The following is a 283,073-nucleotide window of genomic DNA, read 5'->3' on the forward strand; positions in this document are numbered from 1 at the left end:
TATATCGACATAACCTGAAAGGTCGCTCAGCAAGGAAGAAGCCACTGCTCCAAAACCACCATAAAAAAAAACAGACTACTGTTTGCAATTTTATTTTTTACCTTTATTTAACCAGGCAAGTCAGTTAAGAACAAATTCTTATTTTCAATGACAGCCTAGGAACAGTGGGTTTTGATTTGTTCACGGGCAGAACGACAGATTTGTACCTTGTCAGCTCAGGGGTTTGAACTTGCAACCTTCCGGTTGCTAGTCCACCGCTCTAACCACTAGGCTACCCTGCCGCCCCAGGGACAAAGATCGTACTTTTTGGAGAAATGTCCAATGGTCTGATGAAACAAAAATAGAACTGTTTGGCCATAATGACCATCGCTATGTTTGGAGGAAAAAGGGGAAGGCTTGCAAGCCAAAGAACACCATCCCAACTGTGAAGCACAGGGGTGGCAGCAACATGTTGTGGGGGTGCTTTGCTGCAGGAGGGACTGGTGCACTTCACAAAATAATGGCATCACGAGGAATAAAATGATGTGGCTAAATTGAAGCAAAATCTCAATGCTACCAAATACTAATTGAGTGTATGTAAACTTCTGACCCACTGGGAATGTGATGAAAGAAATAAAAGCTGAAATAAATCAAATCAAATTCATTTATATAGCCCTTCTTAGATCAGCTGATATCTCAAATAATTTACATAAACCCAGCCTAAACCCCAAACAGCAATCAATGCATGTGTAGAACCACTCTACTATTATTCTGACATTTCACATTCTTAAAATAAAGTTGTGATCCTAACTGACCTAAGACACGATTAAATGTCAGGAATTGTGAAAAACTGAGTTTAAATGTATTTGGCTGAGGTGTATGTAAACATTCTACTTCAACTGCACCTGTAAGAAAGAAACATTAGCCCTTGAACAGAAGATGTAAACAAAGAGTCTCCAAACTAGACAGTTCAGTCCATTTAATCTGGAGGTTGGCTAAAACACCTAAAGGAGGTTAAGTAGTCCTCCAGGTTAGCAGGTTGAGTTCGTGCCGGCATAGGCCGTTCTTCAGTCGCAACCGTTTGTGGCTCTGGCCCTTGGGGAGCCCAAAGTGGCTCGGGCTCAGGTGGTGATAGGAGTGGAGGAGGTCCATCAGGTGGTGTATCTGGCCTCTATGTCCGTTTTGTGGGCATTTGTATTATTTGAGGGGCAGGGACTTTTCTGAGGTGGCTGGTGTGCCAGCGTGATCCATTTCTCAGCATGAAGGTGGCGAGCCCCAGTTGTCGAGTGACCTGCAAGGGGTCCGATCAGAATGAGGCCATTCTGTTGCACCGCTGAGGCCGTCTGGCTCAGACCCAGTCTGACACTTGGATGATTGGCTTCTTCACCCTGTGTGTCTTGCCGAAACCCTGTTTCATTGCTCTTTGGTGCCTGGTCACTGCCTGCTTTTCTTGGGTGCGCCTAGAGACCCTGAGAGATGACTGCTCTGAGAGATGATGTTGCATCTGGACCCCTTTCGGAATGTTTGGCACTGAACTAAAAAAACGAAAGTATTTATCTAGTGAATATGTTGCAGGTACGCTCAGAGGATCGAGGTCTCTAGTGCCCAAAAGCCTGTATAACATGGGCAACACCATTGAAGACTGATACATTGGGATCTCTGTACATCTCCATGGCTCAGGGGTGCCAGCAATTAAAAGTTAGAGTTAATTCTCCTTTTTGAATTTCACTTTTTTGTTAACTAATTTTTTTTAAACAGCCGCCCCCAAAAGTGGTCTCTACTGGTTTTGCTCTTGCTGCTGAAAGTCTCTTCAAGCAGCATGGTTTAATCTGAGTCATCCTTGATCTCAGGCAAGGGAATCATACAGGCTACCGGTCTGAGGTAAATTCTGATGTTTTCCCAGAAGTGTTCAGCCAGGACTTGGCTACTGTCAGTATAGATAGCTTGAGGCAGCGAGCTGTCGTGCCACCTCATGAGGAGCAAGTTTGGAGTGACTGGTTTTGATCAGGCAGGAGGATGATGAATGGGAGTAGTACTGTCACCTCATAGAGCACCAAGTGGTGGTTCTGGAGTAGGGTGACTTGCCTGAATGGCAATTGGAGGAAGGAGGTATGGTTTGCCATCTGTCGGAAACACTGAAGATCTGACCCCCGTCACTGGAGGATAAGGTGGAATTGGCCTTCACATCACAGAAAGGGGCCTTGGAGGGTCCTCTTCAACAGGAGCCAGGTTGAACTCAGGTGAGAGAGTGAGATGACTGTTTGGAGACAGATGTGGCCTTGGGAGTCCTGGGTACAGAGAGAAGCTACAGTCCCATAGACTTGCTCTGATGAGTCACAGAAAGTGTGCAGTTCACATTCTACCATCTGGTTGTCTGCCCGTAGGGGCACATAGCATCAGGGCATGGTTATGTTGGAGAGGTCTGAGAACTCATTTTCCCATGTCTGCCTTCTGTCCATTAGGAAGTCAGGCTGTATGGGGTCTTCCCAGCCCATCATGCTGCGCCAGAGGTCCTGTAAAATAACCTTTGCCTGGGTTGTGAAAGGGATTATGTAGCCTAAGGGATCATATTAGCTGGCCAGTCTTGTGTAAATGACCCTCAGAGTTGGTTTATCTTCTCTTTGGACAGCTCGTTGTTTGTAGCCGAGGGTGTCTGGCTGACAGCTCTTGCGCAGTCCCAGAGTTGGTTCTTGTGGATCGATGGTGGTCTAAGAGAGCCATAGCTCACTGCTCTCAGACCTCGCTTCTGGAGAAAGGTGTTCCACAAAAGAGGATTTGTTACTGGCCCATTGCCTGAACTCGAAACCCCCCCGACTAAGAGGCAGCAGTACAGCCTGTCCGCCAATGACTTTCCCTCTGTCTCCGTGGGTAGACTTGAGACAGTTGTCCACATAGAAGGGTTGCACGACTCCTAAACATAAGTGTTGCCATCATGGAGCATGATTCTGGAGGGCATAGATGGCAAAGCAAGGACAACACGTCGTTCCGGAGGGTTGGACCTGCCATTCATAGGTGCTGGGCTCTGCTTTTCAGTCCAAATCCCTCCAAATGAACCTGAGGAGTGGCTTGTCAGAGGGAAGAAGGCACACCTGGTGCAACATGGCTTTGACATGGCTGCTTATAGCCACTCTGTGTTGCCCAAACCTGAGGAGCATTCAGAGCAGGGAAGGGCCAAGTGTTGGTCCTGGTAGGAGGCATTTGTTCAGGATCTGACTGATGTGCTGATAGGAGCAGTTGAACACTAGTCTGCATTTGCCGGTGTGTTGTGGTGGTGTAGCAGGTACCAGAATGCCAGGGATCCTTCCTCAGCATCAGGAGTGAGTTTGGTGACATAGCCTGAGGTTACCAGCTTTTAGATCTCCTGATGGTGGACTTCGGCCAGCCTCAGATTCCTTAGCAACCGACGCTCAGTGCCACGAATGGAAGGCATCACTGCTCATTTTGTAGCATGAAGCTGTGGGCTCTTGGGGGCCCTGAGTAGAGGCTTTGCATATCTCTGGACCCCACCCACCAAGATTATTGTGGTCTTTTCTTCCAGTAGATTCAAGGCAAACTGATCTTGTTTGGAACGTATGACTTCCTTTTCGTCTCGATGGAGGAATGTGCCCACTTGCCATAGCTTTTCTACATTCTTCAGGAGTTCAGTGGCTGGGGAAACAATGGTAGAGAATAGGCATTGCTGGACTTCTGTGTGTGGCATCAGGCTTGCCGGGTACTGCACAACCCAACCAAGCTGGACAGTGACAGGGCCTCCCAGAGGGCCAATATGGACTGGATTGATGGGAACCAGCAGAGGTGGATGGGTAAGACCCTATGAGCAATAGAGGCTGTGCCCTGTGGATCTGTGGAAGCGGCAAGGCCTTCAGATGTGGGTTCCTCCTCTGAAGCATGTCAGGGGGAGGTGTGCTCGGCTAGGCTGAGACTGCCTGTTGTGAAAGCATTTTGGACTTGATGCAACAGTCTCCTTCAGGGTATAGGGTGAATGACGCAGAAGTTCTGCTTACTTGGCGTACATCTTGATGTATAGTTCAAAGGCTCAGTACCTCTGGTTCACCCTCTACTGTAACCCAAGGCAGTAGGCAGCAGCAGGGAGAATGGATCGTTCAGAGCTGTCATCAAGAATGTCTCCATCGCCTCCTCACCATGATGTAGGATGAGTGACCACTTTTAATGTCACTCGTGGTGAGCGGTTTGGGCGGTCAAGGTATAGGACCCCCGTCTCGGCTGTGTCGGTGCTGACCATAAGGACGTTTCTGTGCTCTTGCGGTATGACCTCATGTAGCACTGTGAGGTGTAACTCCTTGAAGGTGTTGCATGGGGGGCACACCTCCAGCAAAGGCCTTTAACTGAGACCAATCGCTGACCTTCTCCCTCGAGAGCTGCTTAAACTCAGGAAAGGGGCATAATAGGAAGTGTTCTTCTCCTTCACAGTAAGGACTATAATTTAATTCTTAGGCTTGTTCTAGTTCGATTGTTGCTGCTTACCACACGAAGAGCTGTACCTGGCTTGTTTGTCAAGTTCACTGGTCAGGAACATGTTGGTGGTACCCAGGCAACGTGGTTATTTCCGGTTAACTTCCCTCATCCTGGTAGTGTCAACATTGTGAACAGAGTGGCATTGAGGTTATGGAATGGGCAGGCATAAGCTATCCTGAGGCCCATTGTCGTGCCATTCATCTAAACGACCCTACGTTTTTTCCAAGGTATCCTTGACCAACTAATGCATATCTGTATTCCCAGTCATGTGAAATCTATAGACTAGGACCTAATGAATTTATTTAAATTGACTGATTTACTTATATGAACTGTAACTCAGTAAAATCTTTGAAATTGTTTCATGTTGCGTTTATATTTTTGTTTGTACAATTCTCTTATCCAAACAGATTACTCATTTCTGTAGCACTTATCAATAGCTGTTGTCAAGTTGTAAATTATAGTGCATGGAGAGAAGAGTGTTATTTCCATCCACTTGGAACCAGTAGGTTTGCTAGACATTATTCATGGTTTCCTCGCATGTAAAGGTGGTGGAATTATTAGGGAATTAAGTCAAGGTCAGAATATGGCATATCTGTAGACACACCTTCATTTATTCAATGTCTACCCAAACTGAATAGGAGGTGAATAGCATGCTATTCTCCTGCTTAAGTTCAAGGTCAGAATACGCATAGAGAAAAGTGCAGAAAATTGAATTTACGTTCCATTTATGTGCTTAACTCGGGTCGGAATCTGTCCCTTAAAATCACCCAGAAAGACTCACAGCTGTAATCGCTGCAAAAGGTGATTCTAACATGTATTGACTCAGGAGGTTGAATACTTATCTAAATCAAGATATTCCACATTGACATAGATTTGTGTAGATCGTTGACAATAAATTACAATTAAATCCATTTATATCCCACTTTGTAACAACAACATATGGAGAAAGTCAAGAGGTGTGAATACTTTCTGAAGGCACTGTACCTCTCACATGTACCATTCATTTGTAATATCTTGAAAAAAAAACTAACATCAATGCAATACTTATTTTTTTAAAGGCACACTGGCTTGAGATCATGAAACAGTAAATTAACATTCATAAGTACAAGAATTCCAAAGTAGAATTAGGCTCTCCCCCTTGTAAAAGGTGCAAACAGAGGCAACCTATAAAAACAAGTGAAAATGCTAGGTTCATGTCAAAGGGAATGGTCTACTGTAACATGTTTTTTTTTTACATACAATAATTGAAGAAAAAAAAACACTGCATGAGAAATGCACCAGCAATCTGTTCTAGCATTTTCCAAACCACTTTTCCACAGTGGTTGAGAAGCACATTCTGAGACATCACTATGTTGATGTTGAGTTTTCAAAGACATTCTCCACAGTTGATATTAGGCTCAGTCATTCAGGACCTCCTAGAGTCTGAAACAAGAACTGGGCTCATCAAAGGTCTGTCTTCATATGAGTCAACATACTGCTACATGCAGTAGTCATCATTGACGTGGCATGGGGGGAGGCTTCAATGCAATCTTGTGGCTTGCTCCTCCTGAGGTCTGCTGAACACACAGGGATCAGTTAGACGGCCATCTTGAAACATGCCCTGCAATTCTGGTTTCATAAGGAATTACCAACAAAGTAGTTTTTTTATTTTACTTTCATGCTATGTCATGATTTCAGGAGACAAAAGACATGACGTGTTAAATGAACACTTACTTGTGGGTATTTAATGGGTGCCATTGGTGCTGTGGCCTTGACTGGTGGCACTGGGACAACATGCTTGATTTTCTAACAGAACAATATACACCAATTGATAATGAGTTCATGATAAGACCGTGTAGAGACCATGTAGTTAATTGTTATACAGTTGTTATTAAAATGTCAACATGTTATTAACTGTAATGGCTGAAATGACTTACCGGTGTGCTACTCAGAGTCGGCCAAGGCTTTGATGGAGGTAGGGGTTTAGTCTGATAAAAAAATAGAATAAAGAAAATGTTTGTACAAGTTTGGTACGTCAGTATACAGTACGTTTCTAAGATTCCTGAGTTTAGTAACATGATATGTTTCAGTATTTCAATTGACATAGCTCACCGGTTCAATGCAAGACTGTGGCAGCACTGCAGGCAAGCTCTTTGGTGGCTGGAAGACAAAATATTGTTCTCCGCAAGGTCAGCATTTATTTTCCTTTCCAAATATCCTTAGTCTACTCAAAACATAGCCTGCCTAAAGTAAAGTGGGTATCTCTAGGAGTTCAGCAGCTGTTTAAATTCTTGTTGATATTATTATATTTTACATAGGAACAACATACAGTTGAAGTTTACATAGACCTTAGCCAAATACATTTAAACTCAGTTTTTCACAATTCCTGACATATAATCCTAGTAAAAATTCCCTGTTTTAGGTAAGTTAGGATCACCACTTTATTATAAGAATGTGAAATGTCAGAATAATAGTAGATAGGATTTATTTGAGCTTTTATTTCTTTCATCACATTCCCAGTGGGTCAGAAGTTTACATACACTCAATTGGTATTTGATAGCATTGCCTTTAAATTGTTTAACTTGGGTCAGAAATTTTGGGTAGCCTTCCACAAGCTTCCCACAATAATTTGGGTGAATTTCGGCCCATTCCTCCTGACAGACATGGTGTAACTGAGTCAGTTTTGTAGGCCTCCTTCCTCACACACGCTGTTTCAGTTCTACCCACCAATTTTCTATGGGATTAAGGTCAGGGCTTTGTGATGGCCACTCCAATACCTCGATTTTGTTGTCCTTAAGCCATTTTGCCACAACTTTGGAAGTATGCTTGGGGTCATTGTCCATTTGGAAGACCCATTTGCGACCAAGCCTTAACTTCCTGATTTCTTGAGATGTTGCTTCAATATATCCAAATAATTTTCCTCCCTCATGATGCCATCTATTTTGTGAAGTGCACCAGTCCCTCCTTCAGCAAAGCACCCCCACAACCTGATGCTGCCACCCCCGTGCTTCACGGTTGGGATGGTGTTCTTCAGCGTGCAAGCCTCCCCCTTTTTCCTCTAAAGATAATGATGGTCATTATGGCCAAACAGTTATATTTTTGTTTCATCAGATCAGAGGGCATTTCTCCAAAAAGTACGATCTTTGTTCCCATGTGCAGTTACAAACCGTAGTCTGGCTTTTTTATGGCGGTTTTGGAGCAGTGGCTTCATCCTTGCTGAGCGGCCTTTCAGGTTATGTCGATATAGGACTCGTTTTACTGTGGATATAGATACTTTTGTACCTGTTTCCTCCAGCATCTTCACAAGGTCCTTTGCTGTTGTTCTGGGATTGATTTGCACTTTTCGCACCAAAGTAAGTTCATCTCTAGGAGACAGAACGCGTCTCCTTCCTGAGCGATATGACGGCTGCGTGGTCCCATGGTGTTTATACTTGCGTACTATTGTTTGTACAGATGAACGTGGTACATTCAGGCATTTGGAAATTGCTCCCAAGGATGAACCCGACTTGTGGAACTTGGCTGATTTCTTTTGATTTTCCAATGATGTCAAGCAAAGAGGCATTGAGTTTGAAGGTAGGCCTTGAAATACATCCACAGGTACACCTCCAATTGACTCAAATGATGTCAATTAGCCTATCAGAAGCTTCTAAAGCCATTACAAAATTTTCTGGAATTTTCCAAGCTGTTTAAAGGCACAGTCAATTTAGTGTAAGTAAATTCAACTGGAATTGTGATACAGTGAATTATAAGTGAAATAATCTGTCTGTAAACAATTGTTGGAACAATTACTTTGTGTCATGCAAAATAGATGTCCTAACCGACTTGCCAAAACTATAGTTCGTTAACAAGAAATTTGTGGAGTGGTTGAAAAATGAGTTTTAATGACTCCAACCTAAGTGTATGTAAACTTCCGACTTCAACTGCATATGTATGTTATGTGTAACATGATACTACAAATGACTCCACATAAGGCCTTTATCAATCTGCCTGGACTAGTGGTAATGTTGAGATAATGTTGTGGTAATGTAGCTCACCTGTGGAGGGGGCCTGGAAGGGACCACAGTGACAAACAGAGGGATGCAGGCTTGTGTTGCAGATGACTCCGTGAAGGTGGGTTGGCTGATTTGGGGGGGCTTGCTAAGGGGATTACCCTTCCCACTCTGCTCCTGGAACATTGGGTTCAACTGGCCCGGAGTAGAGTGGACTTTCCTTCAAATACAGATCAATACATAACACATCAATATGTTGATTGTGTACCAAATCATTTGAAATGACAACTGAAGAGGCATTCACAAAAAAATAAACAATTATACGTTGGCGGAAAAAACTCACCTTTTGGAAATGTAGTTCTCTCTTTTGTCCTTCTTGCAGCACATCAGTCCTGCAACCAGGAAAGTGAGCAGCAACAAGACAGCTATTGCTGCAGAGACACCAGCTACCACCCCAAATTGGTCTGCAAAACCAAAACATTATTAATCATTAAAAGATGTCCATTTTTATCAACTGTTCAGGTTTACCTTCACAAAATGTAACACATGATACATAAACCACAATGCATGTCACAACAGAGTGAATGAGGCATACCTTGAGGCAAGTCTGAATACTTGACGTCACAGTAGGGTGGAGCCCAACCTGGGTTACAGTGGCACTGTCCCTTGTTGTTGCACACCTAACAAAAGAGAGCCATGATTGTGATGACAATGTTCAAACAATTCTAGCGGAAGTTTACTAACAACTCAAAATCAACAATCAATGCACTCACCCCATTGTGGTGGCATTTTGATGAACAGTCCTCCGTTTTACCATAGACTTTGACATCTTGGCATTTGTGATCATAGCAAACCTATGGAAACAAAGATGAATTGTTCACTTCTTTTGCACACTCATATGAATTCCAATAAGGCCCTCTCAAGGGAGGATTTGGAATTCAGAAACAGTCTTACCTCATTCATTCCACATTTGGTTCCTGTTGGGACCATGTCGAGGGCTCTTATCTTATCCTGGTCCACTGCTATGTTGCATGTTCCCCTCATTGTATAGGAGGCCTTCTGCCCAGTGATGGGATACTCATCCCCTCCCGAGCAAAATAGCGTTCCACATTTTATATTCCTAGGAGAAGAAAATAATATGACAATGTCTTTCTTAACAACACAAACTTACGGAAGTCTTGTAATAGCTGTTTTCTATTCTAATTGCCTTGGGAGGAACATTGTGTGATCATATTGTGAAGTGAAATGTCAGGAAATGGAAATGTCAAAACACAGGAAGTCAATGTGACAGATGGGAGTGGACATACTGTGGTGTGCAACGCACAAAGCCGTATTTGGTCCTTCCGCAGTGGGCACCTTCAATGCCACCCAGGTTTAGATTAAAGCAGGAATCCGTGCCTACTTGTGCCGCTAGAAGATAAGAGAGATGAGAGTTATGATTCTTGGTTCCACAGGATATGACAGGAATCCTTACTGCAGATTATCATCATTGCACAAATCACAATATGACGTTTAACTTGCACTAACTGAATGAGATTATATCTAGGCCTATTTTGTTTCTGGAAGGGTTCTACTTTGTGTTAATGAAATAACATCATACGGTTATGGATGGTTGCGCTATGTCGTAACTAGTGTAATGTAAATGAATAGATAATTGATAAGAAACATCATTGGCTATGTACTTAAAACAGTAAAGACAAGTACCTGGTCCCCATAGTCTCTTGCAGTGTTGCTGAAGTGTTGGGCATTGCCCATTGTAGCAGTACCCCTGACTATAGTTGCAAGGTTTCCCGTTCATTTTAAAGGTATCTTCTGGGCAATGCTCTGAAGTTCCAGTGCAATACTCTGCCAGGTCACAGTCACTGGAAGCTGCTCTACACAAACTGGTTGCCTGTTTAAGCTGAAGAACAAATAGTTCAGTGGTTGAGTAAGTAACTTCCTAACAGATGAATAACTAATACAGCTAACATAAATGTCTGCTAAAAATCGGACACTACTACTACAGCAAAGTGTATGATTCTTGGTTAGATGCCAAGTCTGGTGGTTCATACAGTACAGATTTTATTTGATGACTGACTAGGCCTGCTTCTTTACAGTCCCCTGACTGTCATATTGGAAGGAGGAAGGATATGGACAGTACAGTACAGGGAAACACATTATTGCTAGTATCCCAACCCTGGTTTCTCAATCCACCCATCTCTTCTTTATGGAGCCAAACCCTACTTCTCTTATGGCTATGTTCTTTTTTTGTTGCTGGTGGTTATTAGTTGTAGTTGGTTGGGTGTGTCTGTCTGAGTCGTGGTGAGCAGAGAGATATCAGAGATGGACATTACCAGCTGGTCTGAGTCATTTAATCATACGTTTAATAAAGCACCCAGATTTGAATATGGTTTTACATAAAGATAAAAATGCACTTACTTGGCAGTTTTCGCAGCATGTTCCATGATCACAGTTGGATCCCTCAGTGAGGCGACAGGTTGTGGGGTCACAGCAGGGATTCTTACACTCCTGGGAGGGACAAAAGACACACCAGTCCGAGACAAAAGACAAAATAACTATTTCATCTTACCACTGTCAAATGAATTATTTATAAAAGTCAGTCACCCAAAAAATGTCATTTACGGTGCAAAGCATTCATGCATGTGTATATTTTGTCTCCCTTTCATATGCGTTTGAAAATGTTTGTCATCCTTATAACAAAGCCAAACCTTTGATTGAGTCAGAGGAATAGTGTAAGACAATATAATCAATGGCAGTGTACATACAGTACCAGTCAAACGTTTGGACACACCTACTCATTCAAGGGTTTTATATTTTTCAAAGTAGCCACACTTTGCCTTGACGACAGCTTTGCACAGTCTTGGCATTCTCTCAACCAGCTTCATGAGGAATGCTTTTCCAACCGTCTTGAAGGAGTTCCCACATATGCTGAGCACTTGTTGGCTGCTTTTCCTTCACTCTTGAGATCCAACTTATCCCAAACCATCTCAATTGGGTTGAGGTCGGGTGACTGCAGAGGCCAGGTCCTCTGATGCAGCACTCCATCACTCTCTTAGTCAAATAGCCCTTACACAGCCTGGAGGTGTGTTGGGTCATTGTCCTGTTGAAAAACAAATTATAGTCCCACTAAGCACAAACCAGATGGGATGGCGTATGCTGCTGAGTGTTGTGGTAGCCATGCTGGTTAAGTGTGCCTGGAATTCTAAATAAATCACAGACAGAGTCACTAGCAAAGCACCCCCACACCTCCTCCTCCATGCTTCACGGTGGGAACCACACAAGCGGAGATCATTCGTTCACCTACTCTGCATCTCACAAAGACACAGAGGTTGGAACCAAAAATCTCAAATTTGGACCCATCAGACCAAAGGACAGATTTCAACCGGTCTAATGTCCATTGCTCGCGTTTCTTGGCCCAAGAAAATCTCTTCTTCTCATTGGTGTCCTCTAGTAGTGGTTTCTTTGAAGCAATTGGACCATGAAGGACTGATTCACGCAGTCTCCTCTGAACAGTTTATGTTGAGATGTGTATGTTACTTGAACTCTGTGAAGCATTTATTTGGGCTGCAATCTGAGGTGGAGTTAACTCTAATGTACTTATCCTCTGCAGCAGAAGTAACTCTGGGTCTTCCTTTCCTGTGGCGGTCCTCATGAGAGCCAGTTTCATTATAGCGCTTGATGGTTTTTGCAACTGCACTTGAAGAGTTCTTGACATTTTCTGGATTGATTGACCATCATGTCTTAAAGTAATGATGGACTGTCGTTTATCTTTGCTTATTTGACTTGGTCTTTTACTAAATAGGGCTATCTTTTGTATACCACCCCTACCTTGTCACAAAACAACTGATTGTCTCAAACGCATTACGAAGGAAAGAAATTCTACAAATGAACTTTTAACAAGACACACTTGTTAATTGAAATGCATTCATGAAGCTGGTTGAGAGAATGCCAAGAGTGTGCAAAGCTGTGTTCAAGGCGAAGGGTGGCTACTTTGAAGAATCTCAAATATAAAATATATTTTTATTTGTTTAACACTTTTTTGGTTACTACATGATTCCATGTGTTATTTCATAGTTTTGATGTCTTGACTATTATTCTACAATGTAGAAAATAGTACAAATAAAGAAAAACCCTGCAATGAGTAGGTGTGTCTAAGGTGTGCCTCACTAACCTCCACAGTTCCACAGTCACACTCCTCTCCAGGGTCCAGGAAGGCATTGCCACAGGCAGGCCCCACATACAGCTTGTCAGAGCCGGGTGTGTCCTGCAGACAGCTGGGATTGGCTCTCTCCAGGAAGTCACTCAGCTGCTCCTGACTGCAGCCACTGAACAGCTCTGGGTACACTGACCTGAAGGTGTGGGAATGATAGCTCACTTTAGAATGACTAACATAATAACATAGGAAATGATGGCTCACTTTAGAATGACTAACATAATAACATAGGAAATGACTCAGTGTGTCAATGTGTCGCGGACCAGGATGTCTTGCTCCCAGTCAGACTAAATAACTTTTTTGCTCGCATTGAGGACAATACAGTGCCACTGACACGGCCCGCTACCAAAACCTGCGGGCTCTCCTCAAGCCGACTTGAGTAAAACATTTAAATGTGTTAACCCTCGCAAGGCTGCAGGACCAGACGGCATCCCCAGCCGCGTCCTCAGAGCATGCGCAGACCAGCTGGCTGGTGTGTTTACGGACATATTCAATCAATCCTTATCCCAGTCTGCTGTTCCCACATGCTTCAAGAGGGCCACCATTGTTCCTGTTCCCAAGAAAGCTAAGGTAACTGAGCTAAACGACTACCGCCCCGTAGCACTCACTTCCGTCATCATGAAGTGCTTTGAGAGACTAGTCAAGGACCATATCACCTCCACCCTACCTGACACCCTTGACCCACTCCAATTTGCTTACCGCCCCAATAGGTCCACAGACGACGCAATCGCAACCACACTGCACACTGCCCTAACCCATCTGGACAAGAGGAATACCTATGTGAGAATGCTGTTCATCGACTACAGCTCAGCATTTAACACCATAGTACCCTCCAAGCTCGTCATCAAGCTCGAGATCATGGGTCTCGACCCCGCCCTGTGCAACTGGGTACTGGACTTCCTTATGGCCACCCCCAGGTGGTGAGGGTAGGTAACAACATCTCCACCCCGCTGATCCTCAACACTGGGGCCCCACAAGGGTGCGTTCTGAGCCCTCTCCTGTACTCCCTGTTCACCCACGACAGCGTAGCCATGCACGCCTCCAACTCAATCATCAAGTTTGCGGACGACACTACAGTGGTAGGCTTGATTACCAACAATGACGAGACGGCCTACAGGGAGGAGGTGAGGGCCCTCGGAGTGTGGTGTCAGGAAAATAACCTCACACTCAACGTCAACAAAACAAAGGAGATGATTGTGGACTTCAGGAAACAGCAGAGGGAGCACCCCCCTATCCACATCGACGGGACAGTAGTGGAGAGGGTAGTAAGTTTTAAGTTCCTCGGCGTACACATCACGGACAAACTGAATTGGTCCACCCACACAGACAGCGTTGTGAAGAAGGCGCAGCAGTTCCTCTTCAACCTCAGGAGGCTGAAGAAATTCGGCTTGTCACCAAAAGCACTCACAAACTTCTACAGATGCACAATCGAGAGCATCCTGTCGGGCTGTATCACCGCCTGGTACGGCAAATGCTCCGCCCACAACCTTAAGGCTCTCCAGAGGGTAGTGAGGTCTGCACAACGCATCACAGGGGGAAAACTACCTGCCCTCCAGGACACCTACACCACCCGATGTCACAGGAAGGCCATAAAGATCATCAAGGATAACAACCACCCGAGCCACTGCCTGTTCACCCCGCTATCATCCAGAAGGCGAGGTCAGTACAGGTGCATCAAAGCAGGGACCGAGAGACTGAAAAACAGCTTCTATCTCAAGGCCATCAGACTGTTAAACAGCCACCTTTAACATTGAGTGGCTGTTGCCAACATACAGACTCAACTCCAGCCTCTTTAATAATGGAAATTGATGTAAAAATGTATCACTAGCCACTTTAAACAATGCCACTTAATATAATGTTTACATACCCTACATTACTCATCTCATATGTATATGTATATACTGTACTCTATATCATCTACTGCATCTTGCCATCTTTATGTAATACATGTATCACCAGCCACTTTAAACAATGCCACTTAATATAATGTTTATATACCCTACATTACTCATCTCATATGTATATACTGTACTCTATATCATCTACTGCATCTTCCCTACGCCCTTCTGTACCATCACACATTCATATATCTTTATGTACATATTCTTTATCCCTTTACACTTGAGTGTATAAGGTAGTAGTTGTGGAATTGTTAGGTTAGATTACTCGTTGGTTATTACTGCATTGTCGGAACTAGAAGCACAAGCATTTCGCTACACTCGCATTAACATCTGCTAACCATGTGTATGTGACAAATCAAATTTGTTTAGATTTTGTGAGTAATTGTGTAATGTATGAGTGTTTTTGTCTTTACCTGAGCCGATCTGCCATGACACAGTTGTCGTTGTACAGCGATGTCCCACAGGTGCAGCCTGAAGTATCATGGGACATGCCCAGGTTGTGGCCCATCTCATGAGCGATGGTCGAAGCAATGCCAATTGGGTTTCTATTGTGGTCCTGGTTGACTGCACCTGAACTTCCAGTGCACATGGCAAGTTTATTTGCCAGTCCGACAGTATCGCCCAAGAAATCTTTACCACTGTTAAAAACAACAAAATGTTGGGGAAAAGCTTTAGAATTTGTCCATCATTCTAGAAAATGAGACATTTGTCCATCGTTCTAATTTTATGCATTAAAAACAACATTTTATACTTACATTTTTTACAGTACATAATATCAATCAATAATGTCATGGGAAAATTGTGATTAATTGCAATCCAGTTCCTTTCATCAACACAAAAAATAAAGATAAGGCTAATTACTCACGTGACAAACTGGGCATTGTCATGCTTTACCCTCTTTAGAAGGTCGTCTTGACGCCACTGGAGAAACCTATCCAGGGTGTTCTCAGGACTGGCTGTGACGTCAATGTGATCTCTGATAGTCCACATCTCCAACCCCACCAGCATGACCCGGATGTTCAATGGCCGATACAACTAGGAAGCAGAGACGGCGATCTTTTCAATAACTCCTTCATGAATATAAGATACACGTACTAGAGCTAGGTGGGAAAACTCCTGGCCCTAAACTCGGATTATAAACAGTAAGCAATTCAATAAAGTGCCTATAACTAGAGCCTGGAGCTGGTCAGGTAAATCTCCTGGCCCTAACTATGCTTATGCAGCCACATACAAACATACAAAACGACACACAAGTAGATGACTTCCTTGAAAAGGTACCTTATCAACATGATTGGCAATTTCCAGCATCCGAGTTTTGGTTTCGCTTCCAAATATTTTGTACTGAAAAATATTTAAAAAATATATAAATGCAACATGCAACCATTTTACTGAGTTATAGTTACATATAAGGAAATCAGACAATTGAAATAAATTCAGTAGTCTATGGTTTTCACATGACTGGGCAGCGGCGCAGACATGGGTGGGGGCCTGGGAGGGCACAGGCCCACCCACTTGGGAGCCAAGCCCACCCACAAAAGGGCTTTATTACGGACAGAAATACTCCTCAGTTTCATCAGTTGTCCTGGTGACTGGTTTCAGACGATCCTGCAGGTGAAGAAGCTGGATGTGAAGGTCATGGGCTGGCATGGTTACACATGGTCTGCTGTTCTGAGGCCGGTCGGATGTACTGCCAAATTCTCGAAAACAACGTTGGAGCGGTTTATGGTAGAGAAATGAACCTTAAATTCTCTGGCATCAGTTTGGGTGGACATTCCTGCAGTCAGCGTGCCAACTGCACACTCCCTCAAAACTTGAGACATCTGTGGTATTGTGTTGTGTGACAAAACTACCCATTTTAGAGTGGCCTTGTATTATCCCCAGCACAAAGCGCACCTGTGTAATGATCGTGCTGTTTAAATCAGCTTCTTGATATGCCATGTGGATGGATTATCTTGGCAAAGGAGAAATGCTCACTAACAGGGATGTAAATCACTTTGTGCACAAAATTTGAGGGCAAATGGAACATTTCAAACTATAAGATCTATTGTTGATACATAATATACCTCTGTGTAGTCAGCCACCAGATACATCTCCACAAATCTTTGGGGTCCAGTGATGGGTTTACTTTTCTAAAATAAAAAAAATAAAAAAGGGAGATAATAAAACACTGGACTCACCTTACAAGATGAATACAACTAATAGAAAACATGAACCCTGAACACTATCTTTGGATGTGTATTGTTGCAACTAAGTAACAAAAGGAAGAAGTAGTAAGTAACTGCATACCCAGCCTTTGGACTTGAAGAGGCCCGAGAGTCTGGGAGCCGGGCCCTGGTCGTGGTCATAGACCGTGCTGTCGTTGGAGTGACCACAGCTGGCCTTGTTGGTTCTGAGGTGCTCCTGCCTGTACAGAGCATGCTCCCCATCGGCAGAGTCTCCTAAAGGCTCAATCAAGTAGACCTTCTGCTCAGCCCTCACAAAGCCACTGGAAAGACACATCAGTGAGCGGTTTACTGAGTGTGGAATTGCAAGGCACGGACAATCGGTTTCTCCCCAATTAAAATAGCGTTGTTACTCCAATTATATGATATAGTATGAATAATCAACATCAAAGGCAGTAAGCTATTCAGTATAGCAACTCTAATCACTGTCTTGTAGGTGAAATGCCAGCAGAGGCTACATCATAAAAGACAGGTACATTTCTAAATGTCTAAGACCGCTTTCAAAAATAATTTCAACCACAAATGTCTCGGTGATTTGAATTACACATATGTGGAAATATAGCAATGTTGAATTTCTCAAACGAGAAGTTGGATTTCCTGAGAAATCTATTCATTGCCAACTAGTTCAGAAAGTTCAGAAACTGCCAATAGAAAACAGGAAATATGCAGAAATACTCACTTACCTAATGCCAGAACAGATTCCAACACTAACAGATGAATCTTCAATGCCTTGAATATGACCATGATAATAGCAGTGGTCCTAAAGGAAGTTTAAATTAGTAAAAGTATTGGTTTAGAGCTTCTCTTGAATGAAACAAAACAAAGTGACACAAATCTGGGCTATTATATTTAATGGCTCCGATACCTCATAATTTGGAAATGTTGTCACCGCTTTCCATCTTCGGAATAGTTCGTTTCAGTGTAATGCCTCCCAATAAGTTGCCTATGAAAAGAACAATTAAAATAACTGCTACTAAACTTGCTACACATCTAGTAATTAGTGGATGGTTAAAATAATGTACCTATTTTTGTCAAGATGAATTGTGTGGTTCTCTCCAGAAATGGTTAATACATATTGTAGCCCATCAGGATAAACCTATAGGTAAGATGTTGTTAGTTGTCGACAATGAAATGCTGTTCTCCTCTTTATTGGGGATTTGAAATACTGTATTTCCCTCATTTACAGGAACCACTGTTACATAGTTATAGAGAAAAGATAACGGGATGTAAGCACCTGGTTTGAGAAAATGTTTCTTTTGACCCGACCAGTCAGTCTCTGAGGTCGGACGACATCGTAGCGCTCCACGTGATCTAATGTCCGTGCGCCCTTGACCAGTACAACTAAAAGAACAGACATCCAGACCTATTATAACGTTTATCTATTTCTTATAGTAATTGCTATTCATTTAAAGTCTAGACATTGATCATACGATGAGCATCAAACGAGTTCTAAACATTGCAATGTTATATATGTCAAATTGCATTATTATCCTAACAGATGTGCTAATTAGGTCCTTATAAATACAGTACTGTACAGCAAAATACACCTTTTTGTATTTCATTCAATTGTTCATAATTAGCCCATTATTTTATATTAAAAAAACTTCAGATATATAATTATGGTTTAATATGTACTATGTAAAACTTACCACAATAGATGATGCATAACAGGAATATATATAGAGTGTATCGCATGGCTGGAGCATATCCCTGAGTTTCTCAAGTGTGCTGTATTGCACGGATACTGAACACAGACATTAAGCAGCTCTCTAAGGTACCAGTCCCGCCTCTCCGTTATGTAGCCTACGTTATCAGCAAAGGGCAGCCGTTGCGTGTAGCAATCATGACATCACATTTTACCGGAAAGCCGGTCCAGATTATTAATACTGTTTACTGTTACCTAGGAATGTTTGAATTCTGTAAACAAAGATCACAAAGAGAATGCTTGGGGACATTTCATATTTTTTTATTGAACAATAAAACACGAAAACAATTTTCACAAGGTAAAAAACAAGTTACCCATATAGAGGTCCAGGTTTTCTTTAACTTCTTCTGTGAGAAATTCATACAGTTCATGATTATTTATTCCTATGCCCATAAAGGGGAAAACACCATATAGCCGCATAGTCAATTCGATGGTGATAGTTTCTTGAATAAAACACTAAACAGCTTTATGTTTGACAGCTTCATGTTTGATGTGGAGAGGAATGTCGTCTTTGAAGTTGGTTTTTGATATGGGCATGAGTAGGATAAATAAATACTTATAGAGTGGGTGACCATCATGAACAGTGCTATGCAGCAGCCTTCTGACTTCTCTCTATAGCCATCCTCTCAAGGCGCTCGGTGTAGAACCCGTTGAAATCCAACCTATGGAATCAAGTTCAAATCAGTTTTTACTAGGATTGTAACTATAGCTAAGCCTATCCATTTAAGCAACTAACTAGGATCTATAGGCCAGGTTCCCAACTCTGGTCCTGGGCCCTTTTTCCCCAAAGCATCTTAAAGGGAAATAAAAATAAAGAAAATCACTTCATATTCGTCATCTCCAGCACCATCCCAATATCAACATATGTGAAAATGTGTTTTTCCAATGGCATCATCCAATTATTAGACAATTAGTAGGCAATGCCTACAAATAATTGGTTAGAATCACACGATGCACACCGATGAGGTCAAGCGTCTTATATCGGCTGAAAGCTTAAATTATTGTTAATATAACTGCACTGTCCAATTTACAGTAGCTATTACTGCGGAAAAATGCCATGCTATTGTTTGAGGAGAGCTCCAAACAACAAAACACTTTTTTCACCGCAATAGGTTTGATAAATTCACCTCTGAAGGTGAAATGTATACATACATTCTGAAAACTTGCTCTGATTTATCATCCAAAAGGGTCCCAGAGATGACATGAAGTGACGTTTTGTTAGATAAAATCCTTTTTCATATCCTAAAAAGGTCCATTGAGCATTCACGATCGATTTTGTATTTCCACTCGTTCAATTTGAAAAAAAAATGAAAAAAAGAAGAAGAAAGGAATCTGTGAAAATCTAATCCTAAACGTTGTTTCAACCAGTCAAATCACGTTTGTATGTATTCCTCAGAGATCCTAGAACGTAACTAGACTTCACTATATCATTAGGGGTGTAGTATATCCTATAGGACACCAAATTTGGTCAGAGAGCGACGCCTTCATGGCCGACCGATGACGCGGGTGGTCTCCACTTGATCGACTCTAACTTTGTCAAATAAGCACCAATCGGGGTCAAACAAAGCTAGCTAGATAGCCAATGAGAAACCCTGTATGTGTCGCAAAATGTAGCTGCTAACCTTGTGCGAAGTAATGCCTTTTCCTTTTGGACATATTCAGAATTATGAAAGTTATGAAAACTGGTTGTTTTGCAAATGTTGAATTTATAATATGGCTACTAATACTGGAAAAGCTAAATCAAAGTCCAAGTATACAGTTTATGATATTTTTGCAGAAAAATGTCATATGAATGCAAATGTCTCCTTCACGATTTGCCCAAATGTACCTGGGTGACTTCACACTAAATGTCATGTAGTTCGCTCATACTTCAAGAAACTTTGCACATACACTGCTGCTATCTTGTGGACACCATCGGAATTACAACCAGAGTGATGGCTGGAAGTGGGACCTTTCTGTTGCATTTCAAAGATGGTGGTAAAATAAAAATGTTTGGTTTCTTCTTTGTATTTTCTTCTACCAGATCTATTGTGTTATATTCTCCTACAAGCCATTCTTGTGATTATTGTGACTTTGCCATTGTAATTGTTTGTAAGCTTGTGTAGTCTAAAATGAATCTATGATTGTATGCTATCCATTTGTTGTTGATTTTGATGACTTTGTATGCCATTTTAATATTTGATAATTAACCAATGATATTAGGCCACACTTGGCCATGATTACAGACACCTGTGTCTTTTGACACTATATAAACAAGTCATCCCGCAGTGTTTGATTATACCCTGATGAAGACAGCTTGGCTGTCGAAACGTTGGACATTCCATTTTTGCATCTGAGCTCCTAGAGTGTGCAGCTCTCTTTTATTTTCAAGTGTAACATGATGTACCAAATCTAGTCAGTGCATTATTATAGGGTAGGCTAAGCATTAGAATAAGCCACCTCAATATTTGCAGCCAGATGGGTGATAATATATCTCTAGGAGCTGATCTGTCGTCAGTAGTGTGGAATAATTATAAATGTTAAGGTAAGACGTGAATGGAGAAAGCTGATCCGAGCGCAGCGACGCCTTTCTTTCGATCCCATCAGTATCGACACATGCTCCAATGACGCACTTAGTGAACGTTCTCTCTGCGGGGTGTTTTTGCGAAACTCATGTTACATCTTCGGCCAAAATACGTGTAAGTCTAGATTCCATCGCTATCAGAAACCGGGCGCTGTGCAGTAGACCCACCTGTAGATGATGTTTATCATGCTGTGCTCACAGTCGTTGGTGCTGTAGACGCTGAGCTTGTCCAGCAGGTCCAGGAGCAGTGTACTGAAGTTGCTGTCAAACTTGCTGACGGTGGCTTCGAAGCATGAGTCTGACTGCAGGGCGTCAACGTGCTCCGCTAGAAACTGACAACGTGGGAAACCACATAGGTAAGACACTTGCTGATTGGGGAATAGCATAGCATATCACATCATCAATCATGCTATATTTGATAGATAGCATTTATTTTCTGTCTCAAATACTAATTGCCATCATTACAATACTACTGTATTTGGTTGTTGTTCTATATAACATATGCATGTAAAACACCGATTTTCATACATGTTTAACCTTTGAAAACACTGCTACAAGTTGGTTAGTGAGTATCTGCTGTAAATGAGTGAGTATGTGTGTAGTTACCTTGGAGGTGAGTCTCTTCTTCTCTTGCTCCTCTGTGCGTTTGCTCTGGGTGGGAGGACCCTCCATGGTGCCATGCTCCAGAGACAGCCGGTTCAACTCCTGATCCAGCTTCATGCTCCGGGTGAAGCGCTACACCAGGAAATACAAAGTATTCGAACCCCTTGACTTTTTTAACACATTTTGTTACGTTACAGCCTTATTCTAAAATGTATAAAATCATTTTTTCCCCCCTCATCAATCCACACACAATACCTGATTATGACAAAGCAAAAACTGGTTTTTAGAATTTTTTGCAAATGTATTAACAAAAAAAACAACTGAAATATCACATTTACATAAGTATTCATACCCTTCTTCACTCAGAACTTTGTTGAAGCACCTTTGGCAGTGATTACAGCCCTGAGTCTTCTTGGGTATGACGCTACAAGCTTGGCAGGCTGGTGTTTGGGGAGTTTATCCCATTGTTCTCTGCAGATCCTCTCAAGCTCTGTCAGGTTGGATGGGGAGAGTCACTGCACAGCTATTTTCAGGTCTCTCCAGAGACGTTTGATCGGGTTCAAGTCCGGGCTCTGGCTGGGCCACTCAAGGACATTCAGAGACTTGTCCCAACAGGTGAAGGTTCACCTATTGGAAGGTGAACCTTCACCCCAGTCTGAGGTCCTGAGTGCTCTGGAGCAGGTTTTGCAAGTACTTTGCTTCATTAATCTTTCCATCAATCTTAAATAGTCTACCAGTTCCTGCCGCTGAAAAACATCCCCACAGCATGATGTTGCCACTACCATGCTTCACCGTAGGGATGGTGCCAGGTTTCTTCCAGACGTGACGCTTGACATTCAGGCCAAAGAGTTCAATCTTGGTTACATCAGACAAGAGAATCCGGTTCATCATGGTCCGAGAGTCCTTTAGGTGCCTCTTGGCAACTCCAAGCAGGCTGTCATGTGCCTTTTACTGAGAAGTGGCTTCTGCCTGGCCACTCTAAAATAAAGGCCTCATTGGTGGAGTGCTGCAGAGATGGTTGTCCTTCTGGAAGGTTCTCCCAACTCCACAGAAGAACTTTGGACCTTTGTCATAGTGACCATCGGGTTCTTGATCACCTCCCAGACCAAGGCCCTTCTCCACCGATTGCTCAGTTTGGCCAGGCGGCCATCTCTAGGAAGAGTCTTGGTGATTCAAAACTTCTTCCATTTAAGAATGATGGAGGCCACTGTGTTCTTGGGGACCTTCAATGCTGCAGACATTTTTTGGTACTCTTCCCCAGATCTGTGCCTCGACACAATCCTGTGTCAGAGCCCTATGGACAATTCCTTCAACCTCTTGGCTTGGTTTTTGCTCTGACATGCACTGTCAACTGTGGGACCTTATATAGACAGGTGTGTGCCTTTCCAAATCATGCCCAATCAATTGAATTTACCACAGGTGGTCTCCAACTTGTAGATACATCTCAAGGATGATCGACGGAAACAGGATGCACCTGACCTCAATTTCGAATCTCATAGCAAAGGGTCTGAATACATATGTAAATAAGGTACTTCTGTTTTTTTTTTTTTTTAAACAAACATTTCCAATAACCTGTTTTCGCTTTGTCATTGTGGGTATTGTGTGTAGATTGATGAGGAAAACAATTAATTTAATCAAAATTAGAATAAGTATGTAACTTAACAAAATGTGGAAAAAGTCAAGGGGTCTGAATACTTTCTGAATACACTGTAGACACACATTTAATAAGGATCACCAGTGAGAGACACTGTAAAGTCATTCACTGAACACTGCAGTCAGATTATCTAATGTGCATGAGATGCACGTCAATTCAAACATTCAAAAACACTACATGTAAGCTAAAACAAGCTGCCTTGACGTTCACGGTTTTGTAGTTGCGTTCCACATCCACGCACCTGCATGCAGTTGGTGAACATGACACAAACAGACATGAGCTTGGAAAAGATCTTAAGCAGTTCTGGGTTGGTCAGCATGCAGTCCTTCAGGCAGTTGTCCAGGAAGCTAGTGTGATGACACAGCACGTCGTCTATGTTGGAGGCCTGGGGAAGACAAGATGGCCTATATTAAGATATTCCTGATCAATGCAGGGCTTGGGACTGTTACGACAGTGTGCACTAATCCACAGCATGCAGTTATTAGGAGCAATGAAAATAAATGTAATTGGGACTGGAAAACACAACAATCTTGGGTCAAAGCAAAGTAAAGCCTCACGGCTGACATTTGTAATGGATGCCACTACTACAACATGCACAGAACAATTACGATAGACACAACTATAGGCTAACACATAATAGCACTGAATGCTATCAAGGTGAAAAGCAGCCTTGGTACAATCCACTCACAGATTTCAAGTTCTTCTCCATGATATGCCAGGTGGGCTCCATGACTTCAAACATCATGTAGTACTGGATGTTCTGTACAAAGTTCAGCATGCGCTGTCTCAAGGCAAACGCTGTTGCAAACCTACAGGGAGGAGGAAACCAGATAGCTCATATCAGAACTTGATATTAGGAAGCTGGCACTAGAGAAACAAACAAGGAAGTTAACTAAAGGAGTTTTGTCAACTCACCACTTGGCCCTGTGCAAGGCGTGCTGTTTGGCTGTTTTGTTGCTGATCCACACGTTGCACAACAGCCTCTCGACATGTTTGCAGTAAAAAATGTGCTGGAACAGCATTTGGTATCTCGTCAGCGCTTTCCTGAAAAATACTAAAATATATACACTGCTCAAAAAAATAAAGGGACCACTAAAATAACACATCCTAGATCTGAATGAATGAAATATTCTTATTAAATACTTTTTTCTTTACATAGTTGAATGTGCTGACAACAAAATCACAGGCCAGGGTAGCCTAGTGGTTAGAGCGTTGGACTAGTAACCGGAAGGTTGCAAGTTCAAACCCCCGAGCTGACAAGGTACAAATCTGCCGTTCTTCCCCTGACCAGGCAGTTAACCCACTGTTCCTAGGCCGTAATTGAAAATAAGAATTTGTTCTTAACTGACTTGCCTAGTTAAATAAAGGTAAAAAATAAATAAATAAAACACAAAAATTATCAATGGAAATCAAATTTATCAACCCATGGAGGTCTGGATTTGGAGTCACACTCAAAATTAAAGTGGAAAACCACACTATAGGCTGATCCAACTTTGATGTAATGTCCTTAAAACAAGTCAAAATGAGGCTCAGTAGTGTGTGTGGCCTCCACGTGCCTGTATGACCTCCCTACAACGCCTGGGCATGCTCCTGATGAGGTGGCGGATGGTCTCCTGAGGGATCTCCTCCCAGACCTGGACTAAAGCATCCGCCAACTCCTGGACAGTCTGTGGTGCAACACAGACGGATGGTGGATGGAGCGAGACATGATGTCCCAGATGTGCTCAATTGGATTCAGGTCTGGGGAACGGGCGGGCCAGTCCATAGCATCAATGCCTTCCTCTTCCAGGAACTGCAGCCACATGAGGTCTTGCATTAGGAGGAACCCAGGGCCAACCGCACCAGCATATGGTCTCACAAGGGGTCTGAGGATCTCATCTCGGTACCTAATGGCAGTCAGGCGAGCACATGGAGGGCTGTGCGGCCCCCCAAAGAAATGCCACCCCACAACATGACTGACCCACCGCCAAACCGGTCATGCTGGAGGATGTTGCAGGCAGCAGAACGTTCTCCACGGCGTCTCCAGACTCTGTCACGTCTGTCACATGTGCTCAGTATGAACCTGCTTTCATCTGTGAAGAGCACAGGGCGCCAGTGGCGAATTTGCCAATCTTGGTGTTCTCTGGCAAATGCCAAACGTCCTGCACGGTGTTGGGCTGTAAGCACAACCCCCACCTGTGGACGTCGGGGCCTCATACCACCCTCATGGAGTCTGTTTCTGACTGTTTGAGCAGACACATGCACATTTGTGGCCTGCTGGAGGTCATTTTGCAGGGCTCTGGCAGTGCTCCTCCTGCTCCTCCTTGCACAAAGGCGGAGGTAGCGGTCCTGCTGCTGGGTTGTTGCCCTCCTATGGCCTCCTCCACGTCTCCTGATGTACTGCCCTGTCTCCTGGTAGCGCCTCCATGCTCTGGACACTACGCTGATAGACACAGCAAGCCTTCTTGCCACAGCTCGCATTGATGTGCCATCCTGGATGAGCTGCACTACCTGAGCCACTTGTGTGGGTTGTAGACTCCATCTCATGCTACCACTAGAGTGAAAGCACCGCCAGCATTCAAAAGTGACCAAAACATCAGCCAGGAAGCATAGGAACTGAGAAGTGGTCTGTGGTCACCACCTGCAGAACCACTCCTTTAATTGGGGGTGTCTTGTTAATTGCCTAAATTTCCACCTGTTGTCTATTCCATTTGCACAACAGCATGTGAAATTTATTGTCAATCAGTGTTGCTTCCTAAGTGGACAGTTTGATTTCACAGAAGTGTGATTGACTTGGAGTTACATTGTGTTGTTTAAGTGTTCCCTTTATTTTTTTGAGCAGTGTATATACAAATTCAGAACACATGATTATAGTATTGGCATTTGGCACGCCCTGGTTTTGGTTCCCCGAGGGGGGTTTCTCTATAGATTGAGAAGCTATACATTAGGGTATTTTATCCCATTTTCAAGGTCGCCTTTTTCACCTTCTTTTAACCAGGTCATACTGAGGTCCGAAGACCTCTTACCCAAGGGAGACCTGGCCTTGCATATAGCCCCAGTGTACCTACCTGTTGATAATGAGCGACAGCGGCCACTTGACGATGTAGTCGAAGGAGAAGGCCTCCAGGCCGCTGAGGGCCACCTCTTGGGGTCGGCATTGATGATGGCCTTCTCCTGCTTGGTCTCAATGGCCAGCACCCGCAGCAGCTGGGTGATCACGTCATGAGGCATTAGGTCAATCTGGGAAACAGGAACAGAGGGTGGATGGATGAGTTCAGTGTGAAGCCCCTCCCAAAACAGTCATATAGTCTTTTATATGTATAGCCTATAGACATTTGCGATTCTGCCCTTCAGCAATTTTCTATTACTGTGCTAAAGTGCATCTATAAGAAATGGTCTAATGCGGTAAACTGTGAGCTGTGAGGGGAACGGCACCTCAGTACCTCCAGGCTCTGATCAGGCCCTACACCCAAACAAGGGCACTGCGTTCATCCACCTCTGGCCTGCTCGCCTCCCTACCACTGAGGAAGTACAGTTCCCGCGCAGCCCAGTCAAAACTGTTCGCTGCTCTGGCCCCCCAATGGTGGAACAAACTCCCTCACGACGCCAGGACAGCGGAGTCAATCACCACCTTCCGGAGACACCTGAAACCCCACCTCTTTCAGGAATACCTAGGATAGGATAAAGTAATCCTTCTCACCCCCCCCTTAAAAGATTTAGATGCACTATTGTAAAGTGGCTGTTCCACTGGATGTCTTAAGGTGAACGCACCAATTTGTAAGTCGCTCTGGATAAGAGCGTCTGCTAAATGACTTAAATGTAAATGTAAATGTAAACAGCAATGACGCCATTTGAATAACAAGATCATAAATGACTTTAGGTTCTCCTTAAAGTAGTCAACAGTGTGCCCAGCTGCTGTAATTATTTCATATTTTTTATTGGTATCCCCAATTACCCAACACAAATAAAATACATAATATAATAACATAATATACATAACACTGCGCCAACTGCTTGAACAGACAGTTTGGTACCTTCAACACATCAACACCTCACACAAAGATCAATAGTGATGCAGTCAAACTCTCAACTTTTGAGCCAGGAGAGATTGACATGCACGTTACTGACATTCACGCTCCCTGGACATTAAGTGCAATACGTGCTGCTCTGTTCTGGACCAACTGCAATTTATCCATGTCGCTCTTTGTCGCACGACCACACAACTGGGCAGTAGTCCAGGTGCAACAAAACTATGGCCTGTAGGACCTGTCTGGTCGACTGAGACGTCAAGAAAGCAGAGCAACGCCTTATCACAGACAGACCTCTTCCCATTTTAGCAACCATTGAGTCTGTATGTTTTCACCATGACCGCTTGCTATCTAGGGTTTCACCCAGCAGTTTAGTCTCCTCAACTTGGCTCAATCCCCACATTATTCAATAATAGATCTAGATGTTGGTTTAGGGTTGAACGAGTGATGTGTCCCAAAAACGATGTCTTTCATTTTTTATATTTAGCACCAGCCTAGTTACCCATTCTAAAACTGACTGGAGCTCAATGTAAATGGGTACATTTATTTATTTTAGTGTAATAGCCAACATATATACTGTTGAGTCGTCAGCGTACATAGACTTTACACAGGCTTTATTCAAGGTCAGTGGAAGGTCATTAGTAAAAACGAAAAACAATAATGGCCAACGCTGGCTGCCCGGCTGTACACCAATCCAACTCTCAATCCATAAGTGAAAGGATACAAATCCATAACACCTATGTTTATTCAGCAACAGGTTATGATCAATGATCTCAAAAGCTGAACTGAAGTCTAACAGCTCCCACAATCTTCTATCAATTACTTTCAACAAATAATTTGTGTCAGTCCCGAGCATGTTGAGTGCCCTTCCTTATAAGCATGCTGAAAGTCTGTCATTGGTTTGTTTTCTGTAAAATAATTTTGTATCTGTTCAAACACAATTATTTCCAAAAGTTTGCCAAGTGCCGGTAACAGGCTGTTTGAACCGGTGCTCTGATATTCTTGAGCAGCGGAATGACCTTTGAATCCCTCCAGGCCTGAGGGCACACACAATCTTCTAAGCTTTACACTGACGATGTGGCAAACAGGAGTCGCAATGTATTCCGCTACCAACCTCAGCAATTTACCATCCAGGTTGTTGGTACCAGTTGGCTTGTCCTTATTTATAGATAAGACGTTGACAAACCGAGCTCTTTAAAGTTATTATATTTTTACCTAAATAACAACGTTGAAACGATATTCTAACATCGGCTGATAAATTGTCAAGTACTTACCTTCCCAAAGAGCCATGGACCTCCGACCGAGAGGCAAGAAGGACGACCAAAACGTTGTTGATTCCCAAGATAACGATAACGCTACAGCTAGCAAGATTAGCATTAGCCCTCATAACTCAGACGACAGTTCCAGACTGTTGCTCTCAGCAGCCTCTTGCGAGCCTGCCGACATGCTGGCTACTCTCCTCCGGGAAATTCAGGATGGTAACAGAGGTCTTTCTATGAAAATTGATAAGAAATCGGCTGAACTCCATTCTTCCATTGACGACCTGAAATCCTCCATGAATGATCTCCTTTTGAGAACGACTGAGGCAGAGTTGTGCATTAGCACAATTGAAGATACCATCGCTAGACATGACCAGGTCTTGATACAACTGCAAAAGGACAATGCCAACCTCAAAAACAAGGTAGATTAGACGAAGAACCAGAGTAGACGTAGTAATATCCGTGTGGTGGGATTGAAAGAGGACAGCGAGGGCCGTGACCCGGTCCGTTTCTTCACTCAATGGATCCCGGAGGTCCTAGGCATAATCCACTTCACCAAGCCGCTGGAAATCGAACGCGCCCACAGAACATCAGCGCCGAAACCCCGGCCAGATGAGCCCCCACGAGCCGTCCTGATCAGGTTCCTCCGTTTCCAAGACAGAGAGAAGATACTGCAACTCGCAAGAGCCAAAGGGGACATCACCATCGATGGAAAGAGGGTCAGCCTTTTCCCAGATATGAGCGCGGATCTCGCCAGACGTCGCAAGCAGTTCAGACCTGCCTCCAAAGCACTGAAGGAGAAGAACATCACCGGCTATCTCATCCACCCTGCGCGGATGAAAGTTCAGTACAAAGGCCGAAGCCATCTCTTCAACACCGGGAGAAGTGCACACTTTTCTCAAAGAACTGAGCAACGTCTGAGCCAGGACGGTCTCTCTGGGGGATAAAATGCAGTTCGCTTGTTTTCTCTTACTGAACTGCTGGTATCTCCCGGTCACTATAATTGATTTGTACATTTTCAACTAACTGTATCTTTCCGGGGTGAGTTCTATTACATTTACAGGAGAGTATATTTTGGTTTAGTCCATATCCACTGGGCGAAGCAATAAGTGGGCTTAGGCCCACTGCATTCCCCCTCATTTATGTTCATCTTTCGAAAAGAGACTCAAGCAGCCCTTACCGTGGGCAGTAAATATTCAGCCATAAATATCTATTCACAACGTTTGTTTTCAACTTAGAGAGCTCGCAGGTTTTAGTTTACGCTAAGGTTTAGCTAGTAAGAGCAAGATGGAAAGCGAGCAGCAACGTATCTCTACAAGTGTATGCATGTTTGATTGTTGGGATTGTTGTTTTAGTCTGACAATCGGGGTGGGTGGGATTTTTTCTATGTTTATTGTTTCCTTCCTAAAGAGACAGGTCACTTTTGTGCTCAAACCAAAGTTGAAACATTTCCTAATTATCTGCATATGATAGATTTCTATTCAATTACATATTTGAAACCCAACCTATGCTTAATCCACTAAAATATGTCACATTCAACGTAAAAGGTCTTAACAGCCCGATTAAAAGGAAAAGAGTCTATACATACCGTAAGAAATTAAAGGCTGACATTGTGTTTTTACAAGAAACACATCTTACAGCCAGTGAACACAAGAAATTGAAAAGGGAATGGGTAGGACAAGTTTTTGCATCCTCTTTTAACTCCAAAGCAAGAGGAACTGCAATTTTGATAAGTAGACACATCCCCTTCTGCGTCAACAACACCACCTCTGATCCCTCTGGCAGGTTTGTTTTGGTGCAGGGGCACATGTTTTCAGAGTCTTGGACCCTATTGAATATTTATGCTCCTAACTTCGATGACCATATGTTTATTCAGAATGTCTTCCTTCAGGTCGCTCAAGCACCACCAGGATGGCTACTGGTTGGAGGAGATTTTAATTTTTGCTTAGATACAGTTCTTGATAGGTCTTCTGATAAACCCTCACTTTTTACCAAAGCCGGCAAGCTCACCATGTCTAGTAAATTGAGATCTTTCATGAATGACATCTGGAGACAGTTGCACCCACAGGATAGGGACTACTCTTTTTATTCACACCCACACAAGACACACACACGCATAGATAACTTTTTACTTTCGACATAACTGTTTCATAGTGTTAGATGTTGAGTATCTCCCCAGATTGCTTAGTGACCATTCTCCTCTGGTATTATCAATCTCCATTCCTACCAAGGTAAATGGAGCATATAGATGGAGACTAAATTCTACACTCCTAAAGCAACCTGAATTTTGTGCATTCATCAAAGAGCAGATCAATATTTTTACTTTGACAAACAAACCCTCTGCTCCTGACAGGCCTTCAATGTGTCCCAAAGAATGAAGCTATCTGAGGGGACAGATTATTTCCTATACTAAAGGGCTGAAGTGAAAACACGGTGCGGAACTGAGTGCCCTTGAATCTGAAATCAAGCTGAGAGGGCCATCACTAAATCAAAACAGCGTTATTACGAGCTTGGAGAGAAAGCTCACAAGGTATTGGCATGGCAACTGAAAACAGAGGAAAGTAAGAGGACAATTAATGCCATAGAAACTCTTACTAATGAGATATCTTTCGACCCTTCTGAAATTAATAATACTTTTAAGATATACTATGAAGACCTCTACACTTCCCAATCAAGCGACGATCTATCAGAGATCGACTCCTTTCTCTCCTCTCTCAACCTCCCATGCCTGTCAGGGGAAGACAGCGAGCGCCTGAGTGAACACTTCTCAGTTCCTGAATTGTTGGAGGCCATTAAATCCTTACCTTCTAATAAATCTCCTGGGGAGGATGGCTTCCCTCCAGAGTTCTATAAAGAATTTAGGGAGCTGTTGGTCCCCTACCTTATGGAGGTACTTAAAAAAGCCAGAGAAGACAACTGCTTTCCAGAGTCCTTCTCTCAAGCAGTGATTACTGTAATCCACAAGAAAGGGAAAAACCCACTAAAGTGCGCCTCCTATAGACCAATCTCTCTCAACACAGATTGTAAACTGGTCACCAAGATGCTATCTAAGAGACTGGAGTCATGTCTTCCCCTGTTGGTCAACCCAGATCAGACTGGCTTCATAATTAATAGATTGTCCTCCAATAATCTCAGAAGGTTCTTTGATATAATTCACCTTGCTAACAAAAACAAACTACCTAGTGTTGCAGTCTCCCTCGACGCTGAAATGGCCATACCTCTTTTGCGTCTTGGAAAAGTTCGGTTTAGGTACCGTGTTTATAAATGTGATAAAATCACTCTACAAATCTCCTAAAGCTAGGATTGCTACCAATGGGATTACTTCCTCCTCTTTCCCTCTTTATAGGGGGAACAGACAAGGTTGCCCAATTAGCCCCCACCTCTTTGCCCTCGCTATCGAACCGTTGGCTGAGGCTATTATTAGAACGTGCCCTGACATACATGGCTTTGAGGTGGGCCCCCATACCCATAAATTATCACTCTTTGCGGACGACCTTATCTTATTTCTAACAAACCCAGAACACTCCCTCTCTCACTTGCAGATCCTACTACAGTTTTATAGTTCTTTCTCTGGATATAAGGTCAATTTTGATAAAAGCGAAATCTTACCGTTGTCTGTCTTTGACCATCATACCATCAAGCACAAGTTTCCTTTTTGATGGTCGCCTATGGGCTTCACATATTTGGGCATAATGGTGGATGGTAATCTGAACAACCTCTATAAACTCAATCTGGCCAGTTTGTTGCAAAAGGTGGAGGTTGACCTTTGTAAATGGATGGACTTACCTCTCACTCTACTGGGTAGAATCAATGTAATTAAAATGAATGTCCTGCCCAGATTTCTATATCTGTTTCAATCTCTCCCTATCCCTGTTCCCGCAGCATTTTTTCCCTCTATCGACAAACTGACCAGACGGTTTATCTGGCACGGCAAAAACCCTAGGGTTGGCCTGGATTAACTGACCCTTGATTACAGTCAAGGGGGTTTAAACCTCCCCAATTTTAGAATGTACTACTGGGCTGCACAGTTTAGGTTTCTGGCTCAGAGGTTTGACAATGGTCCCTCTCCCTCATGGTTTAACATTGAAAAGCTTGAGGTAAATGATGACACTGGGGCAGAATTGTTTTACAAATGGGACAGAAAATCTATAAAAACCATCACAGACAACCCTTTAATCATACATTCTGTCCTGGCATGGTGCAAACTGCATGAGCTGTTCGGACGAGAGGGATTCCTTTCCCCTAAACCCCTTTATGGAACAATAGATTGATCCCTATGTTTTTCCAGAATAGTAACTTTAGACCATGGTCTGATAAGGGGATCACTCTTCTGGAACATTGTTACGAGGAGGGAGTTCTTATGTCTTTTGATCAGCTGAAACAGAAATACCACTTGCCTAACAGGGACTTCTTTAGCTACCTACAACTACGAAACTTTATTAGGGTGACTCTCAAGGGACAATGGAACCTACCTAAGATGTCACCTATTGAACAACTCTGCCATGCAGACCAACCACTGTTCAAGACCATTTCCCGTGTATACGATGCTCTTATGTCAGGACTAACACTGCCTGGGCTAGATAAACCCCGACTTAGATGGGAAAAGGATCTGGGTATTGATCTTGATGAGGATCTATGGAGTGACCTATGCAGGGATGGTGTTACATCCACATTGAACTCCAGATACAGACTGATCCAGTTTAATTTCCTCCATCAGCTCTATATCACCCCATCTAGAATGCACAAGTTCAACCCAGATATCTCCTCCCTATGTTTTAGATGTGGCTCAGATGAAGGAACATTCCTCCATTCCACTTGGCAGTGTTCAAAACTACACCGTTTCTGGCAGGGGGTATGCGATACCATATCCTCAATTCACGGGGTTGCATTCCCTTTAGACCCGGAGGTCTGTCTACTGGGTAACTTTACTAACACCAATCTTAGGCAAAGCCATACTATAAAGCTAACAGAAATATTGCTAGCGATTGCCAATAAATGTATTGCCTTGAAATGGAAATTGGATTCCTCCCTGCCAGTTGCAATGTGGCTATTGGAAGTTAATAGTTGTATCCCTTTGGAGAAAATCACTTACTGCTTGAGGTTAAGTTAAAGACATTTTACCGAATTTGGCAACATTTTATTGACTATATGGAGAATCTCCCTCATCTCATTGATTGAATCTATATATAATCCTCACAATGTTTCACACATTATATGTATAATATGTAGCCTACGGCAGGTGATCCAATGTCTCGTTATTTTTTTTTTCTTATTGTATGTTTGTATATATAATAATAATATATATTTTTTTTTTTACGCTCGTCTGTTACTGTCACTTCGTCCTATCGTTGTCTAATATCTTTTCATGTTTGTTTTGAATGTTCTTAATTGGAAAATGCAAAAAAAAAGAAAAAAAAAGAAATGTAGTTCTAACCTTAAATATGACTGGGAGAAGTGTCAAGAATAAGAAAGAAATATATTCCATAGTACATTAGAACACAGCAAACATGAACAACAACAGTCTAAACGTAGCTGAGGGCAATTGAGCAAAATGTCCACTAGATGACAGCAAATGGACCTATCACAACCCTACAGGAAGGGTGAGAAATCCATATCTTCATTTAAACCAGGGTACTTAGTGGCCTGTAATTTGTTAATCCATATCTTCATTTAAACCAGGGTACATAGTGGCCTGTAGTTTGTAAATCCATATCTTCATTTAAACCAGGGTACATAGTGGCCTGTAGTTTGTAAATCCATATCTTCATTTAAACCAGGGTACATAGTGGCCTGTAGTTTGTAAATCCATATCTTCATTTAAACCAGGGTACTGAGTGGCCTGTAGTTTGTAAATCCATATCTTCATTTAAACCAGGGTATTTAGTGGCCTGTAGTTTGTAAATCCATATCTTCATTTAAACCAGGGTATTTAGTGGCCTGTAGTTTGTAAATCCATATCTTCATTTAAACCAGGGTACATAGTGGCCTGTAGTTTGTAAATCCATATCTTCATTTAAACCAGGGTACGTAGTGGCCTGTAGTTTGTAAATCCATATCTTCATTTAAACCAGGGTACATAGTGGCCTGTAGTTTGTAAATCCATATCTTCATTTAAACCAGGGTACATAGTGGCCTGTAGTTTGTAAATCCATATCTTCATTTAAACCAGGGTATTTAGTGGCCTGTAGTTTGTAAATCCATATCTTCATTTAAACCAGGGTACATAGTGGCCTGTAGTTTGTAAATCCATATCTTCATTTAAACCAGGGTACTTAGTGGCCTGTAGTTTGTAAATCCATATCTACATTTAAACCAGGGTACTTAGTGGCCTGTAATTTGTAAATCCATATCTTCATTTAAACCAGGGTACATAGTGGCCTGTAGTTTGTAAATCCATATCTTCATTTAAACCAGGGTACTGAGTGGCCTGTAGTTTGTAAATCCCAAAATGTTCCCTTTGTTTTAACTCTTTAAGACAGTCCCCTTTTCTAATAGACGCCGGAATATGATCAATACCCATAGCTTGTTGGGAGGCAGGGTTGCCATGGTGTAAGGACCTGCTTCAGAGTGCTCAAGACCTCAGACTGGGGTGAAGGTTTACCTTCCAACAGGACAACGACCCTAACCACACAGCCAAGACAACGCAGGAGTGGCTTCAGGACAAGTCTCTGAATGTCCTTGAGTGGCCCAGCCAGAGCCCGGACATGAACCCGATCTAATATCTCAGGAGAGATCTGAAAATAGCTGTGCAGCGATGCTCCCCATCCAACCTGACAGAGCTAGAGAGGATCTGCAGAGAATAATGGGAGAAACTCCCCAAATACAGGTGTGCCAAGCTTGTAGCGTCGTGCCAAGAAGACTCAAAGCTGTAATCACTGCCAAAGATGCTTCAACAAAGTACTGAGTAAAGGGTATGAATGCTTATGCAAATGTAATACGTTTTTTTTGTTTTAATACATTTGCAAAAATGTCTAAAACCTGTTTTGGCTTTGTCATTATTGGGTATTGTGTGTAGATTGAGGGGAAAACTATTTAATCTATTTTAGAATAAGTCTGTAACGTAACAAAATGTGGGAAAAGTCAAGAGGTCTGAATACTTTCCGAATGCACTGTATTAATGGGGATTTGGCAGTTCTAACAGTTTCTTGATGGGCACATGCCTATTAGAAACCGGAAGAAGCCGTTTCATAAATGCTTCATATGTGGCATCAGGTTGTTCCTCATCACATACATCAGACCAACAAATATTTTTCACATCTTCGACATAGGAATCATCGTTACACAATTTTAGGTCCAGTCTTTGGAACTTTGGTTTTTATAGATATGGCTATTATATTATGATCACTACATCTGATGGGTACTGCTCTAGAGCAGATTTCTGCAGCATTAGTAAAGATCTGATCAATACACGTATATGATTCAGTTCCTATTCTGTTTGTAAATACCCTGGTAGGTTGACTGATAACATGAACCGGATTGCTGGCATCGGTTACAGATTGAAGCTTCTTTTTGAGTTGACAGCTTGATGACAACCAGTCAATATTTAGGTCACCCAAAAAATAGACCTGTTGATATCACATACATTATTGAGCATTTCAAACATCTAGTCCAAATACAGACTTTTAGCACTCGGTGGTCTATAGCAACTTCCTACCAGAATAGGAGGCAGATGAACCTGTAGCCATATTACTTCTCCATCATCTGACAGAGGCTGAGAGAGGAGCACAACAGGAGTATGACTCGACATACATAGCAACACCTCCCCCATTTGCATTTCTCTCTTTTCTATATATACTAGAATCATGTATAGCTACTACTGCATTAAAGGAATTATCCAAGTGTGTTTTAGAGATGGCCAGAATATAAATGTTTTCTGATGTTAGTAAGTTGTCAATTTCATGAACCTTGTTCCTCAGAATACATGTTAAAATGGGCTATTTTTAGTACTTTTCAAATCAACTTTGATTTGTCACATGGGCCAAATACAACAGGTACAACCTTACCATGAAATGCTTACTTACAAGCCCTTAAAAAAAACAACTCTGCATTATTGGTTAAGTAAGAAAATATTTGCTAAAAACATTAAAACAATAATACTTTTTTTTCTTTTAACTATATACAGGGGGTACTGGTACCGAATCAATGTGTGGGGGTAGAGGTTAGTTGAGGTAATTGAGGTAATATGTACATGTAGGTAGGTTGCTTGCTTGTTTTTAGTGCTACTCTGAGAGGCAGATGCGAGGTAGAGATGTCAGTGACATTCACATTTGAGCCAATTATACTGAGTGGGCTGCCCATAGTGGGCTTCTTCCTAAGGTAGACGGTTTCAGTGCAAAAATAGAAATCAATTCTATGGGCATGTGATTATTGCTGACAATACAATCTGAGTTAACAGTTAAAGGAACATACATTAGGTTACTTACATTGACTGCACTTATATTTCTCTGGGATATACTGTGATACGATTTCCATGTCCTGCTTATTATGACAGGGAGGACTGGAGCGCTACCAAACCCAGACCGTCACTCTCAAACTTTCTTCAAGTACTGTAAGCTATATGCTCAGACAATGAGAACTTTCTTCAAGTACTTATTTTGGGAAGGTTACATGAGCCTATTCATTCATCTTAATGCATGCATGAAATAATATTTCAAAACATAATGTGTACAGTATGTATTTTAGGTCATGAACCGGAATGAATAAGGAATTAGGCTCCTCTCCTTAATAACCACTAGATAGTGCTGTTGTAATCAAAATAGCATAAATTACAGACTGGTATTCTAGCATATTTACCTTCAGGTCATCTTTGAATGGGTCTGTGTTAGCAGTACTCATCCTCAGAGCCAGCTCTAGCAAGGCCTCCAGTCTGGGAGGGACAATGTCATCAACTGGCTTTTTGAGCTCCTCTTCCGTCAGGTCCATGAAATGGACAAAGAAATCTCCCTTGTCCATCAAAAAGTAGTGCTTGATTGACCTAGGAAGAATACATCTCTTAGCATATAACAGAACATACCAAATTCGAAAAAACCCATCAGACTTGATTGACCTATTTATAGTTTTGTTGTTGTTTACCTAAGGCGTGCGACCAACTCCTTCTCCTCCATCAGGAAGTCTAGGAGGACCTTACTGGCGTAGTAGTAGGATTTTTCTATTTGCTCCACGTAGGCTCTCTCCTTGAGAGTGTAAAGGACCTCTTTAGCATCCGGACAAGTCACGTCCCGGCCACACTCTCTCACCACATTGAGATATTTACCTATAGAAGAGGACGAGAAGAAAAACCAACTCAAACAACTCAGAAAATGATGAAGAACTTGATACTATTAGTTTTTCACAGGAACACAGTGAATTGCACTGGGCATTGTCAGGATGCACTAAAAGGTGATCGGAACAAATCTGATCCAAATAGTATGATGCGTCTTACCTGTACTCAAAATTTTGTCTGCCATTTTCTGAAGAAAGGATGGAATTCTGTGCTGTACGATTGTGTACCGCTGATCCCAATACTTGTCGTTGTAGTCCTCCTGGATCTTCTCTTTCTGTAGCTCGTGCTCTTCAACCATGAATTCACTACGAAGACAAAATAAATCACCAAAGATGTGCTGAACTAACTCATTGTCTGAAATCTAAATTGTGTCTTAAGTCATGTCCAAGCCTGTGACCCAGTAGAAAAGTGCTGATGTGATTCAATGTAAGAATTGTGGTAAATGAGTTGAGCGACAAAAGACTGTACCTGTAAGGGTCCTTGATGATGCCTCTATAGATCCATTTCTCCAGTATCTCAAAGTAAGGGACACTAGCTGCTTTCGTGAGGTAGAGGCATAGTTCCTGGGCCTGACTGTCTCCAGTGTAGTTGAAGGTACGATCGTGAAGGAGGCTCAACGTTGACCCACCCATGTCTCCTTTGTCCACCGAGGAGGCTTTGAAAACAGAACATGCAACCCACTGATTAAATAGACATCAATAACCTTTGGAGACATTTTTTTTAATACTATGAGTACTTTTTACTTTGGGCAGTCTGCAACAACATACCTTAATGACCATACCACACACACAACCATCACCAAATCATCATAGACCATAAAACAAGACCGGCATAACACCACTGACAGGTCAATCTAAGCATAATACAATTGAATCTCCAAAAGTGCGCCCAAAAAGCAACGCAAATATATCTACCAACCACATTATATTGTATGATCGAATATATGATGCATATGGAACATACAGTGGGGCAAAAAAGTATTTAGTCAGCCACCAATTGTGCAAGTTCTCCCACTTAAAAATATGAGAGAGGCCTGTAATTTTCATCATATGTACACTTCAACTATGACAGACAAAATGAGAAAAAAAATCCAGAAAATCACATTGTAGGATTTTTTATGAATTTATTTGCAAATTATGGTGGAAAATAAGTATTTGGTCACCTACAAACAAGCAAGATTTCTGGCTCTCACAGACCTGTAACTTATTCTTTAAGAGGCTCCTCTGTTCTCTACTCGTTACCTGTATTAATGGCACCTGGTGGAACTTGTTATCAGTATAAAAGACACCTGTTCACAACCTCAAACAGTCACACTCCAAACTCCACTATGGCCAAGACCAAAGAGCTGTCAAAGGACACCAGAAACAAAATTGTAGACCTGCACCAGGCTGGGAAGACTGAATCTGCAATAGGTAAGCAGCTTGGTTTGAAGAAATCAACTGTGGGAGCAATTATTAGGAAATGGAAGACATACAAGACCACTGATAATCTTCCTCGATCTGGGGCTCCACGCAAGATCTCACCCCGTGGGATCAAAATGATCACAAGAACGGTGAGCAAAAATCCCAGAACCACACGGGGGGACCTAGTGAATGACCTGCAGAGAGCTGGGACCAAAGTAACAAAGCCTACCATCAGTAGCACACTACGCCGCCAGGGACTCAAATACTGCAGTGCCAGACGTGTCCCCCTGCTTAAGCCAGTACATGTCCAGGCCTGTCTGAAGGTTGCTAGAGAGCATTTGGATGATCCAGAAGAAGATTGGGAGAATGTCATATGGTCAGATGAAACCAAAATAAAACTTTTTGGTAAAAACTCAACTCGTCGTGTTTGGAGGACAAAGAATGCTGAGTTGCATCCAAAGAACACCATACCTACTGTGAAGCATGGGGGTGGAAACATCATGCTTTGGGGCTGTTTTTCTGCAAAGGGACCAGGACGACTGATCCGTGTAAAGGAAAGAATGAATCTTTGGAGGGAGTTGAAAGTCTGTGTTGCCCAGCAACAGCCCCAAAACATCACTGCTCTAGAGGAGATCTGCATGGAGGAATGGGCCAAAATACCAGCAACAGTGTGGGAAAACCTTGTGAAGACTTACAGAAAACGTTTGACCTCTGTCATTGCCAACAAAAGGTATATAAACAAAGTATTGAGATAAACGTTTGTTATTGACCAAATACTTATTTTCCACCATAATTTGCAAATAATTTCATTAAAAATCCTACAATGTGATTTTCTGGATTTTTTTTTACAGGCCTCTCATCTTTTTAAGTGGGAGAACTTGCACAATTGGTGGCTGACGAAATACTTTTTTGCCCCACTGTATATAGATGTTTTATTGTTTGATCATGAAGGCTTTACCAATGGAGGCTAGGATCTCCATGGTCCTCATGGTGGGCTGGATGTAGAACCAGAGCTTCTGCAGGGAGAGCATGCCCTGCCTGTGGAGGTGCTCCAGCTGGGTCACCAGGATCAGATACTCCTTCATCAGGGTCCTCATGGCTGCCGTCAGGGCGTGGTTCACCTGGCCGTACTCAAAAGACGACTTCTCCTCAGTGAAGCTGCCAGACATAACACAGCCAAAATGTTATGCCACAAAATCCAACATCCAAAATGACAACACAATGCACATTTTCCTTTGATTACATCTCCAGATGGTGTAAGGATCTACATTTGAGTCTAGCAAATGAGACAAAACAAGGTTAAGCAGCTATATTCCCCTTTTAAAGTTCACTCACCGTGTTATAGTAGAGTAGTATGAGCTCCTTGATGGACATGTCAAGGGTTGGGTCAACGATGAAGGAGCGATTCTGCCTCCCGAGGACAGGCTGGGCCGTGATGTCTCTGCCGTCCACACCGACCAGCACAAAGAGCAAATCATCAACCAACGCCTGCTCCTGGGCTGGCAGGGGCATTGTACCTGATCATAAAATACCAAAGAGATTATTTGTGGCGTGCTCATCCTCATAACCGCTAAACATACCAGGTACATTTTCACAGATTTTGTTATTACATGAAAATGAGCAGCCACTCAGTCAGTGAAACTATGCAGGAATTTCATGAAGTCAATCAAAATGTGTCAAAGTGAGATATGAGGAGCATTCATACCAATGGCCACTGCTGGGTCTCCTGCTGCTGTGGCACCGGTGATGAAGTCCCCAATCAGAGCAGGCCGGTCATACACCCAATTGGGAAACACCGGGTTGGGCTGAGTGGGGTTCTTTTTGTTGTGTCTGTCCCTCAGCATCTTTCGTGTGATTTCAGCAGACTGCAAACATGGGGGGGGGGATACATGACCTGACCTAGTAATAGTAAAAATATGTAATAGACTATAATAGCGCATCAGGCCTTTCCTGGTCAGGAAGACAATATCCTGACCCTAATCAAAATGAACCTTAAAATGACACGAGTACACACCTGGGGCACATTGGAGCTGGCAGTGACATTCCCCAGCTTCTTGCGCAGCTCTTCAAGTTCCTGCATTGACATCTTTTTTTTTTTAGTGCTGGTTGGAGGGATAGCAAAGGTTGTACTTGTTGTCGCATTAGCAGACGCTTCAGACCTTTCTTTGGCATTCTGTTGCAGACATTGGAGGATCTGGAGAAGATCAACGCACAACACAATGTTATTGGGACATAACATAATACTGTACTGTACTTGACATTTGAACAGTGCAGTTGTCAGCATCTGAACAATAGATGTAAAATGTAAGTGATTACCTCTTTATCCTCACTAAGCTTTGATAGGAGGTAGACCAGTGGGTCCAGGTTGCGGACATTTTTTGACTTGAGCTCATCATATTTCCTTAGGAAGTCCTCTGACGTCTTTGAATACTCTGCTATTTTGACCTGTGAATGAAAGTTGAATCAACGTTGAAAGTTTAATGAAAGTTTAATCATCTGTAGGAAAAGCATAGGAAGATCATCAACCTATGAAACATTTGCCAATAACTTCCCCATCAATCACCTTTGCACTGTGTGCAGACACTGTTGTGGTGATGTAAGGTGTCCTGTTCTTCTGCAGTAGATCAATAAACACTTCCGCCCCATCACCTCCTCGCACATGAAGCAGACTGAGCAGCTCATTGACATCATGGTGTATCCGAAACTCACTCATGGCTCAAGCAGCTGAAATTAGAAAGGTGGTGAGAGTCAATAATCAAACCACTGTCAACTCTCTAACAACCAATCGGTTGAATAATGTCATACTGGCAGTTCATAGTTGAAGCATGCAAATGTGTAAATGAATGTGGTAAATTGCAATCTACCACCACAGTCCTGATGTTGCAACTTCTCTGGCTGCATAGGGACAAGACTTGTGTTGTTTGAGATTCTAGCGGGTGCCCTAGTACAGTGCGGTTCCCAACCAGTGGTACTAGGAACCCTGGGGGTACTTGCCCTATCCACAGGGGGCACTTGAGAAGACTCTGGGCCAATTGTGCGCTGCCCTATGGGACTCCCGATCACGGCCAGTTGTGATACAGCCCGGGATCGAACCAGTGTCTGTAGTGACGCCTCTAACACTGGATTGCATTATCCTTATACCGCTACGCCACTCGGGAGCTTGCTAGTTACGTTAAATTTAAAGTAGGGTCTGAAAATAGAGCTTTTAACTATCTAGCTCCATGGTTAGCTAATGAACGGAATCTTAGCAATGGCAGCATGATTAACAGCATGCAACATGGATCGCTATAGCTAGCTGTGTAGCACATTACCTGAAGCCACGCCAATTACCGCCACGCCAACTACCTGCAAGTGGCAACCAATGGTAGCAACACAACGTGTACTCGGTATAAGATTTTTCATAATAAAGGTTTAGATATAAAATGCTTTAATTAAAAGTACTTCGTATAAGGAGATTTACAACATCACCAACAGAGAACACATTTATAATTTTAAATCTCTATTGTATGACCGACAGCAAGCAGAATAACATTTATATTTATTCATTAACTCTTATTTTGGAGGGGGAAAACGACATAGCGGAAGTATACAGTAATGACGTTTACAACCCGGAAGGATTGCCCTCTTCTGTTAACGTTTGAATAAACAAGAATGACCCATTTGTTTTAGGAAAAGATTGCAAGCGACGTGTCAAACATATATAGTATATTTCAACTAAGTAATATCGATGTCTTGTTTAGAGTATTTATGTGTGGAAATTATCGAATGTGTGTAGCAACGCCCTAATGCCAGCCACCTTGTTGGGGAAAAAGAGCCCCGTTGTGTTTACAAATCGATAAGCATTATTGTTACCCTGAAGTGTAATAATAGTGGTGTTTTTTGACGAAGAAAATATGGCCGAATTGCATGTTGTGGAGCAGAGTGTTACTGCCACAATAGAACAAACCGAGCACCGAGATGTCCGGGGCTCTGTTCGGCTGGCTGCTTCGCCCACTCTCAAGGTTTCACCGCGGAGTAGCTTGCCCACCAGTCCTGGGGTGTCGAGTACTAGTAGAGCGGTGTTTGGGTTCCCAATGAAGAGCAACCTCAGTTCCCCATCGGAGCAAGCCGAGAAGCCAGAATCCCGCTGGGTTTGCCTAAATGTCGGTGGAACCTATTTTGTCACAACCAAACAGACATTGTGCAGGGACCCCAAATCGTTCCTGTACCGATTGTGTCAAGAAGATCCAGATTTGGACTCTGACAAGGTAACATATTCTATTATAATAATTTTTGGCATAACGTTCTATCATCAATCAAGGTGCATCATTGTAGCAATGCACTGCCGCTCATCATGCACGAGATGACACCCAAACACTTTAAAATGCCTAGTTAAAATGTTAGACAATTGTAACACTCATTTAAGTGTAATGCTCAGCCATTTTACAATAATGCATTATTTTATGTGCATGTGAAGAAGCACCAGAGAAACCTTTATCTGACACTCAAATAGCAGACATGTGATTTCCATTTCACACTTTTATAAATATCCTAGGATGAGACGGGTGCTTACCTAATCGACAGGGACCCCACATACTTTGGCCCCATTCTGAATTACCTGCGGCATGGGAAACTGATCATGGACAAGAACCTGGCAGAGGAAGGTAAGACTGTATAAATGGTCCCCAAAGTGTAAAATACAACCCCTGTCACACACCATGCTTTATTTAGAAGAAATGGGATTCTGCAGATGTGTGATACAGGCCGTTGCCCAATGGTTAGTATTATTTAAACAAAAAAATCACCTTTTATTTAACCAGGTAAGCTAGTTGAGAACACAAATTCTCATTTACAACTGCGACCTGCCCAAGATAAAGCAAAGCAGTGCGACACAAACAACAACACAGTTACACATGGAATAAACAAGCGTACAGTCAATAACACAATAGAATAAAAAAAAGTCTATATACAGTGTGTGCAAATGGCGTAATGGTGATGTGCAAGTAGAAATACTGGTGTGCAAAAGAGTAGAAAAGTCAATAAAAACAATATGGGGATGAGGTAGGTAGAATGGGTGGGCTATTTACAGATGGTCTATGTACAGCTGCAGCGATCAGATAGCTGATGTTTAAAGTTAGTGAGGGAAATATAAGTCTCCAGCTTCAGCGATTTTTGCTATTCGTTCCAGTCATTGGCAGCAGAGGACTGGAAGGAAAGGCGGCCAAAGGAGGTGTTGGCTTTGGGAATGACCAGTGAGATATACCTGCTGGAGTGCAAGCTACGGGTGGGTGTTGTTATCGTGACCAGTGAGCTGAGATAAGGTGGTGCTTTACCTAGCATAGACATATAGATGACCTGGAGCCAGTGGGTCTGGCAACGAATATGTAGTGAGGGCCAACCGACTAGAGCATACAGGTCGCAGTGGTGGGTGGTATAAGGGGCTTTGGTGACAAAACGGATGGCACTGTGATAGACTGCATCCAGTTCGCTGTGTAGTGTGTTGGAAGCTATTTTGTAAATGACATTGTCGAGGATCGGTAGGATAGTCAGTTTTACGAGGGTGTGTTTGGCGGCATAAGTGAAGGAGGCTTTGTTGCGAAATAGGAAGCCTATTCTAGATTTAATTTTGGATTGGAGATGTTTAATATGAGTCTGGAAGGAGAGTTTACAGTCTAGCCAGACACCTAGGTATTTGTAGTTGTCCACATATTCTAGGTCAGAACCGTCCATGGTGGTGATGCTATTCGGGCGGGCGGGTGCGGGCAGCGAATGGTTGAAGAGCTTGTATTTGGTTTTTACTAGCGTTTAAGAGCAGTTGGAGGCCACAGAAGGAGGGTTGTATGGCATTGAAGCTCGTTTGGAGGTTAGTTAACACAGTGTCCAATGAAGGGCCAGATGTATACAGAATGGTGTTGTCTGCGTAGAGGTGGATCAGGGAATCACCCGCAGCAAGAGCGACATTGTTGATATATACAGAGAAAAGAGTCAGCCCGAGAATTGAACCCTGTGGTACCCCCATAGAGACTGCCAGAGGTCCGGACAACAGTCCCTCCGATTTGACACACTGAACTCTGTCTGAGAAGTAGTTGGTGAACCAGGCAAGGCAGTAATTTGAGAAACCAAGGCTGTTGAGTCTGCCGATAAGAATACGGTGATTGACAGAGTCGAAGGCCTTGGCCAGGTCGATGAAGACTGCTGCACAGTACTGTCTTTTTTCGATGGCGGTTATGATATCGTTTAGTACCCTGAGCGTGGCTGAGGTGCACCCGTGACCAGCTTGAAAACCGGATTGCACAGCGGAGAAGGTACGGTGGGATTCGAAATGGTCAGTGATCTGTTTATTAACTTGGCTTTCGAAGACTTTAGAAAGGCAGGGCAGGATGGATATAGGTCTATAACAGTTTGCGTCTAGAGTGTCACCCCCTTTGAAGAGGGGGGTGGCAGCTTTCCAATCTTTAGGGATCTCGGACGATATGAAAGAGGTTCAACAGACTGGTAATAGGGGTTGCAACAATGACGGCGGATAATTTTAGAAAGAGAGGGTCCAGATTGTCTAGCCCATCTGATTTGTATGCTTCCAGGTTTTGCAGCTCTTTCAGAACATCTGCTATCTGGATTTGGGTGAAGGAGAAGCTGGGGAGGCTTCGACAAGTAGCTATGGGGGGTGCGGAGTTGTTGGCCGGGGTTGGGGTAGCCAGGAGGAAAGCATGGCCAGCCGTAGAGAAATGCTTATTGAGATTCTTGATTATCGTGGATTTATCGGTGGTGACAGTGTTTCCTAGCCTCAGTGCAGTGGGCAGCTGGGAGGAGGTGCTCTTATTCTCCATGGACTTTAGTGTCCCAAAACTTTTTGGAGTTAGAGCTACAGGATGCAAATTTCTGTTTGAAAAAGCTAGCCTTTGCTTTCCTGACTGACTACGTGTATTGATTCCTTGAAAAGTTGCATATTGCGGGGACTATTCCATACTAGTGCAGTCCGCCACAGGATGTTTTTGTGCTGGTTGAGGGCAGTGAACCAAGGGCTATATCTGTTCTTAGTTCTACATCATGTGACTAAACTACTGGTTGTATCTCTCAGGTGTCCTTGAGGAGGCGGAGTTCTACAATATTGCATCACTAGTAAGGCTGGTCAAGGAGAGGATACGGGACAACGAGAACAGGACATCTCAGGTATGTCAGGGAAATGCAGACATGATGAATGGAAAGGCCTTGGACCGGGATGGATGACGCCATTGCTGTTGTGAAATAACACATGCTAAAGCAAACACTAAAATGTCAGAGGATGAGTGTGTTTACAAGTCTGTTAGTGTGTATACTGACACACTCGCACACATGGCACTGTTCAAAAGCTAAACATTTACTGGCAAGTTAACCCTATTGTGTACAGGTGGCTTTTATTGTAGTGTCTGTTTTTCTCTCAGGGCCCAGTGAAGCATGTGTACCGGGTGCTGCAGTGCCAAGAGGAGGAACTCACCCAGATGGTGTCCACAATGTCAGATGGCTGGAAGTTTGAGCAGGTGGGCCTAATAGTCCTCATGTCACACTTGTCTTTAAATCCATAGGTCATTGGTGGTAAGTCTGGTTATTTTTGAAATTACAAACTTTGCCTAAAATTTCATGTGAAAATGACTTTTAAGCTAATTTACAATCCCACTTACCCTTTCCCCTCACAGCTCATAAGCATCGGCTCGTCCTATAACTATGGCAACGAGGACCAGGCTGAATTCCTGTGTGTGGTTTCCCGGGAGCTCAACAACTCCACTAACGGCATTGTTATCGAGCCCACTGAGAAGGCCAAGGTGAGATCAGCATTTGAGAGTGTCTGGAACTCATGTGTTGGGCATGAAGTCAGAAGATTCTCGCTTGTAGGTGCAACATCAAAGTTTGTCAGGCGTTTCCGACTTCAAAAGTGGTCTAATGTGTAGATTGAGCTGCATTGTTTCCTTCAAATAAGATCATGAAATTAGCCGATGCCTAATCTCGGAAACCCAGAACTAAAGTCTTGCATAATTATGTCAGATGCTTGGTTAGGTTCTGGGGGCAGATGTGTTAGGAAAAGATATAAGAACGAGGAATGGAAGCAGACCTGTAGCTCCACTCCCCTCTGCAAGTCTATGGGCAAAAAGTCCCCCCTCCTTCCTAAATTCGAAAGATGCGAACACCTGCGAAACTGTGATTTGTCCAAATGATCAGTGACGAAAACACCTGAGCCTCGTCGCATCCCACAGTCGGTTGACAAATGCTATGATACCGTTTATATTACGTGCGTCTGTCCGTGAGAGATTAGCCAGTGCCTATCTCTTCCATTCATTTTGGATTGAGGTGTATATACTGTTGCTGGATCTAGACTGACACGTTTTCTCTCCCTTACAGATCCTCCAGGAGCGAGGTTCACGGATGTAAAGAGACTCCCAGGCCTGAGCTCACCCTTCTCAGCTCATGTGACATTTCCTGACGTCTCCTGCACCACCTCAGCCATGGTTCATATCTTTACCCCTTCCACCACCAGCCCCACTCCCCCTTTCACCTCCCCCTCCTCTGGGTGTGCCTTTCCACAGTGGGGGGTCCCATCCTCCTCGCCTACAGTGCTACAACATAACCCCATTGCCATTTCTTATTCTCAGTTATATTCGTGTGAACATTTTGAGGGATTCTGAAGAGATGACAATAGAGTATTTATTATTAAATGTAATACCTTTTGTCATAAGTTTGATTTTGAAGATTCCGGTTTTGCCCCTGATCATAGCCCCCCATCTTGTCCATAGTACATCCACACAGAGCTAAATCATTGTCACTGTCCTCATTCAGGTGATCACACAGCTAATGGGGAGCCATTTCCTTTTCTGTCTGGCTTTGTTGACTCGGTGGAAATCTCCTCAGGACTTTCAAAGGACAAAAAAAGAAAGCCGAAAAATCTACTGACTGTGACCTGCCCCCTTCTACAACCCTGAAGATTCACCTATGGGGTGAGAGGATGCTGTAAGCAACATAGCTCACCCTCTGACCTCCACTCCTAGTCCTTACATCTCCACAGCTGGAGCGCTAAGGCAGTTCATAGTTGCTTGGGAGGCTGAAAGCAGAGAGGTGGGGCTAAGGACAGAGAAGTAAGTCACAGGAATATTCTACAGCCCTCAAATTCAAATGTGGACCTCAAAGCCAGTTCTACTGCTTTTTTTTTTTTTTTTTCTCTAATCGTGGACTGATTTTTAACCTGGGACACCAGGTGGGTGCAATTAATAATCAGGTAGAACAGAAAGCCAGCATCTCTCTTTTGGTCTTCTTGTGCAGTCAGTCCTGCTCTCACAGCAACTCTTGCCCAATAAGACCAGACGATAGTGGGGAGATACAGACCCTTGTCTAACAGAGGCTCCACCCCACCATAGTTCGTCAGTGACTTCCACTGCTGAGCATCCATCACACACATTTTCTTTTTGGCTCGGGTCAAAGTCCTTTCTCACCAGGAGGGCACATATTTTCTTACAGCCATACTAAGGATGTTTCAGTGCAAAAGAAAACACACAACTTAAAAGACTAAACCACACACACATGTACACAATTGTCAGGCATGTGAGGAATATAAATCTATATATAATGAAATTATATGGAGAAAAAAAATGAATGCAAATGATGTAGTTATTCATTTCTGTTTCATAGTTGTTATATTTGTGTAGTATGGTGAGTTCTATTCCGTTGAGTGAGGAAATATCACTCCTAAACCAATTTTCCTGAGGTGTTTCCCCCAATGACAAAGGTGTACGTTTGTGTATGTAGTGCCTCTGCTATTCATCAATGATTGAAATTATGATCAGCGACCCAGTTTTTCAGCGACACAACTTCTAAGTAGATTTTTTTTGTTACTTATAACCCTTTCAAATTATCCTTCTCGCAGATATACTATTATGTTCTCTTGCATATCTTAGAATTGTAATCGGAGATTAAAGAGACGGGTTATTGCATAAGCTTTTATTTGACATCGAAAGATGGTATGTGTCCTATACAGTGGTCTTGTGACCCTGTTGGACTTGGACTCAAAGCCTAGGGCCCCTTTTCTCTCTGGCGTTGTTTCATTTTCATGCCAAATGTCACTCACTCTGCATTTGCCTGTTGCACACCTTGGTGTACATTCAGTTAACAGCTTTGTTTAACATTTTGCAATATTTACTGTGTTAATTCTAGAGTATGCTGAAAGGAATGTTTTAAATGCATACGTTTGGATCTTTTTATAGAGTAGACGTAACCACAGGAACATTGGGTACTGAAAATTCTGCATGGATTTGACTTCAGCTTTTTATTTGTTACATTGGGGGAAAATAAGGAAATTATACCTTGTTTCTCACAGTGTCACATCCCTCTGTGCCAACCAACAGTGATGGGTACCTAGCTTGTCTGGAGTATACCTTTTATTATTGACATATCATTGTCCCAGGAGTAAATCCTGGCATTACCCCATTTGTAATACTTCTGAAAAGTTCAATTTATTCGGTCAATCTGACTGTGTACTTAAAAGAAGTACCCCACAGGTAACCAATATCACATCATTTTTGTTTTACTGGCGTCACAAAATCCATACACCTTTTCCCGTGTATAATGAATATTTGGTGCAATTATGTTATATCAGCATGATTTAAGAATGCGTTCGGCTTAAAACACACAAATAATTACCTGTGCTGTTGTCATGCTCCATGACTGTTTTATCAGACTCTAGAGCTCTGACAATGTTGCTGTGACTTTTATTTCTCCTCTTGGAGTGGATGTTGTGCAATTCTACTACGAAACTGGGACAAAAGTGCAGTAGTGCACAGACTGTGCTGCTAGAAGAATGCCTGACTGTCTGATAGAGAGACACCTTCTCCTCTTTGGGCCTTTTTCAAAGCTCCCAGAGGTTGTTCTATTTCCGTTTGTCGTGTCCAGTGTTGTGCCTTTGACCTGTGTTGTGCACAGTTGTCCCCCCCCCCCGTGGTTTATGAGGCTCGTATCGGAAATGAAAAGCTACAAGACCCAGAGGGACTCGCGTTGTGTGGTCCTCGGTTGGTTCAATCTCCCATTATTAGTCAGTGAGAGGAAAAAGCCCCCTGGAATAGACCTTTACGAGTCTATTCTGTCGTCAAGACTAAGGCCTGTTTGTTCATGTATAATGCAGATTATCAAACTTAACTCCTTATCTTTTAATGCCAATACTTTTGAACCAAGCCTCCCGTATTGACCCCTGTAGCTCCTGAACCTTTGCCTGTGTTTGTCGCTGCATTCTTCCGGTTTTCTTTCCTGAAATGTGTGTAGACTGTAGGTGTGGTTGGCTTTGTAAGTTTATCCCACAACCGAGGCAGAGAAAAGGAGACCGTAGTTGTAATCAAAGCAGTGCCCCAGTATATCTTAGTAAAAACCAGCAGTGCTCTTTTCTTTTGGAAAAACGGCGACTGCATAAGCCACGTTTATTTGGCTTTCTCTCTTGAATTGCATGTTTAAGGCAATTTATGCTGATTATTTTGATGCCATGATAACTATACTGACAGTTGTTTTACTGTATTGTTTGCATTCACTTTTGAAGCACTTATTTTTACATTCAGTGAACCCAAATGTCTCCTTTTGACATTTATTTGTTTTGTTTATACTTGCAGATTGATTCATCCGATTTTGAAAGGGAACTTTTTATTCGGATAAAAACGATCATTGCAAAAAAATAAAGTGTTCCCCCATCACTGTACTATTCAGATATTTGTGCAATTTTAACAAATCTGCAAAAAAAATACTCTCATTCTGGCACGTAAAAACATGAGAGCATGCATTGTACTAGAGATGGTTTTGTACTGGAATTTGTCTGACCTCTGTGTTAGTGCAAGTGTATTTGGTGCATGGTTGGAGAGCAGAGGGAAGGCATGGCTCTGTGTTAGGTGTAGATTTTTTTGTGTGGAACAGTGGGTCTGCAACTAGAAGTATTCTCTAATCATGCTTTGTTTTTATGTTGTTTTTGTATCCTGTCATGTCAATTTAACAGTAGGCCTAGGTTAAAAAAAAAGAAAAGAAAAGAACTAGCTTAAAGTTAACCTCAAATTAACATACACTCTTTGTCAAATGAAAACTGAACAAAACTGCATACCCCAACCTTGGATTTAGTATCAACTCAAACTAAAACTCCACATGCAAAATGAAAAGGATCATTTGAATCCTGGCTCATTCTGCCATAGTTAATCTGTAACACCTGCATGCATTTATAAACATACACACATACACATTTAGACGTACTGAAAATGTCAACTATTAACAGTTATTTTAAGTGTATTAATTTATCAACAGTATTAATGTCAAATGTGATTATTGTCAATGGAGACTGTGGAGAACGAAACAACTTTTTGTCTGATGTCCTTTTTGCTTTTATTTATTTTATATTTTGGAATTTTGTCTACCAATGCAGTTTCTTTAAATGTAACATTTTTAACTAAATCCAGTCTGGTTTTTAATCATAAAATGTGTCTGTGTTTTAAAATGTGTGTGTAACTTGTGTTTTGTACAGCTGTCTACTAGCCCCAATGGTTCCGCCAAACCCAACGGTTCGCCAAGGTTTACATCGTCTGGCCTTGTGCAATACACTCCTAAACCCCGCGTCCGGTTCGTACATAAAACATCCTCCATTCAGGCTGCAAAGACATTGGTTTCCTCCTTAACTTGATTTAATGGGGGGGCCGGACTTAAAAAGCTGGGAAAATATGTGTACTGTCTTAACATCGCTCATTCAATAGCCAACCATGCTCGAAAGTAAAATAGACCTGTAAATATAACAAATATTTTACAGTATGGGTAGGCTACAGTATTGCTGTGCAATAGGAGCCTGATATCATACCTATTTAATTTCAGAGCAGGCCTGGACATGCAGGACAATCCACATTATTACAAAAGAATGGACAGATTCCACAAGACACTGTGGTGTTACCTTCGCTGGCAATGGCTGTCTAGTGCTGCCTTCTGTGGTAGTCCGTCTCACTCTTCTGTGGTAGGCCCTGTCTTAATCGGGGAGGACAGCAGAGAGATAAGAGGGGAAGAGTTCACAGGATGTAACAGCAGAAACTCTCTGTGTGTGCGTTTGGCTCCATTTTAACTAGTTAGGAAAGGGGAGAAATGAGAGGGACAGAGGATTCAGTATATAACAGCTGAAACTGTGTGTTGTGTTACCTTCGCCTGCTTGGCTGTCCAGTGCTGCTGCCTGCGTTTGTCAGTCTCACTGTTCATAGGCTCGTTCCTAACTGGGGAAAGAAATGAGGGGCAGAGTTCACAGGATGTAACAGCAGAAACGCTTTGTGTGTGTGCATGAGGAACTGTGACAAAGGAAATAGTAAGTATGACCTAACGGTTACTTGTTATCATGAATCCAACTCAATGAAAGGGGTCATACTTGGAACAGAAACAAACTTGATTGTTGTTAAACATCGTTATTAAGCCCATATATGCGGTATTACTACTAGGCTGTCAACTCAGTCACATGAGTAAGGATTAGCCTACGTATTGATGCACGATTAAACACTGAAGAGAACTTCCTTTTTATTAAATATTGATCATATTTTCTCTCTATCCTAAAATTTTAAAAACGCATCTCATTGGTCCGAACTATGCAAATGGCCTCATTGAAGTGACAACACTACAAAACTCAGGTGTTATGGAGCGTTCCACACAAGACTCCGTTCCAGATGAAAAAGTAAAAAAGCTGACCCCCCTGAATAAAAGGGGTAATTTGGGGTTAAGGGAAACAATGGCCATATAAGCATTTTTTGTCTGAAAACACAGAAGAAATGTGTATATTAACACTGAAAACACACCTATACATGACAAGAAAGTATGTAAACCTATACTTGATGTGAAGTTTATGCTCATCGTTCATCTTCTCCCTCAGTGCTGCTCGGATGAATTTGGGGGGTATATCTGGAAACTTGTTTTGCACAGTTCCTAGAAATCCAAATCGGGTCAAAAGTAAAACATTTTATGAGTTAATATATGGGTTTTGCCACTGGAAATCACTTTCTAGTGCTGCATTAGGATCTAAATGTTTCCCATACCAATTATCAGTTTGACTTTTCCCTCATCAAGGGCTGGCTTTGCTGAAGTCCCTTTATTGGCATTTCCAATTTTTGCAGATAATCTATAGGTAGCAATCACCTGTCTCCCAAACAGCCATAGCCAGCTCTTTAACCATGGTTGTGCATGGAGGTGCCACCTCTACCGCAGGCCCGCAGCATGGCATTACTTATGCCCAAAGGGGTAATCCCCTCTGCCGATGGTCCTGGCTGTATAAATGTTAACATAATCATACACTAATATCTTAGCACTGTTCAACGTTGAAAGATGACAAGTACAATTTCTAAATGGCTAATTAAGCACTTACCTTTGTAAGTGGTGGGCAGTGACCTGAGAGGGTAGAGGCTGGGGCACAGCTTCAAGTTTTAGAAGCAAGGCTACTCATGAGATTGAAAAACAGATAAAAATAAACCTCTTTTCAATTCAATCATATGAAAGGAGTGAGAGACAGACAGAAGAGAGAGACATTCAGATGATTCCTTAATAACAACACAAACATGCCTATAGCATATACCTCTCTGCAGAGACAATGTTCAGGGTTTTCAGTTCCTGGTTTTGGACCTTCAACTGTTTCACCTCTTTTTTTAAGAGCCTTGATATCCTCTTCCTCCTCTTCCTTAGCCTTATTTTCCCTTTCTGTGATCTTCTCCATAGAGAGAAGATCCCTTGTCCCGTCAGCAACCTAATCAGTCAAAAGTTTAACGTGAGAAAGTAGAAGCTCCTAGATATTGAGAGAGCAATTGCATTATTACATTTAAGTATCTGCATAAGAATAAAAACTCTTGGGCCTACCTTTCTCGTCTTCTTTGCTGGATTGGTTTCAGTGCTGAGGAGAGTGTATGAGTGCCCGGTCGTTGTCGGCCTTTTGCGTTTGGCTTCCTTGTCCTTCCTTTGACTCTTAGGTGCCTCTAGTTTGAGTAATTTCCTCATCAATTTGTCTTTGTGCTCTATAAAAGTGGGAGTTGATAGACAGCAACAATTAGGCAAACATTACTTAAGCATTGCGATAATATAAGAGACACCAGTTTAACATATCCATGCAAACATTAGCGACAGACATAGGACAACCAGCCAGACAGACATGTGAGAGAGAACCGATGTCACATAAGTTACAGACAGAGTGAAACCTACCACTTGTTTCAATCACTTTGGCAGGAGAACTCTCGTCCTCCCACACAACATCCACTATTTCCCCCAGGTGGAACTCCGCTTTGAGCATTTTGTTGTGAGGTACAATATCAAATTTTTATGGCTCCTCCTGCCACTCTATTAGCATGGAGTAATCATTACAAAGGGGGGCAGTAGGTAGCCTGGCGGGTAGGAGCATTGGGCCAGTAACCCAAAGATTGCTGGATCAAATCCCTGAGCTGACCATGTAAAGATCTGTCATTCTGCCCCTGATCAAGGCAGTTAACCCATTGTTCCCCGGGTTCCGATGACATGGATGTCAATTAAGGCAGCCCTCTGCACCTCTCTGCTTCAGCTTAACTTAACTGTATACAAGTTTTTTTTTACATTGTATTTATTTATTTATTCAGAGTGTATATCAATGAGGGTGTTTCTTAAACTGGCAGCATGATATATAAATGCATTATTACATTGACTGAAACCATTATCAATTGTGTTGGAATCTATCCAATTAAAAAAGCATATACTATATTTATTGCATTTGAACATTGCAATTTATTACATTTCCCATCTGCTGAGTTTAAATGTCTGATGTTGCATTATATTTCAAAAGTCTATTTTCTCTGTTGTTACAACATACTGTATCTCAAATCCTGTAGGAATATCAAAATCCTGCAGTTTTTGGTTCTGCAAGATTGCTGCAGGAATATACTTGGCCCTGCAGGTATTGCCATATCCTGTATGAATATCAAAATCCTGCAGAGTTCGGTCCTGCATGATACCTGCAGGAATGTTCATGTTTGTGCAGGAATGTTTGCATGACAAGTCATACTCCCGCAGGACTCCTGCGGAAGCACTCCTGCGGATTCCTGTAGGACTTTTTTTGTAAGGGGCCAGTGTTTTTGGCACTCGTTATATTTTTATGCAAATAAAAAAAATGCGGCATGCATTTTCAGAAAGAGTCACTGCCCACGCCTCAATAGAAATGTGGTCAAATTTGCCATTGCACATTCTTTTCGAAACTGACATGGCCCAGTTCCAACATTCCAAATCATACAGGAAAAGAGGGTGTTTTTGTTACCAAAAAAAGTGAACTGTTGATAAAAGTTAGATAACTCCCAATAATATACTGCACACAAATCCTATAATCTCCCATTACATCTGAATTTAGTGTGAAATGTACACATGGTTGATAAATGAAGCCCCTGGACTCTATGTTATCACCTGAACTCTGATGAAGTTGTGGTCCAAATTGTTGAGAACTAGGGTTCACCTCTATGGAGGACCAAACCTGCCATAATTAGAAATAAATTATTATGTTAATAAATCCACATATACAGTACATTTGGAAAGTATTCAGACCCCTTGACTTATTCAACATTTTGTTAAGTTACAGCCTTATTCTAAAATTGATTACATGTTTTTTTTTCCCTCATCAATCTACACACAATACCCCATAATGACAAAGCAAAAACAGGTTTAGATTTTTTTGTGCAAATGTATTACAAATACAAAAACAGATATCAAATTCACATAAGTATTCAGACCCTTTACTCAGTACTTTGTTGAAGCACCTTTGGCAGCGATTACAGCCTCGAGTCTTCTTGGGTATGATGCTACAAGCTTGGCAAACCTGTATTCGGTGAGTTTCTCCCATTCTTCTCTGCAAATCCTCTCAAGCTCTTTCATGTTGGATGGGGAGTGTCACTGCAAAGCTATTTTCAAGTCTCTCCAGAGTTGTTTGATTGGGTTCAAGTCCTGGCTCTGGCTGTGACACTCAAGGACATTCAAATCAAATCAAATTTATTTTCAAATCAAATGTATTTATATAGCCCTTCGTACATCAGCTGATATCTCAAAGTGCTGTACAGAAACCCAGCCTAAAACCCCAAACAGCAAGCAATGCAGGCGTAGAAGCACGGTGGCTAGGAAAAACTCCCTAGAAAGGCGAAAACCTAGGAAGAAACCTAGAGAGGAACCAGGCTATATGTGGGGTGGCCAGTCCTCTTCTGGCTGTGCCGGGTGGAGATTATAACAGAACATGGCCAAGATGTTCAAATGTTCATAAATGACCAGCATGGTCGTATAATAATAAGGCAGAACAGTTGAAACTGGAGCAGCAGCACGGTCAGGTGGACTGGGGACAGCAAGGAGTCATCATGTCAGGTAGTCCTGGGGCATGGTCCTAGGGCTCAGGTCCTCCGAGTGAGAGAAAGAAAGAAAGAGAGAATTAGAGAGAGCATAAGTGGGGTGGCCAGTCCTCTTCTGGCTGTGCTGGGTGAAGATTTTAACAGAACATGGCCAAGATGTTAAAATGTTCATAAATGACCAGCATGGTCGAATAATAATAAGGCAGAACAGTTGAAACTGGAGCAGCAGCACGGCCAGGTGGACTGGGGACAGCAAGGAGTCATCATGTCAGGTAGTCCTGGGGCATGGTCCTAGGACTCAGGTCAGTTGAAACTGGAGCAGCAGCACGGCCAGGTGGACTGGGGACAGCAAGGAGTCATCATGTCAGGTAGTCCTGGGGCATGGTCCTAGGGCTCAGGTCCTCCGAGAGAGAGAAAAAAAGAGAGGAGAGAATTAGAGAACGCACACTTAGATTCACACAGGACACCGAATAGGACAGGAGAAGTACTCCAGATATAACAAACTGACCCTAGCCCCCCGACACATAAACTACTGCAGCATAAATACTGGAGGCTGAGACAGGAGGGGTCAGGAGACACTGTGGCCCCATCCGAGGACACCCCCGGACAGGGCCAAACAGGAAGGATATAACCCCACCCACTTTGCCAAAGCACAGCCCCCACACCACATTCAGAGACTTCTCCCGAAGCCACTCCTGCATTGTCTTGTTGTGTGCTTAGGGTCATTGTCATGTTGGAAGGTGAAACTTCGCTCCCAGTCTGAGGTCCTGAGAGCTCTGGAGCAGGTTTTCATCAAGGATCTCTCTGTACTTTGCTCCGTTCATCTTTCCCTCGATCCTGTCTAGACCCGCCTTCCCTGCCGCTGAAAGACATCCCCACAGCTTGATGCTGCCACCACCATGCTTCACTGTACGGATGGTGCCAGGTTTCCTCCAGTCATGACACTTGGCATTCAGGCCAAAGAGTTCCATCTTGGTTTCATCAGACAAGAGAATCTTATTTCTCATGGTCTGAGAGTCTTTTAGGTGCCTTTTGGCAAATTCCAAGTGGGCTGTAATGTGCCTTTTACTGAGGAGTGGCTTCCGTCTGGCTACTCTACCATAAAGGCCTAATTGGTGGAGTGCTGCAGAGATGGGTGTCCTTCTGGAAGGTTCTCCCAAATCCACAGAGGAACTCTGGAGCTCTGTCAGAGTGACCATCGGATTCTTGGTCACCTCCCTGACCAAGGCCCTTCTCCCCGGATTGCTCAGTTTGGCCAGGCGGCCAGCCCTAGGAAGAGTCTTGGTGGTTCAAAACTTCTTCCATTTAAGAATGATGGAGGTCACTGTGTTCTTGGGGACCTTCAATGCTGCAGACATTTGTTGGTACCCTTCCCCAAATCTGTGCCTCAATTACAATCCTGTCTCAGAGCTCTACGAACAATTCCTTTGCCCTCATGGCTTGGTTTTTGCTCTGACATATACTGTCAACTGTGGGACCTTATAGAGACAGGTGTGTGCCTTTCCAAATCATCGTAGGATATCATTGTACATACGAATTTGTTCTTAACTGACTTGATTGTTTTAAATAAAGGTTAAAAAAAGCAAATAAAAATGAATTCCAATCAATTGAATTTACCACAGGTTGACTCCAATCAAGTTGTAGAAACAGCTCAAGTATGATCAATGGAAACATGATGCACCTGAGCTCAGTTTCGAGTGTCATAGCAAAGGGTCTGAATACTTATGTAAATAAGGTTTTTCAGTTTTAACTCTGTCAATGTGTGTAGATTGATGAGGAAAACAATTGATTTAATCCATTTTAGAATAAGGCTGTAACGTTTTAAAAAATGTTGAAAAAGTAAAGGGGTCTGACTACTTTCCAAATGCACTCTAAATAGAAACATTTATAAATCAATAAATGCACACATATATAAATGAAATACAAAAATATTGACCAAAGTTCATTCCTTTTTCTCCACATATATGTATTCAATGATTGATCTTTGTATCGTCTAAATATTCAATCAAACGTCTGTGGGTGGACACCATTGGTTGATCAATGTCACTGTGCAACGTCTTGCTTTTGCCTGGCTCAGATGGTCCAAAAAGAGAGATGTACAACCCGTAGATAGCTACATTAGCCCAGTTTTTCTGGCATGTATGGCTGCAATCAGGGGAGCGGTAGCCAGAGACTTCACAGTGCTGTCTAACACAAACAACGCCTCTACAGATTACCTGTTTTTCGGTGTGGAGGCATGCATCAAAAACTTGTGTCAGCTAGCTGCTACAAGGGACACAGAGGTGAACCCATACATGTTTTACAATTGGGAGGAAATTGGGAGGAAATTGCCTAACGACTTCACCAGAGTTCAGGTGATAACAGACAGCACTGTGAAGTCTCTGGTGCAGCACAACATAGACAATTGGCCTCTGGGTCACCATAATCACAGTTTTTCAACTGGTCATTCAGTACAGCACTGTTTCAAAACTGAACGCACCCCAGGCAAATGCGCCGTGGCATTGATCAACCAATGGTGTGTTAGATACCACCCACATACGTTTGTTTGACACCCCTTCATTAACATATTGGAGGAAGAAATACAGAAATAATATAAATGAATAAAATGAAAGTGGGATTAATTATTTAAATAAGTATGTATCTATGTATGTTTGCATCATTTATCCATGTATCAATTAATATTTTTTATGCGTGCATTTATTTATGTATTTGTATTTAATCATATATTTGTTTATTTATGTGTGCATTTATTCAATTATTTCTAATTATGGCAGGTTTGATCCCTCATAGAAGCGGCTTGTACAGTAATGCCAAATCGGATAAACTGTGCTGGCCATTCCTGAGCATGTAATGTAACCTTATCCTGGTAAATATGACTGCTAGTTCAGCTCAGAGAAAATAAACCGTCCATCATACAAGGAAGTACGCCTCACATTGCAATTTCTTTGACCACTCTATTTAAAAAAAATGTCATAATCAAGCAGATTTTTCTACCCCTCATGTCCACGACAGATTGGTCTGGATTGACAGTACCAACGGACCAAAATATGACTATTCGTAATGCAATCTGTGATGAACATAACCGCATCAAGGCTCTTACATCCTGTCTCCTCCCACCCCACCGAGAACGCGATATTGTTACTCCAAGGCAGAGGCTAGGAGTTCCAGCTGGTTTGTGTATGATGTGGTAGAAAGGCTAAAAATGGTCGAAGCGAAGTAATGGCCGTCAGTAATAATACTTAACCTCAAAAGGTAAGAAACTTGCGTTATGGGTGGCTTGCCAACGTGTTTATGTGTAAGGTAAACAAGCCTTTAGCCGACCTTAATTTGCTGAGCAATGTGACAGTCAACTGAAAAACAATAGGCTAATTGTGTTGCTTTCCTATTATGTCAGTGTTTTTATTATGAGACTGGACGTAAAATTAAACTAAATGTAACCTATGTATTTTTTTGACGGGAAGTAGGCTATTTGAGCCAAGAAGATCATCTTCAACAATAATAACAGACAGTAGACTATAGGGCAGGCAAACTGTTTTCTCACAGCGGTAGATCCTAGTCGACGAGTTGTGTTCTCGAGTGCTGTTGCTGTACATTGATTCAAAATAGCCGCTCTGTAATCTGGTGTTCGCATGGTCAATGGTTTGGATGGATCGAAGACTAGGTCTTACTTGACCCTTGCTTTTGATCTCCTACAGTTAAGATTCCTAATATCAAATAGATTGATATTGGCATGCCACGTGGATATGCTACTAGAGTGCCAAAGGGACCAGAAAACCAATTGCTACTGGAAATTGAATTGGATGATGATATCGCACATGCCCAAATTGGACCATGGCACCACAGTCTTTGAAGATTAGCCAACAACTCACACATTTAAGTTTTAGAATGGGATAAATGACAGCTGAGTTACATGCTTCTCATCCTGTTATGAATGTGCGCCTAAATGCAAATTATAGGCAATGTTTGGAAATATTTAAGGCTAATTGTGCACAGTCGCAATGTAAATTTGTGCCACTAAACAAAGATTACATCCATAAATCTTCACTGGAAAAGGTCTTGCACAGTAGGCCATTCATTCAAATTTGTAGACTTTCTCAAGCACATGCAAAAATGTGCCATATATCCTACTCCCTTCCCCCTTCATGAACAGTCAACAACAGGGGAATTCTTTGGGATTATAATCAAATCAAAATGGATTTGTTGCATACACATGGTTAGCAGATGTTAATGCGAGTGTAGCGAAATGCTTGTGCTTCTAGTTCCGACAGTGCAGTAACATCTAACAAGTAATCTAACAGTTCCCCAACAACTACCTAATACACACAAATCTAAAGGGGTGAATGAGAATATGTACATATATGGATGAGCGGCATAGGCATGTGCAGTAGATTGTATAAAATACAGTATATACATAATGTAAGATATGTAAACATTATTAAAGTGACTAGTGATACATTTATTAAAGTGGCCAGTGATTGGGTCTCAATCTATGCAGCAGCCTGTCTGAGTTAGTGATTGCTGTTTAGCAGTCTGATGGCCTCTAGCTTTGATGCACCTGTACTGACATCACCTTTTGGATGATAGCTGTGTGAACAGGCATTGGCTCGGGTGGTTGTTGTCCTTGATGGCCTTCCTGTGACATCGGGTGCTGTAGGTGTGGAGGGCAGGCAGTTTTCCCCTGTAATGTGTTGTGCAGACCGCACCACCCTCTGGAGAGCCTTGCGGTTGAGAGCGGTGCAGTTGCCGTGATACAGCCTGACAGGATGCTCTCGATTGTGTATCTTTATTTTTTTACCGTTATTTAACTAGGCAAGTCAGTTCAGAACAAATTCTTATTTTCCATGACGGCCTAGGAACAGTGGGTTAACTGCCTTGTTCAGGGGCAGAACAACAGATTTGTACCTTGTCAGCTTGGGGATTTGATCTTGCGACCTTTCTGTTACTAGTCCAACGCTCTAACCACTAGGCTACATGCCGCCCCATCTGTAAAAGTTGGTAAGGGTTTTGGGTCACAAGCCAAATTTCTTCAGCCTCCCGAGGTTGAAGAAGCGCTGCTGCGCCTTCTTCACCACACTGTCTGTGTGGGTGGACCATTTCAGTTTGTCTGTGATGTGTACGCAGAGGAACTTAATTCTTTCCACCTTCTCCACTGCTGTCCCTTTGATGTGGATAGGGGGGTGCTCCCCCTGCTGTTTCCTGAAGTCCACAAACATCTCCTTTGTTTTGTTGACGTTGAGTGAGGTTGTTTTCCTGACACCACACTCCGAGTGCCCTCACCTCTTCCCTGTAGCCTGTCTCGTTGTTGTTGGTAATCAAGCCTACTACTGTTGTGTCGTCTGCAAACTTGAGGATTTAGTTGAAGGCGTGCATGGCCGTGGGACACAGTCGTGGGTGAACAGGGAATACGGGAGGGGGCTGAGCATGCACCCTTTTTGGTGCCCCAGTGTTGTTTCCTACATTCACCACCTAGGGGTGGCCCATCAGAAAGTCCAGGACCCAATTGCAGAGGTTGGGGTTGAGACCCAGGGCCTCCAGCTTGATTATGAACTTGGAGGGTATTATGGTGTTGAATGCTGAGCTATAGTCAATGAACAGCATTCTTACATAGGGCAGTGTGATGGTGATTGCATTGTCTGTGGACCTGTTGGGGCGGTATGCAAACTGAAGTGGGTCTAGAGTGGCCAGTAAAGTGGAGGTGATATGTTCCTTGACTAGTCTCTCAAAGCACTTCATGATGACAGAAGTGAGTGCTACGGGGCGGTAGTCATTTAGTTCAGTTATCTTTGCCTTCTTGGGTACAGGAACAATGGTGGACATCTTAAAGCATGTGGGGACAGCGGACTGGGATAGGGAGCGATTGAATATGTCCATAAACACACCAGCCAGCTGGTCTGCACATGCTCCGAGGACGCGGCTAGGGATGCTGTCTGGGACAGCAGCCTTGCGAGGGTTAACACGTTCAAATGTTTTACTCACGTCGGCCACGGAGAAGGGGGTGGGCAGTCCTTGTTAGCGAGCCACGACGGGGGCACTGTTATTATCCTCAAAGCGGGCAAAGAAGGTGTTTAGTTTGTCTGGAAGTGTGACATTGGTGTCCGTGACGGTTTTCTTTTTGTAATCCGTGATTTCCTGCCACATATGCCTCGTGTCTGAGCCGTGTAATTTCGACTACACTTTGTCCTTGTACCGGCATTTCGCTTGTTTGAATGCCTTGCGGAGGGAATCGCTACACTGTTTATATTCAGCCATATTCCCAGACCTCTTTCCATGGTTAAAAGCGGTGGTTTGCGCTTTTCAGTTTTGTGTGAATGCTGCCATCCATCCACGGTTTTAATAGTTACAGTGGGTACAACTTCTCCAATGCACTTCCTTATAAACTCACTCACCGTGTCAGCGTATAGATCGATGTTGTTCTGAGGCTGACCAAAACATATCCCAGTTCGCGTGATCAAAGCAATCTTGAAGTGTGGTCAGACCAGCGTTGAATGGTACATCCTGTTGGAGTTTCTGTTTATAAGATTTCCCGAAGGGAGGGTGGGGGAGGCCTTTGTATGTATCACGGAAGTTAGAGTAGCAGTGATTTTCCCCCCCCACGTGTAGTGCAATCAATATGATGATAGCAAATTTGAGAACAAGGCTACCTAAATTCTTTGTTAAAATCCACAGCTATGATAAATGCAGCCTCAGGATATATGGTTTCCAGTTTACATAGTCCAGTGAAGTTCCTTGAGGGCCACCTTGGTATCTGCTTGAGGGGGAATGTACACCTGTGACGATAACTGACGAGATTTCTCTTGGGAGGAAATATGGCCGGCATTTGATTGTAAGGAATTCTAGGTCGGGTGAGCAGAAGGACTTGAGTTCCTGTATGTTGTTAATGATTAACGACTCATGGTGTAATCATAAGCATACACCCCCGCCCATCCTCTTCCCAGAGAGGTGTTTATTTCTGTCGGCGCGATGCATGGAGAAGCCTGCTGGCTGAACCGATCCCGAAAACATATCCCGAGAGAGCCATGTTAGCCATGTTTCTGTGAAACAGAGAATGTTACAATCTCTGATGTGTCTCTGGAAGGCAACCGTTGCTCGAATTTCGTCTACCTTGTTATCAAGAGACTGGACATTGGTGAGTAGTATAGTCGGAAGAGGTGGGCGATGTGCACGTCTATGGAGCCTGACAAGGCCGCTCCGTCTGCTCCTTCTGCGGTGCTGTTGTTTTTGGTCGGCTTCTAGGATTAGATCCATTGGGTGGTGGTCCAAACAGAGGATTTGCTTTGGGAAAGTCGTATTCCTGGTCGTAATGATGGTAAGTTGATGTCGCTCTTATATCCAATTGGTCTTCCCGGCTGTATGTCATAAGACTTAAGATTTCCTGGTGTAACAATGTAAGAAATAATACATAAAAAATAAAAAATACTGCATAGTTTCCTAAGGACTCGAAGCGAGGCGACCATCTCTGTCGGTGCCATGTTGCTCGCCATCCTGTAATGATGACAGCATTAAGTGAGTTTGTATTTTAGATTTGTGGTTGCAATTACGATTTGCAAATGTGTAATCTTAATTTCGCACGCTTGACGTGTGAATAAATGTAACAACTATCGCAAACTTGTGACTTGAACACATTTTATAAAATTGGCAAGGATAATTTATTTTCAGAATCATAAAAGTTCCATTTATGACCATGAATATTCTGCTGTGAACACACTTGAAGATATTGAATCTACGCGTTCTCAGATTTCTGTCGATACTGTCACACACCCAGAGATTCGTCCATTTATAGACAGTGTTTCGCAAGGAAAAAATTGGGGGCAGGACCTTCAACACCTGACCAATCAGTTCCCTCTGTCAAAAACAATATCATTGGCTGTCTTGTTCCATCAACCAAACCTCATGCAACAACAAGAGCTGACCAGGACGACCTGATGGAGGAAGATGGCAGGCGCTCGACCGTAGGTGAGTTCTGGAAAGTTTGCTTTCACAGTTTGTATGAAGTGATGTTATCACCTTCGTATACGATCATGTGTGTAACCTTAGCACTATATAATGTTCATCCCTATAGTTAGATACATCCCCCAAGTTCATCCATTGGCTCGTCAGCTCCCGTTAGCTAACTAGCTAGTTATTTGTCATTAACAAGTTAGATTATCTTTAGCCAGATCCTACCCCACCACAGTGGTAATTTACGTCAGCTAAATTGTGGCTTTAGCTAGTTAGCTATATGTTTTCAAAATGTCACGTATGAATAAAAGATGGCTAATTGGTGAGTCTGATTTGTCATCCCTAGATGATACCAGATGTAGCTGATCTTCATGTTTGTATGCAGTAACTTTTACAGGAGAATTATGCAAACATAGAAGACTGTGGGCAACACTATCTATCTCTCATTCTAGAGCATAGAACCCTGAGTTAAATGTCATTGTTCATCATTTTTATTACATTACATGTGTTCATGTTGTCTCTTACCTATGATCACAGCGTTGTTTGAAACAGCATATCTAATAGTAAAAGTTCTGGTCTAATTAACTAACCACCAACAATTCCTATTAGCTGAGAAATTTTACAAACTAACAGCAATTACATTTTTTCAAAACCAACCCCTTCCTCTTTCAGGACTACTCTCCAATATGTGGAAAATAATTCTCAAGACATTTCATACAACATCATGAATGTTTCTGTGGTGAAAGGTACAGCTCTTAATGACACTGACATATTGATAATCTGATCGGTTTCTATTTCAATTAGGCTTTTTATTACGTATACAGCATAACACAAAATTCTGTGTTTTTCACGCAGAAAAAAAAGAACTCATAAGAAATATCTTGCTGCGTTTTGTAAATGCAGATGTAAAATGTTTCTTAATGTTATTTATGCTTGGCATCAGACACATTTTTGTGCTTCACTCGGAGGAGAATTCACAAACGGGAATGAAAGTACTATGTCCCTGGTCACTTTATTGAAGCCAAAAAACCTATTGACTTTCAATATAAAACGTAGTTGAAATGGTTGAAAATGCAGATTTCTGAACTCTTTAACACGACCCCAGTGTCAATGATAGTATTGCTTATTCTATTGTCGTTACCATGGATAATATTTTACTACTAAAGAGTTCAAACCGATAAAGTCTGTTTAGTGGTTACATCCTGTCCAAGGTAGTTACAGAGAGCAATAGAGGAAATTATATATTTGTATGTAGGCTGACGTTAAATGTACCGTGCATTCGGAAAGTATTCAGACACCTTCCCTTTTTCCACATTTTGTTACGTTACAGCCTTATTCTAAAATGGCTGAAAATGTTTTTTCCCCTCAATCTACATAAAATACCCCCCAAATTTATTTTGGACATTTTTGCAAATGTATTAAAAGTGGATATCTTAATTACATAAGTATTCAGACCCTTTGCTCTGAGACTTGAAATTGAGCTCAGGTGCATCCTGTTTCCATTGATAATCCTTGAGCTGTTTCTACAACTTGATTGGAGTCCACCTGTGGTAAATTCAAAAGATTGTACATGATTTGGAAAGGCACACAGTTGTCAGAGCAAAAAGTATGCCATGAGGTCAAAGGAATTGTCTGTAGAACTCCGAGACGGGATTGTGTCGGCACAGATCTGGGGAAGGGTACCAAAAAATTCTGCAGCGTTTGAAGGTCTCCAAAAACACAGTGGCCTCCATCATTCTTCAATGGAAGAAGTTTGGAACCACCAAGACTCTTCCTAGAGCTGGCGGCATGGCAAAACAGAGCAATTTTGGGAGAAGGGCATTGGTCAGAGATGACCAAGAACCCAATGGTCACTCTGACTGAGCTCCAGAGTTCCTCTGTGGAGATGGTTGTCCTTCTGGAAGATTCTCCCATCTCTGCAGCACTCCACCAATGAGGCCTTTATGGTAGAGTGGCCAGACGGAAGCCACTCCTCAGAATAAGGCACATGACAGCCCACTTGGAGTTTGTCAAAAGGCACCTAAAGACTCTCACATCATGAGAAACCAGATTCTCTTGACTGATGAAACCAAGATTTTGGCCTGAACGTCAAGTGTCACATCTGGAGGAAACCTGGCACCATCCTTACAGTGAAGCATGGTGGTGGCAGCATCATGCTGTGGGTATGTTTTTTTTAGCGGCAGGGACTGGGAGACTAGTCAGGATCGAGGGAAAGATGAACGGAGCGAAGTACAGTGAGATCCTTGATGAAAACCTGCTCCAGAGCACTCAGGACCTCAGACCTGGATGAAGTTTCACCTTCCAACAACACAATGATGTCCTTGAGTGGCCGGATTTGAACCCGATCGAACATCCTATAGAAAGACCTAAAAATAGCTGTGCAGAGACACTCCCCTTCCAACCTGACTGAGCTTGAGAGGATCTGCAGAGAAGAATGTCAGAAACTCCCCAAATACAGGTGTGCCAAGCTTGTAGGCTGTAATCGCTGCCAAATGTGCTTCAACAAAGTACTGAGTAAAGGGTCTGAATATTTATGTAAATGTGATATTTCAGTTTTTTTGTTTGAATAAATGTGCAACTAAAAAAATATTATGGGGTATTGTGTGGAGATTTGTATTTATTTAATCCATTTGAGAATAAGGCTGTAACGTAACAATGTGGAAAAAGTCAAGGGGTCTGAATACTTTTCGAATGCACTGGTTACCTGTACATGGGTCTTGCATTAGCCAAGGATGATGTATTATCCTTTACTGATGATCATTGATTATCCTGATCTCAAAGAGCTGTAATATTGCATTTATTTTACTTAACCTTGGCACTTTAGTCTCAGATTCACATTATTTCCCTATGGTTTGTCTTTTTTTTTTTTTTTCAGAATGGAAGACAGACAGGTCATCCTTCGAGGGCAGCTGTGCGCTTCAGGAGGATGTTACTCCAGGAGCAAGAAAAAGCTCTAAGTTTCACCATGGACGTTCGTGGCAGTGTTTAGGACAGACGAAAGTTGATAATCTGCTTTTACAAGTCCCATAAAGTCGATTGCGCTAGCACCCTTTGCTGCGTATTAGAAGGTAGACTGCAACGTGTCATTTGCATGTATTTTTTTGGACTCGTCAGTTCTGCAATGTCTGACGAACTGTTTGAACCTATTTCAAAACCTACTTAGGGGATGCTGCCTTCGGAGACGGGGTCAGTCAAGACTTCATAAGTTTCGCTGTGCATACGTCGCAAACAGGCTTCCACATGAACTGTGGTATGTTGATCAATTATATTATTTTAGGCTATAGTTCTCTTGAAAGGACAAATCCGCACACTGCTAGTTTTATTTTACAACATTTTTACGTGTCTGCCTCTGGTGAAGGCCAATAGGCTGACACGTAAGCTTTAATAAAGTGATACTAGCTAGATCAGTGTGTGGGTTTCTCATTTCTTTCCAGATCTCATTGTTATCGGCAACAGGATTGCTCAGGTGTGTGGGCCTTTTTGAATTTTGAGCCTATAGTTTTCTCACATGGTGACACTGAGCTTCAAACCGATCATTCATGTAACAATAAACACTGCATTGATCATTTGAAAAGAATGTGTTCCTGAGTGCAGGTAGATCAGCATTTCTGGAGATACGTGACACGTTTGATTATCTTGACGGAAAACGATTGAGCTTGTATGCATTACAATAAAGATGTAGTGATATCAGCAGGATGGATGTATTAGCTATACAAATTGAAGTGAAAAATAAGTCACTTTTGACATGTGCTGCTGAGCTGTCTGACAAAGGCTGTAATCGGGAGAATGTTTGACAACTTATTTTAATGCAGCCAGTCTAATGCAGTTACCCTGTTTGTATTAATAATTTCTCAATTTAGGATAAGTCCAGGGACAAGCATGTTTATCCATTCATAATTTTTAAAATGTATTTTTACTAGATCAGCTTTGACCATGTTATCTGGCCTGGGGAGACAAATTATGAAGAGGACAATGAAGCGTACCCTGTCTAAACGAGGTGTCACATTGCGGGATATATTTGATATTTCAGTTTCTTCAAAGTATTCACACTTTGCCTTGATGACAGCTTTGTACACTCTTGGCATTCTCTCAACCAGCTTCATGAGGTAGTCACCTGGAATGCCCCTAGGCTCCAAAAGGCTAGTTCGATAGTTATTGACATACAATTTCTTATTTTACTTTGCTTTCTACTACAAACTCCATGAGTAAACATAGTGGGGAAAAGTAACAAGCTGTTTTGAACTTGAACTTGAAAATGACTACAGATGTGACCATCTCACAACATACATCTCTACTCCTTGTCGGTCTCCAGCTTGTTGATGTAAAAACTTAATAGAGAGCTGGTCTGAACCGAACCACTGTTTTGCATCGCACTTGAGGCATGCATAGCCAACTGTTCTCCCTGCCCTGTTTCGGTAAAAAGATGAGGGATGGGTCGAGTAATATAACCTTTTTGAAATACGTAGACCGAGCTATGTATATGCAAGGACTGACCATCCATATCAAAATTATAGTTTTAACCATGTTTTGAGGCAATATAGTGTTTGTTTACATTACTTTGTAGTGTTTGTTTACAAGAATTGGAATAAAACAAGTTTATATTTTGATTTCTGACAGTAAGAGTTGAATTAATGAGGCATTTATAGTTAGTCTTCAAGAATCTATGGGTACCAAAAATCATTAATTTGTAAGCCCAATGTATGTAGCAACTGCAGATTGATCTTTTTAAGTCTGTAAAATGGCATAATGTTTACTTATCACTTGTTTATGGCATTCTGTCACACTGACCTACTGAACTTTATGCTCCTTTGAATTACTATTTTTGTTTAAATGGATAAATCATTTAACAGTGCACCAGGGGTACTTGTGACTGATTCCTGATATTAAGAGCCTGTTGGAGGATTTCATTCATGAATATGATTGCTGCAGGTGTTAAACATTATTAGTATTTTTTTTAAACTAGGCAAGTCAGTTAAGAACAAATTCTTAAAGCATTTTATGTAATGATTTTTTTTTAAAGCACAAGGTTTCAGAATGGTCATGTTAACTGACGGATATCTCATAGAACAAAATGTGTTAGATCTCCTAAGTCTGTATTAACCTGTGACCTTATTTTCGGTATTTATTTCACAAACCCTAATCTTTCCCCAGTCATGTTGTACAATGGCTAAACAAACCAGGTAACTCAAAATGACAATCATTTACAAAAAGCAAATCAATCACATCAAGATTGTCTTCCTCAAATTGGGTTTTGACTTTATCCCATAGCCAAAGCTGCTCTGGACTGCGATTTGTCTCTGTCCGTAGATGATGATTTTTCCAGCCTGCAACAAAAGTTTTGAGGACTGCTTGGAGGTGTGGGAGAAACAAAGTGTAGACCAGAAGAGGTGCAGTGTGTTTTCAGATGTCAAGCAGTCCATTGTATTCAAATGTGTGAAGCAAATAGTAGATACAGGTGACTGCAACCCAGACATCACGCCATAGATGTTCAACTCTGACAAAGTACAGGATTGTTAACATTAATAAATTGGATATGCTATCTGTAGCACATGTTTACCTTTTATGTGGCACATCAAAACTCTGATGACTTCAGAAGCAGGTGTGATAGTAACAAAATGAGGGAAGGGAACATGAAGTAAACATTTCACTTGGAAACAAATGCACCCAAGGACTTTTCCTCATTGTGCACACACAGGTGGAAGACGGCTAAATCAACAAATGATGTTGCAAGATGGCTATTAAAAACATTCTATGCATGTTAGCCTAGTGGTTAGAGCGTTGGACTGGTAACCTGAAGGTTGCAAGTTCAAACCCCCGAGCTGACAAGGTACAAATCTGTCGTTCTGCCCCTGAACAGGCAGTTAACCCACTGTTCCTAGGCCGTCATTGAAATAAAGAATTTGTTCTTAACTGACTTGCCTAGTAAAATAAAAAATATTTATGTAGAAGTGGTAAGTAGAGTTTTAAATTGATGTGATACCTATTTTTTGGGGGGTTTTGTTATTACTGTCACAGCTGTATTAATGGTGATGTATGCTTCATTTGTCTGATAAAAAGACATGCCTTGATTGCACATCGTGGACTGAAAAAGTTTAAAGCCGTTGATGCCCTGTTGTTGGTAGCTGCATCCAAGTACAGAATCTGTATATACCGGTAGACAGAAAACACTCATGGTGTTGATAAATGTAAAATCATGACATTGCATTGATAATCATGAAAAAAATAACTAACTATGCTGAGGCTACTACTCTAAACACATCAAATATACATTATTCAAAGAGTTTTGTAAGGGCTTGCAAATTATAGTATTTGAAATCATATTTCATTGTTCACAAACAGCGTGTCTGACTAGACTAGAAGTTGCCCTGGACTGTAACTACATCAGATGCATGAATGGACATGTGAATTGGCCTACTACCAGTCTGGAGTCTCTGTTTCTATCGGTTACTCTAAGAGTGCTAGAAGTCTCACCCCAGACCAGAGCAGCTAAACAATTGTCCTCTACCCCTCCTTTCCTGTTCTCTCCCTTAGCTCATTAGCGTCGCTATATTTTTCCTGTTCCTTAATTGTTTGTAACTTGTACGTTTACTTCATTATGTGGCATGCATGTCTTCGCTTTCTTGAAAGTAGCCTAAAGCCAAAATCCCATCATAGAAACATGGAGGCAATTGTTTCACAATGATTTACTCATGCGTTCTCCTGTTCTATTGGTTTTCTTTAAACTTTACTCCATTGTCTAGCAGCTAAAGGCATTAAAGGGAATAGGCTTTGTGTGTTTGGACCATGATTGTTTGTTGGTGACGTGGACACCAAGGAACTTGAAGCTCTCAACCAGCTCCACTACAGCCCCATCGATGAGAATGGGGGCATGCTCGGTCCACTTTTCCTGTAGTCCACAATCCTCTCCTTTGTCTTGATCATGTTGAGGGAGAGGTTGTTATCCTGGCACCACACGACCAGGATAACAACCTCCCTATAAGTTGTCCCTATAAGTTGTCTCATCGTTGTCGGTGATCAGGCCTACCACTGTTGTGTCGTCGGCAAACTTAATGGTGTTGGAGTCGTGCCTGGCCATGCAGTTATGGGTGAACAGAGAGTACAGGAGGGGACTGAGCATACATCCCTGAGGGGCCCCCGTGTTGAGGATAAACGTGGCAGATGTGTTGTTACCTACCCGTCAGGATGTCTGGGATCCAGTTGCAGAGAGAGGTGTTTAGTTCCAGGGTCCTTCGCTTAGTAATGAGCTCTGAGGGCACTATGGTGTTGAACGCTGAGCTGTAGTCAATGAATAGCATTCTTACGTAGGTGTTCCTTTTGTCCAGGTGGGAAAGGGAAATGTGGAGTGCAATAGAGATTGCATCATCTGTTGGGGCGGTATGCAAATTGGAGTGGGTCTAGGGTTTCTGGGATGATGGTGTCATGACCAGCCTTTCAAAGCATTTCATGGCTACAGACGTGAGTGCTACGGGGCGGTAGTCCTTTAGCCAGGTTACCTTAGTCCCTGTGCCCAAGAACACTATGGTGGCCTGCTTGTAACATGTTGGTATTAAAAAAGAAGTGAGTATACGCAATGCCCTCTGAAAAATAAGTGGGTATAGACTAGGGATGCACCAATTTACATATTTGACCGATATCCGATATTATCCTTGCCAAAAAAACGATACCGATATTTAAAAACTTTGCGTCCGTTTAAGCATTCTAGTACAGTTAAATAGTTCACACACACACAGAACTAGCGGTCTAAGGCAATGTATCTCAGTGCAACAGGCGTCACTACAGTCCCTGGTTCGAATCCAGGCTGTATCACATCTGGCTGTGATTGGGAGTCCTATAGGGCGGTGCACAATTGGCCCAGTGTCGTCCGGGTTTGGCCATCATTGTAAATAAGAATTTGTTCTTAACTGACTTGCCTAGTTAAACAAAGGTTACAAAGGTAAATTTTTGCATTTACGTATGTCCCCATTACCAGTAAAACATAATCAAAACCTATTTCTTTCACTTACTTGCTGTTTCGTTGTTCATTTGTTCTGTCTCAACCAGGATTTCATCATACATGTCAAGCTGTGAAGTTTCAGCTATATCTGACTGTGGCCTTTCTTTCACGGTGCGCACGGTCACTGTGTCCGTTGAGGGAAAAAAGTATTTGATCCCCTGCTGATTTTGTACGTTTGCCCACTGACAAAGAAATGATCAGTCTATAATTTTAATGATAGGTTTATTTGAACAGTGAGAGACAGAATAGCGCATGTCAAAAATGTTATAAATTGATTTGCATTTTAATGAGGGAAATAAGTATTTGACCCCCTCTCAATCAGAAAGATTTCTGGCTCCCAGGTGTCTTTTATACAGGTAATGAGCTGAGATTAGGAGCACACTCTTAAAGGGAGTGCTCCTAATCTCAGTTTGTTAACTGTATAAAAGACACCTGTCCACAGAAGCAATCAATCAGATTCCAAACTCTCCACCATGGCAAAGACCAAAGAGCTCTCCAAGGAGACTGATCATTTCTTTGTCCGTGGGCAAACGTACAAAATCAGCAGGGGATCAAATACTTTTTTCCCTCACTGTATAACATTTCACGTTAATCCTGTTTCTTATCTGCATCAAAGTAGCAGTCCTTGTACCTAGCATTAAGCATGGTGGCGACACAGTAAAGAGGCTCAGAGAGAATGCCACGGAATCGCTTGTTCACAGCCTCGAGTACTTTTGTAAGTTTTAACCCCATGGTCTGTGTTGGCAGTTTTGTTGAGCAGGCGTTTCAATGCCATGACAGAGGGTATCACGTCTGCTGCAGACACAGTTGATGAGCTTATTTCCCGAGTCAGTTGTTCGAATGGCGCTAGGAATGTGTTCATGTTTTCAAATGCCATTGAAATGGCAGCAGCGGTATGAGAACCAGCACATTCTTGAGCATGCAATGCAGCTTTCCTCAGTATGAAATCCTCGTCCACCCACTGTGCTGTCAGACTCTGCATGCTCATGGGGCTGACTTCGCTGGTCCCAATGTCAGTGATGCCCATAGCACGTAGCTCATAGATGTGCTTTTCAACAATACTGTGTGACTCTGGTAGGGCAACATCTGAAAAATAGCACCTATTTGGTAGTGTGTACCGGGGCTCAAGGTGCTCGACCAGTCGGTGAAAGCCAACATCATCCACATCCGAGAACAGTTGATTGTCAAGGGCAATGAATTCCATTATCTTGGCGTTAATGGATTTCGCCTTTGCGTTGTCTCACTGAAGTGTTCTTACTCTTTCAAATGACTGCTTGACTTTAACTTGTTTTGTTATTGGAAGTGTGCGCTTAGTATTTTTCTGCTTTTGTTCTGTGTAGCGCTTTATTTTTCATGGCATCATTACGTCATCCACCTACGTTATATAGGTATGCACGCCAGCTTTGACATCGGTTTTGCACATCGGCGTTAAACTAGACATCGGGCCGACGTTGGCATTTTTAGCTAATATTGGCCGATTCCGATATGCGTCACCGATATATCGCACATCCCTAGTATAGACGTGACTCAACAAAATCCATAATCAGAGTAATACAGTTTGGCTACCTTTTTCTTAAAAATCCATCAACTCCCCCAAACATGATGATGTTGTACCTTTCAATAAAATAAAACAAGGAGAACTCGCAAAATAATTATTCAATAAAACAGTTTAATATGCTCAATATCTTATCAAAAAAGCATGTACCAGAAAAAGAAAAAAAATCAAGGAAAGGGGGCTTTGCACTGAATAACTTTGTCGCACCACACATCCAAGCCTGGCAAGGTGAGACAGGATCTCAGCTGCATCCACATGATGTATTGACACTCAATCTCCACCACTGAACATGGAAGCCCATTGACACCAACTGTCCCTTGACCATATGATAGCCAGCATTTGGCATCTGGGATTTGATGGTTGTCAGTCTTGTTGAGCTCTTCATCACAAATAGTACTGTATAACCCCCACAGGTAAACCATAATTCATGCCTTCTAAATATGGTACACTCGGAGACCCCCAATAACTCTGCAATGCATGGTACCGGAAGGTAAGTTTTGAGCATATTTACATTTACATTTAAGTCATTTAGCAGACGCTCTTATCCAGAGCGACTTACAAATTGGTGCGTTCACCTTAAGACATCCAGTGGAACAGCCACTTTACAATAGTGCATCTAAATCTTTTAAGGGGGGGGTGAGGAGGATTACTTTATCCTATCCTAGGTATTCCTGAAAGAGGTGGGGTTTCAGGTGTCCCCGGAAGGTGGTGATTGACTCTGCTGTCCTGGCGTCGTGAGGGAGTTTGTTCCACCATTGGGGGGCCAGAGCAGCGAACAGTTTTGACTGGGCTGCGCGGGAACTGTACTTCCTCAGTGGTAGGGAGGCGAGCAGGCCAGAGGTGGATGAACGCAGTGCCCTTGTTTGGGTGTAGGGCCTGATCAGAGCCTGGAGGTACTGAGGTGCCGTTCCCCTCACAGCTCCGTAGGCAAGCACCATGGTCTTGTAGCGGATGCGAGCTTCAACTGGAAGCCAGTGGAGAGAGCGGAGGAGCGGGGTGACGTGAGAGAACTTGGGAAAGTTGAACACCAGACGGGCTGCGGCGTTCTGGATGAGTTGTAGGGGTTTAATGGCACAGGCAGGGAGCCCAGCCAACAGCGAGTTGCAGTAATCCAGACGGGAGATGACAAGTGCCTGGATTAGGACCTGCGCTGCTTCCTGTGTGAGGCAGGGTCGTACTCTGCGGATGTTGTAGAGCATGAACCTACAAGAACGGGCCACCGCCTTGATGTTAGTTGAGAACGACAGGGTGTTGTCCAGGATCACGCCAAGGTTCTTAGCGCTCTGGGAGGAGGACACAATGGAGTTGTCAACCGTGATGGCGAGATCATGGAACGGGCAGTCCTTCCCCGGGAGGAAGAGCAGCTCCGTCTTGCCGAGGTTCAGCTTGAGGTGGTGATCCGTCATCCACACTGATATGTCTGCCAGACATGCAGAGATGCGATTCGCCACCTGGTCATCAGAAGGGGGAAAGGAGAAGAATAATTGTGTGTCGTCTGCATAGCAATGATAGGAGATATATTCTTATACATATTCTTCACTTCTCTTTGAATGACAAGTTTTGGGCTGCCTGTTACCCCAACAACTGCCTCAAACTGAATTGATGTCGTTGGGCGAGCCTCAATTTCAGCTTTGACAAGATTTGATTAATCTCTCAATGTCTCTGTGATCATTGGAGGGAAATCAACCTGCTCGGCAAAGGATTCAACGAGGATATGCTCATTATTGACCAGGAATTCCAGGTAATCCAGATCCAAGGGTTGTATGATGGCTTGCTGCAACCTGGACTGCAACCTCTCCAGGAGCTGGTCTTTCAGAATGTTCTGACAATAGAAAAACACAATTAGCTAAGCATACAGTTCACTTATGTTTTTGTCCATCAAATATTTACCCATGTATTCTTGAATAATGTCTTAGAAATGCCTACTGCCTCTAATGGACTGTTTCACTCTATTGCTTAAGTGTTGCTGTATACAGGTTGCATGGCTGTAATGTGCAGTGGGTAGTTAGCTAGCTCGCTAAAACCAAGATGCCACAACAAGTGTTGCTGAAATGATTACAGCTCTATGGATGCCACTGTGCTGTAAATTGGCTTGCTATCTTTAGTTAACGGTATCTGGCTAACCAATGCATGGATGAACTTGGGGGGGGGGGACTTCAATTTGATGATGATTTTTGAAAACCAGTCACGAACGTTAGCTGCACGTGGGGGGTGTAATTAACTTTATAGCGATGAACAAGATCATAACATCACTTCATACAAACTGTGAAAGCAAACTTTATAGAACTCGCCTCCCGTCTTCCTCCATCACATCATGACGTCCAGGTCAGATCTGGTTGTTGCTTGGGATTTGATCGATGGAACAATCCAGCCAATATTGGTTTTGGTCAGGATTTAAAGATTCTGCCTTCAATTTTCAAAACACTTTTCCTTCCTTACAAATGTACGACTCTCTTTGTGCGTCACGGTGACATAACTCAAGAGTGTGCGCAGATTCAATCTTTAAGTGTATTTTTAATTCACAGCAGAATATTAATTGTCGTAAATGGAATTGTAATAATTCTGGAAATAAATTATCCTTGCAAAATTTATGAAATGTGTTCAAGTAAAAAGTTTGCGATAGTTGTTACATTTATTCACAAATCATGATACAAGCTTGCAAAATTAAATTACACATTTGCAAATTGTAATTGCAACCACAAAATGAAAACAAAAACTCATAGTTCTGTCATCATTATAATCCCATACCCCTCTCCCCATTCACAGGTGAGAAGGAGAGACATGGTGAGATGGAATATACTAGCGAGTGTCATCCACCCTGGCAAACTACTAGGGCATTGCCTCAGCATCTGAGAAGAGTATGAACCGGAGGAATGGCAACAAGGTGGCAGGGGACTGTGACAGCTTCCAGATGGAGAGCAAGGCCCCGGAGCAGGCACCCAGCATGGAGCAGAAGAATGGCGAGATCATGGACTCTGAGGAGGTGGAGAATGGCAAATCGGAACCCATAAACCCTCTGGCTATGGATGGGACTGTCACTGCACCTGATGGGGGTTGGGGCTGGGTGGTGCTGGTGGCCACCATCCTGGTGCTCGCCTTGACTCTGGCCTTCCCCTCCTGCATGGGCATCTTCTACACGGACCTACAAACAGAGTTCCAGGCCAGCAACCAAGAGACCTCCTGGGTGCCTTCTATAATGACATCAGTGCTTCATGCTGGAGGTATTGTAGTTGAGTCACATCCTAGTTTCCATAGATTTCCTTAAGAATTTAAGTAGGATTTTTTTCAGGGTTCTTTTTGCAGTGACACATTCATATACAGTGGGGCAAAAATGTATTTAGTCAGCCACCAATTGTGCAAGTTCTCACACTTAAAAAGATGAGAGAGGCCTGTAATTTTCATCATAGGTACACTTCAACTATGACAGACAAAATGAGAAAAAGAAATCCAGAAAATCACATTGTAGGATTTTTTATGAATTTATTTGCAAATTATGGTGGAAAATAAGTATTTGGTCACCTACAAACAAGCAAGATTTCTGGCTCTCACAGACCTGTAACTTCTTCTTTAAGAGGCTCCTCTGTCCTCCACTCGTTACCTGTATTAATGGCACCTGTTTGAACTTGTTATCAGTATAAAAGACACCTGTCCACAACCTCAAACAGTCACACTCCAAACTCCACTATGGCCAAGACCAAAGAGCTGTCAAAGGACACCAGAAACAAAATTGTAGACCTGCACCAGGCTGGGAAGACAGAATCTGCAATAGGTAAGCAGCTTGGTTTTAAGAAATCAACTGTGGGAGCAATTATTAGGAAATGGAAGACATACAAGACCACTGATAATCTCCCTCGATCTGGGGCTCCACGCAAGATCTCACCCCGTGGGGTCAAAATGATCACAAGAACGGTGAGCAAAAATCCCAGAACCACACGGGGGGACCTAGTGAATGACCTGCAGAGAGCTGGGACCAAAGTAACAAAGCCTACCATCAGGAACACACTACGCCGCCAGGGACTCAAATCCTGCAGTGCCAGACGTGTCCCCCTGCTTAAGCCAGTACATGTCCAGGCCCGTCTGAAGTTTGCTAGAGAGCATTTGGATGATCCAGTAGAAGATTGGGAGAATGTCAGATGAAACCAAAATATAACTTTTTGGTAAAAACTCAACTCGTCGTGTTTGGAGGACAAAGAATGCTGAGTTGCATCCAAAGAACACCATACCTACTGTGAAGCATGGGGGTGGATACATCATGCTTTGGGGCTATTTTTCTGCAAAGGGACCAGGACGACTGATCCGTGTAAAGGAAAGAATGAATGGGGCCATGTATCGTGAGATTTTGAGTGAAAACCTCCTTCCATCAGCAAAGGCATTGAAGATGAAACGTGGCTGGGTCTTTCAGCATGACAATGATCCCAAACACACCACCCGGGCAACGGAGGAGTGGCTTTGTAAGAAGCATTTCAAGGTCCTGGAGTGGCCTAGCCAGTCTCCAGATCTCAACCCCATAGAAAATATTTGGAGGGAGTTGAAAGTCCGTGTTGCCCAGCAACAGCCCCAAAACATCACTGCTCTAGAGGCGATCTGCCTGGAGGAATGGGCCAAAATACCAGTAACAGTGTGTGAAGACTTACATAAAACGTTTGAACTCTGTCATTGCCAACAAAGGGTATATAACAAAGTATTGAGATAAACGTTTGTTATTGACCAAATACTTATTTTCCACCATAATTTGCAAATAAATTCATAAAAAATCCTACAATGTGATTTTCTGGATTTTTCCCTGTCATTTTGTCTGTCATAGTTGAAGTGTACCTATGATGACAATTACAGGCCTCTCTCATCTTTTTAAGTGGGAGAACTTGGACAATTGGTGGCTGACTAAATACTTTTTTTGCCCCACTGTATGCTTGCAGGGAAATGTGCTCAAGTAAGTTCAATGATCACTGACAGTAATTGTAGTACAGTATAAGACTATTAATGTAGGTGTTTCAGTGGCCGAGCCAGTCTAAACATGGTACAGACGTCCTTCCATTTAAAACACTTAAAGCAGAACTTCTAAACCACTCAGCAGACTAGCAGTTCAAAGAGACTCTAAAGGTCCTAAACAGTCATTCTGATTCCCATGTAAAGTTTCCATTTGTGACTAAAATATCACCCATATTAATGCTATTTTTTTGGGTTAAAATTAATTTATCTCATGGCTAACTACCAGGAAGATGGAAAAGACAGGCTGAGTGGGCAGGGAGCTTATATTCATGAGCTCACCTTGACTGACATTTGTTTGAAATGCCTATGTGAAGAAACTTCAATGCAGTGAGCAGTTTTGCAGTAAAATCATCTCAAGCTAATTTCCTGTCTCTTCTGATGCGGTTCCCAGCAGCACTGACGGATGTGTTGACATGCCAATTGCTTCAGAGTTTTGAACGACCCTTCCCCCATTTGTTCCATGCTGGCCGTTGACCTAGCCAGCCATTAACTAGCTGACACCAGACACAGAGGAGACATATAAGTATCTTTGCCATAGATGAATAGTGTAAACTGTTATCTATATTTTCTGACACCCTACAGTTAAATTCTGGCACCATTACAATTGCTATCTAGCTATATAAACCATACCCCTCCGCAATCACGCATTCTCCGATGTTGGTTACAAGACGGTACTTATTTAAATTAGGTAAGAGAATATCATGTAACCAAATAAATACAAAATGTAGGCTTAAACGGAAAATAAAGGTGTTTATTAATAAAACATCATGGTGCCCAAAAAAATCATAAATGAAAGGTAAAAACAAAACACACGTTTCGGCTTTAGGTCATCATCAGTGTGAATGTCGGCACACACATTTGGCTTCTATTTCAAGGATAATTGCATGTCACATGATCAAGCAAGAATACACATAACATCTATGAGTTAGTGCCTAGTAGAATAGAATGCATGACATAGATTATAAACTAAAGTGGACAGAGAGATATCATCAATTATTGCTTTTACATATTCTATGTGAACATTTCCTCAGAATAAATAACACAGGATTGTAAGAGTAGGGAGCTAGAGATACCACTAGATAGCGGTATCGAACACCAACAACAGGCAATATACTGTATATGACATTAGAAGAGCTGCATGTGAGGAAGTGTTTGATAAGGTAATAAACATCTTTATTTTGCATTTAAGCCTCAGTTTTGAATTTATATATATTTTTTGACAGTGTATGGGTCCCCCATCTCTTCCAGTATTCTTATTTGGACTCCTACGCACCTGGAACAGACACTATTTAGTAGTAAGAACCTTTAAAAGAGCGCAGAATGCCGCTTACCATTGGTGTATTAAAATGAGACTTAGGGTGATGTCACCTTATCCTCTTAATAATCCTGCTTGCTGAATCCAGTTGTTTGCCACGGGGGAGGGGACCAATAACTTTATGATCAAACTTTGTCAATGTAGAGGCAGTAGTTATTTTTCATACTTTGCTCATCATACTCTGACCTGGTTTCATCAAAATATCATCACATTTCATGGAAAACATGCTTTTGATTGTTCATGACCTTTAAGATCAAGGTGGAGTGTTTGTCCATCAGGAAATATTATATCAGACCATATGGATGATTTTCTTTCCAATATCTTGTATTTGCAGTATTCATTAGAGAGACAAAGTGGGGCAGCTGATAAATGTGTTTTTATGAGATGTCACTTTGTGTATTTGTTTAACTCTTGAACGACACTGAACAAAAATTATAAATGCAACATGCAATTTCAACAATTTCAAAGAGTTTAATGAATTACAGTTCATATAAGGAAATCAGTCAATATAAATAAATAAATTGGGCCCTAATCTATGGATTTCACATGACTGGGCAGGGGGCCTGGGAGGGCATAGGCCTACCCACTTGGGAGCCAGGCCCACCCATTGGGGAGCCAGGGCCCAACCAATCAGAATGAGTTTCTTTCCCCACAAAAGGGCTATATTAAAGACAGAAACACTCAGTGTATATGACACATGATCATTCATTGTGCAAACATTTGATTTACAGTGAGTGCAGAGGTTTGCGGTCTCAAAGTGACTAGTCAGATCAGACACACAGTCTTGTATAACTAACCTTGTGGGGACACACAATTCAGTCCCATTCAAAATCCTATTTTCCCTAACCTATAAACCTAACCCGTACCTTAACCCTAACCCCAAAACCTAACTTTAAACTTAATTCTAATTTTAACCTTAACCCTAAACCCCCTAGAAAGAGCATTTGTGGGGACGAACAAAGTATCACCAGTTGGTCAAATTTTTGTTTGTTTACTATTCTTGTGGGGACTTCTGGCCGCACACACAAAACCCATGGAAAGTGTGTATGAGAGTCAACACAGCCCCTGTTTGTTTATTTGATAAGGGAGATTTCAAGGGATTGTGTTTCACCCTTACACACCAATGATGTGTAGCGCCACATGAGCTGCCTTCCTTTGTTCAGTCACAGGGGGTCGGTCTGTTTCTGTGTGGATTTCAAGCCCTTAACATCTGGAAAAGTGTGTGTGTGTGTATGTGTGTCAACTGCTTCAAAGCAACAACAAAGAATCACCAGCATTTAATTAAGTTGCTGAGTTAGAAGATTAACTTCCGAGCAATGTGTGGAGAAATCAGTAAGCTGGTGGGCATTTCCATCGAAAAGGACCCATGAGCACCAACATGGAGCATATCAAATTGGGTGTCCAATGAAAGTTATATTTTGGGGAATTGAAAGCATAGATACAGTTGAAGTTGGAAGTTTACATACACCTTAGCCAAATACATTTAAACTCAGTTTTTCACAATTGTCCCTGTCTTAGGTCAGTTAGGATCACCACTTTTTATTTTAAGAATGTGAAATCTCAGAATAAGAGTAGAGAGAATGATTTCTCAGATAGAGTTCAGTGTGTCAAATCGGAGGGCCTGTTGTCCAGACCTCTGGCAGTCTCTATGGGGTTGCCACAGGGTTCAATTCTCGGGCCGACTCTTTTCTCTGTATATATCAATGATGTCGCTCTTGCTGCTGGTAATCTACAAAATTGCTTCCAACACTCTACTCAGCAAACTGGATGCAGTTTATCACAGTGCCATCCTTTTTGTCACTAAAGCACCTTATACCACCCACCACTGCGACCTGTATGCTCTAGTCGGCTGGCCCTCGTTACATATTCGTCGCCAGACCCACTGGCTCCAGGTCATCTACAAGTCCATGCTAGGTAAAGCACCGCCTTATCTCAGTTCACTGGTCACGATGGCAACACCCACCCGTAGCACGCGCTCCAGCAGGTGTATCTCACTGATCATCCCTAAAGCCAACACCTCATTTGGCCGCCTTTCGTTCCAGTTCTCTGCTGCCTGTGACTGGAACAAATTGCAAAAATCGCTGAAGTTGGAGACTTATCTCCCTCACCAACTTCAAACATCTGCTATCTGAGCAGCTAACCGATCGCTGCAGCTGTACATAGTCTATCGGTAAATAGCCCACCCATTTTTACCTACCTCATCCCCATACTGTTTTTATTTATTTACTTTTCTGCTCTTTTGCACACCAATATCTCTACCTGTACATGACCATCTGATCATTTATCACTCCAGTGTTAATCTGCAAAATTGTAATTATTCGCCTACCTCCTCATGCCTTTTGCACACAATGTATATAGACTCTCTTTTTTTTCTACTGTGTTATTGACTTGTTAATTGTTTACTCCATGTGTAACTCTGTGTTGTCTGTTCACACTGCTATGCTTTATCTTGGCCAGGTCGCAGTTGCAAATGAGAACTTGTTCTCAACTAGCCTACCTGGTTAAATAGAGGTGAAATAAATAACATTTTTTTTAAATTCTCTGATCCACCTCTATGCAGACGACACCATTCTGTATACATCTGGCACTTCTTTGGACACTGCTAACAAACCTACAAACAAGCTTACACCACTCCTTCCGTGGCCTCCGACTGCTTTTAAATGCTAGTAAAACTAAGTGCATTCTCTTCAACCGATTGCTGCCCGCACCCCCCCCGCCTGACTAACATCACTACTCTGGACGGTTCTGACCTAGAATATGTGGACAACTACCAGTACCGAGGTGTCTGGTTAGACTGTACACTCTCCTTCCAGACTCACATTAAGCATCTCCAATCCAAAATTAAATCTAGAATTTGCTTCCTATTTCGCAACAAAGCCTCCTCGACTCATGACGCCAAACACCCTCATAAAATTGACTATCCTACTGATCCTTGACTTCTGCGATGTCATTTACAAAATACCCCCAAAACTCTACTCAGCAAATTGAATGTAGTCTATCACAGTGCCATCCGTTTTGTCACCAAAGGCCCATATACTACCCACCTCTGCGACCTGTATGCTCTTGTTGGCTGGCCCTCGCTACATATTAGTCGCCAAACCCACTGGCTCCAGGTCATCTATAAGTCTTTGATAGGTAAAGCCCCACCTTATCTCAGCTCACTGGTCACCATAGCAACACCCACAAATAGCACGTGCTCCAGCAGGTATATTGCACTGGTCATCCCCAAAGCCAACACTTACAGTGGGGCAAAAAAGTATTTAGTCAGCCACCAATTGTGCAAGTTCTTCCACTTAAAAATATGAGAGAGGCCTGTAATTTTCATCATAAGTACATTTCAACTATGACAGACAAAATCCAGAAAATCACATTGTAGGATTTTTTATGGATTTATTTGCAAATTATGGTGGAAAATAATAGTTTTCTGTAAGTCTTCACAAGGTTTTCACACACTGTTGCTGGTATTTTGGCCCATTCCTCCATGCAGATCTCCTCTAGAGCAGTGATGTTTTGGGGCTGTTGCTGGGCAACACAGACTTTCAACTCCCTCCAAAGATTTTCTATGGGGTTGAGATCTGGAGACTGGCTAGGCCACTCCAGTACCTTGAAATGCTTCTTACGAAGCCACTCCTTCGTTGCCCGGGCGGTGTGTTTGGGATCAGTGTCATGCTGAAAGACCCAGCCATGTTTCATCTTCAATGCCCTTGCTGATGGAAGGAGGTTTTCACTCAAAATCTCACGATACATGGCCCCATTCATTCTTTCCTTTACACGGATCAGTCGTCCTGGTCCCATTGCAGAAAAACAGCCCCAAAGCATGATGTATCCACCCCCATGCTTCACAGTAGGTATGATGTTCTTTGGATGCAACTCAGCATTCTTTGTCCTCCAAACACGACAAGTTGAGTTTTTACCAAAAAGTTATATTTTGGTTTCATCTGACCATATGACATTCTCCCAATCTTCTTCTGGATCATCCAAATGCTCTCTAGCAAACTTCAGACGGGCCTGGACATGTACTGGCTTAAGCAGGGGGACACGTCTGGCACTGCAGGATTTGAGTCCCTGGCGGCGTAGTGTGTTACTGATGGTTTTGTTACTTTGGTCCCAGCTCTCTGCAGGTCATTCACTAGGTCCCCCCGTGTGGTTCTGGGATTTTTGCTCACCGTTCTTGTGATCATTTTGATCCCACGGGGTGAGATCTTGCGTGGAGCCCCAGATCGAGGGAGATTATCAGTGGTCTTATATGTCTTCCATTTCCTAATAAATGCTCCCACAGTTGATTTCTTCAAATCAAGCTGCTTACCTATTGCAGATTCAGTCTTCCCAGCCTGGTGCAGGTCTACAATTTTGTTTCTGGTGTCCTTTGACAGCTATTTGGTCTTGGCCATAGTGGAGTTTGGGGTGTGACTGTTTGAGGTTGTGGACAGGTGTCTTTTATACTGATAACAAGTTCAAACAGGTGCCATTAATACAGGTAACGAGTGGAGGGCAGATGAGCCTCTTAAAGAAGAAGTTACAGGTCTGTGAGAGCCAGAAATCTTGCTTGTTTGTAGGTGACCAAATACTTATTTTCCACCATAATTTGCTAATAAATACATTAAAAATCCTACAATGTGATTTTATGGATTTTTTTCTCATTTTGTCTGTCATAGTTGAAGTGTACCTATGATGACAATTACAGGCCTCTCTCATATTTTTAAGTGGGAGAACTTGCACAATTGGTGGCTGACTAAATACTTTTTTGCCCCACTGTACTTTGGCTGCCTTTCCTTCCAGTTCTCTGCTGCCAATGACTGGAACGAATTAGAAAAATCTCTGAAGCTCGAGTCTTATCTTCCTCTCTAACTTTAAGCATCTGCTGTCAGAGCAGCTTACCGATCACTGTACCTGTACACAGCCAATCTGTAAATAGCACACCCAACTACCTCATCTCCATATTATTACTTACGCTCTTGCTCTTTTGAACCCCAGTATCTCTACTTGCACACTCATCATCTGTACATCTATCACTCCAGTATTAATGCTAAATTGTAATTATTTTTTGCCTCTATGGCCTATTTATTGCCTACTTCCCTACTCTTCTACATTTGCCAACATTGTACATAGATTTTTCAATTTTCTTTTCTTTTGTGTTATTGACTGTACGTTTTGTTTATGTGTAACTCTGTTGTTTTTGTCACACCGCTTTGCTTTATCTTGGTCAGGTCACAGTTGTAAATGAGAACTTGTTCTCAACTGGACTACCTGGTTAAATAAAGGTGAAATAAAAAATAAATAAATAACATTTATTTCAGATTTGATTTCTTTCATCACATTCCCAGTGGGTCAGAAGTTTACATACACTCAATTAGTATTTGGTAGCATTGCCTTTAAATTGTTTAACTTGGGTCAAACGTTTTGGGGAGCCTTCTACAAGCTTCCCACAATAAGTTGGGTGAATTTTGGCCCATTCCTCCTGACAGAGCTGGTGTAACTGAGTCAGGTTTGTAGGCCACCTTGCTCGCACACGCTTTTTCAGTTCTGCCTTCAAATTTTCTATACGATTGAGGTCAGGGCTTTGTGATGGCCACTCCAATACCTTGACTTTGTTGTCCTTAAGCCATTTTGCAACAACTGTGGAAGTATGCTTTGGGTCATTGTCCATTTGGAAGACCCATTTGCGACCAAGCTTTAACTTCCTGACTTATGTCTTGATGTTGCTTCAACATATCCAAATAAATTTCCTCCCTCATGATGCCACCTATTTTGTGAAGTGCACCAGTCCCTCCTGCAGCAAAGCACCCCCACAACATGATGCTGCCACCCCCGTGCTTCACGGTTGGGATGATGTTCTTCAGCGTGCAAGCCTCAAATGCAAGACTCAAATGATGTCAATTAGCCTATCAGAAGCTTCTAAAGCCATTACATAATTTTCTGGAATTTTCCAAGCTGTTTAAAGGCACAGTCAACTTAGTGTATATAAACTTCTGACCCACTGCAATTGTGATTCAGTGAATTACAGTGGGCTCCAAAATTACAATACTTAAAAATATATAAACAATATAATTATAGACAAACTCAAAATACCAACATGTGAGAAATAATTTACTTTATGAATGTTTCTATGGAACCCACCAAAATCATACAATTATTTAATACAAAATACATTTCACCAAAATCAAGGTTTCATAATTATCGTCACTCTTCATTCAGTAACCATCTCTGGCAAGGATAACAGCATGGAGTCTTTTCCTGTGATGTTTGACAAGGCTAAGGAACACATTTGGAGGGATTTTGGACCATTCCTCTATGCAGATACTTTCAAGATCCTTCACAATATTGGGTTTGCACTTATCAACTGCCCTCTTTAACTCAGCCCACTGGTTTTCGATTGGATTGAGGTCTGGCGACTGAGATGGCCATGGCAGAACATTGATTTTGTTGCCACAAAACCATTTCTGTGTGGATCTTGAGGTATGTTTTGGGTGATTGTCTTGTTGGAAAGTCCACATACGGCCAAGTCCCAGCCTTCTGGCAGAGGCAACCAGATTGTCAGCCAAAAATGCCTGGTACTTGGTGGAATTCATTATGCCATCAATCTTAACCAGTGCCTCTGGACCTCTGGAATTAAAACAGCCCCAAAACATCACTGACCCACACACCATATTTCACCGTGAGTATGAGGTGCCTCTCCTTGTATGCATCTCTGTTTCGACGCCAAACATGCCGATGCTGTATTTGACCAAAACGTTACATTTTGGTCTCATCTGACCAGAGCACCTTCTTCCGATCATAATTTAAATGACGTTTGGCTAACTCCAAGCGCTTGCGTCTGTGTCTTGGAGTCATAAACTAACATCAAGGCGGTGGCCCGTTCTTGTAGGTTCATGCTCTACAACATCCGCAGAGTACGACCCTGCCTCACACAGGAAGCAGCGCAGGTCCTAATCCAGGCACTTGTCATCTCCCGTCTGGATTACTGCAACTCGCTGTTGGCTGGGCTCCCTGCCTGTGCCATTAAACCCCTACAACTCATCCAGAACGCCGCAGCCCGTCTGGTGTTCAACCTTCCCAAGTTCTCTCACGTCACCCCGCTCCTCCGCTCTCTCCACTGGCTTCCAGTTGAAGCTCGCATCCGCTACAAGACCATGGTGCTTGCCTACGGAGCTGTGAGGGGAACGGCACCTCAGTACCTCCAGGCTCTGATCAGGCCCTACACCCAAACAAGGGCACTGCGTTCATCCACCTCTGGCCTGCTCGCCTCCCTACCACTGAGGAAGTACAGTTCCCGCGCAGCCCAGTCAAAACTGTTCGCTGCTCTGGCCCCCAATGGTGGAACAAACTCCCTCACGACGCCAGGACAGCGGAGTCAATCCCACCTTCCGGGGACACCTGAAACCCCACCTCTTTCAGGAATACCTAGGATAGAATAAAGTAATCCTTCTCACCCCCCTTAAAAGATTTAGATGCACTATTGTAAAGTGGCTGTTCCACTGGATGTCTTAAGGTGAACGCACCAATTTGTAAGTCGCTCTGGATAAGAGCGTCTGCTAAATGACTTAAATGTAAATGTAATAAAGGGCTTTCTTCTGGCAACCCTTCCAAAGAGCCTGTGGTTGTGGAGGTGGCATCTGATGGTGCTTTTTTAAACCTGGTGACCCCAAGATGCCACAAAGGCCTGAAATTCTTTCACAGTGTTTCTGGGGTTTTTGTTGCTTCTCTCACCATCCTCCTCCCTATCCTGGGGGGAAAATGCATTTGCGTCCTCCACCCGTGAGGTTTTCAACTGTTCCGTATCTTTTGAATTTTCTAATAATTGCCCCGACAGTGCTCAGTGGTATATCCAATCGTTTGTGGATCTTCTTGTAGCCATTACCAGATTTATGAAAGTCTACGAACATCTGTCTCTTTTGAACTGCCAGTTCTTTTGTTTTCTTCATGGTGTTGGATGACAGAGGGTTATTGCATGTGTGTTACCTCATTTTTATACCCTAGTGTAAAAGCAAGTGATATAATGGCTCAAAATAGTTCCTTAACACTTAGATAAACTTAAATAAGTGGAATTTAATTCCTGGTTTAATTTTGGTAGATGTTATTTACAATAATATTTAAGGGTGCCATTAATTGTGAAACCTTGATTTGGAAGTCATTGATTTTTTATTTAATCAATGAATGATTTTGTTGGGTTCCATTGAAACATTAATAAAGTACAGTATTTTTCACATGTTTGTATTTTGAGTTTGTCTCTATAGTTATATTGTTTATATTTGTTTGTGCATTGCCAGTCAGGGGTGCCAGTAATTTTGGAGCCCACTGTATAAGTGAAATAATCTGTCTGTAAACAATTGTTGGATAAATTACTTGTGTCTTGCACAAAGTAGATATCCTAACCGACTTGGCAAAACTATAGTTTGTTAACAAGAAATTTGTGGAGTGGTTGAAAAACGAGTTTTAATGACTCCTACCTAAGTGTATGTAAACTTCCTACTTCAACTGTATAACCATAATTATACATTTCTGTGTAGTAGAGATCAGGGACCCATGATGTAATTTGATTACTGTAATTCTATTACCAGGTGTAAATCCACTTCACTTACTGTAGTTTAATAACCAAAATATACAGTTTGGACACACCTACTCTTTCTTGGGTTTTTCTTTATTTTTCTATTGTCTACATTCTACAGCGAAGACATCAAAACTATGAAATAACACATGTGGAATCATGTAGTAACCAAAAAAGTGTTAAAGATTATTCACAGTAGCCAGCCTTTGCATTGATGACAGCTTTGCACACTCTTCGCATTCTCTCAACCAGCTTCATGAGATAGTCACCTGGAATGCATTTAAATTAACAGGTGTGCCTTAATTAGTGGAATTTCTTTCCTTCTAAATGCGTTTGAGCCAACAAGGTAGGGGTGGTATGCAAAAGATATAACTGCTTCAGTGTTAACAGACACATCTCAACGTCAACTTTTCAGAGGAGATTGCGGGAATCAGGTCGAATTGCTGCAAAGAAACTACTACTAAAGGACACCAATAAGAAGAAGAGACTTGCTTGGGCCAACAAACACAAGCAATGGACATTATACAGGTGGAAATTTGTCCTTTGGTCTAGAGTCCAAATTTGAGATTTTTGGTTCCAACCGGCGTGTCTTTATGAGACGCAGAGTAGGTGAACGGCTGATCTCTGCATGTGTGGTTCCCACCGTGAATCATGGAGGAGGAGGTGTAATGGTGTTAGGGTGCTTTGCTGGTTACACTGTCAGTGAGTTATTTAGAATTCAAGGCACACTTAACCAGCATGGCTACCACAGTATTCTGCAGCGATACGCCATCCCATTTGGTTTGCGTTTAGTGGGACTCTCATTTGTATTTCAATAGGACAATGACCCAAAACACACCTCCAGGCTGTGTACGGCTATTTGACCAAGAATGAGAGTGATGGTGCTGCGTCAGATGACCTGGCCTCCACAATCACCCGATCTCAACCCAATTGAGATGGTTTGGAATGAGTTGGACCGCAGAGTGAAGGAAAAGATAACAACAAATGCTCAGCATATGTGGGAACTCCTTCAAGACCGTTGGAAAAGCATTCCTCAGGAAGCTGGTTGAGAGAATGCCAAGAGTGAGCAAAGCTGTCATCAAGGCAAAGGGTGGCTACTTTGAAGAAAATAGCAAAAATAAAGAACAACCCTTGAATGAGTGGGTGTGGCCAAACGTTTGACTAGTACTGTATTTAGTCTTAATTCGAAGCATATTTAACCGTTTTAGGAAAACGTTTTCGCATTAAAAACCGAGGGAGATTTGACTGTAATTCCGTTACCAAAGTTTGCACAGTTCTTCCACTAAATTAGGTTTTGTACATTTTTCAGTGGATATTTTTAAAAGCTGTCCTTGTGCATAGAGTTGTATGGTTTGTAAAGGGGGGAAAAGCGTTTGTTTGGCATACATGTTAAAGTGACGGCGCGGTCTCAGGGTGTACTTGCCATCTATCTAATCAGTTTTTACTACTTGTTACCCTTAAGTTCCCTTTGGTGCACCACATGGCTCTACTAAGTATATCTCTATAATATCTAACTGGGCATCTTACTGAGAACTCCATATTGCTGATATTGCTGCCAATGCTTGTTTAAATATTAATTCCCAACAACTGAACATAGACACATAGCCGCAGGAAGTATGGGTGCTAATGGTGCTGCAGCTTCCCCTGAAAAATTGGAAATGAAAATCTATCTGAATAATAAAAAAATAAACTTTTTTAAAATGTTTTTTCACAAAAGTACTGGGCCTTTACTAGTTATTTTATTAACAGACTGATATAGCCATCTGTGGTGCAGGCAAATTATTTTTTTTAGTATGTGTATAAAAAAAAGTTTTAAAAATGAAGCAGATGCTGAATATCCCTTTGAGCATGGTGAAGTTATTAATTAGGCTTTGGATGGTGTATCCAGTCACTATAAAGAAACAGGCATCCTTTTGAAACCGAGTTGAATGGTTGTCATAGGAGAACTGAGGATGGATCAACAACATTACTCCACAATACTAACCTAAACAGCAGAGTGAAAGGAAGAAAGCCTGTACAGAATAAAATGATTCCAAAACATGCATCCTTCTTGGTGGTAGCTGCATCATGTTATAGGTATGCTTGTCATCGGCAAGGACTAGTGAGTTTTTTTAGGATTAAAAAGAAACAGAATACAGCTATAATCATTCCTGGAGGAAATCCTGCTTCAGTCTGCTTTCCAACAGACACTGAGAGACAAATTCCCCTTTCAGCAGAGCAATAACCTAAAACACAAGGCCAAATCTACACTGGAGTTGCTTAGCAAGAAGACATTGAATGTTTCTCAGTGGCCTTGTTACAGTTTTGACTTAAATCGGCTTGAAAATCTATGGCAAGACTTGAAATGGCTTTCTAGCAATGATCAACAATCAACTTGACAGAGCTTGAAGAATTGTAAAAATAATGGGCAAATATTGTACAATCCAGGTGTGCAAAGCTCTTAGAGACTTACCCAAAAATACTCACAGCTGTAATCATGTTCAAATCATCTAGAAGTAACATAATTGAGTTACACAATACATTTTTTAAATCATTTAAGATGATTTGAACATGCGTGAAAATGCTAATATAGGTACCATTGACTTGCATTGGATTTGTGCCACAAATTCTAAAAAGTTAGCATTTCAAACAGTGGCCAACCAAACCAAAGCATGGGTTGCTGTCATAGCCTGCTTACAGGGTAAGGAAACTTGTGTAATTTTGTAATTTGGGTGAACTATCTCATTAACATTGAGGGGGGTTTTCCAACTTTTTTCACCTAATAGCAGTAACACCACAATCAAATGGTCAGAATCTGGTAATATCAGGATGTAGGATGGGACATAAACATAACTTGTTAAGTTTTTCTCTGAACAGGGGGAAAAAACATCACCAAATTCACTGGGAATATATTACATAGGATGGAGAAACAATATTCCAGGCTGCAGCTCCATACTACTAATGAAACACAGAGAACTGATACTATATCCTCGTTGTTGGGGTGGGATTGGCATGAGGTGTGTGGGGTCCATGGGTGGCTTTTGACCATTCCTTTGGATAACTCATGTCTAATTCATTGTTAGAAAAAAACAGAACAAACTGATATAGTGGGTGTCAATCCTCTTCCGTGTGCTTTTTGAGGTGGAACGATCTACTTTCTTTTAGGTTTTTGTGTGTTTAACCAATAGCATGTCTCCTTTAGGTCCATTCTGCAGTGTATTGGTGGAGAGGTTTGGTTGCCGGGCGACGGTGATGCTGGGCGGGGTCCTGAGTGGGCTTGGAATGGTGGCCAGCTCGTTCACCCACACCATCACTGAGCTCTACGTCACAGCTGGGATTATCACAGGTCACTGCGCTCCCACATACACACACGGAGTCACTCCACATCAGTGGCGGTCGGAAACGTTTAAGATGAGGGAGGACGATTTTTTTTTTATATGAGCATGTCAGCATATTGGATGTTTGTCATATACAGTGCATTCGTAAAGTATTCAGACCCCTTCCATTTTTCCACATGTTGTTACGTTAGTCTCATTACAATCTATATAAGGTCCCATGGTTGACAGTGCATGTGAGAGCAAAAACCAAGCCATGATGTCAAAGAAATTGTCCGTAGAGCTCCGAGAAAGGATTGTGTCAAGGCACAGATCTAGGGAAGGGTAACAAAAAATTTCCCCAAGAACAGAGTGGCCTCCACCAAATTTGGATCCACCAAGACTCTTCCTAGAGCTGGTCGCCTGGCCAAACTGATCAATCAGGGGAGAAGGGCCTTGGTCAGAGAGGTGACCAAGAACCCGATGGTCACTCTGACAGAGCTCCAGAGTTCCTCTGTGGAGTTGGGAGAACCTTCCAGAAGGACAACCATCTCTGCAGCACTCCACCAATCAGGTCTTTATGGTAGAGTAGCCAGACGGTAGCCACTTCTCAGTAAAAGGCACATGACAGCCTGCTTGGAGTTTGCCAAAAGGCACCCAAAGGACTCTGACCATGAGATACAAGATTCTCTGGTCCGATGAAACCAAGATTGAACTCTTTGGCCTGAATGCCAAGAGTCACGTCTAGAGGAAACCTGGCACCATCCCTACGGTGAAGCATGGTGGTGGCAGCATCGGACTTGACCCCGATCTAACATCACTGGAGAGACCTGAAAATAGCTGTGCAGCGACGCTCCCCATCCAACCTGACAGAGCTTGAGAGGATCTGCAGAGAAGAAAGTGTGCCAAGATTGTAGCATCATACCCAAGAAGTCTCGAGGCTGTGATCGCTGCCAAAGGCACTTCAACAAAGTAGTGGGTAAAGGGTCTGAATACATATGTAAATGTGATACATATATATACAGTATATCACAAAAGTGAGTACACCCCTCACATTTTTGTAAATATTTGAGTATATATTTTCATGTGACAACACTGAACAAATGACACCTTGCTACAATGTAAAGATGTGAGTGTACAGCTTGTATAACAGTGTAAATTTGCTGTCCCCCCAAAATAACTCAACACACAGCCATTAATGTCTAAACCGCTGGTAACAAAAGTGAGTACACCCCTAAGTGAAAATGTCCAAATTGGGCCCAAAGTGTCAATATATTGTGTGGCTACCATCATTTTCCAGCACTGCCTTAACCCTCTTGGGCATGGAGTTCACCAGAGCTTCATAGGTTGCCACTGGAGTCCTCTTCCACTCCTGACGACATCACGGAGCTGGTGGATGTTAGAGACCTTGCACTCCTCCACCTTCCATTTGAGGATGCCCCACAGATGCTCAATAGGGTTTAGGTCCGGAGACATGCTTGGCCAGTCCATCACCTTTACTCTCAGCTTCTTTGGCAAGGCAGTGGTCGTCTTGGAGGTGTGTTTGGGGTTGTTATCATGTTGGAATACTGCCCTGCGGCCCAGTCACCGAAGGGAGGGGATCATGCTCTGCTTCAGTATGTCACAGTACATGTTGGCATTCATGGTTCCCTCAATGAACTGTAGCTCCCCAGTGCCGGCAGCACTCATGCAGCCCCAGACCATGACACTCCCACCACCATGATTGACTGTAGGCAAGACACACATGTCTTTGTACTCCTCACCTGGTTGCCGCCACACACACTTGACACCATCTGAACCAAATAAGTTTATCTTGGTCTCATCAGACCACAGGACATGGTTCCAGTATTCCATGTCCTTAGTCTGCTTGTCTTCAGCAAACTGTTTGCGGGCTTTCTTGTGCATCATCTTTAGAAGAGGCTTCCTTCTGGAACGACAGCCATGCAGACCAATTTGATGCAGTGTACGGCGTATGGTCTGAGCACTGACAGGCTGACCCCCCACCCTTTCAACCTCTGCAGCAATGCTGGCAGCACTCATACGTCTATTTCCCAAAGACAACCTCTGGATATGACGCTGAGCACGTGCACTCAACTTCTTTGGTCGACCATGGCGAGGCCTGTTCTGAGTGGAACCTGTCCAGTTAAACCGCTGTATGGTCTTGGCCACCGTGCTGCAGCTCAGTTTCAGGGTCTTGGCAATGTTCTTATAGCCCAGGCCATCTTTATGTAGAGCAACAATTCTTTTTTTCAGATCCTCAGAGAGTTCTTTGCCATGAGGTGCCATGTTGAACTGACCAGTCAGTATGAGGGAGTGTGAAAGTGATGACACCAAATTTAACACACCTGCTCCCCATTCACACCTGAGACCTTGTAACACTAACGAGTCACATGACACCGGGAGGGAAAATGGCTAATTGGGCCCAATTTGGACATTTTCCCTTAGGGGTGTACTCACTTTTGTTGCCAGCGGTTTAGACATTAATGGCTGTGTGTTGAGTTATTTTGAGGGGACAAATTTACACTGTTATACAAGCTGTACACTCACTACTTTACATTGTAGCAAAGTGTCATTTCTTCAGTGTTGTCACATGAAAAGATATACTCAAAATATTTACAAAAATGTGAGGCGTGTACTCACGTTTGTGATATACTGGGTGTATATATATATATTTTTTTTTAAATGTATTTATTTACTTTATACATTTTATACAAAAATGTCTAAATATTTGTTTTGGTATTGTGTGTAGATTGATGAGGGGGGGGAAACTATTTAATACGTTTTAGAATAAGACTGTAACGTAACAAAATGTGGAAAAAATCAAGGGGTCTGAATACTTTCCGAATGCACTGTATATTCCATTCCCCAGCTCAATGTAACTTCGAAAGGTTTAGGCTACTACATGATACTAGAATTTTCCATCATGAGGTTTCTACAACCCTAGCCTATGAATGAACATTTACAAGGTAGGTGCACAGGTCGAGAGAAAAAGGAGAGTGATCAAGGTGACAGACAGTGACACATTCAATATCGCTTTGCACACTCTTGCCTACCTCTAGCTGATCGAGGGTGTAATCATTAGTCAAATTCAGGTATGTTTATCCCCGTTTTGTTCCATTTGCTTCTGTTAAAAAAAAAACGTTTTTTAAACAGAATAGCGGAATGAATAACCCCCTGATCACACGCAAACACAGTTCAGCCACATCCAAATAGAAAAAAATGTTGCTTGTTGTATAATTCCTTCTCGCATCTACATGCTCTCCTCCTCTCACCTTTTCCCTTCGCTTGTGGACTTCAGTGCACAACACGTCAGCTGTCTGTGACCAGGCAAAAAAAAACTTTCCAAGCCAAACCTTCATATCATAACCGCTAACTGCTACACACAGCTTACGTCGTTGTCACCATATTAGCTAAGGATGTTAGTAATGTCATAGTCAACATAGCCTCTACAACTAACGTGTTAGTAACCCGCTACAATCATGCAGTACAGTGAGCAAGCAGTTTAGTAGTTACACCGGCAGGCCCCGGTGGCAATAAATTAGCTTATTTAGCTGTAGCTTATGCTTTCAGTACTAGATTAATTCTCAAATCATTTGATTGGCTGGACAACATGTCAGTTCATGCTGCAATATCTCTGATAGGTTGAGGACGTCCTCCGGAAGTTGTCATAATTACTGTGTAAGTCTATGGAAGGGGGTGAGAACCATGAGCCTCCTATGTTTTATATTGAAGTCAATGTACACAGTGGAGGACGGAAACTATCTGTCCTCCGGCTACACCATGGTGCTGCCCTACAGAGTGCTGTTGAGGTTACTGTAGACCTTCATTGCAAAACAGTGTGGTTTAATTAATTATTTGGTGACGTGCAAATATTTTGTGTAGTATTATCTAAAAAGGATCAAGTTTTTCAATATTGCACTATTTACATTTTTTTATTCACTGAGGAGGATAGTCCTCCCCATCCTCCTCCACACAGCAGTTAACCCCTAACCACAGATCTAGAATCAGATAACCCTACATTCCAATCCTTCCCATGATTATTAGGGCAGGTGAAAAAATCTGACCCTGTATCAGTGGATGGGGGCAACCTCTCATGCATTCAGCCATGTGCCTTACTCATTGTCTTCTTGTTTGATAGGACTTGGATTCTGCTTCAGCTTCCAGCCTGCAGTGACTATCCTCGGGCACTATTTTGTACGGCGGCGGGCTTTCGCCAACGCCATTTCGTCCACGGGCACGGCTCTGGGCCTGTGCACTCTGCCCCTCCTGGGCAACTACCTCCACACTGAGCTGGGCTGGCGTGGGAGTTTCCTGGTACTGGGGGCTGTCTTGCTTAACTGCTGCGTATGCGGAGCTGTGATGAGGCCCCTGGGGGGCCCCAGACACCGTGGCCAGCCCCTGATAAACCACAGGCCTCTTCAGCTGAAGGAGGAGAAGCTAAAGGGGAGAATGAGGGCCTTGTGGGCCGGTCTGATGACTGCCCTGCGTCGTCACATGGCCTTTGATCTCTTACGTAACAACCTGCGCTATCGTATGTACGCTGTGGGCATCACCTGGATGATGCTAGGCTTCGTGGTGCCGCTGATCTACTTGGTTCCCTACGCCACGGCCCACAACATAGAGCAGAGCCAGGCCGCCCTCCTCCTCTCCATCCTGGGTATCGTTAACATCGTGGTGCGGCCTCCTATCGGCCTGCTCTTCAGCCTGCCCTGGTTCAAGGGGTGCCACACCTATGTGTTCTCTGCTGCTCTGCTGGTGAATGGGCTGAGTAATAGTATCTGCTGCATCGATGCCAGCTTCCCCGTGCTGCTGGCGTACGTGGTGACCTACGGCCTGTCCATGAGCGTGGTGGGCTCGCTGATGTTCACCGTCCTCATGGATACGTTGGACATGAGTCGATTCCCCGCTGCCCTGGGCCTGCTCGCCATCATGGAGAGTGTCACGCTGCTGATCGGTCCCCCGCTCGCAGGTACCGAACTCACTGAGGCATGGTGTGTGTGTGTGTGTGTGTGTGTGTCTGCCTCCCCGAGAAGATGTACTATTCAATTAATAATTACATTTTATATTTAATGAATCAAGTAAGTGCTGTAGTGTAACTTGGAGTGCTAGACATGCCAACAAAACCCTCATCTACAAATAACAACACACACAACGCTGTGGTCGAAGGCAAGCAGCATATCCTGTTGCTTGGATCCCATGGTCATCCAACCAATCATGTGTTTCCAAGGGAAACAGATTGTGTGCGTGTGTGTGTACATCCGTACATGCCTGTGTGCTCATGCCTGTGTGTGCATGTTGCGGGGGGGTCTCTGAATAAGTAATCGCGGAAAGTACACATCTGACTTGAATTAGAATGTAATGTTCAGCCCACAGTGTAGGTCTGGGCTCCGTGTTTCCTGGGGGGGCACTGAAATAGACAGGGGGGCTCTCTTATTTCAGAGCTATTTTAGGCTGCATACATGACATTTGAGCTAAGTTTTATTTTTACTGCTTTATGTGGTTGGCTGAGTTTGCCTGTGCCATGGCAATACTGTATGTTATTGGTGTAGTTATGTCATCATGATCTGTCTTTCATGCACTGCTAGGGCCCTACTAATGCTGAGATTGGCTCCTGTTATTGTTGTTGTTTATGTTGTTGCCGTTGCAGGAATCCTAGTGGACAGAACAGGGGAGTATTTCTACGTCTTCTTTGCCTGCAGTGCCACTGTTGCCTCATCGGCTGTATTCCTCATGGTGTCTTTCTACTGGCTGGACAGAAGGGACAGGGGGGCGTTAAAGGGGCAGCAGGTGCCACCCCAGGTCCCCCCAGCAAAGCCTGCCAGTGGTAACAATTTGATCCCCCAGTGCCAGTACCGCAGTGTGCCCACAGAGGGGGACAAAGACAAGGCCCCAGACTCCGAGACGGGGGACGTCACCCGCCTGTGAACATCGTCACTGTCCAAACACACAAACCAAACTCACAGATGTGTACTTCCCGCGATTCTGTATATCGATTGTATATCCTGTGTTGCTAATATTAAAGTAGAAGTGTGATAATTTATATCCCAATCTGTTAGGATCTGACATTCCATTTAATCATAGTATACACACTCTTGACTGTTAGAGTATTGATTGCAAAGGGGTTGAGTATTTCATCCAATGGGTGAATATTACATATAGTATAGACATGGATTATTCATTGCTATTACAGTCTACACTGTTTATGCAGACTAGAAAATACTGTTACTGGTGATTGAATGCAGTACTTTTTCACACATGCCATAAACCTTAAACCTGTGCCTTTTCCCTCACACCCTGTTGCACGTACAAGAAGACATGCCACCTTAAGAATCACTCACCACCCTTCAAAAAGCAATGACTGTGCAAAAGACACAGGGCCTTTGTACAGACAATCAATCAAAAGAAGCAAAAGAAACATATTCAATTTCCTATACATACTACACCAGAAGAAACCTCAACTGAATAAGAACTGTACCAGTTTATTTCAACATCAAAGACTGATATCATTGATTGAGCATACCAATGTCAAACTCTTAATCTCAAGGAATCTTACATTTTTTGGCCCTAAACACATTTGTTTATTATTTTCATGTCTTGATATGTTCATTGTGAAACAGAGTTAGACAACTATCAGTAGCCTACTGAGAATGGCTTGTGTAAAAGTACAGGATGAGTCACTAGGACATGGGTGCTTTCCATTGTCAAAGACTGAAGCAAGTACTGTAGCTGTTAGAGATTTATGTTACTGCTCCACCTATGAGTATTTCAAGTATGGACTGTAAATTCATCACAAGATTACTCTAAGGAACATACAGTCACATATGTGGCAACATACTTTAGGCCAGGGTTTTCCTTACACGCCCCTCCCCTGGGTGCACGTTTGTTTTTTTGCCCAAGCACTACACAGCTGATTCAAATAATCAAAGCTTGATGATGAGTTGATTATTTGAATCAGCTGTGTAGTGCTGGGGGGAAAAAACAAAACGTGGACCCAGAGGGGGCCCCAGGACCGAGTTTGGGAAACCCTGCTTTAAGCTATGGCTCCCTTGCAATAGGAATATGAATATATATTTTTATATAAAGGGCTATTGTTTCTTGCACTGGGGCCAAATAATGTTTTTTTTTTTCTCGTGATTCAATACATTATTTATATAAAATAATTATGGAAATTATAATAAATGTAATCCTAAAAAAAACATGTTTTTAATTGTGTGTTTAAAAGAGTGATTAATCGGTTCTCATCAGGAAATGTAGATTGCCAAGTGGCAATGGCAAAATTGGCTATTATTTGTCACATCTACTCCCGCTCCTTCCCTCTGTTGTTCAAAATGTCGATGGTCTACTAACCACCGGTCCTGGCAACCCATCTTCACGCATACCTGGCAACCACAATTACGCATACCTGTGTCTCATCTGTCACACCTGGACTTCAGTACTCCCTGATTACTTACCCTTCATATAGAAGTCTTTCGTTGCTAGTCATCAGGTAGTATTGTTTGTGTTTCCATGTCAAACACTGGTCTTGTTTTGTATTGGTCCATGGTTGTTGTTATTAAACTCACTAACTGCACCTGCTTCCTGACTCCTTGCGTCTACGTTACAGAATACTACCTCACCAAATGGAAGCAGCAGTTAATTTCCCAGATGGTCAGCGAATAGAGATACCTATTTCGCCAACACCACGACCAGCTGGCACAACTGGGGACGGCTATGGAAGAGGTCCTCCGCTTCCTACTTCCTATATTTCACTCATCAAATATCAGCCCCCACCACTGACTGGTTCAAGGTTGCCATGGTTATTTCCATGCTGACCGGATGGGCGTTGGAGTGGGCTATGGCCGTCTGGGAGAGGAGGAGCTGGGTTCCTATGAGGGACTCAGAGGGGCCTTCGACCATCCACTGGAGGGCAGAGAGGGGGTTGAGCGCCTACTCCAACTACGGCAGGATGGCCAGACCACGGCGGAGTACACGCTCACCTTTCAGATAGTTGCCGCATCCAGCGTATGGAACGAGCCGGCGGTCTGCACCCTTTCCATAAAAGGATTGGGCGAAGAGGTCCAGACAGTGTCATCTTGGCATGCCAAATCTAACCTTGGACTAACTCATTGCGATGGCCATCCATCTGAATAACCTTCGGGAGCATCGACTCTCTCCCTCCTTCGTTGACCGTTCTGAATCAGAGCCTGAACCCATGGAGGTGGTGGCCACACACCTTTCCGCGGCTTCGCTGGAGATAGCTGTGGCTCTGTCCCAGCCGGCCAGGAGGGGCTTCAGTGGTGTCCGGTGTGCCATAACCAGGGCAAGTCTCGTGGGGGTCGTAGACCAAAACAGAGAACACCATTGTGAGAGTAGTCTTTCCATAGTGGTCATATTAGTTTGTAGTCCACATAGGCGGATGTGGTGGATTGAGACTCAGCCCATGCAAAAAAATATATCTCTAGCTTAAACCAAAGTCTCTCCGCCCTAAAAATGGGAGTTGTTGTCCACGAAGCGGCAAGGCGGGCTGTCTAGCTCCCGCCTATCATTTCTTTGGATTGGTTGATACATCTCATTATTGTAATTTATTTTTGAGTATTCAATAAGGGTTGTTTATGTCAACCGCCAGTATTCAAGGGAGAGAGCTGTTATGCTACTAGCCTCATGATATGAATATGCGTAGCCATCTCGAGACAACTCCGATATAAAGTGTTTTTTCTCAAAGTAGCCGGGATGTCACGTGTCCTTACTTATATCCATGCACTCGTAACAACTTAAGCATTACGAAACTTCTATTCAATCAAATAAACCTCATGTAGCAAATAAGCCATACATTTTTGGGGGTTTACATTTTACATCATTTACATTTAAGTCATTTAGCAGACGCTCTTATCCAGAGCGACTTACAAATTGGACCAAATTCGACTCTCTCATTGACCTCCATACATATACTCCTTGCTTGGTGGGCCAAACAACAACAAAAACTGCACCTGCCGAGATGGGCCTTTCTCTACCTATTCTTCTCTGCTAAAACTGACAGATTTTGATGGGGATTTTTTTATTATGCTACTTAGATTGATGCACAGGTGCAATATGCAACTTTTTGGCCGACCCGACCAAATTCATAGAAATGTGAGTTATGGGGCCTCCCGAGTGGCGCAGCAGTCTAAGGCACTGCATCGCAGGTCACCTGGGTTCATTCCCGGCTTTATTACAACCTGCTGTGATCGGGTGTCCCATAGGGCAACGCACAATTGGTCCAGCGTTTTCCGTGATAGGGGAGGATTTGTACGGGGGTGCTTTACTTGGCTCATTGCGCTCTAGCGACTCCTTGTGGCGGGCCGGGCGCCTGCAGGCTGATCTCTGTCGTCAGTTGAACAGTGTTTCCTCTGACACATTGGTGCAGCTGGCTTACGGGTTAAGCGGATTGTTGTTAAGAAGTGTGGTTTGGCGGGTCATTGTTTCAGAGTACACATGACTCGAACTTTGCCTCCCGAGCCCTTTAGGGAGTTGCAGTGATAAGACAAGATGGAAATTGGGGAGTTAAAGGGGATAAAATACAACAAAAAATATCAAAATCTGCATTACCAGTCAAAGTTGGGACACACCTACGATTCAAGAGTTTATAATTTTACTATTTTCTACATTGTAGAATAGTGAAGACATCAAAACATGAAATAACACATGGAATCATGTAGTTACCAAAAAAGTGTTAAAGAAATCTAAATATATTTTAGATTCTTCAAAGTAGCCACCCTTGGCCTTGACAGCTTTGCACACTCTTGGCATTCTCTCAACTAGCTTCACCTGGAAGGCTTTTCCAACAGTCCTGAAGGTGTTCCTACATACGCTGAGCACTTGTTGGCTGCTTTTCCTTCACACTGCGGTCCAACTCATCCCAAACCATCTCGATTGGGTTGAGGTTGGGTGATTGTGGAAGCCAGGTAATCTGATGCAGCACTCCATCACTCTCCTTCGTGGTCAAATAGCCCTTACACAGCCTGGAGGTGTGTTGGGTCATTGTCCTGTTGATAACCAAATGATAGTCCCACTAAGCGCAAACCAGATGGGGTGGCATATCGCTGCAGAATGGTGTGGTAGCCATGGTGGTTAAGTGTGCCTTGAATTCTAAATAAATCACAGACCGTGTCACCAGCAAATCACCCCAACACCATCACACCTCCACCATGCTTCACGGTGGGAACGACACTAAATCAAATTTGGATGAGCAATGACAGAGCGGTATAGGCAAAAGTTCAAAAGTTTGGGGTCACTTAGAAATGCCCTTATTTTCCTTGAAAACAAACACGAAATAAGTCGCAATATGAATAGGAAATACAGTCAAGATGTTGACAAGGTTATAAATAATGATTTATAATTGAAAAAATAATTGTGTCCTTCAAACTTTGCTTTCGTCAAGGAATCATCCATTTGCAGCAATTACAGCCTTGCAGACCTTTACCATTTTAGTTGTCAATTTGTTGAGGTCATCTGAAAATGTTGCCGTACCAGGTGTTGATACAGCCTGACAGGAAGCTCTCAATTGTGCATCTGTAAAAGTGTGAGGGTTTTAGGTGTCAAGCCAAAGAAGGCTGGACCATTTCAGTTTGTCCGTGATGTGTACGCCGAGGAACCTAACTTTCCACCTTCTCCGCTGCTGACCCGTCTGTGGATATGGGGGTGCTCCTTCTGCTGTTTCCTGAAGTCCACGATCATCTCCTTTGTTTTATTGACTTTGAGTGAGAGGTTGTTTTCCTGACACCACACTCCGAGTGCCCTCACCTCCTCCCTGTAGGCCGTCTCGTTGTTGTTGGTAATCAAGCCTACTACTGTTGTGACGTCGGCAAGATTGATGATTGAGTTGGAGGCGTGCATGGCCGTGCAGTCATGGGTGAACAAGGAGTACAGGAGAGGGCTGAGCACGCACCCTTGTGCGGCCCCAGATTTTGAGGATCAGCGAAGTGGAGGTGTTGTTTCCTACCTTCACCACCTAGAGGCGGCCCATCAGGAAGTCCAGTACCCAATTGCACAGGATGTGGTCTTGTCCAGATGGGATAGGGCAGTGTGCAGTGTGATGGTGATTGCATCGTCTGTGGACCTATTGGGGCGTTAAGCAAATTAAAGTGGATCTAGGGTGTCAGGTAAGGTGGAGGTGATATGATCCTTGACTAGTCTCTCGGCGCACTTCATGATGACAGAAGTGAGTGCTTACGGAGCGATAGTTGTTTAGCTCAGTTACCTTTGCCTTGCTTAGTACAGGAACAATGGTGGCCATCTTGAATTATATGGGGACAGCAGACTGGGATAGGGAAAGATTGTACATGTCTGTAAACACCAGCCAGCTGGTCTGTGCATGCTCTGAAGATGCAGCTAGGGATGCCGCTTTGCGAGGGTTATCACGTTTAAATGTCTTACTCACGTCAGCCTCGGCGAAGGAGAGCCCACAGTCCATGGTAGCGGGCCGCGTCTATGGCACTGTATTATCCTCAAAGCGGTTAAAGGTGTTTAGTTTGTCTGGAAGCAAGACGTCGGTGTCCGTGACGTGGCTTGTTTTCCCTTGTAGTCCGTGATTGTCTGTAGACGCTGCCACATACGTCTCGTGTCTGAGCCTTTAAATTGCGACTCCACTTTGTTTCTATACTGACATTTCGCTTTGATTGCCTTGCGGAGGGAATAACTACGCTGTTTGTATTCGGCCATATTCCCAGTCACCTTTCCATTCTTAAATGCGGTGGTTTGCACTTTCAGTTTTACACGAATGCCGCCATCTATCCACCTTTTCTGGTTAGAGTAGGTTTTAATAGTCACAGTAGGTACATCTCCTATACACTTGCTAATAAACTCTCTCACCGAATCAACGTATATGTCGATATTGTTCTCTGAGGCTACCCGGAACATGTCCCAGTCCTCGTGATCAAAACAATCTTGAAGTTTGGATTCCGATTGGTCAGACCAGCTTTGAATAGTCCTTAGCACGGGTACATCCTGTTTGAGTTTCTGCCTGTAGGAAGGGAAGAGCAACATGGAGTCGTGGTCAGATTTGCCCAAAGGAGGGCGGGGGAGGGCCTTGTATGCATTGCGGAAGTTAGAGTAGCAGTGATCCAGCGTTTTTCCAGCGAGAGTGCTACAGTCAATATGCTGATAGAATTTAGGTAGCCATGTTCTCAAATTTGCTTTGTTAAAATCCCCAGCTACATCAAATGCAGCATTGGGATATATGGTTTCCAGTTTACATAAAGTCCATTGAAGTTCCTTGGGGGCCGTCATGGTATCGGCTTGAGGGGGGATATACACAGTTGTGACAATAACCGAGCAGAATTCTCTTGGGAGATAATACGGTCGGCATTTGATTGTAAGGAATTCTTGGTCAGGTGAACAAAAGAACTTGAGTTCCTGTATGTTGTTACAATTACACCACGTTAATCATGAAACATACACCCCCACCCTTCTTCTTCCCGGAGAGATGTTCTGTCGACATAATGCACAAAAAAATCCAGGTGGCTGTACCGACTCCGACAGCATATCCCGAGAGAACTAATCCCTGATGTCTCCCTGGAAAGTAACTCTTGCCCTAATTTTGTCTACCTTGTTATCTAGAAACTGGACATTAGAGAGTAATATACTCGGAAGCGGTGGGTGGTGAGCGCACCTCCAAAGTCTGACCAGAAGACCGCACAGTCTACCTCTTCTCCGGCAGCGTTGTTTTGGGTCAGCCTCTGGAATCAGTTCAAATACCCTGGGTGGTTCGGACAAAAGGATCCGCTTCGGGAAAGTTTGTATTCCTGGTCGTAGTACCAGCAAGTTAACTTCGCCTGATATCCAATAGTTCTTCCCGGCTGTATATAATAACACTTAAGATTTTCTGGGCTAACAATGTAAGAAATAAGAAAAAGAAAACACTACCTTTAGTAGTGGTTTCATTGCAGCAATTCCACCATGAAGGCCTGATTCCCGTAGTCTCCTCTGAACAGTTGATGTTGAGATGTGTTCATTGTACTTGAACTCTGTGAAGAATTTATTTGGGCTGCAATTTCTGAGGCTGGTGACTCTAATGAACTTATCCTCTACAGTAAATCTGGATTTTCCTTTCCTGTGGCAGTCCTCATGAGAGCCAGCTTCATCATAGCACTTGATGTTTTTTGCAACTGCACTTGAAGAAACTTTAAAAGTTCTTGAAATTTTCCAAATTTACTGACCTTCATGTCTTAAATTAACGATGGACTGTCATTTCTCTTTGCTTATTTGACCTGTTCTTGCCATAATATGGACTTGGTATTTTACCAAATAGGGCAATCTTCTGTATACCACCCCTGCCTTTTCACAACACAACTGATTGGCTCAAACACATAAAAAGGAAAGAAACAGGCACTCCTTTTGATTGAAATGCATTCCAGGTGACTACCTCATGAAGCTGGTTGAGAGAATGCCAAGAGTGTGCAAAGATGTCATTAAGGCAAAGGGTGGCTACTTTTTATGGTTACTACATGATTTCATATGTGTTATTTTATAGTTTTGTTGTCTTCACTATTATTCTACAATGTAGAAGATAGTTCAATTAAAACCCTTGAATGAGTAGGTGTCCAAGCGTTTGACTGGTACTGTATATCTAGTTTTTATTGGTCTGCGAGCCTACAAAAGGGGGGCTGGCCTGTGGCCCATCCCTGCTTTATAAGTACTATTTCACTCAAATGTCTCTTTCCATTCCTCTGTCTCTTTCATCAATGCTGTTGTGAATCTATGAATCACTTTCTAGTGTCCAGTTATGCATTGACTGTGTTCCCTTATGGCTCAGGTGGACCAGGCTGCTGCAGGCATCCTGGCCCTGGGTTTGAAGAGGGGGGACAGACTGGGCATGTGGGGACCCAACACATGAGTGGGTCCTGTTCTAGTTTGCCACAGCCAAGGCTGGCATCATACTGGTATACACTGACACTGATGGCACGTAGAAGGAGGAATCTTAATGTGGGAAAAGTGTTAGTTTTTGCACCCTCTACATGTGTACATTAAAGAAGATGTTTTCAGTGGTTATGTTTTGTTCTCTCTGACAGACGTCTGTTAACCCAACCTATCAGGTGCAGCAGTTTCAGTTTGCTTCGAAGAAAGGTGGGTCATTTGAGTTGGCAGTCATTTCATGTCATATATTTTGTTCAATGAGAACAGTACTGGGTGTGGTACGCTTAAGTAGGATGGGCCGCTGATTGCTTTTGAAACATTTTATGATGATGATTATTTTTTATTTTTTTCACCTTTATTTAACCAGGTAGGCTAGTTGAGAACAAGTTGTCATTTGCAACTGCGACCTGGCCAAGATAAAGCATAGCAGTGTGAACAGACAACACAGAGTTACACATGGAGTAAACAATTAACAAGTCAATAACACAGTAGAAAAAAAGAGTCTATATACATTGTGTGCAAAAGGCATGAGGAGTTAGGCGAATAATTACAATTTTGCAGATTAACACTGGAGTGATAAATGATCAGATGGTCATGTACAGGTAGAGATATTGGTGTGCAAAAAAGCAGAAAAGTAAATAAATAAAAACAGTATGGGGATGAGGTAGGTAAAATTGCGTGGGCTATTTACCGATAGACTATGTACAGCTGCAGCAATCTGTTAGCTGCTCAGATAGCAGATGTTTGAAGTTGGTGAGGGAGATAAAAGTCTCCAACTTCAGTGATTTTTGCAATTCGTTCCAGTCACAGGCAGCAGAGAACTGGAACGAAAGGCGGCCAAATGAGGTGTTGGCTTTAGGGATGATCAGTGAGATACACCTGCTGGAGCGCGTGCTACGGGTGGGTGTTGCCATCGTGACCAGTGAACTGAGATAAGGCGGAGCTTTACCTAGCATGGACTTGTAGATGACCTGGAGCCAGTGGGTCTGGCGACGAATATGTAGCGAGGGCCAGCCGACTAGAGCATACAGGTTGCAGTGGTATAAGGTGCTTTAGTAACAAAACGGATGGCACTGTGATAAACTGCATCCAGTTTGCTGAGTAGAGTGTTGGAAGCTATTTTGTAGATGACATCGCCGAAGTCGAGGATCGGTAGGATAGTCAGTTTTACGAGGGTAAGTTTGGCGACGTGAGTGAAGGAGGCTTTGTTGCGGAATAGAAAGCCGACTCTAGATTTGATTTTAGATTGGAGATGTTTGATATGAGTCTGGAAGGAGAGTTTACAGTCTAGCCAGACACCTAGGTACTTATAGATGTCCACATATTCTAGGTCGGAACCATCCAGGGTGGTGATGCTAGTCGGGCGTGCGGGTGCAGGCAGCGAACGGTTGAAAAGCATGCATTTGGTTTTACTAGCGTTTAAGAGCAGTTGGAGGCCACGGAAGGAGTGCTGTATGGCATTGAAGCTCGTTTGGAGGTTAGATAGCAGTGTCCAAGGACGGGCCGGAAGTATACAGAATGGTGTCGTCTGCGTAGAGGTGGATCAGGGAATCGCCCGCAGCAAGAGCAACATCATTGATATATACAGAGAAAAGAGTCGGTCCGAGAATTGAACCCTGTGGCACCCCCATAGAGACTGCCAGAGGACCGGACAGCATGCCCTCCGATTTGACACACTGAACTCTGTCTGCATAGTAATTGGTGAACCAGGCAAGGCAGTCATCAGAAAAACCGAGGCTACTGAGTCTGCCGATAAGAATATGGTGATTGACAGAGTCGAAAGCCTTGGCAAGGTCGATGAAGACGGCTGCACAGTACTGTCTTTTATCGATGGCGGTTATGATATCGTTTAGTACCTTGAGCGTGGCTGAGGTGCACCCGTGACCGGCTCGGAAACCAGGTTGCACAGCGGAGAAGGTACGGTGGGATTCGGGATGGTCAGTGACCTGTTTGTTGACTTTGCTTTCAAAGACCTTAGATAGGCAGGGCAGGATGGATATAGGTCTGTAATAGTTTGGGTCCAGGGTGTCTCCCCCTTTGAAGAGGGGGATGACTGCGGCAGCTTTCCAATCCTTGGGGATCTCAGACGATATGAAAGAGAGGTTGAACAGGCTGGTAATAGGGGTTGCGACAATGGCGGCGGATAGTTTCAGAAATAGAGGGTCCAGATTGTCAAGCCCGGCTGATTTGTACGGGTCCAGGTTTTGCAGCTCTTTCAGAACATTTGCTATCTGGATTTGGGTAAAGGAGAACCTGGAGAGGCTTGGGCGAGTAGCTGCGGGCCGAGGTTGGAGTAGCCAGGAGGAAGACATGGCCAGCCGTTGAGAAATGCTTGTTGAAGTTTTCGATAATCATGGATTTATCGGTGGTGACCGTGTTACCTAGCCTCAGTGCAGTGGGCAGCTGGGAGGAGGTGCTCTTGTTCTCCATGGACTTCACAGTGTCCCAGAACTTTTTGGAGTTAGAGCTACAGGATGCAAATTTCTGCCTGAAGAAGCTGGCCTTTGCTTTCCTGACTGACTGCATGTATTGGTTCCTGACTTCCCTGAACAGTTGCATATCGCGGGGACTATTCGATGCTATTGCAGTCCGCCACAGGATGTTTTTGTGCTGGTCGAGGGCAGTCAGGTCTGGAGTGAACCAAGGGCTATATCTGTTCTTAGTTCTGCATTTTTTGAACAGAGCATGCTTATCTAAAATGGTGAGGAAGTTACTTTTAAAGAATGACCAGGCATTCTCAACTGACGGGATGATGTCAATGTCCTTCCAGGATACCCGGGCCAGGTCGATTAGAAAGGCCTGCTCACAGAAGTGTTTTAGGGAGCGTTTAACAGTGATGAGGGGTGGTCGTTTGACTGCGGGTCCGTAGCGGATACAGGCAATGAGGCAGTGATCGCTGAGATCCTGGTTGAAGACAGCGGAGGTGTATTTGGAGGGCCAGTTGGTCAGGATGACGTCTATGAGGGTGCCCTTATTTACAGGGTTGTACCTGGTGGGTTCCTTGATGATTTGTGTGAGATTGAGGGCATTTAGCTTCGATTGTAGGACTGCCGGGGTGTTAAGCATATCCCAGTTTAGGTCACCTAACAGAACAAACTCTGAAGCTAGTTGGGGGGCAATCAATTCACAAATGGTGTCCAGGGCACAGCTGGGAGCTGAGGGGGGTCGGTAGCAGGCGGCAACAGTGAGAGACTTATTTCTGGAGAGAGTAATTTTTTTAATTAGTAGTTCGAACTGTTTGGGTATGGACCTCTGTTAATGTCTTAATCTGTTAACGCACAGTATGGACCTGGAAAGTATGACATTACTTTACATTTACATTTACTTACATTACTTTTCATGATAATGATGTTGATGTTCATTGGTGGTAATAAGTGTTATGCAGTTGTAATGCAAGCAGGTGAATGTAATATTCTCTTCTTTGCTGGTTTTGACCCAGGTGGGATGCAATGCCATTATGTGCCCGACCCAGTTTAAGACCCAGAAGTACTGTGGCATTCTCAGATAGAGAATCCCTGGATCTATCCCTGGATCTGTCAAGAGTGGTATGACCACACTGATTTCTTCTTTTGATGAATTCTCAACTATCAGTTACATTGAGTGATGGTCAAAGCACAATCCCCACAAAAAAACTGCATCAGGTTCTGGAGGGTACAACACTTTGAACATTGCAGAAAGAAATATCTACAATAGAGCTGGCATGATTCCCTATGCTACACGGTTGAGGCGTGTCTGGGACACGTTGTGTTTTGTGCCTCAATCAAGTTTTTCCACTCTTCCACCCCCCCAGGTGTACCTTTGTCTACGGCAATCCTACTATGTACATCGACATGCTGGGCCAGCCTGACTTGGCCAAGTTCGACTTGTCATCAGTGGAGGGAGGTAAGAGATCCTGTTTAACTGGTTTCTGTTCTAATCATATTCTTGAAATCAAATGTATTGAACATTAGTTAGGATGGTGATTGATTGGGATGAAATTCTGCATACTCGGGGGTCCTAGAGGACCAATATTGGAATCTTGGAATTGATGATAGCAATTAGATGATTGGTAGATGATTTGGTAATTAGATGATTTGGTAATTGATAATTAGTCTTCAATGTTAGTTAGTTTGTTTCTGCATTTTAGGCATCATGGCTGGTTCCCTGTGTCCACCTGAAATAGTGAAAGTAATTTCTACAATGGGCGTTAAAGAACTCTTAGTGAGTAATGTTTTTCTTAAGTTAATTGATTATTTGGATATAAGTGATTGTCCAGAGCATTCACTCACATGGTTTCCCTGTCCTGAGTCAGTCCCTGGTTAGCAGGGAAGGATCAAAACGAACAGTGAACTGGCCCTTCAGGACCGTCACTGCAGTTAATATATTTTTTCGTTAGAGGGAGACATTTTAATGCGCAAACGTCCCTCCAGATTCATCATTGCAGGGTTGTTGGCCGACTGTACTGCATGTGTTTGTTTTAGCCCAGCACTAACACACATGCTTCTACTAATAAGCTACAGATTACGATTTTGATTAGCTGAATCGGGTGTATTAGTGTTACGCTGGGACAAAAGCTTGCAAACCCTGTAGCTCCCCAGGAGCAAGGTTGGCTATCCCTATGATATTGTCTCTCTGTTAATGTCTTAATCTGTTAACGCACAGTAGTTGAAAATGGAATCAAGACAGACAAGGTTACATCTTTATTTCTTAGATGTTTATTGGATGTGAGTTGTTCACTTCCAAAAGTCAAAAAAATACATTTATGATGTTCAATATACATAAAAAAGAAGAGCCAAATCTTAAGAGTTATGATACTCGCAGAGTATGCTTATGCTTATATGATGCTTATAGACAATCCATTGACTTAGCAGTAAAAAATATATTTTTTCAATGTCAATCAATTACTTGAAATGAAATGTAACACAGAGTGTCTGGGTGTGTCCGCTAACAAATGAAGCATTGCCACAGCAGGGTGGATGGAAAAGGCAAAATATTTAGTATATTACTTATTTAGTCAAAGACATGACACCCCTGCCACCTTTTCTCATATCCATTTTGAACTGTACACCATTTCCCCCTGTGATAACAGATTTAAATGCATTGCAAACCCTTTTAAACTTAATTAATGTAAGAATAAAGTATCTTTGTATCTCTAGGGAGATTGTCCTTTGTATGTATTCATTCGTTAAACGAAAGATACTGCTGGAGAACTGGAGTCCTCTCTTTGTTCATGTCGTCTCTGACTGTTCCTTCTCAACTTTGACCTGCCATCGCTCCGTTGTCTCATAAACCCTTTCAGAAAAAGTCCTCAGCCGCCTGCGCTGTGATGTATCGTTTACCTTTGGTCAGAGTTTGAGAGGGGTCACGCTACGTCGACGTCCGTTTTATGGTCACAGTCCTTTTAGGATGTTTTCTCAGTCTGACAGAGAATTTCTCACAGGAGAAGCGAGACAGCGAGACATGACCAACGGAGTGACCCATAGTTGGGGAATTATGTAGGCCATTGCTGTGGCAGTAGGCGGCAGGGTCCTGAAAGGTGAAGGTGTAAAGCTGAAGGTGTGAAGGTGTAAAGCTGGCTTCGAGGAGAGTCAACATGGCTGTTTGTCTATGTGTTGGTTGTAGGACGCTTGACAAATTCCTCAGCCGTTGAAAAGAGAGTGGGATGAAACAAAGGTGTGTGTTTGTATTGATAAAGGTTGTGTGTATGTTGTGTGTGTGTGTGGGTTGTGTGAATGTTGTCTTTTAACTGAACCACACAATTCTTCCACTTGTGTACAAGTGTTTTCTTGAGTCTCTGCTTCGTGTAAGCCTTTTGGTTTTCTGTTTGTGTGTTTTGTGTGCATGTGTTTGTGTCATGTATCACTTCCTGTGTGTACATGTGAAATTGAGATTTGTCAGATAGTGAGTTGGACAGTCTTGAAGTAGCAGTTAGAGTTGCTTTATTTCTTTCTTTCTCTGCACACGTACAGAGCCCGTCACCTGGACAGGCCTTTCCCCTCAGGCAGCGTCTCCTGTAGAAAGACAAACATCAGCAGCCAAATCAAACAGTCTGCCCTCCTACTAGTCAACGCCATGACCGGGACACTTTGTTCTGTTCTGGACAGGACACCAAGGCCAAGATGGAAAAAGAACAGCCAGGGGACAGACTCTGACGAGCAGACAGAGAGTTCTGAGGGAAGGAAGAGGGAAAGGGAAAGATGAACGTCAAGCTAGGCAGGTCCCAAACCATCCCCTGACATTAAGTGCTACTGTCTCAAGCCAAAGTCATTTTGTGTCCTACACACACAAATTCCTTCCTTCATATGAATACAAGCTGTGAGGAAAGCATTGAAGCCTGAAAGGGACCAGCAAAAATATGAAATGTGTAGCACAATCAAAACCCTTTGTCAAGATGTACTTCGGTAAATTCATGACTTTAAACTCTCGTAGGTCTGATACTGAGAAACTCATAACCCGGTGGGCACACCACGTCATTGCAGTATGGATAATTGGGTAATTTTGGTTGAAACATTGATCAATAAGATTTCAACCTACAGTGCATTCGGAAAGTATTCAGACCCCTTCCCTTTTTCCACATTGTGTGACGTTACTGCCTTATTTTAAAATGTATTAAATAAAAAAATCCTCATCAATCTACACACATTACCCCATAATGGCAAAGCAAAAACAGTCCACTTGCGGTAAATTCAATTGATTGGACAATGATTTGGAAAGGCACACACCTGTCTATGAGAGCAAAAACCAAGCCATGAAGTCGAAGGAATTGTCCGTAGAGCTCCGAGACAGGATTGTGTAGAGGCACAGATCTAGTGAAGGGTACCAAAACATTTCCGCAGCATTGACGGTCCCCTAGAACACAATGGTCTCCATCATTCTTAAGTGGAAGAAGTTTGGAACCGCCAAGAGTCTTCCTAGTGCTGCTCGCCTGGCGAAACAGATCAATTGGGGAGAAGGGCCTTGGTCAGGGAGGCGACCAAGAACCAGAAGGTCACTCTGACAGAGCTCCAGAGTTCCTCTTTGGAGATGGGAGAACCTTCCAAAAAGACAACCATCTCTGCAGCACTAAACCAATCAGGCCTTTATGGTAGAGTGTCCAGGTGGAAGCCACTCCTCAGTAAAAGGCACATGGCAGCCCGCTTGGAGTTTGCCAGAAGAAACAAGATTCTCTGGTCTGATGAAACTAATATTGAACTCTTTGGCCTAAGTGCCAAGGGTCATGTCTGGAGGAAACATGGCACCATCCCTATGGTGAAGCATGGTGGTGGCAGCATCCTGCTGTGGGGATGTTTTTCAACGGCAGGGAATGGGAGACTTTTCAGGATCAAGGGAAAGATGAACGGTGCAAAGTACGGACAGATCCTTGAGGAAAACCTCCTCCAGAGCGCTCAGACTGGGGCAAATGATTACCTTCCAACAGGAAAATGACCCTAAGCACACAGCCAAGACAACGCAGGAGTGGATTCGGGACGAGTCTCTAAATGTCCTTGAATGAACCCGATCTAACATCTCTGGAGAGACCTGAAAATAGCTGTGCAGCGACGCTCCCCATCCAACCTGACAGAGCTTGAGAGGATCTGCAGAGAAGAATGGGAGAAACTCCCCAAATACAGGTGTGCCAAGCTTGTAGCGTCATACCCAAGAAGACTCGAGGCTGTAATCGCTGCCAAAGGTGCTTCAACAAAGTAGTGAGTAAAGGGTCTGAATACTTATATATAATGTAATATTTCAGTTACATATACATTTGCAAAAATTTCTAAACACTGTTTTTACTTTGTCATTATGGGGTATTGTGTGTAGGTTGATGAGGGGGGAAAACGATTTAATCCATTTTAGAACAAAGGGGCTGAATACTTTCCTTATGCCCTGTACATTCACTCACTCAAATGTCTTTACTCTCAAATGTCTTTACATTTACATGTGAAACGTAAATTGAATTTCTAAAAGCACAACCAAATTACAAAGGAAAAACAATGTCTGATTTTTGGTTTAGTTGTCAATTCAAATGTCTATCACTGCGCTTTCAACCCATTAAAAGCACAGCAAAGTTCAAATGGTAATACAATGTCAGATGTTAGGTTTATTTATACAACAGATTCATTTGTTATCATTGTGCTTAGTTTTATAGCAGAACCAAATGACCTGGATTGCAGTTGAGATTACATTAAAAGTGCATATTGCAAGTGATCAATGGCAGTCAAGATTCTGAGCAGATCTCCGCAGACCTTGAACATACATGCTTTATATGATTACAATAGAAGAAATGTATAGTTACAGTAACCTCAAATGTGGCCATGGTTGTGTGACTCATTTTAAGGTTCAATTTTACATTAGTTTGTAAGATACTATTTACTGTATTACAAAAGTAATATTGAATTGTTTGGTTGACAACACAACCAAATATCAACATTTAAAGGTGATGTATCTACTGCTTGGAAAGTTCCATCTAAGCCACTGGCTTAATCCTATTCTTTAACCTTCATTTTTGGTTGCGTTGGAGACGTGAATCCAACATATCATTTGTTACCTTGTTGAAAAGTTAATAGGTTATTTATTGTATTTCAAAAGTGATATTGAATTCTATTGGTTGTCAACGCAACCAAACAACATTTGAAGGAGATTTATCTCCTGCTTGGATAGTTCCATCTGTGCCACTGATTTAGTATGGCTTTAATTTCAGTTTGTTGACAAGTTAATAATTGATATGTTGGATTCAAGTCTCCATCTCAAAATAAAATTGAAGAATAGGACTAAATCAAACTTTAAAGCACTTTAAAGTGGCAATATGTACATTTTTAGGCAACGTGGCCAAAATCACATAGAAATATGAGTTATAAATCTATCATTCAACTTGAAAGCAAATCTAAAGCGGTAGATCAGTTCTATATAAGCCATTTCTATGCTTCCCATTCTTAATTTTTGTTTGTACACCAGCTTCAAACACCTGAAACAACAATATTTTTTGATTATGGAAAATATATTTCACAGCGGTTTAGATGGTACAATAGTTCTCTACACTATACTAGCTTATTTTGTCACACAAACTGAAATTAGGCAAATTATTAGAGACTTAGCAACCAGGGAATGGGGCAGTGATTTCTGCTCAGTGCAACATTAAATAAAGTTTGATTTGATTTAGTCCTATTCTTTAACTTCGATTTTTTTGGTTGGATGGAGGAGTGAATCCAACATATGAATTATTCATTTGTAGGCCAACTGGAATTAAAGCCAGACTAAGTCCAGTGGCACAGATTAAACTTTCCAAGCAGAAGATGCATCTCCTGCAAATGTTGATATTTGGTTGCATTGACAACCAAATAAAATTCAGCGTCACTAAATATAATATCATACCATTTTAAATCAGCAAGGGCCTGAAATCGTAAGTCTATTGTGTTGTCTTTTTTTGTTGAATTCGGGGTTGAATTTAAACAATAGCTGTTAGGGTTGCAAATGATATATATGCCTAAATAGCATGATTGATGATATACAGTGCCTTCAGGAAGTATTCACAGCTCTTGACCTTTCCACATTGTCTTGTCTTAGTGCCTGAATTTAAAATGTATTAAATGTAGATTTTTTTTGTCACTGGCCTAAACACAACACCCCCATAATGTCAATGTTTTTCAAAGTATTCAACCCGTTTGTTATGGCAAGCCTAAATAAGTTCAGGAGTGAACATTTGCTGATAAGTTGCATGGACTCTGTGTGCAATAATAGTGTTTAACATGTTTAACATGATTTGTGGATGACTACCTCATCTCTGTACCCCACATATACAATTATCTGTGAAGTCCCTCAGTCAAGCAGTGCACAGATTCAACCACCAAGAATAGGGAGGTTTGCCAATGGCACCTATTGGTAGATGGATAAAAATGAAAAAAAAGCAGATATTGTTGTTGTTGGATATATATTGAGCATAGTGATTAATGACACTTTGGATGGTGTATCAATACACACAGTCACTACAAAGACACAGGTGTGCCTCCTAACTCTGTTGCCGGAGAGGAAGGAAACCGCTCAGGGATTTCAACAATGGTGACTTTAAAACTGAGGATGGCTCAACAACATTGTAGTTACTTTACAATACTAACCTAATTGACGGATTGAAAATGAGGAAGCTTGTACAGAATAAAAACATTCCAAAACATAAATCTGGTTTGCAATAAGTAAAGTACAGTAATATTGCAAAAAATGTGGCAAAACAATATATTTCTGTCCTGAATACAAAGTGTTATGTTTGGGGCAAACCCAACACAACACATTACTGAGTACCACTCTCCATATTTTCAAGAATAGTGGTGGCTGCATCATGTTATGGGTAATGCTTATAATTGTTAAGGACTGGGGAGTTTTACAGGATCAAAAATAAACAGAATGGAGCTAAGCACATGCATAATCCTAAAGGAAAACCTGACTCAGTCTGCCTTCCACCAGGCACTGGGAGATTAATTCACCTTTTAGCAGGGCAATAACCTAAAGCCTAAGGCCCTCTCTGGAGTTGCTTACCAAGAAGACAGTGAATGTCCCTGAGTGGCCGAGATACAATTTTGACTTAAATCTACTTGAATAATCTATGGCAAGACCTGAAAATGGTTGTCTAGCAATGATCAACAACCAATTTGACAGAGCTTGATTTATTTGATTTTCTTAAACATAATGGGCAAATGTTGCACAATCCAAGTGTGGAAGGCTCTTTAGAGACTTACCCAGAAAGACTCACAGCTGCAATTGCTGCCAAAGATGCTTCTACAAAGTATTGACTCGGGGGTATGAATACTTGTATAAATAAGATATTTCTGCGTTTCATATTCAATAAATAGGCAAACATTTTCTACAGACATGTTTTCACTTTGTCATTATGGGGTATTAAGTATAGATGGCTGAATTTTTGTTGTTGTTGATTTAATCCATTTTGAATTCCGGCTGTAACACAACAAAATGTGGAATGAGTGAAGGGGTATGAATATTTTCTCAAGGCACTGAGTGTTAAAGTATGGTCACATTTCATTTCCTCTGTTAAACCACCCTTTGGAATGATTTTTTCTCACCAATTTCGTGATACGATCTTGTCTCATCACTGCAAGGACTAGAGAGAGGTGAAGGTCGAGACTCATACGTCCTATGACACATGACCTGCCAAGCCGCGCTGCTTCTTAACACACTGCTTGCTTTAACCCGGAAGCCTGCTGCACCAATGTGTCGGCGAAAACACCATCCAACTGACAACCAAGTTCAGCTTGCAGGCACCCGGCCGCCACAAGCAGTCACCAGAGCACGATGAACCAAGAAAATCCCCCCCGGCCAAACCCTCCGCTAACGACACCTTGCCAATTGTGCACCACCCCATGGGGCTTCCGGTCATGGCCGTCTGTGACACAGCCTGGGATCAAACCCGAGGCTGTTGTGGCACATCAGCACTGCGATGCAGTGCCTTAGACTGCTGCTTCACTCGGGGCTGGTCAAATGTATTTTATTTTTAAGTGGAGATCTCTCAACTATCATTCTCACAATAGCACATTGGTAATAGCCAGTGAAAATATCATAGCTGGGCTGTGCTTGGTTAAAACCCTGGATGGGAGACCATAGGTTAGCTGTAGATAAATCAATTATCCAGGAGGTGCTGCCCAGCCCATAGTATTTTTCTGATAGTGGATATAACGTTGAAGATCTGGCATGGTTTTAACGGTACAAATTCAACATATTTTATAGGGTTTTCTATGTTGAAATTTGGTTAACATGATGACAATCCTGTGCTTGAAATGTCACCCTCAAAACAACAGTTTAGGTTGAAGACCTTTTTCAAATCCAATGTATTTTCCACATGAATTCCACTACACAATACGATGACAAATTACATTGAAACAATGTTGATTCAACCAGTTTGTGTCCAGTGGGAAGCTTGCTAGCTTCAGCTCATAAATTCACTTAACTGAGGTTTACTTTCCTATTTGCGGACTAGTTTTGTAATTTGTAGAGTCATCGACAGTCAGATTACCTCTTTTAATGGCGCGTGCCCTTCTTGGCTCTCTTTGTCTTGACTTTGCAGCTGCTGAAGGCAGAACTGTCTCTAATCTGCTTTCCTCTCTGTGAGGATGGAGATGCACAGAGCGCATCAGGGCGCTGGCGGCTAGAGTCCATCCACCTAGTGGGGGGAAACAGAGAGAATTTGACACAGGGTCTCGGAAAAGGAGAGAGCATTTTCCAATTACTGAAGGAAAAGTGTGGTACATTATGGCTACCACGTTTGTCTTGTTAGCCAGGTTAAATATGAGCTCCTTACTTGCGCAGAGGGGCAAGCATGCAGGTGCAGCTCCAGGGGTTGTTGGAGAGCGTGAGGTTGGTGATAGTAGTGAACTCCAGGCTGTTGGGGAGGGACTTGAGCTTGTTGTTGTCCAGGTGCAGAGACTTGATGGCCGTCACTCCATTGAATGCAGCGTCAGAGAACTAGAGGCAGAGATACAGACACAGTATAAGAGGCTTTTTAGTTTCATTTGAAAAAATAGACTTTGACAAGATATTCCAAAACATAACCCAGAACAGTCTTGTCCTTCAAATCCAAAAGTAATTTATGTATAATAGCTTCCCACGGCTCATTTGACATCCGTGAATTCAACTATTGAAGTCCCCAAAATCAACCAATATGTCAGGTAAATCTCCCCTTTCATTTAGCAGAAGCTTTTCTCCAAAGCGACTTACAGTAGTGAGTGCATACATTTTCATACTGGTCCCCCATGGGAATCGAACACACAACCCTTGTATTGTAAACACCATGCTCTACCAACTGAGACACTCTCACAGGGCATTGAGATCACACCAAGCCTGCTGATAGATGGATGTAGAATTTGTTCTACCCTTGCAGTTAGACCTCATCCTTAATATCTGTCAGAGGGCAGACCGAGATGTTTGGTAGAGGGAATCCTTTTTTTCTTCTTCCTACAGAAGAGTCACTCTGTCATGAAAGCCTCCACTCATAACTGGTTCCTGCAGCGTTGCTTATGTAAACTTGACTGTCTCACCCCTCTCTTCTCCTAAACTTCATATGTGTTTGTGAGGCCGCTAAAAACTTCACAGAGGTGCAAGATGAACTGATGCTCACCATGTCAAGTTTGGCTCTTCTAGCAGGAGGAGAGAGGGAAGGAGGTCCGGGGGCAGCTGTGAGAGGAGGGTGGACTTTGCTTTGGGTGGGATGAGTTATGTATGTCTATAAGAGATGAAGCTATTGATTGAGGCGTCCTTTTGGAAATTTCCACTGCGGAGGGTCGTGAGCACCGAGGTGGATGTTTCTGGTAATTTGAGGCAATGGAAGATGGATGACTTCCAGCATGGTCAGGTTTCTCTCTCTCTCTCTCTCTCTCTCTCTCTCTCTCTCTCTCTCTCTCTCTCTCTCTTTTCTCTCTCTCTCTCTTTTCTCTCTCTCTCGGAGCCACTCCTCTGCCAGGAAGGCTTGCAAAGGGCCCAATTGTCCATTCAATTCAGGGGCGATGTACAAGCTAAAAATACCTGTCCTTCATGGGCCACGGAACACCCTGCCTCTATTTACCTCTCTCCTAAACCTTACTGACCTGTTTGCAGGATCCTCGTGCTGAGGGCAAAAAAAAATCACAAAGCGGAAAATAACACTTGTGTAAGAATTAGGCTGGGACATGCTTGGATATGGCCAAGCAAAAACAAAACACCTTAAAAATAATGTCCCCCGCCACCCCAAAAACCTCAACATCTCCCGCTGCTTTCCCCTCACTCTAACTCACAGGTATACAGTCTGCCAGAGAGATGTCTTCATACTGTAGCATGGATACTGTGCACTCAAACATTAGATTCACTTCTAGTATTGAATGAACTTTGAGTTTGGAATGTATGCAGCAAGGTAGTCCCTCCATCAGTATATGGAGTTATAACGGGCAGTGTGTTCATTGGGAATTAGGCAGAAAAGCTCTCATCGGAGTCTCTCTCAAGGTCTTCTCATCTCTCCACTCAGGCCTGGATTGGGGTTGGTCAGTCGAGGGAGATAGCGATCGTGCAACCTCGTTACATTTTACATTGTTACGCTATGAGTTACTAGATGAAGGGTTGGCTGTGTTATCTCTAGATAGGAAACAATTTCCAGTGATACCTGGACTGTGCCTGCTGTTGTTCCATGAACTCTTTTGCCTTGGGGTGTCTGTATGATAGTTCAAACTTCTCTGCCATAGACTGGAGCGATTATAGGGGACATCTATGCATCACTCTATTTGTAAATAGTGACTCCCCAAAGGATGGAAACTAGCCAGATCTTAAAAGCCTCTTCAGATTGCACTTAAGTGTAATGAGGCAATCACCCACCTCAAACACCAACGTGAACCTCAGGAATGATCAATCACTGCGTCAACACCGCCCCCTCACTGTATGGTCAATGATATCTTGGGCTATCCGTATGTGCCTTGGGGAACCCCTATGTGATGGTGTGTTTGGGTTTACAGTACATGCTGAAGAGTTTGGTCCATACCAGCGGTTTGTTATGATGCTACTAGGTGATTGTTTGATTGTTTGTATGTTTGATGTACATTCCCATGTATTTCCTTAATGTAAAGAGCAGGGACCTCAGCACTCCAACTCCACTTCTTGTCCTCACAAAGCTAGATTGGACCCCCAATCTTCAACACCAACTGTCCACCAACCAACTACATATGGGAATGGAGCTACACAATACTAAAACACCAATGCTCTTTTACCACTGTGCAAAACTCCAGACCCACACAATCTCAGATGCAGAGTAAACTAAAACGAAAACTAATCAAGAAAAAAATATGTTGTAAACTGATAGAAAATAATTAACCCATTTGAAAAACTAACACTATACTGAAACTATGTTTGCCTCCAAAGAAAAGTTCAAAGTTAAATAAAACCATTATGAATTATGTTGTATAGTTAATATTTGCATTTTTGTATGGGGGGGTCACATCTTGCATCTGAGGGGCAGTAATACGTAAGGTCATAGATTAGGGGTTCTGTTAAATCCACATCACATAAGATCAGCTTTACAGCGTGATTAAAATTTAAAGGCAATGTTTCCACTTTAGCGGAGACACCATTCGCGGTAACCGCTGCATACTGTATGTCAGCTCAATCGGAAATTACCTTAAAATTTCAATCGCAGAATTTCTAATGCTGAAGCGTTGAATAGAGCCCTAGATTTAAAAGGAATAGCGCCGAGACTGGTGCAAAAAATATGGTGAAAGGGGACTCTCTCGCCCATGTTTACACCAATCCAATGCTTTTTCACTTAGTACATGTAAGAACAATCAAGTTAGCTCCCTAGCAGATTGTTTCCATGTTAGCTAGGGATAGTGATGCACAAGCTAGGCCTATTTGTAACATCACCATCTCCTAGCCATATTTACCCGCTAGATTCAGTAGCTTGAAAACCCCAGCCTCCCAGGCAATGCATTCTGTCCAACACTGCAACTAAATAATATAAAACTATATAGAAATATTTTTACTAAATAAAAACTAGGAATAACACAAAACTATAATAACCTTGACTTTTGAAAGATGCTCTCTTTTCACCACACCATACCCCAAGCAGAGCAATCAGGATCAAAGAACACAATCAACTGTTTTTTTTGTCAAATAAAATAAAATTTTATTTGTCACATACACATGGTTAGCAGATGTTAATGCGAGTGTAGCGAAATGCTTGTGCTTCTAGTTCCGACAATGCAGTAATAACCAACAAGTAATCTAACTAACAATTCCAAAACTACTGTCTTATACACAGTGTAAGGGGATAAAGAATATGTACATAAAGATATATGAATGAGTGATGGTACAGAGCAGCATAGGCAAGATACAGTAGATGGTATCGAGTACAGTATATACATATGAGATGAGTATGTAAACAAAGTGGCATAGTTAAAGTGGCTAGTGATACATGTATTACATAAGGATGCAGTAGATGATATAGAGTACAGTATATAAGTATACATATGAGATGAATAATGTAGGGTATGTAAACATTATATATTAGGTAGCATTGTTTAAAGTGGCTAGTGATATATTTTACATCATTTCCCATCAATTCCCATTATTAATGTGGCTGGAGTTGAGTCAGTGTGTTGGCAGCAGCCACTCAATGTTAGTGGTTGCTGTTTAACAGTCTGATGGCCTTGAGATAGAAGCTGTTTTTCAGTCTCTCGGTCCCAGCTTTGATGCACCTGTACTGACCTCGCCTTCTGGATGATAGCGGGGCGAACAGGCAGTGGCTCGGGTGGTTGTTGTCCTTGATGATCTTTATGGCCTTCCTGACATCGGGTGGTGTAGGTGTCCTGGAGGGCAGGTAGTTTGCCCCGGTGATGCGTTGTGCAGACCTCACTACCCTCTGGAGAGCCTTACGGTTGTGGGTGGAGCAGTTGCCGTACCAGGCGGTGATACAGCCAGCCAGGATGCTCTCGATTGTGCATCTGTAGAAGTTTGTGAGTGCTTTTGGTGACAAGCCGAATTTCTTCAGCCTCCTGAGGTTGAAGAGGCGCTGCTGCGCCTTCTTCACGATGCTGTCTGTGTAAGTGGACCAATTCAGTTTGTCTGTGATGTGTATGCCGAGGAACTTAAAACTTACTACCCTCTCTACTACTGTTCCATCGATGTGGATAGGGGGGTGTTCCCTCTGCTGTTTCCTGAAGTCCACAATCATCTCCTTAGTTTTGTTGACGTTGAGTGTGAGGGCCCTCACCTCCTCCCTGTAGGCCGTCTCGTCGTTGTTGGTAATCAAGCCTACCACTGTTGTGTCGTCCGCAAACTTGATGATTGAGTTGGAGGCGTGCGTGGCCACGCAGTCGTGGGTGAACAGGGAGTACAGGAGAGGGCTCAGAACGCACCCTTGTGGGGCCCCAGTGTTGAGGATCAGCGGGGTGGAGATGTTGTTGCCTACCCTCACCACCTGGGGGCGGCCCGTCAGGAAGTCCAGTACCCAGTTGCACAGGGCGGGGTCGAGACCCAGGGTCTCGAGCTTGATGACGAGCTTGGAGGGCACTATGGTGTTAAATGCCGAGCTGTAGTCGATGAACAGCATTCTCACATAGGTATTCCTCTTGTCCAGATGGGTTAGGGCAGTGTGCAGTGTGGTTGAGATTGCATCGTCTGTGGACCTATTTGGGCGGTAAGCACATTGGAGTGGGTCTAGGGTGTCAGGTTGGGTGGAGATATGGTCCTTGACTAGTCTCTCAAAGCACTTCATGATGACGGTAGTCGTTTAGCTCAGTTACCTTAGCTTTCTTGGGAACAGGAACAATGGTGGCCCTCTTGAAGCATGTGGGAACAGCAGACTGGTATAGGGATTGATTGAATATGTCCGTAAACACACCCGCCAGCTGGTCTGCGCATGCTCTGAGGGCGCGGCTGGGGATGCCGTCTGGGCCTGCAGCCTTGCGAAGGTTAAATGTTTTACTCACCTCAGCTGCAGTGAAGGAGAGTCCGCATGTTTTCGTTGCAGGCCGTGTCAGTGGCACTGTATGGTCCTCAAAGCAGGCAAAAAAGTTATTTAGTCTGCCTGGGAGCAAGACATCCTGGTCCGTGACTGGGCTGGTTTTCTTCTTGTAGTCCTTGATTGACTGTAGACCCTGCCACATACCTCTTGTGTCTGAGCCGTTGAATTGAGATTCTACTTTGTCTCTATACTGACGCTTAGCTTGTTTGATAGCCTTGCGGAGGGAATAGCTGCACTGTTTGTATTCGGTCATGTTACCAGTTGTGTGTTTTTATTTCCCAACCGGGAGTCATGCTGAGACCAAGTCTCTTTCTCAGATGAACCCTGCATACACATCAATACACATCAAAAACATCAATATACACTATACACATTAATAATACACATCAATACAGTAAAAGCAAAACACAACCTTAGAAAATAAACAATTTGTTCAGTAAAAAGGTCCTCAATCAGCCTTTTGAATTGCCCTAGAGGCACCAATTCATCCAATTTTAGAGAGCCTTGGAGAGAAAGGTGCACAAAATCTAAAAGCAGATCTGTCACGTTCTGACCTTTATTTCCTTTGTTTTGTCTGTATTTAGTATGGTCAGGGCGTGAGTTGGGGTGGGCAGTCTGTTTGTTTTTCTATGATTTGGGTATTTCTATGTTTCGGCCTAGTATGGTTCTCAATCAGAGGCAGGTGTCATTAGTTGTCTCTGATTGAGAATCATACTTAGGTAGCCTGGGTTTCACTGTGTGTTTGTGGGTGATTGTTCCTGTCTCTGTGTTTGCACAAGATAGGACTGTTTTGGGTTTTCACGTTTCTTGTTTTTTTTTTTGTTAGTTTGTTCATGTGAAGTGATTTATTAAAACACGAATCAAAATAACCCGCCTCTCCGTCAATGGAAGAAATCCCTTACAAGATGACCTAACTCAATAGAGATGGAAGGGATCTCCAGAGTTTGCCATCCCTGAGACCGGGTCTGGTATCTCGTACGTCTATAAGTTAACAATGAAGTAAGGTACGACGGATGTTTATGCAGGAGGCTTTATAAAGAAAGAGTGCAATGCATCGATCTACAAGATTTTAAAGAGGGCCAGCCTACTTTCTGATACAGAGTATAGTGATGTGTACAGAACCTATTGCCTGTAATAAAGTATAGTGCGCTATGATAAACTGCGCCCAATGGCTTCAATACAGTAGCAGCTACATTCATATAGACAATATCCCCATAGTTTATGAACAGTATGAATGTTGACTGAATGATTTGTTTTGTGTTATTTAATGAAAGGCATGACCTATTCATATAAAATAAGCCCATTTTAATTCTTAACTACTGTAGCTCATCAACATGCTTTTTGAAAGATAGCTTTTCATCAATCCAGATGCAGGGACATGATCAATGAGGGCACCATACAATGTAAATCATCAGATACATTTTTAAGTGGTTTGAAGAATAACATATATACTTGGTTTTACCTGCATTAAGTACCAATTTCAGTTCAACAAAGGCTTTCGGCAAAGCAATGAAGGCAGATTGAAGCTCCAAAAAAAGAGGCTGGTCAACCATGGATGAAATAGCACACACAACAGTGTCATCTGCATACAGGTTTATGTTAATTGATTTTGCAGATATACCAACATTGTTTATATAGACAGTAAAATGTACAGGACCTAAAATCGATCCCTGTGGGATACCTTTTGTAATATCAAGGAAGCCTGACTGACAGGACTCAATGTGTTTTTTTCTGATGATGTTATTGATATTTATTGGAAAGGAGCTTATCACCTTCACCACATCTTATTTCATCTGTAGCCTAATAAACTGCATTTAAAAAAATTTTTTTTACTTAACCTTTATTTAAATTGGCAAGTCGGTTAAGAACAAATTCTTATTTACAATGATGGCCTACACCGGCCAAACCTGGACGACACTGGGCCAATTGTGCGCCGCCCTATGGGACTCCCAATCACGGCCGGTTGTGATACAGCCTGGATTTGAACCAGGGTGTAGGTAGAGACGACACTAGCACTGACATGCAGTGCCTTACAGCTACGCCACTTGGGAGCCCCTTTCCTGATTTCGTAGTGGGAAGACCATACAATATATCATTGCGTGACTCCAAATCGACTTCGATAAAATATTTCCACTACCATTTATCGCATAATTCATTTTACAGACAAAAAGATCCCACCATATCGAACGAATTGTACCGGCATTTCATATTTCCATCAGCCCGATCGTATCTTTTTCATGCACTAGCTAATTTATCCGCATCAAATGGTTGGATGATCACCTGGTTAATGATTCCGCAATCAGGGAAGCAGAAAAAAAAACTATTTTAAGCAAGGCATCTACAGTACAGTGGCACATCACAAGTAGAACGTTTTTCATCAACCAGACACAGAGATCCCGCTGGTCTCATCCTGACCACGTGTGGCCTGCTTTCTTCCCATATGGGTGCTTCCCATATGGGTGGATGTCATCATAAGGATTTTATTACCATACAATGAGACAGATGGGTAGAAAGCACAACAACCAAAGCATAAATATTGTCTTCGTATCCCACACTCTCGTAAACCTGAAAGGTCAGTCAAAATATGATGAATGGTAGAGATCGGCTTAACCACCTCCCATTACCACCTGCCCTTGGCCTACGGTATGTGACCACGGAACTGGGAGAAGAAAAACAACTTTTGACTACTGGAAAATGGGGAGTTGGCCAGTGTCAAGCCAGAATGTACATGTACATAAGCAAATGAAATATGGCAAGCCAGAACCAAAACAAACAAACAACAAGCCTCCCTAATCTGCAGGGCTGCTAGAATTTTTAGGACAAGAATATAGCTTTTTATATCATGGTGCCTCTAATCGTTGAGACCTGTGTTGCATGAAATTAAACTTGCAATGCTCTATCATAGTAATAGAATCATATACTGCTTCTACGCCATCCTACTATTGCATTGCCCTACTCTTAATCCAGGGCTGCCCAACCCTCTTCCTGGAGATCTACCGTCCAGTGGGTTTTCAGTCCAACCCTAATTTAAACACAACTGATTCTGCTAATTAGCTGCCTGTCAACAAGACCTTAACTATCTGAATCAGATATGCTAAATTAGGGTTGGACTGAAAACCTACAGGACAGTAGATCTCCAGGAAGAGGGTTGGGTAGCCCTGTCTTAAACTCTCAATTGCCAAACTCACCCTTCCAAACTCAATAAGCTCTTTGTGCAGCCATAAAAGTACCCCCCTCCCCTTAAACAATATTAGACTGACCTTTTCCAGCCCCATGCCATCCAGGTTCAGCTTCTCCATGTAGCGTCCGAAGCTCTGGAAGGCGTTGTCGGGGATGCTCCTCAGGGGGTTCTTGGCCAGGCTCAGTTCCTCCACCACTCTCAGCTTGCTCATGGCCAGGCCAGGATAGGTGGACAGCCTGTTCCTGTCCAGGTGCAGGATGGCCAGGTTCTCCACGTCGTCCAGAGAGCCCGGCTGCAGCGAGTTCATCTCATTGCCACTCATGTGCAGCCAGCGCAGGTCTTTGGCTCCGGCGAAGGTGCCTGGCTTGATGTCACGCAGCTTGTTGTCGTTGAGCTGCAGGATGAACAGGTTTATCATGGGTGAGAAGATTCCCTTGGGCAGGTCGCTGATGTGGTTGCCATCCAGGTAGAGGTAAGTGAGCTCGGTGAGGTCCTCGAAGGCACCTGGCTTGATGCTGGTGATCTCGTTGTTGGACAGGTAGAGGTAGATTAGCTTCTTGAGTCCCTTGAAGGCCTGGCCGCCAATCTCATGGAGCTGGCAGTGCTGCATGTGCAATGAGATGAGACCCTTGCTGCTGGCGAAGGAGCCAGTGGGCAGGCTGCCCAGGTTGTTCCTTTGCAGGTTGAGCAGACGGGTGGCCTCGGACACCTGCGGGATCTTCTTCAGCCCCACGTTGTCACAGATGACATGCTGCAGGTCCCCATGGCAGTGACACTGAGCCGGGCACTGGCTGGGAGCGCCCCAAACAGCCGGGCCGAGGACCAGCAGGCAAGTCCCCACCAACAGGAAGCTCACACACGGCATACTGACGCCACTACTCTGCTCAGTCTCTCCACCTGGTCTGTCTTCTGTCTTCTTGAGAGCTTCTTCTTACTGCTTGACAGGCACTCTAAGCTAGAAATTCCTCCAGAAAGCCTCAGGGAGATAGAAAGAGAGAGCAAAACGATTCAGAGAGGGAAGGCAAGAGGTGAATGGTGTGAAAGAGGGGGAGAGTGAGAGTGCACGTGACTGAGAGAGGAGGGCAGTGCAAAAAATATTCACTCCGGGCTTTGAGAGGAGGATGGAACGGCAGTCAACAGAACACAGCACTATTTATAACATTTATTTAAGGAAAAAATTGAGAAGGGCTTGCCAGGGTGTTACGTGGAGACCGCGGGGCTGCAAGAGGAAATCAAGTGTCTTTGACAGTTTAACCCTGCACATGCCGGAGGACAGGTCGGGGATCTTCCACTGACCATAGTCAGTCAATTTGACTAACTTCTGGTTAAACTTTGTAAAAAGCTTTCAGATCTTCTGCATGAGACATTTAAGCAAATAGTGTGTGTGCGTGCATACTTTTCTGTTGCTTGTTATGTTAAGCACGCAAACGATCTCTAGTTAATACTTGGTCATTTTAGTAATATAAGCAGAACAATTGTGTAAACATTGCACTCTCAAGAAGAAATCAAATACAGTGTCTTGGTGGTTCAGGCACTTTTGACTGCCACTATACAGTAGCAATGGTCTGTATACCTGTACAGGTTACCAGGGTTTTTGTTGGGTAGATAAGGAGCCCTCCACTGGTCGTAGTCATTGTCAGTCATTTCTAAAATATTTGCCTGAGTGAGTTAGTGAGTGTGCAGTCAGACGGCAGGTAAGAGGTTAAGGTGGCAGTGTTTAGGGTTCCAGATGTCTATTGTTTTTCAGTCTGTGGTCAGAGGAAAAGGAGCCCGTAATCGTCCCCAGATGGTTGGCAAGAGGCTGGACTCCTTTTCAATTCACAACAATGGGTGCGTTTATGAATCCGATGGACACTCTCATGATAAGTGAAATCTTGAGTTTACTCAACAAAACTAGCGGTTTATCGGGAACATCTTTCTCCTGGCTGTCCAAGTGAATTTCTCACCGTCCCCATCCCCAAACAGCTCCTGCAATGCTTCTTTGTTCACCAGTCATGACCCTACTCAGCCACTCTATCACTACTGGACTTACACCTGTGAGTTGAACATTTCACCCCCAGAGGGATGGGTTCATGTGGCAGCAGATCAATCATCTAGCAAGCGCTTCAAAGGCTGTTACCGATGGTGACTCTGTTGGTCCAGATGCCATGTCTTTGTCTTCACTTCCCTCTATTTACAAGTTGACCTAGTTAAAATGTGTCAATTTAAAAGCAGTTATCAAGAAAAGGTTATCAGGAAGACTCAGTCAGGGATGTAAACAGTGACACCTCACTGAGCTCCCATGCCCTGGCCTGCTGATTCCCCTCCTGCTCTTAGCTGACTCAGCTGGGCCCGGTGTGTGAACTGTGAAGTGCAGCGCTGACAGGGAACTCTCCACCAGACACTGGGCACTGGCATACAGGCATACTTTTCCATGCACCCTCAGTCACCTTATCCGACTACCTCTGCAAATAACATAACTTTTGACAGGGTTGTAGATAGTCATGAATAGTGGTGTGGTGATACTGTATGTTTAATTGTACTCTAACAGTGTGGTTTATTTTTTGATTGACAGATTGCCTATGGAACTATGGAGAACAGACATTCTGTGGCTTCCCATGAGACAACTTGGTGAGAAAGTCACAAACTTGGATGCATTACCAATAACTTAGAGGTACGTCTCATCTACCTGAGTCAATTTATGTGCATATGTTTGAATGTCTTAAACTTAAATATACTTCTTGTATATTGTAAAGTTGTATTGTCACGTGCACGAGTACAGTGAAATGCCTTTCTTCAAAGCTATGTCTATTAAGTATGCCTACACATGTACATGTCTTATCAACAAACATAGAACTGCTGAGAGCATGATTTTATTACCATGTGGTAAATGATTGCGGTAGAGTAGAGTAGACCCTAACCCTGTTGTTCTTACCACTGCTGTTTCTCAGGCTAAGGTAGTTGACCCTGGCTCTGGAGAGCTCAAGCCTCTTCAGGGACTACTGTATGATGCTGGAGTACTGGGAAGGCCGTTGCCAAGACAGACGAATGCATCACCAAAGAATCAAAGCCATTGTGTTGAACTCAATTGTACCAACATTTTTGCAGAACCCGTTGGACCAATGTTATGTTTTAGCAGGCACAGGTTAACAGGAAAGGGAGGCCATGTACAGCAAAGTGCCTTACACAGCACAGTCAGCTAAACAACGACAGCCAAAAGATTTTGCACTATTTTTAGGACCAACCCTGATTATCTTGTGACAGCCTTGAAAACCACCTCATCAATCTGTGACTGTGACAAGCTGTGACAATCTGTGACAAGCTGCTTTTTACACCAAATAAAGGTTTTACACTTTTTACCCATGTTACCAAATCTCTAGGGACCAAGAGTTGAGAGTTGAAGGACCTCTACCTGCCTTTTTACAGTGCATTCGGAAAGTATTCAGACCCTTTCACTTTCTCCTAATGCTAATCTTATTCTAAAATGTATTAAATAGTTTTTTTCTACACACAAAAGCCCATAATGACAAAGCAAAAACAGATTTTTAGAAATGTTAGCAAATGTCTAAAAAAAACGTAAATATTACATTTACATAAGTATTCAGACTCTCTACTCTACTTTGTCGAAGAACCTTTGGCAGCGATTGCAGCCTCGAGTCTTATTGGGTATGACGCTACAAGCTTGACACACCTGTATTTGGGGAGTTTCTCCCATTCTTCCCCAGGCCAGGTGATGAGCTGTGCCTGGTTTCCTCCAGACATGACGCTTGGCATTCAGGCCAAAGGGTTCAATCTTGGTTTCGTCAGACCAGAGAATCTTGTTACTCATGGTCTGAGAGTCATTTAGGTAACTTTTGGCAAACTCCAAGCGGGCTATCATGTGCCTTTTACTGAGGAGAGGCTTCCTTCTGGCCACCATTAAGGCTTCCTTCTACTATTCACCATGGCTTCCTTCTACCATTAAGGTGGTGGAGTGCTACAAAGATGATTGTCCTTCTGGAAGGTTCTCCCATCTCCACAGAGGAACTCTGGTTCTGTCAGAGTGACCATCGGGTCCTTGGTCACCTCCCTGACCAAGGCCCTACTCCCCAATTGCTCAGTTTGGCCAGGTGGCCAGCCCTAGGAAGAATCTTGGTGGTTCCAAACCACTTCCATTTCAGAATGATGGAGGCCACTGTGTTCTTGGGACCTTCAATGCTACAGAAATGTTTGGTACCCTTCCCCAGATCTGTGCCTCGACACAATCCTGTCTCTGAGGTCTACAGACAATTCCTTAGACCTCAAAGGCTTGTTTTTGTTCTCTGACATGCACTGACAAATGTGGGACCTTGTATAGACAGGTGTGTGCCTTTCCAAATCATGTCCAATCAATTGAATTTACCACAGTTGGACTCCAATCAAATTGTGCAAACATCTCAATGGATCAATGGAAGCAGGATGCACCTGAGCTCAATTTCGAGTCTCATAGCAAAGGGTCTGAATGCTTTCTAAAAACCTGTTCTCACTTTGGCATTATGGGATATTGTGTGTAGACTAACCCATTTTAGAATAAGGCTGTAACAAAATGTGAAAAAAGTGAAGGGATCTGTATACTTTCTTAAAATAAAACAAACTGCACCATTAAATGTTAGGCGTAGGTGTGTATGTTTTTATTTGGAGGACAGACGTTTTTTGCTTTTCCATTGAGCTCAGTGGAAGGTGGACGGCTGTTAAGCCTGTGGGACACCTCTCGAACATTCCTATAGAGGCATGCAGACATACAGCTGGTTAGGATTTCCTCTCAGGTTCATTTTTTCCACAATACATATGCTCTGCACATGACACTTGTCTGAGTCAGGTCTGCAATTCTTCTAGATGAGAGACCCAGACCCTGCCCTGGAACAGATCAGAGGGCCAAAAAGATCACAGGTGCCTTTGAGGCCTGCTGAGGGTTAGTCAAATACTTGAAAGTCAAATGGAAAATACATGTGGGTGTATCTCAGGAATGCATTGTTTTACAAATATTGAGATTTGTTTACTGAATGCAGAGACTTTTCTTTGGGACCATACTGTATGTCAATACTGTATGTCACTGACCAGCAAAGTACTGGATCACAGACATGACTGCTGGAGATTTTGGCCCAATATTAACCAGCTTTGGTGATATTGACTGATCCAAAATATATTTTATGAACACTTTTGACTATGACCAGGCCAACAATATCTGTCATTCTCCACCACAACTTGGATGTGGAGCACCAGAACAGCCCAAACCACCCAGTCAGTATGACACTGCAGTACCTGTGATATTCAGACAACCCCCACATTCCAGAGGACCACTAACAAAGCTATTCTTCAGAAGCTGTTTGGGATACATTGTGATTTGTAGATCACTGATTCTGTGCAGTGCCTTGCTTAGTCCAATCCCCTTGAACATGCTGAGTAAATCCAATCAAAGGGACATAATAGCTTATGTCATCTCTAAATCAGCAATGACTAACTGGGATGAAGAGTCTAAAGTCTATATTGTCAGTAGCTGAGAGCAACAGAGCCAGCTCACTTCACAGCCTTCAATGTGGCAAAGCAAACCAGTGGTACTGGTCTCCCTCATGTGGCATTGAAGTGTAAAGCAATTTTAAATCTTGGAAAGTATGTTTGCTACAAAGTCCTGCATAATGTGTGATTCTATGTGATTCTCTGTCCCTCTCATAAAGAGCATAATATAATTTCAAATATCCAGGCACCCCGAGTGGCACTGCGGTCTAAGGTTAGTGCAGTGCGTGAGGCATCACTACAGACCCGGGTTCGATCCCAGGCTTTGTCACAGTTGGCTGTGACTCGGTAGACCCATGAGGCAATGCACAATTGTCTCAGCGTCATGTGGGAAGGGTTTGGCCGGCTGGGATTCCCTTGTCCCATTGGGCTCTAGCAACCCCTTGTGGCAGGCCAGGTGCCTGCCAGCTGGACGGTGTTCCCTCCGACACATTGGTGCGGCTAGCTTCCGGGTTAAGTGAGTAGTGTGTCAAGAAGCAGTGCGGCTTGGCAGGGTCGTGTTTCAGGGGACGCATGGCACTCGACCTTCGCCTCTTCCGAGTGGGAAGGGGAGTTGCAGCGATGGGACAAGACTGTAACTATGAATTGTATATCATGAAAAAGGGGTAAATGTAAAATTCTATATATATTCAAATGTCCTGTTTTATTAGATCAGACATCTGATCTAGCTATCGTGTCTCCAGACTTAGTGCAGCAGTCCTGGAGGAACACAGAGGCCAAGTTACGCAGGCGTGGGCTATGGGAGATGGAGAAGAACAGCATGCATTGTAGCAGTGCGGCGTTGGTGGTTTGGGAGCGTGAGGCGGCCATGGTAAGGTTCAGTCTCCTCACATAAGCACAGTCTCCTCACGTAAGCACAGTCTCCTCACGCCGGCTTAATAGACAACCCTTTACCCAAGGGATGGCTTCCCTTTGTAGGATCTGGCCACTGTACTCCTGATCGGGTTACATAGACCCCTAGAAATACACAGAAGTATTCAGTGATGGAGTGATGGAGAGCAGTGGTGGTCGGTGCCATTGATAAGGATGATTTTTTTTTAATGAGCATCAAATCAAATGTATTTCTATAGCCCTTCTTACATCAGCTGATATCTCAAAGTGCTGTTCAGAAACCCAGTCTAAAACCCCAAACAGCAAGCAATGCAGGTGTATAAGCATGGCCTTATTTCTATTGCAGCATATTGGATTCAACCAGTTCAATGTAACATCGATAGATTTCGGCTACTACATGATACTCACATTTTCTCCATAACCATCATGAGGTTGCTACAACCTAGCATATGAATGAAAGTTTACAACATATGTGCACAGGTCAAGATACATTTTTGTAATCAAGGTGAAACACATTGACACATTCAATTCCGCCTTGCACACTCTCGCCTGCATCGAGCTGATCTAGCGTGTAATCATTAGTCCAACAGTTGCAAACGAGTAAATTAATACACCCCTGATCACACGCAAACACAGTTCACTTTCAAAGCAGCGAGATCGTTGTATAATTCCTTCTCGCATATATGCGCTCTCCTCCCCTTTTGAACATCTGGACTAAGGTATGTAGATACAGTTCAAGTCGGAAGTTTACACACACATAGGTTGCAGTCAATAAAACACGTTTTTCAACCACTCCACAAATCTTCTGTTAACAAACTATAGTTTTGGCAAGTCGGTTAGGACATCTACTTTGTGCATGACACAAGTAATGTTTCCAACAATTGTTTAGAGACAGATTATTTCACTTCACTGTATCACAATTCCAGTGGGTCAGAAGTTAACATACAAATTGACTGTGCCTTTAAACAGCTTGGAAAATTCCAGAAAAGGATTTCATGGCTTTAGAAGCTTCCGATAGGCTAATTGACATAATGTGAGTCAATCGGAGGTTGTATTTCAAGGCCTACCTTCAAACTCATTGCCTCTTTGCTTGACATCATGGGAAAATCAAAAGAAATCAGCCAAGACCTCAGAAAACAAACTGTAGACCTCCACAAGTCTAGTTCATCCTTGGGAGCAATTTCCAAATGCCTGAAGGTACCACATAGATCTGTACAAACTATAGTACGCAAGTATAAACACCATGGGACCACGCAGCCATCATACCGCTCAGGAAGGAGACACGTTGTCTCCTAGAGATGAACATACTTTGGTGCGAAAAGTGCAAATCAATCCCAGAACAACACTAAAGAAACTTGCTGGAGGAAACAGGTACAAAAGTATCTATATCCACAGTAAAACTAGTCCTATATCAACATAACCTGAAAGGTCGCTCAGCAAGGAAGAAGCCACTGCTCCAAAACCGCCATAAAAAAGCCAGACTACGGTTTGCAACTGCACATGGGGACAAAGATCGTACTTTTTGGAGAAATGTCCTCTGATCTGATGTTTGGAGGAAAAAGGGGAAGGCTTGCAAGCCGAAGAATACCATCCCAACCGTGAAGCACGGGGGCGACAGCATCATGTTGTGTGGGTGTTTTACTGCAGGAGGGACTGGTGCACTTCACAAAATAGATGGCATGATGAGGATGAAAAATTATGTGGATATATTGAAGCAACATCTCAAGACATCAGTCAGGAAGTTAAAGCTTGGTCGCAAATGGTTCTTCCAAATGGACAATGACCCCAAGCATACTTCCAAAGTTGTGGCAAAATGGCTTAAGGACAACAAAGTCAAGGCATTGGAGTGGCCATCACAAAGCCCTGACCTCATCCTATAGAACATTTGTGGGCAGAACTGAAAAGGTGTGTGCGAGCAAGGAGGCCTACAAACCTGACTTAGTTACACCAGCACTGTCAGGAGGAATGGGCCAAAATTCACCCAACCTATTGTGGGAAGCTTGTGGACGGCTACCTGAAACGTTTAACCCAAGTTAAATCATTTAAAAGCAACGCTACCAAATACTAATTGAGTGTATGTAAACTACTGACCCACTGGGAATGTGATGAAAGAAACAAAAGCTGAAATAAATAATTATCTCAACTATTATTCTGACATTTCACATTCTGAAAATAAAGTGGTGATCCTAAAGGGAATTTTTACTAGGATTAAATATCAGGAATTGTGAAAAACTGAGTTTAAATGTATTTGGCTAAGGTGTATGTAAACTTCCGACTTCAAATGTATGTATCATTTAAACGTTCTCTCTATATTTATCACAACATGTGTCACTTGTGCCACACTCAGCCATTCTCATTCTCCTCTGTGAGCATGTCCAAGAAGAGTTCAGTCAACTGAAGGGTTCTCAGGTCCTCCAGGTTCCTCGGATTGTAGGCGAAGTTTGCCAACACTTGCTCTTTCTTGTAGTTACACCAATATTTACACATTCTATTAACCACATGGCCGCCTGCATAACTAAGCTAGAAACGTACCGTCACTGTCTGTGTCCCGAAACTCAGTGAACCGATCAGATCTCGTCACAGAACGTCCTTTTCCCGACATCATGTCACAGGTACTATGAGTAAACGATTGACTAATTTATTTACAATGACAAACGTTCATTCCAGATAAATTAAACATCTTTGAATTTTTCACTTAGGTGTTGTTGCTGGATGCTTGGGATGCATTGGTCTGTCTTAGAATTGTTCCCCTACGTCCTTAAAGTGGCAATCAGCAGTTGAAACAATAACAAAGCCGTTCCCCGCCCCTGGTTCGGTGAAAGATAATGGATGGTGCTGGGGAAATGGAACCACTCTCAAATTCATAGCGCTATGGATGCAAGGACTGACCAACCATGATACACAAATTATGGTTTTAACCATGTTTTGAGGCTATAGTGTTTACATTTTGTTTGTTTACAAATGTTGGAGGAAAACAAGTGTATGTTTTGGGGTTCTGATGAGGTACGACAGTTGAACTAAGCTCATGAGGCAATTTCTAAGTTATATTCTTCAAGAATCAATGGGTACAAATAATTAATTTCTAAGTCCATAAATGTATGTAGCAACTGCTGATTGCCCCTTTAATGGTTTTGTGGAGGAGGATATTACTGTGTTTTACTTTATTGGTGAATAGGTGGCAACTATATTAATGTGTATGCTTTATCATTTAAATAGTTTAAATAAACTATCACAAGATTAAATCGTTTTAACCAATGTATTTCGTGATGAAGGGGGCGTATCCGGATAAAGTCACTGTAAGTGCAGCTTTTGCATGCTTGGAGAGGTACCGTTATTATACCTCAGTGGGGGAGGTCACTATAGATGTTTCCCATGTTTTTGCAAGATACTAGTGGGACGAGAACATTTGGCAAAATTTCGTGGCCCGTGGTTGTTGTCTACCATGAAACAACATCAACTGTCTGTCGTAAATAGGGAGACCACATTTATGATACCCAAATGCGGGACAACAGGATGATTTGCTGAGGAGTATTTTTTTCTGCTCTTAAAAAAACATATATACACACAGTACAGTACATGTCAAAAGTTTGGACACACCTACTCATTCAAGGGGTTTTCTTTATTTTTACTATTTTCTACATTGAAGAATAATAGTGAAGACATAAAGAAGAAATAACACATATGGAATCATGTAGTAACCATAAAAGTGTGAAACAAGTCAAAATATGTTTTATATTTGAGATTCTTTAAAGTAGCCACTCTTTGCCTTGTTGACAGCTTTGCACACTCTTGGCATTCTCTCAACCAGCTTCATCAGGAATGCTTTTCCAGCAGTCTTGAAGGAGTTCCCACATATGCTGAGCACTTGTTGGCTGCTTTTCCTTCCCTCTGCGGTCCAACTCATCCCAAACCATCTCAATTGGGTTGAGGTCGGATGATTGTGGGGGCCAGGTCATCTGATGCAGCACTCCATCACTCTCTTTGGTCAAATAGCCCTTACACAGCCTGGAGGTGTGTTTTGGGTCATTGTCCTGTTGGAGAAAAAAAATCACAGTGTCACCAGCAAAGCACCCCCCACACCATTACACCTCCTCCTCCATGCTTCCCGTTGGGAACCAAACTCTGTGAAGCATTTATTTGGGCTGCAATCTGAGGTGCAGTTAACTTTTATGAACTTATCGTCTGCAGCAGAGGTAACTCTTGGTCTTTTTGTCTTGTGGCGGTCGTCATGAGAGCCAGATTGACTGACCTTCATGTCTTAAAGTAATGATGGACTGTCGTTTCTCTTTGCTTATTTGAGCTGTTCTTGCCATAATATGGACTTGGTCTTTTACCAAATAGGGCTATCTTCTGTATACCACCCCTACCTTGTCACAACACAACTGATTGGCTCAAACGCATTAAGAAGGAAAGAAATTCCACAAATGAACTTAACAAGGCACACCTGTTAATTGAAATGCATTACAGGTGATAACCTCATGAAGCTGGTTGAGAGAATGCTAAGAGTGTGCAAAGCTGTCAAGGCAAAGGGTGGCTACTTTGAATAATATTTAGATTTGTTTAACACTTTTATGGTTCCTACATGATTTCATGTGTTATTTCATAGTTTTGATGTCTTCACTATTATTCTACAATATAGAGAATAGTTCAAATTTTAAAAAAAAACTTGAATGTGTCCTCCCTCCCTCAGACAATCCCACAGGTGAAAAGCCTGATGTGGAGGTCCTGGGCTGGCGTGGTTACACGTGGTCTGCAGTTGTGAGCCCAGTTGGACGTATTGCCAAATTCTCTAAAACTACATTGCAGACAGCTTATGGTAGAGAAATTAATTAACATTCAATTCTCTGGCAACAGCTCTGGTAGACATTCCTGCAGTCAGCATAACAATTGCATGCTCCCTCAAAACTTGAAACATATGTGGCATTGCGTAACAAAACTGCACATTTTAAAGTGGCCTTTTATTGTTCCCAACACAAGGTGTTGTAATGATCATGCTGTTTAATCAGCTCCTTGATATGCCACACCTGTCAGGTGAATGGATTATATTGGCAAATTAGAAATGCTCACTAACAGGAATATAAACACATTTTTGCACCAAATTTGAGAGAAATAAGCATTTTGTGCATATGAAAAATGTCAGAGATTTTTTATTTCAGCTCATGGAACATGGGACCAAAACTTTACGTGCTGGGTTTATATTTTTGTTATAAAACTATTTATTTTGAGATATTGTCTGTGTATATTTGATACATCTAATTGTATATGTTGTATGATATGGCACTATCACCATTTTGAGCACCAAGGCCTGTAAATAAATCTACACTGAGCATGTCAACCTGCCTTGCCTGCTGCTGACATGCCCTTATGACTACTACAAGGTTCCTATTTTACAATTACATAGGCTAATCAAAATGTGTTGTAGACAAAATCATAAAAAGGGCTGTAGCCTCAATAAATAGACAAAGATTTGTAGTTGAACAAGTATATATATATTTGTTACTTGACTTGAGACTTGACTTGCTTTTAGAATGCACAGGACTTGACTCGAGTCTCGACCCGTTCTACTTGGGACTCGACTTGAGATTCAGATCTTGTGACTTGAGACTTGCTTGTGACTCAAATAATAGTGACTTGGTCCCACCTCTGTATCACAACCAGCCATGATTGAGAATCCCATAGGGCGGCACACAATTGGCCCAGTGTCGTCCGGGTTTGGCCGGTGTAGGCCGTCATTGTAAATATGAATTTGTTCTTAACTGACTTGCCTAGTTAAAGGTTCAATAAAATAAAACATTAAAATAAAGCTCTGGATGGAGGCGCTTGCAGAGAAGAATGCATGATGACCATTGACCCAATGGTCATAACAGACACTGGGCTAGGAAGACAAAACGACAACCTCCCTTTGGTGGGGGGCCGGGGGTTGTGCCATACAGGCCTTTTGTGGTGAGGGAATCTTCCAACAAACAAACGTACAGTGAGCAAAAAGTAATGTCAAGAGCATCGTTATTGTTTAGGTTTTCAATGTGGAAAGTTCACCTAACTGAAGTGTTTCATGGCCCTCTAAATCATTGTCAAAGAAAGGCAATAAGGTACTTGGGTTGTGGGTAGAATTTAAAACGTTTGCTGCTGGCTGCTGAAACATCACTACTAGACTTGTTAAATGAGCAAAGCATCATATTGTTTTGGACCCTTTTCCTTCGTATGATAATAAGTTACAGCTGTGAAGAAACCAACTGTAAACACAGGCAAAACATAATGTGCACCCAGAATGAATGATCTTCTCCTGTTAGTTCTACCCACTGAGAGGGACTGTTTCAGTATATGCAACTAATTTAGAAACGTATGATATGAATGTGATTAAATGCCAATAATTGAAAGGGAATTTGTGTTGTTCACACCATTGGTTCGTTATTTTCTTGCCAGCTATGTCAAAATAACAGGGGACCTCAAATGGTTATTTAAGAGTCTAGACAAAATGATCATGATTCTACATGTTTCATGCATAGCTTCGAAACATGTAGAATCCTGAACATTTTGTCTAGACTCTTAAATAACAATTTGAGGTCCCCTGATCTTTTGACAGTGGTTAAACTGGATTAGATGGGCAGATGGACTACTTTTAAAATAGATTGGTTTAGATCATTGTCACTGCCAATGTATGCGAGTGCTGGTTTCCTTTCTGTTTGAATGAACACATGATAATGTTGGGGGGAATTATTTTGTGTGATCCCTTCTACATATAAAATAATATGAATCTACATCCTAATTTAGAAAGAAAACTATTTGGAATAGTTTTCGTGTAGTTTTATTTCATTTACATGTACAAAGGTCATCCACCAGGTGGCAGTGTGGATTTAAGGTTCCGTGGAGTTTCTCATTCAGTCTTGTTCCTAGTCAAATCAAATTATATTTGGCACATACACGTGTTTTGCAGATGTTATTGCGGGTGTCGCGAAATGCTTTCGTCAGAACTGTTTTGAGGGCAGAACAAATGTGACTGAACAGTCAGTGGGCAGAGTTTACACTTAACGGCGATTTCATTATTTAATCTTACTCTTTCTCAATGCATATTCCCTCGTTTCCTTGCACAGTCTCTCCTCACTTCTTCAAACCGCAATGGAGAAGGTCCAAGTGGGGTCCTTCGACCTTGCTCACTCCACAGTTAGCTTGAAATGTTGCCAATGGTGCTATCGAATTGGTTTGTACTTGTACGTTGTCAATCGGGCGGTCATGTGTGTTGGCGAGGCAGCAGACCCTGGTTCAAGCCATAGGGCAGCGCATTTGAGGGGTTCCCCCATTTTAATGTAGTCATAGCAAGATAGACCAGAGTCTGACGTTTCCAACGGGAACTAATTAATCATAGCGGGTAAAACAAGCAATGTGGGCAGAGCGCGTTCTAGCATGTATTTGCACTCTGAAATGTGTGTGTGCAATTACGCAATTCGACCTTGCACTCCTAAACAATGGCAAATAAACTTTGGCAAAGGGTAAAGTCTACTAAACGTAGTCCAATCTGTTTGTTACTGATTGTAGTTTTGGAAACAGAAAACTGTATGGAGATCAAATGTTTCATCGATGAGAAAATTGGCAGAATGTAGGCCAAAATCCATCTCGCCCCATTTCCTAACACTGCCGGCCACTGGGCTTCCTATCATTACCATATTTGTTAATGAGTGGAAATGCCAACCGGATGCATCACAGTTACAGGTGCTTCAACCAAGTACTGAGTAAAATGTCTGAAGACTTAAATGTGATATTTCAGTAAATGTTTAGATTTTTTATTTGCTAAAATTTCTAAAAACCTGTTTTTGCTTTGTCATTATGGGGTATTGTGTGTAGATTGATGAGCATGATTATATAGTTTTAAATTAATTTTAGAATAAGGCTGTAACGTAACCAAATGTTGAACAAGTCAAGGGGTCTAAATTATTTCCGAATTTACAGTGCACTCGGAAATAAGTTTTTACTCAGTACTTGGTTGAAGCACCTTTGGCAGCGATTACAGCCTCCTGTCTTCTTGGGTATGACACTACAAGCTTGGCACACCTATACATGGGGAGTTTCTCCCATTCTTCTCACCTCCCTGACCAAAGCCCTTCTCCTCCGATTGGTCAGTTTAGTCAGGCAGCCAGCTCTAGGAAGAGTCTTGGTGGTTCCAAACTTCTTCAATTTATGAATGATGAGACACCCAAGTCATAGACAGTTCTCTCTGCTACCGCACAGCAAGCGGTACCGATGCACCAAGTCTGGAACCAACAGACTGACTCAGTACTGGTTCCCCTTGTATAGCCAAGTTATTGTTTCTCATTGTGTATCTATTATTAAATGTTTTATATTATTTCTCTATTTTCTTTCTCTCTGCATTGTTGGGAAGGGGCTGTAAGTAAGCATTTCAATGTTAGTCTACACCTGTTGTGACAAATACAACTTGATATCATACTAATTTGATTTTCGTTTACTATGTTACGTCTACCCCAGAGTCCAGGTTGTTCAGGCAGAGCTGCCCTCAAAACTAGGGCCAGATTATATCCAAGCTGCCCTGTAGCGCAACTGCACTAGACAGCCAACAGCTGTATTAAATATAATTAAAAGGCACATTTGTGTCTGTCTATAGTGTGGATCGGATTGAAACCTGGCCTAGATCAAAGGAAAACTCCAATATACAATCTGTATTTAGCTCGTCATAAGACGCTAGGATTGAATTTCTGTTATTTGGATTGTGGACTCATATGACAATATGACTAATAGACTGATGTATAATCAAAATGTTTTTGAATCTAAAATCATCCCATAAAATAAGTCTGAAATAAATTAAAACTAGGTACATTAAAACATACAAACAGGCAATATTGCAATTGAATAAAACTGATAAAATAAATGTGAAAATAAGGGGAAAATATTTGCACAGGATGACATGCTACTTACTTCAAATATAGGTTGCCAATACACAATTGTGTGATATACAGTGCATTCGGAAAGTATTCAGACCCCGTGACTTTTTACACATTGTTACGTTAGTCTATTCTAAAATGCATTACTTTTTTTTTTTTTATCCTCAAAGCTACACACAATATCCCATGACAAAGCGAAAACAGGTTTTTAGTTTTTTTTGCAAATGTATAAAAAAATATATAAAAAAACAGAAACCTTATTTAAACCTTAAGTATTCAGACTCTTTGCTATGAGACTCAATTGAGCTCAGGTGCATCCTGTTTCCATTGATCATCCTTGAGATGTTTCTACAACTTGATTGGAGTTCACCTGTTGTAAAATTCAATTGATTGGACATGATTTGGAAAGGCACAGACCTGTCTATATAAAGATCCCACAAGTGCATGTCAGAGCAAAAACCAAGCCATGAGGTCAAAGGAATATTCCGTAGTGCTCCGAGACAGGATTTAGTCAAGGCACAGATCTGGGGAAAGACAACAAAAAATGTCTGCAGCATTGAAGGTCCCCATGAACACAGTGGCCATCACTCTTAAATGGAAGAAGTTTGGAACCACCGAGACTTCCTAGAGCTGGCTGCCCGGCCAAACTGAGGGAGAAGGACCTTGATCAGGGAGGTGACCCCGATGGTCACTGTGACAGAGCTTCAGAGTTCCTCTGTGGAGTTGGTTGTCCTTCTGGAAGGTTCTCCCATCTCTGCAGCACTCCACCAATCAGGCCTTTATGGTAGAGTGGCCAGACGGAAGACAGTCCTGGTTTGCCAAAAGGCACCTAAAGGACTCTCAGACCATGAGAAACAAGATTCTCTGGTCTGATGAAACCAAGATTGAACTCTTTGGCCTGAATGCCAAGTGTCATGTTTGGAGGAAACCTCGCACCATCCCTACGGTGAAGCATGTTGGTGGCAGCATCATAGGTTAGGTTGTTTTTCAGCGGCAGGGACTGGGAGACTACTCAGGATTGAGGTAAAGATGAATGGAGTACAGAGACCCTTGATGAAAACCTGCTCCAGAGCACAACAGGACAACAACCCTAAGCACGAAGCCAAGACAACGCAGGAGTGACTTTGGAACAAGTCTCTGAATGTCCTTGAGTGGCCCAGCCAGAGCCCGTACTTGAACCTGATCTAACATCTCTGGAGAAACCTGAAAGTAGCTGTTAGCAACGTTTCCCATCCAACCTGACAGAGCTTGAGAGGATCTGCAGCGAATGGGAGAAACTCCCCAAATACAGGTGTGCCAAGGTTGCAGCTTCATACCAAAGAAGACTCAAGGCTTCAACAAAGTACTGAATAAAGGGTCTGAATACTTGTGCAAATGTGATTTCATTTTTTATTTTATGTTTCATTTTTTAAAAACCTCTAAAAACCTGTTTTTCCTTAGTCATTATGGGGTATTGATGAGGGAAAAAAACAATTGAATCCCTTTTAGATTAAGGCTGTAACGTAACAAAATATGGAAAATGTCAAGGGGTCTGAATACTTTCCGAATACACTGTATAAACATTTTTTTTCTTCTTCAATAAGATAACACTGAAAATTAAGAAAAACTTTCAGTTAAAATCCCAAAACTGAAAACTGGCAAAAGTGGTCTAAAACACCATGACAACACCACTCAAGTGGACAACTTTAAATATGTGATCAATATGACCAATACTGTGCACCATATGGTTAACAGGGCAGGAAGCCCAGAATACTCACCACAACAAGACAAGAAGGATTTCCGTCATCATCCCTTCTGAACATGTTAAAGCCAACACGTTTCCGGTTTCCATTCAATTTTAACACAGACCACACAAACAAAACTGTAAAATATTAGATTCTTCAAATGGTTACTGGAATTAAACTCAAGGTCAGAAAGGCAGATGAGATTGACATAGGATATTTAAACCACCATCAATTATCGATGGGCAATATGTCAGCCTGTTAGGAGCAGGTCCATGTGGTGAACGATCATTCCAGGCTATTAAACACATCTACACCGCTGTGCCAGCTGCCAAGTCATTAACCGTAGTGTTCCATTCATAAATGGAAAATAACAGATGGAAAGTTGCAGGAGATAGGGTCTCTCCACAGCTTGAGGCAAAGCTGCTAGATACAGTAATACAGACATGTGCATCTTATTTCTTCTGACTCTGGCTAATCTATAGTCTCTCACCTGCTACAGTATCAGTTGCCACGCACTGACAAATCGTAACAGTTAAATAAAATAGACGGAGTGTACAAAACATTATGAACACCCGCTCCTTCCACGACAGACTGACCAGGTGAATTCAGGTGAAAGCTATGATCCCTTATTGATGTCACTTGTTAAATCCACTTCAAATCAGTGTAGATGAAGGGTTAAATACGTTTTTTCAAGCCTCGAGAAAAGTGACACATTGGTTGTGTATGTGTGCCATTCAGAGGGTGAATGGGAAGACAAGATTTAAGTGCCTTTGAATGGGGTATGGCAGTAGGTGCCAGGCGCACCGGTTTGTGTCAAGAACTGCAACCCTGCTGGGTTTTTCACGCTCAATAGTTTCCCGTGTGTATCAAGAATGGTCCACCACCCAAAGGACATCCAGCCAACTTGACAACTCTGGGAAGCATTGGAGTCAACATGGGCCAGAATCCCTGTGTAACGCTTTCGACACCTTGTAGAGTCCATGCCCTGACGAATTGTGGCTGTTCTGAGGGCAAAAGGGAGGGGTAAAACTGAATATTAGGAAGTGTTCTTAATGTTTTATACACTCGATGTATATTTGAATCCCTCACCGTTTCCTCTATAATAGTCCCACAAGCACTAAAGGGTCAGAATGACACAAAGATAGCCTGTTAATATGTAGTGACTGCAAAGAGGGGCCAGTATTACAGTATGTGAAAAGTGTTTAATCGTGCGGGCCATTTTTATGTCCTCATTTGAAAGTCAACACAAATGCTTTCTGTTTTAAGACATAGTCTTGTCCATTGGCAAGGAAGGTGTTGGGGGGGCTTGGCAGTGGGGACTGTCTGTCGCCGTCACACAATGAGAGGCAGTAGGTCAGGGGGGGAGGGAGAGGGGGGGTGCTGTGATGGCTGTCAGTGTGCCGGGGTCCAGGCCATTCACCGCCCTGCTGTAAACACAAACACAACACACAAACACAACATGGGTTAGTCTGGTCTACTGACGGCAACATCTCACTTATTGCTACTTACAAAATTAACCTTGCTGGATTCATATTATGGGGTGGTAAAACAGGTATATTAGCATAGCAAACATAAAATCTGCCTAGCCTAATACCTAGGTATTGCCAGTCAAATGTAAAACCATACACATGCTCCCTCCCCTCTCTTTTAATACCTAGTGGAGTTTGTTCAACCTAGTTTTGACCATATAAAAAAAGTTAATTCCAGAGTCGGCATGGGTTCGAATCCGGCCCAATGCCCTTTGGCTCCCCCATCTTTCCACTGTAATCTCTCTACAATAGAGCTAAAAAAAATGACGAAAGGAGTGGGCAAAAGAAGTGGGACTGTCCCACTCCTTAAAAAAAAGTGAATTCTAAAAAGGTGTGTTGTGTATTAATGTATTCCATTTCAAACACCCGTATGTGGAATCTGATTCCTTCTTATCTATTTAGCTAGCTAGTAATATGAATAGTATGGCACAGTGGTGAGTGTGCTCTTTAGTAAAGAGCTATTTTTATAACTTCTCTGCTCCTCCCTGCGGTGAAACCCAAACCATGTCCTTGTGAGCATGTCCTGCTCAACATGCTCAGTCAAGCTCATATCTAAAGTTCCTCACACAGTAGAAACAACGCCATGGCACTATAACCTCTACACACAGTCACACCACTTCTACAGGGGACATAATATTCATACCTTGAAAGACAACCTCAATAAGGAAAAACAGAAGGACAGCACCGGCTACATAAGAACAGGAAAAGGTTACTTTTTACTTTAGAATCAGCTGCAAAAATGTATTGTTCACATCCAGTAGTTTGTAGTTAATTGACAATAATTGAGCACACAATTCAAAAAGTGTACCACAACCAACTTTCCATTGCACTACAGTACATGCTTTCTCCTACACACCACGAAATTGACAATCAATATCCCCCCAAAATGATTATTGATCCAAAGACCATAAAAGCTACCAACACACCAGCAGACCTACAGATATATTCAATGGGAAGGAGATATATCTACTGTACAGCAGTGTTAAGAAGCAGAGAAATGTACCGCCACCCAGAGCAGATATCTAGCCCCACAGTGAGTGAGTCTACCCCAGCGCTATAAGAGAAAAGTAGGGAGGCTTGTTAATCAAACAGCATGCAGGTGACCCACACATCATGAGAGGAGGAAGATCATTACCTAGAATTAATGCAGGGAATATGACCCTCTCTCTCCTGCTGGGGAAAAACACAAGGGTCTGAGAGACCTTGTCAACCTCCATAACTCCTCCAACGTCAATACAATTCCATGTACTCTCAACACTAAACAAACATTTCAAATACACATTTCTACTGTCAAATGGATCAACATCAGCATTGAGAAATCTAACTGTAAAGCCAGAGGGGTCTTAACAGAGCAAACAATACATCGAGAAAATGACTAATGCATTAGGCTTATAACCAAAACAAAGATTTGACATCTAAGAAATGTTGTTGTCCTTTACAAAGTGGCTTTCTCGGAAAACCATATCTTCAATCTCCTGTACCTCACAAATGAGTAATGTGTGTGTGTGTGAGAGAGTCAGAGAGGGTGTAGTTGAATCTGGCTTCGACTTACGTTTTGTCGTAGTATGACGACGTCGTGTGTAGTATATGGTTGAACTTGGCTGTGTTGCCGTTGATCACGTTCCCATTTTCCGTGATGGCATAAGAGTTCCTGGCTTTCTGGTCCTTGGCAAAGTTCCTGCAGGCTGTCAGCTTAGACTCCAGAGTCTGAGATGGACGTAGAGAACGCAAAAAGATAGAGACGTTCCACTATTAGCAAGAGGCCGATATATGGTATAAGATACCGTCTTAGTGTACCAGAGTATACAGTGAATAGCGAATGTGTGCAAATAGAAAAATGTATGTCTCACCCCCACTTTCTGTAGCAAGTCACTGACGATGTTGAGGGCTGATATTCTAGCAGAGGGAGTCAGTGAGTTACCAAGGCCATTGGACAACTCTGGAAAATGAATACAATATACAAATCAAAATCACATTTTATTAGTCATATGCTTTGTAAACAACAAGTGTAGACTAACAGTGAAATGCTTACTTACGGACCTTTCCTAACAATGCAGAGAGAAAGAAAATAGCTAAATATTAGAAAAGTAGAACACGTAATAATAAATACACAATGACTAACGATAACTTGGCTATATGGCCAGTACCAAGTCGTATAGTACCAGTCAAAAGTTTGGACACACCTACTCATTCAAGGGTTTTTCTTTATTTTTTTCTTTATTTTTTCTACATTGTAGAATAATAGCAAAGACATCAAAACTATGAAATAGCACATATGGAGTCATGTAGTAACCAAAAAAAAAAGTGTGAAACAAATCAAAATATATTTTACATTTTAGATTCTTCAAAGTAGCTACCCTTTGCCTTGATGACAGCTTTGCACACTTGGCATTCTCTCAACCAGCTTCATGAGATAGTCACCTGGAATTCATTTCAATTAACAGGTGTGCCTTAAATGTTAATTTGTGGAATTTCTTTCCTTCTAAATGCGTTTGAGCCAAACAGTTGTGTTGTGACAAGGTACAGGTAGTATACAGAATATAGTCCTATTTGGTAAAATACCAAGTCCATATTATGGCAAGAACAGCTCAAATAAGCAAAGAGAAATGACAGTCCATCATTACTTTAGGACATGAAGGTCAGTCAATACGGAACATTTCAAGTGCAGTCGCAAAAACCATCAAGGGCTCTCATGAGGACTGCCACAAGAAAGGAAGACCCAAAGTTACCTCTGCTGCAGAGGATAAGTTCATTAGCGTTACCAGCCAAATAAATGCTTCAGAGTTCAAGTAACAGACACATCTGAACATCAACTGTTCAGAGAAGACTGCGTGAATCAAGCCTTCATGGTTGAATTACTGCAAAGAAGCAACTACTAAAAGGACACCAATAAGAAGAAGAGAGTTGCCTGGGCAAAGAAACACAAGCAATGGACATTAGACCGGTGGAAATCTATTTTTTATTTTATTTTTTTATTTCACCTTTATTTAACCAGGTAGGCTAGTTGAGAACAAGTTCTCATTTGCAACTGCGACCTGGCCAAGATAAAGCATAGCAGTGTGAACAGACAACACAGAGTTACACATGGAGTAAACAATTAACAAGTCAATAACACAGTAGAAAAAAAAAGGGGAGTCTATATACATTGTGTGCAAAAAGGCATGAGGAGGTAGGCGAATAATTACAATTTTGCAGATTAACACTGGAGTGATAAATGATCAGATGGTCATGTACAGGTAGAGATATTGGTGTGCAAAAGAGCAGAAAAGTAAATAAATAAAAACAGTATGGGGATGAGGTAGGTGAAAATGGGTGGGCTATTTACCAATAGACTATGTACAGCTGCAGCGATCGGTTAGCTGCTCAGATAGCAGATGTTTGAAGTTGGTGAGGGAGATAAAAGTCTCCAACTTCAGCGATTTTTGCAATTCGTTCCAGTCACAGGCAGCAGAATACTGGAACGAAAGGCGGCCAAATGAGGTGTTGGCTTTAGGGATGATCAGTGAGATACACCTGCTGTAGCGCGTGCTACGGATGGGTGTTGCCATCGTGACCAGTGAACTGAGATAAGGCGGAGCTTTACCTAGCATGGATTTGTAGATGACCTGGAGCCAGTGGGTCTGGCGACGAATATGTAGCGAGGGCCAGCCGACTAGAGCATACAAGTCGCAGTGGTGGGTGGTATAAGGTGCTTTAGTGACAAAACGGATGGCACTGTGATAAACTGCATCCAGTTTGCTGAGTAGAGTGTTGGAAGCAATTTTGTAGATGACATCGCCAAAGTCGAGGATCGGTAGGATAGTCAGTTTTACTAGGGTAAGTTTGGCGGCGTGAGTGAAGGAGGCTTTGTTGCGGAATAGAAAGCCGACTCTTGATTTGATTTTCGATTGGAGATGTTTGATATGAGTCTGGAAGGAGAGTTTACAGTCTAGCCAGACACCTAGGTACTTATAGATGTCCACATATTCAAGGTCGGAACCATCCAGGGTGGTGATGCTAGTCGGGCATGCGGGTGCAGGCAGCGATCGGTTGAAAAGCATGCATTTGGTTTTACTAGCGTTTAAGAGCAGTTGGAGGCCACGGAAGGAGTGTTGTATGGCATTGAAGCTCGTTTGGAGGTTAGATAGCACAGTGTCCAAGGACGGGCCGGAAGTATATAGAATGGTGTCGTCTGCGTAGAGGTGGATCAGGGAATCGCCCGCAGCAAGAGCAACATCATTGATATATACAAAGAAAAGAGTCGGCCCGAGAATTGAACCCTGTGGCACCCCCATAGAGACTGCCAGAGGACCGGACAGCATGCCCTCCGATTTGACACACTGAACTCTGTCTGCAAAGTAATTGGTGAACCAGGCAAGGTAGTCATCCGAAAAACCGAGGCTACTGAGTCTGCCGATAAGAATATGGTGATTGACAGAGTTGAAAGCCTTGGCAAGGTCGATGAAGACGGCTGCACAGTACTGTCTTTTATCGATGGCGGTTATGATATCGTTTAGTACCTTGAGTGTGGCTGAGGTGCACCCGTGACCGGCTCGGAAACCAGATTGCACAGCGGAGAAGGTGCGGTGGGATTCGAGATGGTCAGTGACCTGTTTGTTGACTTGGCTTTCGAAGACCTTAGATAGGCAGGGCAGGATGGATATAGGTCTGTAACAGTTTGGGTCCAGGGTGTCTCCCCCTTTGAAGAGGGGGATGACTGTGGCAGCTTTCCAATCCTTGAACAGTTGAACAGGCTGGTAATAGGGGTTGCGACAATGGCGGCGGATAGTTTCAGAAATAGAGGGTCCAGATTGTCAAGCCCAGCTGATTTGTACGGGTCCAGGTTTTGCAGCTCTTTCAGAACATCTGCTATCTGGATTTGGATAAAGGAGAACCTGGAGAGGCTTGGGCGAGTAGCTGCGGGGGGGGGCGGAGCTGTTGGCCGAGGTTGGAGTAGCCAGGCGGAAGGCATGGCCAGCCGTTGAGAAATGCTTGTTGAAGTTTTCGATAATCATGGATTTATCGGTGGTGACCGTGTTACCTAGCCTCAGTGCAGTGGGCAGCTGGGAGGAGGTGCTCTTGTTCTCCATGGACTTCACAGTGTCCCAGAACTTTTTGGAGTTGGAGCTACAGGATGCAAACTTCTGCCTGAAGAAGCTGGCCTTAGCTTTCCTGACTGACTGCGTGTATTGGTTCCTGACTTCCCTGAACAGTTGCATATATCGCGGGGACTATTCGATGCTATTGCAGTCCGCCACAGGATGTTTTTGTGCTGGTCGAGGGCAGTCAGGTCTGGAGTAAACCAAGGGCTGTATCTGTTCTTAGTTCTGCATTTTTTGAACGGAGCATGCTTATCTAAAATGGTGAGGAAGTTACTTTTAAAGACTGACCAAGCATCCTCAACTGACGGGATGAGGTCAATGTCCTTCCAAGATACCCGGGCCAGGTCGATTAGAAAGGCCTGCTCACAGAAGTGTTTTAGGGAGCGTTTGACAGTGATGAGGGGTGGTCGTTTGACTGCGGCTCCGTAGCGGATACAGGCAATGAGGCAGTGATTGCTGAGATCCTGGTTGAAGACAGCGGAGGTGTATTTGGAGGGCCAGTTGGTCAGGATGACATCTATGAGGGTGCCCTTGTTTACAGAGTTAGGGTTGTACCTGGTGGGTTCCTCGATGATTTGTGTGAGATTGAGGGCATCTAGCTTACATTGTAGGACTGCCGGGGTGTTAAGCATATCCCAGTTTAGGTCACCTAACAGAACAAACTCTGAAGCTAGATGGGGGGCGATCAATTCACAAATGGTGTCCAGGGCACAGCTGGGAGCTGAGGGGGGTCGGTAGCAGGCGGCAACAGTGAGAGACTTATTTCTGGAGAGAGTAATTTTCAAAATTAGTAGTTCGAACTGTTTGGGTATGGACCTGGAAAGTATGACATTACTTTGCAGGCTATCTCTGCAGTAGACTGCAACTCCTCCCCCTTTGGCAGTTCTATCTTGACGGAAGATGTTATAGTTGGGTATGGAAATCTCAGAATTTTTGGTGGCCTTCCTGAGCCAGGATTCAGACACGGCAAGGACATCAGGGTTAGCAGAGTGTGCTAAAGCAGTGAGTAAAACAAACTTAGGGAGGAGGCTTCTGATGTTGACATGCATGAAACCAAGGCTTTTTCGATCACAGAAGTCAACAAATGAGGGTGCCTGGGGACATGCAGGGCCTATCCTTTGGTCTGATGAGTCCAAATGTAAGACTTTAGGTTCCAACCGCCGTGTCTTTGTGAGACACAGAGTAGGTGAAAGGAAGATGGTGTGCATGGTGTGTTTCCTACCGTGAAGCATGGAGGTGGTGTGATGGTGCTTTCTGGTTACACTGTCAATTATTTAGAATTTAAGGCACACTTAACCAACATGGCTACCACAGCATACGCCATCCCTGTCAATCACCACCTTCCGGAGACACCTGAAACCCCACCTCTTTAAGGAATACCTAGGATAGGATAAAGTAATCCCATCTGCACTACTGTTCCACTGGATGTCTTAAGGTGAATGCAATTTGTAGTCGCTCTGGATGGGCTAAAATAAATAATGTTGTTTTCTTAGTGGGAATATAATTTGTTTTCAACAGGACAATGACCCAACACCTCCAGGATGTGTAAGGGCTATTTGACCAAGAAGAAGAGTGATGGAGTGCTGCATCAGATGACCTGGACTCCACAACCAACTGACCTCAACCCAATGGAGATGGTTTGGGACGAGTTGGACCTCAGCGCGAAGGAAAAGCAGCAAATAAGTGCTTAGCATATGTGGGAACTCCTTCAAAACTTCCAGGTGAAGCTGGTTGAGAGAATGCCAAGAGTGTGCAAAGCTGTCATCAAGGCAAAGGGTGGCTACTTTTAAGAATCAAAAATCTAAAATATATTTTCATTTGTTAGGCCTGTTATCAGCAACCATCACTCCTGTATTCCAATGGCACGTTGTGTTAGCTAATCCAAGTTTATCATTTTAAAAGGCCAATTGAGCATTAGAAAACCCTTTTGCAATTATGTTAGCACAGCTGAAAAATGTTATTCTGATTAAAGAAGCAACAAAACTGGCCTTCTTTAGACTAGTTGAGTATCTGTAACATCAGCATTTGTGGGTTCGATTACATGTTCAAAATAGCCAGCAACAAAGAACTTTCTTCTGAAACTCGTCAGTCTATTCTTGTTCTGAGAAATGAAGGCTATTCCATGCGAGAAATTGCCAAGAAACTGAAGATCTCGTACAACGCTGTGTACTACTCCCTTCACAGAACAGCGCAAACTGGCTCTAGCCAGAATAGAAAGAGGAGGGGAGGTCCGGTGCACAACTGAGCAAGAGGACAAGTACATTAGAGTGTCTGGCTTGAGAAACAGACGCCTCAAGTCCTCAACTGGCAGCTTCATTAAATAGTACCCGCAAAACACCAGTCTCAACGTCAACAGTGAAGAGGCGACTCCGGGATGCTGGCCTTCTAGGCAGAGTTGCAAAGAAAAAGCCACATCTCAGACTGGCCAATAAAAAGTAGATGGGCAAAAGAACACAGACACTGGACAGAAGAAATCTGCCTAGAAGGCCAGCATCCTGGAAGAGAGAGAGAGTGGTGTGTGTGTGTGTTTATGAGAGAGAGGGAGACGGAGTGTGTGTGTGTGTGTAAGAGAAGGAGAGTGTGTGCGCTGGTGTTAACTGAAAAGTAAAGGTTTCATGCAGCGTTTTCCCCTGACTGCCACAATGGCATGCAGACCATTATTCATGTACATTCCTTCCTCCCATTTCTCCAGCGATCAGTAGCCCACGATCAGCTCCTTTGTGTTGCTGACGTTGAGGAAGAGGTTGTTGTCCTGGCATCTCTGATCTCCTCCCTATAGGCTGCCCAATTGTCTTTGGTCATCAGGCCTCCCACCGTTGTGTTGTCGGGAAACTTATCAGCCCCCCCCCCCGTGTTGAGGGTCAGCGTGGCAGATGTGTTTTTTGCCTGCCCTCGCCACCTAGGGGCGGCCCATCAGGAAGTCCAGGATCCAGTTGTATTGGAAGGTATTCAGGTAATTAGCTTAGTGATGAGCTTGGAGGGTACTATGGTGTTGAACGCTGAGCTATAGTCAATTATTTTGGCCCATTCCTCCATGCAGATCTCTCGAGCAGTGATGTTTTGGGGCTGTTGCTGGGCAACACGGAATTTCAACTCCCTCCAAAGATTTTCTATGGGGTTGAGATCTGGAGACTGGCTAGGCCACTCCAGGACCTTGAAATGCTTCTTACGAAGCCACTCCTTCGTTGCCAGGGCGGTGTGTTTGGGATCATTGTCACGCTGAAAGACCCAGCCACGTTTCATCTTCAATGCCCTTGCTGATGGAAGGAGGTTTTCACTCAAAATCTCACGATACATGGCCCCATTCATTCTTTCCTTTACACAGATCAGTCGTCCTGGTCCCTTTGCAGAAAAACAGCCCCAAAGCATGATGTTTCCACCCCCATGCTTCACAGTAGGTATGGTGTTCTTTGGATGCAACTCAGCATTCTTTGTCCTCCAAACACGACAAGTTGAGTTTTTACCAAAAAGTTATATTTTGGTTTCATCTGACCATATGACATTCTCCCAATCTTCTTCTGGATCATCCAAATGCTCTCTAGCAAACTTCAGACGGGCCTGGACATGTACTGGCTTAAGCAGGGGGACACGTCTGGCACTGCAGGATTTGAGTCCCTGGCGGCATAGTGTGTTACTGATGGTAGGCTTTGTTACTTTGGTCCCAGCTCTCTGCAGGTCATTCACTAGGTCCCCCCGTGTGGTTCTGGGATTTTTGCTCACCGTTCTTGTGATCATTTTGACCCCACGGGGTGAGATCTTGCGTGGAGCCCCAGATCGAGGGAGATTATCAGTGGTCTTGTATGTCTTCCATTTCCTAATAATTGCTCCCACAGTTGATTTCTTCAAACCAAGCTGTTTACCTATTGCAGATTCAGTCTTCCCAGCCTGGTGCAGGTCTACAATTTTGTTTCTGGTGTCCTTTGACAGCTCTTTGGCCTTGGCCATAGTGGAGTTTGGAGTGTGACTGTTTGAGGTTGTGGACAGGTGTCTTTTATACTGATAACAACTTCAAACAGGTGCCATTAATACAGGTAACGAGTGGAGGACAGAGGATCCTCTTAAAGAAGAAGTCTGTGAGAGCCAGAAATCTTGCTTGTTTGTAGGTGACCAAATACTTATTTTCCACCATAATTTGCTAATAAATACATTAAAAATCCTACAATGTGATTTTCTGGATTTTTCCCCTCATTTTGTCTGTCATAGTTGAAGTGTACCTATGATGAAAATTACAGGCCTCTCATCTTTTTAAGTGGGAGAACTTGCACAATTGGTGGTTGACTAAATACTTTTTGCCCCACTGTAATAGTGTATCTTATCCATGTCCTTGTTCAGCCACGACTCCGAGAAACGTGGATATTATAGTTCTTCAGGTCCCATTTATAGGATAGTCTCGAACGGAGCTGGTCCATTTTGTTATCCAGTGATTGTACGTTCGCCAATAGAACAGTCATTGTCATACAGTATACTTCACATAAAAAAGGAGACAGTGTTGAGGTCAGAGCAAAAGGGTACCTGTGGGGTTGGCGAAGGCATTGTCCAGACTCTTCGCGAGCGGCGTTGCAGGGAGAGACAGTGAGGCCTGGACAGAGTAATCCATCTTGTCATTGTCCTCCTGGGTGGGCGCGGTGGGCGCCGACATCCTGGTTACGTCCGTATTTCGCTCTCGGACAGCAAGCTCCTGGCGTAGGTCTGACAGACAAGCAGACAGACAGACTATTTAAGGCTAAGTCAGACCAGACAATCAGATTGAGGTTAATGGTGTGATAGTCTCTCCCAACAATAAATTGTGTCTGTAAGCAATGCTAATGCTGTGAGTACATGGGTTCTATTCATTTCACACATATCACTGAGAAGATGAAAGAGAAAAAGGGAACATCTAATTTTTTAATGAGTCAAAACGGATCAATAAGCACCTCTGGCCTCGTCTTTCAATCTCTGCACTGAGACCAGGACAAATTCCTTCTCATCCAGCTCGCTCTCCAGGAAGGCGTTCCTCTCGATAGCCTGGTTCAGACGCTGCTCAAAGTCCTCCAGGGACACAATTGTAGCCCTGCAGAAATAAATAAATAATTTAATTCAAAGGAAAACACTGTTCAGTGGACTCTTTGCTTCTGCACACAAAGGCACATGCTGAAACATACACTGATACCCGTGTTTCACCGTGATGCATTACTGTTATTTAGTGCTAAATTAATCTCTTCTGGACAAACTGCGCAAACATAAATCGAGCCTCTGACTAAATTATGGATGATTTTTGTCAGTGCTAAATTAACATTTCAATTAACATGTTTGCTGAAAGGACATATTCTTTCCACAGCTTACCAGCTTCCACATATCATATTCCATTCCATGTCGATGATGCTTAATAAGCATTGTTTGAACCAAAAGATGACATGAAATGAAATCAATGAAACAAAAATGAAATGAAACAATGACTCATACAATGCATCATACAATAATGAATCATTTTGAAATATGATGTAAATAGTCCCATATATTCAACATGCTGTTGTTTTTTTAAACAGTTAAACTTTTTAATCCATTATTAACTCTAATTAGAATGACCTATGCTATGTTCATTGGTTGCACTGATTGTCTACATACCCTGGTTCAAGCGTTCATGATGTATGGCACTGAGTTGCTAAAAGTTGTTAGGTTTACCCGTTAAATAGTTGGGAGCATACGCAGTGCATTCGGAATGTATTCAGACCCCTAGACTTTTTCCACATTGTTACGTTATAGCCTTATTCTAAAATATATATATTTTTTACATTTTAGTTCCTCATCAATCTACGCACAATACCACATAACGCTGTACAACATCACAGTACCAAAAAGTCACGATACTTATGATACCAACATTTTATAATACCATTTCATATGATACTGACACTTTGCTTATAAATTCAGTAAAACTTTAAGCAACAGCAACTAGCATTCGCCAGTTCAATAATGTCACTTTCATGCGCGTATCACGTGTGGCAGCTGTAATCAGCCAGCCCCATCCAGCCCTCACTAGCTTCTCTCCAGCCTATTCTTCCTGCTCGTCTATTCCTCCATCAGGTTTTAAAAATATAATTTATCTGTGAAGGAGAGCAGGGATTCAGATACTAATCAGTCTACTGTTGTTACATTTGTACATTTCATACATTGGAGCAAGCAAAGTTGATACATTGTATATAATTTCATCCCAGATATAACCAGTTTGTGTCAGCCTTGCAAGTTCACTGTCATGCAGCAGAGCCAGAGAGGAAAAACAGCTTTTCAACAGGCATGCTGGTAGCTTTACATCAAAGAAAACAGCTCTTCCCTAGTTAAAATTATTTAAGAAATATGAGCCATACAACTGGAGCTACCTTTTTTACTTCCTGCGCGATATCATTTTAAAACCAATCCTGGGGTGATAATTACTGGTTTGATAAAGAACAACATTAAATCAGTCATTTTACCTAGCTAGCAAACAACCTGGTAACTTGACAGTAGGTCTAGGCAAATTTGATTGGCACTGGAAGAAAGGAAAAGGGTCTGCTACTCATGAGACGTGTTTCAAAGGATTCATATAGGCCTAATGTAAGCCTAAACTATATCAAAGAGTGGTGTGTGTGTGTTTATAAGAGAGAGAGTGTGTAAGGAAGGGAGTGTGTGTGTGTGTTCCAACTGAAGAGTAAAGAAGATTTCATGCAGCGTTTTCCACTTATTGCCACAATGACATGCAGATCATTAGGTGGTGAGGGTAGGTAGCAACACATCTGCCACGCTGATCCTCAACACTGGAGCCCCTCAGAGGTGCGTGCTCAGTCCTCTCCTGTACTCCCTGTTCACCTTACGACTGCATGGCCAGGCACGACTCCAACACCATCATTAAGTTTGCAGACGGCACAAAAATGGTAGGCCTGATCAACGACAACGACGAGACAGCCTTTAGGGAGGTCAGAGACTTGGCCGGGTGGTGCCAGAATAACATCCTATCCCTCAATGTAACCAAGACTAAGGAGATGATTGTGGACTACAGGAAAAGGAGGACCGAGCATGCCCCCATTCTCATCAACGGGACTGTAGTGGAGCAGGTTGAGAGCGTCAAGTTCCTTGGTGTCCACGTCACCAACAAACTAGAATGGTCCAAACACACCAAGACGGTTGGGAAGAGGGCACGACAAAGCCTATTTCCCTCAGGAAACTAAAAAGATTTGGCATGGGTCCATGCCATTCTATGCAGTAATGAATTATACAGTGTGAAGTTAAATGCTCTATGTGTTGTATTGAGTAGAAGTGTGAATATCAGTGACAGCTTTTTTTGTGTAGCACATGCACATAACGTTTAGAAAACGGGAACAATTGTCAAACAGGACAAGAGGCCACTAAATTTTCCCCCTTGTGGTATTACGAAATTACTTTGCATTGTAATACTTGGTCTGGTATCGTTAGTAAAATGTTGGTATCGTGACAACACTACTCTCATTAACAAGCTCCTTTTGCCCACAGGACTGCCGCTGACTGGTTGTTTCTCGGTAAACCGTAGACAATGTAGTGCGTGAAATGCCCAGGAGGGTGGCCGTTTCTTAGATACTGGATCCGGCGCGCCTGGCACTGACGATCATAACACGCTCAGTTGCTTAGGTCACTCGTTTGCCCATTCTAACGTTCAATCAAACAGTAACCGAACGCCTTGATGCCCGTCTGCCTGCTTTATATAGCAAGCCACGGCCACGTGACTCACGGTCTGTAGGAGCGATCCAATTTCGTGAACGGGGTGGGGTGGTGTACCTAATAAACTGGTTGGGGAATTTACAGCAATCAGACCCATTTGGGCCAGAGGCATGTTTTAATTGGAATGGGGATTTTCCATCAGTCATCTGATTACACCCAATGAAGAGCACAGTGGGGAATTAATAAGAAAACATGCAACAAGCATCTCAGCCTCCAGCATTCATCAGCACCTCTCTGCATGGGGTTAATGTATGAGTTTGTGTTCTGAAAGAGGATGAATACTTTTGCATCAACTGTTAAATTAGTACTACTGGTAGATAGTCTCTACTACTGCCTTTTTCATCCAAAACAAACATCCTGAAGAATACAGTAAATATCAGGTTATGACGACTTCTACAGCTCCTCTTCTAATGCTGTATCCAGTATCTGTCTGTTAGATACTGTTTAGTGGTCTGGTCTCTTTCCTGACCTCTTGGCTCTTTCTAGGTCGTCGTTGGACTGCTCTAGCTCCCGCACGTATTTGTGGAGCTGCTCCTTTATGCCCCGGGTCTGTCCCAGGTCATCCTCCAGCATGTTGATCTGTTTGTAGCTCTGGGCATACTGCTGCTCCAGTTTTTCCTGGGGAGATGGGAGAGAGAAGAGGGGGGGACCATTTTAAATAGGACGTTAAAAGCTTTATTTTCCTAAGACCTCGCAGTCACACGCATACCCAAACAAGTGGAGGGAACCACCGTGGTAACCTACATTCTGTCATCTATTTTACAGAGCACTCCGTTATGATCTGTTTACTCCAGCGTTCTCAGGGTATGGGATGATGATGTGACCCTCTATCTTCTCCTGGAGCTCAGCTCAAAAATGTGTCTGGGTCTGCCAGTCTTTCTGACCTATATCTTCTGGATATGTCACGTCTGAATCAATGAACCACTAACCTGGGCCAGACAAATCCTGCTTTGTCCTGAAATGCCACTACATATTCATCAGCACATACATTCTAGCCTACGTCAAGTAGCTCATAACAAGGCGTTAATCAAGGTGACAGACACCGTCTCTGGCATCAGAATGAGAAAACCAGTCATTGCTGTGGTATTTTCCATAAACAAATGCATGAAAGCAATAATTGTTTATTGCCTGGAATAACCACCAAACAGCAAACAGTTGAAAAAAAAGCAGAACAGAAGACAATCTCACCATCACCGGTGGGGTGACTCGCATGGCTTGAGTCGTAATGTGAACATGGACAAGGGAACCACACTCATCCCAGCGCTAATTACGGCATGAGAATGAATGTGCTGCTGATGCATTGTGTATGAGAATGATGAGTTTCATGCAAATGAACCACAGCTGGATATAACAGGATGTCAAGGGGCAGTAAAACACAGGTGCCGATTCCCCATAGTAGTGATCAGAGCATGATTGGGAAAGAGAGTTCCTTGTCTGCCTGACTGATACGATTTCTGTCTAAGAACCCTGTCTCCTTTACTGTTGAACATGCCTGATACGTCATTAAGAACTTCTATTAGGTTGGAATACTGACAGACACATGCTAACGAAACATGCCTCCTCCCTGGAGACCGCAATAAAAAACAAGCCATGATGATATCAAGCAGCTTCAAATAGTCATCAATAGTTTATTATGTCAAGGGTATGGAGTGTTTCTTAGGTTGTCAAAAGAGGAGCATGAATGCTAAACTCACATTCCAATAACAATACGTTTTTTTTTTACTTGAGCCGATCTAGTGTATTGTGTCCCTCTTGTGTACCTTGAGTGAGTCCACCTCTTTCTTGAGCCTGCTGTTTTCAGAGTGCAGGACTCTCGTGCGGTGCTCGGCCTGGCCCAGCTGGGTCTCCAGCTCTGCCTCCAGCTCTCTGCTGCCCTCCTGAAACTCCAGCAGCTCCTCCTGGGCCTCCTGGCAACTGACAGGGCAGATACCACCGGAGGACATGGTTAGTACAACAGTCCATTAGTATTTATTTGGTTTTTACTATGAAATATAAGTACCCAGGTTAAGTATATAAGACTTAAAGAAACTCTCCTGCACTTTCGTATACTTTTTAACCAGTAGTTCTGAAAGTAGAGCTCACGAGCCAAAAGTGGTTCCCGAAAATTGAGTACAACGTCACACATGTGCAGCTATGTGCACCACATCATTGCCCTCTCACTCTCTTGCTCTGCTGTGGGTGCATGATGTGACTTTTGCTAGCTGTCACTCATATGGTGAGGGGCTGAAGCTCATTGGTTGAACTGAAATTGCTAGGAGGCTGGACCACATGGGGGAAAATGGCGCAGCACAGCTCCCAGAGAAACAGTCGCTTTCAAACTAGGGATTTTGTGGCTAGGCTAATTGCAGTAAGACAGTAATTCTGCTCATAGTGGGAGGTTTAAAACACACTCAGTATTCACCAAAGTTCTTTAAAAATAGAAATCACAAAATCATGTTACAGCCTTCTATGATGAATAGTATCTACAAGACTTCTTAAAGTCAAAGCGTATCCTGTTTTGTAGACAGTAACAGGAACTAGCAACCCATAGATTACCAATCTTCTTTGTTTATATAATAACATGAAAATCCTACATTTACATTTAAGTCATTTAGCAGACGCTCTTATCCAGAGCGACTTACAAATTGGTGCGTTCACCTTAAGACATCCAGTGGAACAGCCACTTTACAATAGTGCATCTAAATCTTTTAAGGGGGGTGAGAAGGATTACTTTATTCTATCCTAGGTATTCCTGAAAGAGGTGGGGTTTCAGGTGTCTCCGGAAGGTGGGGATTGACTCCGCTGTCCTGGCGTCGTGAGGGAGTTTGTTCCACCATTGGGGGGCCAGAGCAGCGAACAGTTTTGACTGGGCTGCGCGGGAACTGTACTTCCTCAGTGGTAGGGAGGCGAGCAGGCCAGAGGTGGATGAACGCAGTGCCCTTGTTTGGGTGTAGGGCCTGATCAGAGCCTGGAGGTACTGAGGTGCCGTTCCCCTCACAGCTCCGTAGGCAAGCACCATGGTCTTGTAGCGGATGCGAGCTTCAACTGGAAGCCAGTGGAGAGAGCGGAGGAGCGGGGTGACGTGAGAGAACTTGGGAAGGTTGAACACCAGACGGGCTGCGGCGTTCTGGATGAGTTGTAGGGGTTTAATGGCACAGGCAGGGAGCCCAGCCAACAGCGAGTTGCAGTAATCCAGACGGGAGATGACAAGTGCCTGGATTAGGACCTGCGCTGCTTCCTGTGTGAGGCAGGGTCGTACTCTGCGGATGTTGTAGAGCATGAACCTACAAGAACGGGCCACCGCCTTGATGTTAGTTGAGAACGACAGGGTGTTGTCCAGGATCACGCCAAGGTTCTTAGCGCTCTGGGAGGAGGACACAATGGAGTTGTCAACCGTGATGGCGAGATCATGGAATGGGCAGTCCTTCCCGGGAGGAAGAGCAGCTCCGTCTTGCCGAGGTTCAGCTTGAGGTGGTGATCCGTCATCCACACTGATATGTCTGCCAGACATGCAGAGATGCGATTCGCCACCTGGTCATCAGAAGGGGGAAAGGAGAAGATTAATTGTGTGTCGTCTGCATAGCAATGATAGGAGAGACCATGTGAGGTTATGACAGAGCCAAGTGACTTGGTGTATAGCGAGAATAGGAGAGGGCCTAGAACAGAGCCCTGGGGGACGCCAGTGGTGAGAGCGCGTGGTGAGGAGACAGATTCTCGCCACGCCACCTGGTAGGAGCGACCTGTCAGGTAGGACGCAATCCAAGCGTGGGCCGCGCCGGGAGATGCCCAACTCGGAGAGGGTGGAGAGGAGGATCTGATGGTTCACAGTATCGAAGGCAGCCGATAGGTCTAGAAGGATGAGAGCAGAGAGAGAGAGTTAGCTTTAGCAGTGCGGAGGGCCTCCGTGATACAGAGAAGAGCAGTCTCAGTTGAATGACTAGTCTTGAAACCTGACTGATTTGGATCAAGAAGGTCATTCTGAGAGAGATAGCGGGAGAGCTGGCCAAGGACGGCACGTTCGAGAGTTTTGGAGAGAAAAGAAAGAAGGGATACTGGTCTGTAGTTGTTGACATCGGAGGGATCGAGTGTAGGTTTTTTCAGAAGGGGTGCAACTCTCGCTCTCTTGAAGACAGAAGGGACGTAGCCAGCGGTCAGGGATGAGTTGATGATCGAGGTGAGGTAAGGGAGAAGGTCTCCGGAAATGGTCTGGAGAAGAGAGGAGGGAATAGGGTCAAGCGGGCAGGTTGTTGGGCGGCCGGCCGTCACAAGACGCGAGATTTCATCTGAGAGAGAGGGGAGAAAGAGGTCAGAGCACAGGGTAGGGCAGTGTGAGCAGAACCAGCGGTGTCGTTTGACTTAGCAAACGAGGATCGGATGTCGTCGACCTTCTTTTCAAAATGGTTGACGAAGTCATCTGCAGAGAGGGAGGAGGGGGAGGGGGAGGAGGATTCAGGAGGGAGGAGAAGGTGGCAAAGAGCTTCCTAGGGTTAGAGGCAGATGCTTGGAATTTAGAGTGGTAGAAAGTGGCTTTAGCAGCAGAGACAGAAGAGGAAAATGTAGAGAGGAGGGAGTGAAAGGATGCCAGGTCAGCAGGGAGGCGAGTTTTCCTCCATTTCCGCTCGGCTGCCCGGAGCCCTGTTCTGTGAGCTTGCAATGAGTCGTCGAGCCACGGAGCAGGAGGGGAGGACCGAGCCGGCCTGGAGGATAGGGGACATAGAGAATCAAGGGATGCAGAAAGGGAGGAGAGGAGGGTTGAGGAGGCAGAATCAGGAGATAGGTTGGAGAAGGTTTGAGCAGAGGGAAGAGATGATAGGATGGAAGAGGAGAGAGTAGCGGGGGAGAGAAGAGCGAAGATTGGGACGGCGCGATACCATCCGAGTAGGGGCAGTGTGGGAAGTGTTGGATGAGAGCAAGAGGGAAAAGGATACAAGGTAGTGGTCGGAGACTTGGAGGGGAGTTGCAGTGAGGTTAGTGGAAGAACAGCATCTAGTAAAGATGAGGTCGAGCGTATTGCCTGCCTTGTGAGTAGAGGGGGAAGGTGAGAGGGTGAGGTCAAAAGAGGAGAGGAGTGGAAAGAAGGAGGCAGAGAGGAATGAGTCAAAGGTAGACGTGGGGAGGTTAAAGTCGCCCAGAACTGTGAGAGGTGAGCCGTCCTCAGGAAAGGAGCTTATCAAGGCATCAAGCTCATTGATGAACTCTCCGAGGGAACCTGGAGGGCGATAAATGATAAGGATGTTAAGCTTGAAAGGGCTGGTAACTGTGACAGCATGGAATTCAAAGGAGGCGATAGACAGATGGGTAAGGGGAGAAAGAGAGAATGACCACTTGGGAGAGATGAGGATCCCGGTGCCACCACCCCGCTGACCAGAAGCTCTCGGGGTGTGCGAGAACACGTGGGCGGACGAAGAGAGAGCAGTAGGAGTAGCAGTGTTATCTGTGGTGATCAATGTTTCCGTCAGTGCCAAGAAGTCGAGGGACTGGAGGGAGGCATAGGCTGAGATTGGCCGCAGATCGGCAGTTCCAGAGGCTACCGGAGACCTGGAACTCCACGTGGGTCGTGCGCGCTGGGACCACCAGATTAGAGTGGCCGCGGCCACGCGGTGTGGAGCGTTTGTATGGTCTGTGCATCCTACATGACATACAGTAGGTACTTAAACATACACTGTCTTCAGGCCATTTAAACAGTGGAAATTGAAAGCGCCGATCCTGGCCGCTTCACAAAGCCCACACAGGATTTGCACGGTTACGCTTGATCGTGATCCAGCCAATCAAAGAACCCTCTGACTTTCCTAACACCACATTGCATCACTTGTCCACCCTGGCCTCTCCAAAACGGCAACAGACTGTCTGTCTGCTACCCAGAGCAAAAGTAGATATTATATAAATAACCAAAAGGTTGGGTTGTTTACTGTGGGCATGTGGCCAGGACAGGGTAGCGTTTCAGGGTGGGGGTTGGGTTGAATGGGGTTATGTAAGTAAGTGTCTGCCGCCCATTAAAGCCATGGACACACAGCTGCTCTAAAAATGTGTCCAGGGGCCATCGGCATTGCACGCTACAGGCATGTGACCGGTGGGACATGGTGGAAGGGGGGCCTGGAAACAGCACCTACCTTCCTGCTATGGGCTGCCTGTCCTGTGTTGCTACCCTGGGGGCAGTGGTGTTTTGAAGGGGAAAGCCAAGTGGGCTCTTTAACTTTAAAACCCCAGCAGGTCACCACTTCCTCCATCTGTGGTTAGTTCCAAACGCAGCATCAGCACCCTCGGCGGTCTTTGAACTGCTTGTTTTGCCCAAGAGGTGAATGTCCCTTTCGGATATCCCTGAGCTGTCAGGGAACCCGAGCATCCTTTTATTGGCAAACTATTTTTGCAACAGTGTTTAGGGGAATCCTCAAGCAAGAGCATCTATTGTTGATATTAAGGAGCTGCTTCACTACCAAATTCATGACAATCTTAAACACACATTTATTGAGCGATACAAAGGGGAGTGGCTTTGATTCCCATTGGGTGTAAATGTCCATAGAGCCTCATATAACAGAGTGTAGTTTCCCCTAGCGCTGGGTGTATCTGTTGTCACTGCGATCTTATCAGTAGTCTTTTGTATCAAAATAGCAGTGCGCCTGTGCTGTGCGATGACGATGTTCATTGAGAGAAATAGAAATAGAGTCACGTCTGTCGCCCACTGCCAGTCTTGCACAGATGGGAAAAGAAAACATAAATCTAAGACCTCTATTAAATAATCCCATTCAGTGTAGACTTCAGGTATATTTTTTTGTATTTTACCCCCTTTTTCTCTCCAATTTCGTCATATCCAATAGCGATCTTGTCTCATCGCTGCAACTCCCCAACAGGCTAGGGAGAGGCGAAGGTCAAGTAATACGTCCTCCGAAACATGACCCGTCAAACTGCGCTTCTTAACACCTGCCTGCTTAACCCGGAAGCCAGCTGCACCAAAGTGCCAGAGAAAACACTGTTCAACTGATGACCGAAATCAGCTGGCAGGTGCTCAGCCCGCCACAAGAAGTTGCTAGAGCGCAATGAGCCAAGTAAAGTCCCCCCGGCCAAACCCTCCCCTAACCAGGACGACATTGGGCCAATTGTGCTCCGCCCTATGGGACTCCCGTTCACGGCCGGTTGTGACACAGCCTGGGATAGAACCCGGGTCTGTAGTGCCGCCTCAAGCACTGCGATGCAGTGCCTTAAATCGCTGCGCCACTCGGGAGGCCTTAAGAAACTTTATAATGTGAAACCAGATCTGTCCCTTTGGAAGTATAAAGGAGTATTGAAGGACATTCCTAACATGGTCTTACATAAAGGACTTTCACAGGTTAAACTGTATCGGTCATTCATTAATGCTCTTAAAAACGAAAGAGTGAGGAGAGCTCAGCTATGAGGTCAATGTAACAAGTCTGGCTGGGGAATTTCCTTTCAGAAGTACTCAGGATTTTAAAGTACATATATATATATATATATATATATATATATATATATATAGTGCTGCTCTGTTACCATGCACACAGTGAAACCACAGGATTCCAACATATTGTCATACTTTGAGTTTCTGGTGAGTTCAAGTAAAAGAAGCCTTGATGATCTTAGATATAGCATTAATGTACCATAAAAAGGCATGATTTGTGCATATCTTACTTTTTCTGGTACTTGAGGGAAAGAGTCTTCCAGAAGTCAATCTCCTCGTCTTTCGAGGTGAATTTTGGAATCATATCTGTGTTCATGATATACATTTAGATCTGGAAAATCAACAGAAACAATTTATATTACACAAATCAAATGTATTTATATAGCCCTTCTTACATCAGCTGATATCTCAAAGTGCTGTACAGAAACCCAGCCTAAAACCCAAAACAGAAGCACTGTACAAACAAACAAGTACATTTATCAGTAGCACTGTTGGGTTGAAAAAGTTGAGTGGAAATACATCATCTTCATATAGATGAACAACCACCAGAGCAAATATGGTACATTAGACATGTTTCCAAAAAGGAATAGGACCACAGTAGAGTACACAGGGCATCCATCAGTGACACAGGACATTCTTCATTAGAAACATAATGACCTGAAGTACCCTGCTCTGTCCTCTCCAATCAATACCTTCTCAACATCCTCTCAAGCTATTTTTGTACAGTTGCAGCCGAGTGCCATAGGGTGTGTTTATGCGTAATGGATGTGTGCCCCCGCTCGTCCTCTCTCGAGCCCTCTCTTCTGTATAGTCACAAAACACACTGGAATGATTTTCAACTCAGCAATTTCAACTCTTATCTAGTATACCAAAGCCACAGTAGTTGGCTCTTCTGCAGGTTGCCTAGCTCTTGAACTTTCCAGGCCAGTTAGTGTTGGACTCCCAGGACTGCAAGTGTTAGCCTATCGCCTAATAAGACCGACATCAACTCCTGGGCTGTAGCATCAGGTCCCATCAGGACGCAGAAATCTGTAGATCAATGATTTTTCTGGGAACTAGTCAAAGGGCATGTCGGAGTCCATAGCCTCAAACAGGGTCGATTATTAAAATAACTGTATTCATTTCCCCTAGCACAGAAAAAAGGGATGTAACAAAGCATATTTGAGTTTCCTGGAAAGAGGAAACAGAAATTAAAAAGCGATGTGTTAGCCTATACATAGAGATCTGCTGTGTCAACTGCTGTTGCAGTATTAAGTTCCAGATAACTCTCTAGATTCAAATGTAAAAAATTGGAAATAGGTTGAAGTAGAAAACGAGACATTCTAATTTCCCTGGAGGTAAAAAAAAAAAAGTGTGGCCAGGAGTAGGGCTGTGGCGGTCATGAAATTCAGTCAGCCGGTGATTATCAAGTAAATAACCGTCGGTCTCACGGTAACTTACAAACACATTTAGCATCTTTACATTTACATTACATTTAGCATCTCCTGGCTTCCACACACAACCTACTGATGCAGACCTTTGGAACATCTACAAGTCTAATAAATCCATGTAATATAGCCTACACCTTCACAATAAATCCATTGTTTATTTTAGACAGGTCTAAAGAAACATTAATGAAGAAAATGTAGTCTATTTCAGAAGAACAGAATAGCATACTCTGAGTTGTCCTTATTTAAGGTCCTGATCTGGCTATGTCATATGGCTGTGGGCTACACTAGTTCATTTAGCAGACAAGATTTGGTTAGAATTCTGTGGCATTATTTTATAATGTAGAATATAATTGAACAAAGCTGAATAAAAAAGAAAGGATATTTTCTCCAAATGATTTGAGGGAGTGCGCACATGTGGCTATTCTGTGTTGAGCGGTTAACAAAGAAATAGGTACTCCTATATGCTTAATTTAGAGTTATGTAACTTTAGTTGTTCCACAAACGTTGGGCTATATGTTTAGAATTTAATACATTGTAAGGGTATGATGCGAGTAATCATGATTTGAAAGGCATGAGCTCTGCTTAGTTTTTTGCGCAGGCTGTATGTAAACACTTCATCAGTCTCTCATTCACAATTTGACAAGCACTTAATAATGACTGGAATTTCCAGGCGGCGTCCCCTGTGTGTGGCCGTAATGCACCCTAAAAAAAATCTATGCCTTTTGTGGCCAGCGGCCGGTTGTTCCATTCTTCCTAAGTGCTGCGTGCTCCGAAGCGCCTCTCACTCACATGGCTCTCCATCATGTGATCAGGTCTTTCTCACAGGCTACAAGTGAAGACAGTACTTTCTTGAAGCACATCTGTATTTAAGGAGTTTCTCCCATTCTTCTCTGCAGATCCTCTCAAGCTCTGTCAGGTTGGATGGGGAACGTCGCTGCCCAGCTACTTTCATGTCTCTCCAGATTGGGTTCGATTCGAAGATGTTCGATTGGGTTCAAGTCTGGGCTCTGGCTGTGCCACTCAAGGACATTCAGAAAAAGCTACTCCTGCGTTGTCTTGGCTGCGTACTTAGGGTCATTGTCCTGTTGGAAGGTGAACCTTCGTCCCAGTCTGAAGTCCTGAGTGCTCTGGAGCAGGGTTTCATCAAGGATATCTGTACTTTGCTCCGTTCATCTTTCCCCCTTCCTGACTAATCTCCCAGTCCCTGCCGCAGAAAAACATCCCCACAGCATGATGGTGCCAGGATTCCTCCAGACATGACACTTGACCCTTCACATACCTAACCAATTCATTGGCTCTCTTATTTTCAGTGCCATAATGTCCTTGAGGAGCAGATTCAATGCATGATTAGCACAGCCAATGGGTGGGATGTGAGGGTAGGACTCCTCCACTTCAGACCAAGCAGCCTTCAAGTTCGCAGCATTGTCTGTCGCCAGTACAAATACCTTCTGTGGTTCAAGGTCATTGATGACTGCCTTTAGCTCATCTGCAATGTAGAAACCGGTGCTTCTGTTGTCCCTTGTGTCTGTGCTCTTGTAGAATACTGGTTGAGGGATGGATGTAGTTAATTATTCCTTGCCCACAAACATTCGATCACCATCAGAGATGATTGCAATACAGTCTGCTTTCTCTATGATTTGCTTAACCTTCACTTGAACTCTGCATCCAGCAAATGAGTAGATAAAGCATGTCTGGTTGGAGGGGTGTATTCTGGGCGAAGAACATTATGAAATCTCTTCCAACACACATTCCCTGTGAGCATCAGAGGTGAACCAGTTGCATACACAGCTCGAGCAAGACATTCATCAGTATTTCTCTGACTACGTTCCTCCATTGAGTCAAAAACACTTCTGATTTCAGGAGGACCATGTGCTGTTGCTATCGATAAGGTGTCTGATTCATCATTTCCCCCTCGAATAGAAGTAGAGGGACTCTTTGTTGCATTCTTCACATATGATTTGGCACAGTATTTGCAAATGTACACAGCTTTTCCTTCTACATGAGCTGCAGTGACATGTCTCCACACATCAGATAGAGCCCGTGGCATTTTCCTGTAAAGATGAGAAAACAAATGAGTAAAAAAAAAATAACACAATTCCATGTACAGATAAATAGTTAAGCAGTTAGATTAAACAACTCCTTTGTAAGATAAATGTTTTAAAATGAAACATGTATGGACTGGTGAATTAACACTCCTCAGTTAGCAGGCTCAAGCAAGCTAAAACCCACATGGTAGCAAAAACTAATTAGCAAGAGATTGGTTAAGTTAGAAATTATTTAAACACACTTGCTGTAGGCTACTATTTACTAATTAACAAAACATTATGTCATAAAATATATTCGCCCCTCCCAGTATTACCATCAAAACTTACCAGAAAGCATGTAGTCCTTGGCTCAGACAGTGTAGTAGCGTGAGCTCAATAGCATCTCCTTAGTGTGCAAGATCTTGAGAATCAGCTGTACATATGATGGATGAGTGCACATGTGATGGAAGAATGCACTGTGCATGCAGAGGGTAGCAATTCCATTGGAAATGGGGAAAGTTTAACCAAAATATGCCACAAGACCTAGAATTGCCTTATGTGTATCCCACAAAAAAAGGTTCACTGTTATAAGCTAACTTTTTTGATGAATGTATGCACAATTCCCTTTGCAACCCTAGGACTGAGAGAAGAGAGTTGGAGAAGAGAGAAAGAGGTCATGTAGCTTGTACTTGAAGGCCACTACGCATTATAATATTAAGCACACATGTCAGGAAGATGCATGCAGTGCCTGACACGTTTTCTATTACCACTGAATTATTTAGTGGGCAAAGGAGAAATTCTCCTCTGGCAAAAATGATATCACAAAATGTGGTGCAGAAGAATAGTAAAGAATAATATAATGGATCGTACTGAAGGTAACGCGTTAACGAGCTACATCATGATCTCATTCTTGCATCATCATCTCTAACAGGAATCCTTAACGTGAAGAACATCTGCTGCCAGAAAAAACACTGACATGACAAGCCCATTTCAAGGCCATCTGGCATGTGGAAAAATAATACTTCACAAATCTATCTATCTATAAAGTAAAGCATTGCCATATAGTTTGCTGTCATTAGTCACAAGATAGTACGCCAAATCGAACTGTCAAAACCAAACTGTCAGCTGTCAAACATGCCCGGTCTCGAGTCGCTATAGCCACACGGGGTGACGCTTGGCTAACGTTAACTAGCTAGCTACTTACTGGTAGCTACCCGCATCAATTCGAAGGAATTGTATTTTCTTGCATTTTGCGAAAATAAAGTCAACGATTACATTGTGTAAAATCTCAACACAATGTCATACATACATACATATTGCGACGTATTTGAACATTTCCAGTCGGTGTATTGCCCCTTTCGATGGTTTTCAGTCCATAGCTGTCCTCTCGGTGGTTCTCTATAGTGATGTGCAGTTCGCTAACGATTCGTTCTTTTTGAACGACTCTTTTTTTTTCCTGACTCGAGTGTCATGATTCGTTTTTCTGAGTGACTCGTTCATATTAGGGGGTTGTTTGACCTACTGTAACTGTTAAGTGCTGGCAGCAATGAGTCAGTCCTACAGCAGGATTAATACACGCTCCTCTGTCTGTCATTTGCGCGCAGGGAAATATATCATGAGCATAGAGAAGAAAAATACATGTTTACAACACAGCTTTGTATAACCAAAACATACACCGCATCTCCTCAACGAACACGAGTAAAAGGTGAAAGCACGTTCAAAAATGTCAACACCTCACCTGATTGGTCAGAAGAAAAAGTCCTGTCCACCAGAGCTCATGTCTTTCCTTCGGTGCTTGCTTGCAGATTTTTGTTTTTAACTGCTGAACTTTTGACACAGGTTAGTCGCAAAATGTGTGCCAAAACTATTGAGTGCACAGATTCGACATCGGCAAATGTAGTTTTGATTCACAGAAGAAGATTCACCAGTCGCAAGTTTACTCAATGAGTTGTATTCATTCTGAAATGTAGTTGCGTGCTTGCAAATCTTATTTAATTTATTCACATATCAACTTACATGTTTGCAAGTGTTGTATTTATTCACACATCACGCTAAACTCAGTCTACAGGTGCAACTCATACTTTACATGATTGTATAATGAAGTCAATATTTTACCTCCATAGAACTTTCCATCATTACTCTGTTGGGGAGAAACTGTTGATGCTACGTGTAGGCTGGTACACACGCGCAGCCTTCATCATACAAGGACAAGACACGCACTAAGAGCAGAGCAAGTGCATCAAAATAGATGTTTAGCATCATCTGGTGGTCAAAAGTTGCAATGCACGTCTTCAATTAATAGTTTTTCTAATTACACGGTTCTATAGCCGACCAGTTGATATATAGCTCAGTGTTCTATATGATTGATTATGTTTAAGCTACTACAGTGTTTGACTGAGAATGTAACAATAACCTATCTCGAAGCAGAATTATATATTGTTGTTGAGTGGTGAATTAATTGGTTGATTTTTGGGGGTGATCTAGTCATATACTCTCCTATTCATGTATAACATTCTGGGTGATTTTTTTTGTTGCTAACTTATTCACTGGACACGTCTGTTTATTATAGGCTGTTTATTATAGACTGCATTATATGGTTTATCGTTAAATACTGTATTATAAGCAAGTGCCTTCGGCTTGTGCAAGAGGTGTCACTACAGTCCCTGGTTCGAATCCAGGCTGGATCACATCCGGCCGTGATTGGGAGTCCCATAGGGCAGCGCACAATTGGCCCAGCGTTGTCCGGGTTTGGCTGGGGTACGCCGTCATTGTAAATAAGAATTTGTTCTTAATAACTGACTTGCCTAGTTAAATAAAGCTTAAATAAAATGTTTTAAAAATTTTAAACTCTTGCATCCAGCTCGCACACAGGTGCATATCCCTGCCTCTTTCCACTCGCTCCCCCTCTTTCCAAATCCCCAGTCCACACACATGTTGCTTAGTAACAAGTCCAAACAACTAATGTCAAAAATTGCTGTTTGCAAAGCTGGAGTAATCCCACAGGGCTAGAGGGCCCCTAGAAAGGTTTGTGCTGGCAGATTGTGCTGCAGTGCTGGAAAAATGAACTTTTCAGTGCATGAAATGGGTGCTCTCCATACAAACTCATAGCACCACAGTTGTGAGCCATAGTAGTGGTGCAATGGGTTCACCCACACCCACCCGCAATTGCTAATAGTCCATTTGCAACCGCCCAACTATATGTGATAAAGTGAAAATCTGAGGCCGGCACCTGACCCTAACCCGCAAATATAGCAATGCGCTGTAGGCTAAAGTCAGAGTTGGCTGAACAGTTTTTTGGCAGGGGGGTTATTGTCTGGTAGGACTACAAGAACTATATTCAATAGTCAGGTTCAATGCTATCTGAGAGTCCAATTTGTTTGCAATGTACTGCAATTTAAACTGATGTATAAGATTTGAAGAGCTTATAAACTCCATAAAGAGTGTCTGAGAACTATAGGATGTGTATTGGTTGACCATGTGTGTGCATGCCATTTACAAAGGTATTATATGATTTGTCATAACCTCTCAGGTTAAATTTCTAAATAATATTGGACTATTCTGTGACAGTATTTGAATATGTCAGTGATTGTTCTTTGATTGTTTGTGTGATGGGTCAGTGGGTGGATGTTGATGTCACTATTCTTAAAAAATATATATATAAATGGTTTATTGAATCAGTTGAGACAAAAGTAAGTCGCTCTGGATAAGAGCGTCTGCTAAATGACTTAAATGTAAATGTAAATGTAAAAGAACATACCTAAATGAACAGATGGATTGACCTATCATTAGCACATTCCCAATCCAACCCACCCAATCTAGAGTTAGCTAGGCTTGTAGCCTTAAGTGTTTAAGTAGCGCCAATAGACCTACTGCTATTTCTAATTTCTTGACACCTGTTCTCACACTCATCAGATACTTTAATACCTCTCCAGAAGTTCCTGTTACACCGGTTGAATGGTTGTTGCCAGCCTCCCCCAGCAACTCACCGACAGGAGAGACCTGGGAGGTCAGCCAAACGCTACTGTAGAACACATTTAAGAGCTATTAGAACAAAGAGGGTGTGCATCCCAGGGCAGATTAGAAGGCATCACTCTTTCACTGATAGAAGTCTTCCCTGTACATTGACGCAGGTTTCTCTTCCTCCTCTTAAGCACGGTTTTGTTTATAGCTGATATGTCAAATCAAAATCAATGTTCAAAATTCTTTATAATGTGTTTGGGAGTCATACTTCCTCTACAACTTCCTCTTGTTAGAAAAAGCCTTCAACAGTTAATCCAATTTTGAATTATCCTTATTGGGGTTACTCTAACAAGTTCCTTGTTATGGGCCACTTTATGGCTGTCACACCTAGGTCTGCAAATGAGAAGAAAGGACATTATGGTGTAGGCCTTTTGTCTCCCACAGATTGAAGACACTCTAAACTAAAAAACGGAATATAATGCATGCAATAAAGCTTATTCACTCTGTTATCGTAGAACCAGGGTTACGCAATTAACCTTACGTTCTTTCTCCTTTGGTTGTGCAGTAGACTACAAGGAGCTGAACCAGTGCTTGCAGAGGTATTACCAAGGTGACACTATCACAAGCCTGCTTTTGCTGTACCCAACATGCTTCATATCATTGAGGTAGCCAAGATTAGCCAGTAACACCTTTTAATGAAACCCATAGCAATAATTATATGCAAATCTGTCAATTACTTGAATACAAGTAAAACCTCTATGGCCCATCTTGCCATTGATTAGGATAATGATATGGGATTTTCAATCATTACCATTCTTTTTGTTTCTCTTCTAGTCTTCAAGCGAGATTCTTGTGTCTCTGCTGCAGGATCTGAGAAACATGCAGGAACGGCCACACTGGCATTGTATCTTACTTCATGCAAATTTGAATCAATATATCATAGTTATATTTGTTCTGGCACTAAATTCAGAGGGTCAAGCATGTACATTCTGTTGACAGACCAACCAAAGTCATTATAGCTTGACTAAAACTTGGCCATAAACATTGTTTGACATGCTGTCTTGATGTTGTCATGGTCCCTGTCATCGTCATGCAGCGTCCTGATCGAGGCGCCCAGGGTCCTGGTGATGTTACATTACATTCCCAACAGGATGTTTCAGCAGTAGAGCTGCAAGGTGCTGAACGTGCAGCCCAGGGTGGGAGGGGCTTCAAGTAGGGACAGGCTGATGACGAGGAGGAGGACACAGAAACACTGGTCAGCACTGGGAAACCACCTCCTCAAAGCAACCAATGTGAGTCATCAATTGCAACATTGCCACTGGTGGTCAAACTATAGAGACAGACTTATCCAATCAAGTCTTGGGTTCATTGTGGGGAAGATCTAATGATAGATAGTTATCAGCCACATGCTAATTTTTAAAGAAATTAGGCCTACTATAGATTTAAATTTGGAATCCCTTATCACTGACTGAGCATTTGTTTTGGTGTCTCCATCATTTCTCTATGGGTACAAGGTTCAAAGATGCCCCCGGGCTTTGTATTGAATGAGATACCAGAGATGATAGTTCCTCCGGACGTCCTGGTCCAGCACCTGTCCAGAGGAGAACTTCTATGCCCCAAGCAGTACACTCTTACAAAAAAGGGTTCCAAAAGGGTTCTCTGGCTGTCCCCATAGGATAACCCTTTTTGGTTCCAGGTAGAACTGTTTTGGGTTCCATGTAGAACCATTTGTGGAAAGGCTTCTAAATGGAACCCAAAAGGGTTCTACCTGGAACCAAAAAATATTCAAAGGGTTCTCCTATGGGGCAGCAGAAGAACCCTTTTAGGGTTCTAGATAGCACCTTTTTTTCTAAGAGTGTACCTGCGGGCCTAACACACCCTTCGCCACATCCTCATGGACTCTGGTGAGCAGGACTTTACACACTCATCAACAAGGCTGGTTAACTCCATTTGAATTCAGTGAATTTAATAAGTTATATGAAGTTCCAGTACATTAATTAATTGAACAAATTGCCAATGAAAGTCAATGGCTCTCAGATTGTTACATGGGTCACATTACCTGATAACTTTGATACCTAAACATTACCACATGCTGTATGTTCTGTGATTGTTCAAAGGGCATGTGTTTGGAAGCGGTTTAGTGTTTGTCCCAAAGGTCAAAGGTATGGGTCTGTCAGCATGTCACATCAAACCAATGCACAAGTCTAACATTGCATGCATCATCTCACTTTTGACCTGAATGACTTTGAATGGATTCTCTGTGAATGAAGGATATTTTGATTCCGGCACAATATATTTCTGTGTACCACAGAGATTCTGAGGTTATGCTGTGCATATAATTTGGGGTTCACAGCGTACCTGTGAATACCTGTTGTTATTGTCTGAGTTCTATTATTATTATTTGACATGGTCAAATAACTCAAGCATAGATTGGTTGCACCTTGTTAAGTTTGGCATTGATATCTTAAAATATAAGGAAAGTGTTAATAATTCCCTTTTTTGACTATGTAATGCTAATGCAACCTCTTAAGGATCGGACCCTTTTTTTCAATTTCCGCCTAAAATTACATACCCAGGTCTAATTAAAATAATCATGAAAAATCTTCTCCTCATGAAAGTCAGATTCACTCCAAATTTGGACTTTGGACTCATCACAATAGTCATCACAACACTAAAGAATGTGAGAAAATAACATATGCTAATATGCTAAAATATGCTAAAAATACTTTTAAAATCTTCCCATGAAGGACCAAATTACAAATCACACGAAATGTGGAATGCAGGCACATGGTACATGTCTTAACTAAGTTTGAGAAAAGGGATTAGTCAAAGAATGTCTGAGTTATTGACAAATAAGAAATCAGATTTGACGTGTCCATTTAAACCACTGTTTATCCACTCCACAGTCGCCTATCAACTTGAAACGTGTCCTTGCTATCATGGACGTCCATAAGATGAACCACACTTAATGTGGTATTGATATTTCAAAATGCAAGGAAACTATTAACAACTAATGATTTGCATATGTGTTGCTAATGCTCAAAATCATCCCAGCTGTATTTATTTACTTCCTTGTCTTTGTCTTGTGTTCTTGTCCTTGACAAAGGCCTCTGCATGTAGACTTTTATATAAGGGTTGATTTTGTGGACACTGCCTGTTAGGATGATTCATTCACATGTTTTATATTATTTCCACAGAGCGTACTTGGCCTCCACCTGAGCACCTTCGATGTGAATTCTGACTTCTGATGTGATACAAATGGACATTTTCATGTGCTTCCTACTCAATATGTTTTCAGGGTTCATGCCTGGTTATTTGTATGTGTTATTGAGAACTGCCATTAATCTGGACTGTGTGGAACATTAAACTCAAACTAATTTTCGTTGCTCCTAAAACTATAGCTTTAAAATACACAGGGACTGCGGGATTGGTTTTGTTGTATATTGCAAATATTTAATAAATATTTAACTCAATGTGAACTGGCATTGGATGCATTTTCTTTCCTGTTAACATACTGCCACACACACCATACTCACAAGGCATGATTAAATACACACCAAACCCAAATCATACAAAAAAATGTTTTTAATAGTTTTAACATTCTGACGAGGATTGTTTCCAATCTTACAGTACCTGTCCACAGCAAGTGTTCTGCTCTGACTGGGAGAGGGTATGTCTTATTTCAGTGTCCCCAATGTCACCGCAGTTGACATGTACATTAGGGCCTTTTTATATCTAAAAACAATGTCTCTGGATCATCAAACCTTCCCTTTTATTTTGGCCCCCTTGTATTATTTGAACAGAACTATGCAAACACATTCATGAAGATGTACTTGCTTACCAAACAATAGCTGCATGCACCACTGTGTCATCATTTGCAAATGTTCATACAGGCAAACCAGGTGTGTTATATCTCACACTTTTTCAGGCTTGCCTGATTGGCCAATGTATCTTTGTTTTGCCTAATATAAATCAGGAGGATTTGTTCATCTGATGGATAATTGGATTGATTTATGCCGATATAAAGGTTATCCTCAGAGAATAACATTCCATGTTTACAGACAAAAATAAAAAGTCATCCATTCAGTGTCATTCTGTCTTGACTCATTAGGCAAAAACGCTAATAGTTAGATGCTATATTGTCTCCAAGTTGCATAAAGTAATTCAGTTTGGCAATTATTAAGTCATGCTTAGATGTACAGTAGCCTCCATCATATTTATTTGACTCTGCTGAGTGAATAGTTGATTGACAGGATGGAAGTAGGAGCAAAATGCAATACAAGAACTGTGGACTGATAAACTGATCATAGGGCAAAACGGAATAATTCTACCTGCATTGCAAGGCTCTTTTTTCTTTTCACATATAAAAATAAATATGACAAGCACAGGTAAATAGGACCAAAGATAAGACAAATTTCACAAGCATGATGAAAAATCATGCTGCTGATTTTCACACATAGAACAATGTCTAGTCATAATCCCCAAGCCTGTTCACATCACGGCCAAACACCTGTCCACCCTGTTAAAACTACATCCACAACACAGAGAATTCCCCCTTAAAGCAACCTGAGGCAAACAGTCCAAATAGTCACTAGTACATTCCTCCTATTCATTGAAAAAACATGTTTTTATCTTACAGTAACTCAAAGGGCATGTTTAAAAAAACTGTAACAGTGGAAATATTCTGTGGAATCTCTCTCACCAACTACTGCCCTTGATAGACAGGATTTCGGATGTTAATAAAGTTGTGTTTTCAATCAATATGTACAAACCATTACTCATGAACAGAACAGCCACAGAACAGCACATTATCACCACCGACAAACGTCCAGATAGACACAGAACTGGCCATTCACTTCAGCACATCCAAATTGTAAGAACAGCTTTCAATAATGTAAATGCAATTTTGTCTATATTATATATTTTTTGAATTCCTCAAAATAATATGGCATGATTAGCGTTTGTTGCATCACTACAGGCAGAATTAAGACAAAAGCAAAAAAACATCAGTATAAACAGTAAAAAAACATGGGACCCTCTTAATCTTTGAGGTTTCTCTGTTCATAAATACTGTAATTGCACTTTGTTTTATCGTTTAGAAATTCAAACTTTTTGTTCTGGAACTGTCTAGTAAGCATTGGGTGAACTGTATTACTTTCAGGGGATAATATTAGTATTCTCCACTGGGGAATATACTCTGTACTGTATGTAAGGTTGGAATAACTAGGAAACTATGTTGACTCAACTGGTTTTTGCCTCGAGGGATGGTGGTCCTCGTTTTACTTACCAATTGACAATCATGAAAACATCCCTTATAATAGCTCTACTGGTCAAGCTTATGGACTAGTGGAGACTTGCTGCACACTGTGATGCAGCACTTTCCGTTTAGACATACTGTATCAATTAGCTCTAGGCTGATGACTCGGCACTTTTAATCTAACATTCCTCTAAAATAGATTTAACCTTGAAACAATGTCACTGCTATTACAATTACTGTACTGTATAAAGCTTGTGAGTATTTGATCCCCTGCTGATTTTGTACGTTTGCCCACTGACAAAGAAATGATCCGTCTATAATTTTTAATGGTAGGTTTATTTGAACAGTGAGAGACAGAATAACAACAAAAAATCCAGAAAGACGCATGTCAAAAATGTTATAAATTGATTTGCATTTTAATGAGGGAAATAAGTATTTGACCCCTCTGCAAAACATGACTTAGTACTTGGTGGCAAAACCCTTGTTGGCAATCACAGAGGTCAGATGTTTCTTGTAGTTGGCCACCAGGTTTGCACACATCTCAGGAGGGACTTTGTCCCACTACTCTTTGCAGATCTTCTCCAAGTCATTAAGGTTTGGAGGCTGACGTTTGGCAACTCGAACCTTCAGCTCCCTCCACAGATGTTCTATGGGATTAAGGTCTGGAGACTGGCTAGGCCACTCCAGGACCTTAATGTGCTTCTTCCTGAGTCACCTTTGTTGTCTTGGCCGTGTGTTTTGGGTCATTGTCATGCTGGAATACCCATCCACGACCCATTTTCAAATGCCCTGGCTGAGGGAAGGAGGTCCTCACCCAAGATTTGACGGTACATGGTCCCGTCCATCGTCCCTTTGATGCGGTGAAGTTGTCCTGTCTCCTTAGCAGAAAACCCCACCCAAAGTATAATGTTTCCACCTCCATGTTTGACGGTGGGGATGGTGTTCTTGGGGTCATAGGCAACATTCCTCCTCCTCCAAACACGGCGAGTTGAGTTGATGTCAAAGAGCTCCATTTTGGTCTCATCTGACCACAACACTTTCACCCAGTTGTCCTCTGAATCATTCAGATGTTCATTGGCAAACTTTAGACGGGCATGTATATGTGCTTTCTTGAGCAGGGGGATTCCTTGCGGGCGCTGCAGGATTTCAGTCCTTCACGGCGTAGTGTGTTTCCAATTGTTTTCTTGGTGACTATGGTCCCAGCTGCCTTGCGATCATTGACAAGATCCTCCATTGACAAGATGTAGTTCTGGGCTGATTCCTCACCGTTCTCATGATCATTGCAACTCCACGAGGTGAGATCTTGCATGGAGCCCCAGGCCGAGGTAGATTGACAGTTCTTTTGTGTTTCTTCCATTTGCGAATAATCGCACCAACTGTTGTCACCTTCTCACCAAGCTGCTTGGTGATGTTCTTGTAGCCCATTCCAGCCTTGTGTAGGTCTACAATCTTGTCCCTGACATCCTTGGAGAGCTCTTTGGTCTTGGCCATGGTGGAGAGCTTGGAATCTGATTGATTGTTTCTGTGGACAGGTGTCTTTTATACAGGTAACAAACTGAGATTAGGAGCACTCCCTTTAAGAGTGTGCTCCTAATCTAATCTCGTTACCTGTATAAAAGACACCTGGTAGCCACAAATCTTTCTGATTGAGAGGGGTCAAATACTTATTTCCCTCATTAAAATGCAAATCAATTTATAACATTTTTGACATGCGTTTTTCAGTTTTTTTTGTTGTTATTCTATCTCTCTCACTGTTATAGACTGATCATTTCTTTGTCAGTGGGCAAACGTACAAAATCAGCAGGGGTTCAAATACTTTTTTCCTTCACTGTGTATATATACAGTGGGGCAAAAAAGTATTTAGTCAGCCACCAATTGTGCAAGTACTCCCACTTCACAAGACGAGAGAGGCCTGTAATTTTCATCATAGGTACACTTCAACTATGACAGACAAAATGAGAAACAAAAATCCAGAAAATCACATTGTTGGATTTTTAATGAATTTATTTTCAAATTATGGTGGAAAATAAGTATTTGGTCAATAACAAAAGTTTATCTCAATACTTTGTTATATACCCTTTGTTGGCAATGACAGAGGTCAAATGTTTTCTGTAAGTCTTCACAAGGTTTTCACACACTGTTGCTGGTATTTTGGCCCATTCCTCCATGCAGATCTCCTCTAGAGCAGTGATGTGTTGGGGCTGTTGCTGAGTAACACGGACTTTCAACTCCCTCCAAAGATGTTCTATGGGGTTGAGATCTGGAGACTGGCTAGGCCACTCCAGGACCTTGAAATGCTTCTTACGAAGCCACTCCTTCATTGCCCGAGCGGTGTGTTTGGGATCATTGTCATGCTGAAAGACCCAGCCACGTTTCATCTTCAATGCCCTTGCTGATGGAAGGAGGTTTTCACTCAAAATCTCACGATACATGGCCCCATTCATTCTTTCCTTTACACGGATCAGTTGTCCTGGTCCCTTTGCAGAAAAACAGCCCCAAAGCATGATGTTTCCACCCCCATGCTTCACAGTAGGTATGGTGTTCTTTGGATGCAACTCAGCATTCTTTGTCCTCCAAACATGATGAGTTGAGTTTTTACCAAAAAGTTATATTTTGGTTTCATCTGACCATATGACATTCTCCCAATCTTCTTCTGGCTCATCCAAATGCTCTCTAGCAAACTTCAGACGGGCCTGGACATGTACTGGCTTAAGCAGGGGGACACGTCTGGCACTGCAGGATTTGAGTCCCTGGCGGCGTAGTGTGTTACTGATGGTAGGCTTTGTTACTTTGGCTAAACAGCTTGGAAAATTCAAGAAAATTATTCATAACTATAGAAGCTTCTGATAGGCTAATTGACCTCCACAAGTCTGATTCATCCTTGGGAGCAATTTCCAAATGCCTGAAGATACCACGTTCATCTGTACAAACATTAGTACGCAAGTATAAACACCATGGGACCACGCAGCCGTCATACCGCTCAGGAAGGAGACGTGTTTTGTCTCCTAGAGATTAATTTATTTTGGTGTGAAAAGTACAAATCAATCCCAAAACAACAGCAAAGGACCTTGTGACGATGCTGGAGGAAACAGGTACAAAATTATCTATATCCACAGTAAAACTAGTCCTATATTGACATAACCTGAAAGGTTGCTCAGCAAGGAAGAAGCCACTCCTCCAAAACCGCCATAAAAAAGCCAGACTACGGTTTGCAAGTGCATATGGGGACAAAGAAAGATCATGCTTTTTGGAGAAATGTCCCCTGGTCTGATGAAACAAAAATAGAACTGTTTGGCCATAATGACCATCGTTATGTTTGGAGGAAAAAGGGGGAGGCTTGCAAGCCGAAGAACACCATCCCAACCATGAAGCACGGGGTGGCAGCATCATGTTGTGGGGGTGCTTTGCTGCAGGAGGGACTGGTGCACTTCACAACATAGATGGCATCATGAGGTAGAAAATGATGTGGATATATTGAAGCAACATCTCAAGACATCAGTCAGGAAGTTAAAGCTTGGTCGCAAATGGGTATTCCAAATGGACAATGACCGCAAGCATACTTCCAAAGTTGCGGCAAAATGGCTTAAGGACAACAAAGTCAAGGTATTGGAGTGGCCATCACAAAGCCCTGACCTCAAGCCTATATACAGTACAATTTGTGGGCAGAACTGAAAAAGTGTGTGCGAGCAAGGAGGCCTACAAACCTGACTCCGTTACACCAGCTCTGTCAGGAGGAATGGGCCAAAATTCACCCAAACTATTGTGGGAAGCTTGTGGAAGGCTACCTGAAACGTTTGACCCAAGTTAAACAATTTAAAGGCAACGCTACCAAATACTAATTGAGTGTATGTAAACTTCTGACCCACTGGGAATGTGATGAAAGAAATAAAAGCTGAAATAAATCATTCTCTACTATTATTCTGACATTTCACATTCTTAAAATAAAGTGGTGATCCTAACTGACCTAAGACAGGGAATTTTCACTAGGATTAATTGTCAGGTTGTGAAAAACTGAGTTTAAATGGATGTAAACTTCCGACTTCAACTGTATACATGTGTGTATATAAAAAGGCGAGAGGATGAAATATATACAGTACCAGTCAAAAGTTTGGGCACACCTACTCCTACTACCTACTTTGGAATCATGTAGTAACCAATAAAGTGTTAAACAAATCAAAATACATTTTAGATTTTACATTCTTTCCAAGAGTGTGCAAAGCTGTCATCAAGGCAAAGGGAGGATACTTTGATTTGTTTAACACTTTTTTGGTTACTACATGATTCCATATGTGCTATTTCATAGTTTTGAGGTCTTCACTATTATTCTACAATGTAGAAAATAGTCAAAATAAAGAAAAGCCCTTGAATGAGTAGATTTGTCCAAACGTTTACATGGTACTGTATATATTTCATCCTCTCGCCTTTTTATATACACACATACACAGAGGCTTCAGTATTTACAATAGTGTTGTGATGGATAAAATATATAGCACTTGAACGTAAGTGCATGAAAGAGCAGCGTTTGTTGTGGCTTCCAACACTAATCAGTGTTATGGATGGAATGTTTCTAAGGAGACCATAGGTTTGTGTTGGTCATGGACGGGCCCCTCACCTTTGAACCTCATCACTGGATCATCAGTTTGGAACATTGCTATTATGTGTTGTGGATGTCAATCATACTCATCTGCACCGTAATCATCGGTATAAATACTTTCAGCACAAAGTATCACATTCCTCATCATCAAATCCTTTATATGGTGGATTCCTCTTACTAAAGATGGGGGTATAGGGGACTGAAACAGTAACCGCCATATATTTTCAATGAATACACTATTCTTATTCCCTGTGTGATAGAATATAAACACACGCACCAGAAGAAATGTATCTATATTCCGGATAACACCCACACATACAGGACCGGACTCATATACACACTTGCTCTAACAAAAAAGTTTTCAATATTGGCTTTCAAACAGCTGAGCAGGCTCCCCAGTGACAGGCTCTTGCCAGATAAGGCTCTCAGGGCGCTCATTAAAGAAGCTGAGGCTGAGTGCAGAGAGGCGGTATAGTCCCACCCTGCACATTCCACTCATACTCACTTTTCAGCATTCCATTCCTTTTATATAGAATTATTCTGTTTGTTATGTTTCTATGTCCCATTCCCTCTACAGCCTCTCCTATGATAATGTACAATTAAGTACATGCTAGAATATCTGTATATCGTATTTATAATTCTATATCTGTATACCTATGGTTGTATTCTTATATTATATGACACATATAATATCTCTTGTATCACTGTTAATATAATATACTCTGAAATGTACAGTATAAACAGTCATTTTAAATAGTAAATACTATATTACCCAGATTTAACTTCCCTTCTAACAGCCAAATGCAATCTTAATCTCCCTTTGAAGAGTGTGATTGGGGATTCAAACTCAAACTGGTCTTGCAGTACCATATATATTTTCTATGGCAGAACTCGCCACTTAATGATGCAGCACATTTCCAAACACATCACACAATTCACGAACACACATTCAGCCAGGAAGAAACAAGGGGTTGCCAGTGATCTCAAAGTACGAGGAATGGTTTAGGATGGCATCAAAAGGAATGCTATAGACTTGGTGACAGGGAGAGGAAATCAGAAATCTACTGTCCCTTTCCTTTACTACTACACTCACAAGAGTAGAATCCATTCCACCGAGCAAATAGTTTTCATGTCTTGTATGTGAAGTTAGAGGCAATATTGCAAATGACTCAAATAAGCCAAAAGGAAAGAAAAATAAACTATTGTTGAAAAAGAAAATTCTTAAAATTGAATGCACCACAGACAGAATCAAAGGAATCCAGTCAACATAAAAACAAAGCATTGTGTCCGATTCTGTGTATCAAAAGTTCCTCCCCCCACAGTCTCAGAGAGAAACTCTCTGGATGTGGATATACTGTATGTATTTTCTGTATTCATATATATTTCAGGTTATAAGATTAACTTTGTTTTACAGGGCTGAACCCGGTGTTTGGTCTCTATGGGTGGAGGTGAGGTCTGGAGTGAGTCCCATTGGGTCAAAGGTCAGAGAACGGGTCCTGGGAACAGGCTGGAATAGTAGGGCTGGGGGTGGAAATTCGTGATGTCATAGTATCGTGCTCTCAGACTCTTCCTCTGACTCTGTCTTGGGGGTAGGCTGGACCACCGCCACTGAGTTCCTGTAGGGGACCATCTTAGGCTCATCGAAGATGCCATCCAGTTCCACGTTGATGATGGGGATATCCAGGTTGCAGAAAGAGTCTGAGTGGTCAAAGATCAACATGAGAAGAGGAAAGAAAATAAGAGATAGAGAAAATAAGGGTTGCTTAGAATAAGTCTGTTACCAGACATGATTAAGTCAATGCTGAATGATGCATTACACACAGCAGGGAGGTGCTCGGGGTAGGTTTGTAATACTGCAAATTTCATGTGAAGAAAGAGCACTTGTTCGAGGTGTGGATAACAACAATTCCCCAACAGTGTCCAGTGCAGTCACCACAAACATTAATACTTTATCTTTGATCTCACAGTCATGTGAGAATGATGACATCCATTGTGTAACACTTGAAATGGACAACAACCAGTGAGTGGACAACAGGAAGTGTGTGTGGGGGGGGGGGGGGGTGACTTTGTACTTTGCAGAGTGTAAGCAAGGGGACAGCGGTGGGATGTGGCATGGTTTCGGGGGAAGAACAGTAAAGAAAGCTTCTTGGGATAGTAAAATGACGTCAATCTTCTGTGTGAAGTGGAGTCAGTGGACGGTCTTTCAGACATATCCACAAGCCATGCATCGCGCCAGTCTCAGCCACCATGCAAAGGGCAACGAAATTGGTTAGTGGTGGACTGGACAATTCAGAGATATATAGATATATACATATGAGACGTCATGTATACAGGTATATACAGAGAGCTGGAGCCATGCAGCTCCACAGTGAGCCAGGATGGCGGACGGTTTGTTGGTTGGAGGGGCGGGAGGGCGAGTACAGTACTGGAATTCCTGCTTACCCTAAAAGGCCCTTTCACATTTAGCCCATATTGAACCATTCGCCTCATACCGCTGTAGGCAGACGATAATAGTAGACAAAATAATGAAAAATATGGAAGAACAAGAGATATTGATTAGAATCTTTGAACCTGTTCCCAGCAGTTTTACACAAAAAGTATCAGTCATTTAAAAAATGACAGAAAAGAGTTCACATTAAAACCACAGAGATCCTATTAAATTAATTCTATGATTAAAATGCTGTCAGGCACACTGGAGAATGAGACGCTCCACCTTTACCAGAGATGAGAGTGTATAAGCGGGCTCCTAGTGTGTAGAAACTGCATTGAAGCATTTACCTGTGGACATGCTCTCCCCAGGAGACAATCCATCCAGCAGGACACCACTGTGCTCCAGGGGCTGGGGGCTGGAGCCAGGGGTGCTGGGGGGCTGCGGTGGGGGCAGGCTGGGCCTCTGCCTGGGAGGCTTGGGAGTGGGCCTGGCCTTGGTGAGGGTGCCGGCTAGCGAGGGAGGGGAGGAGAGGGTGGCGGTCTGGGCCTGTCCCGGAGAGCCGATGGTGGCGTAGCCCTGAGGGTAGCCAAAGCCATACGGGGAAGGGGTACTAGGAGGGGTGGGGGACAGGCTGACTGGAGAGGGCTGACCCGTGGACTGGTCAGACATTCCCCCAGACTGAGAGTAGTGCTTAGGTGGGATGGGGGCCAGCTTTTTAGCTGTGGAGAGACCAGACAGAATGCCAAGTGTGAGAGAAAAGCAACACAGATTGTAATTGAGAGGTGACAAGCCAAAACAAAACACTCTGGCTGCTTTGTACATAGCACAGTCTCTCTCAACATGCATACGCACGCCACGCACGCACAAACAGACACACACACAACCTTCCATCAGTACCTCTTCTCAGGGTGTGAGGGCTATGTTCAGAAGAGGGCTGTGATGGCCCACCAGAGGGTGCTGTTCCCTGGAAGCCCTTCTGTCCAATCACTGGAGAGAGCTCCTTGTTCATCAGAGTACTGGGGAGGCGAAAAGGATATATGAACAACAATATGTAATTTTTTCATAGCATCTTCTTCAGGTAGTGTGTGTGTGTGTGAGACTGTGTGTGTGTGTGTGTGTGTGTGTGTGTGTGTGTGTGTGTGTGTGTGTGTGTGTGTGTGTGTGTCCGTGTTCACTGCCTGTCAGTAAGCAGTGAACGCCATGTAGCTAACAATTGCCAATCAGGATGAATATATTGACCTTATTCCTGCACATGTCATGACATCCATAGGAATGAAAATCCCTGTAGTTCAACGTCAAATAATCTGAGTGACCACTTTCACTACTGCAAGTATACGCACTACCAGCTATATTGCAGTGGAGCATAAACCCCAAAAAATCCAAGCCCAAGCCTGTAGGCTTAATAGATTTTTGATGCCTTTTATGGAACTATGCAGCCAGAATGCCAATGGGTACAGAGCTTGAAGGAAAAAACCTAACCAGTTTATAATAGGATGGGAGTGACAGCTCTCCCAGCCCCAAATTCCCCCTCCTATTGACAGCAGATGAGGATGGGTGATCGGGACTGGAGGGATTTGGAGTTGGGGTGGAGCTATCCAATGAGGCATTCCTTATGGCTGTTGATGTAAAGCCAATGATGGGTTAGGAATCATGCCCAGCCCATCCATATTTTTCACTTAGTCACTCTAAATCCAATTCCTATTCAAAAACAAAACTAGCCAACTACCATCCAAGGCCAACTGGGCCCACTAAAATGACTCATTAACACCCACTATATTCTGCTATCGCTGAGAGCTTTGAATATTGTTTGTTGCTTGGCAACATCCTTCTATAAAATAAGGTACTAAAACGCTCCAATAGAACAGAATGAGAAAATTAACAAAATGTATAAAACAGGATGTTGGCATATTGGAGGCAGCTCCCTCTCTCTCACTCTCCCGTTTGTCTCCCAATATCCCTCTCTCATCTTGTCATTATGAGCCACTCAGGCCTGTGTGTGTTACGAAGACTGAGTTTGTGTCCAGGTTCTAGGAGTGGCCGGACGATGTGGCATAGTATTTACCCAGTCAGCTTGGCTCCTCTCTCTCGGCTACAGGCACAGGCGGCCCACGGTAGAGGTGTGGACAGGGGGAAGTTAGGGGTCTGGGGAACGAGGGACGGGTCGTGTCGGGTTAGCACGAGGGGGGTTTTGATGTAGATGGGGGAGACGTTAGTTTCTGACGGTGGGGACGCATGCAGAGCTTCGGCCAGGGAATTCTGTTTGGGCAGGTGCAGGGAGCTGGGCTTGGGGTTAGAGTTAATATCAAGCTGCTGTGGGGAGGGAGAGGGAGAGGGGCACGAGGAGGGGGCAGTGGGTGAGGGCTGTAGTTAGACCAGCGTGGGGGAGGTGGGGGAGACGGCCCGGGGGGCACGGACTCGGGACCGGGGGCGACAGGGCGCGCGCACTGCGGTGCTCGGGGGTAGAAATGGTGAGGAGGTGGGTAGCAATAGGAAGAAGAGAAAGAAGAGGGGTAAGGGGGAGGGGGCCTCTCCTCCTCCGGAGAGGGGTAGGCATAACAGGAGTCCGACCAAGTGGATGACGCATCATCGGAGCTGCAATGATAAAAATGTAAATGATTTCACAGGGAATTGAATTGTTCTGAGTCAGGAAGAGGCCAATATTGGCACGTTCTTGTTGTGGAACGAAAAGCATTGTATAAAAAATTATACTGTATGTGAGGAAGTCCAGTGGGCCATTCTGGCATGTTCGTGAACACTCAATAACCAGTGCAGTTAAGTGTGAAGGAGAACAAGTGCGGGTTTTTATATCAGGGAAGGAATTAGTCAACCAACGTTGAACAGAGACGTATTAAGAGGGTGAGGAGAGAGGTCTAAGGAAATTGAAAAATTGAAAAGAAAAAAAGAGCAAAGGAAAAACATTAATACAGGCCATGCCATACAGTATATTCATTCAGCACAAATCCTAAAACTGCTTGACAAATGCAATACTTTTTTCCCCCCATCTTACATGAGCATACCCCATTCATAGACGCTAACTGCCTTAGCTCCTATTGACGATCGTATCTTCTGAACAGGAATTATTACTATTATATATATTTTTTATTATTATATATACTTTTACCCCTTTTTCTCCACAATTTCGTGTAATCCAATTGTCCCATCGCTGCAACTCCCCTACGGACTCAGGAGAGGTGAAGATCGAGAGCAATGCATCCTCCGAAACACCACTCTGTCAAGCCGCACTGCTTCTTGAAACACTGCTCGCTTAACCCAGAAGCCAACCGCACCAATGTGTCGGAGGTAACACCATCCAGCTGGCGAACGAAGTCAGCTTGCAGGCGCCCGGCCCGCCACAAGGAGTCGCTAGAGCACGATGGGACAAGGAAATCTCGGCCCGGCCAAACCCTCCCCTAACCCGGACGACGCTGGGCCTATTGTGCACCGCCTCATGGGTCTCCCGGTCTCGGCCGGGTGTGACACAGCCTGGGATTGAACTAGGGTCTGTAGTGACGCCTCAAGCACCAGTGCCTTAGACCTCTGCGCCACTCGGGAGGCTGTGACCAGGGAATTTTTGTTTACGAGTCCCCAATGGTTGCTCTAAACGTTGACACGCATCACTCGTGGTATGGTTCAGGAAACATAAGGACGTATCTTTCATATCAGCAAGAAATGTTTTTCAAAAAACAAAAGGTTAAATTACACCTTTATAGGTTTAGAGTTCCCACACGGCCATATTTCCATGTGACATCGCTTGTTTACGGAAAACAGACGAAAGACAGAGGGGTGTGCTAATAAGCTATCTGCATCTCCGAACACTTGTGTGTAAACGGAAGACTGAAGCCACAAACGTGTTGTCACTGAAAAATACTGTCGGCTGCAACTGTGTTAAAACCAGTTAAAACAGTAAGTATGTATTTAGCATTTGTGAAATTATTTTGATGTGACATGAAAGTAGAGGGATTTATGTTTCTAAGACCGTTCCGCAATTGAGAATCGATTCAGTTCAGATGGAGTATTTGGCTGTTTTGGCTTCCAGAGACAAATCGTCTTTAAGCAGAACGTGTAATTGCCCTTGGACTATAAGGAGTAATGTAAGGCTCCTTTAGTCCATGATCAGTGTTAATGAAACTTGTTCTGATAGATAGAAAGGAAAAACATGTACATGGCAAGCTACCTCTGTGATGAGGTGACCCTTTTCTTTGCTCTAGAAACTCTGAAGATCAAACACAAGGACAATCAACCACAATGAAAACAACATCACACAAGGTCAAACCAAGTTTGAGATGAAACTGGGCGTTGGTTCACAGAAAGGTGAAGACGATGCAATGGAAAGAGAATTAGAAGACGTAAACAGAAAAAGTAGACAACGCCGTGTCGATGTTAGTTTCAGGACGCGAGGATTGGGGTAAATTGGAGAGGGGGGGCACAACAGCCTTACCTGGCACGGTCGCTGCCAGCGGGAGGAGGTGTTGGTGAGGGGGACGCAGAGAGCTCCCCCTGCTCAGGTATGAGAGCGTCTGAGGGAGGGGGGGGGGGTTGCATACTCGGGGGTGTGGAGGAGGTTTTACGCACTGACGACGATCCCCTGCGCGACACCCAAGAAGTGTCCATCACCCTGACCCCCATGCTGCAGTGGGACAGAGACACACAGTCAATCAAATAAAGTGGTCAGAGGTCAGCCAAGCCCAGGGAGCCTCATCCTGTAGTACTCACAATCGTCAGGACACTCCTTACCGAACAATATGCATAGAAACACTAGGGAAAGGAGACATTTGTAATAATGTGTCACAGTGTGGGTGTATGTATGGTTGGTCGCTGTGTGACAAACAACTGGTGGCACCTGTTATTGCCATTAGTACTTGTCAAAGCAAATCAGACGAGTACATCTAATGCCAGCAATTGCAAAGATGCATTTTAAGTAAATAAACCACACAGTGTGATAACATTGTACACACAGCACTCTGTAGGGAACGCTGAACTATAGGATTACAAGTGTGTCATTTGGACGATAGAATAATCATGACTGGAATACTGGAATACTGACAGACACATGACGACAGAGAGAGGCTTTCTTTCCACAGGCAGTTCAGACAAGAGTAAACAGAGAGAAGAACAGAGTAAGTACAGTACCTTTGAATTTTCCTAACGCTGCTTGGTAGGACAAAAACATCACAATAAAAGGTAAGGATCATGAGAACCTCTGTTAATTGATTCAAAGCATCACGACATGTAGTGTGTATCAAAGCAACTGGGGGAGCAGTCGGGTCAGGATTCGGATCCCAAGATGGAGGATCACCAGGTCGAGCCTTCAGGCGTGGATTGCAGGAGGTTATGCGGGATGGAAGTCATGCTGAGAGTATGAGGTGAGGGATTTGAGGGGTGAAGATATTCCTTCCCAAATGAGCTCCAAGCATGTCCTACCAGTGAGCCAGTTAACCAAATAGGGCAACGTTTCCCCACCGACGTAATAAATACCCCCAAAATAACACCAACATACAGGAAGTTACTTGCAGCAGTGGTCAATGTGCTTGTTTACTTTAAAAAACAATGTACGACCATTGATGGTTAAAGGCTAGGTAATATTCAGATATTTTTGGAATCAATGACAATCTCACACACCAAGCAAAGAAACAGTCAAGGACATGGCATGAAATCTCCCATAGTGCTTTAGAGAAAGGCAAAGAATTAATAAAACCATAACAGAGGTATGGATTTGAATTTGGACATAAAATCTGGGAATGCTACTTCCTCATTGGTCTCAGTTTGTACTAGGGGGCCGAATGCTCCTTGTCCTGATCTTCCTGCTCTATCTGGAGGGGCGTGTGTTTCTAATGAGAGTAGCGCTCTATTGATTGGTCCCAACACAGTCCTCGCCAAGTTTAATTGGCTGGGTTTACGTGGCCCATGAGCTGAGGGGCTCAGACGTCTGCTGAACAGGGAGGTCATTTGAAAAGAGAGAGAAAACATGATTGACTTGAAACAAATCCTCCGTACAGCACAAGACTGCTTACTGCACCACCATATACCAACATATTTCTCTGAGCTCCCTGTTCTGTCTGTCTGTCTTAGTGCATTTCTATCTGTCGCTCTCACCCAAGATGAAGAATAATTTAGTGACATTCTCTCCACCCCTCTCACACCCAGACTGAACTCTTTACTAAGCTCTCCTTTTCACTGGGTGTACAGAGTTATATTATTATAGAAACAAAAACTATTGACATGGAAAGGTGGCATGATGCTATATCTAAAGGCATATAGCTTTCACAAAACACTCAAACCTCTCACTAGTCGATCAAGCCATCAGCTTTCATCGGCTCATCCATACCTCAAAAGGCCCATTGTCCCCATTAACATGTCAACACAACTATCCTTAATTCTGAACTCTACAGCAATAACCAATACCACTAGTAATCCTTGTTGTCCAATGGTTCATGTTCCAGTTAAGAATGTTCAGCAAGAACATTAAGGGAAGACAGGCGTTTAGGTAGTTGACTTCGGAAAGAGGGATTTAAGAGAGATGGAAAAGGTAGGGCAAGACAGGTACAACACGAGTCGGATCTTCTTACCCATCCTTCTTATAGAACTCTAGCATCATATTGTCAGTGGCCACACTGAGCGGACGTCGGCTCTGGTCATTGTGCTTGCGATCGGAATGGTCCATATCCGGAGAGGGCATGGAGCTGTAGTTGGCGTTGTGGTTGGTGTGGACCGGGCTGCCATAGTTTCCTGTGACATTAAACTCAATCTCTGAGAGAGAGGAAAGCGATAGGTGAGGCGATTACTTTTGTGACAATAAACATGTATCCCGTTATAAGAACTGATTCTTAAAATTGTGAATAGGTCTCCTACGGCCCCTTAAGATGACTGACTGTCATACTGTATATGTACGAGCAGGTGCCGGTTTCCATTTACCCACATACAGAGGGTGATACAGGGACATTACATTCTAATGGATGAGATAGGCGGTTCTGGCTTACAGAGGCTGAACAGACACTGTGTCCTCTCTCACCTCCAGGGAAGAACCAGTCAGCGTGCTGGATGATGGGCTCAATGATGCCTACAATCTGCAGGGACACAGTGGTCATCATCTCTGTAATGTTCCTGGATGGATGGAGAGGAAGAGATATGGAGGAGTTAGTTTAATTTGATGAAGAGCGATTGCCAGACAGTGAATTCAATGCAATTGTTCAGAACTGGCAATTATTAACTTGAACCTTGGAGATATGAGTATTATTTCATTTGGACCGTTTTATCTCTTTAAGTCACTATCAATGGCCAGGAAATTATTTTAAAAAAGGTACTTGATGTATAGTCTCTATGGTATGACTAAATAGTGTGTTAAAGATAGGTGAGGTCCTACCCTTCCTGCGTTGTCCACAGCAGGTTGGGACCCAAGACTATTGCAATATTCCCAGGAGTCATTTTATTGTCATCCTGGTAGTCATCTAACTTGGCGAGGAATTTGATTAAATACCTGAAAAAGAAACAATTAAACTAACAATACGTTTATGGTTTTTTTCGATCACGATCATTCATGTACTGTATACTGCATTGGCTGACAAATCTCTGAATCCTACAGATTGTTGTTTTCTGGCTCATCTAAGATGAACTGATTGTTCAGACAGAACCCCAGTATGACAAGGACAGGTTTGACAGGTGTTCGCAAAAGAAGACAACCTAAATAATAAGCCCATGAAGTGAGATTCAACGATGACACTGACAAGCACCGGAGTCTGTCAGCCTTTGGATTTCTGTTTCACCCTCTACTCCCACTCCTTTTGATCATACGTCAAGCTCCTGCAACCAATATTCCATGATGCTATCCTTGATCAAGCAGCCAACACAGAAAAACACAGAAAGCACACCCAGTTCTGGCTGCTTGAAGGCTATGATGAACTCTTCACCAGTTCAGTGCAACTGCTGATGTGAAATGAGTAGCGAAGGATAGAAACAGTGAAAGGTGATTGAAACGGAAATCATTTAATGGTCAGGCAAGTGCCAAGAAAGACCAGAGAGTGAAATGGGTGCGGGACAGAGAAAAAGCGAAACACAGATAGGGCGACTCACTTGAAGTTGTTGCCATTGGCCAGGGGTAGCTTCTCGCAGGCTGTGAGGAGGGCTTGGAGTCTCTTGTCCTGGTCTTGAATGCTGCCAGACAAACCATAAAATAACAGCTTAGCGTGAAAGAGAAACCCCACATCCAATGATCTCATACTTTTCAAGTAAATAAAGAATCAGCAGCATAGAGTAGGAATCAAACACAATGAATAAACATCAACTAATGGCGGCACCATCACAAACTGATACGGACTTAGAAGCTTGGATCCATTCATCATAAAGTTCAAAGGTCATCAGTGGCTCAGGGAGTTCCCGTAGGTAGGATTTCAAAGCACCTGTTGGGATGAAACAATAGGAGGGTGAGTGAAAGTTAGATGGATAAACAGAGACGATGAGGGTGGTGTGTGTTTTGAAAATGAGAGGGAGAGCTTGAAGTAAGAGAGTAAGAAATTGTCAAATGGGCCTAAAGACGTCAGGCCTAAAGACGTCAGTGCCAAAGGATGAAACACGTCATAAAACACAGACACAGAAAGATGGAGAAGGGGGGGGGGGGGTGTAGGTCTCTAATGCAACTTTTTCTCCTGGGGATGTATTTTATGTGAAGGATGGGCCAGGACTTCAGGATGTCCCTTGCATTCTGACGGTACAGAGGAAACCACAACAGCTGTGCCACCATTCTGTCTGTAGAGTGTACAGTTGAAGTCAGAAGACTATATACACCTTAGCCAAATACATTTAAACTCCGTTTTTCACAATTCCTGACATTTAATCATAGTAAAAATGTTGTGTCAGTTCAGTGGTGGCCAGTTCAGTGGTGTCAGTGGTGGTGTCAGTTCAGTGGTGGTCAGTTAGATCACCACTTTATTTGAAGAATGTGAAATGTCAGAATAATAGTAGATATAATGATTTATTTCAGCTTTTACTTCTTTCATCACATTCCCAGTGGGTCAGAAGTTTACATACACTCAATTAGTATTTGGTAGCATTGCCTTTAAATTGTTTAACTTGGGTCAAACATTTCAGGTAGCCTTCCACAAGCTTTCAACAATAAATTGAAAATTGAATTTTGGCCCATTCCTCCTGACAGAGCTGGTGTAACTGAGTCAGGTTTGTAGGCCTCCTTGCTCGCACACGCATTTTCAGTTCTGTCCACAAATTGTATATAGGCTTGAGGTCAGGGTTTTGTGATGGCCACTCCAATACCTTGACTTTGTTGTCCTTAAGCTATTTTGCCACAACTTTGGAAGTATGCTTGGGATCATTGTCCAATTTGGAAGACCCATTTGCGACCAAGCTTTAACTTCCTGACTGATGTCTTGAGATGTTGCTTCAATATAACCACATAATTTTCATCCTCATGATGCCATCTATTTTGTGAAGTGCACCAGTCCCTCCTGCAGCAAAGCACCCCACAACATGATGCTGCCACCCCCATGCTTCACAGTTAGGATGGTGTTCCTCTGCTTGCAAGCCTCCCCCTTTTTCCTCCAAACATAACGATGGTCATTATGGCCAAACAGTTCGATTTTTGTTTCATCAGACCAGAAGGCATTTCTCCAAAAACTATGATCGTTGTCCCCATGTGTAGTTGCAAACCATAGTCTGGCTTTTTTATGGCGGTTTTGGAGCAGTGGCTTCTTCCTTGCTGAGAGCGGCCTTTCAGGTTGTGTCGATATAGGACTCGTTTTACTGTGGATATAGATACTTTTGAACCTGTTTCCTCCAGCATCGTCACAAGGTCTTTTGCTATTGTTCTGGGATTGATTTGCACTTTTCGCACCAAAGTATGTTCATCTCTAGGAGACAGAACAGTCTCCTTCCTGAGCGGTATGACGGCTGCGTGGTTCCATGGTGTTTATACTTGCATACTATTCTTTGTACAGATCAACGTGGTACCTTCAGGCGTTTGGAAATTGCTCCCAAGGATGAACCAGACTTGTGGAGGTCTACCATTTTTTTCTGAGGTCTTGGCTGATTTCTTTTGATTTTCCCATGATGGCAAGCAAAGAGGCACTGAGTTTGAAGGTAGGCCTTGAAATACATCTACAGGTACACCTCCAATTAGGCTAATTGACATAATTTGAGCTATCAGAAGCTTCTAAAGCCATGACATCATTTTCTGGAATTTTCCAAGCTGTTTAAAGGCACAGTCAACTTAGTGTATGTAAACTTCTGACCCACTGGAATTGTGATACAGTGAATTATAAGTGAAATAATCTGTCTGTAAACAATTGTTGGAAAAATTACTTGTGTCATGCACAAAGTAGATGTCCTAACCAACTTGCCAAAACTATAGTTTGTTAACAAGAAATTTGTGGAGTGGTTGAAAAACGGGTTTTAATGACTAAGTGTATGTAAAACTTCCGACTTCAACTGTATGTGTAGGCATGGCAGTGTGTGTCTATCTGCACTCGATAAACACATTAAATGCAAAGCAGTTTGAATCCCTCCAGGGAGCATCTTTACTATTGCTGACCCTGTAAAACAATAGATGTCACTGCACCTATCCGGTGTATGTGACAATAAAACATTTACAAAATGTTATTCACTTTGTTAGAAAGCACTATGCTGTTGACTTGATTCTGCTGTGTTTAAACTGGGTGACGTGGGACATGAATCCGCCTTGGTACTACTCTCTGATTTGATTTGAATTTGATACTACTCTCCCCTCAGGAGAGGGTTGCAAATGGGCTTTCCTTTTGGTGCTGGTTCTGTGTATCAACCTGGATGACATGGAATCAATAGAAATGAACATGGAAAAGGATTCAGAGAGGATTCTTTTCAAGGCTAACTCAGGGTCTGTGTATTCACAGGTACTCACACAGCCAGGATCATAAGAAGGCTGTGTATAAGACAAGACCTAAATTGAAGTTCTTAGGTTGACAGGGAGCCCTTGATAACCCAAACGGACTAGGGGCAGGATTCGAAACGATCTCCGTGACAATGTCAGCTGCCATGATAATACAGTGCAGAGTGAAATGAAGTGAGGTATTTGGGGGTGTTGGGTTGCCAACTCACCTGCGATGGCGTGAGGGTCTGCAGAGTACTCCTGCACGTCCATCACCCCACAGTCTAGAGACGCCTTGAGCTTCTTCAGTTTGGAGGCCGAGGGCGCTACTCTGAACAGGCCCTGGAATGGGACAGGGACACAGGAGATTAGGCTAATCAGTATGTTGTCACTTGGTAATGGGAAGACATACTGATAGTGTGGAATACACACTGACCTCTTCCTGCATGCCACACTCCAGCAGCATGGTGACACAGGCTTCGACGGGGAAGGCAATGTCCCGCCCGCTGAGGGCAAGGTGCTCCTCTAAGGGTTTCCCATAGCACGGCTTCTCCACCCAGGTCTCTGTCAACCCCAACACACACAGCACCAAGGTTACACAGCAGGTTAATCAAATTATTATTAAGGTTGCCTCATACATACATACATACATACATACATACATACATACATATATATATATAGCTTCTGAGCAGTCCCTATTGACTTTAAATTATACATAAAAAGTTAACGAAAAGCATACTGCAACCACAGATATGGGTGCATTGTGAATATCAGGGTTGGGTTCAGTTCTATTTAAACTACAGAAATTATGTGAGTTAATTGAAATTCCATTCATGAATTGAAACGTCTTCATTAAAAAAAACGAAATGGCCTTTTTCAAATTCAAATTCACAAATTTAATTTCTATTCATCTCCAGAACTGACTAAATTTAAACGGAATTGACCAACCATGATGAATAGAGAGAAGATGTGCACCAGTGCTCCTACTGCAGGGTTGAATGAGGACAGAGATGGCATAATGTGTGTGTAATAATGAGTGAGGGCCGGGTGGGCACTGGGCAGACAGACTCACCCTGGTGGGCTTTGATCTGAGGCAGAATATTCTGAAGGAGCTCTAACGACTTCCTGTGGTACTCTGCCTGCACCTCTATCAACTACAGAGAGAGAGAGAGAGAGAGAGAGAGAGAGAGAGAGAGAGAGAGAGAGAGAGAGAGAGAGAGAGTAGAGTAAGAGATAGATAGATAGAGAGAGAGTAAGAGAGAGAGAGAGAGAGAGAGACGGGAAATAGAGAGATTAGTGTATTTTCTATGTCCCTGTTTGTACCTCAATGAAGACATAGTGAGTGCTATTAGAGAGAGACCGTTCAGTCCTTACTGTCTGAAAGTAGCTTGCATAGTCAATTTCTTTGGCCACAAAATTGTACATGTCTGCTGATAATTGATCCTGGAAAAATACAAAAGGATAACTTCAGAAAATAAACAGCAATTTCAGAGAAAACATATTGAGGAGCGTTAGAAAGAGAACGAGAGCGAGGAAAAGGAGATGTAGACTGACTCGACAGATCTCCATTCGATTGGCTGCCTCTTCCATCTCTTCCCTGAGGTGCTCGCCCTTGGCCCCTGGCTGCACGTTGCTGGACATACCAGACTTGGAGGACTGGTGGAACCTGAGGGGTGGAGGGAGGAAAGAGGGGGGGTTACACATCCTATGCAAACATATAGACATCTGCTGCTTCCCCAATTCTCTATCGTTATGCCCTAAGTGTGCACTTGTTCACTTCCCAGTCTGTCTGTGTCTGTCTATCTGTCTGCCTGCCTGTCCTTCTGTCTGCCTTCCTCTCTCTCCTCTCTATCCTACCCACTTGTCCATAGTATCTCTCCCCCTCTCTCTCTGATTTATTTGTATGTGTCTGAAAGGTTTGAGTCACAGAGCAGAGATAATGTCCACTGCTGCCAGGGGAGCTCAATGCACACAGCAGGGTGATGGGGAAAAAACGTGACACACATTTGGGTCAGCAGAAGAAACTGCAGGAGCTCTATGAGGAAAATGCATTACATTTCCCCAATGTCTTGGCCCCTAATGTGTGTGTAATATGTATGGGTCAGACTCAGCACAGAGGCAGAGGCTGTGGTTGCAGTCTATCCCTGAGCCACAGTCCTGAATACGGGAAGGACATTGGAGAGATACTGAGTTATGCTGGAAGCATGACTGTAAAAGGACATCTTGGTAAAGGAAAGAAGATCCATGGAGAGCCAAGGTGAGGAGGAGAGCCAATGTGAGGTGTATATTAATAAGGTGAAGGGGTATGATGAGGTGAGTATTTGAGGGGTGGAGAATGTGGCCACGCCTAGATCCTCACTGTAAAATATGGGCGATCAAACAGTGACGTTCATGTGGAACGCTGTAAAGAGGTCCGTTCACCTCTCACACACATACTGCCACAGACACCCACACACACACACACACACACACACACACTGTCAGTCAGCAGCTCGTACCTTGTGCGTGCCGAGTCCATGTCCAAAACCAGTTTTGCTAAATGTTTCCTTTGTTTCTGGATGTTGGGGATTTCCACCTGAGTGAAATCACATCATAAAACAAAGACACTTTACTCTGGTTTGTTCTGTAGTGTGAGAGATTGGATAGAGACACACGGGCAATTGTCATAGGAATCATGTTCTCACAGCTTGTGTAGCTTTGTAGGTGAGATACATTTGCAGTGGTGACGTTCATGACCATGGTACAGATGATGGTTGTTATGGTCTACAGTAAGTACCTCTGCCAGTTCGTATAGGGGTTCCACCACGTCTCTCTCAATGGTGAACTCAAACAGGATGAGCTCCAGAGCCATCTTCTCCTGTGTCTCACCACACAGCTTCAGCATCTTCCTGCAACCGGCCAATGAGAGGCCAGAGAAAATAGCACATAGCCAATTAGAACACAAAACGAGACCAGACCTCATTTCACTAGAAATTGTGTGGTATTATTGTATGTGCTATCACTATGGCAAAGTCCACACCTTCACAATAATGGATAAAAGTGTTATATGCTATTAAAATTTGCTGATGCAATACAATAAAGAGCTCAGTCTTCACTAGCAATGACCGTAATAATCGCTCTGCTGTTGATTATGTGTCATGATCATGAATCGGGCCTGGTTCACTGGATGACACTTCCACGTTTTCCATGTCAGCACACTTTAAAAAATCCCATGACGGATGTGGCAGATGATCATTCTGTAATTAAGGAGATTAATGTATGTGTGTTAGTGTATTTGTGTCTGTTTGTGTGTGCACTCACCCCAGTAGCGAGTCGTCGCCCAACACTGCTGCTCCCTCCACCAGACATTGTGCTAGTGTTGTGAGGGGTAGCTTTTTCTACACAGGAAATAGAACAGGAGAACATGTACCGCACTCTACTGTCATATCAATGTCAGCATTACAAGAAGGAAAATGAAAAATACAGGCAGACTCACCGAGGGCGATCTGACAGATCTCTTCTCCACATCCACCCCCTGTTGGCCCTGCAGACAGGCAGTCAGCTTCTTGTGGGTGCTGTGGGACACCTGCTTGACCAGCTCCAGCCGCTTCTCCACCTGATGGACAGACAGTAGGACAGGGCTCAGTAAGCTGGGCATCTCTCTACAGACAGACACACACACACACACACACACACACACACACACACACACACACACACACACACAGGTAATCTGAAGTGTGCCAAGTAAGTGTGCTCTTTGAGACTTAAGTGTTCCCTACACAGCTACACTCATCCGAAATCCATCCAGTGGAACCGATGTCACATCCCTTGACAACTTCATTCATCTGTAGCAATTATAGCCAGTAGCCTCGTCTGGGCACCAGCCTTTTTAGCTAACATAACATTCCAATCCTGCTGTTTGCCAAATGACAGGAGTGGCAAGAACTAGAATGAAATAGCTGAACAGAGACGGCAACCAGGCTCCCTCAGTAAATCAGAGGGGATGTTCAGACTTTGTCTCCCATTGCTGATGAATTTTGCCTTGGGGAATTCGACACTCATTTCACACATAGTATACTCTTAGGGATAGAGTTTCACATTCAGGATAGAGGTATGACCTACTTGCAGTTCACACAGACACACAGACACACACGTCCTAGATCTACAGTATCAGCAAATGTTTGGACAAACCTACTAATTCAAGACTTGTCTTTATTTTTACTATTTCTACGTTGTAGAGACACAGAGTAGGTGATGCGATGATCTCCGCATGTGTGGTTCCAACCGTGAAGGACGAAGGAGGAGGTATGATGGTGTGGGGGTGCTTTGCTGGTGACACTGTCTGTGATTTATTTAGAATTCAATGCACACTTAACCAGCATGGCTACCACAGCTTTCTGCAGCGATATGCCATCCCATCTGGTTTGCGCTTAGTTGGGACTATCATTTGTTTTTTAACAGGACAATGACCCATCACACCTCCAGGCTATGTAAGGGCTATTTGACCAAGAAGGAGAGTGATGGAGTGCTGCATCAGATGATCTGCCTCCACAATCACCCAACCTCAACCCAATTGAGATGGTTTGGGATGAGTTGGACGGCAGAGTGAAGGAAAAGCAGCCAACAAGTGCTCAGCATATGTGGGAACTCCTTCAAGACCGTTGGAAAAGCATTCCAGGTGAAGTTGGTTTAGAGAATGCAAAAGACTGTGCAAAGCTGTCACCAAGGCAAAGGGTGGCTACTTTGAAGAATCTCAAATATAAAATATATAAATATAACATTTGTTTAACACTTTTTTGGTTACTACATGATTCCATATGTGTTATGTCATAGTTTTGATGTCTTCACTATTATTCTACAATGTAGAAAATAGTACAAATAAAGAAAAACCATTGAATGAGTAGGTGTGTCCAAACTTTTGACAGGTACTGTATATTAGGCCTTTATAAGCACACAAACACACACATAAATGCACACACACAAAATTACATTTTTACTAATTTCTTACTTGTAGAAGGTCTTCGCTTAATACTTCTGTTTTTTCAGCTCTGTGATGTAGATGAAGAAACAGAGACGATTAGGGTGGAATGGGGAATTTGGGTAGACATTATATTACAAGTTATCATGGGAATTGGCAAATGTATGCACGTACCGATGAATCAACGTAATTAGAGAGCATTTTAATTTGGATAATTCATTTCCCTGATAATCCCTTGACCTAACCATATAACAGGAAGGATAACTTTACTAAACAGTGTGCTAAAGAAAAAAATGTAACATTCTTCTGAGTAGCAGCCATTTGGCTGCCTTATAGAACCAACTAGGCCAAGCTCCATTTGGGACATTTATGGTGTGTAGTGAATAGAAATCTGACATATTACGTCACCCACTCCCTCATCACTCACGGTCACAGAATATTGCTCAATACTGTACCACAAACCATAGTTCCTTTGTTTACTTTAGCTAAGTTGCCATTTTGTCAGTTACTTTGGTATAACGGAGAATGAGGTTGCTGAGATCACTAGGATGAGCATGAATGTATACTTTCACTAAGGTGAATAAACAACATAACCCACTGAAGGTAGAGTAATAAATAAATACAAAATCACAAACATATGTCATTTTCATGCGCTGAGCTAACCATATACCAGGAAGGTTCACTTTACATTGGGGGAGATCTCAGCCGCAACGTCATAAACTCTGCCTATTTCTTCTTCTTTAAGGTTTTATGGCAGACTACAGCTATTGGTGTATTACTGTACGAGGTATTGAAACAAAAAATATTCATTTCCAAGGGGGCGATATCATACAAAACAAATGTGAAAACCATCCCACTCCTTCAGTCACTCACAGTTCATATTACATTCCTGAACAGGCTAAGATGCCTGTGAGGACGGAGAATTCATCGACAGGATTCCTTGTTTGTGCTGATTCTCCGTTTGTGCTGTGCAGTTGATAACCAATACAGTAAACGCTACAAAGTCCGCCTTCTTTACATGCAAAATGTCAGGATCCCTCTGTTGACAAGGAATATCATCTGGTGTCTATACGCCCTACTGCCATTCTTTTTCAACATCACTCCTTTCTGCCACTCTTCTCACCACCTCCGTATAGGAGACATACTGGACACCCCTTATTCTTACTACCTCCGTCTCCTTCACCCTAACAGGACACTTCAGAGATTCGGGTGCTTGTTCACCACCACAATTGCAGCATTTAGGCTCAGCTGGCATATAATACCCCTCCCGTCTACATCCACTTGACACATGACCAAATATTTTGCATTTATCACGCTGCATGGGTTTGGACACGAAAACCCAAATACATGTGTGAAAAGGGAGTGACTCAAAAAACAATAGAATGGATGGAGATAGGAGCTTGACCCCTGCCTACTCTTGTCCAAAACGGTTTAACAGCAGAGTCGTACTTAATGTGAAAGTAAACACTAGTAACATGGCAGTTAGGGTAAAGCACTGAGGTATTATTTGCCCAAAATGGACACAGTGTATACATTATGTGTAATGTACGCACTTTACAAATACATTTTTATTACTATCAATACAAGTGATGTATTGGTCTCACAGATATCATTCGCGCAAAGGCTAACTAATACAAAATCACAGTTAACTCTAGTTCACTCCAAACCACACAGATCATGTTAACTATGTCACTATCAACCCCTACCTTCTCCAACAAGCAATTGATAAAGCACTCCATCCTAACCCTTGAATGCCAGTGGCTATAGAAACTTACTGAGAATTGCATTTCCTGCGTGAAGCCCTGCTCCTAGATACCTGCAGCCTTTTCTTCCACAGGAAACATGTGCACGCTGACTGGTTTCGGGCAATGACAGAAACGAGACAGAGATTGGGAAAGATAGCGCGAGAGAGTCAGAAGGAAGGGGGGGGGGGACAGGAATGAGACCTGACTGTCAGTTCCTTTCACTCTCTCACCTATTCCCTCACTTCCACCCCCTCTAACAGCTCCTCTCTCTGGCTCACTGTATCCGTGCCCTGACAGGAATAGAACATAATAGGAGAGAACAGGCAGAGAAAAACAGAATGGCCTTGTATTTCTGCAGAGGGATCAGCTGCAACTCACAATGAGGGTGATGAGGGGCCAAGCATAGATCTAGATCTGATGGATGGGACTACTGCTCAGGCTCCTAGCCAGTGCCCATTTATATTGTTCAACTCCTATGGCATCGGTTCTATAACTTAAGCTGTTTCTATTCTTAGCTCGCCAGGCCCTGGGTATTGATCTTGATCAGTGTTTCCCAACTCCAGTTCTCGAGTAGCCCCAACAGCACACATTTTTGTTGTAGCCCCGGACAAACTCACCTGATTGAACTAATTGAGGGCTTGATGATTAGTTGACAAGTTGAATTAGATGTGCTTGTCCGGGGCTACAACAACAATGCGTACTGTTGGGGGTACTTGAGGACTGGATTTTGGAAACACTGATCTAGGTGATGAATAACAGGAGAAGCTGGAGCAGAGACTTGGTCTTTATTCCATCTACAGCAGCCTTTCTGTGCTAAGAGCAGAGGTGTGGACTCGAGTCACATAGCTTGGACTCGAGTCAGACTCGAGTCACAAATATGATGACTTGCAACTCGACTTTAACACCAATGACTCATGACTTGACTTGGACTTGAGCCTTTTGACTCAACCTTACTTGATACCCTCACCAGATACCCTCACCAAGCCCAAATATGAAACATTATGTCATTTAAAAAAGTGTGCAGCGCATCAACTCTTTTTTTAACGGATTACAGTATGAATCGAACAGCAGCCAATCAAATTGTGCCAGCTGAGAGAAAGTGTCAGTGCAGAGGAACGTCGGTGGGTGAATTCAGATGGAGCCCTTGGAAAGACATTACCCCAAATGATTCTTTTCGGATATAAAGATGATGCTGTATCAACAGAAGACGGATTGCAACTTGCAAAGGCGCAATAATTTCCAACTTTGTTCAACATTTGAAGCTGCACAAAGAACGGTAAGTCGTGGCTAATATAGCCGACAGCTATATAATTTATAACTTTACCAGTGTAGCATGTAGGCTTAAATTAATGAGCCTCCACACAGTCAGTCAATGCGGAAATGTGATCATTGCACCCAAGATTGAGCTAGGCAGTTGGTAGCCTAAATCCTGCCTGATGTTACTGCTGTTCCTAAAGCCATTGACATATGTTAGCCTACTGTAAACACACACACAGTGCGCCCCATAGCGATCCTCGATAGTCGATCACTATTGGGGTGGTCTTTCTCATGGCTACCCATGTATTTCCATGGAAATATAACATTTATTTGGAAAGTAATAAATATATAGATATTTTTAAAAGCATTCATGATTTGCATAAATGTAATATACTAACTATTACTCTTGTTAAAAATATGAAATTGTATTACATTTGGTGAAAAGCACATTATGATTTGATTAGGACTCGAAACTCAAAGTTTAGGACTTGAGACTTGACTTGATACTTGACGGTCTGACTTGAGACTTACTTGTGACTTGTAAAACAATGACTTGGTCCCACCTCTGGCTAAGAGTAGCAGCGTGTAGCTCCCTATGTCTTCTGCTTAGGTCTTCTGCAGTACACACTTCAACACTTAGCAAATAAAGCTGTGTGTTAGTGGGTGAAGGTGTGTAGGGGTGGGGTGAGTGGGTGCGTGTGCGTGAAGAGTACATTATAGTACAGTTTCAATGTAACTCCATTTATAAACAATCATCAATCATTTCGGTACTTCTTCTTGGATGTAAACCTGAGGGCATATCAGTGGGTACCAGAATGGTATATATATGGATCTGGCGGGGTCCCTCTATTCTTGGATTCAATCCCTAAGCCATTAGATGGACGGGACTTTGAATGAGATTTACTCCAGCGTATGAATTAAACCGTGAGTTAATGACTCCCTCATACAAACACAGGAACGGTTTAATGAGTGCATTACAAATAAGTCAATTGTTGTGACGGCCAACATTGGAACTCTCTCTCTCTTTTGTTCACACAGTTACACACACTGACAGTAATTTTCCAGGTAGGGTCTGAGGCTGCTCTAAATACTCTAATAGAAAATGCACAGTAGGCTACAGTCAGACGGAGGAACGACTTTTTGACAGGGGGTGCAGGATTTATTTTGGCCTGATTTAGATACGTTTGCTCAGAATTTCCAAGATCTTGGTAGGCTATTTGTTAGTCAACTTGTCTATAATTAGATACATGCAGCTTCTCTTCTGTCGTGATGTTTCCCTGGAAGACTAAATGAACCCTTGCTCACCAGAGTAATGTCATAAATAGAATGAATGCTTCAATCTAGTTGACATTGGTAAAAGTTTTCTTTGTCATCTCTGCATCTTTTGCGGAGCCAAGACTGCTAGGGACTGGGGAGAAAATGTAATAGCCTACCTCTGAAAGAATGGGAGATTTTCTGTGCAAAATGTCCAAATGACATCAGTTGACCGGTTGTAAGAAGATAGAAAGCTGAGAAAACGACCCAACATGTTTCTGATAAGATTCCAGTTCGGCTTGGATGCATATTTTACGTGGTTTCAGCTACTATCAGTCTATCAGCTTTTATGATGCTGATAAAGATAGCACCTCTACAGATGGCATCTAATTGTGCATTGGCATTCTCTCAAGATGCTGAAAGAAAGAAATTATATTTCTCCTGTTCCCGAGTCAAAATTTAGCCTACATTTGGTGTATAATTTTACAGCAAGAAATGCTTAATTGTGCATGAGTTAATATTAAGGCTAGGTGAGAGGTTATAGACCTACAGTCAGTGTAGGTCTGAACAGAAGGCTACAGTTCTCTTGACTGGAGTGTGGACCTCAGTTCATCTTTCAATCACCCATGTGGGTATTTGCTCCTAAAAATCAATGAGGAGATGGGAAAGGCGGGACTTGCAATGCGTCAAGCGTCAAAAATATGTCTAAAAGATTAAGAATTTGTCAGGATATGGTGCATACCCTTTCCGGCGCCGACAGAGATGGCCGCCTCGCTTCGCGTTCCTAGGAAACTATGCAGTTTTTTGTTTTTTTACGTGTTATTTCTTACATTGGTACCCCAGGTCATCTTAGGTTTCATTACATACAGTAGAGAAGAATATGACTTTCCCGAAGCGGATCCTGTGTTCTGCCTTTCACCCAGGACAACGGAATGGATCCCAGCCGGCGACCCAAAACAACGACTTCGTAAAGAGGGAAACGAAGCGGTCTTCTGGTCAGACTCCGGAGACGGGCACATCGCGCACCACTCCCTAGCATACTTCTCGCCAATGTCCAGTCTCTTGACAACAAGGTTGATGAAATCCGAGCAAGGATAACATTCCAGAGGGACATCAGAGACTAACGTTCTTTGCTTCACGGAAACATGGCTCACTCGAGAGACGCTATCGGAGTCAGTGCAGCCAGCTGGTTTCTCCACGCATCGCGCCGACAGACACAAACATCTTTCTGGTAAGAAGAGGGGCGGGGACGTATGCTTTATGGTTAACGAGACGTGTTGTGGTCACAACAACATACAGGAACTCAAGTCCTTCTGTTCACCTGATTTAGAATTCCTCACAATCAAATGTCGACCGTATTATCTACAGAGGGAATTATCTTCGATTATAATCACAGCCGTATATATTCCCCCCCAAGCAGACACATCGATGGCTATGAACAAACTTTATTTGACTCTTTGCAAACTGGAATCCACATATCCTGAGGCTGCATTCATTGTAGCTGGGGATTTTAACAAGGCTAATCTGAAAACAAGACTCCCTAAATTGTATCAGCATATCGATTGCGCAATCAGGGCTGGTAAAACCTTGGATCATTGCTATTCTAACTTCCGCAACGCATATAAGGCCCGCCCTCCTTTCGGAAAAGCTGACCACGACTCCATTTTGTTGCTCCCTGCCTACAGACAGAAGCTAAAACAAGAAGCTCCCACGCTGAGGTCTGTTCAACGCTGGTCCGACCAATCTGATTCCACGCTCCAAGACTGCTTCCATCACCGTGGACTGGGATATGTTTCGTATTGCATCAAACAACAACATTGACGAATACGCTGATTCGGTGAGCGAGTTCATTAGAACGTGTGTTGAAGATGTCGTTCCCATAGCAACGATTAAAACATTCCCAAACCAGAAACCGTGGATTGATGGCAGCATTCGCGTGAAACTGAAAGCGCGAACCACTGCTTTTAATCAGGGCAAGGTGACCGGAAACATGACCGAATACAAACAGTGTGGCTATTCCCTCTGCAAGGCAATCAAACAAGCTAAGCGTCAGTATAGAGACAAAGTAGAATCGCAATTCAACGGCTCAGACACAAGAGGTATGTGGCAGGGTCTACAGTCAATCACGGATTACAAAAAGAAAACCACGGACCAGGATGTCTTGCTCCCAGGCAGACTAAATAACTTTTTTGCCCGCTTTGAGGACAATACAGTGCCACTGACACGGCCCGCAACCAAAACATGCAGACTCTCCTTCACTGCAGCCGAGGTGAGTAAATCATTTAAACGTGTTAACCCTCGCAAGGCTGCAGGCCCAGACGGCATCCCCAGCCGCGCCCTCAGAGAATGCGCAGACCAGCTGGCTGGTGTGTTTATGAACATATTCAATCAATCCTTATCCCAGTCTGCTGTTCCCACATGCTTCAAGAGGGCCACCATTGTTCCTGTTCCCAAGAAAGCTAAGGTAACTGAGCTAAACGACTACCGCCCCGTAGCACTCACTTCCGTCATCATTAAGTGCTTTGAGAGACTAGTCAAGGACCATATCACCTCCACCCTACCTGACACCCTAGACCCACTCCAATTTGCTTACCGCCCAGACGATGCAATCTCAACCACACTGCACACTGCCCTAACCCATCTGGACAAGAGGAATACCTATGTGAGAATGCTGTTCATCGACTACAGCTCAGCATTTAACACCATAGTACCCTCCAAACTCATCATCAAGCTCGAGACCCTGGGTCTCGACCCCGCCCTGTGCAACTGGGTACTGGACTTCCTGACGGGCCGCCCCCAGGTGGTGAGGGTAGGTAACAACATCTCCACCCCGCTGATCCTCAACACTGGGGCCCCACAAGGGTGCGTTCTGAGCCCTCTCCTGTACTCCCTGTTCACCCATGACTGCGTGGCCATGCACGCCTCCAACTCAATCATCAAGTTTGCGGACAACACAACAGTGGTAGGCTTGATCACCAACAACGACGAGACGGCCTACAGGGAGGAGGTGAGGGCCCTCGGAGTGTGGTGTCAGGAAAATAACCTCACACTCAACGTCAACAAAACTAAGGAGATTGTGAACTTCAGGAAACAGCAGAGGGAACACCCCCCTATCCACATCGATGGGACAGTAGTGGAGGGGGTAGTAAGTTTTAAGTTCCTCACATCACAGACAAACTCACATCACACACATCACAGACAAACTGAATTGGTCCACTCACACAGACAGCATCGTGAAGAAGGCGCAGCAGCAACTCTTCAACCTCAGGAGGCTGAAGAAATTCGGTTTGTCACCAAAAGCACTCACAAACTTCTACAGACGCACAATCGAGAGCATCCTGTCGGGCTGTATCACCGCCTGGTACGGCAACTGCTCCGCCCTCAACCGTAAGGCTCTCCAGAGGGTAGTGAGGTCTGCACAACGCATCCCCGGGGGCAAACTACCTGTCCTCCAGGACACCTACACCACCTGATGTCACAGGAAGGCCATAAAGATCATCATGGACAACAATCACCCGAGCCACTGCCTGTTCACCCCGCTATCATCCAGAAGGCGAGGTCAGTACAGGTGCATCAAAGCTGGGACCGAGAGACTGAAAAACAGCTTCTATCTCAAGGCCATCAGACTGTTAAACAGCAACCACTAACATTGAGTGGCTGCTGACAACACACTGACTCAACTCCAGCCACTTTAATAATGGGAATTGATGGGAATTGATGTAAAATATATCACTAGCCACTTTAAACAATGCTACTTAATATAATGTTTACATACCCTACATTACTCATCTCATACGTATATACTGTACTCTATATCATCTACTGCATCTCTATGTAATACATGTATCACTAGCCACTTTAAACTATGCAACTTTGTTTACATACCCTACATTACTCATCTCATACGTATATACTGTGCTCGATACCATCTACTGCATCTTGCCTATGCCGCTCTGTACCATCACTCATTCATATATCTTTATGTACATTTTCTTTATCCCTTACACTTGTGTGTATAAGGTAGTAGTTTTGGAATTGTTAGTTAGATTACTCGTTGGTTATTACTGCATTGTCGGAACTAGAAGCACAAGCATTTCGCTACGCTCGCATTAACATCTGCTAACCATGTGTATGTGACAAATACATTTGATTTGATTTGATCCTCTACCTGGAACCAAAAAGGTTTATTCAAAGGGTTCTTCGGCTGTCCACATAAGAGGACACTTTGAATAATTTGGTGTCGGGTAGAGTCCTTTCAGTCTACAGGCGAACAACTGCATAAGAGAAATAGGAGTTGAGTTATCCTGACAGACGTGCCCCTCTCTGGAATCAACATGGAAAGAACATTGGATTTGAAAAAAGTCACCATCCAGTACTGTTTTCGTCTCATTTCTAGCAGCATGGTAAACATTGAAATTAGGGTAAAACTTAACCAGACTAGGCTGTTACATCAATCTAATTTCATCCTATATTCAATATTTACTGGGTGGTTGAAATGATGTTGAATTTCATATTTGATTAGATATATTTTATTTGACCTTGTTCCAATGTTTATATGAAAATGGTCTGAATCAACGTCATTGTTTCAACGCCATGCTATCAACCTGAAATAAGAGGTATATTTAAAAAAAATGTGAAGCCACAGTCCAATGATTCCTGCTTGAACAGTGACTCCTACTGGCGTATTAGGGGTAATGCACTTCAATGAGAACAAGTCTACCGTCCAGATGCCTACCTCTATGTACCCCTCCTTAACTTCGGAAACAAGCTGTGTTTGTTTTCAGCTGAGGTGTCATGTGAACACTTTTAGACATTGATCAGCTTCCACACTCATTTGCGTAGGACCCCTAAATAACATTGAATAGTTGAAAGTAAGTCTTAACTTCTCTTACACAAGCTGATATGTGAAGGACATAATTTCAACGTGAAGCTAGGTATACTATCATTTGTCTATGGTTGATTGGACCTTTGGAAGTTGAGCAGTAGTTACCATTCCCCATATAAATAGGATGCAAAATTCATGATATTTATAATAAACTTTTACCTTTGGATATTGTCTTTTATACAGTATATACAGTTCCTTCAGAAATTATTCATACATTTTACATTTTAGTAATTTAACAGATGCTCTTATCCAGAGAGACTTACAGTTAGTGCATTCGTCTTAAGATAGCTAGGTGGGACAACCACATATCACAGGCATAGTAAGTACATTTTTCCTCAGTAAAGTAGCTAGGAGTGGGATATTTACTCAAAGATACTCTTTGAAAAGGAGGTTGCTGGTGGGAGGACGGCTTATAATAATGGCTGGAATGGAGTCCATGGAGTGCTACCAACCACATGGAAACCACATCTTTGATGTGTTTGATACCATTCCATTAACGCCATTCTAGTCATTATTATGAGCCGTCGTCCCCTCAGCAGCCTCCACTGTATCCAAATGTTGTTGTGTTACAGTCTGAATTCAAAATGTATTAAATATTATTTTTCCGCACCTGGATTGTGCAACATTTGCCCAATATTCTTTTCAAAATTCTTCAAGCTCTGTCAAATTGGTTGCTGATCATTGCTAGACACCCATTTCCAGGTCTTGCCATTGATTTTTAAGTTAATTTAAGTCAAAACTGTGACTAGGCCACTCAGGAACATTCACTGTCTTCTTGGTAAGCAACTTGGTAAGCAACTTCTTGGTAAGCAAATTGTCCTGCTGAAAGGTGAATTAATTTCCCAGTGTCTGGTGGAAAGCAGACTGAACCAGGTTTTCCTCTAGGATTTTGCCTATACTTAGCACCATTTAATTTATTATTTTTATCTTGAAAAACTCCCCAGTCCTTAACAATTACAAACATACCCATAACATGATGTAGCCACCACTATGCTTGAAAATATGGAGAGTGGTACTCAGTAATGAGTAGTATTGGATTTTCCCCAAACATAACACTTTGTATTCAGGCTAAAAAGTTACTTAACTTAACTGGCTGAGGTAGGCTATGAGGCTTAACAGCATCTTTCACAATAGCAAAATATACACTACCGTTCAACAGTTTGGGGTCACTTAGAAATGTCCTTGTTTTTGAAAGAAAAGCCATTTTTTGTCCATTAAAATAACATAAAATTGATCAGAAATACAGTGTAGACATTGTTAATGTTGTAAATGACTATTGTAGCTGGAAACAGCTTATTTTTAATGGAATATTGACATAGGCATACACAGGCTCATTATCAGCAACCATTACTCCTGTGTTCCAATGGCACGTTGTGTTAGCTAGTCCAAGTTGATCATTTTATAAAGCTAATTGATCATTAGAAACCCCTTTATGTTAGCACAGCTGAAAACTGTTGTTCCGATTAAAGAAGCAATAAAACTGGCCTTCTTTAGACTAGTTGAGTATCTGGAGCATCAGCATTTGTGGGTTCGATTACAGAATCAAAACGTCAGAAAAAAATAACTTTCTTCTAAAACTCATCAGTCTATTCTTGTTCTGAGAAATGAAGGCTATTCCATGCGAAAAATTGCCAAGAAACTGAAAATCTCGTACAACGCTGTGTACTACTCCCTTCACCGAACAGCGCAAACTTGCTCTAACCAGAATAGAAAGAGAAGTGGGAGGCCCCGGTGCACAACTGAGCAAGAGGACAAGTACATTAGAGTGTCTAATTTGAGAAACAGACACCTCACAAGTCCTCAACTGGCAGCTTCATTAAATAGTACCCGCAAAACACCAGTCTCAACGTCAACAGTGAAGAAGCGACTCCGGCATGACTGGTCATGGCTCACATCAATAGCAGCCTCCCGGACACCCTAGACCCACTCCAATTCGCATACCGCCACAACAGATCCACAGATGAGGCAATCTCAATTGCACTCCACACTGCCCTTTCTCACCTGGAGAAAAGGAACACCTACAGTGGGGAGAACAAGTATTTGATACACTACCGATTTTGCAGGTTTTCCTACTTACAAAGCATGTAGAGGTCTGTAATGTTTTATCATAGGTACACTTCAACTGTGAAAATCCAGAAAATCACATTGTATGATTTTTAACTAATTCATTTGTATTTTATTGCATGACATATGTATTTGATCACCTACCAACCAGTAAGAATTCCGGCTCTCACAGACATGTTAGTTTTTCTTTAAGAATCCCTCCTGTTCTCCACTCATTACCTGTATTAACTGCACCTGTTTGAACTCGTTACCTGTATAAAAGACACCTGTCCACACACTCAATCAAACAGACCCCAACCTCTCCACAATGGCCAAGACCTCTTGGCCAAGACCATGACCAACTGCTCGGGATCTGACCATAAGGCGCTATAGAGGGTAGTGCAACAGCCCAGTACATTACTGGGGCCAAGCTTCCTGCCATCCAGGACCTATATAATAAGCGGTGTCAGAAGAAAGCCCATAAAATTGTCAGAGACTCCAGTCTCTGACAATTTTATGGGCTGTTTTCTCTGCTACCGCACGGCAAGCGATACCAGAGGACCAAAAGGCTCCTCAAGCCATAAGACTGCTGAACAATTAATAAAATCACCACTGGACAATTTACACTGACCCCCCCGCCCTCCCTTTTGTACACTGCTGCTACTCGCTGTTTATTATCTATGCATAGTCACTTCACCCCTACCTACATGTAGAAATTGCCTCAACTAACCTGTACCCCCGCACACTGACTCGGTACTGGTGCCCCCTGTATATAGCCTCGTTATTTTTATTGTGTTACTTTTTATTATTACTTTTTATTTTAGTCTACTTGGTAAACATGTTCTTAACTCTTCTTGAACTGCACTGTTGGTTGGGGCTTGTAAGTAAGCATTTCATGGTAAAGTCTACACTTGTGGTTTTCGGCGCATGTGACAAATAAAGTTTGATTTGATTTGAAGTGGCTCGATGTCTGGAATTCAATCAGCTCAGTTTGAATTGCAGCCTCATCCAGCAACGGTATTGTTTTCTTGGCAAGGGAGGATAATTCTTCACCTGGGTGGGCTGTGAGAGGATCATGTACAAACAGAATGATATCCTTGTGCATGCTGTAGTATTCAGATCTGGTGGAGAAGTTGTCTGATCCCTCTGCCTGTCTTTCTTCAGTGTGCAGTAGCCTTCCAGATGACAAGTCCAAACCAAACAACTCAAGCTTCCTAGTAAAGGCCTCAAGTTTTTCACCATGTCCACAACTGTTTTCCTTCTTCCTTGTAACTGCAAATTTAACCTGTTTAAGTGATAGAATTTGTCAGCCAAAAAACTGTGTGTGTAGCTTGCAGCTAACGCTTCAATGTTTCTGTGTCTGGCCTCTCTGGGGCGGGAAGTCCACTTTGAAAGTTCCATGCTTAGAGTCATAAGACACACTGGCTTGGCATTGGGAAAAGATGGTAAGATGAACACACACCTCTCTGTATATTCTTCCCTGAAACTTCGATTTTCATTTATCCACCTTTCTTTTGATACAACATTTTCTCTTGCTATCAGGCTAATTGTTCTGAATGAATGTTGATGTTAAAAACAATAGTGTAGGCTACAGTAAGCTACGTAGACCTGTTTTTCCCCATCGATCAATGCACATAGAAATAGACAAAAATAATAATTGAGACATGGTGATTTTATGTTATTATTATGTTCTTGTCACTGAGTTTATTATGTACTAATCAGATGTGTTAAAAACATGTTTAATTTGTAGTGTAGGCCAATTGATTGTGCTATATTATATACTAATTATGTTCTGGCCCACCGACTATTAGCTCAGAAAAAAATTGGGCCCGGGGCCAAACCTAGTTGACAAATCCTGCACTAGGCCCTCCGTGGAATGAGTTCCACACCCCTGCTATACAGACTTCCTTCTTTTCACTCTGTCAATTAGGTTAGTATTGTGGAGTAACTACGATGTTGTTGACTCATCCTCAGTTTTCTCCTATCACAGCCAATAAATCCTGTAACTGTTTTAAAGTCAACATTGGCCTCACGGTAAAATCCCTGAGCGGTTTCCTTCCTCTCTGGCAACAGCGTTAGGAAAGACTCTTTTATATTTTTGTGACTGGGCGTATTGATACACCATCCAAAGTATAATTACTAACTTCACTATGCTCAAAGGGATATTCAATGTTTGCTTCTACCAATAGCTGCCCTTTTTTTGCAAGGCATTGGAAAACCCTGGTTTTGTGGTTGAATCAGTGTTTGAAATTCACTGCTCGACTGAGGGACCTTACTGACAATTGTATGTGTGGGGTACAGAGATGAGGTAGTCATTCAAAAATTATGTGAGTCCATGCAAGAGTGAGTCCATGGAACCTAAACTCAGCAAAAAAAGAAACGTCCTCTCACTGTCAACTGCGTTTATTTTCAGCAAACTTAACATGTGTAAATATTTGTATGAACATAACAAGATTCAACAACTGAGACAAACTGAACAAGTTCCACAGACATGTGACTAACAGAAATGGAATAATGTGTCCCTGAACAAAAGGGGGGTCAAAATCAAAAGTAACAGTCAGTATCTGATGTGGCCACCAGCTGCATTAAGTACTTTAGTGCATCTCCTCCTCGTGGACTGCACCAGAATTGCCCGTTCTTGCTGTGAGATGTTACCCCACTCTTCCACCAAGGCACCTGCAAGTTCCCGGTCATTTCTGGGGGGAATGGCCCTAGCCCTCACCCTCCTATCCAACAGGTCCCAGGCGTGCTCAGTGGGATTGAGATCTTCGCTGGCCATCGCAGAACACTGACATTCCTGTCTTGCAGGAAATCACGCACAGAACGAGCAGTATGGCTGGTGGCATTGTCATGCTGGAGGGTCATGTCAGGATGAGCCTGCAGGAAGGGTACCACATGAGGGAGGAGGATGTCTTCCCTGTAACGCACAGCATTGAGATTGCCTGCAATGACAACAAGCTCAGTCCGATGATGCTGTGACACACCGCTCCAGACCATGACGGACCCTCCACCTCCAAATCGATCCCACTCCAGAGAACAGGCCTCAGTGTAACGCTCATTCCTTCGACAATAAACATGAATGCGACCATCACCCCCGGTGAGACAAAACCGCGACTCGTCAGTGAAGAGCACTTTTTGCCAGTCCTGCCTGGTCCAGTAACGATGGGTTTGTGCCCATAGGCGACGTTGTTGCCTTTGATGTCTGGTGAGGACCTGCCTTACAATAGGCCTCCAAGCCCTCAGTCCAGCCTCTCTCCTCCTATTGCAGACAGTCTGAGCACTGACGGAGGGATTGTGCATTCCTGGTGTAACTCGGGCAGTTGTTGTTGCCATCCTGTACCTGTCCTGCAGGTGTGATGTTCGGATGTACCGATCCTGTGCAGGTGTTGTTACACATAGTCTGCCACTGCCAGGACAATCAGCTGTCCGTCCCGTTTCCCTGTAGTGCCGTCTGAGGTGTCCTCATGCCTCCTTGCAGCATGCCTAAGGCACATTCACGCAGATGAGCAGGGGTCCTGGGCATCTTTATTTTGGTGTTTTTCAGAGTCAGTAGAAAGGCCTCTTTAGTGTCCTAAGTTTTCATAACTGTGACCTTAATTGCCTACCGTCTGTAAGCTGTTAGTGTCTTAATGACCGTTCCACAGGTGCATGTTCATTAATTGTTTATGGTTCGTTGAACAAGCATGGGAAACAGTGTTGGGAAACCCTTTACAATGAAGATCTGTGAAGATATTTTTATTTTTACGAATTTTCCTGAAAAAGGGAAGTTTCTTTTTTTGAGTTTTTTATGTGACTTGTTAAGCAAATGTTTACTCCTGAACTTATTTAGGCTTGCCATAACATAGCGGTTGAATACTTGTTGACTCAAGACATTTCAGCTTTTCATTTTTTTAAATTGGTAAATATGTCAAAAAACACAATTCCACTTTTACATTAGGCGGGATTGGTTGTAGGTCAGTGACAAAAAAAGATATATATTTTACATTTGGGCTGTAACACAATAAAATGTGGAAAAAGTCAAGGGGTGTGAACTTTCTGAAGGCACTGTATACTATCGAAGCAGAAGACACATCTCCTTCAAATGTTTGGTTGTGTTCACAATTCAATATCCATTTTTTTAAATATATTTTTTTACAAATTATTAATTGATATGTTGAATTCATTTCTCCATCTCAACCAAAAATCTAAGTTAAAGAATAGCACTAAATCAAATCAAACTTTAAAGATTTGTGGTTGAGATGAGAGACGTGAATCCAACATATTAATAACATTTAAAATCCACTGACCATCCTTCATATACAAGACAATATCCAATTTATAGGGCTAATGGTAGATACTTTCAATGAGCCAATCAACCATGGATGAATGATAGTATACCTAGCTACACGTTGAAATGATGTTGCCCTTCGTTGGGCAAATCAGATGTCAATGTAGCCTACATAAACCAACCTCACTCTGAATTTACTTTCACATACAGCTTGTGTAAGAAAAGTCAGAGGAGTTACTTTCAACTATTCAATGTTATTTAAGTAGTTTACACATGAGTATGGAAGCTGATCAATGTCTAAATGTGTTGACATGATAGCTCAGCTGAAACAAACACAGCTTGTTTCCAAAGCTAAGCAGAGCGCAGACGGTAGAGGAAGGCATTTGGATGGACTCATTCTTACTGATGTGCATTACATTTCAGACACCAGTAGGAGTCACTGTTAAGGCAGAAATCATTGGACTGTGGCTTCACATTTCATTTCAATACACCTCTTTATTTAGGTTGATGGCATGATGTTGAAACAATGACGTTGATTCAAACATACCATTTTACTATCAACATTGAAACAAGGTCAAATAAAACACTATGTCTAATCAAATCAGAAATGCAACATAATTCCAACCACCCCAATACATAGTACGTTGAATAAAAATTATATAAAAAAAAAAAAATCTTTCTATGTGGAATTTGTAACGCAATTTTAATGTATACATAGTTCTGATGATTATTTTGAAATTAGATTGATGTAACAACCTGTTAATCATGTCAAGTCAATGTACAGTATTTAAGTTGAAGTTTTACCCCTAATTTCAATGTTTACAATGCTGCTTGAAATGAGATGAAAACAGTACTGGTTGATGACTCTAAAAAAAAATCCTATGTATTTTCCAAGTTGATTCCACGTCACAATATGTTGATAAATTACACTGAAACAACGTTGATTCAACCAGTGTGAGCCCTGTGGGATCATGCAACAGGCACACAAAGACTTACAGAGAAAATAAAACGGGGCCAAAATGTCCATCTGTAGGCCAAAAACTACTTGAAATACTACTGTACACATGCATGGCCTACACATACATGACACAGAGGGATAGAGGCTGAGAAATCCAACACCGCCTCCTCAGAGCAACAGATTCCACATGGCTGCTGCTTTGTTATCGTCTGAGCTCTAGTTCTCTCTGAAGACATGTTTTTCATTCCCTAGCACATATTTCGCCAGCCAACACACACACACACACACACACTACAGATGTGCAAAGAGAATGGTCATCATTGAAAAAACACCAGTCAGAAGGTGGTTCCAGGTGGAATTGAACGAGGAAGGAAGGAGAAAGAATAGAGAGAGCTGAGAGAGAAGGGAATATAGAGACAGGATGGAGTAGAGAAAGCAGAATATCGGGTGTCTATTTTGCTGACGTTGGTTTTATGGGGACTTGGCCCTTATAGTTAGTGTAGTATGGGGATCACATCTGAGGCTGGGGAGGAACATGTAGGCTTCTCTATGGAAACCTCAATTGACCTTTTCATCAATTATTGTTACAGTACCAACACTTTTGCTACAGAGACTGCCAGCTCTGACCATTTCAGGTGGAGACAGAAGGTGGTTCGATTACATTTGGAAGTAGCCAGTAACTAATAGAACTATTCCAGTTGTAAGAATATAAAGACTGTATACTATAGAGTTTATCAAAAAGAAAAAGAGAGTCAGCCTAGTCTTGACTAGAGCCATAGAGAGAGTTTGGCCAGGTTTTAGAATGGCTACCATGTTAGCGCCTTATTCTCAAAATGTTGGTGATGTAACAATACGAGAGTGCCTCTGACAATTCCCTATGAAATGTCCCGCTGTAAAACAAGCAAAACAACAGCGAATTTAACAGACATTTTTATTGATTGGCATTATGGATATATGTGTATCCATGTATGTACTGTGTTGTGGTGTCAACAAATTGCATATCTGCTTTCTCGTGGTATCTTCATAAGTTTTGAAAACTATCTGAAAACTATCCGAAATAAACAGTGTTGATTTTCACTTCGCAGCGGCTACGGAGGAGAAAGTAGCGCTCTCGGAACGATCAGACAGAAATCGCATTGGCCCTGTACACACTGAGTATACGAAACATCTTTCAATGACATAGACTGACCAGGTGAATCCAGGTTAAAGCTATGATCCCTTACTGATGTCACTTGTTAAATCCACTTCAATCAGTGTAGATGTAGGGGAGGAGACACGTTAAAGAAGGATTTTTAAGCCTTAAGACAATTGAGACATGGATTGTGTATGTGTGCCAGTCAGAGGGTGAATGGGCAAGACTAAATATTTAAGCGTCTTTGAACGGGGTATGGTAGTAGGTATCAGGCGCACTGGTTTGAGTGTGTCAAGAACTGCAACGCTGCTGTGTTTTTCACACACACAACAGTTTCCTGTGTGTATCAATAATTATCCACCAATGGAAAGCATTGGAGTCAACATGGGCCACCCTGGGGAACGCTGTCGACAACTTGTAGAGTCCATTGCCCAGACGAATTGAGGCTGTTCTGAGGACAAAAAAAGGGGTGCAACTTAATATTAGGAAAGTGTTCCTAAATGTTTTGTAAACTCAGGTTATATGACTCCGGTCTTGGCCATATAGGCTTTTGTACTGGTCCTTTTTATCTGTTAGTTAATACCAGGGTTCTCGCTAAAGAATGTAAGAGAGGAGCTGGGCCACCTTGTGGATTGGTTGCGCCACAATAAAAATAATAATAATTGTTAAAAAATGATATATGCAGTACCAGTCAAGAATTTGGACACACCTTCAGGGGTTATTCTTTATTTTCTACAAAGTAGCCACCCTTTGCTTGGATGACTGCTTTGCACAGTCTTGGCATTCTCTCAACCAGCCTCACCTGGAATGCTTTTCCAACAGTCTTGAAGGAGTTCCCACATATGCTGAGCACTTGTTGGCTGCTTTTTCTTCACTCTGCGGGCCAACTCATCCCAAACCATCTCAATTGGGTTGAGGGCTCATCAGACCAAAGAACAGATTTCCACCAGTTTAATGTCCATTGGTTGTGTTTCTGGCCCAAGGAAATCTCTTCTTCTTATTGGTGTCCTTTAGTGGTAGTTTCTTTGCAGCAATTCGACCATAATGGCCTGATTCACACAGTCTCCTCTGAACAGTTGATGTTGAGATGTGTCTTTTACTTGAAATTTGTGAAGCATTCATTTCGGCTGCAATTTCTGAGGTGCATTTAACTCTAATGAACTTATCCTCTGCGGCAGAGGTTACTCTCGGGCTTCCTTTCCTGTGGTGGTCCTCATGAGAGCCAATTTCATCATAACGCTTGATGGTTTTTGCAACTGCACTTGAAGAAACTTTCAAAGTTCTTGAAATGTTCCGGATTGACTGACCTTCATGTCTTAAAGTAATGACGGACTATCGTTTCTCTTTGCTTATTTGAGCTGTTCTTGCCAATATATGGACTTGGTCTTTTACCAAATAGTGCTGTCTTCTGGATCTTGATCTGGGGACCCATGCCAAATCTTTTCAGTCTCCTGAGGGGGAAAAGGTATTGTCGTGCCCTCTTCACGACTGTTTGGTGTGTTTGGACCATGATAGTTTGTTGGTGATGTGGACACCAAGGAGCTTGAAACTCTCGACCCGCTGAGGATTTTTTCACCCCCCTAAATTTTATAACGTAACACAATGTGGAAAAAGTCAAGGAGTCTGAATACTTTCCGCACTATATATAACTTTTTGTTATTATATAAGGCTATTTTTTTCTCTAGATTGCAGGAAATGGCAATTACAGGTGTTTGAAAAAAACTGGAATGCTGTACAATTAAAGTGCTGCATCAGGGCGTCAGTCAGCTAGATCTGCATAGGTTCCATTACAGCAGTCAGGGACTAGCATCAAACACTGAACACTGCAGCAGTTTCTGACATCACTGCTGGAATTCCTTATGAGAGAGAGCGAGAGAGAGAGAGGTTGCCTTTTTAAAAGGAGTCAATGTAAATATTTTAGATTATCTGTGTGCTTTCCCCATGCTTGCAAGTAGTTCACAGCCGTAGTGAAGAATGATTGGGATGTTTTGAGAAAGCTCCCTTTAGACAATGCTCCATTTCCTCTAGCTCTCTCAGAAGTCCTCTGACTAAAACTGGAATGAAGTTGTCATCACATCTTGCAGTCAATTTTGCTTCAATGTTTCTCAGAATTGCAGCTGACTCCACAGCACAGCATCTTGACTAGAGTCACTGAATATGGTCAAGTTTCCATGGACAAAGGCCAGCCAAAGTTCAGTCAGTGGATCTTTGAACATTGCTCACAGGACAACAGGGCATTTATCTTCAGAAAGAAAAAAGGATTTCAATGGCACATACCTTTTCAGCACTCTTTCTAGAGCAGGGAGCAGGGACAGCCAGCAAACATTGCTGTGTCCTAAAATGTTATGGTACTTCTGGCCAACAAACTCACAAAAGCTCTTCAGTCTTCTATTCTGACGGTGAAAATATGAAAATATCTTTGTGAGCAGGTACTCAACATCAAGGGGAATCATATCCAAAACTGTTCTGGCCGTGTTATGAATGATGTGGGCTGGACAACCTAAGCCAATCACCTCCCGCTGCACAGCATTTTTAACTTTGGTATGGACATTGACCCCCCCCCCAGCCTATTCAGTCCTCCAAAGTTGGTATTTGTGTTTTCGGCAGAGAATGTCACAACTTTGTTTTGCAGGTTACATTTTTGGATGACCACCAGGACCTCAGCTGCAATCTCCTCTGCTGTTTCTCCTTTCAATTCAACAAAATCATGCAGTATTGTTTCCACAGATGTGTTGCCACCATATACTGTATCTTACAATATCTGACTACTACTGGCAGCAGCTTTAAAATGTCCATGATTGGACGCATCAATGGACAGGGACACAAATTCAACCTGGTCTTGGTCCTGTGTTACCAAAGTAGTTTCCCATGGTGCTAACACGTTACTCACTATGGCTTCACAGTGTGTCCTAGCACATGTAAACTTCGGCTCATAAAGCTTTCGTGTCAGTTGTGCGGTGCAGTCCACAGATCTGTAATAACTATGATTGTGTCGCATAGTGTGGTATGCAAAGACTGCACACCTAAATCATATTCTTCTTGGGAAGGCTCTACCTTCTTGAAGAATGTGGTGACAGAGGGCATACCAACACGGCCAATCAGAGAGGCTTTATGCTTTTTCGTCTGTTGATGTTCTACCACTGCCGTTCTTCCGCCACTGCCAATTGAAAAAGAGGAATTACAAAGGGTGCAGTTAACCATTCTATAGTCTTGACCTGAGCGTATAAATGGAAATTCTCTCATCACTTTGTCATTAAAATGGCATTTCCGTTTCTTGGAAAGAGCCATTGTACCTCCTCTCTCTGCTCTTCTTCACTCTCCTTGTGTCACTCTTCTTACTCTCTTAACTTTTTCTTCTCCTCCAATCTTTCTCCACTCATCTTCCTGCTCTTTCTTCCTTTCCTTCTCTTTACCTTTCCACCTCACTCTTCCACTCTCCTCGCTTCACTCTTTTTACTCCCTTATTTTTTTTACTCCTTTATTTTTTTTTCTCCCTTATTTTTTTTTCTCCTTCTCCAATCTTTAATAATAAATAGGACACTATTAGATCAAATACTTTGGTTAACAGTTTCCATTGCTTGCCTCATTTTTGTATTTTATCAACAACAAAAAATATAAATTGGCAGGCTCTGTAATCATATCTTTACCTTTCCTCCTCTCTCTTTCACTCTTCATTATGCTAATGTTATCCATGAAAATGTCAATATATTTTCACACTACTTATAATGCCAAACCATTAAAATTGTAATCTACAAATAAATATTCTCATAATTAATTGTGCATTAATTTAATATAATCATATTTTCAAAATAGCCCACCCACTGCATGTTTACATGTGAACGTTTTTTAACCTAGCTACCATGACAGTAGCTGGCTAACCTAGCTAGATAACTTAGTCGACAATAGCTAATATTAGCTAGCATTGTTGCTTCATTCCTTCTATTAATTTAATATAATCATATTTTCAAAATAGCCAGTCCACTGCATGTTTACATGTGAACGTTTTTTAAACTAATTACCATGACAGTAGCTGGCTAACCTAGCTAGATAACTTAGTTGACAGGGCTAATATTAGCTAGCATAACCTATTTAAAACCTTATAAAGCAGAGCATCTATCTATCTATATAATAAATTGTGACATTATAACATCATTAGCTAGTATCTCAAACAAGTGTAAGTTTGTTTGTTTGTGGTGATGTTGTGGATTCCCTTGCCACTTGCTAGCTTCTGGCCAAGTTTTCCACAGCGGTTTTCTTTAAAACTAGCGCGAGCAAGTAGTTAGAAGAAGAAGAGTGAATGAAGCTGATATAGCGAACAGCCCCCTCTGCTGGACAAAACAAGCAAGATACGATTGAGACATCAACCGGTATGTTGTTCTCTGAGGCTGACCAGAACATATCCCAGTCCACGTGATCAAAACAATCTTGAAGCGTGGATTCCGATTGGTCAGACCAGCATTGGTTGAATGGTTCTAGTCACTGGTACATCCATTGAAGTTCCTTGAGGGCATCTGCTTGAGGGGGAATGTACACAGCTGTAAAGATAACTGATAAGAATTCTCTTGGAAGGTAATATGGTCGGCATTTGATTGTAAGGAATTCTAGGTTGGGTGAGCAGAAGGACTTGAGTTCCTGCATCTTGTTATGATTACAACACGAGTCATTAATCATGAAGCATACATCCCCACCCTTCCTCTTCCCAGAGAGGTGTTTATTTCTGTCGGCGCGATGCATGGAGAAGGTAAAGGTGGCTGAACTGATTCCGACAACATAACCCGAGAGAGCCATGTTTCCGTGAGACAGAGGATGTTACAATCTCTGATGTCTCTATGGAAGGCGACCCTTGCTCGAATTTCGTCTACCTTGTGGTCAAGAGACTGGATATTGGCGAGTAGTATACTCTGGAGCGGTGGGCGATGTGCACGTGTACGGAGCCTGACCAGGAGGCCGCTCCGTCTGCCCTTTCTGCGGCACCGTTGTATTGGGTCGGCTTCTGGGATTAGATCCATTGTCCTGAGTGGTGGTCCAAACAGAGGATCCACTTCGGGAAAATCATATTCCTGGTCGTAATGTTAGTAAGTTGACATGGCTCTTATATCCAATAATTCGTCCCGGTTGTATGTAATAAGACTTAAGATTTCCTGGGGTAACAACGTAAGAAATAATACATTAAAAAAACAAAATACTTCATAGTTTGCCAAAGACTCGAAGCGAGGCGACCATCCCCATCGCTTGACTGTGTCCGTAAAATGTATGTAGTACGTATAAGCTGGAAGTAGTAGCCTAAGTATTGTTGTTCATTAGTTTGCTCCAATTAGGGAAGGGGTGGTAGGGTTGGTGGAAAATAATAAAGGAAAATATATTTTAGATGTGTATATATACTATGTACAGTACATTACATTTACATTTAAGTCATTTAGCAGACTTACAAATTGGTGCATTCACCTTATGACATCAGTAAATCAAATCAAATTTGATTTGTCACATGCACAGAATACAACCTTACAGTGAAATGCTTACTTTACAAGCCCTTAACCAACAATGCAGTTTTAAGATAAATAAAGTTTTAAAAATATATTAAAAATACGTAAAAGATAGATAAGTAAAAACAATCTCAAATAAAAGTCACAAATAATTAAAGAGCAGCAGTAAAATAACAATAGAGAGGATATATACATACATATATAAATATATATTTACAAAACAAATATGTGTGCGATTGGAAATGATGCAGGCAATTACATTGATGGAAGCTACAATCTATTTGCAATATCACAGCTAATCTACCCCTTAAAGTTTTTAATTTAAATACATAGTTATAATAATAACTGCTATAATCTACCGCCATCGTGCGTTCACTCTTCTTTCAAACTACCTGTGAGTTGGCTGCTGTATTCAACTGCTATTGGCTGCTGTATTCAACATTCAGGAAAAAATAGCTTGCGTCCCTCTTCGAAGTCTATTGGTATAAGACATGCAAAAATAAATAATAATGTCCAGCAAGCTATTCTAGTCTAGGTTTTCCTGCATGGGACTCCAAGAGCTAAGGAGCGTTTTTTAAGGAGAGGCCAGGGGAGCACAGGTGCTTGCATATTGCGCAAGAGACACAGGCTATAAATTAGAAGCTTATTATGCATAACCCATTATTAATTAGCTAAATAAAAGCCTAATACTGCTAGGACATCTACATATAGGGCATATCAATCTAGAACAGGATGATCTATTTTGGATGCAATTTGAATGGAGTTGATGGAGAGAGAGAAAGACTGTGAGAGACTGCTCATGCGTGCGCAGATTTAAAGTAATAATATTCGAGTGATAGTGTCACGACTCTAACGAACGAAGGTGGCTCCTCTTCCTGTTCGGGTGGCGCTCCCGGCGGTCGTCGTCACCGGCCTACTAGTTGCCACCGATCCCTTTTCCCTTTTCTGTTGTTTATGTCTGATTAGTAACACCTGTTTCTGGTTTAGGTTTTATTTGGGCTATTTAAGCCGGTAGGCCCGCCTGCTCTTTGTGCAGGCTTATTTCTTTCCCACTGTGTTATTGTGTGGTAGTGCGTGTTGTTTTTTGGGTTTTCCCTCCGGACTGGTTAGGTCCTGGTTTTGGGCATTTGTGTATGTGCGCCCAGTATCTTGGCAGAGTACTATTTTTCCTGTGCGTAATAAAGCGCTATTCTGTACCTTCTGCCTCCTGCGCCTGACTCCGCACCCACTACGCCCAGTGCGTTACAGATAAGCTGTTTTAAAACTCTGCAGCTGCAATAAAATATTAAATCATCTTTACAGTTAAAAACAAGGTGACCCCTGAAAGCCAGATGGAGATGGGTACATTAGAAACACATTAAGTCTTTATATTAGGCTACAGTAGCATAGGATATTCTACAGCAAATGTAGGCCTACCTGTCAAAGAAAAACAAATTATCATTATGAGATGATAGGTCTACATGCATTGTGATCTGCGCTCCATACTGAGATGGGCTGTCTGTCACCACCCTGAGCGTCAATTCATCATGCAGAGGCCATAGAGAAGCCAGATTTAGACATTGCATATAATTTAACAGTTCCATTTCACGCCATGCTGTTCATATAAATCATTGATTGTAATTTACCAGTTTCTCTCAGTTATTTATCCCGGCAAAAGGGAGTGGTTTTGGACGGCAAATCCCGGGAAATCTTGGTAACTGGGTTCCCGCCATTCAACCCTACATGGGTCCCTGCCCCTCCATCTCTCGTTCAGGCGGTGGACCAGCCACCTTAAATGGCCCTTTAAACACTTCACACACAGAAGATGACTACCCTCATCAAATATTCATTAATCTGCCAAGTACTTCATCTCAATCAGCCTCAAGGACCAAGGGATGTCCTATCATTGGCTACAGTAGCTAAAGGCTACTGATCGTGGATGGTGATGTTAGTTAGCCCTTTGTGCAGTGCATGCCTATGGGAGGATGCTGAAAGCTAAGTAGCAGCTCTTAATGAATTAACTGAAGCTTGCTAGTGTGCTGTCAGGATCACATCAAATCACTAGTTAATGGCTTTCCTCAGCATTAAATAGGGACAGGTCAGCTATGAATGGGAGATAAATCCGTTACTAACGTTGTTAAGCGCCGGGACCCCTACAGCAGTATGGTGTGTGTGTGATCAATCCTGGTTCTTTATTGCGATAAAAAAAAAAAAGCAGATAAGCACTATGGCGGGATTTAAGGTACTGCTTACCTCAAGAGGGGTATGTGTGTGTGTGTGTGTGTGTGTGTGTGTGTGTGTGTGTGTGTGTGTGTGTGTGTGTGTGTGTGTGTGTGTGTGTGTGTGTGTAGGATACAGTGGGTACAGTAGGTACCGGATAAGGCCCAAGGCCAAGTCAGCCCAGCCAGGGCTCCCATAATTCCATTTCCTCTCTGGTCCCTGGTTAGCCTCTGTGGTACGCTCACAGGCACTCCTCTAACCGAATGCCTAATGGACAGAACAGGGTAAGGAGTGTGACAGAGCCCACTGAGAAACACATTGATTTAACCTTTATTTAGCCAGCTGCAGTTGAAGTCGGAAGTTTACATACACCTTAGCCAAATAGATTCCTGACATTTAATCCCAGTAAAAATTCCCTGTCTTAGGTCAGATAGGATCACCACTTCATTTGAATAATGTGAAATGTCAGAATAATAGTAGAGAGGATAATTTATTTCAGCTTTATTTCTTTCATCACATTCCCAGTGGGTCAGAAGTTTACATACACTCAATTAGTATTTGGTAGCATTGCCTTTAAATTGTTTAACTTGGGTCAAACGTTTCAGGTAGCCTTCCACAAGCTTTCAACAATAAATTGGGTGAATTTTGGCCCATTCCTCCTGACAGAGCTGGTGTAACTGAGCCAGGTTTGTAGGCCTCCTTGCTCTCACTCTTTCAGTTCTGCCCACACATTTTCTATAGGATTGAGCTCAGGGCTTTGTGATGACCACTCCAATACCTTGACTTTGTTGTCCTTAAGCCATTTTGCCACAACTTTGGAAGTATGCTTGGGGTCATTGTCCATTTGGAAGACCCATTTGCGACCAAGCTTTAACTTAACTGATGTTTTGAGATGTTGCTTCAACATATCTACAATTTTCCATCCTGATGATGCCATCTATTTTGTGAAGTGCACCAGTCCCTCCTGCAGCAAAGCACCCCAACAACATAATGCTGCCACTTGTGTGCTTCACCGTTGGGATGGTGTTCTTCGGCTTGCAAGCATCCCCCCTTTTTCCTCCAAACATAACGATGGTCATTATGGCCAAACAGTTCTATTTTTGTTTCATCACACCAGAGGACATTTCTCCAAAAAGCACGATCTTTGTCCCCATGTGCAGTTGCAAACCGTAGTCTGGCTTTTTTTCTGGCGGTTTTGGAGCAGTGGCTTCTTCCTTGCTGAAGGGCCTTTCAGGTTATGTAAATATGGGACTCGTTTTACTGAGGATATAGATACTTTTGTACCTGTTTCCTCCAGAATCTTCACACGGTCCTTTGCTGTTGTTCTGGGTTTGATTTGCACTTTTCGCACCAAAGTACATTCATCTCTAGGAGACAGAACGCATCTCCTTCCTGAGCGGTAGGATGGCTGTGTGGTCCCATGGTGTTTATACTTGCGTGCTATTGTTTGTACAGATGAACGTGGTACCTTCAGGCGTTTGGAAATTGCTCCCAAGGATGAATTTTTTCGGAGGTCTACGATGATTTCTTTTGATTTTCCCATGATGTCAAGCAAAGAGGCACGGAGTTTGGAGGTAGGCCTTGAAATACATCCACATGTACCCCTCCAATTTACTCAAATGATCTAAATTAGCCTATCAGAAGCTTCTAAAGCCATGACATCCTTTTCTGGAATTTTCCAAACTGTTTAAAGGCACAGTCAACTTAGTGTATGTAAACTTCTAACCAACTTGCCAAAACTATAGTTTGTTAACAAAACATTTGCGGAGTGGTTGAAAAACGAGTTAAGTGTATGTAAACTTCTGACTTCAACTGTAAGTCACTGGTAACAGACACTTTTACATTAACAACCTGGTTGGTCGAAAGCTGAAGAGTTACAAAATTTGACATAACAGCACAATTCCAAGAGCAACTCAGGCTGCCACATCACAATAACAAATTGAGAGACAGTTTACAACAGTTTATGGAGTGATTTTCCTATCAAAATGAAAATCAAAATGGGAGGATAGTATTAGCAGTCTCCAAAAACAACTTTCTTTCTCTGGATTCATGAACGCACTGCATGGTCTGATATCACAAGCCACCGCCCTTTTGCTTCATGACATCATGACATGACTCAACCAATAAAAGCCCTGTTTGAGAAGAGTCACATTGGGCCAAATAAAATGGCTCTTCATAACACCATTCATTTACACACTGGATTTCCCCCACCTGCCGGCCACAGGCACACAACACTCAATAAAGCAGTAATCATGTCATGTGTGCTCCCTGTGGCTTGAACAAGCAGCAGGCAATGACGAAATCAGTGACTCTGCTAGGCCTAAGGACTGATATAAGAGACAGATAGTCATACATTTGTTCATACCCCACACTGGTAAATGTAACTGTAAATGTCATCACGCTGTAGATTTGTAGCCGTGTACCAGGCTGTTTAGCCAACATTCCACTCGGAGTAAAGGAGTGAAATGTTAGCTAAACTGTTATTCACGCTAGTAGATTTGTGTTTCCCCTTGTAACTCTGCTTCTTAAATTAAAGTACGGTCTATTGAGAAGGAGGGCCATTGGTTCAAGGACTGAAGCTTACCCCAAGAGAGTTCTTCCAGGTGAGTTTAGATTGCTGCAGAGTGAAGCATGCTGGGTAATGGAGATGGGGTGTGCGGGATGGGTTGCCATGGTAGCACAATGTTCCACAACGGTCGGGGTGGATAAAACTGTAATGTGTAGATGTCATCTGATGATGAATGCAGTTTTAAAGTTAACAAGAGTGGTCTCTCTGTTGGGGGAACACGGTGGTGGTAGCGCTAGATGGAGGCCAAGCATTCATTTGTCAACACCTACTGAGCTGAGATCTGTCACACAAACACACACACACACATACAGAACACACACCTGGGTCTGACAACTTGGGTGGAAAATTACTGAGGAAGATATCGGACTATATTGCCACTCCTATTTGCCATCTCTTAAATATAAGCCAACAGGAAAGCATGCGCCCTCAGGCGTGAAGGGAAGCAAAAGTCATTCCACTCCCCATGAAAAGAAAAACAACCTTTGCTGGCTCAAACAGCCAACCAATCCACCTGTTACCAAACCTTAGTAAACTTTGACCAGATAAAATGCTATTTCACAGTAAACAAATTAACAACAGACTTACAGCACGCTTATAGGGAATTGCATTCAACATTTATGGCACTTACACAAATGACTGATGATCGGCTGAGAGAAATTGATAATAACATTGTGGGAGCTGTTTTGACTTCAGTGCAGCTTTTGACATTATCGCTGGAAAAACGTATGTGTTATGGCTTTACATCCCCTGCTATATAGTGGATTGAGAGTTACCTGTCTGACAGAACACAGAGGGTGTTCTTTAATGGAAGCCTCTCCAACATAATTCAGGTAGTGTCAAGCATTCCCAATGGCAGCTGTCCAGGCCCCTTACTTTTTCAATCTTTACTAATGACCTGGCACTGAGTAAAGCCTGTGTCTATGTATGCTGATGACTCAACACTGTACACGTCAGCTACCACAGCAAGTGAAATCACTGCAACACTTAACAAAGAGCTGCAGTCAGTTTCAGAATGGGTGGCAAGAAATAAGATAGTTCTAAATATTTCACAAACTAAAAGCATTGTACTTGGGACAAATCATTCACTAAACCCTAAACCTCAACTAAATATTGTATTGAATAATATGGAAATTGAGCAAGTTGAGGAGACTAAACTGCTTGGTGTAACCCTGGATTGTAAACTGTCATGGTCAAAACATATTGATGCAACGGTAGCTAAGATCGGGAAAGGTCTGTCCATAATAAAGTGCACCTCTGCTTTCTTGAGATCGCTATCAACAAAACAAGTACTACAGACCCTAGTTTTGTCACACCTGGACTACTGCCCAGTCATATGGTCAAGTAGCACAAAGACGGATAAAGATATACATTTTAAAATAAAAATATTGTTTGTTTATTTTTGTCCTATCATGATGGAACAGAACAAACCCTATATCCTAGACACCGACCTGAGCGACCCACCCAGAAAGGAGAAGTCCTTATCCGTTATAGGCAAGTAGCCTACACAGCCATGACAGAAATGTGAACGTGGTTAGAGACCCACTAAAGCAGCACGGCCCCCTCAAGAGTCTGAGTCAGGCTAGGTCCAAAAGCCATAGCCCCCGGATGGGTAAGCATAATATACAAGGATTTTCTCAAAGCTGCTAATGAGAACCTTGACGACCTCGTACCTAGCCGGTGGGAATACAGGTGGAGTACCCCCACTCAGGGCGCAACAGTGCTGGCAACACTGGCTGCAGTAACCCATGGGGAGGGAGTCACAGAATAATTAAATGGTCTGACTTCACAGAGGTTCTTCGGAAGATTGGCCTTAATGGGGGGCCAACCTGTGTGGGTGTTGGGGGTGAGGGGGGTATCTGAGGTCACTCAGCTAGTACTAGATATTGGTCATTCAAATCTTCCCATTCCTGCTCAATTTCGCATTCCTTCTTAAACAGCCAAACTGTATACGCATTCACATATCAAGTCTTCTCCTGAGTTGGGCTCGGGGATGGAACAAACGTTGAACATATGAGCTTGTGATTGTGTGTGTGTGTGTTCAGTCTGCATGGTCAATGCAGCACATGCAACAATGTTGATGATAACAATGCTGTTTTCACTTTGCTTCTTCATATAAATCCAGTAGTGTTCTATAATTACACTATTAGTTTGTGTTGCTTACATCCGCAAACAGCTAGTTTGTCTTTTCTGAGCAAGTTGGGCCTAAATCTTGTTAGCCGATAATGCTAATCGCTAATAAATGTACAGAGTCAGAGCAAACATAGTTATACAGCCTGTTATGATCAATGCATGTGCTGCATTGACCATAATGCCAGTGATGGTATAGACCTAAATCAGCATGTTGTTTGTGCAACAATACCTAACCTTAAATCAAAGAGGAATACAAGAAGCATGATGTACATGATGTAGCTAAGAGAAAACAGACAATGTAGCCAAAGATTATAGGGTCTCCTAGGAAACAATTATCAACACTTTGGTTCCTACCCTATCACAATAACTCCTCCCTGGAATTTACATTTGTTTTCATGTGAAACAACACTATTCGAAGTGCCCACAATCATACTATTATAACTATAGAATAATCATTCTATTTCCATGCCCAGTGTTTTGCTCTAAATCATACATTTATTTAAGTCATAACTATAGAATAATAGTGCATCTAAATCTTTTCAGGGAGGGGGTGAGAGGGATTATTTCCATGTATTCCTTAAAACATTTCACCCAAGTTTGTTCCACCATTGGGGGGCCAGAGCAGCGAACAGTTTTTTTGCAGTGGTAGGGAGGCGAGCAGGCCAGAGGTGGATGAAATCATAAGTCTAATCGCTATTGGAACATTTGGTTCAAAACAAGGTTAAGATTGTTTGCCCATATCGTGCAGCCCTGCATGGCAGTGTGGAAATTATCTCAAATGAGTGCAGGAAATGCAGAAATGTAAGAAAATGCAAAAAAATATTTTGGGGTTGAAGTTGAATTGAATAGTATAAAACAATCAGAATGGAGAAAGGCCCATTGAAATCACTTAGAATGTATGTGTTGCCACCCTGAAGTCATGCACTATTTCTAAAGCAAATTTAGAAATGTTATCATTTAAAAACATCAAATACTGTCAAATACCGTCATACCGTCATTTTTTAAATTTAAATACCGTTGTCACACCCTGACCATAGTTTGCTTTGTATGTTTCTATGTTTTGGTTGGTCAGGGTGTGAGCTGAGTGGGCATTCTATGTTACATGTCTAGTTCGCCTCTGCCTAGAGGCGCCAGACCCCCTCTGCCCAGAGGCGCCGGCGCCAGACCCCCTCTGCCCAGAGGCGCCAGACCCCCTCTGTCCCGAGCAGCTGCCCCTCTGTCCCGAGCAGCTGCCCCTCTGTCCCGAGCAGCTGCCCCTCAGTCCAGTGGGGTCATTAAGTAGGGTCGCCATGGTTCGGAGGCCACGGAAGCGGACAAGGTGGGGGACTAAAACTATGGTGAAGTGGGGACCACATCCAGCACCAGAGCCGCCACCGCGGACAGATGCCCACCCAGACCCTCCCCATTAGGAGGTTCAGGTTTTGCGGCCGGAGTCCGCACCTTGGGGGGGGGTACTGTCACACCCTGACCATAGTTTGCTTTATCTGTTTCTATGTTTTGGTTGGTCAGGGTGTGAGCTGAGTGGGCATTCTATGTTACATGTCTAGTTTGTCTAGTTCTATGTTTGGCCTGATATGGTTCTCAATCAGAGGCAGGTGTTAGTCATTGTCTCTGATTGGGAACCATATTTAGGTAGCCTGTTTGGTGTTGGGTTTTGTGGGCGATTGTCCTTATGTCCTTTTTCTGTCGTGTGTTACTTAGCACCAGTGTTAGGCTGTTTCGGTTTTCGTGTTACGTTTATTGTTTTTGTATTTGATTCGTGTTTACTTTGTCTCATTAAACATGGATAGCAACAGCCACGCCGCATTTTGGTCCGACTGTCTTTTACAGAAAACCGTTACAACCGTGATATGATATTTTGGCCATATCGCCCAGCACTACTTTTATCTAATATAAAAAATACAATTTCAATTTTTGATACATAAGACCTGTAAATCAAATCAAATCAAATCTTATTTGTCACATACACATGGTTAGCAGATGTTAATGCGAGTGTAGCGAAATGCTTGTGCTTCTAGTTCCGACAATGCAGTGATAACCAACAAGTAATCTAACTAACAATTCCAAAACTACTGTCTTATACACAGTGTAAGGGGATAAAGAATATGTACATAAGGATATATGAATGAGTGATGGTACAGAGCAGCATACAGTAGATGGTATCGAGTACAGTATATACATATGAGATGAGTATGTAGACAAAGTAAACAAAGTGGCATAGTTAAAGTGGCTAGTGATACATGTATTACATAAGGATGCAGTCGATGATGTAGAGTACAGTATATACGTATGCATATGAGATGAATAATGTAGGGTAAGTAACATTATATAAGGTAGCATTGTTTAAAGTGGCTAGTGATATATTTACATCATTTCCCATCAATTCCCATTATTAAAGTGGCTGGAGTTGGGTCAGTGTCAATGACAGTGTGTTGGCAGCAGCCACTCAATGTTAGTGGTGGCTGTTTAACAGTCTGATGGCCTTGAGATAGAAGCTGTTTTTCAGTCTCTCGGTCCCAGCTTTGATGCACCTGTACTGACCTCGCCTTCTGGATGATAGCGGGGTGAACAGGCAGTGGTTCGGGTGGTTGATGTCCTTGATGATCTTTATGGCCTTCCTGTAACATCGGGTGGTGTAGGTGTCCTGGAGGGCAGGTAGTTTGCCCCCGGTGATGCGTTGTGCAGACCTCACTACCCTCTGGAGAGCCTTACAGTTGAGGGCGGAGCAGTTGCCGTACCAGGCGGTGATACAGCCCGACAGGATGCTCTCGATTGTGCATCTGTAGAAGTTTGTGAGTGCTTTTGGCGACAAGCCGAATTTCTTCAGCCTCCTGAGGTTGAAGAGGCGCTGCTGCGCCTTCTTCACGACGCTGTCAGTGTGAGTGGACCAATTCAGTTTGTCTGTGATGTGTATGCCGAGGAACTTAAAACTTGCTACCCTCTCCACTACTGTTCCATCGATGTGGATAGGGGGGTGTTCCCTCTGCTCTTTCCTGAAGTCCACAATCATCTCCTTAGTTTTGTTGATGTTGAGTGTGAGGTTATTTTCCTGACACCACACTCCGAGGGCCCTCACCTCCTCCCTGTAGGCCGTCTCGTCGTTGTTGGTAATCAAGCCTACCACTGTTGTGTCGTCCGCAAACTTGATGATTGAGTTGGAGGCGTGCGTGGCCACGCAGTCGTGGGTGAACAGGGAGTACAGGAGAGGGCTCAGAACGCACCCTTGTGGGGCCCCCGTGTTGAGGATCAGCGGGGAGGAGATGTTGTTGCCTACCCTTACCACCTGGGGGCGGCCCGTCAGGAAGTCCAGTACCCAGTTGCACAGGGCGGGGTCGAAACCCAGGGTCTCGAGCTTGATGACGAGCTTGGAGGGTACTATGGTGTTGAATGCCGAGCTGTAGTCGATGAACAGCATTCTCACATAGGTATTCCTCTTGTCCAGGTGGGTTAGGGCAGTGTGCAGTGTGGTTGAGATTGCATCGTCTGTGGACCTATTTGGGCGGTAAGCAAATTGGAGTGGGTCTAGGGTGTCAGGTAGGGTGGAGGTGATATGGTCCTTGACTAGTCTCTCAAAGCATTTCATGATGACGGAAGTGAGTGCTACGGGGCGGTAGTCGTTTAGCTCAGTTACCTTAGCTTTCTTGGGAACAGGAACAATGGTGGCCCTCTTGAAGCATGTGGGAACAGCAGACTGGTATAGGGATTGATTGAATATGTCCGTAAACACACCGGCCAGCTGGTCTGCGCATGCTCTGAGGGCGCGGCTGGGGATGCCGTCTGGGCATGCCGTCTGGGCCTGCAGCCTTGCGAGGGTTAACACGTTTAAATGTCTTACTCACCTCGGCTGCAGTGAAGGAGAGACCGCATGTTTTCGTTGCAGGCCGTGTCAGTGGCACTGTATTGTCCTCAAAGCGGGCAAAAAAGTTATTTAGTCTGCCTGGGAGCAAGACATCCTGGTCCGTGACTGGGCTGGGTTTCTTCTTGTAGTCCGTGATTGACTGTAGACCCTGCCACATGCCTCTTGTGTCTGAGCCGTTGAATTGAGATTCTACTTTGTCTCTGTACTGACGCTTAGCTTGTTTAATAGCCTTGCGGAGGGAATAGCTGCACTGTTTGTATTCGGTCATGTTGCCAGACACCTTGCCCTGATTAAAAGCAGTGGTTCGCGCTTTCAGTTTCACGCGAATGCTGCCATCAATCCACGGTTTCTGGTTAGGGAATGTTTTTATCGTTGCTATGGGAACGACATCTTCAACGCACGTTCTAATGAACTCGCACACCGAATCAGCGTATTCGTCAATATTTTTATCTGACACAATACGAAACATGTCCCAGTCCACGTGATGGAAGCAGTCTTGGAGTGTGTCAGCTTGGTCTGACCAGCGTTGGACAGACCTCAGCGTTGGAGCCTCTTGTTTAAGTTTCTGCCTGTAGGCAGGGATCAACAAAATGGAGTCGTGGTCAGCTTTTCCGAAAGGGGGGCGGGGCAGGGCCTTATATGCGTCGCGGAAGTTAGAGTAACAATGATCCAAGGTTTTACCACCCCTGGTTGCGCAATCGATATGCTGATAAAATTTAGGGAGTCTTGTTTTCAGATTAGCTTTGTTAAAATCCCCAGCTACAATGAATGCAGCCTCCGGATAAATGGTTTCCAGTTTGCAAAGAGTTAAATAAAGTTCGTTCAGAGCCATCGATGTGTCTGCTTGGGGGGGGATATATACGGCTGTGATTATAATCGAAGAGAATTCTCTTGGAAGATAATGCGGTCTAGATTTGATTGTGAGGAATTCTAAATCAGGTGAACAGAAGGATTTGAGTTCCTGTATGTTTCCTTCATCACACCGTGTCTCGTTAGTCATGAGGCATACGCCCCCGCCACTCTTCTTACCAGAAAGATGTTTGTTTCTGTCGGCGCGATGCGTGGAGAAACCCGTTGGCTGCACCGCATCGGATAGCGTCTTCCCAGTAAGCCATGTTTCCGTGAAGCAGAGAACGTTGCAGTCTCTGATGTCCCTCTGGAATGCTACCCTTGCTCGGATTTCATCAACCTTGTTGTCAAGAGACTGGACATTGGCAAGAAGAATGCTGGGGAGTGGTGCGCGATGTGCCCTTGTCCGGAGTCTGACCAGAAGACCGCTACGTTTCCCTCTTTTTCGGAGTCGTTTTCTTGGGTCGCTGCATGCGATCCATTCCGTTGTCCTGTTTGTAAGGCAGAACACAGGATCCGTGTCGCGGAAAACATATTCTTGGTCGTACTGATGGTGAGTTGACGCTGATCTTATATTCAGTAGTTCTTCTCGACTGTATGTAATGAAACCTAAGATGACCTGGGGTACTAATGTAAGAAATAACACGTAAAAAAACAAAAAACTGCATAGTTTCCTAGGAACGCGAAGCGAGGCGGCCATCTCTGCCGGCTCTCGTTGGTGGTAGAAAGAGTAGAACAAAGCGCAGCGTGGAAAGTGTTCATAATTCAAAAAACACTCAAACAAAATAACAAAATCGAAAACGCACAGTTCTGTCAGGCAACAGTAACTAAACAGAAAACAAGATCCCACAACCTAATGGTGGGAAAAAGGGCTGCCTAAGTATGATCCCCAATCAGAGACAACGATAGACAGCTGCCTCTGATTGGGAACCACACTCGGCCAAAAACAAAGAAACAGAAAACAGAATTTCCCACCTGAGTCACACCCTGACTAACCAAACAGAGAATAATAAGGATCTCTAAGGTCAGGGCGTGACATGACCGAATCGAGCTGGTCGGTCTCTATTTACAATCGGTAAAGAATTTGAGAATAGAAATATTCAGATCTTTTATAGCACAGTGGGAAAATATAGTGCAGCTAGAAATCCCCCCCCTCCCCTAAAAAGTACAGACATAAGCAAAATACAATTGGCCCAAAACAGAGCAGTACAGCTGGCCCTTAAATATACACGGAGAGCCAATATTAATAATATGCATGTCAATCTCTCCTGGCTCAAAGTAGAGGAGAGATTGACTGCGTCACTGCTTGTCTTTGTGAGAGGTATTGACATGTTGAAATCCCTGAGCTGTCTGTTTAAGCGACTAGCGCACAGCTCAGACACTCATGCATACCCCACAAGACATGCCACCAGAGGTCTCTTCACAGTCCCCAAGTCCAGAACAGACTACGGGAAAAGCACAGTACTACATAGAGCCATGACTACATGGAACTCTATTCCACATCATGTAACTCATTCAAGCAGTAAAATCAGATTTTAAAAACAAATAAAATGACACCTTATGGAACAGCATGGACTGTGAAGAGACACACACACACACACACACACACACACACACACACACACACACACACACACACAGACACGCATATGCGCACGAGCATGCTAACACACGCAGTCTACATACACATACATTTTAAAATAGTTATTTGGCTTTATTATTGATTTTGTATTGTAGATATTTTATGGTAGTGTAATAATATGTTGTGTTATGTACTGTTTTATTGTATGTAACTGCGTAATCGTGATTGGACCCCAGGAAGCTAATCAGTATCCACAATAAAATACATCTCTTCACTAACTTCAAGGTCATGTGCTGCAATGTGTGTATGTGTGTGAGTGGGAGGAATAAAACAATCTTAATTGAGTCTTCATACTTGTACTAGGTGTCTTTGTACGCTGAAATCTAAGTATATGTAAGTCTGTGTGTGTATGCTGCAGTGTGTGTTAGTGTTAATCTCAGTAGATGTCCTTTGGGCCTGGCTGTACTTTCTATTTCAACAAACACACGACTGGATAAATAATCAGATACATAAACTGCAGGCTGTCACTAGCAGATGTCTTCTAAAGTAGTCTGAGTCACTGAAAATCCTTTGATAATAACATGGGTCGCTTGGCTGGAAAAAGTCACTTGCTGTCCTCAAATTTGTGGGATAAGCTTTGTAAACAAAACCTTCATTCCAACAACTACAATTGAAGTCGGAAGTTTACATACACCTTAGCCAAATACATTTAGTCTCAGTTTCACAATTCCTGACATTTAATCCTTGTAAAAATTCCCTGTTTTGGGTCAGTTAGGATCACCACTTCATTTGAAGAATGTGAAATGTCAGAATAATAGTAGAGAGAATGACCACATTCCCAGTGGTCAGAAGTTTACATACACTCAATTAGTATTTGGTAGCATTGCCTTAAAATTGTTTAACTTGGGTCAAACGTTTCAGGTAGCCTTCCACAAGCTTCCCACAATAAATTGGGTGAATTTTGGCCCATTCCTCCTGACAGAGCTGATGTAACTGAGTCAGGTTTGTAGGCCTCCTTGCTCGCACACGCTTTTTCAGTTTTGTCCACAATTTTCTATGGGATTGAGGTCAGGGCTTTGAGATAGCCACTCCAATACCTTGACTTTGTTGTCCTTAAGCCATTTAGCCAGAACTTTGGAAGTATGCTTGGGGTCATTGTCCATTTGGAAGACCCATTTGCGACCAAGCTTTATAACGTCCTGACTGATATCTTGAGATGTTGCTTCAATATATCCACATAATTCTCCTCATGATACCATCTATTTTGACAAGTGCACAAGTCCCTCCTGCAGCAAAGCCCCCACAACATGATGCTGCCACCCCATGCTTCACGGTTGGGATGGTGTTATTCGGCTTGCAAGCCTCACCCTTTTTCCTCCAAACATAACGATAGTCATTATGGCCAAACAGTTCTATTTTTGTTTCATCAGACCAGAGGACATTTCTCCAAAAAGTACGGCCTTTGTCCCCATGTGCAGTTGCAAACCGAAGTCTCGCTTTTTATTGGCGGTTTTGGAGCATTGGCTTCTTCCTTGCTGAGTGGCCTTTCAGGTTGTCAATATAGGACTCGTTTTACTGTGGAAATAGATACTTTGAACGTGGTACCTTTAGGCGTTTGGAAATTGCCCCCAAGTATTAACCAGACTTGTGGAGGTCTACAATTATTTTTCTATTGTCTTGGCTGATTTCTTTTGATTTTCCCATGATGTCAAGCAAAGAGGCACCGAGTTTGAAGGTAGGCCTTGAAATACATCCACAGGTACACCTCCAATTGACTCAAATGATGTCAATTAGCCTATCAGAAGCTTCTAAAGCCACGAGATCATTTCATGGAATTTTCCAAGCTGTGTAAAGGCACAGGCTGTAACGATCTTCGTCTTCATCGGATGAGGAGTAGGAAGGATCGGACCAAAAAGCAGCGTGGTAAGTGTCCATGATTATTTATTATAACAGAACACGAAAATTCCAAATAACAAAGTGAATGTAAGAAATGAAAATCGAAACAGTCCTGAAAGGTGAAAACACAAAACAACTACCCACAAACACCAGGTGGGAAAAGGCTACCTAAGCACGGTTCTCAATCAGAGACAACGATAGACAGCTGCCTCTGATTGGGAACCATACCAGGCCAAACACATAGAACAGAAAACATAGAAACACAACATAGAATGCCCACCCCAACTCACGCCCCGACCAAACCAAAATAGAGACATAAAAAAGGAACTAAGGTCAGGGCGTGACACAGACAACTTAGTGTGTGTAAACTTCTGACCCATTGGAATTGTGATACAGTGAAATAAGATAAATAACATGTCTGTAAACAATTGTTGGAAAAATTACTTATCTTGCACAAAGTAGATGTCCTAATCGAGCTGCCAAAACTATAGTTTGTTAACAAGAAATTTGTGGAGTGGTTGAAAAACAAGTTTTAATGACGCCAACCTAAGTGTATGTAAACTTCCGACTTCAACTGTATATCACAATAATGTACTGGACAACACACGGTCCGGTCTGGGAATAACCTCAGAGCCAAATACACATGCTGCATAGGAAACAGAAAACTCAGTATAAGGGACACACAAGACTAGAGACTTCAAGTTTTCAAAAAGCTTGACAAACACAAGCGGCACTCATAGCCAAGCCAAACTTAAAGCCTCTTGTGTTAACCCGAAAGATGAGCAACATCTGAAAAGTCTACTAGCATACTTCACTCTCCAAGGGGGTCGCCATTTTACAGAGAGCTACTCAAAACAATGAAAGTGGTTTACCTACAGTAACTCACAATTATGGTTCAAAGGTTAGCCCAGAACCATGATGAGACAGACGGGCAACAGAGGTCTCAGGAAGTAGCATTGCTATGCTGCTACAAGATGAGTGTCGCTGAAACATTAATGCTTCATGCTCTTGTAGCATCAATATTTCAACACTGATAAAACATAGCAGAGGCCCACAGTAGCGTATTGGTGGGTATGTTTGGTACTGTGTAGTTGTGATGGAGAGCAGAGTGTAAGGACGTGACTGCTATTAACTACCATATGTCAATATGGTACAAGGAGTATAATAACAGGGAATGCTTCCCCAGAGTAGTGAACGTCTGGTCAGAGGACTGTTTTGCATCCAACAACACCAATGGTTCATTGGAGAGTTTTTACAGATTCGCTACTACTCAATTCTTACTCCCCAATCAGGCCTGAACCAGAGCCAATGGTGTTATTCTGGAGAATCACACATTTGGCAAATGGACCTATACTCTTTCCCTTTGTTTCTCGCTCTCCTCTATCCTACGTCACTCTCTCTCTTTTCTCTCCATTCCTTGTCTTTTTCTTTCTCATCCCCTGTTTCTCCAACTCTCCCCCCAGTGTTGTGTTTTGTTGACAGAGAGAGGAACTCTGGCACCCTGTGTGGGGACAGTTATTTGGACTCTTCACAGCAGGAGCATGGGGAGGCTCAGATACTGCCAAGTTCTCATACTGAACAAGAGACTGAGCAGAAAGAATGACTAATAGCTGTGCCGGGAGGAAGAGGAGGAAAGTAAGAGGAGATGAACACCCTAAAAACCCATCCCAAGTTACAAGAGTTCACTACAGTGCAGACTGAGAATGCGGCACAAAAGCGTCTTCAAATCTACATGGACATATTTCAGTGCATAGTAATGAAAGTGGATAGGTCAGAGCAAACAATTATGCAGACAGGTTTGAAATGACGGGAAATGTATCAACTTGTGCTGTTTCTAAGGGAGGGTTCTTGTTTGTTGTGCTCCTGAGAACGATAAGGGGGACAGAGAAAATGTTGCAGGCTACTGGAAGGTCGGGACACTGATCACAGTATACAATGCCTTCAGAAAGTATTCAGACCCCTTGACTTTATCCACATTTTGTTACGTTACAGCCTTATTCTAAAATGTATTAAATAAATAAAAAAATATCATCAATCTACATACAATACCCCATCATGATGAAGCAAAAACAGGTTGTTAGACATTTTTGCTAATTTATTATAAATAAAAAACTGAAATATCACATTTACATAAGTATTCACACCCTTTACTCAGTACTTTGTTGAAGCACCTTTGGCAGTAATTACAGCCCTGAGTCTTCTTGGGTATGATGCTACAAGCTTGGCACACCTGTATTTGGAAAGTTTCTCCCATTCTTCTCTGCAGATCCTCTCAAGTTCTGTCAGGTTGGGTGGAGAGTGTCACTGCACAGGTATTTTCAGGTCTCTCCAGAGATGTTTGATTGGGTTTAAGTCCGGGTTCTGGCTGGGCCACTCAAGGACATTCAGAGACTTGTCCCGAAGCCATTCCTGCTTTGTCTTGGCTGTCTGCTTAGGGTCGTTGTCCTGTTGGAAGGTGAACCTTAGCCCCAGTCTGAGGTCCTGAGCGCTCTGAAGCATGTTTTCAACAAGGATCTCTCTGTACTTTGCTCTGTCCCTCGATCATGACTAGTCTCACAGTCCCTGCTGCTGAAAAACATCCCCACAGCATGATGCTGCCACCACCATGCTTCACCGTACGGATGGCGCCAGGTTTCCTCCAGTTGTTACGCTTGGCATTCAGGCCAAAGAGTTCAATCTTAATTTCATCAGACCAGAGATGATTGTTTCTCATGGCCTGAGAGTCTTTAGGTGCCTTTTGGCAAACATCAAGTGGGCTGTCATGTGCAGACAGTTCTTGGTCCTTTTACTGAGGAGTGGCTTCAGTCTGGCCACTCTACCATAAAGGCCTGATTGGTGGAGTGCTGCAGAGATGGTTGTCCTTCTGGAAGGTTCTCCCATCTCCACAGAGGAACTCTAGAGCTCTGTCAGAGTGACCATCAAGTTCTTGGTCACCTCCCTGACCAAGGCCCTTCTCCCCCGATTGCTCGGTTTGGCCGGGCGGCCAGCTCTAGGAAGAGTATTGGTGGTTCCAAACTTCTTCCATTCAATAATGATGGAGGCCACTGTGTTCTTGTGGACCTTCAATGCTGCAGGCATCTGTTCTCTGATTTGTATGACATACTACTGACAGGTTTACAGTGATGCATTTGTATGGTGCTCTGCCCCAGCAGGCTTCTATAACCTGCCAGGCTGTTGGCTGTCACTCACCCACCTGCAGCTCAAGTGAGTTGGGTGCTATGGCTGCAGGGGTAGATCCCACACTACCAGTGCTCTGTGGTTAGTGAGGAGTTAGCACATTGTGCTAGGATCCAGAAGCTATAGACCAACACTGAACAAATACCAGTACAGTCTCTGTCTCACAAAAACTCTTAACCTAGCCTAACTCCCATACATGGTGATACCTTACACACTCTGGGAGAGAACATGGAGGAAGAGGGAGGCGTGGGAGTATGACATATTTCAGATGTGTTAATCAGGACAAGTCCCTCCTCTTTGCCACTTTAACACCTACAATTTGTGACAGACACAGGGTTCACTCCCATAAAGCCCTAGCTAGCTTTGTTTGACCCCGATTGGTGCTTATTTGACAATGATACAGCCGATCAAATGAAGATCACCCGCGTCATCGGCGTGCCATGAAGACGTTGCATTCTGATCAAATATGGTGTCCTATAGGATATACTACACCACTAATGATATAGTGAAGTCTTGTTACGTTCTAGGATCTCTGAGGAATGCGATTTGACTGGTTGAAACAATGTTTAGGGTGACATTTTCACAGATTTCTTTCTTTGCAAGTTGAACGAGTGGAAATACAAAATCGATCGTGCATGCTATATGGATCTTTTTAGGATATGAAAAATGATTTTTTTTTAAACAAAACAACACTTCATGTTATCTCTGGGACCCTTTGGATGATAAATCAGAGTGAGATTTCAGAATGTAAGTACACATTTCATCTTCAGAGGTGAATTTATCAAACCTATCGGGGTGATAAAAGTGTTTTGTTGTTAGGAGCTCTCCTCAAACAATAGCATGGCATTTTTTTTCGCAGTAATAGCTACTGTAAATTGGACAGTACAGTTATATTAACAAGAATTTAAGCTTTCAGCCGATACAGTGGGGCAAAAAAGTATTTAGTCAGCCACCAATTGTGCAAGTTCTCCCACTTAAAAAGATGAGAGAGGCCTGTAATTTTCATCATAGGTACACTCATTTTAACTTTTGATATTACATCAAAGTTGGATCAGCCTGTATAGTGTGGTTTTCCACTTTAATTTTGAGTGTGATTCCAAATCCAGACCTCCATGGGTTGATACATTTGATTTCCATTGATAATTTTTGTGTGATTTTGTTGTCAGCACATTCAACTATGTAAAGAAAAAGTATTTAATAAGAATATTTCATTCATTCAGATCTAGGATGTGTTATTTTAGTGTTCCCTTTATTTTTTTGAGCAGTGTATATACCGACATTTGTTGTTTCTCTAAAATCTGAGGCTGGAGAGTCAGTTCTGGGCCCCAGACTGTTACTCAAACAAAAAACACAGCTCACATTCCTGGATGAATACTCATACTGCTAGTGAATCTTACGTTTAAAAACATATTGCTTTTGTAATATATTCTAACCAACACTAGCCTATTTATGGGTTGCACGTTTCATCACAATAATGTTATGAACTTTTGTTTTAGGACTGACGTGAGATGCATCAATGCATTGCCATTTGTCGCTGAAGATGATTTCATCAAAAGTGCATTACAGTGGATTAGAAATACAATGACATTTCTAAAGAAGGTAAATAATTAGTTGCGAACACCTTTTGTCATCATTGTGATATTGCATGATTGACTTTAGATGCAGCATAACATTAGCTAGCTAGCTAAGATTGAGGGGAGACTAGGGCTGTTACGTTGACGGTATTACTGCCACACCGGCAGTCACGAGTCATGACGGCAGTCAAATTCCACGTGACCATTTAGCCACAGTAATTAGGCTTCTCCAAGTTCTGATTCTGTTGTTAGTCATTAGTAGCCAACCAAACTGCCTGGTACTCAGCACTATTGTCCCACTAATCACTCTGACATCAATGCAAATGTAATCGCAAATCTGATCAAACACTTCATGAGAGCCCATGTGCTCAGCTTTCTATAGACTAGGTCTACTATATTTATTTCTCAACGTTCCTAATATTAAGCACATTGCTTCTCTTTACAACAGGAGTATAGCCTACCTGACTGCTATGAAAATGAACCACGGAAAAAATCTAATCAAACTTTATTTGTCACGTGCGCAGATTACAACAAGTGTAGAATTTACTGTGAAATGCTTACTTACAAGCCCTTAACCAACAGTGCAGTTCAAGAAGAAGAAACTATTTACCAAGCAGACTAAAATAAAAAGTAATAATAAAAAGTAACACAGTAAGAATAACGAGGCTATATACAGGGGGCACCAGTACCGAGTCAGTGTGTAGGGGTACAGGCTAGTTGAGGTAATCTGTACATGTAGGTGGGGGCGAAGTGACTATGCATAGATAACAAACAAACAGGGAGTAGCAGCAGTGTATTTTTTTCTTCTGCCCATGTTTCAAGACAGGTGCATGACAACGTTCCATTTTAAATCAAATCGAATTTCACACATACCGTCGGGGTATGCCAAATAAAACATTTCAATATGCGCGCAGTTGTGTCCCCGATGTGTCTGTCTTCACTTGTAGCCTGTGAGATAGACCCGATCATGTGACGGGCATTGGCTAATAAGAATTGAGCTATCTGAGAGAGTCATGTGAGTGAGAGGTGCTTCTGAGCGCGCAGCCGAGAGAAGATAATTAGAATTATTATATTCAGCCCAAGGGCACAGCGGCCACTGAACGTAAAAGGTATGGATTTTTTTAGGTGGCATTATGGCCACACAAAGGGAATGCCACCGGGAAATTTGAGGCATTATCAAGTGCATGTCAAATTGTGAATGAGAGACTGAAGAAGTGTGTGGAGCCTGCGCAAAAAAAACAAAGCAGAGCTCATGCCTTTCATGCAACTTTTTTCAAATCATCATTAGAATCGCATTAGAATCGTGGAGAGCGGCTTGAGAACGTTCATAACAATGTTGTGACGCGACCGAGTGACGGAGGTGCGACCCATGAGTACGGTTGGCTAGGTAGAGGGAAACAAACCTAGTTAAAAACCAAATTGGCGTGACAATGCCCATTAGGAGTTGACAAGAAACGAGAGCACAAACGGGACTAGGCTACAGGTAATCTCGGACACCCATAAGAAAAGACACTAACGAGACTAGCGAAGTCTCCACCACTCTAAATTAAACTTCTCAGCCAGTTTCGGGCAAGTCTATGGGCCAAATGTCGCAAAAGATGCAAGCACCTGCGAAATCGTGATTTGTCCAAATGATCAGTGACAAAAAATGTGTGTACCGGAACAAAGTTCCTCATTTGTTGTCGCATCCGACTGTCACGCCCTGATCTTCTTCACCTATCCTTGTGCTTGTCTCCACCCCCCTCCAGGTGTCGCACCTCTTCCCAATTATACCCTGTCTATTTATACCTGTGTTCTCTGTCTGTTTGTTGCCAGTTCGTCTTGTTCGTTCAAGCTAACCAGCGTTTTCCTGTCAGCTCCTCTCGTTTCCCAGCCTCGCTTTCCGCGTCCTGGTTTTTGACCTCTGCCTGCCCCTGCCCCTGAGTCTGCCTGCCATCCTGTACCGTTGTTCCACCTCTGGATAACTGAACTCTGCCTGTCCCTGACCCTGAGTCTGCCTGCCATCCTGTACCGTTGTTCCACCTCTGGATAACTGAACTCTGCCTGTCCCTGACCCTGAGTCTGCCTGCCATCCTGTACCGTTGTTCCACCTCTGGATTACTGAACTCTGCCTGTCCCTGACCCTGAGTCTGCCTGCCATCCTGTACCGTTGTTCCACCTCTGGATTACTGAACTCTGCCTGACCCTGACCCTGAGTCTGCCTGCCATCCTGTACCGTTGTTCCACCTCTGGATTACTGAACTCTGTTCCCTGACCCTGAGTCTGCCTGCCATGAACCGTTGTTCCACCTCTGGATAACTGAACTCTGCCTGCCCCTGCCCCTGAGTCTGCCTGCCATCCTGTACCGTTGTTCCACCTCTGGATTACTGAACTCTGCCTGCCCCTGCCCCTGAGTCTGCCTGCCATCCTGTACCGTTGTTCCACCTCTGGATTACTGAACTCTTGCCTGCCCCTGAGTCTGCCTGCCATCCTGTACCGTTGTTCCACCTCTGGATTACTGAACTCTGCCTGCCCCTGCCCCTGAGTCTGCCTGCCATCCTGTACCGTTGTTCCACCTCTGGATTACTGAACTCTGCCTGTCCCTGACCCTGAGTCTGCCTGCCATCTTGTACCGTTGTTCCACCTCTGGATTACTGAACTCTGCCTGTCCCTGACCCTGAGTCTGCCTGCCATCCTGTACCGTTGTTCCACCTCTGGATAACTGAACTCTGCCTGTCCCTGACCCTGAGTCTGCCTGCCATCCTGTACCGTTGTTCCACCTCTGGATAACTGAACTCTGCCTGCCCCTGCGTCTGCCTGCCATCCTGTACTGTTGTTCCACCTCTGGATTACTGAACTCTGCCTGCCCCTGCCCCTGAGTCTGCCTGCCATCCTGTACCGTTGTTCCACCTCTGGATTACTGAACTCTGCCTGCCCCTGCCCCTGAGTCTGCCTGCCATCCTGTACCGTTGTTCCACCTCTGGATAACTGAACTCTGCCTGCCCCTGCCCCTGAGTCTGCCTGCCATCCTGTACCGTTGTTCCACCTCTGGATAACTGAACTCTGCCTGCCCCTGCCCCTGAGTCTGCCTGCCATCCTGTACCGTTGTTCCACCTCTGGATAACTGAACTCTGCCCCTGCCCCTGAGTCTGCCTGCCATCCTGTACCGTTGTTCCACCTCTGGATTACTGAACTCTGCCTGCCCCTGCCCCTGAGTCTGCCTGCCATCCTGTACCGTTGTTCCACCTCTGGATTACTGAACTCTGCCTGTCCCTGACCCTGAGTCCGCCTGCCGTCCTGTACCTTACCCTGGATCTTCGACCCCTGCCCGCCTTGACCTGTCTTTGCCTGCCCCTGTTGCTACAATAAACATTGTTACCGCGACAGTCTGCACCTGGGTCTTTCCTAGATTCCTGATGCCCACAGTCTGTCGACATCACTATTTATGTTACGTGCGTTGTCCACGAGAGATTAGGTTAGAGGTAGACAATTTCTTATTTTTATAAGAAACGTTAATGTGTTGAAAATCCCAAATGGTTTGCATAGTCAACTTAAACACAGCTCTGACACACACACTTATCCCACCAGACATGCCAACAGGGGTATTTTCATAGTCCCCAAATCCAGAAATAATTCAAGAAAACGTACAGTATTATATAGAGCCCATATTGCATGGAACTTCTTTCCATCTCATATTGCTCAAATAAACAGCAAACCTGGTTTCAAAAAACAGATAAAGCAACACCTCACGGCACAACGCCTCTCTCCTATTTGACCTAGATAGTTTGTGTGTATGCATTGAAATGTAGGCTACGTGTGCCTTTAAAAGAAATGTATGTAGTTCTGTCCTGTTCTTGTCTATTGATGTTCTGTATTATGTCATTCTGTATTATGTTTCATGTTTTGTGTGGACCCCAGGAAGAGTAGCTGCTGCTTTTGCCACAGCTAATGGGGATCCTAATAAAATACCAAAAAACATTTATATATTTATATATATATATATATATATATATAACAGACTACACAGAGAGGTGGTTGGGAAACTAGCTGATGGAATGATACAATCCCACTGTAATCCATACAGCCTTCAGAAAAGCTTGAATATTATCCACAGATTGTGAGCTAAAGATGAAAACCTTTCCTACGAGTATTATTATATTATTTATTGACTGACTATGGCTTTCCAAATCACCCAACACTTCTATTTGTAAGGTTAATTTTAACTGCATGTTGTGATTTTTTTTAACCATTCCTGAACCTGTGACCAGAAACAAGCTACATAGGTACAATACCAGAATAAATTATCTATTAATTCTGTCTCTCCGCAATAAAATCTACAGAGCTGAGATTGTTGTATGCCCCATATATATATAGCATTCTATATCATAATTTAACTTGAAAAACTGTTGAATCAAGTGTAGTTTTTTGTACCAGTTCATAAACCATGTGCCATGGAATTGGTACATCGAAAATCTCCTCGCATTTATTTTGCAACCTGTATGGCGCAGCTGTCAACATTTTTGTCCTCAGATGAAACTATGCCTGTTCCTTTCAGCCAATTTGTGTCTTTAATATATGGCAGGCAAACAAGTTCCCTACCTTATCCCTTTTCCACCTGCCGCCTACATTTTTTGGTTGTAAATTTGGATTGAGCAGATATTCCCATATATTTTCGATAACTGCATATGTGACATAACTCCTCCATTTCTAGTCATAATTTCATTAATAAATATAATACAATTAAAATAAAATAAATCTATAAAGAATTGTTTTTAAATAATCAATATATTTGAGTTTAACCATAACATTTGCTGTAATATTATCTTTCTGGAGGACAAAACTGAAATTGTAACCAGCTTTGTATGGCTTGTTAAAGAAAGGTGTCTCCGGTGCGTGTGCATAGCCCGGTGCGGTACATTCCAGGGCTAGAGTGGGCATCAAGCCAGGTGCCATGAAGCCGGCTCTAGTCTCCAGTGCGTCTCCTCGGGCCGGTGTACATGGTACCAGCCTTACACATGGTGTCCCCGGTTCGCCAGCACAGCCCAGTGCGGGCTATTCCACCTCGCCGCACTGGCCTGGCTACGGGGAGCATTCAACCAGGTAAGGTTGGGCAGGCTCGGTGCTCAAGAGCTCCAGTGCGCCTTCACAGTCCGGTCTATCCGGTGCCACCTCCACGTACCAGCCCTCCGGTGGCAGCCCCCCGCACCAGGCTGTCTCTCAGTCTTCTCCCTACAGGTGCTCCCGCCTGTCCAGTGCTGTCAGAGCCTTCCTCCTCTCCAGCGCTGCCAGAGTCCCCGTCCTGAGCTGCCAGAGGCTGTCCTGAGCTCAGAGTCTTCTCCCTACAGGTGCTCCCGCCTGTCCAGTGCTGTCCTGAGCTGCCAGAGAGCAGAGTCTTCCTCCTGAGCTCTGAGCCACCAGTCTGTCCTGAGCTGCCAGAGTCTCCGTCTGTCCTGAGCCCAGAGTCTGTCCTGAGCTGCCAGAGTCTCCCGTCTGTCCTGAGCTGCCAGAGTCTCCCGTCTGTCCTGAGCTGCCAGAGCCGCCAGTCTGTCCTGAGCTGCCTGAGCCACCAGTCTGTCCTGAGCTGCCAGAGTCTCCCGTCTGTCCAGCGCTGCCAGAGTCTCCCGTCTGTCCTGAGCTGCCAGAGTCTCCCGTCTGTCCTGAGCTGCCAGAGTCTCCCGTCTGTCCTGAGCTGCCAGAGTCTCCCGTCTGTCCTGAGCTGCCAGAGTCTCCCGTCTGTCCTGAGCTGCCAGAGTCTCCCGTCTGTCCTGAGCTGCCAGAGCCGCCAGTCTGTCCTGAGCTGCCAGAGCTGCCAGTCTGTCCTGAGCCGTCAGTCTTACAGGATGAGCTTTTCTTAATAATCTACTGGAGAACCATTTTGGGTTTAAGCATAATTTATGTTTGAGTGAAGCTTTTAGTGAGAGGCAATGCCATTAGTAAGTAAGTAAAATGTGATAGGACCAAAGAGTTCATCAATGTAATTTTTCCATAAATAGACAAGTATTTCCCTCTCCATGGTTGCAAAATGTTATCTATTTTAGTATGATATGTTACATTACATTGCAAATGGAATAGTGGTCGTACAACACCATAGTACTCTCCATTAAGCTCTGAGCCCTGGGTCTGAACCCCGGCCTGAGCAGCTGGGTCCTGGACAACCTGACGGGCCACCCCCAAGTGGTGAAGGTAGGAAACAACACCACTTTGCTGTTCCTCAACACTGGGCCCCACAAGGGTGCGTGCTCAGCCCCCTCCTGTACTCCCTGTTCACCCATGACTGTGTGGCCATGCACGCCTCCATCTCAATCATCAAGTTCGATGACGACACAACAGTAGTAGGCCTGATTACCAACAATGACGAGACAGCCTACAGGGAGGAGATGAGGGCCCTGGCGGAGTGGTGCCAGGAATATAACCTTTCCCTCAACGTCAACAAAACAAAGGAGCTGATCGTGGACTTCAGGAAACAGCAGAGGGAGCACTCCTCTGTCTACATTGACGAGACCGCAGTGAAGAAGGTGGAAAGCTTCAAGTTCCTCAGCGTACACATCACTGACAATCTGACATGGTCCACTCACACAGACAAGGTGGTGAACAAGGCGCAACAGAGCCTCTTCAACCTAAGAAGGCTGAAGAAATTCGCCCTTAAGAGCCTCACAAACTTTTACAGATGCACAATTGAGAACATCCTGTCAGGCTGTATCACCGCCTGGTACGGCAACTGCACCCCCCGCAACCACAGGGCTCTCCAGAGGGTGGTGCGGTCTGCCCAACGCGTCACCGGGGTCACACTGCCTGCCCTCCAGGACACTTACAGCACCCGATGTCACAGGAAGGTCAAAAGGATCATCAAGGTCATCAACCACCCGAGCCACAGCCTGTTCACCCTGCTATCATCCAGAAGGCAGGGGCAGTACAGGTGCATTAAAGCTGGGACCGAGAGACTGAAAAACAGCTTCTATCTCAATCCGCGTGCCATCATCATTGCTTTGCACAAAAAGGCTTCACAGGCAAGGATATTGCTGCCAGTAAGATTGCACCTAAATCAACCATTTATCGGATCATCAAGAACTTCAAGGAGAGCGGTTCAATTGTTGTGAAGAAGGCTTCAGGGCGCCCAAGAAAGTCCAGCAAGCGCCAGGACCGTCTCCTAAAGTTGATTCAGCTGCAGGATCGGGGCACCACCAGTACAGAGCTTGCTCAGGAATGGCAGCAGGCAGGTGCGAGTGCATCTGCACGCACAGTGAGGCGAAGACTTTTGGAGGATAGCCTGGTGTCAAGAAGGGCAGCAAAGAAGCCGCTTCTCTCCTGGAAAAACATCAGGGACAGACTGATATTCTGCAAAAGGTACACGGATTGGACTCCTGAGGACTGGGGTAAAGTCATTTTCTCTGATTAATCCCCTTTCCGATTGTTTGGGGCTTCCGGAAAAAAGCTTGTCCGGAGAAGACAAGGTGAGCGCTACCATCAGTCCTGTGTCATGTGATAACTAAGTGGCCATCAGTCCTGCAAAAGTGATAACTAAGTGGCTCGGGGAACAAAGCATCGATATTTTGAGTCCATGGCCAGGAAACTCCCCAGACCTTAATCCCATTGAGAACTTGTGGTCAATCCTCAAGAGGCGGGTGGATAAACAAACACCCACAAATTCTGACAAACTCCAAGCATTGATTATGCAAGAATGGGCTGCCATCAGTCAGGATGTTGCCCGCCCATAAGTTAATTGACAACATGCCAGGGCAGATTCCAGAGGTCTTGAAAAAGAAGGGTCAACACTGAAAATATTGACTCTTTGCATCAACTTCATGTAATTGTCAATAAAAGCCTTTGACACTCATGAAATGCTTGTAATTATACTTCAGAATTCCATAGTAACACCTGACAAAAATAACTAAAGACTAAAGCAGAAAACTTTGTGGAAATTAATATTTGTGTCATTCTCAAAACTTTTGGCCACGACTGTACATACGTAGCCATGGAATCGCTGGTCACTTTAATAATGGAACACTAGTCACTTGAATAATGTTTGCATACTGCTTTACTCATTGCACATGTATATACTGTATCGTATTCTACTGTATTTTAGTAAATGCCACTCTGACATTGGTCGTCCTACTATTTATATATTTATTAATTCCATTCTTTTAGTCTTAGATTTGTGTATTATTGTGAATTGTTAGATAATACTGCACTGTTGGAGGAGATAGGAACACAAGTATTTCACTATACCCGCAATAACATCTGCTAAATACACCACTGGTCAAACATTTTATAGAACACCTACTCATTCAAGGGTTTTTATTTATTTTTACTATATTTTACATTGTAGAATAATAATAATAATAATAATAATAATAATAAGACATCACAACTATGAAATAACACATATGGAATAATGTAGTCACCAACAAAGTGTTAAACAAATCTAAATATATTTTATATTTGAGGTTCTTCAAATAGCCACCTTTTGCCTTGATGACAGCTCTACACACTCTTGGCATTCTCTCAACCAGCACTCCACCAATCAGGCCTTTATGGTAGAGTGGCCAGACGGAAACAACTCCTCAGTAAAAGGCATTTGACAGCCCACTTGGAGTTTGCCAAAAGGCACCTAAAGGACTCTGACCATGAGAAACAATATTCTCTGGTCTGATGAAACCATGATTGGCCTGAATGTCTGGAGGAAACCTGGCACCATCCCTACGGTGAAGCATGGTGGTAGCAGCATCATGCTGTGGGGATGTTTTTTGGTGGCAGGGACTGGGAGACTAGTCAGGATCAAGGGAAAGCTGAACAGAGCAAAGTACAGAGAGATCCTTGAGGAAACCTGTGCTTAGGACCTCAGACAGGACCTGAGCCTGGGGTGAAGGTTCACCTTCCAACAGGACAACGACCCTTAGCACACAGCCAAGACAACACTGGAGTGGTTTCGGGACAAGTCTTTGAATGTCCTTGAGTGGCCCAGTCAGAGCCCGGACTTGAACCCGATCGAACATCTCTGGAGAGACCTGAAAATAGCTGTGCAGCGACGCTCCCCATCCAACCTGACAGAGCTTGAGGACCTGCAGAGAACAATGGGAGAAACTCCCCAAATACAGGTGTGCCAAGCTTTTAGCGTCATACCCAAAAAGACTAGAGGCTGTAATCACTGCCAAAGGTGCTTCAACAAAGTACTTAGTAAAGGGTCTGAATACTTATGTCAATGTGATATTTCTGTTTAAAAAACAGTTTTTGGGCCTCCCGGTGGCGCAGTGGTTAAGGGCGCTGTACTGCAGCGCCAGCTGTGCCATCAGAGACTCTGGGTTCGTGCCCAGGCTCTGTCGTAACCGGCCGCGACCGGGAGGTCCGTGGGGCGACGCACAATTGCACGCTAACCAAGGTTGCCAGGTGCACGGTGTTTCCTCCGACACATTGGTGCGGCTGGCTTCCGGGTTGGATGCGCGCTGTGTTAAGAAGCAGTGCGGCTTGGTTGGGTTGTGTATCGGAGGATGCATGACTTTCAACCCTCGTCTCTCCCGAGCCCGTACGGGAGTTGTAGCGATGAGACAAGATAGTAGTTACTAAAAAACAATTGGATACCACGAAATTGGGGAGAAAACAGGGTAAAAATAAAATAAAAACAGTTTTTTTTTGTCATTATGGGGTATTGTGTGTAGATTTATGAGGTGAAAAAACTATTTAACACATTTCAGAATAAGTAATACAGCCTTACATTCTGTGATAATGTAACAAAATGTTAACATTTTGATTTGATTTGACAACATCATACAAATTGGATGATGTAACTTATCATGCAGCATGGAGGACGTATAGTATATTTTCTGAGACCAGGCTGCTTGTGCGTCATAATGACAAAGGTTAGGATAATTTACATTGCCGGTTAAGAGAACTAACGACAAAGGTTAAGAGAATTTAAGTAAAAGGTTAGGATAATTAGGAAAAGGGTTCGCTAAATTACTAGACGGTTGTGGTATATGCCACCCATCTCCCCCGACCAACACCCTACTTTCATTTCGGTCTTAAGGAACCAGACCATTATTCCATTTATAACGTAACATAACAAATCATACTAAATGCAGGTAGAACAATTTACGTAAAATAGCAAACGTCTGTTTTATGTGGCCAGGCTGCACACAAAAACACACAACCTGCATTTTAACAGATCTCTAGGAGGGCTGTATAGAATATGTTCAGAATACGGGATCAGATGGATAATGGTGTACAGCTGGCTATCCTGGGAGTTTCTCTATCCTGACTCAGCAAGAGTTTGTGTGTTGTGTGTGTGTGTGTGTGTGTGTGTGTGTGTGTGTGTGTGTGTGTGTGTGTGTGTGTGTGTGTGTGTGTAGTCCAGGAATGGCTCCGGTCTTCCTATCAGACACAGCTTGGATCCTCATTGAGGTGTGTGTGTGTGTGTGTGTGTGTGTGTGTGTGTGTGTGTGTGTGTGTGTGTGTAGTCCAGGAATGGCTCCGGTCTTCCTATCAGACACAGCTTGGATCCTCATTGAGGTGGGGGGAATACCTCAAGGAGGAACGACACAGCCGGACGAACTGGGAGGTTCAGAGGAATGTGCACTCCGATTGTAAAATAGTAATAGAAAAAGCACTGGGACAAAACGTCAGCTGTTTACTTGCGGTTGACGTGAGACTCAGAGGATGTCTTTACTATGGTACTATGGGTCTTTGACGATAGATGTACAATACCATATAACATAGACAAAACCACACACAGAGTATACAAGCATATATGAAGTGAGTGACCGAGCCCGAACAGTGAATGTTAAGTGACACGAGAACCAACCAGCATCAAGGTCACAATAAAGTAGCAACAACTCGTTGTACTCTTCACTATAGGTGTGTCTGGTTACCAAGGCACTTTTCTACATGCATTCCTTTAAAAAAAAAGGGACAACATTGTGACAGGTGAGAGTGACGCCCACTGTGAAAGCCCTCCAGAGAAACAACCAGGCAACATTCTCAGGAAGGGAATCCAGCCTTACATTCTGTGACAATACAGCCGGCAGAGAGTTATAATAGCTGCCGTCGTACATGACAGCCAAGACAATGGCCACTAACACAGGTAAGACACATAAATGGGATGTATTGAGACTTTAAAAATACGTGTGTTCAGCTAAGCCAAAATGTCTGTGTAAGCCAACTCCTGTCCAGTGACAAATATCTTTGCTACATCTTCTTGTGTGCAGATCTATAATATTTTGTGCATAGCTTTTTTCCCTCTCTCATATCACAGTCTGCAGGGACCAGCATCACTGTTACTCCCCTGATACAGGTGTTGGTATAACACACCACCCACATGGGTCACAAACAGAGAGCTGTTATCCCATAATCCCACATATGGATACAACACATACCTACATTACTCACACTGAAAAAAGCACATTGCCTCATCATGCATATACTAGAGCAGGAGACTGACACACACAAACCACAAAGTGCGGCGAAATGTGCCATTATGTACAAAGAACACTCTTTCTGTACATTCGCACACACACACACACACACACACACACACACACACACACACACACACACACACACACACACACACACACACACACGTAGAAGTAGAGGAATACAGGCATAGAGGAATTCCTTGTTGCTGCTGCACAGACTGCAGATGAAGAGAGAGAAGGTCCCTCCAGGCGATGTGGAGGTCCTCTGGGTTTACTTGTACCCGTTATACCACAAGCCCTGCAGACACACACAGTTCTAATGAAGCACAGCAGAAACAGTTAAACAGTAGGGATATTTATGGCACACAGTCTCTGCTGCACTGCTCTGGCTGCCTGCAAGGCTTCTACCTCATTCCGACCCACATTCCATCCTATCACGCTGAAATATTAATTGTATCACTGCTGATCATGATTCCTTTCTGCCTCCACAATAGCATGGGAAAGCAGTGTGCATTGTTACTGTGGTTGTGTTTGAAATGGCACCCCATTCCCTATATATGGTTCCATAATGTTCTGGTCAAACATAGTGCACTTTATAGGGAATAGGGTGCCATTTTGGACACACTCTGTGTCTTTATCGGATCAGATCACAGTGAATTCCTGGTTCTCTCATCATATCCTTGCTTTGTGTGATGGGACTGAGTGAGGACTGAGTGATAACTATAGACTAGTCAAGTGTCACTCTTCCTCCACCATTGTAAAAATAATACTCCTGCATCTTGTCTTGGGAAAGGTCACCAATGTACCAAAACATCAACAGTAAACACGCAGAGGTAATCGTCTGTATAGGAGTCATCTTTTACAATGACCCTCTCTTAGACTTCCTATAGGGGTCCTTTAATATGTGACTTCATAGATGTTGTTCCTTGTCATTCCCTCTTCCAGAGCGCCACAATATGCCATTTACAATCTGGAAAGGTCAGCCAGCTCAGCAAAGGAATGACAATGGCTTCATGCCACGATTGATCGTTTCCAATTACACCTTGGGATATCATTCAGCCACATAAACACCGAGCCAGTAGAGGGATTGGGTGAAAGCTTCAATATATATATACATACAGTGGGGCAAAAAAAGTATTTAGTCAGCCACCAATTGTGCTCTTGCGTGGAGCCCCAGAACGAGGGAGATTATCAGTGGTCTTGTATGTCTTCCATTTCCTAATAATTGCTCCTACAGTTGATTTCTTGAAACCAAGCTGCTTACCTATTGCAGATTCAGTCTTCCCAGCCTGGTGCAGGTCTACAATTTTGTTTCTGGTGTCCTTTGACAGCTCTTTGGTCTTGGCCATAGTGGAGTTTGGAGTGTGACTGTTTGAGGTTGTGGACAGGTGTCTTTTATACTGATAACAACTTCAAACAGGTGCCATTAATACAGGTAACGAGTGGAGGACAGAGGAGCCTCTTAAAGAAGAAGTTACAGGTCTGTGAGAGCCAGAAATCTTGCTTGTTTGTAGGTGACCAAATACTTATTTTCCACCATAATTTGCAAATAAATTCATTAAAAAATCCTACAATGTGGTTTTCTGGATTTTTTTTCCTCATTTTGTCTGTCATAGTTGAAGTGTACCTATGATGAAAATTACAGGCCTCTCTCATCTTTTTAAGTGGGAGAACTTGCACAATTGGTGACTGACTAAATACTTTTTTGCCCCACTGTTTATATTTTTATTTTACTAGGGAAGACATATTGAGACCAAGGTCTATTTTTCAAATGCGCCCTGTACAATACCACACAAATATACACAAAATATACATATACACTACCATTCAAAAGTCACTTAGAAATTAACTTGTTTTTGAAAGAAAAGCACATTTCTTGCCCATTAGAATAACATTAAATTGATCAGAAATACAGTGTATACATTGTTAATGTTGTAAATGACTATTGTAGATGGAAACAGCTGATTTTTTATGGAATATCTACATAGGCGTACAGAGGCCCATTATCAGCAACCATCACTCCTGTGTTCCAATGGCACGTTGTATTGGCTAATCCAAGTTTATCATTTTAAAAGACTAATTGATCATTAGAAAACCCTTTAGCAATTATGTTAGCACAGCTGAAAACTGTTGTTCTGATTAAAGAAGCAATAAAACTGGTCTTCTTTAGACTAGTTGAGTATCTGGAGCATCAGCATTTGTGGGTTCGATTACAGGCTCAAAATGGCCAGAAACAAAGAACTTTCTTCTGAAACTCGTCAGTCTACTCTTGTTCTGAGAAATGAAGGCTATTCCATGCGAGAACTTGCCAAGAAACTAAAGATCTCGTACAACGCTGTGTACTACTCCTTCACAGAACAGCACAAACTGGCTCTAACCAGAATAGAAAGAGGAGTGGGAGGCCCCGGTGCACAACTGAGCAAAAGTACAAGTATATTAGAGTGTCTAGTTTGAGAAACAGACGCCTCACAAGTCCTTAACTGGAAGCTTCATTAAATAGTACCCGCAAAACACCAGTTATAGTACCCGCAAAACACTCAACGTCAACAGGGAAGAGGCGACTCCAGGACGCTGGCCTTCTAGGCAGAGTTGGAAAGAAAAACCCATATCTCAGACTGGCCAATAAAAATTAATATTAAGACGGGCATAAGAACACAGACACTGGACAGAGGTACTGGTACTATATGTGGCAGAGTCTACAGACAATCATGGATTATGAAGCTAAAACCAGCCACGTCGGTGTCTTGCTCCCGGACAAGCTAAACACCTTCTTCGCCCGCTTTGAGAATAACACAGTGCCACCGACACGGCCCGCTCCTAAGGACTGTGGGCTCTCTTTCTCCATGGCCGACATTTAAGAGTGTTATCCCTTGTAAGGCTTCCGGCCCAGACGGCATCCCTAGCCGCATCCTCAGAGCATGCGCAGACCAGCTGGCTGGAGTGTTTACGGACATATTCAATCTCTCCCAATCCCAGTCTGCTGTCTCCACTTGCTTCAAGATGTCCACCATTGTTCCTGTACCCAAGAATGCAAAGGTAACTGAACTAAACGACTATCAGCACTTACTTCTGTCATCATGCTTTGAGAGGCTAGTTAAGAATCATATCATCTCTACCGTACCTAGACCAGTGGAGATAATCTCCTCCTGGAATTTACGGCAGCAGCCTGAGTGTAGGAGCCAGAGAGAGGGGGATGGTGCTCGCTGTACCCAAAGAGGGAAACATCATGACACTGTTGTGCGTGAAAAGCCCAGGAGGCCAGCCGTTTCTCAGATACTGGAACCGGCACTATTGGTACCAACAATCATACCACACTCAAAGTTTCTTAGGTCACTCATTTTGCCAATTCTAACATTCAATTGAACATTAACTGAATAACTCTATGCCTTTCTGGCTGCTTTATTTAGCAAGCCATGGCCACTTGTCTGTAGGAGCGTGGTGTACCTAATAAACTCAGGATATATGGATGTGTCAATTATTTACAATATAATTGAAATATATACAGTTGAAGTCGGAAGTTTACATACACTTAGGTTGGAGTCATTAAAACTCAATTTTCAACCACTCCACAAATGTCTTGTTAGCAAACTAGTTTTGGCAAGTCGGTTAGGACATCTACTTTGTGCATGACACAATTAATTTAATTTAATTTTTCCAACAATTGTTGATAGACAGATTATTTCACTTATAATTCACTGTATCACTATTCCAATGGGTCAGAATGTAAAATACACTAAGTAGACTGTGCCTTTAATCAAATAAGAACTGTCTTAAACTGGGTTATTTTAGATTACATCTAGCTATATAGTTTGCTAGTTAACTAACTATAAGCTACTGAAACAGATTGTCGTTTTGCTATGTTTTTGGGGAAGAGCATTGTTTGCATCCATGAGCTAGCTAAAATTCCTGAAAATTCCAGAAAATTATGTCATGGCTTTAGAAGCTTCTGATAGGCTAATTGACATAATTTGAGTAAATTGGAGATGTACCTGTGGATGTATTTCAAGGCCTACCTTCAAACTCAGTGCCTCTTTGCTTGACATCATGGGAAAATCAAAAGAAATCAGCCAAGACCTCAGAAAGAAAATTGTAGACCTCCACAAGTCTGGTTTTCAAACGCCTGAAGGTACCACGTTCATCTGTACAAACAATAGTATGCAAGTATAATGGGATCACGGATCAGCCGTCATACCGCTCAAGAAGGAGACGCGTTCTATCTCCTAGAGATGAACGTACTTTGGTGCGAAAAGTGCAAATCAATCCCAGAACAACAGCAAAGGACCTTGTGAAGATGCTGGAAGAAACAGGTACAAAAGTATCTATATCCACAGTAAAACGAGTCATATATCGACATAACTCCACAAGGAAGAAGCCACTGCTCGAAAACCACCATAGAAAAACAGACTACGGTTTGCAACTGCACATGGGGACAAAGATTGTACTTATTGGAGAAATGTCCTCTGGTCTGATGAAACAAAAATAGAACTGTTTAGCCATAATGGCCATCGTTATTTTTGTAAGAAAAAGGGGGAGGCTTGCAAGCTGAAGAACACCATCCCAACCGTGAAGCACGGGTGTGGCAGCGTCATGTTGTGGGGGTGCTTTGCTGCAGGAGGGACTGGTGCACTTCACAAAATAGATGGCGTCATGAAGATGGAAAATGATGTGGATATATTGAAGACATCAGCCAGGAAGTTAAAGCTTGGTCACAAATGGGTCTTCCAAATGGACAATGACCCCAAGCATACTTCCAAAGCTGTGGCAAAATGGCTTAAGGGCAACAAAGTCAAGGAATTGGAGTGGTCATCATAAAGCCCTGACCTCAATCCTATAGAAAATGTGTGGGCAGAACTGAAAAAGTATGTGCGAGCAAGGAGGCTTACAAACCTGACTCAGTTACATTAACTCTGTCAGGAGGAATGGGCCAAAAATTCCCCCTACTTATTGTGGGAAGCTTGTGGAAGGCTACTCAAAAAATTGACCCAAGTTAAACAACTTTAAGGCAATGCTACCAAATACTAATTGAGTGTATGTAAACTTCTGACCCACTGGGAATGTGATGACAGAAATAAAAGCTGATATAAATCCTTCTCTCTACTATTATTCTGACATTTCACATTCTTAAAATAAAGTGGTGTTCCTAACTGACCTAAGACAGGGAATTATTATGTCAGGAATTGTGAAAAACTGAGTTTAAATGTATTCGGCTAAGGTGTATGTAAACTTCCGACATCAACTGTAGGTCTATATAGCCTATACTGTATTTATCTTTAATACAATCATCTTTATATCCTTCGCTTGTTTGTAACAATTGCAAAGGCATTGTATTTGTTGTCAGATTCATTATGAAGTTATCGGTAGTACAGACAGACAGAAGCATCTTGAGTTTGTGTTTAGCGGAGATCTTCTGTATATAAAGTGACATGGTAGGGCAAAAAAGCATCTAACGATGCACGTAACTGTTCTATGAGTGGTCTGAGGCTGTCGTTAAATAACAAGATTTTTCAAGTGCAACTTTAGTAATGATGGTTTTGGGAAAGAGGTTGGAGGTTTGACAATGCTCTTATGAAGATTATAACGATGAACTTAAGATATTTTTGGGAAACTGGGCCCAGGTTTCTTCAGTGGGAGCAGAATGTCTGCATCACAAACCACGGAAAGGCCTATCCTTAAATACCCTTAAATAATGTACCTACAACAGATTGAGACACACCACACAGAATACCTGTTGACAAACACTGGTATCCTCAATACTGATGACGGATCAGTTCCTATGAGATATTATCACCTTTTGCTACAAATATTGAGGCGGCTTATTCTAACACATACCCTATAATAATGCACTAAATCAAGATTTGGCACATTATGCACACATGTAGGCTGCACAAATACTGTATATTGAGGCAGAAATATACACCACACGGCATACCTGTTGACAAACACTGGGACATCTATGACAGTGTCATGTACAGTAATAGTCAAAAGTTTTGACTCACCTACTCAGTCAAGGCTTTTCTTAATTTTTACTATTTTCTACATTGTAGAATAATAGTGAAGACATCAAAACAATGAAATAACACATATGGAGTCATGTAGTAACCAAAAAAGTGTTAAACAAATCAGAAAATAGGAGTTGCGCTGTGATTGGCTCAGTGTTCTGCCACTCATGGGGAAACTACGTCACCAGTTCTTAGTAAGGGTAGACATAAACATTTTTAGCCCTCTCTGGGTCCTGCCATATAGTTACATTTAGTAGTGCCCTTCCAAGAAGGCTCAATGTCATTAGCCACAGATAAAATGATGTCAAATCACGTTAAATGTACAGTAGCTTTGATTGGATGGATCATGACAACATCTTACTTTCAAAATCTTAGCTAGCAGTCATCATCATGAATCATGTTGACAATCTACTGGCAAATCCTTTTTAATCCTTGTCATATGAAGAGAAATAATGAAGATAAATTATAGATAAAATGTATCGGTGCTCATCGTCCATTGGATATAAACATTACACAACAAGTTGGAAATAACAAATTCAACAATGAGTGGTTTGGAAGGAATCGGTGACAGTGGCTAACTGCAAGCATTGCAACTGGAAAGTCGGGAATAAACAAGCTCAGACTGGGAATATACATTTTGAACAGTCATCCAACTCGGAATTATAAATCTTTCTCTGATGACATAATTTTCCCACGAAGGACCGCCGTGCCACCTTCCTGTTCAAGTGAGCACATTACAACAAGCTGAGTCCAAGAATGTATTATATGCTGCTGCATAAATGATGTAATATGCCAGGGAGATATGTATGCTGTAGCTAAGAAAGTAATACTAAGTGTATGTTGTGTAGTAAGCTGTTAGTAGCCCATGTGCCTTCCTTTGTTAAAGCATGTCAACCATATCAGCTACGTTTTTTAAAAAGGCAGTAAATGAGGCTGAATGAACAGTTTCGCTGCCAGGCAAGGCTCCGCTGATAACCAGGTGTAGTGGTGGTAAGGATTCACTCCATTGTGCTGAAAAGAATGCTCTGCTGTTGGGACAGCTTTATGTAGGCCATAACAGTTTGTGGGCACCGCTTTCGGCGTTATAGTGCAATTAATGTATTGTTTAGTGTTGTTGTGTAGTGGCTTTGCTGGCATGCATCTACATTTTTGGGGGAGTTTGCCCCACCAAGATGTACATGCTAAAATCATCACTCTGTGACAAAGATATTCACCACTATAAAACCAGTGTGGACACAGGGGAAAAGGCATGTATCAATTTCCAACCAGCTAGCTATCCAGAGATCATCACTGCAATTAGTTATTCACACACACACACACACACACACACACACACACACACACCACACACACACCAGGTTCGTCATTCACTCGAGCCGCTCTATATGTCTCATTTGACGCTTTGTTGTTGGTATGTTCCTGTTTGTTCACCTAGGGTGCAAAGACATCCTTTAACCCATGGCCCTGTCTATCACATAGAGCGGTAACAGGTAGCTCTGTTAGTGCAAGAGTTAAATCTCCCCTTCAACCTGCATCTACCTCTATCTGATCTGAAACTGTTCGCAGTGGGAGGCAACAAAGACCCACACTCCTTGTAAAAAGCTGTTGAGCGGGGTAGAAGACGGCTTTTAGAGCTTGAAAGAAGCCCGAATCTGGGCTAACATCGCTCCTGTTGTGCGCTGGCTCATTATAGAGACATATCATGTCATATCACTTCATGAGCAACATCTTTATGTTTCATCAAAGACTTTAATCTCTGAGTTGCAGGGATGATTGGTGCTGTGCGATGCTCGCAGACAAAATTTTGGAGAGAGAGAAAGAGGGCAACTGAAGGCCATGAGCTAAAATAAGTTCCACCGCCTTGCTGGTGCAGGGAACATCAACAATTCACAAACACCGAGGGTGGCTGTGAGGGTTTAGCCAAGTCATGTCGCTCTCTCTCTGGTCACCTGTAAGAGCACACCTGTTTACTTGTGATAGTGTAAGAGGATGTGGGTGTCGTCACTTGTCACGGGTGTGTAGGTGTGTGTGCGCCACGCCCACTCCTGAACTGTCTGTCTGGCTGTCAGTGTCAACCACTGCATTGTTCCTCCAATACAATACAGGAGGTGGCAGTTTCTTACACAGGAAAGTCATTAACATGGTGCACACAGTGTCACAGACAATACTTAGGTTCTTTAGCCTTTTACTGCAGTCGGCTAAATCAGGGTCACACAAAGTGCTTCTTGGTAGTCTTAAACAAATCTACTTTGAAACAAAAGTACACACCTCACGCACATGGTTATGGGTTTTAAAAACAAAGATTTATGAAATTATGAAAAATACTAATAACATTCCACCCATGAGGCCACTAGAGGGCGTATTGGTCATAAGACTGAAGGAAATGGCCTAAAGTGTTGCTATAATATGGACAATTAATCATCCTGTCTTGTTGCAGGATTTAGTGTGGAGTTAGCCACCATGTTGATTTAAAGACACTAATTGGAAGTTCACTCTGTGTGGGGCAATATACAATGCTGATGAGGATGTATAAAAAAAGGACAAAACAAGAGCAGTTATTTTAGTATTCGACCCAGTGTTATTAAAAAGTGGAGGGAAGAGAAAGAAAAGAAAGCTGAGACAGTGGAGTCTGAAAGGGTGTCGGTGACCTAGTTTTCAGTGTCTCCGGTCCAATCTAATAGCATTACAATCCAAAAAAGAAAAGAGTCGATTAGCATTTTTTTTTTTTAAAGGGGCACTTAGCTCTGCTCGCTCAGTGCTGTCCAATTATGTTAGTTAATTATGAAGAAGTACTTTGTGTTGCAGAACTGAGCTCAGTTAGGGCATTAGCTATGATGCTGTTCTTTACAAGGTGTGTGAAGCCCCTGCCGGGAAGGTAAGTCTCTGATTAATTTCAGGAAGAGCTAGCTCGTAACAATGTTTTCTATCTCTGCACAGCAAGACACAGCTAGCACAGTCACTCGCAGGCCTGAAAGACACAGTCCAGTCCTGCACATTGCTCCCCTCAACGCAATTCCAGCATTATTTAAATCAAATTCTGCATTGATTTAAATTATGGAATATAAAATAGAGATATTCCAAGGTCCATAACAGCCTATTTCACACAGAGACAATAGCCACTTTGTTGTTCAAATTATATCCTACATTAAAGAACATAATCTGTTGTGGTAGGAAAGATGATAACATCTGCTGTCTAAAAATGATAAAGAAATCAGAAGTATGCTCATAGATGATGATTTCCCCCAGCTGATACTGTCGTAAATGTTGTTAAAATATGCGAAATATCGCATGAATGCAAGATTTTTTACATCATTACTGAGGCCTCCTATGTGAATTAATCAACTGTTGTCGTGGAATTCCTGTCTGGAAATGAGAGCGAGTGTTCTGGGGCCTATTAAAGTGATATACGACAGCAAAACCTAGCGACTCATTGAAGGGGTTAATTAATGCTGCACTGAGTGGAGACATACGCTCCAGAGAGGGAGGCAGGAAATGAAGGGGAGGATTTCTTTCAGCCCACTGCTGTTTCCCTTCAGGCATCCTCAGACGATCCCTCTCTCTCTCTATTTCCCATCCCTCTCTATCTCGCTCTCCTCTATTGCCCATCCCTAGTGGCATCATTGTAAATAGGAAATTTGTTCTTAACTGACTTTCCTAGTTAAATAAAGGTCAAATAAAATAAATAAATGTGTTGTGATAGTGTAACTCCCACCAGAGAGCCAAGGCTTCATCCCCCTTAGCCAGCCTTTTGTAGTGGACTCCCCTTCCCAGAATGCCACTTTTCACACTGATATCTTTACTCTCTCTCTCTCGCGCTCTCCCTCCAACTTTCTTTGCCTCTCTATCTCTCTCTCTCTCCCTCTCTCTCTCTCTACAGGCCACTATCAAGACAGTCATTCCAGCCGCAAGGGAACAGCTCAGTAGCCCTTACCTTTGATGTACTCTACACTGGGTCACTGACTGGCAGCAATTTAACACTCAAGAGTGATGCTGGTCTGAGATAGCCATAAGTAAAATTTCTAAAGGAAGCCACTTCCAAAATACTGCAAATACCAGACAGTGTTTAGACCTACCTCAGGGTTCTCAGAGATAAAGCAGCAGTGGTGAATATAGAATGTCAACAAAATAGAGACAGGTTGACATATCATGGTTTCGTAATAGCAATCTACTGTCTGCATAATTGCTATATTTAAGTAAAGTCATTTGGATTCTGCCGCACATCCACTCACTGTATTACACAACCATTCATGGCTGACCTGGGTCACACTACAGTTCAGCTCCTCAGAGGCTGTGCCAGTTCTAGGCCTATGCCAGTCCTGTGCCTGCTCCAGTCCTCCGCTCTCCTCCATAGACCTACCCAGTACCCCACAGCTCACCCCTGGCCCCTGTCTCACCCAGCGGCTGGCATGGGTGACACCTGAGCCACAGAGGTTTGACTTGCCATTAAAGTTTAACAGGCAGGTATAGTAGTGTAGGTTACATGGTCGCTGTGGCCACACCCTCTGACAGCTGGGTGAGGAGAGGAGGTTTGGCTTCCTGATCCCATATGGATCAAGTGACCTGGGGGAGTTGATAAAGCAAACTCCAGTCAAAGGTAGGAAGAATGGTGTTAGAGGTTATTTAGCAATCTATAATACACACACACACAATACGTACTAAATCTAGACGCACGTAGACATACAGTTAGATATGTGCACGCTCCTGCACCTCAATTAGGCTGATTTTTTATTTAACCTTTATTTAACTAGGCAAGTCAGTTAAGAACAAATTCTTATTTACAACGAAGGCCTTGGAACAGTGGATTAACTGCCTAGTTCAGGGGCAGAACGACAGATTTTTACCTTGTCAGCTTGGGGATTCGATGTAGCAACCTTTCGGTTACTGGCCCAACGCTCTAACCACCTGCCGCCCCTGATAGAAATCCTCATTATTTAGTTGAATGATTTTTAATTTGAGTGTCATTATTTCTATTTAGCCTACACTTTCTCGTTCTGAAACATGAGTGGGACAGGGGGTGGCTTCGTGACAATGACCACAAAAGTATCCGCTCACCGATTTGACAACTCTAATGCAGTTACACCTCCGACACAGCCAAAGAACTGTGTTGGCTATCGCGGGTTAACGCTCGGACTGATTCAATCTAGGCCTTACTTTATCCTTTATACAGGTGACCCAATTGTACAATAGATATCTGTGACTCCCCAGAAATGTCTGTAACCCCCACGTATGCAATAGTCTCAAAACAATCAGTCACAGTCACAATCAGTCACAGTCACAATGGTCACAATCAGTCACAGTCACAATGGTCACAATCAGTCACAGTCACAATGGTCCCCATTTTCAAAAGCGGAGTGGATGCGGATCCGACTCCCCAGGACATCTCTTCCCAACAGCTAGAGGTCCGAAATTTCTGCGCATTTGCGGGATTCTCTGCTCTACTCATTTGGCTGCCCAGAGAACTAGCTACTCTGGAGAATGGTCCTCGTTTAATAAAGTTAAATCAAAGCTGAATCAATGTCAGGGGCGGTTACCTCCGGATCCGTAGCCTCAGCCTTCATAAAAAGCTCTGTAAAAGGAAAAATAAACCAATGACTATCTACCCAGGCAGCCTGCTCCGCTGGACAATTTCCCTGTTTCCAAGAAGATTAGGCTCAGTGAATGTCACTCCACGGGGGGGTATAGTGTGTCGGGCAAAGGCCACCATTTACAGCGAATGAAAAAACGACCTTGGAGGATGGATATGTGGAGGGAAAGGAGCATGAAAGAAGAAGAATCTTGCCCATTAGAACGTGGGGAATGATTTGGGGAATGATTTGAGAGGAGCATAAAGCTAATGTGAATATAATGAGGAGGGCCTCTCTCTCCGACATCAGTCTAATTTATAATTCCATCCATTATTCCTCACTGTTACACTGCTGGATTGGTGAGGACGGGAGAAGGAGATTTGTTTTGACCATGCAAGCACCATTGCTTTATGATGTTTCTGAACTGCAATGAGATAAGAACAGAGGGAGCAGACACTGTTGATTACTTGTAAAACCTCATCAGTGTAATTGCTCTGTAATTGTACTGTATTGAGTGTCATTTTTTTTTGTTATAACACAAAGTTGAATAAAGACCCCTCCTTCTATATTCTGTAACAATGTCATATTACCATAGTAATAACAATGCTTCTGCATTACATTACGAACATAATGTAAAGCGTTACCTTCGACTAATCTAATAACAGAAGAGAGCGAAAACACTACTAGGAACTAGAGATCCCATTAATGCTTTAGAAATGTTTATGTTCCCATTTGAATTAGGTGATGACGACAGGAGGACCATGATGTGATGTATTTTCTTCTGGACTTCGTCTGACAGCTTTGGCAGCAGTCGAAACTCCAGTATAGCGTATGTGACAACTCTGAGTTAGATGTCAACGTACTGGAAAGAGCATGTGGTCACAGAGTGGGATTCATATTTACTCCCAATCCCAACAGGCAACAATTAGCCTAGCGTCTATTTTTACAACAGGTCATTTCCATCAAAAAGGACCCATGAGCACCAACATGTGAAGTTTATAGGAGCATATTTTAATGTGGTGTCAAACGCAAGCTAAGAGTCTATATTTTGTGGAAATGAAGGCATAGATACGTTTTCCTACCCTTTTCCATCCTGGAATAAGCACAGGTTTTGATTTCTGGTCACACAGATGGAAAGGGGGTCTTAAAAAACATCTACTAGAAAAAGTATGAAAAGGTAAAGGCCCCTGCCAAATAATATCAACATTTATATTTAGTTTTGCATAAATGACTTGCCTTCTGTAGGTTTAAAAGTCAACTGCCCCTCAGAACCAACTTCTCTGGTTTAAAACAGCCTACAGGTAAGTGACATCGATATGAGTCAGAAACATGAATTTGAGTGTCAAAATTGCCTACAAAGTGTAAATAGGATAACTTTGGTTATAAAATCAGTCTTGTCCAAAACTGAGTTTTGTTAGTGAGCTTATATGGATTACTTACATGCCCATGTTTGCCAATGATGCCAAATTGACCAGAGACAACACGCCCCCAGCTGCCATGTGGACATTTGTTGCCAAGTCTGCATATGGGCAACGTACACACATTTCGCCCTGCAAATAGGAGTGAAAATGGGCATCCATAAAGTTGGTGAAAACTTCCAATGCAATTCAACAATATGACCAGGAATGGATTACATCCAACACGTACAACACTATTTGATCATGCTAGCGAGGCTAGCTATGATACCACTGATGAGGTGGAAAGTTAAGTTCCTTAGCGTACACATCACTGACAAACTGAAATGGTCCACACACACAGACAGGATGGTGAAGGCGCAACAACGCCTCTTCAACCTCAGGAGGCTGAAGAAATGTGTATTGTCACCTAAAACCCTCACAAACGTTTACAGATGCACAATTGAGAGCATCCTGTCAGGCTGTATCACCGCCTTGTACGGCAACTGCACCGCCCCACAACCGCAGGGCTCTCTAGAGGGTGGTGCCGTCTACACAACGCATCACAGGGCAAACTACCTGCCCTCCAGGACACGTACAGCACCCAATATCACAGGAAGGCCAAAAAGATCATCAAGGACAACAACCACCCGAGCCACTGCCTGTACATCCCACTACCATCCAGAAGGCGAGGTCAGTACAGGGGCATCAAAGCTGGGACCGAGAGACTGAAAAACAGCTACTATCTCAAGGCCATCAGACAGTTAAACAGCCATCACTGGCACAGAGAGGTTGCTGCCTACATACAGACTTGAAATCATTGATTGGCCACTTTAATAAATGGAACACTAGTCACTTTAATAATGGCACTTTAATAATGTTTACATATCTTGCATTACTCATCTCATTTGTATATACTGTATTCTATACTATCGATTGCATCTTAGTCTATGCCACTCTGTCATTGCTCATCCATATATTTATATTTATTCCATTCCATATTCCATTAGGTATTTGTTGTGGAATTGTTAGATATTACTTGTTAGATATTGCTGCACTGTCGGAACTAGAAGCACAAACATTTCGCTACACTTGCAATAACATCTACTAACCATGTGTATGTTACCAATACAATTTGATGAAAGGGGAATGATACTGGAGCTAGTGAAAGACATCTAGCTAACGTGTAATGTGATGTAGCATGTCAGAGAAAGATGTGCATATCGCACTTTAGCTAGCTAGCTACCAATAGGCTAACTGCAACCTATGGCATTTAGGTTCAATACAGAGCAGGCACTTAATTGGATACTAGCTTGTTAGATAATCATAGGATGTAGCCAGCTTGGAGATGCATTATTTTAGTATGAATAATCATTAACCTGCTGTATGAAAGTTATAATGCCCTTGAAACCGGTGTTTGGATGATATTGGTTCATCGTCTGGGCTTAACAACACCAATGCCAATATATCCTCCAAACCCCGGCTTCAAGCGTATTATCACTTAATTATCTTTTATTTCATTCACAGGCTACGTACAACATCTGGTGGATTTGTTATTCAGCAGGGTTGTGGGAACCCCATATCAGGAGCTGTTACAGGAGGCTGAGGCAGTGGCCAGACTCCAGTCCCGCTTCAGATTAATGGAGGACACTTGAATCAGGTTGGTCACATTTAATCTGGTCGGTGGTAAAAAATACTATCTGTCCTGGAATTCAACAAACCACTACTTTTGCTAATTTATGAGAAATAAAAAACATAAGCATTCAGACCCTTTACTCAGTACTTTGTTGAAGCACCTTTGGCAGCGATTATCACCTCAAGTCTTCCTGGGTATGATTCTAAAAGCTTGGCACATCTGTATTTAGGGAGTTTCTCCCATTCTTCTCTGCAGATCCTCTCAAGCTCTGTCAGGTTGGATGGGGAGCGTTGCTGCACAACTATTTTAGTCATACGATTTTAGATCAGGTTTAAGTCAGGGCTCTGGCTGGGCCACTCAAGGACATTCAGAGACTTCTCCCGAAGCCACTCCTGCAATGTCTTGGATGTGTGCTTAGGGTCGTTGTCCAGTTGGAAGGTGAATCTTCGCCCCAGTCTGAGGTCCTGAGAGCTCTGGAGCAGGTTTTCATCAAGGATCTCTCTGTTCTTTGCTCCATTCATCTTTGCTTCAATCCTGACTAGTCCTCCTAGTCCCTGCCGCTGAAAAACATGCCCACAGCATGATTCTGCAAACACCATGCTTTTACCGTAGGGATGGTGCCAGGTTTCCTCCAGATGTGACGCTTGGCATTCATGCCAAAGAGTTCAATCTTGGTTTCATCAGACCAGAGAATCTTGTTTCTCATGGTCTGAGAGTCTTTAGGTGCCTTTTGGCAAACATCAAGTGGGCTGTCATGTGCAGACAGTTCTTGGTCCTTTTACTGAGGAGTGGCTTCCGTCTGGCCACTCTACCATAAAGACCCGATTGGTGGAGTGCTGCAGAGATGGTTGTCCTTCTGAAAGGTTCTCCCATCTCCACAGAGGAACTCTAGAGCTCTGGTTATTGGTCACCTCCCTGACTAAGGCCCTTCTCCTCCGATAGCTCAGCTTGGCCGGGTGGCCAGCTCTAGGAAGAGTCTTGGTGGTTCCAAGCTTCTTCCATTTAAGAATGATGGAGGCCACTGTGTTCTTGTGGACCTTTAATGCTGCAGAAATGTTTTATTATCCTTCCACATATCTGTGCCTCGACACAATCCTGTTTCGGAGCTCTACGGACAATTCCTTCGACCTCATGGCTTGGTTTTTGTTCTGACATGCATTGTTAACTGTGGGACCTTAAATAGACAGGTGTGTGCCTTTCCAAATCATGTCCAACCAATCAAGTTGTAGAAACATGTCAAGGATGATCCACGGAAACAGGATGCACCTGAGCTCAATTTCGAGTCTCATAGCAAATGGTCTTAATACGTATCTAAATAAGGTATTTCTGTTTTGAATCTTTATACATGTGCAAACATTTCTAAAAACCTGTTTTCGCTTAGTCATTATGGGGTGTGTGTAGATTGCTGAGGATTTCTTCTTTTAAATTGTATTTTATTTTAGAATAAGGCTGTAAAAGTCAAGGGGTCTGAATACCTTCCAAAGGCACTGTATATGTGTGTCTTGTATGTTGTAAGGAGGTGCACCCTTCCTTCCACTGTGCCAATAGATTACTGCTGGGGCCGAGTGAGTAATGCCAACCAGTCAGTGCCATGCTGGCATGTGTCCCTTGTGAATTAGCTGCGAATCAGGATCTCTGATTAGCTATGTTCAACCGTGCATTTACTATTGGCTTCCATGACTGTATGGTGACAGTCTTTCTCTCTCTCCCTCTGTGATATAGGATCTGGGTCGGATATAGGAGTATTCGTCAAAACAGGTCAAGGAACTCCTGTCTTATTTGCACATCGTTATATAAGCAGAACACTGCTTCTACAGTGTTATGTGAAGTTTGGTTCATTCTACATGGAACTGTTACACTTGAAAGTGATCGAAGCACTTTGTTATTTTACATAAGCTCGGCAATTGGTGCATCACTGTTATCGTCACTTTTTTTTATATTATTCTGTAGGCTAGTGACCGATGCAAAGCTACTTCCTGGAGGAAGCTTTGACTCGGTCAGTAGACTACAGAGTGGTGTGAGAAGAGTGCCATCCTCCTGCATCTCACATCTGCCTGTAGTTATTGAACTCTGCCTGCTGGGCAATCTAACAGAGGACATAAGGAGAGAGGAGACAAGGCAACACTAGCCAGTTATAGAATATTATGTTCTAGGACAGCTGAGCCGACTCAAGACCGGGCATTCAACTTGGGAGTTGATACTGTTTCCACGGTAACATGCATTTACATAGCATGATGAAACGTTGAAACTAAGTTGCAAGCTGCTTTCATAGCAAGGTGTTTAAAACGAGTGTCTTCAGCTGTGCCACCAGAGACCCTGGGTTCGCGCCCAGGCTCTGTCGTAACCGGACGCGACCGGGAGGTCCGTGGGGCGACGCACAATTTTAATTAAATTAAAATACAAAACGAGTGTCTTATGAAACATATAAATATATGCAATATACAATGTAAATACATGTTACCGTGGAAAGAGTAATCAAAAAGAGTAATCAAAAACCACAGTCGCAATAGAGTACAGTACCATAGAGCAGAGTACAGTACTGTAGAGCACAATAGAGTAGGTTACCGTAAAGTCGAGTAGAGTTTAATACAGCACACGCAAATAGAGTACAGTACAACATATTATACTATACTCTACTGAACTATACTCTACTCTGTGTTTCTTTACTGTATTGTACTCTGCTGTGCCCTACTGTACTGAACTATACTCTTATCTACTTTACTTTACTGTACTGAACTATACTTTACTATTTTTTACTTTACTGTACTGTACTGTGCTCTTCTGTACTGCAATGTGCTGTACTGTACTCTACTTTATGTGATGTCCAAACTTGTGAAACATAGATGTCTATGATTGGTATAGATTTGGTCCGGTCTGTTTGGGGTGGAGCTCATTAGAATGTGTGTAAAATAATATCCAAATATGCAAAGGAGGATACTGATATTTTTGTACTTGTTCAGGATACAAGAGAATGACATTCATAATTATGCATGACTTTATAGTAAAGATCAAGGACCGATGATGTCATTCTGTTATCGTCATTCTGATACTGTCGAGCCACTTCACTTACTGTAGTTCAACAACCAAAATAGATTGTGTATATGTTGTAAGGAGGAGCAGCCTTCCACTGTGCCAATAGACTACTCCTGGGACCGAGTGAGTAATGCCAACCAGTCAGTGCCATGTTAAACCGTGTATTTACTATTGGCTTCCATGTCTGTATGGTGACACCCCATTTTTTTCTGCAGACATCTTTGAGTCATAATTAGGAGTAGATATTTAACAGATTTTTTGGGAAATCGTGGTCACATAAAAAACTGAGGGAGATTTTACTGTCATCTGTTATAGAGGTCGACCGATTATGATTTTTCAACGCCGATACCGATTATTGGAGGACCAAAAAAGCCGATACTGATTAATCGGAAGATTTTTTAAATGTATTTGTAATAATGACAATTACAAAAATACTGAATGAACACTTATTTTAACTTAATATAGTACATCAATAAAATCAATTTAGCCTCAAGTAAATAATGAAACATGTTCAATTTGGTTTAAATAATGCAAAAACAAAGTGTTGGAGAAGAAAGTAAAAGTGCAATATGTGCTATGTAAGAAAGCTAACGTTTCAGTTCCTTGCTCAGAACATGAGAACATAAGAACGCTGGTGGTTCCTTTTACCATGAGTCTTCAATATTCCAAGGTAAGAAGTTTTAGGTTGTAGTTATTATATCAAATCAAATCAAATTGTATTTGTCACATACACATGGTTAGCAGATGTTAATGCGAGTGTAGCGAAATGCTTGTGCTTCTAGTTCCGACAATGCAGTAATAACCAACAAGTAATCTAGCTAACAATTCCAAAACTACTACCTTATAGACACAAGTGTAAGGGGATAAAGAATATGTACATAAAGATATATGAATGAGTGATGGTACAGAGCGGCATAGGCAAGATACAGCAGATGGTATTGAGTGCAGTATATACATATGAGTGAGTATGTAAACAAAGTGGCATAGTTAAAGTGGCTAGTGATACATGTATTACATAAGGATGCAGTAGATGATATAGAGTACAGTATATGCGTATACATATGAGATGAATAATGTAGGGTATTATAGGACTATTTCCCTCTATACCATTTGTATTTCATCGCTCCTCCCTGGGCTCGAACCAGCAACACAGCGACAACAGCCACCATCGAAGCAGCGTTACCCATGCAGAGCAAGGGGAACAACTACTAGAAGGCTCAGAGCGAGTGACATTTGAAACGCTATTAGCGCGCGCTAACTAGCTAGCCATTTCACTTCGGTTACACCAGCCTCATTTCGGGAGTTAATAGGCTTGAAGTCATAAACAGCGCAATGCTTGACGCACAACGAAGAGCTGCTGGCAAAAAGCACGAAAGTGCGGTTTGAATGAATGTTTACATGCCTGCTTCTGCCTACCACCGCTCAGTCAGATACTTAGATACTTGTATGCTTGTATGCTCAGTCAGATTATATGCAACGCAGGACACGCTAGATAATATCTAGTAATATCCTCAACCATGTGTAGTTACCTAGTGATTATGATTAATTGTTTTTTATAAGATAAGTTTAATGCTAGCTAGCAACTTACCGTGGCTTACTGCATTCGTGTAACAGGCAGTCTCCTTGTGGAGTGCAACGAGACAGAGGCAGGTCGTTATTGTGTTGGACTAGTTAACTGTAAGGTTGCAAGATTGGATCCCCCGAGCTGATAAGGTGAAAATCTGTCGTTCTGCCCCTGAACAAGGCAGTTAACCCACCGTTTCTAGGCCGTCATTGAAAATAAGAATGTGTTCTTAACTGACTTGCCTAGTTAAATAAAGGTATATATAAAAAATATAAAAAATGAATTGGCAAATCGGCGCCCAAAAATACAGATTTCCGACTTGAAATCGGCCCTAATTAATCGGACATTCCGATTAATCGGTCGACCTCTAATATGTTACCAAACTTTGCATCTGCGCTGTTCTTAAATGTGTTTCAGTAAAAATGTATGGAGGCAATTGTTAAAAGTAGACTTCTGCATATAGGTGTATGGTTTGTTAAACTTTGCAATCAATGGTTTTAGCTTGGCACAGAGTGAAAAGGTTACTGTCCTGGCACCTCTGTTACCATGGAATTGCCAAACACCAAAATCACAGCTGGAGCCCTGGGCTTGTTACTTAACCCATGATGTCATGGGACCACATCTGTCACGTCTACACCCGCTCCCCCGCTCTGGCACTCGACGTCGCAGGTCTATAGCTCAGCATTCAACACCATAGTGCCCGCTAAGCTCATCACTAAGCTAAGGACCCTGGGACTAACCACCTCCCTCTGCAACTGGATCTTGGACTTCCTGACGGGCCGTCCCCCAGGTGGTAAAGGTAGGCAACAACACGTCTGCCACGCTGATTCTCAACACTGGGGCCCATCAGGGGTGTGTACTTAGTCACCTCCAGTACTCCCTGTTCACCCACGACTGCGTGACCAAACACGACTCCAACACCATCATTAAGTTTGCTGACAAAACAACAGTGGTAGGCCTGATCACTGACAAAGATGAGACAGCATATAAGGAGGAGGTCAGAGGACTGGCAGTGTGGTGCCAGGACAACAACCTCTCCCTCAATGTGAGCAAGACAAAGGAGCTGATCGTGGACTGCAGGTGGGCCGAACAGGCCCCCATTAACATCAACGGGGCTGTAGTGGAGCAGGACGAGAGTTTCAAGCTCCTTGGTGCCCACATCACCAACGATCTATCATGGTCCAAACACACCAAGACAGTCGTGAAGAGTGCACGACAAACCTTTTCCCCCTCAGGAGACTGAAAAGATTTGTCATGGGTCCCCAGATCCTCAAAAATTTCTACAGCTGCACCATCGAGAGCATCCTGATCGGTTGCGTCACCGCCTGGTATGGCAACTGCTCGGCATCCGACCGTAAGGCGCTACAGAGGGTAGTACGTATAACCCAGTACATCACTGGGGCCAAGCTTCCTGCAATACAGTAATAGGCGTGGTCAGAGGAAAGCCCATAAAATTGTCAGAGACTCCAGTCACCCAAGTCAAAGACTGTTTTCTCTGCTACCGCACGGCAAGCGGTACAGGAGCACCAAGTCTAGTATTTGAGCACCACCCCCAGCATGAGTTGTACACTGCTGCTACTTGCTGTTTATTATCTATGCATAGTCACTTCACCCTCTACCTACATGTACAAATGACCTCTAACCTGTACACCCGCACACTGACTCAGTACCCGTACCACCTGTATACAGCCTCGTTATTGTTATATTATTGTGTTACTTTTATTATTTTTTTAAACTTTAGTTTATTTGGTAAATATTTTCTTAACTCTTCTTGAACTGCACTGTTGGTTAAGGGCTTGTAAGTAAGCATTTCACGGTAAGATCTACACTTGTTGTATTCGACGCATGTGACAAATAAAGTTTGATTTGATTTACTAACTATACATCCTGGCAACCCGTCATTACGCACACCTAGCAATCATCATTACACATACCTGCGCCCCATTATTAGACACACCTGAACTTCATCACAACCCTGATTATTCCCCCTTTATTTAGCCCTCAGTTGTCATCAGTCCTTAGGTGTTATTGTTTTTCTCTCGTGTTCAGAACGCTTCCCATGTTTGTTCTTTTGTATCTGTTCTATATTAAACTCACCTTCTGCACCTGCTTTCTGACTATACGTTACAACGTCTTCTCGTACATGTTGACGAAATACTAATGTTTCAGTGTCCGGGGGTTTTACAGTGCATTCAGAAAGTATTCAGACACCGTGCCTTTTTTCCACATTTTGTTACGTTACAGCCTTAAAATGGATTCAATAAATGTTTTTCCTCATCAATCAACACACAATAACCCATAATGACATTGGGAAAACAGTTTTTTTTTAAAATAGCTTATTTAAGTATTCATACTCAAAATTGAGTTTAGGTGCTTGATTGGAGTCCACCTGTGATACACTTAATTGAGTGGACATGATTTGAAAAGGCACACACCTGTCTATACAAGATCCCACAGTTGACAGTGCATGTCAGAGCAAAAACCAAGCCATGAGGTCGAAGGAATTGTCCGTAGAGCTCCGAGACAGGATTGTGTCAAGGCACAGATATGGGGAAGGATAATATAACATTTCTGCAGCATTGAAGGTCCACAAGAAGACCGTGGCCTCCATCATTCTTAAATGGAAGAAGTTTGGAACCACCAAGACTCTTCCTAGAGCTGGCCGCCCGGCCAAACTGAGAAATCAGGCGAGAAGGGTCATTCATCTGTGAATTCGATGGTCACTCTGACAGAGCTCCAGAGTTCCTCTGTGGAGATGGGAGAACCTTCCAGAAGGACAACCATCTCTGCAGCACTGCACCAATCAGGCCTTTGCGGTAGAGTGGCCAGACGGAAGCCACACCTCAGTAATAGGCACATCACAGTCCGCTTGGAGTTCTCTAGTCTGATGAAACCAAGACAATACAGGAGTAGCTTCGGGACAAGTCTCTGAATGTCCTTAAGTGGCCCAGCCAGAGCCCAGACTTAAACCTGATCGAACATCTCTGGAGAGAGCTGAAAATAGCTGTGCAGTGTCGCTCCCCCTCCAACCTGACAGAGCTTGAGAGGATCTGCAGAGAATAATGGGAGAAAGTCACTAAATACATGTGTGCCAAGCTTGTAGCGTCATACCCAAGAAGATTTGAGGCTGTAATCGCTGCCAAAGTTGCTTCAACAAAGTACTGAGTAAAGGGTCTGAATGCTTATGTAAATGTGATATTTCCATTTATTGTTTTTATAAATGTGCACAAATGTCTAAAAAAACTGTTTTTGCTTTGTCATTATGGGGTATTGTGTGTAGATTGATCAGGAAAAAATATTTTTAATACATTTTAGAATAAGGCTGTAACATAACAAAATGTGTAAAAAATCAAGGGGTCTGAATACTTTCCGAATGCACTGTAAAACCCTCTGACTCTGAAACATTAGTATTTCGTCAACATGTATGAAAATACGTTGTGTGTAGAGTAAGTTTTATGCTTACTTAAGAGTGTGTCCAGAGATAAAGTCATGCAAGTTGGGATTTCAATCAGTTTTTGCAGAGTTCTATGCTGACCTTTTTTTTTAAATTACAAGGAACAAGTGTGCGCCTACGTTGAAAAATGTAGGCCCGTACAAATACATTTTAGGGCACAATTAAAAATATTTGAGATATTAAAGCTATAATCCTTACTTTTTCTAGGCACACTGCGGGTAAAATTGTCAAGTCTTGTTTTGTAATGTTGAAATCCCAGAGTTTAGCAGTGGAGAGAAGCGGGCATGCAGGAAAGGTGTGGAGGGTTGTGAGGCCACTCACTGGCACTGCCAGAGTAAGGAATCCCTGGCTCAGCTTCACTCAATCACCCAGGTTGCCCTGGTGATGGAAGGATGTCATAGAATTTACCATGCTATAATGCCCATTGGCCATCTCTCTGACTTACTCCACATCATTGGTTCCTTTCCCTCCCTGCCCCCACCCTCTTCCAGCTCCTATAACAGATCACTCTACTCTTTGAGGATTTGCTGCATCATTATGACAAGCTCTATCTTTCTTTGGTCTTTCATGGAGAAAAACATGGCATCTAATCAAAGTATGAGCCAAAATGACATAAAGGGCAGCCATTTTGAGGCTATCATTGCTGTCTGTCGTCGATGATAAACACAGGCCAAACAGCTAGGAGAAACACACTGTTCCAGACCATTGGCTTCCTCCAGTCCACCTCCCATCTTCTGATTTAGAAGATGCTGTCATCGGGAAGAGCAAAGAATGGTCGGGTGTGGCATCTGCATGGTCCTAAGGGGCTCCGACTCATATCCCTCAGCAGCGCCTGCATGTCTCCCAGCGTCCCAGTACAGTGGTTGCAGCAACGCTCAGCTGCAGACAGCAACGTCTCTGACCGAGAGCCTCTACAGTTTACAGAGAGAACAGGGCTGATGACGTCCCACAGGAACACACTCAGAAGCTCTTACAATCAAGTTTTCCCTGACCACGTGACCTGACCAAGAACAACTCATGGCGCTAACCCTAACTACAGGATCTCATTATGGACCACTTGTAAGTTGCAAGTCCTGTTTGATCATGATCAGGGGAGCGCACAGAAAACAAGATCATTCCATCTCTCTGAGAGGCACATTTCTGAACCATATCTCGAGAGGCAATACCATCCCCCTATCTTCTCTTCCTTAATTTCTGTCACTTTCACGGCATGCATGTAACAGCTCTGAAAGGTTGTGGCCTGTTTTCTGTGAAGCAATCAGGATCCACAAAAAGAGTCGACTGCAGGGGAAAAGGACTGATGTCAGAGTGATATGTAAAAATGGAGAGAATGAGGAAGAGAGAGGAACATGAAGAGAGAGGCAATTCCATGGTAACAGAATGACACTGAGACTTAAAAAATCTATCATCTTCAAATGTATGCCAAACAAAAACCATTGATTGCAAAGTTAACAAACTCTATGCACAAGGACAACTTTCAACAATTTCCACAGAAAATTGTACAAAAACGCATTTACACTGAAAAAAATATAAACGCGACATGCACCTTTCATTTTCTCATAATTACAGTGGAGCCCAGAGATGGGGCCCGTCTCTGATTGCTTGTAGGAATCTATTACTGCCCTATCGCCATGATTAACGAGGATGTACACATACACACTCATCGTGTGTGAAGAAGCTGATGACAGTGCCTTTCAACACATCGGTGAGGTGCAACACTTCACACTATAAAAGGTAATGTCACCTCTGTCACCTCCCATTAACCGGTCCACTACTGAACCCCCTGTAGCAATACACCACTCACTGCATCTTGTTTGTCCTCAGAACTCACATTAGCAACCCCCTGCTAATGGCTAGGCTTTAGCTCAGAGTGTTAACACAATAGTGTGCAAACAACTTGGGTTTAAAACCAGTCTGTCATTCCTAAAAGATTGAATTTGGCATGCACAAAAACATTTTGTCATTGCATTAGGCATCTGAAACACCACAGAATACTGATTACGTTCCAAGTAAAGGGCTATCAATTCATAAGCCCTGAAAATGACCATACATACACTGCACTGCAGAATTAAGTTGAGTATTCGCACAATGTTTGACAAATGGGGTTCATTAACTTTTAACGGTCCAGCAGTCGGGGAGGAGGAAAAACAGATGAACGTCATTTATGTTCACCCCCTTATGGAGTCATTTGTCCTAACCCGAAAACATGTAGAAAGACACTCTCATTAAGACCCAGCAGTTGGGTGGCGGTGGTCTTCAAACCAAGACCAGGTTAATGGTATTGAGGGTTGACAGGGTCAAGAAAACAATGCCTCTCATAGGACACAGTAGTGCTTGCCACATGGGGACATCCATGCAGTGGTTAAAGAAGTCCGGGATTGACAGCGAATCCCTGGTGGATTCTATACCCTGACGGACACACACAAGTGCCACATGCCTGCCCTTGTATCAGCATAGAGTAAACGCTGAAACAAAGCTAAGAAAACACTCAGAGACGAACCCCAATCGTTGCCCCTGGTGAGACATTAACTGGTTAGATAGCACATGCACAGAGCATTGTCACAGACACATAGGCTTACTGCAGCAGTCACCAACCTTTTCAAGCCAAAGATCACATCCCAAGTCCAAACATAAAACCAAGATCTACCACTTGCAAATAATGATGACAAAACAAGGCCACAACGTAGTTCCACTTTGACATTCTTTATTTTCTTACCTGTCAGTCACACACAACGTTTTCATTTAATTACACAAATAGTATAATCAGAAATGCAACTATCATTCAACATTTTATAACAGTCATATTACATGTTTCAATATTTCCACAGGTCTATTACTCATTCACCATTCATATGGTGAATGACAAAATGACAATACTCAAGTAAGTGCAACTAGCATTCAAAATATTATGACAACAGTCACATCATTCAATTGTTCAAAAATATGTTCACACAAATCACAGCCCTACCACCATTCATTACCTCAATAATCAGTCAATTACAGGCCTAAGCCAATCATGTACAGTACTGTTTCACTTTCCCTTTTGAACAACATACAACACAGATCATATCCTTTTGTAAACAATATAGCCTACAAACAGATTTCAAACTGGCAATACTCACTCACTCTGATGGCTGTGGATGAGATCACCTCCCCACACACACGCATTCAATGTGATGGCTGTGATTGCACACTATCAGCAAGTGCTCTATAGTCTGGCTCATAGTTTGACACAGCAAGTCTGACACTGTCTGTAAGATGTCTATTAGTTAGACAAGACCTGTTCTTTGACTTGATTATTTTCATCTGTGAAAAGGCCATCTCACAGAGATATGCTGATCCAAAGTAGGCCTTCGCCTTAAGTGCGCAGGATGAGCTGTCGGTTTGGTAGAAAGCGACTGCTGTGCTTTCAATACAGACTTGAGCTCGTCAACTTTCTTTGAGCGAAGTGTGCTCTTTAGCGGGTAGTTTTTAAAATTTTACTTGGGGTGAATGGTGTTTGTGGTGCCGCTCCACGTTACCCCTTTTTGCGAGGGCTACAGCCTGGTGACAAATCAGGCAAATCCTTTGTCCTTAACTACGGTGAACAGAAAATCGTGTTCCCATTCTTCATGACATGATACATTTTTTGCTCTTTCCGTTGTGCCTCCGCCATCGTTTCGTTAGATTGCGTATCGTTAGCTTGATAGCTCGTGAGCGTTACAAGTGCCTGAGCTATTCAGGGACATAATTTGTCAGAGGTTAACCCTAGAAACGGTATTTGATTGGCCAGATAACCCCTGCCCGCCCCTCCACCCCCATCACTACACACAGAGCTCACACATGGAGCATTTCATTTGAAATTAAATTTCTAAATAATAATTAATACATTTAAACATTTAGACGTTTATGGGGTTTTTTCTATGATTTTGAAAACTCCTCGCGATCGACTTTGAATGCTTCCAAGATTGACTTGTCGAGCGATCAAAAGGGTTGGTGACTCCTGGCTTACTGTAAATACAGCAGCTAGAGAAAGAAACTCTGGATTTGTCTTCAATGAGACTTCAGGTATCCTTGGGATTTCACATGCAATGTTTGGCAGCCATGTCCCATCATTCTCTTCCCTGTCTTATGGGACACTGGCACTGCCTGCTACCTCAGGGTATGTAATGTCACCTATCCTCACACAAGGCCTTGAACAGGGTTTGCCATCCCCAGTATGGCACTCAAACCTTCACAGCCAAGGTCCAAAGAAAAGCCATACACGTTGCCCTAAGTTACAAGCATAGTTTGTTGTTTGCCATTGAACAAACCCGTTCATCAATCAAATAATGGTTCCAGGCACGGTTATACATCATTCCAACTTCGTTTTGAAATGGATAACAGTAAAAGCACAAGATGGATACCCCAAAATAATGAAGACATTAGTGGCGTGCCTGCTTTTTTCCCTGAGAATAACATGCAATTTACGCCAATGTCTTCAATCATCAGCAATAACAGGGGCAGAATGACAGTCAGTCAGTAATGGTAAGGCCAGAAATGCAAGGCAAATAATGCCCCTTGGGTCTGATAGTCGAAACAAATCATAAAGTTTTTCTCACTTTTGCTGAGGATTAGGAACCCATTTTCTGACATCCTTATTTCCTGGAAAACAGGGAATGGGGATAACATAACAGTTTCCCCCATTTCCTTTTGCTCTTTTATCAGTGCCCACATTCTTTCACTTCCGCTGCTGACCCAGCAGCATGGCCAAAAGTTCCAAAACACAAATATCTTTTTCACGTTTTTGAGATGAAAACATCCTTTCCTAAAGAGATCCCGGCACTTCCCGCTAACATAACAGTTTCCCCCAATCAAGACCTGACCTCTCACAGAAAGTCCAATCAACACAAAAACTGTGAATGAGAAGATTTTAAAAAACAGCCAGAGGAATTAAAGCAGTTGTCTTTAATTAGGGATGCCTGTTGCCTTCCTCACCACAGCCCAGACAGTCACACATTTTCAACACCATACAACACCATTACACAGGACCACGCTAAAATAGTACAACATATAATTGAAAAAGCCTTTGCGGTAATGCATCTTCTTCCCCATAGCTTATTGAGTGAGCCAGTGTAAGTCAGGCAGCTGCCAAGGTCACAGAGACATCCCTATTTACATGGATGCCCAGCAGTCAGGAGCCCTGCTGGTGCCTCCACCCTCTAAATGTGACTAATTGCTCCTACAGTTCTGCTTCTTAGGGTACAGGTTATAACTCAGTACCGGGGTGTTACGCCTCAGTGGGCTAGTGCTCCATGCATCAGCTTCAGCTCTCAAAGTATACAGGTACACACGCACACTTGTGCATGCATGGACACACACACACACACACACAGCTGGATGGGACG

At 42.9% G+C, this 283,073-nt stretch overlaps 8 protein-coding genes, 2 long non-coding RNA genes and 1 pseudogene across 17 annotated transcripts; 4 read left to right on the forward strand and 7 right to left on the reverse strand.

The window, feature by feature from the left end:
* Positions 1-5,031: 5,031 nt before the first annotated feature.
* Positions 5,032-18,528, reverse strand: LOC115143910 (disintegrin and metalloproteinase domain-containing protein 8-like). The gene is given in 24 exon segments (XM_029684372.2): positions 5,032-6,011; positions 6,169-6,240; positions 6,372-6,422; positions 6,547-6,594; positions 8,469-8,643; positions 8,767-8,887; positions 9,019-9,103; positions 9,197-9,277; positions 9,378-9,543; positions 9,731-9,833; positions 10,128-10,323; positions 10,842-10,931; positions 12,595-12,772; positions 14,951-15,175; positions 15,403-15,572; positions 15,816-15,878; positions 16,601-16,666; positions 16,824-17,022; positions 17,443-17,519; positions 17,625-17,647; positions 17,650-17,702; positions 17,782-17,855; positions 17,994-18,100; positions 18,409-18,528. Coding segments are annotated over 24 exon segments (2,532 nt in total). The 5' UTR covers positions 18,455-18,528; the 3' UTR covers positions 5,032-5,948.
* Positions 18,529-18,709: 181 nt separating this feature from the next.
* On the reverse strand, positions 18,710-52,447 carry LOC115143909 (gamma-tubulin complex component 2-like). Its single transcript, XM_029684370.2, is given in 21 exon segments — positions 18,710-19,126; positions 21,196-21,359; positions 21,634-21,762; positions 23,526-23,669; positions 23,973-24,093; positions 24,200-24,328; positions 26,332-26,410; positions 26,413-26,503; positions 37,344-37,524; positions 37,623-37,803; positions 37,972-38,117; positions 38,281-38,467; positions 40,174-40,373; positions 40,551-40,568; positions 40,570-40,732; positions 40,921-41,080; positions 41,230-41,409; positions 41,532-41,660; positions 41,779-41,939; positions 52,120-52,190; positions 52,359-52,447. Coding segments are annotated over 19 exon segments (2,628 nt in total). The 5' UTR covers positions 41,929-41,939; positions 52,120-52,190; positions 52,359-52,447; the 3' UTR covers positions 18,710-19,050.
* On the forward strand, positions 42,814-51,675 carry LOC115143913 (BTB/POZ domain-containing protein KCTD5-like). Of its 2 annotated transcripts, XM_029684377.2 has the most exons (6): positions 42,814-43,462; positions 43,750-43,858; positions 46,273-46,364; positions 46,616-46,711; positions 46,868-46,993; positions 47,568-51,675. In XM_029684377.2, exons 1-6 carry the CDS (start codon positions 43,109-43,111, stop codon positions 47,595-47,597), a joined length of 807 nt encoding a protein of 268 aa, XP_029540237.1. In that variant the 5' UTR covers positions 42,814-43,108; the 3' UTR covers positions 47,598-51,675. The 2 variants fall into 2 exon arrangements, with proteins under 2 accessions (XP_029540237.1, XP_029540238.1); XM_029684378.1 differs by lacking the exon at positions 47,568-51,675 and having other exon boundaries at positions 46,616-46,766; positions 46,868-46,955.
* On the forward strand, positions 52,435-99,731 carry LOC115143911 (monocarboxylate transporter 6-like). 2 transcript variants are annotated; one of them, XM_029684375.2, is made up of 5 exons: positions 52,435-52,518; positions 76,786-77,240; positions 92,050-92,193; positions 96,300-97,130; positions 97,809-99,731. In XM_029684375.2, the coding sequence occupies exons 2-5, from the start codon at positions 76,880-76,882 to the stop codon at positions 98,084-98,086; spliced, it is 1,614 nt and encodes a 537-aa protein (XP_029540235.1). In that variant the 5' UTR covers positions 52,435-52,518; positions 76,786-76,879; the 3' UTR covers positions 98,087-99,731. The 2 variants fall into 2 exon arrangements, with proteins under 2 accessions (XP_029540235.1, XP_029540234.1); XM_029684374.2 differs by lacking the exon at positions 52,435-52,518 and adding an exon at positions 59,634-59,785.
* A 5,288-nt stretch (positions 99,732-105,019) lies between these two features.
* Positions 105,020-131,254, forward strand: LOC115143914 (uncharacterized). 3 transcript variants are annotated; one of them, XR_003865736.2, is made up of 5 exons: positions 105,020-106,240; positions 109,470-109,575; positions 109,821-109,912; positions 129,200-129,298; positions 129,576-131,254. It is a non-coding gene; the product is annotated as an uncharacterized LOC115143914 (long non-coding RNA). The 3 variants fall into 3 exon arrangements; XR_003865735.2 differs by lacking the exon at positions 105,020-106,240 and having other exon boundaries at positions 108,567-109,575; positions 129,576-129,983; XR_010459274.1 differs by lacking the exons at positions 105,020-106,240; positions 109,470-109,575; positions 109,821-109,912 and adding an exon at positions 127,385-127,474 and having other exon boundaries at positions 129,576-129,983.
* On the reverse strand, positions 110,697-127,882 carry LOC115143912 (chondroadherin-like). The gene is made up of 4 exons (XM_029684376.2): positions 126,725-127,882; positions 118,287-118,450; positions 118,002-118,148; positions 110,697-112,020 (listed from the first exon to the last, which is right to left on the reverse strand). Exons 1-3 carry the CDS (start codon positions 127,508-127,510, stop codon positions 118,007-118,009), a joined length of 1,092 nt encoding a protein of 363 aa, XP_029540236.1. The 5' UTR covers positions 127,511-127,882; the 3' UTR covers positions 110,697-112,020; positions 118,002-118,006.
* Positions 131,255-132,807: 1,553 nt separating the features above from the next.
* On the reverse strand, positions 132,808-135,592 carry LOC135561155 (armadillo repeat-containing protein 7-like; annotated as a pseudogene).
* Positions 135,593-144,935: 9,343 nt separating this feature from the next.
* Positions 144,936-170,176, reverse strand: LOC115143907 (nuclear distribution protein nudE-like 1-A). Of its 3 annotated transcripts, XM_029684364.2 has the most exons (11): positions 170,080-170,176; positions 165,543-165,643; positions 159,680-159,833; positions 158,389-158,537; positions 155,126-155,262; positions 154,725-154,901; positions 146,982-147,070; positions 146,684-146,838; positions 146,267-146,301; positions 145,775-145,819; positions 144,936-145,029 (listed from the first exon to the last, which is right to left on the reverse strand). In XM_029684364.2, the coding sequence occupies exons 2-11, from the start codon at positions 165,635-165,637 to the stop codon at positions 145,019-145,021; spliced, it is 1,047 nt and encodes a 348-aa protein (XP_029540224.1). In that variant the 5' UTR covers positions 165,638-165,643; positions 170,080-170,176; the 3' UTR covers positions 144,936-145,018. The 3 variants fall into 3 exon arrangements, with proteins under 3 accessions (XP_029540224.1, XP_029540229.1, XP_029540228.1); XM_029684369.2 differs by lacking the exon at positions 145,775-145,819 and having other exon boundaries at positions 144,936-145,026; positions 170,080-170,175; XM_029684368.2 differs by lacking the exon at positions 145,775-145,819 and having other exon boundaries at positions 170,080-170,175.
* Positions 170,177-170,463: 287 nt separating this feature from the next.
* LOC115144523 (uncharacterized) lies at positions 170,464-176,199 on the forward strand. Of its 2 annotated transcripts, XR_003865824.2 has the most exons (4): positions 170,464-172,772; positions 173,292-174,018; positions 174,241-174,630; positions 175,924-176,199. It is a non-coding gene; the product is annotated as an uncharacterized LOC115144523 (long non-coding RNA). The 2 variants fall into 2 exon arrangements; XR_010459275.1 differs by having other exon boundaries at positions 170,464-174,018.
* Positions 176,200-176,293: 94 nt separating this feature from the next.
* Positions 176,294-198,745, reverse strand: LOC115143906 (rho GTPase-activating protein 44-like). Its single transcript, XM_029684363.2, is given in 19 exon segments — positions 176,294-184,275; positions 185,356-185,727; positions 185,906-186,024; positions 187,071-187,350; positions 187,353-187,600; positions 189,447-189,635; positions 190,139-190,159; positions 191,575-191,755; positions 192,018-192,109; positions 192,369-192,482; positions 193,076-193,156; positions 193,320-193,401; positions 196,085-196,196; positions 196,291-196,418; positions 196,930-197,011; positions 197,232-197,300; positions 197,412-197,523; positions 198,356-198,432; positions 198,634-198,745. Coding segments are annotated over 19 exon segments (2,622 nt in total). The 5' UTR covers positions 198,742-198,745; the 3' UTR covers positions 176,294-184,120.
* A 408-nt stretch (positions 198,746-199,153) lies between these two features.
* Positions 199,154-232,030, reverse strand: LOC135561156 (rho GTPase-activating protein 44-like). Its single transcript, XM_065002287.1, has 4 exons — positions 231,876-232,030; positions 200,848-200,887; positions 199,333-199,452; positions 199,154-199,234 (listed from the first exon to the last, which is right to left on the reverse strand). Exons 1-4 carry the CDS (start codon positions 232,028-232,030, stop codon positions 199,154-199,156), a joined length of 396 nt encoding a protein of 131 aa, XP_064858359.1.
* Between the last annotated feature and the right edge of the window lie 51,043 nt (positions 232,031-283,073).

Source organism: Oncorhynchus nerka, linkage group LG16 (assembly GCF_034236695.1).
Source record: "Oncorhynchus nerka isolate Pitt River linkage group LG16, Oner_Uvic_2.0, whole genome shotgun sequence".
In the NCBI taxonomy this organism is placed as follows: domain Eukaryota; kingdom Metazoa; phylum Chordata; class Actinopteri; order Salmoniformes; family Salmonidae; genus Oncorhynchus; species Oncorhynchus nerka.

Coding starts and splice junctions, on each gene's coding strand:
- LOC115143913 (XM_029684377.2), top strand. CDS start 43,109: ATGGCCGAATTGCATGTTGTGGAGCAGAGTGTTACTGCCACAATAGAA. Junction 46,712..46,867: donor ATGGCTGGAAGTTTGAGCAG/GTGGGCCTAATA, acceptor TTCCCCTCACAG/CTCATAAGCATCGGCTCGTC. Junction 46,994..47,567: donor AGCCCACTGAGAAGGCCAAG/GTGAGATCAGCA, acceptor TCTCCCTTACAG/ATCCTCCAGGAGCGAGGTTC.
- LOC115143911 (XM_029684375.2), top strand. CDS start 76,880: ATGAACCGGAGGAATGGCAACAAGGTGGCAGGGGACTGTGACAGCTTC. Junction 77,241..92,049: donor ATCAGTGCTTCATGCTGGAG/GTATTGTAGTTG, acceptor TGTCTCCTTTAG/GTCCATTCTGCAGTGTATTG. Junction 92,194..96,299: donor CACAGCTGGGATTATCACAG/GTCACTGCGCTC, acceptor CTTGTTTGATAG/GACTTGGATTCTGCTTCAGC.
- LOC115143912 (XM_029684376.2), bottom strand. CDS start 127,510: ATGCCGTGTGTGAGCTTCCTGTTGGTGGGGACTTGCCTGCTGGTCCTC. Junction 118,451..126,724: donor ATGGCATGGGGCTGGAAAAG/GTCAGTCTAATA, acceptor CTCTGCCTCTAG/TTCTCTGACGCTGCATTCAA. Junction 118,149..118,286: donor ATGCTTGCCCCTCTGCGCAA/GTAAGGAGCTCA, acceptor TCCCCCCACTAG/GTGGATGGACTCTAGCCGCC.
- LOC115143907 (XM_029684364.2), bottom strand. CDS start 165,637: ATGTATATCATGAACACAGATATGATTCCAAAATTCACCTCGAAAGAC. Junction 158,538..159,679: donor AAGAGGTGGACTCACTCAAG/GTACACAAGAGG, acceptor CCATCTCCCCAG/GAAAAACTGGAGCAGCAGTA. Junction 145,820..146,266: donor ATTCCCTGCATTAATTCTAG/GTAATGATCTTC, acceptor GTTCTTATGTAG/CCGGTGCTGTCCTTCTGTTT.
- LOC135561156 (XM_065002287.1), bottom strand. CDS start 232,030: ATGGCGACCCTACTTAATGACCCCACTGGACTGAGGGGCAGCTGCTCG. Junction 200,888..231,875: donor GGCGCCTCTGGGCAGAGGGG/GTCTGGCGCCTC, acceptor TCTACATCACAG/AGCTGAAAAAACAGAAGTAT. Junction 199,453..200,847: donor TAAGCGAAGACCTTCTACAA/GTAAGAAATTAG, acceptor TCTGTCCATCAG/GTGGAGAAGCGGCTGGAGCT.